A 288,358-nucleotide genomic window follows, 5' to 3' on the forward strand; every position below is an offset into this window, starting at 1 on the left:
AAATCAATTGCCTTCCTTTATACAAATTATTAATGGGCTAAGAAAACAGGGAAACAATACCTTTTATAATAGCTTCAAATAATAGTAAAATATATTGGGGTAACTCTAACCAAGCAATTAAAAGACTTGTATGTAAAAACTTTAAAACAATGAAGAAAGAAATTGAAGATACAAGAAGATGGAAGGATCTCCTATGCTCATGAATTGATAAGATTAATTTACTAAAAATGTCTATCCTACCAAAAACAATCTACAGATTCAATGGAAACTCCATCAAAATTTCAACCCAATTCTTCACAGATCTTGAAAGGACAATTTTCAGCTTCACATGGAAATCCAAAAAAAGTAAAATAAACATGATGGTTAATACAATCCTGAGTAATAAAATTGTTAGAGCTATTGCTATCCCCAATCTTAATTGAACTACATAGCTACAATAATGAAAACATCATGATATTGGCACAAAAACAGATATATTGATCAATGAAATTGAAGACCCAAGGCATAAATCCACATGTCAATGAACACCTAGATTTTACGCAGAAGGCAGAAATACACACTGGAAAAAATGGGATAGCGCTGGTCAAACTGAATGGCTGTGTGTAGAAGAATCCTAATTGGATCCATAGTTACCACATAAATCAAAGACCTCAACACACAACCAGATATGCTGAGCCTGAGAGAGAAAGTGAAGAATAGCCTTGAACTCAATGGCACAGGAGGTAACTTTCTGAATAGGACACCATTAACACAGGTCATAACAATAATTGGGACCTCATGAGAGTGAGGTCCTGCACACCAAAGGATGCTGTCATTTAAACAAAGTGGCAGTCAAAACAATGGGAAAATACTTTTACAGACTGCACATCCAAGGGTTACTATCCAATATAGATAAAGATCAAGAAATTCCCAAGAAAACAACCCAATTAAAAGTAGAATACAGATATAGACAAAATTCTTAAAAGAGGAAACTCTGATAACTGAGAAACACATGTTCAGCATCCAAAGTCATCAAATGCAAATCAAATACTTTGAGATTTCATCTTATACCCATCTGAATGGCTAAGATCAGTAAATGACAACTCATGCTGGTGAGGATGTGGAGTAAGGGGAAACTCATGCATTGCCTGGGGGAGTGCAAACTTGTAAATCCTCCGTGGAAATCAGTGTGGCAGTTCCTCGGGAAGATTCGAATCAATCTACATCAAGATCCAGGTTTGTCCTTCTTGGTCATATTCTGAAAGGATGCTTCCTCCTACCACAGAGGTACTTGATCAACCTTGTTCGTTGCTGTTCTGTTCATAATAGCCAGAGCTGCAAACAGTCTAGATGCTCCTAGACAGGAGAATGGGTAAACAAAGTGTGTTACATTTACATAATTAAATATTACTCAGTCATTAAAAAATGAGATCGTGAAACTCACAGGTAAATGGATGGGGAAATCATAGTGAAGTAACCCAGACCCAGAAAGACAAATATGGTAAGTATTTGTTTACATGTGGTTGTTAGCTATTAAGTTAATAATAAGCTACAATCTGGGAAGGGAAGATGAGGACTGCTGTGGAATAATCCTTTTGTACACTTTTAAAGATTTGTCACTCAAATTGACTTAATAAGAAGCTGACTGGCCAATAGCCAGTCAGGAAGTATACGCAGGACAGCCAGACTAAGGATGGTGGTGATGAAGGAGAGTGGAGTCAGAAGAGTCGCCAACAGGCACAGAGAGAAACAAGGTGGGCGTGTCATACTGAGATATGTGTGGGGGTGTGGGGGTGATGTTTTACTGCCCTGGCTTTTTAGTATTTTTATTTTGGGGAGACTCACCACCCAGCTCCCAAATAAATCACTCACGTGGAGCCTTTTTTTTTTTCTTTGACAGGGTTTCTCTGTGTAGCTTTGGTGCCTGTCCTAGAACTCACTCTGTAGACCAGGCTGGCCTCGAACTCACAAGATCTGCCTGCCTCTGCCTCTGGAGTGCTGAGATTAAAGACATGTGCCACCATTGCCTGGCTTTTTCCTACTTATAAATGCTTAGCCTTAACTTGGCTTATTTCTAGCCAGTTTTCCTAACTTAAATTATCCCATCTTTCTATGGCTTCTGGACTTTTCCCTTTTCTTATTTCTGTATATTTTACTTCCACTCTTACTGTGTGGCTGGCTGGGTGCTGAAGTCCTTTCCTTGCTCCATTGTTCCTTCTTTTCCTCGTTTTTTCTATTTATACTCTCTGCCTGCCAGCCGCACCTCTCCTTGTTCCTGTCTCGCTATTGACCACTCAGTTCTTTATTTGACCATTACATGTTTTAGACAGGCAAAGAATCACAGCTTTGCAGAGTTAAACAAATGCAGCATAAACAGAAGCAGCAATCCTTACATCATTAAATGAATGTTGCACAGCATAAATAAAAGTAACACACCTTAAGATAAAATTTATATATAATGTTTTAGGATTGAGATAGATACATGCATATATACATATACATTTAAATCCTAAAACATAATAAATTTTAATATTGAAATATGTTGGGAAGTTTTGAAGTTATTGTCTTTATTTTACATCCCAACCTCATTTTTCCTTTCCCTTCTCTCTCAGTCCTTCTACCTCCCCTCTTTCCCTCTTGATGTGGGATGTCCTTCTATATACAGTGTTGCTTTTTATTGATTGATGAATAAAGCTGTTTAGGACAATAGCCTAGAAGAGTAAAGTCAAGCAGGAAATCCAAACAGAGATAGAAAGAGTAGGTAGAGTTGGGGATGCCATGTAGCTGCCAAAGGAGGACACTCCAGAACCTTAGGAACCTTACCAGTAGGCCACAGCCTTGTGTCGATACACAGATTGATAGAAATGGATTAATATAAGATGTAAGAGCTAGCTATTGGCCAAACAGTGTTATAATTAATATAATTTCTGTGTCTGGACAGCCAGGAGTAAATTGGGAGCCTGGGGACCTTGGGAGTGGGTAGAAGGGGAGGAGAGAGGCAGGGAGGGGAGTAGAGAAAAATATAGAGCTCAATAAAAATTTTTAAAAATCATTTTATTTAGAAGAAGGGAGTTGATGTGGGAAGTCTTTCTGTATATGTGTTGCTTTTATGAGTTGATAAATAAAGATATTTGGGCCAATGACTTAGCAAGGAAAAGCCAAGTTAATATAGTTTCTGTGTGATTATTTGGGTCTGGGCAGCTGGGAAATGAACAAGCAGTCTCAAATTTCATGATATAATTGTTTTTCACAGCTGAGTAATGCTTCATTGTATCACATTTTCTTTATCCATCCTTACATTGATGGAAATCTAGGCTGTTTCCAATTTCTGGCCTTTATGAATAAAGTTTCTAGGAACATAGTTGAGCACTGTCCTTGTCAGATGGAGTGTCCTTTCGGTATATGCCCAGGAGTGGTATATCTGGATCTTGAGGAAGATCGATTTCCAATTTTCTGAGAAACTGCCATATTGATTTTCAAAGTGTCTTTACAAGTTTGCATTTCCACCAGCAATGGAGGAGTGTTTGCCTTGCTCCACATCCACAAATGAGCTGTCATTTGTGTTTTTGATTTTAGTCATTTTGACAGGCGTAAGATGGACTCTCAGAGTCATTTTGAATTCCATTTTCCTGATTGTTGTGAGGAGGGGTGTCATGTTTTATTCCCAGATGCTTAACTCCAAAATAATCACACAGAAACTATATTAATTAAATCACCGCTTGTCCCATTAGCACTAGCTTCTTATTGGCTAACTCTTACATATTAATTTAACCCGTTTCTATGAATCTGTGTATTGCTACATGGCAGTGGCTTACCAGCAAAGTTTTGACATGTCTGACTCTGGTAGTGGCTCCATGCAACTCTCTCTGACTCTGCCCATCTTTCTCCCAGCATTCAGTCTTGCTTTCCCTGCATACCTAAATTCTGCCTTGCTATAGGTCCAAAGCAGTTTCTTTACTCATTAATGGTAATCACAGCACACAGAGGGGATTCCCACATCACCTCCTTTTTTCTGTTTAAACTAAAAGGATGGTTTTAACTTTAACATAGTAAAATTACACATAACAAAACAGGTATCAAACAAGTATTGCAGTTACAATATTTATATCTATTTATTATCATAATTAAAGAAAACTATAATCACACCTACTGGGTGGATGGCCTAAAGGTCTAGCTGATCCACAGCCCAGAAAGTCTCCCAAACCTGCCTGCTTGACTTGCTTTTACCTAAAGTGATTTTTTTTTTTGTAGAACCCCTGTCACAGTGGAGCTTGCTGCGTGCTGTGACTTGGAAATTTCCCAAGTATATGCATGTCCCTGCCCCCCTTGCCCACTGCCACGTTCCCCAATGGTGTGGGAGGTCCTTCTATGTGTTTCTTTTTATTGGTTAATGAATAAAGAACTGCTTTGAGACTTTGACAAGGGTAGACCAGAACTAGGCAGGAAAAGCTAGACTGTATGCTGGGAGAAAGAAGGTGGAATCAGAGAGAAGCCATGAGTTACTGCTGGAGACAGACATGCTGAAATTTTGCTGGTAGGCCACGACTTCATGGTGATATAGAGATTAATAGAAATGAGTTAAATTAAGATGTAAGAGTTAGTCAATAAGAAGCTAGAGCTAATGGGCCAAGCAGTGATTCAATTAATACAGTTTCTGTGTGATTATTTTGGGTCTACGCTATCCAGGTGGCTGGAACCAACAAGCGGCTCCTCCTCCTACAACTGGTATGCCAATGTGGTGGAATAAATCCATGTAAAACCTGAGAGAGCTTGAAAAGGAATTCTAGACACAAAAATACAGGGTTTGACATAGCGTCTTGCTGTTTGCTAGTGGCATGGCACAGCTCCTTTTGGAGAAGTCTTACTGATTCAGGGGTAGCAGCCACAGGGTTTCAAAACGACAGCTTCCTGACTGTGGGATGTGCTGTTAGCATGAACTCTGGCTCTTTCAAGAGACAGAGCATTTGGATGGGGTTTGTGAGCAGACTGCTGCAGCTTGCTTAATGGTGACATGGACTGGCTGTGTGCCTGAGAATGGAGCAGTGTGCATGGCTCTCAGGGTGGCAAGCAGCTCGCCATATATATCATAGTAATGGAGCAGTTTAAGTTTTTAAGAAGTGCTTAGCATTTTAAAAAGCACTCCGGGCAGTAAAGAATTACAGATATGCAATAAAGACAAATCCAAGTGAGTCATAGTATTGGATAAATGTATGTAAGCTTGAAGAAAAAAAATGTATGTAAGAGAGAAGAAAAAGTATATAGTGAGTTGTAAAATAAAGTTAATGCTTTAAAAAAGGTAAAGTCTTTAAAGAGATGGAGTAATAGAATTAAAAAATAATAATCCATGTAAAGTTGGACTATACACAGAAAGTCTGGATTATGTATATTATTCTGTTTTCTTTGAATTTTTTGACTGTGAAGGAGCTAAGTACAGAGAGACATTTCATGTATGGGCTGCTAAGCTCAATCAGCATGCATATTATAAAGGAATCATAACTTCCAAATTTGGGTCTAAGCTAGCCTGGCAGCTGAGATGAATGAGTCACTCACACTCCCTCCAACACCTGATAACTAAGGATGTTAAACATTTAAGTATGTCTTGGCCATTTGAGAGTCTTCTGTTGAGAATTCTGTTTAGATATGAATCCCATTTTTAAATTGAATTATTTGATTTGTTGATGTCTGGTTTCTTAAGTTCTTTGTATATTTTGGAAATTAGACCTCTGTCAGATTTTTGGCTGGTAAAGATCTTTTTTCATTCTGTAGGTTGCTGTTTTGTCCTATTGATGGTGTCTTTTGCCTTATAGAAGTTTGGTATGGGAAGTCCTTCTGTATATGTGTTACTTTTATTGGTTAATGAATACAGCTGTGTTGGACCTTTGGAGTAGACAGAGTCAGGGAGACACTATGTAGCTGCTGAAGGAGACAGATGCCTAGAACCTTACCAGTAAACCATGAGCCTCATAGTAAAATATAAAATAGTAGAAATGGTTAATTTAAGATGTAAGAGCTAGCAGCTGGGTGGTGATGGCACATGCCTTTAATCCCAGCACTCAGGAGGCAGAGGGAGGTGGATCTCTGTGAGTTCAAGGCCAGCCTGGTCTACAAGTGATAGTTCCAGGACAGACTCCAAAGCAAACAGGGTTTTTTTTTTCTTGGAGAAAAGAAACCCTGTCTCGAAAAACCAAAAAAAAAAAAAAAGATGTAAGAGCTAGCTAGAAATATGCTTAAGCTATTGGCCAAACAGTATTGCAATTAATATAGTTTCTGTGTGGTTATTTTGGGACTGGGTGGCCGGGAAATGTATGAACAGTCTCTGCCAACAGAAGGTTTTCAGTTTCATGAGGTCCTATTTATTCTTATTTTTATTTTTTAATTTTTCTTTATTTGCCCTAACTCTATAGGTAGTTTTTTTGCATATATATTATGGCTTTCAATTCTGTGTTTTTATGATACTTTTGACTGTGCAAACGAGTGGCTCTTTATATCTGTTTCTTGTGCCTTTTCTTTCTATTTGTTTTTGTACTATTCTTATTTCATATTATTATATTTTATTGTTATCCATTCAAAACCTGTTTGTTTTCAAATAAGAGACAGAAAGGGTGTGGTTCTGGTTGCTGGGAGATGTGGGGAAGAACTGGAAAGAGCAGAGGGAGGGGAAACGATTATCAAGATTAATGAAAACAATCTTCTATAAAAGAAAGTAATTTTCCTTTGGCAAATCTACTTAAATGTACCCTGTTAATCAAGATCGTCTGAATAATAAGTGAAAGTGTTCACTTATTTCCTTCTATGTAAACTAGTACTGCACCTCTGTTTCCCAGCCGCCCAGACCCGAATAATCGCACAGAAACTATATTAATTCCAACACTGTCTGACCTATTATCTCAGGCATCTTATTAATTAATTCTTACATCTTAACCCATTTCTATTAGCCTATGTGTCACTACGAGGCTGTGGTCTACCAGTAAGGTTCCTGCTTCTTTCCCCTACAGCAGATACATGGCATCTCATTGACCTGTCTTCGTCTTCCAGTCTTTGGTTTGGTTTCTCCACCTAGCTAGCTGTATTCTCCCCTGCCAAAGATCAAAGCAACTTTTTATTAACCAATGGTAATAAAAACATGATCATAGTATACAGAGGGGAATCCCACATCATTGCTATTTAAAACTCATTTTTCTATAGCCTTGTGTTTTAAGCTGTCTGTCATATTTCAGTGAACTTAATTGTATCTCATATTTAAAAATACCAGAGCTTATATGCCATTTTAAATAAGAGCTGTTGAGATTTAATCTGTGGTCTAGAGTTTATAGACACCCCCTCCATATTCAGGAGAGAGGATTTTCTAAGGTTAGAACTTGCTGTTTATTAGTTGTGACTCACTTTCTTGTCCTCAGGTAGAAATAGTCGTGATTGTGATTCCAACAATTGAGAACCTGAGGTGGATCAAGAAGAGGCCACTGTGAGCCCATCTCAGAAAGAGAAACGCTTTCCTGTTTCTTATTCTTCCATGGGAATAGTAAGGCAGACCATTTTCTCAATGGCATAGGTGAGTGGAGTAAATTCTACCAAATGTGTCCATTACAGACCTATTGAGAATGGTCCTGTAGATAATAGCTGACGTTTCTTCCCTGGGTTTTAATCTGCTACCTTGCTGGTGTAGTTCTACTCATTCTCAACTAACTGGAGGCTAATACCTGTACCAGATATAAAATATGTACACGGAAGAGACAAAATAGGAAAATAACAAGTGTATTTAGGTAGAAGACTACACATTACTATACTGATCTACATACTGCCAAGCCGTAATACCACGGCAACTTAATAGGCCAGCTTGGCCTTTGAATTCACTGTAGAGTTTAAAGTTTTCCTATAACTTTTAATTCCATTTCAAATTTTCTAAATAATTTTGCTAAATCTGTCTCAGTACTAGTATGACATTCTGATTGCTAGAATAGATTTCTTCAGTCATGTTACCACCAAAACTTTCCCTCTGAGCAGTTGGTTATCCACTCCTTTACTGTACATGACAGATACACAGTTTAAGTTTCTTGGTATAGTCAAGCGTTGGAGTAACAATAAGAATTTAAGAAGAATTCTGGGCAAAATCACCACCTAAAAAATTAATATCAACAAATAAGCCTAACATGAAATGTAAAAAGAATATGATGCTGTTTCCTGGACCATGCTTAGTGCACACCACACATTCCCGTGTGGAATGTGGAAGGAATGGGGCAATGTGTACTCAACAGGTACTAGAACTGCACCACCATGTTGTATTTGTGTGGAAAAATAGCGAGCTTCATTCAGAAGGGATCATGTTTAACATGTATATAATAGCACTTAGGCATCTATAGAAATAAAATAGATACCACTTCCACTTTTATTTTTGGTTGTTAGTGAGATACTGTAACTTTTAAAATGTGTTAACATTGTCAGGTTAAAGTCTTAAAATATTTTAATTGTTCCAAACATAAAATTATTGTTCTCAGAGACCCATGACTACTAGCTTCCCAGTGTTTACTGTGTTCCTATGTCACTATCCGCACAGAAGAGACATTGGAAATAGCTTACAGATGTTGACTTTTTGAAGACACTGGCATATACTGTTTTATTTGCATATTTTTGGTTGCTCCATTGAAAAATAACTGAGTTAATGGGTACTAAGAAGATGTAGGATGAACTTGGTTGTGTTTTTGTGGATCTTTTTGTTGTTGTTTCATGATGCAGAGTCTCATGTAGCTAAGGTTGGCTTGAACCCATAATCTTCTTTACACCTCCAAGGAATTGTACTTACCCGAGTACACCACCCTGATGCCCATATTTTTAATGGACTTGAATTTGTTTCTGACTGTAGTTTTTTTCCCCTTTTTTATTGCTGTATAAATAATACCATTCAAAATTTCCACTTCCTCCCCTCCTCCCATTTTCTTCCCACTCCCCCGCTACCCCTCACCAGGCCCCCTCCTGTCCTAAGAGAGGGCAGGGTACCCTGCCTTGTGGGAAGTCCAAGGCCCTCCCCGCTTCATTCAGGCTTAAGAAGGTGTGTATCCAAATAGACTAGGATCCCCAAAAGCCAGTACATGCCTTGTGGGAAGTCCAAGGCCCTCCCCGCTTCATTCAGGCTTAAGAAGGTGTGCATCCAAATAGACTAGGATCCCCAAAAGCCAGTACATGCAGTAGAGACAAATCTCAGTGCCAGTATCATTGGCTTCTCAGTCTGCCCCAATTGTCAGTCACATTCAGAGGGTCCAGTTTGATCCCATGCTCATTCAGTCCCAGAATATGTAGACTGAGCTGACTAGATTTGTAACGAGAACCTGACTTGCTAGTACATATGACAGTGAGCTTTAGCCTGTAGTTACCACAGGTCTCCACACGATGGACCTCTTGATCTTAAATCATCTTTGTTTTCCAAATTCAATGATCCAAAAATTACTCAGGTAAGAAAAATTTTAAATTCCTTAAATTTTTAGGCCAGGTGGTGGTGGCGCATGCCTTTAATTCCAGCACTTGGGAGGAAGAGGCAGGCGGATCTCTGTGAGTTTGAGGCCAGTCTGATCTACAAAAGCTAGTTCCAGGACAGGCTCGACAGCTATAGTGAAACCCTGTCTTGAAGAAAAAAAATCCTTCAATTTTTAAAAATTACCTCAAAGTTACAGACTTCTTAAGTAAAGTTTTGTTAAGCTTTTAAGACTAATATTACTTGCATTAAATATTTTTGATTTATCACATTTTATAAAAATGTAAGCAAATGGTTTGTAGAGTTGACTCATAAGAATCTTACTCCTTAAGGCAACTAGTTAGGAAGAATTCTAAGGCAGTAGAAATGCTTTTCTTAAGCCCCTGGACTTGATAAATCTTGTTTTCAACTCAACGTGTAATATGTGTCTGTATACGCACAGCACCGTGCCTATATGAGCTGTGAATTGCTCTGTACAATATTTACCTATAATTTGGAAGCTACTTGGCATATGTTATGCACGTAGTCACTACGGAGTTAAGTTGATGTAGCTGGCAAACATACTTAATTCATATCTGTCAACCCTTCTAATTCTCTTTATGACACTCATTGAAACATGTACACAGATGTACAACTAGAGAATAGTTAGGATTAGCAAAACCAAAATGGTAGAAGTTGGGTACTTTTGATAATTCCTTCATTAATATTAAATTTTCTATTAGCTTTAGTTATCTTGCCACTTCTGAGGTTAACCAAACCTGAATCCTTCTTTTATATTCATAAATTACCTTAAAATTTTATTACCCATAAGTGTGGGACTTGGCAGCAGCAGAGCCCTAAAGGTTTCTGTGTCTACCAGGGCATCGCTACAAAGGCTCTGCTCTAAGCAGTGTGGGTCTTCTGTCCACTGTGGGTAAGCACAGTTTCGAGAAGAGCAGCAGAATCCCCTTTGTTCTGTAAGAGTTATGTGAACATTTCTGAGAGATTGAAATTTCAGGTTTTTGTTTTGTTGTTTTGTTTGTTAGAAACTTTGACCTGCTCACATTTTAAATTGAGCAAAACAATGTGTATCTTGAAATAGCAAAAATAAAAAAAAACAACCAAACAATCAAAAAAATCCCCAAAACATAATTTGATTTTAATTGGCCACAACAAGGGTATCAATGGACTCTATGATTTGCAAATATCCTACATATGTGTGAAATTCAGTTACTGGCTTCCAGTTAGAAAAGCTTAAATTCACACACAACATAGAAGAGATAACACTGGAACTTTTTTGCTATCATTTTAACTAATTAAACTAGCTGGACGGAGGTGGCACACACCTTTAATCCCAGCACTTGGGAGGCAAAGGCAGGTGGATCTCTGTGAGTTTGAGGCCAGCCTGGTCTACAGAGTGAGTTCCAGGACAGGCTCCAAAACTACAGCAACACCCTGTCTCAAAAAACCAAAACCAAACAAAAAACAAAAGCAAAAAGACAACAACAACAAAGCCAAGTAGATTTCATAGACAACGTGGCTTACAAGCCGTCTTTAAAGAGGGAGGAGAGCAGTGAGGTGTGGTCGATGTGCACATTTGTCCAGGACACTTGGCCTTGGTGCTATTTACCTAACACACTGAGGCTGAGAATCCTGGGTTCATGCTAGCATGTTAGCTTCTTTACCTCATTTAGCCATATTACAGCTGTATTAAGATCATCCTAACGAGCAAGTCATGTGCTTGGGAAAGCACAGAGCCTCGATTCGAATGTAGGTCTTGGAGCTTTGAGATCATGCTCCAAGCCAATGCTTCCTGTTGACCCGCATATTGGGCAAAGGGAAGAAAGGTTTTTCTGAAAGACTTTAAAGTAAAAACAAAAACAGAAAAAAACACAAAACACAAACCTAACAAACAAAAGCCCACAACTAGAGTAGGGGACTGTTAATTAGCTCACCTTCTCCCCCTGTACTGGAGCAGACTATTACTACAAATTTCTAGCCCAGCTAAACTTTTCTAATGTGGGTTTTGACAATGCAGACAAATAAAACCTTAAAGCTCTTCTTAAAGAAGGCACAAATTTTCATGTGGTTAGGATTTCCAGTAAGTTACTTCGAGGTTAAATATACTCAGTACTCCTTCAGAATTTTCAACTAACTTGAAAAAAAGAGTAACTAGGTTTTCAAGGCACAAACCTTTATATATTTGACAGAATCAACAGAGAACAAAGTTGGAATTTTCTTTCTTGTGTTTAGATTAGGATGGTTCAAAGGCTTTAAGAATTGACTTGTTTTTCACAGTCCCCAGGTATGCCTCATCCCAATCTCAAGAAAATGGAAGTCTGGGTTCATTTCCTGCAATAAGTAGTCATTTAATTAAAGAACAAAATTAACAGGAATCAAAATGTTGGAACTGTATTTTTTTTTGTTAGACATCATATAAAAAAGAGAAAGTATAGTACAGTAAATCACTCTATAACATGAACTTAGTTTTCAAATCATCAGGATAAAAATGTCTTTTCAACAAAATACTGAATGACACTGGGTCACATGTCCCTCGTGGTGGAGGCTGGGATGTGAGCCTGCACATGCATGTCGCCCGTCCTCCAGGGCACTGCAGAACTGTAGAACAAGGCTGAAGGCAAACACGTTTTCTTCTGGGAGAGTTACTCTGGGCCTTAAGTGACCCCAACAGTTCACACTCCTCAGACATCAGAGAAGGGAGTGTTGTCTTCTGGGTGGCTCCTCTGTAGGTGAGTGGTCAGGATTGCGCCTCTGTGGGATTCTGCTCTTCTCACAAACACAGCAGTTAGTCTTGAGGAAAGTTCCCTGATGAATGTTCTGTGTTGGTATCAAAAATTAAACACAAATTCTTCTCAGAAGAAAATCTCTATGGCCTGTGGAACCTAGAAATGATTTTAAAAATTAGATATCTCTAACAGTTAACAACCTTCCACAAACAGTTTTACCGCTCTTTGGAGTCTATCGGATGTACATGGAGGACCTGGAGGGGTTGTCGCTGAAGCTGAATGGCCTCCCAGAGCTCCCTCTGACTGCTGCCCTGTGTGAGAGCTGCCAGTGAGATTCTCAGCATACGCAGATTCTCTAGGACTCAGCCTGGGTGTCAGCAACTCGTGAAAATATCAATGCTTAATACGTCCAAGAAAATGACATGAGTCTCAAATATTGTGCTGACTTTGTGAAGTACTAAAATCTGAATTATTCCCTCACTTTCAGGTTTGGGGCTTAGTCTTTAAAGTCTTGTCATTGAAAAGCTATCAAAACTTACAGAAACAATGGTTAATGTCCACATACAAGATTGTCTATTTCTTTTAAATGAACACTAAAATATGTTTCAAAGGATTTTCTTTCCTAAACTTATGTTAAGAATAGTAACAAGTAGGCTAACCTGTTCAGTGTAAGAGGAAACTTTAAAACTTTTGTTTGTATAACTTTCTTTCCTTACAAGCCTGGCACAGTTTCATAGTTGTGGGCAAGTTTCATAGTTATTTTCTGTTCTGCAGCCATAGCCACAGTCAGCTTGCGGAGCAAATTGTCTAAATGAGTGTAGTGGCCACTTGGGATCCATCACTGCAACTGAAGGCAGTGAACAGTTGCTTTTCTTTTTCTATTTGGGGCTTGAGCATCCTTCAATCAAGAGGACAATGTGATTGTTACCGGCTGAGTTCTCATGCACCCATGAGTGCTGAGAAAGAGGCTTTGAAAGTGTGCCTAGCACCAGCAGGAAAGAAGTCTCCTTCCTGCTTCTTCTACGCAGTAGCGTGGGCATAAAGTGTGCTGTTCAGCTTGATGGGGAAGCTAGGCAGAGCTGGGCAGACCGCCCTACCCTGGCTGACTGCCATAAGCTCCGTGAAGGTAGGAGCTTCTTTTGTATAGGTCAGTGTCGCAGCCTCAGCACCCAAGTATGCTGCACATAGCCGACTGTCAAATGTGTGCTGAAGAAGTGAGTGAACTTTGTGGTTGGTGAGCAATGTTAGCATAAATATAGATAGAAGATAGGAAAATAGAGTGACTTCACAGCAATCTAGATGTGGATAACTAGAATTAAGTACCTAAGAAAAATTGAGGCTGAGACCAATTTTCTTAAACATAGAAGCTATTTACTGTCATATGTGTTATCATATGTACCCCTTCTTGCCACTAATCAGTTCTTAACAATGGTTTTCCAAGATTTTCCAAGGAGGTGCTGCGTATAAGGCTCCTTGTGGCTAGACGCCATGAAGTTCATACAACAGAAAGTTACCTTGTCAAGTGCTTGCTGGACGCGTGTACCTCCATTTCATTACTTTTATACTCATTTAATTCTTTACGAATTGCTGCCTGAAATTTAAAAAAGTATAGATTTTCAAGTTAACAAATTACTGTCTTTACATATTGTCGGCCATTGATCTATGCAGACACTGTGATCAATTATCAGAAAGGAATTAATTTGCTGTCTTGTAATGGGGCAGACAACCCTCCCCACACTAACAGATGAACCTCGCACAGATCTGGAGAACCAGAGACTAATAAGATCAGCCTTTGATCATCTTGCTGTTGGACTATCAGAAAACCCACACACCCCTGGAACTTTTTCCTTTTAAACAAGCGTGGCTGAACTGATAGAAGTTTGGTCTTCAGTGAGCAGGTGGGCAGAACCCTCCTGACCACCCCCATGCCCTGTCCTTAGGCTTTGGATTTTGAAGATGTATTTATTTCTGTGTATATAAGTACTCTCTCTGCATGTACACCTGCATGTTAGAAGATGCATCAGATGCCATTAAGATGGCTGTGAGCCACCATGTGGTTGCTGGGAATTGAACTCAGGACCTCTGGAAGAGCAGCCAGTGCTCCCAACCACTGAGCCATGTCTCCAGCCCCGTCACTGCAACCTTTGAGCATCTGTTTCTGCTTTGTGCTGTGGCAGAAGCAGAGTGGGCATCTGTTTCAGGGCCTCTAGTCTGTCCCCCCTGTTGCTTCCCTAAACACTATTCAGAGGAGCCCTTGTGGATCCAGTGAGATTAGGATCTGTTGGAGACACAGAAAACCTCTGAGGTGAGATGTTTTCCTATATTCAGAGAACACTGACTGCTAAAGACACTCCCCCCCTTGGATCATCTAAGTGTGTCCAACTCCAGGGTAAAAGCATTTCTCCAGGTTGATACAGTAACTGCATATTTCTAAGCATATTTAAGAACAAGCAAGTAATTCAGTGATTATATATTTTTATCTTCCAAACAAAGTATTCTGAAAGCTTGCTCTCTACTACTACTAGATGACAATCATTTGAGCAGAGGTAGTCACTTACACTGTGTGCTGGGGGCATTTCATTTCCTTTAGGCCATCCTTACAAAGTTTTGCAGTTCACACATCCATGGCACTTGGGAAATTCCGTTTCTCAGGGGAAATCCTTGCACGCTCTGAGATGCCCACCCATTGGCTGTGCCAGGTACCCCTTGCGTTGACAACCCCAAATGTCTTAATGACGCTGCCAAGTGTCCTTCAGAACAAAACTGTCTCCCAGATCAATCCTAAATTATCTTCATGGAATAACAGGGCAGAGGGCACAGTCTACCTAGTGTGGGTCACAGTATCTAAGATAGCCGCAGCCTGATTATAAGAGGTGCCACTGCCCTCCCCAACCACTGCAGGGGCACTGTACCTTGTCTGCTGCTGACAGTCTAGTCCAGGGTTTGTCTGCCCTCCTGTCATAGTCCTGTGCTCTTGCTACTTCCACATAGTCACTGAAACGGATCAGAATTTTTCTGTCTCTCAATTCATCAACAGTGGGTCTCTGATTCAGCTAAAATAAAAGATAATTATAGTTAGGCATCATATGTCACATTTGTTTTCTTGTAGAAAGCAGTATATAATCTACAAACAACTGTACTTGTGAGTTAGCATGAACACATTCCCTAATGCGATTTAAGAATGCATCATTTACCCTTGCCTAATCCCTCTCTTCCAGCACTTGCCTGTCCTGACAGAGCACACGGTCAAGGAGTGGTTGATAAATTGCACGTGGTCAGCAGTCTATAATGCTGACTACTACTCTCCTGAAGGGCTGGAAGGCTGTTCTGGTAGCTCCAAACTCAACCGCCTGGGTCAGCCAGATAGTGGAGGGAGCAATTTGGGAGGGAGACTTGGGCTGTGGTGTTGCTTCCTAGACAGTTATTGTAAATCAAGCTTGATGTCACACAGACCCTTAATACTGACATGTTCTGTAATCAGAGTACCAGGGCAGCTCAGGGTGACAAGTCTAAAAGCTATGTGGTTCTTAGTGTAAAAAAGATAATGTTCAGTTGCCTTCTAGCAGGGAATTAATAAGTGGTATTGGGTGATTGCCTTCCCAACTACTGCTGTTAGGGCCTCACCGCCTAGGTAGACACTGCTTTGGCCCCATGTTTTTGACAACTTGACCCCATGGTGCCCGGGAAAGCACGAAGTCATAGGATGCCTTGCACTCACCATCAAAATGCTGCACAAGCTCTCTCTAGTTCACATCTATTTATAAAATAAAATGCTTTGATCATAATTCTGTGCAGTTAGTTCTGTCCACTCTACATATGTTCAGGTCACCTTGGTAGAGGCAGTACCAGTTGTGGAACTGCCTCCATCAGATTGGCCCGTGAGTATGACTGTGTGGACATCTTCCTGATGACTGATATGGGAGGCCCGAGCCCACTGGAGGTGGTGCCACCCCTGAACAAGGGTCCCTGAGTTGTAGAAACTAATCCGAGCAAGCCAGAGAGCAGCATTTCTTCATGGTGTCTGCTTTAGCTCCTGCATCAGTTTCCCTCAGTGATGGACCATGACTAAACAAACCCTTCCCACATTGCTTTTGGCCATGGTGTTTAACACAGCAAAAGAAAGCAATCTAGAACAATACCTTTCTTGTTAATCTTTGCTTGATTTCTCTCCTTTCTTCCTGCTCTGTCTGATCATTCCTTTCTGTGAAGATTAAAACAGATAGAAGCAGGATAAGCATTTCTTGTTACACAAGCAACCACCAGGTTTCCTAGGGCCACTTTATAGATATCTGGGTTTGCAGTCATTTTCCTAAAAGCTGCTTAGGACATGCTGGCCCGAGCTGTCACACTCCTAGTTTGTTTTGTTCTTTTCTCTTTCATTTTTTTTTCTAGATAGGGTTTCTCTGTGTAGTGTTGGAGCCTGTGCTGGAATTCTTTCTGTAGACCAGGCTGGCCTCAAATTCAGAGATCTGCCTGCCTCTGACTCCCAAGTTCTGGGATTAAAGGTGAGCACCATCACTGCCTGACCATCCTTCCTCGTCTAATTTTCCTCTGCCCTATGCAGTAGAAGTCTATTGATGTTGCTTACTTCTGGGGAGCAACCGTCTGTTGATCTTCATTCCACTCAAATATATCTGTGTGTTTACGTCTAGGACCACAGGGAGCGTACAGTCCCGACAGCGCAATCGAGCATGTGCTCAGCTCTAAGCAGTCAGGTCTGTATCTGTCTTCCCATCTGACAAACGTGCACACCTTTCAGACAGCTAGCACAAAACATGAACTTCAGATTCTGGGTAACATAATATCAAATGTGAGCATACTCACAACTCAACTGCTTCTCCATTGTTGAAGCATAAATATTTGTCTATGACAGTACCTTCTAAGGAGACAAAGGCCCTCAGAATTGGCTTTGCCTCTTGAGTTGTGTTCATATTGGGAGCTAAAGATAGTACAGTATGTTGAAGTACTGTAGTACTGTAAGCCTGGCCCTTGGATACAGAGAGAAGAATGCAGTCCTATTTCTGGCATTCTTGGTTGCTAAATAAAGACTCAGGTCTCCAACCTTAACAGAACTGCTGCCTAGGAAATAGATCTCACCCACCAGCAAATCGAACAGCAGCACAGTCATGATTGGGGAAGGGAATCCTTGAAACCTACACCTAACATAATTTCACATTATCTGCATTTATTTAAATAGTACATTTCAAACACTCATGTATTGGAGCAACTGGGTATGTGGGTGTTTAATACATCTGAGTGTGATTTTCAATACTTTTTTTCTTTTAAAGCTATCTTAGACTAGAGCATTCTAGAGAGAAACACAATCATGTCATATGCTTGCTTCTCCAGCCATATGTGGTAATAGAAAATGCACTGTTGTAAGCTATAGTTACAAAGTAGTGAAACTACATGGAAGCCCTGAAAATGTATCAGACCAATCCTGAGAGGCTAGAACTATGGCATGGAAGCAGTTCTGATTTCTTACAAAGGCCCTGGGCAAACCCCAAGTATAGTCTCTTTGTGAGAAGACTGGGGAAAAGCAGGATTTCCCACTTCCCCTTCACTGTGAAAATGCCATCATTACCACCAAGGGTAGACACACAATTTGGAGAAGTCATTCCAGAACCTTGGACAGCTTTATGTGTATCTTCCATGGGTATCCAGGAATGTGTGATTATTCTAATGAGGTGACTAAGAACTTGGGCAGCCAGGAAAGGTGAGCCAGTATTCATGTGTTAAACTGCCACATTTCCCGGGCCTTAGCTGCTTCACTAGTAAAACGGGGACAACAGCACAGCTCTTAGATTTGTGGTAAGGATTAACCCAGTCATCATATTCGATTAGGCTACCAATACATGGAATTGTGAGTGTGTGTCAGATGCCTGATATATGTCTCCTCTTGAAGGAAAGAAAAGTTCAGTCACAAGTGGAAGCACAGGTAGTGTGCACAGCACAGGTAGTGTGCACAGCACAGGTAGTGTGCACAGCACAGGTAGTGTGCACAGCACAGGTAGTGTGCACAGCACAGGTAGTGTGCTCAGCTAGGTGTGCTACTCCCTTTTCCATATATGGTAGCCATATCTGTGCCTCAGAACAAAACAGAACCACACAAATCTAATAGTGGGCTCCTTAGATCCTCCCACTCACTTGACAAGGCTTCTGCGCTAAGGATAAATCCAGCTTGCCGCGAAGGCGCTGTGTTTACAATGTGTTGCCATGGCTATCATAAGGGAAATCCACTTCTGTGGGCTAAAGGTGAGTACTTTCAATTCCAGCTGCTTGCTAGCTCCACTCGCCAAACAGTCTATTTTTAAGACATCATTGTTTATTTCAGATCGTAACACAATTAGAAGCACAGGTGTGTGTGGGTGGGGGACCTGGTTACACACATAGACGAGAAGACACGGCTATGACCCGGGGCTTTCTTCCTGTGCCAGTAGCACACCTAGAGTATGGCATGTCCTAAATCTGGAACTTCCCTTGTCCAAATCTAGACCACAGCTTTCGATAATCACCAATGACAAAAGAATATCAAACATTTGATGGTTAAAATGGTTTGAGTCCTGCTGACCGGATCAAGCATGGCATCTTCCACAGTCTAGGCAACATGATATAGCGCTCACTACGTAAGTTTAAAGAATCAACTCCTAATCTTACAGGTTTTCCCCCAGCAGTCTCAAAGTGAGGGGACAGCTTTAAGGCTGAAGGCAGTACCGAGGCAAAGACGTGAGAAGAATGGGTGGAGTTGCACATGCAGATCAAGGCTCTGTCGCCTCTGGTAGTACCAGGTCAGCCTTGGTACTGTTACAGCCTCTGGTAGTACCAGGTCAGCCTTGGTACTGTGACAGCCTCTGGTAGTACCAGGTCAGCCTTGGTATGGTTACAGCCTCTGGTAGTACCAGGTCAGCCTTGGTACTGTGACAGCCTCTGGTAGTACCAGGTCAGCCTTGGTATGGTTACAGCCTCTGGTAGTACCAGGTCAGCCTTGGTATGGTTACAGCCTCTGGTAGTACCAGGTCAGCCTTGGTGTGGTTACATCTCTGAAAACGGTGTTCACAAAGAACATGCAGCAAGAGGAAGACTTGAGTCATGCCATGGAATGGACCCAAAGACAACACACACTGTAGAAAATACTTCCAAGATGAGTCTGCCAGGTCAGCACTACTCAGGGCACACCTTGGGAGGGTTTGACTACCTTCCATCACCAAAGACACGAACCTTACATACAGTGGACAGTGTTGCTAGACAGCTGTGTCCAGCACATTACAATCACATACCTAACTAGACTGGAACCCAAAGTTGTGAGCCACAGAAGTTTCCCTGCTCACGTGAGCTGTCATTTATTTCTCCTAGGAGGAACAAGTGAGGGGTGTGCCATACTCTGGTACAACTCCTGACTGGGTCTGTGATTTCTAGTGCCAATAGGACCCCCACTGCAAACTCCCTAGAAGCTCTGCTTGGTACCCAACATGCACAGGGTTAATGACTTGTTTCCCGGGATCTACAGAACCATCTGATAAACTTGAAAATAAGAACATGTTTAATTATTTTAGGATAGAGCTATTTTTATTTCATTTTAGAAGGAGCTTTCTGAACCTTTCTTTCAGAATCGCTTAGCTACTCAGATTTTAGCAAACCCAGCATGTTCAGCCTGCAGAGCTGGGCTGGGCTACGAGAGCTCAGATTCCTGCAGCAGCCTCAGCACACGCGAGGGAAACCTCTAGGGGAACACCCGCTACTCACGTTTCAGGATATTCCTTCTCTCCAGCTCCTCCACGGCTGGTCTCTGGCTCAGCCTTCTGCGGAAAAACACCAGGATTATGTTTTGCACCATGGTGGCACCTGGAAGTTCTAGCCAGGGTCTGTGCAGCGAGAGGCACCTGGCATACACTCCTGAAGTTCAAGATCACCTTCCGAAAGGGAGAAGAGCGTGGACCACTGGAGCCTCTTGCTGGCAAAATCAAGTCAGATTTCCATGTGGGAGGGAAAGCCGGTTCACAGAGCCCGTGCTGAGGATGTCCTTGCTCCGCTCCACACCATCACCTGCCCCCCGCCTGGTGTTCAGTTCACCCAGCCACATGCATGTTTAAGCAGTGCAGAGATTCATTCAGGAAAGTCTCCCTGCCCACTAGCTTATGGAGAGGCAGGCAGCACCACGGCTGGGCTTCAGGTTTCTGACTGCAGCCATGCCCCCAGATCCTGGCTTCCAGGCATCAGCTCCATCCTCCATCCTCAGCACGAGGAGATCAGCCCAGGAATCCAGCCACCTGCCTACTAGGCTGAGAGGGAGCCTCCTCTGCTCTGCCCCACCCAGGGGGAGTGTCTAGGGCCAGCTGAGGGGCCTTGCCTCCTGTCAGTGAGCACACAGCGCTAACACCAATGACAGCTGGGGATCTCCCAGCTAACTAGGAAAGGAGCCGCCCACACATGCGCCTCCCGCCTCCCTTTCTCCCTCTAGCAGCCCAGATGAGTGTGCCAGTGTGCTGTGTGGAGACAAATTACTATTTCCTTTTCAGATGGTCTCTGGCTTGGGGAGTTGGAGGACGCAGCCCAAAAAATAAAACATCAAAACCGCACAAAACATAAACAAAGGGTTTGTCAGGAGAGGGAGGAATAATTAGACAAAAGTCAATGCCAAGCTCCAATTACTTTTATCTAAAATAATGGCCTTGGGTTTGAGTCAGAAGCCTTCCTACTTCCGGATCCTCAGCCACTGTAGAGAGGCATCAGGGCCAAGGCCCCAAATGCTCAGAATTGGGAACTATAATATTTTGCTGCTGTGAAAATGCTGTCTCCAGAACTGTGTATCTATTTATAACCCCTGTCCCAGCACAAAGACCAGGGCGTGGTATGTCTGCTCCATGCCTCCCTCCACACTGGAACAGAGTTTGCTTTAGGCTCACCCAGAGTTTTGTCTGCCAGCTCTTGCAGGGTAGGGGGTGGCCTCCACCCTATTCCTAATGTTTCCTGAGATTTGAACCTGGACCCTGACAACTTCTGTCTGACAACCAGAGCCAGGAGTCTCCCCATCTGTCCTAGGTAATACCTGCCAAACCTGGCCCCTGCTCCCTGCTGCTGTGGCAGTAAACCTTCTCAAATGACCCTAGACTACCAGCTACACATCAGACACTGTTCCAAGTCCCCTGAACACACTGCTGAGTCTGGAAGATTTGGGGGAGCTTGCTGTCCAGAGGGAAAGACAGATGGACAAGAAATAAATCACCAGCCATTTTACAGTGGCCTGCACACCGAATAGATGTGAGGGATAAGGAGCTGAGCAGGGCAGGGGAATCTGGGGAAGGCGCAGTTGCACTGAGCTCCTGGTGACAAGAAAGGGCCTAACGACTAAGGGAAGAAGGAGAGGCCACACAACAACCTGCTGCAGTTAAGCCTACGAGGTCCTGGAGGACATACTATGTCAGTAGACTTGACCTTGATGGTTCTGGGGCTAGAGAACGACATAAGGTGTTCCCCTTCCTGGCATGAAGCCCTCCATTGGCAGGGGTTGTTCCGGTGGCTATAGCACCACAGGCAATATGACAGGGCAGCAGAGGGTGGGCTTTGGAAGAGGGAAGACATACCCTGATGGTCAGAGCTTGCCATTTTCTATCTCAGTATCTGCAGGCAGGGCACTTGGCTTTTCTGAGCCTTACTTCTCACATGCAAGGAGAACTAAACAGATCTTTAAAGGGTTGTATACACTCAGCCAATGAAAACGCTGTTTCCTAACAATTGCTTGGAATTAAGAAATCTCAAGAGTTTACACACCTCAAAGGCTACTGGACCCAAGGGTTTTATTACCCCTGTGAAATTAGGATTCGGGCATCAATGCACACTTTCAGAAAAGCAATCCTAACGGTGCAGCGCTGTTCTTTGATATCTGATTATTCTTGTTATCTGTGTGAAGTGGTCACCTGCGTCAGGCACTTCCTCCTAGCTCCAAATGCCATTCTTCAAGTTTGCTACCCAGCAGAAGACAAGCAGAGACCATAGAGAAATGGTGCATTGACCTGGGCCTGGAAACAGCTGAACTGCCCAGTCTCTCCCCCTCCTTACCTGTGTCCAGGACTCTATCCACTGTGGGCCACCACACGACGGCAGCTGAGCTACCATGAAGCCCCTTGGCTGGCTAGTCTGAGTATCTCACAGGACTGGGTAAGACACAAATCAAGCCAAAGGTGGGAGGTGGGACTCTTCCTTCTCACAGTGCTGTCCAAATGAGGTACTATGAAAAACCTCAGCCCTAGGTTAGGTGAATACAGCTAGTACGAGCAGCCCATCACATTGCTGTGAACACTGTCACCATTGTACAACCTCAGGTTAGCCTCTCAACAAACCAATGTTTATGAATTAGATGGAGGTTTTTTCAAAAAAAAAAAACTGACATAAACTCCCCACTCCAAGTACAAAACCCTCGAATGAGATGGTTCACAGAGATGTCTGACCACCTGAGCTTTAGCTCAGGAAACAGGGCCTGCACCTGAGTTAATGAGGTATTGCCCCTTCCTCCACCCCAACCCCAGCATCTGAAACCAGAACAATAGGAGAGCCGGACTCCGGCTAGTTCTGCTTGTGGCAGATGGGAATCAAGTCAGACATCTGGTCTCAAGTCAGGTCACAGGAGCCCTCAGATCAGGAACCAGAACCCACAGCTGGATCCAAAGCAGAGAGGACCACAGTGGATAGACAGTGGGCAGCGGATGGCAGGAACAGCCAAGCCTGACCTCAGGACAGGTGGTTAGGCTGAGGGTGTTGGGAAGTGAGGCGTACAGGCACTGACTGCTAACGCAGTGACCACTTAGGCCAGGGGGACGTGGACATTTTGTGGGCAGAACCAGAGCCTGGGAAAGGAGGTTTGGGCCCAAGGGAAACCTCATGTTCTTAGAACTCCCTGAGAGTGGACTCGGTGTGCCTTACTGCCAGTGAGCCCAGAGAGACAGCAACAGGTGTTGGTGAAGGATGAACAGAATGGCGCTGGGTGTTCTCCCATTCCCTGGACTGTAACATCCAGTCTGGACAGTGCGACCACCTTAGTGCCATCATCTGAGGGACAAGGAGCCAGGAAACAGTAAGAAAGTGCACCAGCAGAAGTGCTCTGGGAGCCAAGGAGGCCAGGAGCACAGAGAAGTGGGATGCCTGGCTCATGGTTCTCATTCGACTGCTCTGCCGTGGTTTGGTAACAATGACTTACCACCTACAGCTGAGTTCCCACAGTAAGGCTTGATGTGGTTGGCAAGGGCAGCACCACAGGGCAGAAGTACCCGCAAGGAGAGAGGCATCCTGACACAATAGCATCTAGTATGCATGGGAGGGAGTGTCTGAAGGCTGGAGGAAAGAGTGTGGGCTGGGCTTTCCTCACCCACTGCCAGATGCAGGACAGGTCCCAGGAGAGCTCATAGGACAGTGGCTTTCTGCAGCTATCAACTTGAAAATCACCTAAAGCCCTGACATGTGCTGTGAATCCAATCAGGAATGGGCAGAGGGATAAGATGGTGAACTGGACTGTGGAGATAGAGGCGGCCAACACACTGTGTGGAATGCCCAGTTGGGTACTGAAGATTTGTAAAGGGGGTGTCTGTATCTTCACATTCCTGTCTGTGGGAGGCTGACAAGTTTCACTCCACTGGGTCAGCACTTGGAGTCAGGGCACTGACTTCCGAAAACCAGACGACTCTGCCCAGCCTGGGCTGTGCTGGCTGAGCTCCTGCCTCGCCCACTTACAGGGCTGAGAGGATCAGCACAGACTGAGTGCAGGTAGACATCAGCATTATGATATCTGTCCACTGCTGTGTGCTGCCTCCCATAGGGCTGGTACCATAGAAAGGACTCCAGTATCAGACGCTCGGGGCCTCTCCCTTAGACAGACCCTTCATCAGATACTCCTATCCTCTCTTGCATCCACCTATTCACCTCTCTCTTCCATCACAGATCCACATCCCTGCTCCATCACACTCACCCTCCTCCCTCTCTCTCTCTCTCCCATTATTTCCATGCCTGTGGGGCAAAAGGCACCTGTGGCTAGCGTTCATGCTGCTTTCCTACACCCCTGCCAAGCATCCAGGTGCTGGGTACTCTCCGATGGGTACCTGTAGTCCAGCCTGCTGCTCACCTTGAGCTTTGGAACCTACAGCGCATCTGCTGAGAGCCACTGTCCCCTCTCCAGGTGCTCTTCCCCTCTCCTGTCATCCCCTAGACACAGGAGCTGAGGTGGCTCCTGACGTTGTAGAAAGAACACAGAAAGGGGGCTACAAAGTGATCTGTGCATGATGACTTGAGGCTCCAAGGACAAAAATCCAGAGGCACCCAAGAGTCAGGGAGAGAACTTTCCTCTCTTTCTTTTCATCTTGTTCATGATGACCGCAGTCCTCAGGAAGCCGTCATGAATGCACAAAGGCCACACGACGTGCAGGCTGACTTGCTGCTTTGTGCACCACTCTAAGATTCCACTCTTCTCCCAGATCAGCTGCCCAGCGTCTGGGGTGTCCAGGAGTGCTCCCTAAGACTCCCCAGGCCACACGCTGGGATAGTTGCACTGCCCAGCAGCACTAGACTGGAGATTGCCCTGACTCCAGTCAGCAAAGGTCTTCAGCAAGGATGGATCATTCCTGTGTCCAGTTCTGCAGCCTGGAAGTGAGGGGTCTCAGCCTGTTTCTACACAATGGCTGTGATCACTGAGATGTGCAGTGTGTATCCGCTCCCTCTGGGGGCCTCTGGCCCTGCCTAGGGTCTCCCATTTGTCTGGCCCCAGACTAAGCCAGAGATAAATGCTGCCACAGGCCTCTACTAATAGACTGAGCAGGGGCTCTGCTCATATTTAGTGGGATGCTGGGACGAAAACCAAAGAACTGTCCAAGATGGCCTTGATGTGGGCCAGACAGGGCTTAGCTACACTGGGGAGCGGCAGCTGATTGAATTAGAACAGGGCAGCGCTGGGAGCTGCCGGAGGAGAGGCACCGTCTGGTTGCCACTTCTGGTCCCATAGCAACGCTCTTGGGGACTGATGCCCCCATGAGCAGCACACCTAGGAGCAGCCCATAATAGTCAAGATGGAGAATCATCTGTGGTCGCCACTGGCGACAGAGAAAATGTGGGCTGCAGAGAAGGCTCACTCAGTCAAGTGCTTGCTACAGAACGAAAGGACTTGAGTTTGACCCCCAGCCCCCAGATACTGTGATCAGTAGATGCCCATAATATCAGCCCTGGGGAGGGGGCAACATGCGGGTCCCCAGCATACTTGGTGGACTTCAAGCCAAGGTGATGAATGGCATTTCTAAACATGGCATCTGAGGTTGCCTTCTGACCTGCACACACGTGAACACACACACACACACACACACACACACACACACCCTAAAGAAAATCTAAAGTAAATATGTACATAATCAAATACTATATATTCCCCTTAGGAAAAAAAAATCAAAAAATCAAAATCCTGTAGTTCCTGGCAACATGGAAGGATCTGGAGATAATTATGTTTCCTTAATAAGGCAAACACAGAAAGATAGACACCCTGGTTTTACTCAGATGTGCAAGCCACAACATCTGAGCTCCCAGAACTACCGAGCAGAGACAGGAGAGATTGCTGCCTGGGGACAAAGCCACAGCCGTCACGACAGAGCAAACACGCGTGCCCTATCCCTCCACAGTTGGCAACGGTGACAACACCATTTGTATATATCATGTATAATTCAAAATCCCTACGAGAGAAGCTCTGAGTGCTCCCCCACACACACAGACACACACACAGACACAAACACATGCACACGCGCACGCACACACACACACACACACACACACACACACATACACACACACACACGTGTTGGAGATGACAGCTGGTAGCCCAGGAATCCCAGGGTTGTCTAATGTACAACATCTCCATGTTTCAAACTCTCAGAATGTACAGCTGTTGTGTGCCAATGAAACCCCCCACAAGGTATGTCACCAATCCAAAAAACAAGAAATTAGATTTTGTGTGCAAAGAAGGCTTGATGCTTTTCTTACTATAACACATTCCATGTCATTATATGTAAACACTGTGTATGTAAGGATGATGAGAACCTTCCTCTGAAAACAGGACAAGCCTCTGAGATGACTCTGTGACACGGGGCCTTGTGTGCACCCTACCTATGGCAGCACAGGCCCAGCCAGGAGGCTTGGCTTCAGACCCCACCACAGTCAACCCAGGAGGAGCCCTGATCTTCTCTGAGCCTCGTTGCTCCTCCTCGCAGCGGGGTCTTCGGGTATCAGGAGGACCTGGGAGGCCACGCAGAGAGCACTCAGCACACACTGCCTGATACCTCTCTCGACTGCAGCCATGCTCCTACGTGTCCTTCCTCCCCCAAATGGTTCCCTGGTGTACTGTCCCCAGATTACTGTGTTCAAGCCTCAATCTACCCTGTGATTCTAATTCATAGATGGCCTGTCCCTATCTGGGCAATGGCCTCGCGTCACCTCGCTCTAAGCTCTCTGAGTATCCACAGCTCGTATAAACTTGCAGCCTCTGTTACTCCTGCCATCCTCCTCTATGAGAGGCGTCTTGATTCGAGGCAGAGACAGATGTGAATGCTTTCAAACCTGACTCTAGACCTACAACATTGGTAAGGTACCCGATCCCTCTGACATTTCGTTTTCCTTCTGAACACGCATGTCTCGGGTTCCCCATAAGGGCCGACTGAAACACAGAAGCATGAGGCAGCATGCACCAGGCCCTTAGAGGACAGCAGCCTCCAAGTCCTCCTTGGCACAAGGTCTCAGCTACCTGATGCCCCCGGTTAGGCGACTACAGCGCCACAGGAAATTTCGAGCCGCTCAACCCATAGTGGGTCTGGCTTAAGAAGGGATTCACACTGACAGCTCTACAAGCATTGTTTCAATGCCATCCTAACCTAGACCCCACTCAGAGTCTCACCAGGTCAACCAACACTGAGAGACTCCTTCCAGAAGAGGCAGGTGCCGCCTAGAGACAGGCCGCAGTTGGGGAGCAGACGGTGCTGTACCCACAGATCCTGCGGCTATTTTGGCAGGCGATCCTGCCCCATAGCTAGCCCTGAGTCACTATGAAACTGGGATTCCCCAGTGAAGGGGTGCCAGCATTACCATTTAGATCCAGAACCAGGCAAGGGGAAAGTACTTTTCACTACCGCCTGCTACCATCAAAGGTGGCAGAGCATGGGCCCTGATTACAAACTGCTGGGTGACAGGAGTACACCTAGAGACTGGGGGTCAAGGGCAGAGCAGTCTTCTCCAGAGACTTCCAGGAGAACAGGCCCACATGGCAAGAGCAAGCCGCCAGGAGAAGAATGGGACTGAGCACCCAATAGAGGCTCCAGCCAGCTTCAGACCTAGAGAGGAAAGAGGACCCACATTGGAATCATACCCCATCTGAGCAGTGGATTCTCCACTCACTGAAGGCTTACCTGGGGAGATGCCAGATGCTACCATCACCACCACCACCACACACACACACACACACACACACACACACACACACATACACACCTAGGACAATCCTGGCACAGCAGCTACCTGCCCAGCTTTCTGTACACAAGGGTGGCTGGGGACCCAAGGCCTCCATTACCACGTCCAAAGCCAACCTGTTCTCCTGCCAGCCCAATACCTATGGCTTGTACAACCCACTTCCCCATTTTAGAGTTGGTTCCCACCCAGTAACCTTCGCCTTCTAATTGTACTCACTCCCAACACCCCAGGGGTCTCCACATTTGACCATACTGACAACCATCCAGAGTCCTCTTTCCCTTCAGCCCACCATAGGCTGGCCTTCATAAAACCCCATGACGAACTCAATCCAGCTGTCTCTAGCAAGGCTGGACAGTCCACGGTGATTCCTGCATCACTTTCGGCTCCTGCTCTGTGCCCTGTGCCCTGTGCTATGGAACATGACAAGCAACAGCTTCAAATGGGCTCCTGGTGCCAGGGTGCCCTCCCCAAATGAGGGTCCCCAACCCTACTAGACCTACATCCCCTTTGCACAACATAGATCACCACCCAGCTTCACCTCTACTCAACCTTCACACTTACTTCAGAGCATATCAGGGGCTAGAGAAATAGCTCGGTAGGTAAGGCTCTCATGGAAACATGAGAGACCCGAGTTCTGATCTCTAACACCCACTTTAAAAAGTCACATAGATTAGTCAGACAAATAATACCAAAGTGGGCAAACGTTTTGACAAGTGGTGTAGGGTAAAAGGGACAACTGGAGCAGGAAACTGACCAATCACTGACCACCCTGACTCTGAACCCAGAGTCCGAGAGAGAAACACACCCTGGATTTGAGACCTGGGCCAGGGAGAGAAACATCTTTATCCCAGAACTCAGGACTAAAGGCATGTTATGTGCCCTGGCTCTAAAACTAGTGTCAAAGAAACACCCTTTGTTCCCAGAATCAGAGCCACTGAAAGAAATATGCCCTGCTCCTAAGATTAGAGTCAAAAAGTTAAGAAGGACCAGTAAAAGAAACATAGTTTGGCCATGAAGTCAGAGCCATCTTGGTCCCTGACCAGTTAAACTGACCAATCCCTGAGCAGGGAAAAGCTAACCAATCCCCCGTCTTCCTGGGTAAACTCTGCCCCTAAGAAGCCCTGTATAAGTCTCTCCACCCCTTCAGTTAAGAGCTACCAAAAACCCTCCCTGGCAGAGGCAGTCACTCTCCTGGATTCCTCCTTCCCAAATAAATCGCTTTCTCAAAAGAGTCTTGGGTGAGGATCTTTATTCACTGGCGCAGAGCAGAAGAACCCGATAGAGACATCCCATAGGGGACTGAGCTGAAAAACCTTGCTGAGATGCTCCCTAGGGGGCATCAGCAAGGAAGAGCAGAACAGAAGAATCTTTCTAGGACCCCATAAGGGGCTGAGCAAGGCCAGTGGAGGAAAAGTAACTTTTCAAGGGAGCAGGAGGAGATTGCTACATTTCTGCAGGGGCCTTCAGCAGAGTGTTAGCAGACTGGGCCGAAGAAGAAGCAGATAGCTCTGCTAGGATGCTCCTATAAGGAAACAGCAGAATTCGGCTATGGCGGCTCTCCCGGAGAAGAGCAGGATCCCTATATCCTGTGGGGAGATCATCCCCCACCGCACCCTAGCTTCAGGTAGCCCGGCTTCCCCATAGTCAGGACACCTTTTCCCCAGGGCTGAGCTGTCCTATTGTGGTTCCACCCCTCCAGAGCTGTCCCATTGTGGTTCCACCCCTCCAGAGCTGTCCTATTGCGGCTCTACCCCTCCAAAGCTGTCCTATTGTGGCTCTACCCCTCCAGAGCTGTCCTATTGCTGCTCTAAGTATATCATGACTTCCCGATAAGTCAGGATACCCTTACAACACTAGTGTAACACAGTCCCCTACAAGAAGTTCATAAAAATACAGATGGCTGCTAAGTGCATAAAATGAGCAATTTTATGCACAATATATAAGACAACAACAACAAAGAACAGGTCATAGCCTCTCATGCCTGTAATAACACCATTTGGGAGGTCTGAGGCTTGCTGGCCAGCCAGCCAAGCTGAGTCAGTGAGCTCTGAATCCAGTGTGAAACCCCGCCTCAAAGAAACAAATTGGCAAGAGTTTGAGGAAGGCACCATAGATTGATCTCTATCCTCCACACGCATGCACGAGCACACGCGCACACACGCACCAATGTAATCATCATTTCAGAATATGAGGGGAGAAAAGAGAAGTTAAGTTTCCATAAAATAGCATCTATTTCATGCAGGCGCTCAGACACGACCTCATTAGGAGACAGGGCGAGAACTGCATTGTTCCACCTACACAGTCATCAGGATGACATCAGTGGCTAATGCACCAGGCCCCACGGGATGCCATCGCATCACAGGGCAGATGCTTCTTGAAACACAGGGAAGATTCTTGGTAAGGCCCTGGACAGAACGAGGCTTTCTTCCCTTCCAGAGCTCTTGTCTTCTAGGAAGTGGTCTATGCTCCATCCCAACAGAGTGCTTCCTGTTTGTCCACGTGCCACAGGCCACATTCCTAGGAGCATCAAGTTCACTGCTCAGGAGCTGGCCCTTTATATGCAGGACACTTTCTCCTGGGGTCAGGACAGAATCACCGTAGGAGCCTTCAGTACTGACCCTCCATGACTCTATCCCAGAATCCCCAGAGGCCCCAGGGATAATCCTGCTAGTGGCTGTCATGCACCCCTGCATTCAGTGGCACCTCCGTGCATCTACAGTGAGGACAGAGAAGCTTGCACGGGTCCAGGTGGCCTATGAGCCGCACCATGACTTCTAGGAGTCTTGCCGTTTCCATTTGCCCGACACCGTGGTCACCCATGCTGTGTGGGAAAAGGATATTTCCAGGCTGCCTACAAAAGCCCAGGTAAACCCTCCCCTTGCAGCAGGAGTAAGGGCCTCTGAGGTACTAGGACAGGCAGAGGCTGGTAAGCCAAGAGTGCTTGCCTCTCTAGATGAATCCCAGGCCACCTGAGAGGCTTCAACCTGACCTTAGCTCATGGGGCCCTTCCCACTCCACTCCCAATATTGATAACACTGAAATGGCCACAAGTCCCCAGAAAAACTGAACCATGCACTAGAGAATCTTCCAGGGGGAGACTCTCAGGTCCTCAGGAGACGCCTTGAAAAAGAGGAAAAAAAGTGGGATTGGGGGCACCTGACTGGGAAGGAAGTACAGGTCATTCATCTTGGAACCTCACATGCAAGCTGCCTGTAGGAAGTTATTTCCTCTCAGAGAAGAAGAAACAATTACTCTAAATGCCAGCTGTCAGGTTCTGATTCTGAAGGGAGGATTGCACCACGTGGAGGAGAGCCAGGAGCACATGTGGCAGAAAAGGAGGGTAGAGCGACAGTGAGCGTAGGCAGGGGTAGCTGCCAAGATGGCCTCGCCCACTGAGTGTTGAGAGCAGGACAGGCATGTCACCTCATAGGTGACTTACTAACAGGTGTATACATGAGCCCCCCTTGTCCCCATGCAAGGGGTAGAACAAGGCATAGATCTGGCTCAAGCTGGTCAGCAAGGTACTGCTGAAGACAAAGGCAGAGGGCCAAGGGCAGCCCATACCCGACCAGATCCCTGCTACCCTGCTTGGCCCTCTGGTCTCAGACAAGTCGGAGTCTAGCCAGGAAGAACCAACAGTGTCCCACAGCGGCCCAGGTCAGGACCACCAAAGTACCTGTGTGCTCACCCACCCAGGACTCAGAGAATCCCTGAAGAACCCATGCTTACCCACTCTCCCTGCCTCGCTCTCCCTGACCACCTCCCACCTCCCACCTCCCGCTCTCTGCTGGCTCCTTCTCTTGGTCTGGCCTACTTGCTGGCTTGCTCTTCATCTACCGTAACAATAAACCAGGATGGGTGATAAACCGCAGAAATGAGTGTCTCGCATTTCTAGATTCTGGGTACCAGTGAACTGGGTACCAGGGGACTGGGTACCAGCACATTCATGCTACAGAGGGAGGGGTGGTCTCCCTGGGGCCTCTTTAATGAGAGTGAAGTTCCCCTTCACTCTCAGCTTGAGCAGATCCGAAATCACCCAGAAGACACACTGCTGGGCGTGTCTGTGAGGATGTTTCCAGGAAGTTTAACTGAGACGGGAAGGCATGCCCTGAATGTGGGCAGCACCATCCCACGGGTTGCGGTTCCTGACTGAGCAGAAAGCAGACTGTGAGCTAAGCAGTAGCATTCATCTCCATGCTTTCTGACTACATGTGCCATGCGACCAGCTGCCTCCCACTCCTGTCACCATGTCTCCCCATCGATGGTGACTTTCCAGCAACCGTGTCTGCACTTCCACGCCGTGAGCCCAAATATGTCTCTCCTTCCCTCACCCGCTTTTGTCAGGTGTTTACCACAGACACAAAACCAGAGCAAGAACTGACTCCTGATCCCATGAGAGGCCCTAACTACCTTCGCAAAGTCCTACCCCAAACAGCATCACACAAGGGGGTAGGCATTGACACAGGAGTCTGAGGGTACGTACACACTCGGAAACAATGCTCCCACCTCACCGTTTCTGTGCATGCCATTCCCTCTGTCCAGGAAACTGACTCCAGGCCTTTGTGAGGCTCAGAATAAGGAAGCAGGCCAACCCCAACTACTCCCACCTGGTCCCCCCACCACTGTTGAGTGGCCACTAGCAGGGGGCAACCTGTGGGCACACCCAGGGGAGGTGCAGAGCTAGCCACAGAGGGATGCAGCCCTTCCCAGGGGCAGGGGCTCTGTCCCTCACTACTAACCCTTATCCCCTTCTACAGAGCGAGCCACTCTGCAGGGAAGAGTGACCAGGATGCTAGTATTGCCTATGGTCTCTCACGTGTGGGACACAGATGGCCTGCCTCGTGGAGCCGGGCTGTTATCAAGTCCTGCAGGGGCACTGGCAGAGTGGCAGAGAGCAGCAAGCTTGGTATGACAGTGCTGCCAAGGATGGGGATAGCGTGCCCTGAGCCGATGAGAGTGGAGATGGGACCTTCCACCACCACGGCTTGGTCCCGTCACTGTTGGGGACATCCCTATCATCACTGGTAGGACTGTAACATGGGCTGTATAGGTCCATCATCCTGTGATGTTTTTGTCCCAAATGCCAGATGTGACCAGCAAGGTATTGCCCACCTATCGCTTTAGAATCTAGAAGACTGAGTATTGTGAGTTCAAGGCCATCCAAGGCTACATAGTGAGATTCTGTCTCAGAGACACCAACAAAATTTATACAAGCACCAGATCTCAGATCTCATGTTCCAAGAACATGTTTCCCAAATGTCTCAAATATCACACATATACATGCATGCACACTCACTCCCCCTTTCATACACACACACACACACACCACACAGTATATACACCTCACACACAACATACACACCACACACAGCATACACACCACACACACACACACACACACACACACACACACACACACGACGTCCGCTACAGTGAAAAACAAAAGGACATAGGAACGGGTGTTCATGTCATGCCCATCTGTCAAGGAACTAGGGAGATGGTGCAGCTGGTAACACAAGGGCCTGAGTTCAGATTACCAGAACCCAGGTATGCTGTCCATCCAGTTATCTGCTGGGAGGCAGAGACAGAAAGATCCCTGGGACTTTCTAGGCAGCCAGCCTAGCCTAATTTGTAAACCCCAAGCCAGAGAGAGAGAGAGAGAGAGAGAGAGAGAGAGAGAGAGAGAGACCCATCTCAAAGGAGGTGGATGGGCGACATTCCTAGGGGTGACACCAAGGTTGGCCTCTGACTTTACACACGTGCACACATGTGGTCACGGCCACACCCCACCCTACCTGCGCACTCACAAAAAAATCCGAGCTCCACTCATCCTTTGCGTCAATGCTAGCTTCTCCATAAATTAACTATAGCATCCTATCTGCCCTTGAACTTCTCGCTCATCTTGTCTCCCCGAGGGACAGAGTTCAACAAGTTAGAGATCTCAACCTTATCCAACCAAATACTCCAAGAGACAAGAGGCAGGATCCAGTGGACAGTCCAGCCCGGGAAGCAAACTGTGAGTTTAGCGTGGACCTCCCAGTGGATTCCTGAAGAGGGAGAGAGTCCGCCTGCAGACACAGCTCTGAAGTGGGAGGGAGTCCATCCGTGGACACAGCTCTGAAGGGGGAGGGAGTCCATCCGTGGACACAGCTCTGAAGGGGGAGGGAGTCTATCCGTGGACACAGCTATGAAGGGGGAGGGAGTCTATCTGTGGACACAGCTATGAAGGGGGAGGGAGTCCATGCATGGACACAGCTCTGAAGGTGGAGGGAGTCTATCCGTGGACACAGCTATGAAGTGGGAGGGAGTCTATCCATGGACACAGCTCTGAAGTGGGAGGGAGTCTATCCGTGGACATAGCTATGAAGGGAGAGGGAGTCCATCCATGGACACAGCTCTGAAGGGGGAGCAGTCCATCCGTGGACATAGCTATGAAGGGAGAGGGAGTCCATCCGTGGACACAGCTCTGAAGGGGGAGGGAGTCTATTCATGGATACAGCTATAAAGGGGAGGGAGTCCATCCGTGGACACAGCTCTGAAGGGGGAGCAATCCATCCGTGGACACAGCTCTGAAGGCAGAGGGAGTCCATCCGTGGACACAGCTCTGAAGGTGGAGGGAGTCCATCCGTGGACACAGCTCTGAAGGCGGAGGGAGTCCATCTGTGGACACAGCTCTGAACGGGGAGGGAGTCCATCTGTGGACCTAGCTGCAGACATGCCTGAGAGGCCAAGCTGTGCTCAGGGTCTGTGCTCTCCCAGGTCCAGCCCTCACACCCATCCCTGTCTGCACAGATCTCCCAGTGCTATCCCCACCATGCACGAGTAGCAGCTTCTGCTCCAGCCCAGAGGCACCAGCTGTGCTTAGTGCTGGAATTAGGTAACTCAATTAAGCTTTCTGTACATTGACTGCCTGACTTACTATGGTTAGAAAAGGAACATGCCATTTCTATGAAAGCCAAGTGGAACATTCCGGAGCCAGGGCCGGGAAGCTTCCAATGCTGCTGTGGGGTGGGTGTGGGGCTGAGTGTGAGGATGCGGTGTTATAAACACCCGGGAAAATCTGTGCAGACTGCTCAGTGCGTCCACGCCCTCGGGCCTCTTGTGGAAGATGCCTCAAGCCCATTCCCACGGGAGCTCCCATCTCGAACACTTCTGGATGTATGGCTGGGTAAAGCATCTGACAGGGACAGGCCTATGTCATTTCACGTCCTAAGCAACCTAGTGATAGATCTCCAAAGCTGGGAGCTGAGGAAGGGGCTCTACCCTGCAGCCATATGAGGCCGAGAGGGCCACACAAGGGCAATCAGGAAGTCTCTGTGGCTAAACTGAGTTGCAGTGGTAATGAGGGAGGGGGTTCTCAAAGAAGAAGAGGCACCAATGGTCCAGTTGTCCAGGGTGCTATGATTACAGATCAAGGTTGGACCTTTAGTGGGTCCCATGGCAGGTGAAAGACAAAGACGCCAGCCAGGAGACATTTGCCCTCTCAGGATGTGTGGGGTTTCTAGAAGATTCTCAAGCACATGGCTCTGAAATGGAAGGTGCTGCTTGCAGCTATGAGACACCACACACCTTCCCTTGTCTCTCCGAGCCTCCACTTTCTTGGCTGTGACCACTGAATGATAACATTTACACCTGAGTGAAATCAGAAAGTACATGTGGCTTCAATAAGCGCCAGCGTGAGAGTAATGCCTAGTATGACCACAGCGTCATGCATACAGGTTTAAGTTCCAAGGCCCAGGAGAGCAGGACTTTGCTAAATTCAAGACCAACAGCTACCCCGGGCCTGCCAAGCTCCAGCAAGTTAAGGGACCTCACCTGGGTTCACTCCATCCAGGACTTACAGGCAGGTGGCCTCCAAACACCTCCCGCCTGCCCTGGGGTTTGGGAATCAAGCTTTAGAGATGAAAGGCAATGGGTGGAATTCTATAGCTGTTTTGCCAGATGCACTATGTCATCCTTTAGATACGCAATTCAAACAATAGTTGGTGACTTTCTACAGGGCTCGGGGCATGGACACTGTACAAGATGCTGAACCAAGGCTCCGAGCCTCTCCTCTGCTCAGATGTGTTCAGGCTCTGAGCGCCATGCACAGGCAGGCTCTCCCTCTCTGCAGACAGTCTTCCTCACTCAGAGGGATACAGCTTTACACCTGCTCTTATGCTCTTATGCTCCAGCTAAATTCTCCCCACTGAGGCTCCTTAGTCTTTGCTTCGCTTCCTCCATCCAAGAACAGAACAGGTCAGACCCTCCCAGCTCACACTGCTCCCGCTGACCTGGGCTGGCCTTGCCTTCCCAGTCTGCACCACTGACCCCTCCTTTCAGACTACTGCCACCCTATCTCCTGCATACACATGCATACACACATACACACACAACATGCATACACACATACCATGCACACACATGTACACATTTACACATACATAATATGCATTCACACATATACACATGCACCACATACACAATACACACATGCATACACATATGTACACATAATATACATGCACACATGCATGCACACATGCGCACACATGCACATATACACATACATATTAATACACATGCATACGCTCGTGCACACACATTCATACACACACACAAGCATAAACACACATGTAAGCTAGAGGATGGCTACATGGAAATCATATAAGTCAGGGACCAGGGAGGAATGTGCCAAGGTCAAGTTCTGCATGGAGATGAAGGAGGTGGACTCCATAAGTACCAGGTTCTACTCTTGTCTCTACCCAGCTGCTGACTGACTATATGCAATCTTCCTCACATTCTTACATAAACCACACAGGAACTGGACATCACACAGGAACTGGACATCACACAAGACTGGACATCACACAGGAACTAGACGCCATAATGCACAATGTCCCTGTTACTAAGCCAGTACACTGGCCACACAGGGCTTATGAGAGGTGAAGCTCCTTAAGTCACAGGAAACATTTGCCCTCTCAGGATGTGTGGGGTTTCTAGAAGATTCTCAAGCACATGGCTCTGAAATGGAAGGTGCTGCTTGCAGCTTTGGGGCCACTGTGACCCCTGAGAGCACCTCACTCTGCCTAACCATAGTCTTTCTTCTTCCTACTGATGGGTCCCTGCTGTCAAGTCTGCTGTTTGTCCAAGAATTCTTTATTAGCCCACTAATTCATTGTTTGGAAGTCCCTTGAATGCCTCCATCCTACCTACAAATTCAAAATCCACAGGGGTGATATACTTCCAACAGGAAGTTGTGTGCACCCTTCCAAGGAGAGCCTCGTGTGCTGTGGTCCATGCTGGGGACACTGTGCCTTCCCTGCTAAAGCCTGATCAGTAACCAGGACCCTAAGGGCTCCTTGGCACAGCATCAGGTCAAGCTTGGGACCCCGGGGGCATTGGATCCCGGAGAACTGTCCCTACTCCTACTTCCACCACTGAAGGACATCTCAGCCACCCATCACTCCCTGTTTTATCCAAACAGAAGCACACGTCTCCTCACATGGCAAACCTGATCTCTCTTCTTTCTCAGGAAAATCAACATGCCTTTCCTGGGACTGAATTTTGAAAGGCAGCCAGATGCATGGTTTCCAAGAGATAGACAATTTAGTATCTTGACCACCTGGAGCGGTTCTGGTCCCTGCAGGAGTGTGAGCAGCCAGCACCCCAACCCATCATCAAAGTAATGACACTAGACCAGAATGTATGCTGGAGAGGGAGTCAGCCCGCCAGCCGAGTGAGGAAATGAGAAATCTAAGCAATGTCAGACAGGCCTGGACTGCCCCATCTCTGATTCAGCTGCCCGCATAGCTTCATTTCACTTGGAGAGAACTCCCAGCTATGTCAAATGCCGGCGCCCCCACAAGGCACCTAAGTTTTCTGTCCCCCTAGGTAACGCCCCCCAACCTTGTTGTCTTTTCCTACATTCTCATCTGGCTCAGGCCACATTATGGCTGCAGAGATCGGGGCACTCCAGGCCTGTCTGACATTGCTTAGATTTTCAGCAATGTGGCTGCCTCATGCTCTTGTAAATGACCCCAGCTAACTCACTCACTAAATTAGACTTGGGTGGAACAATTTCTTCGGCCTGTCATCTGTGCCATACCTGGGGTAAATTGGTGCTTGTCTCCTCAGGAAATGTCACATGGTAGTCTCCCACAGCCCCACTTCACATGCATCCTGACATCTGCTAATCTGCTACCTCCCTCCTCACGGCAGTACGGACACACACACACACACACACACACACACACACACACACACACCCCTCCCAGGAGCATGTCTGTTAGGACCCTTTGAGTAACCAGTCATGCTGCTTGTTATACAATGGTGTGCCAGCTGCAGGCACCTACTGAGAGTGCCAAGTCCCCAGCAGAAGACAGAGAGAACAAAATTCAGCTAGTACGCCCAGACTGAGGGCGTTACAGGGGGCTGGAACAAGGGGATGGAGAGAGACAGAGTGGAGTCATGTCAACTGGGAGGCAGTCAAAATACATCTCTCTGGGGTGAGAGGAAGGGGGGCAGTCAAAATACATCTCTCTGGGGTGAGAGGAAGGCTTGGCAGTGAAGAGCACTGGCTGCTCTTCCAGAGGACCTGGGTTCAATTCCCAGCACTCACATGGCTTCCAGGACAAATCAACGTGACAGTTCACGACTGTTTGTAACTCCAGTTCCAGGGGCTCTGACACCACCATACAGACAAATGTGCACAATCAATCAATCAATCAATCAATCAATAAAATGTCTTTTTAAAAAGATATTTTCTGGGGCAGTGACTTTAAGCTGACCAGAGCAGCATGTGTATGCCTGGAGCCCCTGTAAGCTGTCACTAAGGGAACCCTCTCAGCAGTGACCCTTGAGCAGGACAGGCACAGACTTCACTACTTGACCATAGACCTTCCTGTTCATTAAAGTCAGTCCTGGGCATCACAGCTGTCTCTGACGCCCACCGTAACTCTCCCCGCAGGTTAATCTTTACCCCTTGAGCCTTCTGCAGGCAACTGGTCCACCTAGTTTGTTAGATGCAGTGGCTCACTGCTCTCTCTGTGAGCACATCTGTTCCTGCGGCCCCCTGGCACCTACTGCGTTAAGCGGAAGTTTCTGTAGTTCACCATGACTGCCATTCAGATGCAAGGGGCATCTGAAGCGGTTGGGCAACCCAGGCCCATGCTCCTGCATCTTCCCCTTCTCTGCACTGTGAGTATTACCTTCTAGCTGGCAGCTATGGGTCCACTGAGGGTGCCAACCTCCAGACGGAGGACAACTCTGTTGGGGTGGCATTCAGTACTTGGTGGCACAGTGAGGCCTATTGCAGGATTGTCACCTGTGACTTGTACTCATTTCTCAGTGAGAGGCAAAACAGTGCTGTGGGATGCTGGGACATTATTAAGGGCATAGGTATGATATCCCACACCACGCTGCCCTGAGAGCAGAGTCCCAGACTTGCAGACACTGGTAGACCAACTAAAGTACAGGGATGTGATGTTGCCTAGCTTATTAATATAGCCTGTATCTGATTATGGATTTTAGACACAGGGCATGATCAACCGGCTGAACGTGGGTGCATACAGAGCTCCTGAAGTCGCAGCATCAGCGGCTACTTGGTGGTTAGGAGTTGGGCACTGAGGTCAGAGATCTTCCTGAGATGCTGTGGACATGACCTCTGCATCCTTTCTTCCTCTACGGAGTATGAAAGGCACTCTCCGCACTGGGCTGTGGTCAGAGCTAAGGCCACTGGCACCATGCCAGTCTGTGATAGGACTGCTGTGAACCCAGGCTCAGCTACCAAGCACCAGCAGCACTGAGATCCTGGCAGGACCCAGATCATGTCCTGCTGGCCTAGTACAGACAGTGTGCCATATCTCAAATGCCTGGGGGAGGCTGTCTCCAGCATGTTCTGTTGCTAGATCTTAATGTGCACTGAGGTGAAAGCCCCAAGCCTGACTGTCACACTGTGTCCTCTTCACAGAGCATAAGGACAGTTGTGGGGGGGCGAGCCACCTTCCAACAACGTTTTATTCCCATAGGACATTTAACTGAAGAAGGGGCAGTGGAGAGGACAAACGAGAAGCCAGTGCATCTGCCCATCTGTTCTCAGCATCTGGGATGCAGGTGAGTTCATATGTGTTAGCACAGACTGCCCTGGCTCTTCAAACCACTGGCAGACTGCCATGCAGCGGTGAGCCAGGGAGGTCGACAGCCTGGCTAGGCTGGGCACTGTTATTTATTCCCCTATGACAATTTCCATGTTCACACAGCACTGCTCCACATCACATTTAAAGATGCATTATGTAAGTGTCCTGTAAAGTGGACAGGAGGATCCCTTTGTTGTTCAGTAATGTTTGTGTGCACTGCCCTCAGGGTGCCTGCTCCACACTCTGCACATGCCTTTAGGGCCCTCTCCCCCCCCCCCCGCCATCCGTGATCTTGTGGGGCTCACCTTAGTATCAGACAATTAGTTCCCATTTGTATCTGACTCCTCCGTTTTTTCTTATTTTTTTCCTTTTTTAAAACATGACTGGTTTTTTTTTTTTGCTTGTTTGTTTGCTTGCTTTAAATATTCTTAACACTTGGCATTACCATTTTAAAACATTTTTTTATACAATCTCTAAAAAAGAAAAATTCCAAGCCTCAGCTGTGGCTCCAAACTATCATTGTTGCCTTATCTGAACTGTGAGGTTCTTGAAGCCAACCTTCTCCCCATGCTGGGAGAGAAATCATGCTGACATTTCCATCCAATCCAAAGAGGCCATGTCACTGTTGCCAAGGGACGCCTGGGGCAGGGCTATAAGAGGGAAACCTTAGCCTAGAGGAGACCGGACAACTGAGTGTCCAGAACACAGACAGAGCCCCCCCAAAAAAGTAGCTGTTGCTATTGAAAATTTCAAATCTCAAAATAGACTTTGAAACTGTACGTCAAACTATGTCCGTAGCAATAAACCAAAGCAAAAGGAACATGTATGTATCAGGAGCTTAAACACAGCACACGCTTCACGTGACACACACATTTGTCACAGGCCGCTGGGCACTTTGCTCTGAGCTTCATGGGTGGGCCAAGCAATAGAGGTTAACTCAATTAATTACAAAATGTACATTCTCCCTAAAATAGCAACAAGCCAAGTAGAAGCAGCGTGCTTTGGTGCTGAAAAGCACTCAGAGGACTCTCTCCAGGGCGTCTTAGAGAGGTCACTACATAACGTAAGACAGCAGAGACACTGGGGGGCAAGGCTGCTATGGTACAGATCCTGGGGAGACGGCTCAACGGGCAAAGCATACTCCAAACAAGCATGAACCTGGAATCCTCAGAGCCAGCATAAAGCCAGACTTGGTACACATCAGTAATTCCAGCACTTGAGTGAGACGGGAATCACAGAAAGCTCAAGGCCAGGTAGCCTGGCGTGAATGGCCATCAACAACAGGAGCCCCTAAGTCAAACAAGGTGGGGAACACCTGAGCTTGTCCTCAGACACCACGCTTGGACTGCGGCACGTGCTTCTCATGTGCATGTACACACGCAGAGACACACTGTCTCTGTCTCTCTCCTCCCTCCCCCTCCCCCGCTGCCCACTTAGGAGATGAAAGGAGGTTCTGGAGACCTGCACTTCACAGACCTCCTCTGAGAACAAGATATGAGAATTGGAAAGCATTGGAACAACTGCCCGCCGATGTTCCCTGCCATGTAATTCCGGAGACAGCACTGGGCTGGCCCTGGGAAGGGATGGGTGGCTGGAGGGTTCGGCGCACACCCCACACAAAGGGGATAACACGAAGCTGCTGAGCTCGGAGGAACCTTGCTTCTTGTCTCCTCCAGACTGATGGCACAGACCCCATTGCTGGCCCATACCCTCTCCTGAGAGTCCAGTTGCTTCCAGTGGGGGCGGAGTTGAGTTTATGCTTGCTAACACAACTGGCCAGGGCTTTACACCAAGGATAGGTTATCTTGAGTTACCTGTTGCCTGTAGCTTGGTGGTATATGTTCATGGTATATGTTCATTTTCCTCATATGAAAACTGGAGTTATGCAGAGAAGCCACCCGGACACCTGGGCAAGCCTCCAAGGGGATTGTGAGTGCACAGCTCCAAACAAGCGAGAGGGTCTGGAGCAGCAGCTTATGGCCATGACTGCCTCCAAGGCCGATGCTCACAGGATTGGATTTAAAGTGCTCATGGTGAACTGGGCTCATACACATTCAAAGTCAGGGCAGGAGAGAGACTCGAAGCAAAGACACTCTGAAGTCTGTTAACAGTGTGACCTCTGCCTATGGGGTGGATGAGCACACTTCAGACAGGACTGGCTTTTGAGCAACTAGAAGCAGCAGGTGTTTTTCTTGTTAAGTCGAGAAGATTGCATATTTCCAAAGCCCTGTGTCCACAGACACAAGAGTTCACACCACGCCCGACCTCCTCTGCAGTCTCCGCAGAACATGTGGAGCGTCACACATCCTCCTAAAACGTTGTAGAGTTCAAGGCGAACAGGCGCAGGAGAAGTGACTGACTGGTGGTGCCTGCGAGCCTGGTGCTGTTTGCCTTGAGACCCTGCGTTCTCTGTGGGCCCAGCGGTAGCAATCTGTTCTGGATGTGGCCGAACACAGTGTACAGAGCAAAGCTGGGATCATTTAACCGCTGTGCTAATGCGCTAAGTGCCAACCCCTGAGGAGGCTATTGAGCTTCATCAGCCTCTCACTCAGCCCCAGAACAAAGGCCTCCCCCAGGGAGCCTGAAGAAGAAGCTATGCAATGCATCACTCAAGAGGCGCCTGTCCAGAGTCTTGGCCCAAACAAGCCACCAACTAACTCGTCCAGGCACAAGGCTGTCATCTGCTCCATAGCGAGGCTCTAAGACCACATGGGCTGTTAGCACCTGTGACCCCGTTTATTCAGACCAGGAGGCCTGCTGGTGGCTTCTAGAGCTGGTGCCTATGATGAGCAACCCCTGAGGATGCCTGGCCTTAGCAGTAGCCATTCTCAGTCAGTATCTCCTGCCAGGAATGTGATCTTGTTTCTCTTGAGTGACCCTGAATCTTTAAAAAAAAAAAAGCTACCAGCCCCACTGTCTCCACTTTCTAAAGTGGGGGGAACCCTTGGCCACAGCTGTGATGGGACACTGCCATCTAAACCCAACTTCCTGAGGCCAAGCTCGTTTCTGAATATTTTCACAAAGTATCTCCCCATCTCTAACCTTTGGGGGGGATCTCTGCCCCCTATGGGTGCAGACATCTGTGCACCAGGCACAGTGTCTTTGGTCAGGACTCCGAGCACACTCCACATTGAAGCCAAAACCCATAGGAGACAGTGCCAAGCAATGGTTAAGCTAAAGCACCCCTTGATGCCTTACGGTCTGGAAGGCTTCACAGGGGGCTGGCTGGGCACTGTGTCTGTCCGATTAGTACGCCTCCTTCTCCTCCCACAGCACCCTGGCGGGACACCGCAACCACTCCCCAAAGCGTGATAAACAAGAAGTGAGGGCCTCTCTCCATCGCTGTGTAGCTGCAAGGATGGCCGAGACAGGAGCAGATAAACAACCCGCAGCTTGTGGTCAGTACTTGAAAGCGACAACCAGCACACGCTTGTGACTCCAGTGCTGGGGAGACCGAGGCAGGAGGGTCTGGCGATAAAGGCTGACCCAAGCTACACTATGGGACCCTGTCAGTGGTGTCTTTCTATTTAATGTTCTTGAGAGTGTGTGTGGACAGGACCAAGGGGGCACACGGGCCTTTGCATGCGATTCCCAGGACGCTTCTGCCCATGCGAAACCAGGACTTTGCCCGCTCACCCACATACATGTGAAGAGCAAGCTAGCAACCCTGCAGGAAGGGACGGGCATCATCGCAGACATTCACCCCATAGAGGGGACCCCAACTTCACAGTGGGACCCAGACCAGGCATGCTGGGTATACATGCGTGGAAGACAAGGATCCCTTCACTCAGAGAAGCCCCACAGCACACAGAAGATAAAAATTTTAAGATTTGGAAATAGAAAAAAAAAAAAACACCCACCACTAAGGAAACCCCGACACTCCTGGGAATACCACAGATGATGTGTTGCTATGGCAACCAGAAGCTGAATTATTCAGCAGTAGAATGTGGAAGGTCCTAAGATGGCACACAGGCAGAGGGCTAATTAGACTGTTTCTGCAGGGAGATACGGGGACACCAGAGGCCACCTCTAACCTCCAGGGGAGACTCACCGCCTCCTGCTCTCTGAATCTAATTCTGGGACGCTTTTCGGTCCTCAGATGTAGTGGCAAGCAATGGAGGAACTACTACACTTGATCCCAGAGTCTAAAATTAGTTCCTGGTTCTGTGAACCAAGGGGAATCCGGTCCTAGAAATTCCCAAACCGAGTAGCTCCGCACCTTCCAGGCCCACCCTTTGCAGCTAAGCTGCTTGCAGCTTCTCTGTAGCCCAACTCCCACAGCCCCTCCTGAGGTGCTGAGTGGCACTATTGACCGCAGGTGGCAGGTGATCCAAATCCTGCCCTTCACAGTCCACAGCCCCGCCCTCCACAGCCCCGCCCTCCACAGCCCCGCCCTCCAATCCCCACCCTCCACATCCCTGCCCTCCACAGCCCCGCCCTCCACAGCTCCACCCTCCACATCCCTGCCCTCCACAGCTCCACCCTCCACAGCCCCGCCCTCCACAGCTCCACCCTCCACAGCTCCACCCTCCACATCCCTGCCCTCCACAGCCCCGCCCTTTACAGCTCCACCCTCCACAGCCCCGCCCTCCACAGCTCCACCCTCCACATCCCTGCCCTCCACAGCCCCGCTCTTCACAGCTCCACCCTCCACAGCCCCGCCCTCCACAGCTCCACCCTCCACAGCTCCAACCTCCACAGCCCCGCCCTCCAAAACCCTGCCCTCTATGAATACTCTGAAGCCCCCACCTTCTGTAGTCCAAGGCCAAGCAGTTCTCCTCTGACCTGACGCACAGCACAGTCTGTCTTCACCCTGGGTGAGTGACTACCTGGTTGTTGAGCAACCATCACCTGGTGGCCTTCAGGGACTGTAGGCCATCACTTATGGGCCATAGACAAGACTTTGAGGCAAGAGGAGAGAGCTTGGCCCCAACGGTTACTGAGTGTAGGAATTGTTAGTACACCCCTCATCCTGTAGCACATAGAATGAGGTGCACATTCTGTCCCCCAAAGTGTGACACTGTATTTAGACATTAATGTCAGCACAGCTTCTCCCAACAGACTCGGAGGATCTAGCAAAGTAGGACCCGTGTTCTTAGAGGAAGATGATTGGATGGAAGCTCTGAGGGGCAGTCTGTAGCCAGCCCTGCCGCAGAAACCATGTCCTCAGCCATTTGGTTCACGCCCTCCCTCCTTCACACATCTCCCCGGACTCACGCAGACCACTGGCTCACCATGCAGTGAGTTGGTGATGTCTGAGAAAATTTCGATCACGACAGGAAGAGACCAGGGATGCTGCTGAGCCACAGGCAAACAGGCAACCCCAACAGACAGCTATCTGTCCCAGCGCAGCCTGAACGACCTGCGCGGACCCTTCACCATCTGTGCGAGGGCCGGGAGGCCTCTGCATGGGTCTGCACGTGGCACTTACTTGGAGAGCTTCATTTCTATCTGTTGTCGGATCTCCTGCCTCTCCTCATCGGTCCTCCTGGGGAAGATGTTCCGATCCTCTAGCTCCTGTTTGCTCGGCCGGTTCCTCAGCTTCACCGCCAGCAGCTCCTTTTTGCATTTCCTTGGCAAAGTTCCTGTGAGACCCACCGGGATGAGAAACATATCTCAGAGGACCGGCTTCATACCGCCTTCAGGGGTTGCAGTCAGGAGCGTGGACCGGGGGCCAGGCGGGGAAAGTGGGAGTCCACACATGCTACCTGTGCTGCTTTCCAGGGGCTCAGTGGGCAGTGTAGGGGTGCACGATACCACACAGTCACACGCTCCACAGTAGGGATTATCCAGGAACTAGACACTTGAACAGTCATGTTCCATATTGTCTTTCGACGCCATCTGCGCCGGGCCATGGATTACAGAGTAACTCTACCTGCGGTGACTGTAACTGGCTGCCGTCTCACCCAAGCACCTTCCACTGTCTAACCACATACAAGTACTTTCAGTACCAAGAGCATGACACCCAGAAGCTCCTCTGCCTCCCCACTGCCCTGCTGATGCTGCCTATAGATGACCTCTCTCTGGACGTGTGACACCACTGGATCAGAGTCTCTGCCATGACTCCAGCCGCCTGTCTTTCTTCCTTTGACTGACATTTGTTAACTTCCCGTCATCTGTCTCCTCCACTAGATTTTGGTTCAATGGCAGCCACTCTTCCCAGAGAGAAGTGCACACCAGAGGCAGTCAGTGAAGAATTCTGCCTGTGAATGAATCACCAGTTTGGTCTTGAGTCTTCCTGGCTGAATTGCATCTTACATGTGTATCCACACCATAAACATCACTGAAGAAATAAGAAAGGAAACAGCCTGAGACAGAGCCAGCCCCCACAGAAACACAAAACAAGCAAACATATAGAATATGATCCTTTAAGAGGAATTTGGGAGATAAAACACAAAGCCAGAATTCTGCTGAGGCCTGAGTTTCTAATGGAAAGTTGTTCATCATATGCCTTAGAGAGAAAGAAAACAGCGTTGCAAGTTGTTTGGGCATGGGTTGCAGTCTGAGTCTGCTTTACTGGCTTTGACAATGATGGCGTCCTGAGTCTGTGGGTTCACGGTCTTAAGAAGCCACATATAGTTTCAGTTGGTGGTTCTGCCCATAAAGGATGCAAAAGCTTCCTTCTGTGACTTCATGAACTTAAGACATCGCAAGGATCTAGGGAGGAGTTCCTCATGACCCTCGGGGCTGCTCCCGGTAAAGGAAAGAAAGCCATTCTCTGTGCCCTGCAGTGTGTTCAACCATAGGAGTCCACTGACAGTGTGGCAGCCTCATGTTTTAGGGAGGCGTGTCTTGAAGTCACTGTGACTGCCTTAGGGTCATCATGACAAACGTGATCGGAATTGTTCTGAACTAAGAGATCCCTCGCTGGTATCTCTGACCAGAAGTAGAAATTTTCCCAGTATGAGATCTTTGTGAATTAGAAAGAAGTTCTCGTCTGTGTATTCCCGGTCTTGAGGATCACCACAGGACACACAGTGGGGCCACAGAAAGAAGTTCTGGGCCACCTTCACCAAGGACTAAGCTGGAGGCCATTAGAGTTTGCTATTTATTACTCAAGCCACCACAACAACAAAAGAGAAGGACTTCTCGTGGATTTGAGTGTTCCTTCTGCCTGATGGAACTGGTCATCAGCAACACATGTCTGGAGATTAGACTGTTTACTAAAGAGCAGACAGGAAGTAAAGGCTGAGAAACAAGACAGGACTCCCTGCCCCTACAGCTCCAAGGACTCAGGACCACACCTATATCTTTCTAGCCTTTGATCCTTGATCTAAAAACCTGATTTTTGGGAGCCATCTTCCAGGTCTTAAAACAAATCAGAGAAGTAACGGGGGACAGACAGGACTCTCCCCATGTTCTATGGAACAGTTCTGTAGTCGGTTTGTAGATGGGACTCTCTCTCACACACTCCTAGCCGTTTGTTTCCTAGAGATAACCTCTAACCCAGACGGTGCCTCAAGAAGAATCTGAGGGTCTTAGGCGGGCGTGTGACAGAGGACACGGAGGGGAAGTGCCTGACTGACAGCCTTAGCTCTCCCTCGGCTTCCTAGCTCACGGGTGGAGCCGACCTCTGCAGTGTTAACCCCCTGCTACCGAACTCTCCAAATAAAGCAGTTTACAATTTCAATTCTTGCCTCTGCTTAATGGTTTTAGACATCATGGTCTCTGATATGACAGCTACATAAGTACATAAAAGAAGGCTTCGCTCCAGTGAGGAAGGAAGGGAGGAGGCTGTGACTGGACACCTGTTAAGTCATGGTACATCTTCCCATCTACGCCCCTCTATAACCACTCAGAATGGCAGAGACTTGTGTACTGAGTAGTTTTCTTTCTTTTTTTTTTTTGTTCATTTCTGTTTTTTGTTTGTTTTTGTTTTTCAAGACAGAGTTTCTCTGCAGCTTTGAAACTATCCTGGAACTAGCTCTTGTAGACCAGGCTGGCCTTGAACTCACAGAGATCCATCTGTTCTGCCTCCCAAATACTGGAATTAAAGGCATGCACCACCACCGTCCAGCAATGTACTAGGTAGTTTTCTGCACACATGACACAAGCTAGAGTCATCAGAGAGAAGGGAGCCTCAGTTGAGAAAATGCCTCCTAAAGATAGGGCTTTAGGCAAGCTTCTAGGGCACTTTCTTAATTAGTGATCAATGGGGGAGGGCCCAGAACGTTGTGGGTGGTGCCATCCCTGGGCTGGTGGTCCTGGGTTCTATAAGAAAGCAGGCTAAACAAGCCATGAGGAGCAAGTCAGTAAGCAGCACTCCTTCCCAGCCTCTGCATCACCTCCTGCCTCCATGACCCTGTCCTGTGTGAGTTCCTGTCCTGACTTCCTCAGTGATGAACATTGACATAGAAGTGTAAGTCAAGTAAACCCTTTCCTCCCAACTTGCCTTTTGGTCTTTCATTGTAGTAACAGAAACCCTACGATAACATGTTACCGAAACAGAAAACATTTGTAACATCAACAAGGAAAAAGAGAAATACATTATAATGGAGATACATGAACATGGAGTCAATTTTGTAAATATTCATAATTTCATTACAAATTGAGGGTGAAAGCAAGGCAAGAATCATTTTACTCACTCATTTTGGTTTTATTGACTGTGTGTTTGTTCTGGCATAAATACAGTTTCCTGGTGTAAAGTAGACAAGGGCCTAAGGAGAATGTGTCTGAGCAGTTTTGATAAAGATGCTGGGGAAAATTTATCCTCCATAAAACAAGGAAACCTGGCTTCATTCACAGATTTCCAGAACTGGCTTTTTTAAAACTCTTGGGATTGACCTAAATATTTCATCCCTATAGATTCATTTATTCAAGAAATGTGGGTTGAAAGTTAGGGTGTTGAGAAGGAAGAAGGGGTGCTGGTTTCTTCCTGGGTACCAGAGTGGGCCATCCAGCTGCTGACTGCACAGGGCCACTCCCCACGCGTACTGCACGCTGCGTGAGACTTTGCACACTCCCCAAGTCCTGGCCTCCGTAGCCTCCAGGAGCCACACGAGAGAGGAGCTGATGGGTTACAGTCTCTGCTTCCGCCACCCTGATGTCACAGGGACACAGAACCCTCAGCTGCCACCTGCTCTGTCCTTCCAGGCCACTGAAGCACCCTGTGCCCTCCTAACCCTGTGTCACCCCGGCCACTCCGTACACACACACACTTGTTCATACAGGTGTGCTCAGGACCCAGACCTTTCCCTGGCTATCCCCTCAATTTCTCCATGTCTTCCCCTGGCCCCTGGATGCTAAGCACTAACTGTGGAGGGCTCAGTATTTCCGTACCCAGACCTGACTTCATCCTACCATTCAAGCCTGCCACATCGGCTTCTACACCTGTGCCTGCACCTGTACCTGTGTGTATAAAAGGTATGTTCACCTTGGCACAGAAGTGAGCAGTGGCCCCCTGCCAGAGCACAGAGAAATGAGTGACAGGCCAAAAGGGAAACCCAGGGATGCCCCAGCACCCACCCTCCTCACCCGGACGCCACGGGTCCTAGGGTGCCTCTTGCTTACCTGTCTCCCGCCTAGCACCTATAGACAATGACAGGGAGGGAAAGACACAGGACAAGAGCAGGTGCAGTGGCCTCAAGTGCACTCAGATGCAGCAGGTGTGCTCGGCCGTGCCTCCTCCCCACAGAGCTTTCTGTGCTGTCTAAAGACCCTGAAGCATGTTGCCCCAGTGGAGAACTATGAGTCGAGTGAGCTCAGCAGGGATGGGGGCTCTGCTTGCTTGTTCTGCTCCGTTTGAACTTGGACAACGTCTGCAGGGTCCTGCTGCACAGAATAAGACAAATAAGCCCTGCAGGGTAGGTGCCTCCATATCCAGAATGCAAGTGAGGACACAGCAGGAGTTCAAATCCAGCCTGGGCTGCATCCTGAATTCCAGGCCAGCCTGGGCTACATATGGCACTGCCAATAAAGAATAGAAAAGAGAAAGGAGACCGTGAGAGCTTCAATATCTGCTTCTGGCAAATGTGTATGGGCTGGGTTCTTCTTTTACCCAAAAAACAAAGCATAGTAGGCACCAGATGCTGAAAAGAAGCAACCATGGAGGGAAAGCTGGAGAGGTGAGCATTGAATGAGGCACTTGCTAGGAGTTCAGCAGATGCCTTGGGATGGATTCTGGGCTGTGGCTTACAGGGACCCAGGAAGAAACTGTCAGAGTTGAGAAGATGAAGCAAAGAGCCCAAGGGGCCCACAGCTGGCGTTTGTGGGTCACACAGCTGGAAAGTCAATCATTAACCCCAGGATGCAGAATCCCTTACACCTTGGGCTGGCATCTACCTACGAATGAGGGCCATGGAAGCACTACCTGGTGCTGAAGGCACTGGAAGATGTATGGCTGTGCCCTGTGCCCACCAGTCATGCTGGAATGTGCTGTGATTGTCCAGACACTGGCAAGGGTGTACAGATGGTCCTGGTCTTCGGAACAAGCAGTGATCAGCCGGAGGGAGCTTAGTGCAGCTTCTGTCTAAGAAATTGTAAAAGCCACACCAGGATGCGTGAGGCCGTTTCCAAGTAACCAAGCTGCTTCCCAGAATAAAACTCAGCAGATATTTATAGGACTGGAAGAGCATCCGACAACCAAGAAATAGACTCACGATGTGTGTCAGCCAACCCAAACTCCCCACACCTACAGAAAAGCGGGAAGGGCTCGGCCAAGCTCCAGCGGCACAAAGGAAATGTGTGGAGCCATCCCCGACAGTGATGTCACCTCAATGGTCTTGAGAGACAGGCACGCCGCAGCCAGCGTAATGAAGGGATCCACAGTCACCCAGAAGTGACATATTGAGAAGACACTCACTGAAGACGACTCAGGCAATTCCAGCTCAACGCATGCCAAAAATACCTCTGAGGATAAAGGCAAACACTGCTTCAGGAATCAGAGAGCGACAACAGTCAATGACTAGAAGTTCCTTAGGCAGCAGGGAAAGAACTGACTTCAGGTGGAAACCTGAAATCCAAACAAGGAAAGAGGAGTAGGGGGCTGTCACCTGCCAGGTGCAGATGTAGTCTTATTTAATTTTCTTTAAAGAAAACTGGCTTTTAAAAGTTGTTTAATTATGTGCATGTGTGTGTATAGTTCTCTTTGAAGGCCAGAAGATACTGGATCCCCTGGAGCTTGAGTTAAAGGCAGGTGTGAGCTGCCCAACACAGTTGCTGGGAACTGAACTCAGGTCCTTTGAAAGGGCAGAATATGTTCCTAGCTGCTGAGCCGTTCCTCCAGCCCAAGAAAACGGAATTTATCAATCAGAGCAGTGGAGAACAGAAAGAGAAAAGGACACAACTACTGTAAGGTGACCGCCCCAAAGTGAAGAGGGCATACATAATCAGACTTCAGGGTATGGCTCAGTGGGCAGACTGCCCGCCCAGCAAACAAGAAGCCCACAGTTCAATCCCCAGCACTGTGTAAGAGCCAGGCAAAGTGGCAGCCACGTTAGAGAAGCAGAAGTGAGAGAATCCGGAGTTCAAGGTCATCCTCAGCTATAGAGTCCTTTTGAGGTCCGCCATGCTAGACAAGTACAGGCCTCAAAAACAAATAAGGCTGGGAGATGGCTCAGCATTAAAGCCTGGCTGCTCTTGCAGAGGACCCAGGTTTGAGTCCCAGCACCCTCATGGAAGCTCATAACCACCTGTAACTCCAGTCCTAGGGAATCTAACCTCCCTGGGCTCCTTCATATATGTGGTGCACATGCATACATGCAGACACACATACAAACAAAATAGTTAAAAAGAGAGCACATACCCACACAGTGAATTTAGATGTGATAGCCAAGCGTATTCCTGTAACTATTCTGAACACTCAATACAGAAAGGAACGTGAGTGAAAAGCAGGACAAAAGTCTCTGCTACCACAAAACACCCACTGCAAAAGAGGAGGGCAGGGTGACCCTAGTCTCATCCTGGTCAGAGAAGCCGAAGGAGGGCATTCGCGGGCAGGGAGCGTTTCAGAGCAAACGCCTTGGTCAACAGGAAGGGTGACTCCATTGTCATAAAGAGGCCACTCTGCACGTAGGTCACAAAGAACCTAAATATGGTGGGTGTTTCTTCAGAGCTCCTGAACCTGTAACCAAAAGCCTGAGACAACAGGCAGAGAGGACACTGCCACAGCCGGGTCTCAGAGCTCTCTCCTACACCATTTACCTAAGCAGTCAACAGAAACCTGGGCAGTAAGGCAGACTTGCACACACCTCCAACACCACAGGCTGATACAAGATCCATGTGCAGATCACCATCAGGGAGCATGCATTCCCTCCAAGGACACGGGCCCCCCGTACCAGGACACATACCCTGCTCTGGGCCATGAAACAAGTCGATAGATTTCAAAGACCTCAATTCATATAAAGCATGTCCTCAGACTAGAGTGGAACAAAATTGGAAATCAATAACAAAAAAAGATCTCTTCAAAAATAACCAGACTAAATTAAAATATATATTTAACTTCCGAGAAACCCAAAGTTCCAAGAAGAACTTACAACAGAAACCCAGAGGATGTTGAAGCAAATGGAATATACCAGAATGATGCTAAGGGGATGCTCAGAGCATTGAGTGTCCTTATTAAAACAATTAGCCTTAGAGCATACCTCAATAACCTGGAAAAAGAACAGGGCAAACCAAGGAGACGGACATAAAGTGACACGGAAGTACAGAGCGTAAACTAACTAAAAATAAATCCACTGAAATGAAATAGTCAATGGAACAACTGGCAAAACTCTAGCCACACTGGTTCAAAAGGAGAAGCAGAAGGGCAGGGAGGTGGGCATTATAGATCACATATCATCCACGTTAAACAATACAGGACATTAAACAATACAGGAGGACACCTTCAGTGGCTTTATGCTAGTAAATTGGCCATTGAGATGACATAAACTTGTGCTGGCTAGTGTTTATGTAAACTTCTATGTCCACTTCCCAGGGTCATCTGGGAAGAAGAGATCTTAATTGAGAAAATGCCTCCCTAAAGGACTGGCCTGCAGTCAAGTCTATAGGGCATTTTCTTGCTGGATGTTTGATGTGGGAGGGCCCATAGCACTGCGAGCAGTGCCAACCCTGGGCTGGTAGTCCTGGGTGCTGGCAGAAGGCAGACTGAGCAAGTCATGAGGAGCAAGCAGTAAGCAGTGTTCCATCATGCCCGGTCATGCATGCCCCCTGTTGCAGCTCCCGCCCTGAGTTCCTGTCCTGGCTGTCCTGGATGATGGGTTCTAATCTGTAAGACACAGGAAACCCCATTCTCCCCAGGTTGCTTTCGGTCATGGTGTTTTATCACAGTAATAGAAAGGTAGCTAAAAACATAATTTCTAGAATCATATAGATTACCAAAGATCAGCTGAACAATCACAATGGCTCAGGATGTATCGATTAAATAAGATTAACTTTTTAGATGTCTTATGAGCTGTGTCCTCCTGGTGTCTTTGACCACTCTGGCTCCTACAGTTCTTCCTCCCCTTCTTCCACGGGCTTTTCTGAGTTCCACGGGCCCTGATGAAGATCTCCAGTTTGGGCTCTCTCTCCACCTAACGTTTGGCTGTGGGTCTCTTCATCTGCTCCCATGAGTGGCCAATGAAGTCTCTCTGATGATCACTGGGCTAGGCACTGATCTACGACTATAGCAATTAGGAATCATTTTATTGATTTTTTTCCCCTATACTAGGTCTCTGGGGTATCCAGCCTCCAGTTCCTAGTCATCCTGGTAGTGTCAGCATGGGCTTCCCCTTGTGGAGAGGTCCTCGAATTAGGCTAGTCATTGGTTGGTCACTTTTACAAGTTCTGTCTGAGCAGGACTCATAGGTGCTCACAGAGACTGAAGCAGCATTGTGGAGCCTTCATGGGTCTGAGCTATGTCCTCTGCATATATGTTATGATTGTTAGTTTGGAGTTTTGGAGACTCCTAACAATGGGAGTGGGGGTGTCTCTGACTCTTTCACCTGCTTAAAAATGGGGCCTCTATTCATGTGTGTACACAGGCATATGTGCACCCAAACACATGTACACTTGCGCATACATGAATGCCCAACCAAATAAAACGGGGCTAAAGCTACTCAGGTTCCCAGCGTAGTCTACAGTAGCCAAGATGTGTGGTGTCAGCAACTAGAGCGGCAAGGGGTCAGAGGAGCAGCAGAGAAGGGCCAGAGGTCGAACCCCACACACAGACACGGCTTGGTTGAGAGAGACGCAAGAGCCTTCAGATGGAGAAACATCTTCTCAACAAATGTACAGGGAAAGTAAGTAATCATATTTAGATACACTTTGATTCATCATTCATACCACACATTATACCTAAAGATACGCCAAGACAAGCTTCAGGAAGGAAACAGAAGGGAACACATATGACTTTGAAGTCCGCAAGAGTCTTCTGACACACAAACCAAAAGCTCAAGCCATGAAAGAACTTGGCAGTCACTGCTCTTCCAGAGCATGGCCATGGGAGGAGCTCAGACGGGGAGGGAATGATGTGAAGAGGGTCTCTGAAGGACTGTACTGGGTGTATCACCTGCGTAGGCAGATAAGCAGCCTTGTCTTCAAAGTTAGGCAAATGTTTGCAGAAAATTTTCATATGCACAAAATAAGCATATGAAAAATTGTACAACACTTTAAATCAATATAAAAACACAAACGAAAACCACCTGAGACACTAAGGCCCTACTGCCCGCCTGAGACACGAAGGCCCTACTGCCTGCCTGAGACACGAAGGCACTAATGCCCGCCTGAGACACGAAGGCCCTACTGCCCGCCCCTACAACGGCTAAAGGCTGTGAGAGGAGCTCCAACTCCACACAGCGGCAGTGGTGATGGGAAAAACAGGCGTCAGAGAGTGTGTGCATGATTGCGTGCATGCATGTTCAAGGGCGTGAATGTGTGTATGTGAGCATGAGGGTACATATGCATGTGCATGGATGTCAGAGATCAAACAAGTGTTTTCCTCAATCCCTCTCCATATTTTGAGAGAGGGTCTTTCACTGAACCTGGAGCTCACTGAATGATCTAGTTTGGCTCACCAGACCCAGGGATTCTCCTGCCTCTGTATTCCCAGAGATTAAAGGCACATGCTGCCACGTAGACTCAGGTGTTTTTTGTTTTTACATGGATGCTAGGATCATAACTCAGGTCCTCCAGTGTGAAGGGCAAGCAAGCCCTCTACCCACCGAGCCAACTTCCCAGCCTTTGTCCGTCTCTTTCTATGACCCAGACGCTCTACTATGTAATCCCCCAAAGAAATAGAAGGGCAAGCACACAAATGCTCACACCCAGCAGCTGCCAGGGCTGGGCCTGTGCTAACTGAATGCCTCCCAGGCACCCAGCAGCAGCAGCTGCAGCTGAACAAAGACTAGAGACTAATTACACACTTAGCAGTGGGAATGGGGCTGTGGATTCCTTCTACAACCTCCATGTGTGAGGAGAAATGAGTGGAGAAGCTAGACGGAAGCACCTCTTCTTTCCTAGGCGAAGGATAATCTAGAGCCCCATCTACCCAAGGAGAAGAATCCGGGGGGGGGGGTAGATGTGACCCAGAGGACGAGACTCCCCACAGGGCAACAGTTAGTTAAGAAGGTGAAATGTCCTGAACGTGACTAAGCCGCCAGCTCCCTAGACTGGGAGGCCTGGAGCAAACCTTTCACAGATGGAACCCTGACGTGAAAATACTGACTACAGAGATGGAGAACATCACCTCTTCCAGGTCTATATAAGGAAGATTGCTTTCTGACCACACAAAGAATTCAGATACGGTATCTCCCCACCCCTCCCACCCTCCCAGGCCAACGTACTACAGCTCTTAGAGAAAATGGAAGAATATTTTTATGCCTTGAGAGAATTTTTTTCAGTTTGCTTTAGGTTAGTGCACAGCTTTGGGCTCACTGTGGCGTTTTCATACGTAATATCATATGCTATGGCATATTCATACACAATATCGTATGCTTTGTTCCCGTCTCTGACCCTCCACGCATACATATTGGTTGTATGTATATAAATGCTAGAAGATATAAGCAAACCCTTAGTCACAGAAGATTGACAGATTCCTGGGCATGAGGTACAGGTGTTGAGGAAGCCAGAGGTAAGCAACATTACAGGGGGCACAGGAAATAGGGCAAGAAGTCACACTGTCTCGTCATGACAATGTTGCAGAGATAATGTATGTTTATATGTGGCCAATTGCATCTCCCTGAAGATACATAAAAAAGTGATTGAAGATATCCTTGCAAGTTCTGGCCAACAGTGGCAAAACCATGATTTTGAAATTATTTTGTGCACCTCTATTCGAAGGTTCATCTATGGCCTTGTATCACCATGAGAAAAAAAAAACCCACTCTTCTCCCTGGGGCTACAGAGGACACAGTCTGCACCCAGCCAGACACCCCTTACCCTCTGCCCTCTGCTTGTTCGCTCTGCCGCAGAAACTTCCTTCCACTTCTGGAGTAAGTACAGGGCTGTCTAGTCATTGTACCAACTGTTCCTTTCGTTTCTAATTCTTCTTACATGGCTGGTTCCTTCTCAGAATACCTCAGCTCCTGGTTTACCTGCCAGGGCTTGGGGGGGGCACCATGCTATGAGAGATAGTCATTACTCTCAGGTCTGTCAACCAGGTGGTGCCCACCACAACACACACCCTACCCCGTGATTTGCTTCCTGGCTATCTAGCCTGTGCGCTGTCTGTGGTGTCCCTAAGCTATGGACTCTGAGGGAGAAGAGAACCCTGCCTGCTTTCATCATACATGATCTCCAGAACCCAGGATGGCGGGAAATACAGAGGATGCTCGGATGAATTGTCCAAGAGAGGGTGGGTCTAGACCTATCTAACCACCCCAGAACCCTAGTCCGCTCCCAGCTGCACCCACCACCAGCTGCTGCCATCAAGACCACACTGGCATCTGAAGTAATGTGGCTATAGCTTCTGTCTAGAGAGGAGTGGATTGGGTAAGGTTGGCGGCGGCGGGGGGAGGCTCTCCCTAATAGCTCTGTGTGATTGTGGGAATGAGGAGGAGGAATGGGGGTCTGGTCTCACTCATCTGCAGGAAAAGTCTCATATATGCACCTGCGCCTGGATATGCACTGAATGTGCCCCCTCCTCCATGTTGGGTAAGAACTGGACCCTAGGCAATCCCCTGGAGAGGCAGCTGTACCTAGGAGATGGAGTGGGGGTGGTTCCTTCTACACAGACACAGTGTGAACAGATCACCTGTTCTCACACTATGATTAGATTGCTTGCATGGTCTCCTGGTGGCCCCTAGCCTCCCTCACACTAGGCAGCACTCTTCGCCATCGGGAGTCTCAAGAGAGCAAGACAGGGTGGTCTGGGTTCACATGGAGCTGTGGCCAGGTCACTCTCAACTGTCTGGGGCTGACCCCAGGACTCTGTTCCTCCCAAGGTAGCTAATGAAGGATGGTGACGTCCGTAGACACCTGAGGTGTGCTGGGTGGTGGCCATCTGTCATGCCTGGATGTTTACTCTGGCAATGTTACCAAAACAAGCAGGAATTTAGAAAACATAATTTAATTTTATGTGTTTGTATGTGTGCCTGAGTATACGTCTGTGCACCACATGCATGCTGTGCCTTGGAGGTTAGAAGGACCATCAGATCCCCTGGAACTAGAGTTACTAAAGGTTTTGAGTTGCAGTGTGGGTACTGGGAACCGAACCTGGGTCCTCTGGAAGAGCAGTCAGTGCTCTTAATTGCAGAGCTATCTCTTCAGCCCAAACCCAGACAATTTTTAAAAAAACTCTGTGCATCTCGTCATGAACGTCTCTCATTATGGTAGAGAAGGGAATTAGAGGGAGACTGACATTGTTGATAGGTCTGTCTATGCAACAGAGGGAGACCCCTGTAAACACCCAGGGACTCCTAACGGTACCCAAGAGCCTCTATAAACTGACTGTCCAGAGGAGCGTCCACTAACATTGGTTTGAAGTTTTAAAGTTGACCCTCTGCAGTTCAGGTGGTGTTGATGTAAAGGTGCTGAGGCTCTCGGAGCACAAAGCCTTTGTGTTGGGAATAAGACTAAGACATCAGCAAAACAGACAACATGGAGTTCAGCTGGCTTCCCGCTGCCGTCCTCACACACTTAAACATACAGCATCTTGATCATGGGGGTCCCAGACTCCAGAAGTGGGAGAAGGGAAATTCCCAGCCTTTATAAATTGCCTGGTGTCAGGTATTTTGTTACTGCATCTTGGAAGAGCAAAGGTGACCCTCTAACCTCAGGCCCCTCCGTGGTGCCTGCCAGCCACGAGAATCTTAGCATGGATGTGCCAAGTTAGTGCAACTTCAGAATGGGTTGTTAATAAGTTTCACTTTAAAGACTGATGTCTGAGCTGCTGACTTGAATTCAATTTTAAGTTAGAAGGTTGTTTAATGAATTTTGGCTTAAGTTTATGACAGAATTTCAACCATTTCTGACATGGCCCTAGATGCATCTGTCATTTTTGAACTCTATATTTAAGCAAATGCCTTCTTGGCATTGATGACTATAAAATCAAACCATCGATCTACTCTGAAAGACATCGAAGAGTCTCTGTGGCCTACAGGTTCCAATACGCAGCCAAGATTTGGTGCTGTCTGCAGATGGGACACCCATCTAGCTGGTGTGCAACTCTGCTTTCCCCTTTAATGAATGGTAAAATGATGATATGCACACCAAAGAACCACTTTAATTAAAGTTGTTTTTGACTCACAGGCAGTAAGTATGCTGTTTGTATGCCTACTTTATAGTTCTACATACCCAGGGTTGCACAAAAATTTCTTAAATGCAAAGGACTCATGGGAGTAGGGAGCCTGGGCCTAGCAGCATCGCCTTGTCATATTTATGAGATGCACAGAGGAGTCTCTGTGAGCCTCTTTTTTAACAGCAAAGAGACCTCCATGAAACCCCTTCAACTATGCAGAGATGTCTGTAAATGCCTTTAACAGCATAAAGTTTTTATCATGTAAGTGTTGGTCTTATCAGTGAGATCATGGCCTGACAGGAAGCCACGTAAGATGGGGCTGGAGAGGTGGCTCGGGGTGAGCCCACTCTTGCAGAGCAGTCCGTTCAGTTCCCAGCATCCACATGGTGGCTCGCAACGACCTGTAGCCCCAGTTCCACAGGATCTGGAACCTACTTCTGGTCTCAGTGTGCACTGCACCTAAGTGGTGCACTTACATGCATGTAGACTTTGACTCATACACATAAAAAACAAATAAATCATTAAAAAGAAATAACATGAGAAGGGAGAGCTTATTCTGCCTTACAGTTTGGTGAGGTACAGTCATCACAGAAGGGAAGACGTGGCAATGGGGCTGGCAATGCAGCACGAGCCTTAGGGGGCTGCGCATCCCGTGTCCTTAGGAAACAGAAAGAGGTGGGTGCCTGCTCGGCAGCATCTTCTGCTCCCTTCTTCCCTTCTCTTGCATTCTGCACAGTCAGCCATGCTTAGGATGAATCCTGCCTCAGCAGTTAAGCCTCCTGGAAACACTCATCTGGGTGTGGCTGTGAAAATGACTTTTAGGGGACCCTAAGTGCAATCGAGTTGGTGATGAAGATGAACCTCTACCCCCATAAGCCTGTTAGCTGCAAAGAGAACTCAATAAGTACTATTAACTGCCAGAAAGCCCTCCATAGGCACCTGCACCAGGCACAGACAGCTCAATAAGTGTGTGTCGCCTGCACAGAGACCACGACAGATAGGACCTGATGGTATAGGCAGAGTGGTGCACACCGTTGACAATCTCCTTACACACCTGTCACCTGTTGGCTGCTGGCTTCACACTAGGAACTCTGGATTCTCTTATAAAGTCATTACAATGGAATGACACCCATGGGAGAAGGTTAAGAGCCCAGATAGAGACACTTTGAGGTCAACTGACTCTCTGTAAAGGTGCCAAGATCACACAATGGAAGAAATAACATCATCTCTGACAAATGGTGCCCAGGGAAAATGGACATCGGACCTGAGACATTATATATATTTTAAAACTCGGTGTGCCAGAGGGCTATCTGTACCTCCTGTTTACATGGTTTACATGGCAGCTTGCTCTCCTAAATCCAAAACAGAAGATCAACAAATGGATGGAGAAAGACAGCACGGAGTGTAGACAGAACAGAATTCTATCATGCACCACACTGATGCACCTTGGAGGGCACTGTGTTGAGCAAATCCTGCCACACAGAGAGGCAGGCACCATGTGTTTTTGGTGATGCAGTCAGAGCTTCCAAGCTCATGGAAATTTGGGCTGAACTGTGATTATCTGAGCCTGGAGTATGGTGTGGGAGAGAGTGAGAGAAGAGATGCTGACAGAAGATAAGCCTTGTGGTCATCTTGGGGAAGGAGCTCTAGTGCTGTGGTGTGCACAGGGCCACCATATAAACTCAGCACTGTGTTTCAAGCAGGAGGAAGGAGATTTTCCTGTGTACTGTAGGATGCTGAGCTTGTTTGCTCATCCTGGCTTGGTCATTCTGATGTGGTCATGCATAAGAACATGACATGGTTACCAATGCATAGTCTAAACAGGTGTCATTTGTCACTGAAAACAAAGCTAAAAGGTTTAGACCTGGGGAAATGGCTTCTGTGGGTAAGGAGCTTGCTGCATAAGCAAGAAGGACCCGAGTTCAAATCCCTGGGAACTGTGTAAACAGCACAACGCGGTCACATACATGCCTGTGTGGTGAGGGTGCAGAGACAAGATGTCACTGGGGCTTGCTGACTGCAGCCTAGCTCCGGGTTCAGTTTCTGAGACCTGTCTCAGAAAGTGATAGAGCAAGACAACACACACACACACACACACACACACACACGGCCAAACAAATACATAAGAAGACTTTGTTTTCAATTGTGGTTGAAGTTTAAGACTGACTGGTGATTAGTCGGTTTCTCCAAAGAAACACAGGCAACAGGATGTACACACCACCAACAAAAATGCACATACATGTATATATGCGTGTATACATGCAGACCCATGGGACTATCATCAAACACAGCTCACACAGTTGTGGGTGGTAGCAAGTTCAAAACTCAGTAGGGTGACTGGGAGCTCAGCTGGGATAAGGTGACATATTTCTTCCCCAGGGAACCAGAGATTAGCTTTGACGGTTGTCAGGTCATTTGTGGTCTTCACAAAACACTCACTTCCTTGAGGGCACCTCTTCTTGCCAGTCACCCAAGGGCACACCCTGCCTATACCTACAGCTCATTTTCCCAGTACTCCATGAGCTTGTGATGAAAAGTCTGGAAGGACCCTCTAGCCAGGGGGCACCTGGGTGCTAAGAAGGCTGACAACTACATGGCCAGGCCCAGGGGTAGCCAAGTTAGCTCCTCTAGGCAGGGAATACCTGGGTGCATTTGAAAGTGGCTGTCATATTTCATTGGGAACATAGAGATCACGGTATAACCCTTGCTGTCCATGTATCACCTCCAATCACCTCTCTGGAGGTCCTGCTGCATGCCCCGGGTCACCTGCAACACTAGCACCCTGCAGGATGCCTATGAGAAGGAAACCCACAAGCCTGCATTGGAACTGCACAGCCAAAGACCTGGATTCAGTGGTCCAGCCAGTTCCCTTCCCTCTACCTCAGGGAGAGAGGACAGAATAGAACCTGGCACATCAAGATGTCATTCACAGAGGCAGCAGACCACACAAGAACTCTGACCAAGTACCAGCTCCAAATGAAAACCTGAAGGTGGCACTGACTAACTGGCTGGGGCTGTCACTGGCCACCTAGTCCCACCCTGACATCTCTGTCACTTGGTGTCCAGCGAGGACAAACACAACCTCTTCTTCCCTCACCCCAAAAGCCCACTAGTTTGTTTCAGAGATTAGAATCTAAACTTCTATAGCCCAGTGTGAGAGAGAGAGAGAGAGAGAGAGAGAGAGAGAGAGAGAGAGAGAGAGACAGAGAGAGAGAGCCACCTGCTGGCCACAAAGCAAAGATTTCCCAGCCTAGAGCATGGAGCTCTGCATCCAAGAAACAGGGGAACCCGGGGTCCGTGAAGTCCCTTACTACACTGCAGAAGTTCAACTTCCGAGATCTGACTACAACTAACTATGGCACACAGTGTGGCCAGAAGATGGCATATGTCCCAGCCACTAAGAAACCAGGCCTGTCCCTAACAAGGTTTCCATTGTTTCCAAACATTAAGTCCTTGGAACATTCGAACAAGGCATCAAGAGTGTACAGGGTGGCAGATGCTAAACCTTGACACACACACACACACACACACACACACACACTGATGGGAGGCCTGAACCTTGACCTCTGCTGATGGGTGGAGGGTGGGAGATACACATCACAGGTCCACCGGCCACCTCCACTTTCCTGTTTATACCACAGAGCAGCTGAGATGGTGAGGATGGAGTCTCCAGTTAGGAGGCAATGGACAGGGTTTGACATTGTCTGTAGTTGGCAAGAAGAACGGCCTCATGGGAAGTTCCCACTGTGAATAATTGTCCCCCGCAAAGCAACATTTTTCTTTTCTGGATGGGGGAAGTGGTGCTGATGTCATCTTATCTTAAAAGGTTGTATCTTTCAAGAGTCATGCTCCCCCATGAGAATGTGATGACAGGTGTTTGTCCTTGAGTTTAGGAATCAAGGACCCTAAGTTGCACGTCCTGATAGCGACTCCTGGGCTCCCTTTTCAAGTAGCATGGAGCATGGAATTCTCCCTCCCCCTGGAGAATACAGAGACACAAACACAGACTCAGAAGCCCTATGAAAACCCTGCCTTGCCTATATCCATCTGTCTGTCCATTCACATCACTCCTGATATGGTGGTCATTGGGTGGATAGGGGGTCAGTCAGCTACTTTATTTTGACTCCCCTCCTCCCTTTTTCATCTCATTTTAAAGTCAGAATGTACGATGTTGGCCATGGGTACGCTACCTCCACGCCTTTGGCCAGGTCATGCTTAGGGGTGCTATCTCAAGTCTACTCACAGCCCACTTGTATGCATTGTCAACATTCATTGGAACAAACATCCAGCCTTCTAGATACAAGCTGACCCAGTGCCTTAAAAGTCCTTGCTGGGCTTTGTACCCCCACCTGCAGGGAATGGCTCACTTCCCACCCCCATGTCTTTAGTGCAGGCTGTCTCCTTTGCCCCTTCCTAGCCAATGGCTAGCAGAAAAGCACCAGCTTCCATGTGGCTCAGGGAGACAGAGCACTGGCTGGTATCCCTCCCCTGGCCGTTGCCTTCCTTACCAGAGATGATGGAGTCGTTGAGTGCCTCCTCATCCTGATACAGAAGCAAGTCATCCTTGAGCTCGGAGCTCAGTATCAGATTCTCCTTGTTCTCCTCGGAGTCTTTGGCGGAAGTCCGCTTGTTCTCTGAGGCCCCGTCAAAGCTCCACATCTCCTCCCTCTCCTTGCCCCGCTCCATGCTGGATGTCCTGGACAGACGCATGTCCATCCGCTTCTTTGGAGACCCTCTGCATTCCCGTCCTTGAAAACTAAATGGGAAAGATGGCTTGTGTTACACGTGCCCATTTTGCTGGAAACCCATAGGAATCAATGCAGGAGCTGGTGGACACTCCAGCAGCGGTGGCCTGGAATGATTTCTCAGCTCGGACCTGGGCATCTTGTGCAGAGAGCTTTGAAAGGAACCTGGGACTTTGAACCTATGGTACTTGGCTCTGCATTGTATCCTACCTGAAAAGTGGGCATATACAAACCCCTGCCAAAATGTGTAGTTCAGACCAAGGGTTCAGAGACCTGAGAAAGACATTGCATTCCTCCAAGATGCCACCAAACTAGCACATAGTTCATGGGGTCACTCTCCTCCAGCAAGGCCCATTTCCTTCACACCAGCCACAAGCCATCAAAATCAAGTGAGCTGTGGGCACAGGGTGGCTTGTAATTTCATCATTAGATCCCTGGGCCTTCAGAGGCCTAAGCTAAGACTAACCCCCCTCCCAAATATTTCCTCCCAGGAGGACCCCAACGCCGCCCACCGAGGGATCATGCAGGATTCTCCTGGTTGGGTTTCCATATGCACGGTGTCTGCCCTACTAAGAAATTCAAGATGGTTCCAGTGGAACAAGAAACTCAGTCTAGGCCCTATGTGACTAGGAAGCATTCCCGCAGGGCTGGTCCCCATGGATATCACAAGGGTGCAGGATTACAGCCTCACCTGTCCTGACGGTGCTTTGTGGCCAACGCCCTGTGTAGCTCCTCAATCACACGACTGGGGGGCAGTGGCCGGTGGACAGTAGTAAGGTGAGGGGACCCTGTGGGGGTGGCAAGCTGTCCTCGGAGTGCTGGCTCGTTGCTCTTCACGCTGGGGCCTTGGAAGAGCGCAGCTTGACCTGGGGTGGAGCAGAAATGTACACAAACATCACCTTCCACACAGGGACCAAGGCCCTGAGGAAGATGTAAGGGTGTATCCCTCCTACCCTGCCAGGCCACCTGACCTACATGGAGGCTCCATTCCAGACTCTATTCCCAGGAAAGAGACCAGGACACGGCTGCCCAAGGTCCTACATCTTTATTGCCATTCTATTAGGGGAGAAGTTCTGGGCAAACAGCATCTCTTCTCTCATACCCTTGAGGAGTCAGCTTCCCGGACTTACTTGTTGCTACATGAGAATCATCGATACTTTCAGAGCTCTGCACCCTTCCTGCTACCTCTGCCCTCCAGACACCACCTGTTCCCGTTCACTTCCAGCCCCCTCCCTGCACCTCAGCCCTCTGGGATCCTTCTGGATTATGAACCTTGTTGCGTATTTCTCATCTTCCCTTTGGCGTGACATAGACTCACGGTCCAGTACCAAAGCCCCCTGGGCAGCCGTGCTCAGCCCCCTGGCATCATCTCTTTCTGACCCCCATGCTACTCTCTTCAGTCTGCCCATAAAGACCCTTCTAATTCCTGAAGCCCCGTGCTGCCCCAACTCTGTTGGGGGAGGCTGCTTGTTTGTTTCCCAGCCACCAGACTCCTGAAATAATCACACAGAAATCTGTATTAATTATAATACTGTGTGGCCAATAGCTTAAGCATATTTCTGGCTAACTCTTACATCTTAAATTAACCCATTTCTATTAATCTGTGTATCTCCATGTGGCTGTGGTTTACTGGCAAGGTTCTGGTGTTTCTGTCTCCTGTGGGTAGCAATACAGCTTCTCAGCATTTTATTAAACCAATACAAGTGATAAATATTTACAGGGTACAAGACCATTGTCCCGCAGCACAGCTCTGAGCCTTTTAAAGCTTTTCTCCTCTGTCCTTTCCTCGGTGAGACCTCCTCTGTATTGTGTGTAGAACCCCAAAGACCAGTCCAGACAGACCATCCGACCTTGTCCTCCTCAGCCACAGGGGAGAGGCTGAGTCTTCTCTACAAACGTGATTAGCTGACACCCAAGGGACGAACAGTGCCTGTGTGGGCAGATGGGACAGGGCTTCGGTTCCTCCTGGGGACATTTCCTGCTTGAGATGTCTACCATGCCCTCAACACCCACAGGGATTCTGTGTTCTCAGACACCTGTTTAGTCAGCATCGCCTCCAGTTCTTACCAGAAAAGTTGTACAAACAGAGAAAAGGAAGTGTTATGGCTTATTCACTTAAATGGCAGCAAGACTCGGGCTGGGATCTCACCAAGGTCACATGTGTATCACCCCCGCACAATACAGATACAGAGACCAATCCCCAGTGGGCACAACAAGTCAGCACCCTTCAGCGTCAGGAGGAGCATGCTATCCCACTGGCGACTAACATGTGTCTGCTGTGCCTCTTACTGCTCCCACTTCTCAAAGGGAAAAATTGAGGCTCAAAGATGGCTCAGAGGTGTTGCCAGGGAGGCACCTGCCCCAATTGCACTAGGGAGAGAGGTTGTGGGACCCTGTAGTAGAGTGGGCTATCAAAACAGGATCAGGCCAGCAAGAATTTGATCTAAGTAGCCTCTGGAGGCCAGGTAGGTGAGATACAGGGAGTCACAGGCCTCTGGAGCCATAGCAAAGGGAAGAGCAATGGCAGAGGCATCGAAACCCACTTTGACCCTCGACAAGGCTTCCAAGAACCAGGGATATTCACCATGACCCAAATAGGTCCAGCATGGCTGGGAAGACGGTTCAGTTGGTAGAGTACTTGTCTTGTGAATACAGGGACCTGAATTCACTCCCTAGAATATTGCAGAGTATTTGTTTAACTATGCAAAGGTGTGCTGCATTTGTTTAATTATGTAAAGATGGGCTGCTGCTTTACCTTGCCTGCCTAAGAAAAAAGCGGAATGGCCAATAGCAAGGGAAGAGGTGTAGGTGGGATTTCTGGGCAGGAAAGGTGAGTAGAAAAGAAGTTTAGGATGGAGGGGGGAAAGAAAAAGAGACACCAGAGAGATGGCAGGGGTCAACCATCCAGACACAGAGGAAGCAGGAAAGCTGGATAGAAAGAAAGAAAGAAAGAAAGAAAGAAAGAAAGAAAGAAAGAAAGAAAGAGAGGGGGGAGGGAAGGAGGGAGGGAGGAAGGAAGGAAGGAAAGAAGGAAGGAAGGAAAAAAGCCCTGGGGCAAGCACAGATGAAGAGAAACAGGTAAATTAAGTGAGAAGAGCTAATGGGACAAGCATAAGCTAAGGCCAAGCCTTCATAATCAATAATAAGTCTCTGGATCTTTATTTGGGAGCTGGTTGGTGGCCCAAAGAAAATTCCAACTATGCCAGAACCCATGTTTTTTCTTTTGTTGTTTGGTTTTGGTTTTGTTCTTTGTTGTTGCTGCCTAAGAAAAAGAGCCAGGTGTAACAGACATTATGTGCATGAATAATTGGTAAGCCGGGGTGGGGAGGAGCTCTCTGATGCTTATTAGCCAACCAACCAGCCTAACCTAATTGGCAAGTTCAAGAAAAATAAGAGACTATCTCTTCTCTCCTCCCCGTCCCCTGGCTTTCACATTCATGCAGTCACATGAACACGCATATGACACGTGTGCAGGACCAGAAATACATCTTAGAAATCCAGAAGCAGGCCCTTACCAGCCTTCAGATGGGCTGACAGTAGCCTAACCTAGAATTCAGGGCCTCCAGGACCGGGAGAAATAAACCTATTGCCGTCAGGGTATTCTATCATAGGTCAGACAGCAGGGTCCTGGCATCAGGCTAGGATGTGCCTCACTGGCCTCCCCAGCACCAAGGCCGCAAGCACAGAGACAGGAACTGTGACTCTCTCTGCTGTCACCTAGTGCTTCTGAGAAGGAAAGGAAAAGGCTGGGAACAGAAGCAGAGCCGCCCAGATGTGGTCTCAAAGACACAGGTTCCAGACATCCCGAGCTCACGATCACACTTTCCTGTTCAGTCCAGCCAGTGATGTCAAAATACAAACGCCTGCTGCTGCCCTGAGTTCCCTCCACTGAGAAAGGGTAAAATGAGAAGGGTCACCAGACAGGCTGCGGGCAGGTCCTGAGGACCCAGAGGGTGTGTATATGGCTAGCGTGATGGTGGGGCAGTGTTCACACTCTGAGGTGGGAATCTCTCCCAAACAATGGAAACAGAAAGTCCACAGACTATCAGAACCCCTTTGTGCTCTCTGCGGGGAGGAAGGGGGGCACTGACCGTTCAGTCAAGTGAGTTTTGAAGTGCTTCAGACATCAACACTTGGGAAGGGGGGATTACCTCAAACATGGAAACCAGACCCTAAATAGTATTGTTTTGCCTCCATTTTCCCTCGGTGTGATCACACCATTTAGCAACTGAAGATTTTACTCATTTCCAGTGATGCAGTCATTCATTCATACCTCAGTCATTCATTCATACCTTAGTATGCCACCAGGGAACATTTGCATACAAGGCTGTGGCAAGAAATTGGGTGGCTTAACACAACAGGACAGATTATTCTTGAGGCCAGACATCTAAAATCAAGGTGAGGTCAGGGTGAACTCCACTGAAGACTTGAGTAGGGACTGTTAGGGTTAGTTAGGCTACCCCCACTGAGTTCCACCCCCCTCCTTATGCCATTAGTGACACCCCAGGGTGTCAAACATTCTTATGGGAAAACCAGGAGAAACCAAGATATATGTGGTGGTTTGAATGGGAATGGCCCCCGTAGGCTCATAAATTTGCATGCTTGATTTCTAATTAGTGGAACTATGAGAAGAGTTAGGAGGTGTGGTCTTGCTGGAGCAGGAGTGATCTTGCTGGAGTGGGTGTGGTCTTGTTGGAGGATCTATGTCACTGGGAGTGGCCTTTGATGTTTTAAACGCCCCCCAGCAGGTTCAGTATCTTTCTCTCTGCCTGTCTGCAGGTCGGGATGTAAGCACCCAGCTGCCTGACTGCATGCCAGTATACTTCTTGCCATGATGATCATGGACTAACCTTTGGAAACTGTAAGCAAGCACCGTCTCTCTCTCTCTCTCTCTCTCTCTCACACACACACACACACACACACCATTGAAAGCTATTTTATAAGTGTGGCCATGGTCCTGGTATCTTTCCACAGCAACAGAGCAGTAATCAAGAGAGCATGATAAGGTTGCCGGCTCGAAGCGGGGCCCAGTCATGTTTGCAGTGACCGAGCAGAATTCGAGTCCATGTCAGCAGGGTCTGTTACATTCTCTAAGTCTTTAGTGTTCTAAACCAGGCACAGAACGCTTGGCCCTCCTCCGTGAAGGCTCAGGCTAGCGAGGAATGTTTGTAGCGCCTGTCTCACAGAGTAACCGGCTTCACCAAGCTGGGTTCTGCTCTCTAGTGTCTTTTCGTGCCCACTGCTTCCAACGGGAGCACACAGAAATGAGCTCTTAAAAGAGAAGAAAAGCCACCACTCAGTGAGTAGCCTCCCCTTGGAACCCAGATAAGTAAATGTTGACTTCCTGCAGTCAGCCTCCCTGTGAGGCCAGAGCTACAGAGAGAGAGAGGACACAGGAGCAGATGACAAGGGTGCTGTCACCTGAGGAGCCAGGGCTCTGCCCAGATGCACACACAGAGACATGGAGTAGGGAGTGGGGCACTCTCAGGGAGCAGAAGAAACAATGCAGGCATGTGTGTGCATAGCAAGGAAGGTTCCATCCTGAGGGCTGACTGCATGCCCTGAATTCGGAGTCTAGAAGATTCCCCTCTGACTGGCACAGAGGAAGGGAGTCCAAGCAGTCTGCACTCAACAACCATGGCCTCATAGGAACTCTTTCTTCAGCCTGCGGAGCCCAGGCACAGGCAAAGGTGAGAGTCAGCCTGGAGCTGGAGTCAGGCAAAATGGGCTGAAGCCATGGACAGAGAGGAGGGTAGGCGGGAGAACAGAGGGGAGGAAGGGCATGCAGACCCACCTGTGACAGTTTTTGTGGCTTTACAGCTGGCCTTGGGTGGCGGGGTGGGCAGCAGTGGAGGGCTGGGGAGCTGGCTCGCAGATCTCTCCAGGGTTCTGGGGGGACTGTCCTGGGAGTCAGACCCAGCTAAGGCTTGAGAGAGCTCATCAGTGGTGGGCAGGAGGCTGCCAGCGTCGTCTTCTTCAGCACTGGATGCAGATGGCATCTTGGCTGGTTCAAAGACAAAATAGAATGTTTAGAGGAGGCTGTCATAACACGGCTGGGAGGAAACAGGCTGGGGGCAGGAGTCTCGATAGAGAGGAAGCACACTGAGATCTCTCCATGTGTGGACTTAACTGTCTGGGCATCCAGTGAACAAGGAGAGAGTATGAGAGACACCAGGTCCTAGAGCCAGAGAAGTGAGCACAAGCTGGGTGTGCATGCACTCCTTAGCCTGGCTTGGCACTAAAACTCTGTGAACTTCTGCTTACTAATAGGGACCACATCAGTGGTGACAGCTGATAGGGAAGTTCAGCCAATCACATTCTGTCCGTGGGGCGTGTTGCCCTAAGGCAAAAATTTACCTATAAATCTGGCGAGCGCGCTTCCCCTTGCTCTCTCGCTTGGCTCCAGCGTTCCAGACGGACAGTTGGGATTCTGGTGTAAGTTTTCCTTCTGTTTTATTAAAGCTGTATCTTTTGTAAGCTAGTCTGGCGGATCATTAATTACCGATCGACCTCGCCCCTTCAGACAGCCTCATACAGGATTAGTTCAAGGTTTAAAGGGAGACACTCTGTCCCAGAGTCCATGCCTCCACAGCCAAGCTCATGGTCATGGCCAGCAGACTCCAGGCACACACCTACCCTGACTGCTCTCACGGTCACGTATGAGACATTCTACCACAATGAACATCTGCGTGTGCCACAACCTGCTCTGGCTGGGTTTGCATGACTTCCTGTCCTGATTGCTTCTGGGTTCTATGAGGACAGCACTCAACATGTTTCCAGGGTCATGATTTGGGGAGGAAGAGTCTCAGATGGGCCAACCCCTCACTCAGGCCAGCTCTTCTTCCACACTCTTCTTCTTCCATGTGCCTGACCCATTTCCAGACAATTCCCACACTCTTCTTCCATGTTCCTGACCCATTTCCAGATAATTAATTGATCTCTACCTCTGTAAGCCCCAGTTTCCTCATCTTCTGCTAAGGAGAGGGAGGCATGGGGAGGCCCTAGAGGTGCCTGGGGACATGAAGCACTGGTCTGGCCTGGCCCCTGGAAGCTCTGCTAGGAGAAGTGAGGGCTATATTCTGATAGGTAGATGGGTCTCCTCTGCTTAGGGGTCCTGTCCTTGATATACCTTTGTAATGGGTGACCAGACCGAGTACCACCAGACCAGACCTGGCATGGGCTTCAGTCCTGCACAGTGGGAACACAGGCTAGATTTATTCTCTGGGATCTGGTTTCCTCCCAGGGACTTGGATTATGCATCCTGATTGGACCCCCAATTGCCACAAGAAAGTTCAACGTGGAGACAGGACAGCCTGGGCTTGGGGCTCTCATGCTGGATGAGCCAGCGGGATCAGCGTAGTTCTGTCTGCTGTGCTGAGGTTTCATCTGAGAGCTGGCTGAAAACCCTGACTTGGGCCAGTCTCACAGCCCTGCCACCTATGGACAGACCTTACCCTGTCTGTCTGTCTGTTCATCTGTCTGTCTGCCTGTCTCTCCATTTCAGTCACATGTCAGGGAGGAAGCAATCCAATCACTCCTGAGTTCACATGTCAGCCTCTGTACCTCGCTTCAGCTGTAAGTCTCTGCAGACTCACAGTCCCAGTTACTCTAGAGGCTGAGGCAGGGGGAATCACAAGTTCAAAGACCGCCTGGGTGTCAGAGTAAGTTCAAAGCCAGCACTGGTATTTGTCAAGACCCTGTCTCAAAACTAAAAGGGAAAGAGGGCTGGGGATCGAAGCTCATGGTAGAACTTTCTAGCATGTGTACAGCCCTGAATTTGATCTTCAGTATCACAAGAATGAAAGAATTAACTAACGCAAATGAACTCATTAAACACCATCACCAGAGCTGTGCCCCTGTAGTCTGACACCTTTCTCTTCTACTTGAGAAGTCTTTCCCATCCCCTCATCATGGCTGCCCTGCCAAGTCACTCACCAACCTCTAGCTCTCCTCTTGGCTTTTGGCTCTCACAGATCCCTGCTACTCTGGACAAAGTTGCTGGTTTCAGTGTTCTCTGTGGGCTCTGCTCCCTGACCCACCCCTGACTGCAGTGTCACCTCTGGCCTGGGTCCTCCTCCACAGACACCCTTTGGGTAGTCATTCCCATATATGGTCCTCTGGCTTCAACATCCTGCCCACTTCTCTTTTGATGAGTCCTCCCAGATTCTCCCACTTCCCAGAGGAGCAAACACTCTGGAGGCCCACGAATATCCTTATCCAACTTTTTTGGCTTTTTCTGTACAACAGCTGAACCCAGAACCTTGATGTGCTAAGCAAGTGAAGGTTTATAGCTGGGGCCTTTTTCTTTCTTCTGTGTGTCTGCTGCATATACACACAAGTGCATGCGTGGGGCAGGCAGAGCTGCTTCCTTCTTCCACATCCTTTATCTTGCCTGTCAGTGGAAGATGGGCAACTGTGCTGGGCGGTGGTGGTGCATGCCTTTAAACCCAGTGCCTAGGAGCCAGAGGCAGGCAGATCTCTGAGTTCAAGGTCAGCCTGGTCTACAGAGCGAGCTCCAAGACAGCCGAGCTTTGACATCATGTCTTCCTCTGTTGCTCCCCATCTCCCCCTGAATCCACTGGTTGACATTTCAGCTCGGCTTGCCAGGAAGAGTCTCCCGGATCTTGTCTCTGTCCCCCACAGCACTGGACTTACGGCCCTACCATTAACCTTCTGCATGAGTTCCAGGGATGCAGACTCAGGTCCTGATGGTGCAGCAATCACTGTACCCACTGAGTCATCTCCTCAGACATCTTTTGCATCTTATGTGGGGACAAGATGCCACTAAGTCGCTTTGACTTGCATTCACCTGCTTCAGCTTCCCTAGTGGGTGAGATGGCAGGGTCGCACCTCCAGGTTGGGCTTCACCAAAGCCCCTGGACTTCATTTACTCTCATCAACCACCCTGCTGAGAACCTCCCGGCACTGTTCTCCAGACTGAAGCCACAGCATGGGAAGAGGCAGAGCCTCAGCCTTCCCTGGGATGAGTCCCACAAGGCCCAGAAGCCAATAGCCAAGAGCCCATGCCATCCCACACCTCATCCATTCCACACTCCATCCCATCTCTTCCCTGCAGTTCATGGACAATTCCTGTCAGCTCCACCCCCATCCTTCCCAGAGATGTCACTATCCCCACAGAGAGCTGCCAGCAGCCTTCTGGGATCTGACTCGCCTAGGTTCAGCCAGGCTTCCTTCTGGCCTCCAGGCCTCAGTCTTTGCCTCTCCCCCAGCCTAAACACCATCCCCTAAATCAGAGACGGGAAGTTTCTCTGTAGACAGCCAGATGGCAACTGCTTTCAACATGGATTATATGGGCTTTGACACAATTACAGCCTCTGTTGGAATAGGAAGCTCCGGAAGGTCTGGCCAACCCAAACAGCAAAACCTCTCTTGGCTTCACATGAGGGTGGACATATGGCTGCCTTTCACTCTCAGCACTGGGCAATAGATCAGTGCCCCCATCCATGTGTTAGCCACAGCGGCCACCAACACCCAGGAAGCAGCTAATGTGATTTGGGGCCTGGAGATCAGTTGTTTTGCACTGATTAAACAGTCACATGACTAGGCAGGCACAGAGAGCTCTGGGTTGCCTGAGGAAGGCCCAGGGTCTCAGGGCCATCATTCTAAGCAGGAGGAGATGGGAGGCAGGGGCTAGACTCAAAGAGACAGACCTGCCCAGCCTTGGTAGAGCACCTGACGGCCACACAGGCACAGAAATGGGAAGGACCTGATCTGAAGCTACAGCGTGGAAACTCAACACCTAGAGCATTCCAGGAGTCAAATAAAGGTTTATCTCCTGCTTGGCTCTACTTGGGTCTGTAGAATGTTCTAGATAGGATCGAACCTGGCTTCTGATATTCAGAATTCTATGGTATTAGGGAAGCAACTGTTCTGGCTTAGATATGGCAACGATCCCACCCCAGGCTCATTGTTTGAACACTTGGTCCCCAGCTGCTGGTACTATCTGGGGAGAGAACAGGACCTTTAACGGGTGGGACTTAGCTAGAGGAAGCAGATCTTTGAAGGACAGACTTTAATGTTTATAGCCTAGCCCAACTTTCTGCCAGGACCCGCATTTTGCCAGTGTCTGCTTCCTGCCAGGGTCCGCTTCCTGCCAGTGCCTGCTTCCTGCCAGTGTCCGCTTCCTGTTGGTGCCTGCTTCCTGCCAGTACCTGCTTCCTGCCAGTGCCCGCTTCCTGTTGGTGCCTGCTTCCTGCCAGTGTCTGTTCCTGCCAGTGTCTGTTTCTGCCTCTGCCCTCTTCCTGCCAGTGTCTGCTTCCTGCCAGTGTTTGTTCCTGCCTCTGCCCACTTCCTGCCAGTGTCCACTTCCTGTCAGGGGTCATTTCCTGCCAGTGTCTATGTCTGGCTCTGCTAATGAGATCAAAGGAAGCCCTACCCTCCTGGCCCCATGGAGCTGCCTGCCACCATGCCTTACCCACCACAATGGTATACCTCCCACACCATGAGCCAAGGAATGGCTCCTCTGAAATGTCTGCTTGTTTAGTATTTAGTCACAGTGATGAGGAAAGCCACTAAGTATAAGTATGGAGACTCAATTTCTCTGAGTCTGGTTCATCATTTTTAGAACAGAGACCATTGTAAGGCATAACACTGAATATGCAGGACACACTCACCAACATTTTCCTTCCTTTTTAACTAGTGCACTCCTGGGAATGCCCAAGCCCAGACCTGAGCAGGAGCCTGAACCATCCCACGGAAGTCAAATGATACGACCTCCTGGGCACTGCAGAGAGTGAAGCCAGGAGACACGGCCTCTCCCAAATACAAGAGCTGGGGAACACGGACCTCCAAACCAAAGGAAGGCCACAGCCTGCGTCTTTGATAGTATGCACCCTGGATGCTGAAGTATTCAGCCAGATTTCATTTCTTCCCTAAACACACACACACACACACACACACACACACACACACACACACGAGGAAGAGAGGAAGAGAGAGAGAAAGATCAGGTGGAGGTGGGTCAGGTAGCAAAACTGATGGCAGCTACTGATACATCTGTGTTTTGTGTTTGTGTGTGTTGTGTGTGTATGTGTGTGTGTTGTTTGTATGTGTGTGCTCATGGTTTGTATGTGTGTGTGGTTTGTGTATATGTGTATGTGTATGGTTTGTGTGTGGCTGTGTGGTTTGTGGGAGTGTCCTTTCTAGGGTTAGGCTGCTGGCCAGCAAGTCCCAAGGGTTCTCCTGTTTCCTCCTCATCACCCTTGGGATTACAAGCAAGCAGCACTGTGTCAAGCCTTTTATATGGGTACTGGGACTCGAACTCATGTCCCCATGCATGGTCAATGCTCCCCAGACCGCGGATTCGTCTTCTCTTGTCTCTGGGGGCATCAAGGACAGCAATGGCATCTGTATTGAGCAGGAGGCCTGCAGACCCGGAGCTGCTGTGGAAGAGTGGGTACCTGTAGCAGAGTCCTGGACCTGCAGGGCAGGACGAGGCCCAAGTGTGACCCAGGCATGGCTACACAAACAAGAAAGGAGCCTTTGGAGCCAGGGCTGTGTCAGCTCTGTACTTCCCAATGACCTTTCCCTGACCTCACTCAGTTCAAGGAAGATCTGATTTTTGAGAGAAAGCATCTGACCCTGACCCTTCTAGAAGGCACCTGAGTGTCGGGGAGAGAGGTTTGCCCAGGTCGGGGAGAGCTTAGGCATGAGTGTTCACCTGATCTGTTCACCTGAGACTCTGGATTTCTTTGCTGTCAGGTGACATCTATCTGTTATGAAATCAGCTCTGCACAGGACAGGGCCCAGATGCAGCTGCTCCCTCCGGCACCGAGCAGAATGTGGGACAGTAAAGAGCTGGCAGCTTTGTATCAGCGTCTGACCTCCCTAGCTCTAAGGGAAACATGAGGACCATGGTAGCCTTGGGCTTTAGTCCCTAAATGACAGCCCAAATAGAGACCAGAAGGTAGAACACAGGCTCCAAACCCTCGACCTCCACAGGCGGGGGCAAACCCAGAACCAGAAACAGTTTGGGTGTTGTGAGTGATTGACCTCCGAGCCAAGCAAAGCAGTTGCCATTTTGGGAAGGTCAGTTGTGCCCACTTGGGAAAGGAGCCTCCATCCCAGCTGGGTGTTCTGACTGTTTATATGCCTTCATGGAGAGGTGGGAAGGCTCACAAGAATGTCACCTGAAAGCCCAGCCGCTCCCTGCCCCCTGCTGCGCTCTCATGCACGGAGGAGCAAAAGGACCAGGATCCTCAGGAGCCACAAAAAAGCTGGTGGGTGTGGTGGCTCTCCTGTTATTCCAGCCTTGTGAGGCAAGCCTGCCAGTGAGACCAGCCATACTGACCAGCTCTGGTTTGACTGAGAGACTCCGCTTCAAAGAGTAAAGTGGAAGAATGACCAGAGAAGATTCCCAATACCTAACTAAGGTTTCCACATGCACCTATACACACCACACATGCGTGCACACACACACGTACACACAAAGGGGTGGGGGGATAAAATCTCTCTTGAGACCGAGGATGAGAAGTCCAGGAAACAAGGCGTTATGGAGATGTCTTCTATGTGGTCACACCTCTCACTACGTCTTCTCGCACCCCCAAGGACTCAGGACCCTCTGACATCTCAATGGGGAAAATGAGAAGCCTACATCCCTTAGACTCACCCGAGTCAGGCATCACCCCGACTGATCACAGCCCAGAACTTGCCGTCAGCCAAGTCCCTTACTACTCTTTGCTGGGTTTCCTACTACCCTTGGGCTGGTACCTGTGTCATCCGGATGGGCATCGGAGGGCAGAAGCTCATCCTGGGTGGCCTGGTCTGTCCCACTGGCCGAGGGACTTGCGGGCTGAACACCCTCCGAGGTCGGTGTCTCCTGCTCGGCAGTGGACGGCTCACTCTGTGCAGGTTGGGGGCCTTCATTGGGACTGCAGGCTTTGCTTTCAGAATCTGTAAAGAAATTGAGCCACCAGTCAGTCATGTCCCCTTTACATCCTTCTTTCAGGCAGAGGCCTTCCTGCAAAGGACGCTGTGGATGCCCTGACGTGGAACCCCACACTCTGCTTTATGCTGTTCCTCTCTCTACGCTGTGCTTTCTGATGAGCCTGGTACCCTCACACGCAAGGGCAATTCTCCATGTGCATCCTAGAACTTTAACACCTTTGAGAGATGGATGATCCCCTCCACCAACTCCCAGCCCTTTGCCATGCACTTTTAAAATGACTTCAAAAGTCTGTCTGTCCCCACTTGCTCCCTCCTGTACCTGTACCATGGCCCTCATCCTAACAACACACTCAGGCAACTGAGCCAGGAACATCTGACATGTGACAACAGATGTTGACCGCAGGTGCCCTTGAGATGCTGGAGTGACTACAGGGGTGCTAGGGTTGTCCCATTGTGGCTCCAGACAGCTGCCATCTCTGTACCCACCACTGACTGTCAGTCACCGCGAAGCAAATGCCCGTCAATTGTGTACTACATGCCTCGAAATTAACCTTTGCCCCAGGTGGTGAACATTCTCAAGAGGCCCCAGAAATAGCGTCTCAAACTCAGCCATGGTCAAGGCCAAGGATGGAGGGAAATAGTGAGAATTTACACAGCATATTTCCCAGAATGGGGGACATGGAACCTCTCATGAAGGCTTTAGAAAAGCCAGCCTCTTCTCTTTACTGCGGCTCAACGGCTGAGGTATCTGAGGGTCTGTCCCGTGGCTTGTCACCCTCAGGATGGTTTTGTCACTGGAAAGGGCTCAGCCTTTGAGGACAAGAATTAAAACAAGGACCCTAAAGCAATTGGGCCCACAGGATCAAACATTCCCCAGGAATTCATTCTGGCGGGGTTGGGGGAGCCAGAAGTTCGGCACCAGACAGGATCACTTCCCAGGGAGGAGACTCACCCCTTTCTGGTGGCTTATCTCACAAGTAACAAGTAAGTCACCACATGAGGGTTCCTAGTTTCTGCTTCATCTTCCCTACAAGACTACAGCACAGAGGCAGGGATGGCAGTGAGGATGAGAAAGCTTCCTGTCCCCCAGCTTTGGCCAAACTGCAAGCCTGAAGCTTACCCGAAAGGTGGGACAAGCCAGCCAGTGAACACCAGAGGCCCAGCAGTGGGCGAGCTCACGGGCAATGCCGCCACACCCGGCTCTTCTACTTGGGTTCTAGAGATAAGCTGTTTGCATGGCCAAAGCGTTACCAACTGAATTACCCCACCCCCCACCTAAACAACCAGTGTCCCTTTGCCAATGTTGTTACTGGATTTCTTTTGGAATACAGGGAAGCCGAGGCAGGAATTTCTAGGCCCCCAGTGACTAGTCACAAAGTGACTTTTCTGGTCACAGAGCTCCAGGGACACTGATCAGAATGCCCAACCCGGTCGGATGGAGGGAACTCACTCTCGGTCCCCAGTTTACGGAGACAGACACAACACAGTGTGGCCGTGTGGTCTGCAGAGATTTCACAGCCCTGGGACACACCACGGTGCTCTTCTGGCTATGGCCTCCCACACTGGCTTCCCTCATAGAAGAGAATCAATTTATTTCAGGGTCAAAGACCCCTTTTATTAGACAGTCTTGCCTCCCACCTAGTGCACTGGGGTCTCCAAGACTACCCACTTCATTTCCACAGAGTGGCTGCTCACAGCTGGCCACAGGGTGACAGCTCACTGCTGGCCACAGGGTGCCTACTCACTGCTGGCCACAGGGTGCCTACTCACTGCTGGCCACAGGGTGACCGCTCACTGCTGGTCCTCAGAGTGACCATTCACTGTTGGGCCACAAGGTAACTGTTCACTGCTGGGCTCACTGCTGGCCACAGGGTGACTGCTCACTGCTGGCTACAGGGTGACCACTCACTGATGGCCACAGGGTGAGCGCTCACCACTGGTCCACAGAGTGACTGCTCACCACTGGCCACAGGGTGACCGCCCACTGCTGGCCACATGATCTACAATCTCCCACGCTTTCATCTCAAGAAAGCCCCGAGAAGCCTCGGAAACATCTTAGCAGACCTAAAGTGTGCAGCTCTGAGTCACATCTGGCTTCTAGTTCTTGCGGCCAGGGCCAACTCCATGGTAGTCAAGGACAGAGGAACAGACATCACCAAGCTCAAGACTGAAGGTTTAGCCCCCTGTGACTGGTTTGCTTGTTCTTGACACACCTCCGAGACAGTCTCTGTTGCCAGGCTCCGCAGGCACTGTGAAAATGTCATTACCCAGAGGACGATATGACATGATGCTGAGCACGGTGACCTGGGCAGCATGAGGCATCTCTGGAATCTGAACGCTGATGATAAGTCTGATTAGTTTCCACGTGGAAACAACACAGGACAGGGTGTGCATGCTCCTCTGTGTGTGTGTGTGTGTGTGTGTGTGTGTGTGTGTGTGTGTGTGTGTGTGCGCTCCTATATATATGTGCTCCTGTGTGCATACATATGTGCTCCTATGTGTGTGCTCCTGTGTGCATATCCATGTATACATGTACATATACATCCCACAGAGCACACAAGTGCTTTCACTGTGCATGTGTGCTGTATGTTCACATATGTACACTGCATGCGTGCTCTATGTTCACACATGTTCTCTACAGCAGGTGTGCTCACTGTGGCTGCTCAGTGAAACAATCTGACAGACAGGAGGGTCTGCATTCCTGTCATTATGTCAGGAATGGAGGTATCCAAAAGAAACACTCATATTTTCCATTTGGCCAACAATGGTCCCCAAGGGATTCATTCCCCCAGGGAGCTCCTGCAAGGAGAAGGTGAAGCCTGGGCCATCTGGGGGACCTTGCCTCCCTGGAAGAGAATCCACACAGTGCTGACAGCTTGTTAGACCTTGCTGGAGAGACAGCTAGGGCCTGAGGGGGCTGTGGGGCCACACGCTGACCAGGATGGCTTTGCTGTGCATCCTCCTGCCTTTGGTTTAAACCTAAATTCTTGCCAGGACGTAGGAAGTCGTTGGACCGCTCTGTTCTTCCCACTGAATAAATACATTTTTTCTCTATTGTTTTGCCTTTAATTGGCCTAATTGAGGACAGGTTGATGAATCTGGCTTCTTAGAGACTGCCAGAGCCCAGGCCATGACCCTAACAACACCCCAACAACTCTTACCAACACCAGGATGGGTGCTATGCCAGAGACAGGTGAGCATATGGTGGGTCCTGCCACTCTGAGCCCCCCACTGCCCTATGGGAGTGTGAGCAGGGCAGCTGCTCACTGCTTAGGTGGGCTCAAGCCTGACAAAGGGCCCGAGTCTGCAGTTAATGGCAACTGCATCCCATCGTCATCAGTATTAACAAACAACACAAACAGCAGAAGCCATCGCTGAACTCAGCCCAGCGGGTCCCAGGGAATCTGCACAGGCCGAACCTACAGCTCGGCAGCCTTGCTGCAAGTCTGCACAGGCCGTACCTGCAGCTCGGCAGCCTTGCTGTCCCGTTCTGGGCTGTGCACAGAGCTCCTGCCCAGAATCACACTCAGCAAGAAGTCAGAGTTCCCAAAATAGTCCTGGTGGCAGGGCCTGTTGCTAAGAAATGCTGGGTGGGGCTCGTGCCCTGGTCCTCTCTCACTGGGTCAGCTGGCCTCCTCCATCACTGCTGCTCTCTTCCCAGAGTGGCGAGGAGAATGCAGAGCTGTGCACCTGTTTTCTATTGAGCAGCTATGTGAGAGGAACCTGACACAGACATGCTCAGAAACACACGCGTGCATGCATACCACATCATGTGTATGCAGACATACAGAGACAGACAGGCTTCCACTGTCTCAACCCTCGGGAGCCTCATGACCCCCAGGTAATGAACTCAGTAATAACTAATGTGTCTCTTATAAAATAGCCAATGCTGGGAAACAAGAGCCCTTACGTTATTGAAGAAAACAAAGTCAACCAGTGAAGGGTAAAGGAAGCAGGGGAGGGAGCCGTTCAAGAAATGAGTATTGTCCACACCAGAAATGGGCAGGACCTTATTCCTACTTGAGAAGATTTGTTGGAGACATTCTCAGACATGGAAAATGGGCAGAGGAGGCAGAGTGGGAAAAGATCACCTCTCCTCCCCACGGCACAGTTGTCTGACAGCGCCACAAATAAGGTCCTTCCTGCAGCCCAGCAGACAACCAGCATGGCAGAGATGCGAGGGGCAGGGGGCCAAGGTACTCACAGGGACGGGCAGGGTCGTTCCTACCATCCCTGTTCAGAGGTCAAGTGACACTCGGCCTGATTGCTTCAGAGGCAAGCTCCAGAGTATATATACGTGTCCACTTACAGTGGCGTGTGTTAGGAGTGTGTGTGTATGTGTGTGTGTGTGTGTGTGTTCCTTTACAGTTGTGGATATGAGGTGTGTGTGTGTCCATTTACAGTTGTGGGTGTGAAGTGTGTGTGTGTATCCATTTACAATTGTGGGTGTGAGGTGTGTGTGTCCATTTACAACTGTGAGTGTGAGGTGCGTGTGTTTGTCCATTTACAATTGTGGGTGTGAGGTGTGTGTGTCCATTTACAACTGTGCGTGTGAGGCGCGCATGTGTGTGTGTGTGTGTGTGTGTCCCTTTACAGTTGTGGGTGTGACATGTAGGATTTTCCAGGAAAAAATCTTAGGTCCACTAAGGATTCCGGACATGTCTGGGGACATCTGTGACCTCCCTCCTCACTTCCTCTTCTGTAGCCTCCTGAGCTGCCTGGCAATGAAGTCTGGCCTCTCTGTGACAGGCTCCATGAAGGCAGTCGACCACAAGGGGGCAGCCTTGGCTGCAGAGTGATCCCACTTGCCTGGGAGAAAGCCTAGCTGAGCCAGAATCCACAACCCACGGGGAAAGGTGGAGGTGCTGTGGTCCATAGTCTTCATACTGACCCCCTCTGGACTCCAGAGCTCTGTGACTTGGGTGGTTACCGGGTGCCATGAAGTCCAGTCCTGGCTAAGGCTAAAAGTCATCCTGAGCTCCAGGCCTCTGCTTGGGCTCCTCTCAGGGTGGCACTTCACCTAGCAGGGGTCTGCAGCAGTCTTTGCAGACGTTTTGGGATGCGCATTTAAAAACAAGCAAAGGGGAGACAACATGGGAGTCAGTCCTAGGAAAAGAAAGTTCCTGGCCTCCAGAGGCAACCCCTGTGGGCCTTGTCTTTGCAGCCTGAGACACCTGGTTTTGCTCATGAGCTCTCTGCATTCTCCCAGATCCTCTCCCAGGACGGCCTGGACATGCCCCTGCCGCCCCAACCTCTCCCCAGATAGCCTGGACATGCCCCTGTCACCCCAACCTCTCCCCTGATGGCCTGGACATGCCCCTGTTGCCCCAACCTCTCCCAGGACAGCCTGGACATGCCCCTGTTGCCCCAACCTCTCCCCAGACAGCCTGGACATGCCCCTGTCACCCCAACCTCTCCCCTGATGGCCTGGACATGCCTCTGTCACCCCAACCTCTCCCAGGACAGCCTGGACATGCCTCTGTCACCCCAACCTCTCCCAGGACAGCCTGGACATGCCCCTGTCACCCCAACCTCTCCCCCAATGGCCTGGACATGTCCCTGTCACCCCAACCTCTCCCCCGATGGCCTGGACATGCCCCTGTTGCCCCATCCTCTCCCGGGATGGCCTGGACATGCCCCTGTCGCCCCAACCTCTCCCAGGACAGCCTGGACATGCCCCTGTTACCCCAACCTCTCCCCCAATGGCCTGGACATGTCCCTGTCACCCCAACCTCTCCCCCGATGGCCTGGACATGCCCCTGTTGCCCCATCCTCTCCCGGGATGGCCTGGACATGCCCCTGTCGCCCCAACCTCTCCCAGGACAGCCTGGACATGCCCCTGTCACCCCAACCTCTCCCCTGATGGTCTGGACATAACCCTGTCACCCCATCCTCTCCCAGAAAGCCTGGACATGCCCCTGTCGCCCCTACCTCTCCCCCGATGGCCTGGACATGCCCCTGTCGCCCCAACCTCTCCCCCGATAGCCTGGACATGCCCCTGTTGCCCCAGCCCTGATATGTGCAAGAGAGAAGAAAAAAGCATTTTGTACCTCTGCCCTCTTCTCCCTCACTGCCCTCTAGTCTTTCTGGCCTCCTGGCCCCTTTCCCTAGCCCCTGTACCGTGGGATCTGACACTCAGTGCTCCCGGGGCTGCTAGAAAGGCAGTCTCCATGCCCAGGAGAGCCACTTCCCACCTTCTCTGTAGGAAACTGGAGTCAGCTGGGGAGCCCCGACCCTAGAACACCTCATTTAAGTGCTGCCCAATAGCAGAGGGCCCCTGAAAGTGCCCAGGTGTAGCTCAGTAGGTACAAAACCAGCTCCCATGCATTCCTGTGCAACCAGATGGAAGCGGTGCTAGGTTCCTAACTCACCTTTTGTCCGCAAGCAACATCTCTCAAACCCATGCCAAGGCCTCCAAGTGCCCCACGTGTGCCTGCCTTTACCACTCTTCATTCAGTTGGGATGTGCATTTGTAGGGCCCCCTGATGCCTGTGTCCCACAGGCTCTGTATTCTGAGAGGACAGCATCTCAGTGACTGGCATGTCTGTCAACCAACACAGACCCTGGCACACAGCGGCAAATTTTGCAGCATCCGTTCACACCTGAATGCTCAGCTATCTAGGATGGAGACAGCTTCAGGCCACTCCAGTTCCTGGCCCAGTCGCTCAGCAGGATTGAAAGGGTGTTGTGTGGGAGGCAGCCTTCCACCTGTTCCATGTGTCCCTGAACTAAGAATGGATCTCACATCTTTAAATGGTTGGGAAGGAAACCAAAAGAAAGATAATAGTTCACGACTCATGAAATGATTGAAAATTCACATCTTTATGCCCATAAATGAAGTTTCCTGATGCATGGCCACACCTGCTCAGTATGTATTTTTCTGTGGTTGTTTCTGCCCCTCAGAGCAGCAGGGATGGGTGACCACAGCAGACCGCAGAGCCCCTGTGGCCAACCATCCCCCCACAACTCAGACAGGAGTTTAAGTCCCTAAGTCATTGGTTAACGGCGTTCAAAGGGTAGAAACTCAACCCAACAGTCAGGTACCTGGGAAGTGGTTGGGGTTCATGTGGCTCTGAGGACAGAGCCTCAGGTCGGGGAGAAGGAGAGACACTGAGCTAGAGACGGGGCGCTCACACACTCAGTTAGAGCATGGAACTTCTGTTCACGCACTCTGCCAGCTAGAAGACTGTGCTAGTGACCTTTCTTAGCATCATGACCCAATACCTGATGAGACATAATGTATGGAGGCCAGATCATTCGAGTGCCCATTTGCCATAGCGGGAAAAAAGACTCATTTATGTCCTGAGTTCACTTCCTAATTCCTGGGACTTGGGTCAAACTGCAGACACCAGCAGAAAGGGGGAGACAGGAGTGAACGCACACAAGCTCCACAGATGCCCAAACCCCAGAGGGGAGCTTGCTCTGCCCTGGGAGATTTTAGAACAAGGAGGGATTGTGAGCCTACCCACCATCCAAGACTTACAGACTCAGAGAGTCACAAAGCACAGAGGGCAAGGATCAGGAGCTGACGGGATCCCAACATGGCAAGTGAAAGATGGGACTGAAGTGTGCTGGTCCCTGTTACCTGTGTTGCTGACACTGGCCAACCTGAGCACAGGCATGGTCCTGTGAGCACAGACTGGATGAGACCGGCTAGACCAGTGCCCAGAGACCCAGGCTTGCACTGGGCTTCTGCTTGCAGCCCACAGCTCTGTGTGGGTGTGGCATTGGCACCCAAAGGCAAGATATGCAGAACACCCTGCCTGCCCACAGTCAGAAACGCTAACTATGTGGCCACCATAGGGATAGTCATCATTTGTTAAAATTGAGGATTTAATGTGCAAATATGAAGGAAACCTCACTCTTAAAATCCATGGCTGCCACTTAGAGACAGAGTGGAAGGTTCAAGAAGTGCCCTTCACCTGCCCTGGTGAACGGTCACTGGAAATGCCCATGGAGGAGGTGGGTGCTCTGTTACCTGATTCAAACCATGACTCCACTCTTGGAGAACTGGAGAACAGCCCTCACCTGGCCACAGGGTACCCTCTTCCTTCCTCCCAAGGATTTCCTGAGCTCTGAGCACCATCAGACTGGATAGACTCCACCATGGTCCCCATACGCCCAAGGGCCCCATCTCTTGTCCCTATGCTCCTATGACTAGACAGACTCCACCATGGTCCCCGTACCCCGAGGGCTCCACCTCTTGTCCCTATGACTCCACCCGCGGTCCACTCTGCCCCAGGAGACCCCACTGAGGTCCGCCATCTTCCTGGGAGCCCACTTACCTTGCTCCATCATCTCTAGAAGCCCCTGCTTGATGAGCTCCTCCCGGCCTTGCCTGCCAGCCATCTTCTTCTCCAGCGCTGCAGGACACACAAAGGCCTAGTTAAGTCACAGCGGAGGCAGTATAGGCCACCACACCACCGCCATGTGCATAGGAAGAAACAGAGACGGGGAGACAGTGGATGCCTGAGACTGAGGAACGGTCCACTGCCAGAGCCTGCCTGCAGCAAATCTGGGTCTCCATCCAACAAGCAACGTCCAAAACTCCAGCCGGGAAAGCGAGTCCCGGGCCACACTCGCCAGATCGTTTCTGCAATGTTCTGCAAGGTACTCTCATGATGGCCTCCTTGACCTGGCTCCAAGGCCATGCTCACCCTCTGCGGCAGCTCCTTCACTCACAGATGATGGAGCCACCCTCTCTTTGCCCGCAGTGCTCAGGGTACCCTGCTGTGGCTAGTGCCAGCTTTCACTGACTCTGATGGTCTATCTCCTCAGGAAGCATCTTCCAGGTAACTCCAGGTAACAGCACTCAGGGGATCTATCAGATGCACTGTGGTCAACCCTCTTCTGGCTGCCCCTGGGGTGTTCCTAGAAGGCACACAACACTGCCTGCCCTGATTCAGGTCAACCAAAGACACACACACACACACACACACACACACAGAGAGAGAGAACACAGGATATCGCCTTCACTGTCTCAGGTCAACCAATCACACATACATGTACACATACACAAACACAGATGCACACAGATACATGCATACATACATACACAGATACACAGAGACAGAGAGAGAGACACACACATATAGACACACAGAGAGAACACAGGATATCGCCTTCACTGTCTCAGGTCAACCAATCACACACACACATATGCACACATACACACACAGATACACACAGACACATATATACATACACAAATACACACAGGCACATGCAGTCACAGAAACACACACATATACAGACGCACATAGATACACATTCAGATACACTCACAGAGAGACACACAGAGACACATACACAGATACACACACCTAGAGATGCACAGACTTACACACACAGACACACACACATCATAGGTGAACCTCAAATAAAAAAAAACACAGTTACTTAGATCTCAGATGCTTTCTTTGAAAGCTCGGAGTGAAGCCTGCTTGTCAATGGGGCCCCAAAGTCACTGTCTATGTGGGGAGCAAAACTCTGGCAGATGGCCAATAACGCAGCTGGCCCACCTGTCAGAGTTCAGAGTACCCACAAGGGCTGACAATGCAAACATTCTAAAGTATTTACGGAGCATGACTTCAAGCCATGTTCTGAGTTAGATGCTGGGAATTCCTGGGGGAGAAACCAATCTGTCTCCATCCTTGCAGAGCATGGGATGAGAAGGCCTTCCACCCTTCACAACTGATCTCACATTGCCTGAGCACCTACTGTGTGCCCTATGCACTGGGCATTGAGCAGGACAGGCCTGGTCTCTACTTGTGACCAGCAGGCCGGCATGGCAGAGAGGACACACGTCTACAGGCTGCAGTGTGGAATCAAAAGCAGAGAAGGGAGCCCACCAGAGCCAGGCGGATGAAGGATGGATGGGGACTCAGGATGCAACAGAACAAGACCCTTTCAGGTGAGCTTCCTTGCTCTCAGGCTGGCCGTTCCCAGCTTGTCCCTGGGATGCTCCCCCTAGGCAGGTTGGGACGTAAGACATTGCTAGCACTGCCTCAGGTCTGATCGCTAACCCAGAGTCAGTTAAGGACAGCAGACCCCGCGTGCTCTGTAGAGCTAAGAGGCCTCTGCCTCAACTCATCCTAATGTCGGGACTGGACATCTTAAAACTTACAGCTTCGAAGAGAGAGGGGCTGGGAATGAGGATGTGGGTTATGGTGTTGTTACCCAATCTTCAAACGCCTAAGCTGGAAGCCCAAAGGCAGGGCTGCTACAGGTATCTCTGCGTCCTTTCAGGGTCACCAGAGAAGCCTGACAACCCCAAGTGGGAACAGTGCCGCAGAACCTTGGGGCCCAGAGCCACGACCCAATCTTCACACAGCACTCAGGGTCACAGGGGTCACCTGCTTCAGTCAGGCCCTGGCCTCTGGGCAGGACCCTGGAGATAGGACCCAGCTCTCATCTGCTTTCTGCCTGCCTGGCACACCCACCGGGAACGCTTGCGAATTCTTCAGCAGTGCGTCTTGTTTTCATTCTTGTCAAGAGTAATTTGTCAATCAACTTCTTGAGTGGTTAAAATAATTTGGTAAGTTGCATCCACAGGAGTGGATGCTGAGTCCTCTGCTGCCACCTTAGGTGCCTCCACCCCACCCCCAATGCTGTGGGTGAGTGGCTTTGTCTCCACTATCCTCCCAGCCCTGGGGCATGCGTCAGAGCTGGGCAGGAAGCTGGGGCCCCTGGGACCCCAGAGGCAATAGCTGGAGACAGGCACTTGCCTGGCAGGTCCCTGGAGCTGGGGAGCTAACTCCACACACACAGCAACCTCACTAATTGCTTACAGCTGCAGCTAATAGGCCACAGGCGCAGCGGGAGGGCCCTAAGGCCCAGGCTTCTTGGCTCCTGGGGTTGGTGGCTCAGGAAGCTGAAGCTGAGCTTCCAGGAGCCCAGGGTTGGTAGCCTGTGTGCTCCAGTTCCCAGCAGCACTCCTGCCCTGGGTCTGCAGCCTCTCTCTGAGTCCTTTTCTCTCTCAGAGGAGGGTAGGCTCACACGAGGGGGTCCTCACAGAGAGATGTGGGTGCTTGCCAGATGCTGCCAGTCCCGGCCGGGTGGCACCTGATGCTGTGGCCTCTCATTTGGCCATTCCATCGTCGACACCATGTATGTCTAACTGCACTCTTGGAACCAATCATATGGTTGATCCTTAGGTGGCAGAGGCAATCGGACAACACGGCACAACCCCACTGTCCACCGAGCTGGGTGTGAGGGTGCAGTGAGTGAGAACCTCTGGATCCCTGGGTAGGGGGTGCTGGGGTGAGCATCCCTAGAGCTGGGGTGTGAGCCTTGTCTGTTCGGACAGAAACTGGACCACAGCCTGGATTTTGACCCTCAATATCACCCAGGCAGATCCTAGGAGCAGTGAGGGCCACAATCAGGCCCCTTCTTGTCTATATGGGAGGCTCAGAGCCATAAAACAGTCATGTGTGAGCTGAGGGCTTGTGGAGTGTGGGCTGTGAGAGGGAATGGGAGCCCTTGGGGCAGCGATGGCTCAGCAGTAGAGAACTTGCTGCTCTTCCAGGGGACCTGGGTTCAGTTTTCAGCACCCATTCTGGCATCTGACAACTGTTTGTAACCCAAGTTCCTGGGGATCTGACCACTTTTCTGACCTCTGCAGGCACCAGGAACACACCTTGTACACACACACACACACACACACACACACACACACACACACACACATACACACACACACACACACTCACGTATTCAGGCAGAATACTCAAAAACCTAAAAATAAATCTTCAGGAAAAGTCTGCCAGCGGCACTGAATGAGAACCTGTGGTTGGCAAGGCCATGGCCGACCGGGTGAGTTCAGTGCCCTGCGTGACCACCCCTACCAGAGGGAGGCTGAACAGCTCTGTGTGATGTGGGGACCCCCAGCTAGTGCCTCCCCCAGTCCCCAGGTCTGTACCTGACGTCGTCTGCTTCAGTTTCTCGTTTTTCTTTTTCCTCCATTTCCATGGTTTGAAGATCCTGCCCAGTGTGGCCAGCTTGCTGTTCCTCCGCACAGGGGGAGTTCGAATCCCTGAGACCAGAGGCTCGGAGCGTGCGGGGGGAGTTTGGTCCATCTCATCTGCAAGATAAGAACAGGGAAGGTTCTCACGAGATGATTATCAGGTTCCAGAGACCCAGGTGATCACCCCACTTTACGTGACCTCATAAAGCAGACAGCTCAGGAAGTGGGCACAGAGCTGGACTTTCTCCGGCCTCCTCTGACAGAGCACACACAGGAGGAGGGGTAATTCATGAGGCTGTGATCCATGTTCCTTCCATGGCGACCCTCCTCCCATAGTCCTTACAGTTTACAGACCTTGCCTACCCTACAGCTTTACCATCATGGTCTAAAGGCTGATGGACTACATGATGAACTGCCCTCTACCCCAGGACCTTTGTTCATGCCATGCCTACCACCCACACTGCTTTCCTTCCCAGTTCTCCTCTACACTGGACCTGACATTGTCATCTACAAACATATTGGGATCCTGGGATGCATGCTATCTGGGGACCGTAGGTTAAACACACATATTGGATGTAAACAATGTACTCAGAGAAGTGTTTTTTCCCTCCAGGAAATCTTCACCCTCTCCCTGTGCAGACTGTGCCAAGCCCTTGGCTTATGCACTATATACATAGGCATCAAGGAACCACAAAGTTCCCCAAGCCCCCTTCCCTTGGTCATCAGCTGTCCAAGAGCCTGGCACAGACCAGGCACAGCAGCAGAACACAGCACAGGTCTGCCCATCAGACCATCCCAGGTAATGGCTGCAGAGCAAGCTGACCCCCGAGTGGACAAGGAGGAGCATCTGGTCTTTGGGTCCCTCCTTCCTGGTGACTTAGGACATGTGCACACCGTAGAGGGTACACAGAGACAGACAGATAATGTGGGATGCCCTTCTGTATATGTGTTCCTTTTATTGGTTGATTATTAAAGCAGTTTTGGCCAATGGCTTAACAGAGTAAAGCCAGGCAGGAGATCCAAACAGAGATCTAGAGAGAGAGTAGGCAGAGTCAGGCAGCCGCCAGTCAGCCCCCGAGGAAACAAGACATGTAGAAAGTGAAGTAATGTCACAACCACGTGGTAATACATAGACTAATAGAAATGGGTTAATTTATGCAAAAGCTACCTAGAAATACGCCTGAGCCATTGGCCAAACAGTGTTGTAATTAATACAGTTTCTGTGTGATTATTCAGGTCTGGGAGGCCGGGAAATGAAAGAGCAGTCTCCACCTACAGATGGCCCAGGAAATTCCAAGTAGTGTGGCATGTCACTCTGAGGACAGTAGCAACCTGCAGGTCACCTGTTACCTGTGGTCTCAGTCTGGGTGATGTAATCCCAGACTCCTGGTCTTTTAATCTGAGATAAAAGCTAACCCACTTATGTAAAAGTAGTGAGGGAGTGCCACTTAAAACTAAGGGACACAAGGGACTAGCAGGCCACGTGAGTCAAGGACCCAACAGTATATTTTTGTGGTTCCCTTCATGTTGTTCGAGAGAAGGAAGGACTGGTTACTGAGGAGCATAGAAAGGACTGTTCTCTATTCTGACTGACAGTTAGGTCATGTAGTCATTTCTCTACTGTACATGATACTTCTCATTGTTATCATGTGTGTGTCTAACTATGCACAGACATAAGATGATAAGTAGGGGGCATTCTCCCCCAGAGTTGACTTTCAGGACAATGTTGCATTACCGAGAATGTACCCCCAAATAAGCTCAGGTCAGATCATCCTTCTCTGGTCTCATACCTGGACATAGAGTATGATCAAGGGGAATTGTCCAAATTTGATGGCTGTCAAGGGAAGAAAAACAGCCCTCGTTCAACCAGGAGTGTATGTGCAGCCCGATACAGGCAGGGACCTGGGTGGGGTTCGGGTTACTAGGAGCACGGTTTATAGGTGTGTGCGCACAGTACAGGCAGGCGAAGGAGCTGGGCTGCCAAGTGTGTTACTAGAAGAGGGGGTGTGTGCCCAAATAAGTGGCTTCCAGGTTACCCACTTCTTCCTGTGCTTGCCTGTCTCAGAACAATTGGAGATTGACTTGCTTGCTCTCCTCTCCCTAATCAGAGTGCAGATGTGGAAGAGAATCAGGCACAGCCATGAACACAGGCGGAGACAGACCCAAGGAGAACCAAGAGGTCAAAACCACCATGCAAGTGGGACATGAAGATGCAGAGAGGCAGAGGCAGGAGGGTTGTTGCAAGTCTGAGACACCCCGGGCTACATCAGGAGTTCCAGGCCAGTCATACACACAGGGAGACCCTGTCTCAACCCCCTCTCCCAAACAGAAAACACCTTGAAAAATATGTGTGCGAAATCATTTTACTTGGGCACATAGGACGGCGTGCAGGGTCAAGCTGGTGTGTGCAAAGATGCATTTGTACCTGTAGGGAATCAAAAGCTCACTGCTGGGACTGGGCAGGGAGGGAACACCCTGCACTGGTGTTAAAGGACTATGGGAGATGACTGGGTCCAGAGCAGTGCCACCGCCATACCTGCTCACACTGGAGCCCCACCCAGCTGTCACAGCTTAGACAAGAGTCCAAGCACCACCCTTGATGACCCATCCCCAGGCAAGGAATGCTGTCACTTCCAGCAAAGCTCGGGACCTGAGTCCTATTCAGGCTCTTGGATTCAAACTTCCCATGTCTCTTGGGAGAAGTTGCAGGCCTGACTCAAAACACTGGACCTTGTCTAAAAGTCCCTTCCCCATACCCAAGGCCCTACCCCATGCTCATGACCACACTGCCACCCTGAACCTCTGACAGCCTGGGGTCCATTCGCCACCAGGGAAGGGATGGAGACTCTCAGTCTGAACAGACTCCAGAGCCGCAGCAAGGCCTGAGAGGCAGGCAGAGCAGGACTGGTGTGACCGTGCCTCAGAAGCACTAGGCTCTGGGCGGTGAGGGTGGGTCAGCCTTTGGAGTCCAATGGGTCAAGATCACAATAAAGCTTTCAATAACGACTTTCAACAGTCTGCCATCCCCACTGTCTGCTGCAGAGTGGCCCACTGTGACCCATCTGCAAAGCAGGAGCTGTAGACGTCAGGAGGGAAGGCCAGCACGAGGCAGATCCTGAGGCTCTCAGAGCACTGACTTTCCATGTCTTACTCGGGACGAGTCTAAGGCTGCTCTGTTAATGTGACCTCCCTGCAGGTACCGCAAACCAATACATAAGGGGGTCCCAAGAGGCTACTCCCCACTGCGGTGTCCCGACAAACAGTCCTGACAAACAGTGAGGAACAGGACAAATCAGGGACAAGGGCAGCTGAAAGGGGCAGGTCGGTCTTGGCTGCCTCCTGCTGCCCCTTCTCCGTGGCCACACAGTCCATGCGGGATGCAGACGGCCTCCCCCTTCCCAAGGCAGTCTATCTCATGAGCCTCCCCCTTCCCTTTCCTTCCTCCGCCCACTGGTGCCAGATGGGCATGGAACTGCCAGTCTGTTGGTCCCAGCAACATTCTTGGCACAACGGGACATAAGATGGGAATAGGCCAAGTCTCCTAAACCTCCGGCTCACGTGATGGGGATGTCAACAAATGCATTCGAGGGCACAGTTTCTTCTTGTTTCCAGTCACCCGAGAGGCACACAGTGTGGAAGGGTGAGAGAGTCGCAGAGGGACTCTGGAGGAAGGGGAGTCTGGGAGGGACGCCCAGCAAGACGGACAACTAGCAGATTCCCACAAGAGACTCCATGCAGACCCTGGAGGAGGATGACACACGTTTGGCCGAGCATCCTAGCAGCCAGGGAGAGCAGCAGCACACACAGATTATAAACTACAAGTCAGCCAAATGACTCTGTTAATTACCCAGATCACTAGGACCCTGGCCAAAGTGCCAGCAGCTCGGCCCCATATACCTACACTGGACTCCTGCCCTGTGTTCTAGGAGCCTTAGACATAGGAAGCCAGATATATCACTTCCTGCTTAATCCACACCTCAGGCACTCCCTGGTCAGGGGAAGACAAACTGCCAACATAGTCTGATGGCAGGGGCCATCGTCACTGCCTGCTGGCGACTATTATTTCCAGGTGTGTGACTTTTGTTTGCACTGCATTTGTCTAACTCTGTGAAGCTGTGTTACTGTGCCTGTCTAAAACGCCTGATGGTCCTAATAAAGAGATAATAGCCAAGAGCAAGGCAGAAGCAAGGATAGGTGGGGCTGGCAGGCAGGGAGTAGAAATAGAAGGAGAACTCTGGAAGCAAGGAGAGAGAGGAGCAAGAAATCGAGAAGAGGGGGCCATCAGGGGCCAGTCACCCAGCTACACAGCTAGCCACAGAGAAAGAAGTAAAGTAAGGTACTCAGAAATAGAAAAAGATGAAAGCCCAGAGGCAAAAAGTAGTCAGGATAGTTTAAGATAGAAATGCTGGCAAGAAACAAGCCATGCTAAGGTCAGGCGTTCATAAGTAATAGTAAGCCTCCATTTGATTTATTTGGGAGCTGGATGGTGGGCCTCTCAAAAAGATAAAAGAGTAAAATATCCCACAATAACTGCCCAGTCTTCATGATAGTACACATTTACGGCTGGTGTGCTCTGCCATGACCCTGCCGTCAGCTCTGCCCAGCCTTTAGGACAGTACACTCACGGCTCTGCCCAGCCTTCAGGACAGTACACTCATGGCTGGTGAGAACATTGAGAACATGAGGCCAGAGGCTGCCCTGGCCTCCATCCTTCTCTGATGCTTCATAGCAGTACGAAGTGTTGGCCATTCTCCTACCATGGAAATGTGCCTTGTGCACATCTTGGTAAATATTTAGGAAGGATCATGGGCGTGTCTTCAGAGGGAGGGGACAGGTGAGCACCCTACTGTCTCCTTCCCATGAGTTCTCTGTAGAGCCTCTCTGGTGTCACAGATACCACCTTCTTCTGGTAAAGAGACTCGGGGAGGTGCAAAGGCCTCATTAGTGGGTCCCATTAGCAGGTCTCTGAGTAAGGCAGGAGTGCTAACTGCCGGCTACCTCTGCCACCTCTGAGGCATTAGCAGCTAATTGCTGTCACACTGGCTTCCACATCTGCTTCCCACGTGCCCCTGTGGTAGCCTTGAGAGAGGCGTCCCTCCTGAGACTCCCAAGCGATGGGAGCATTGGGTCTCCTCCCATGACATATTCACATGCAGGCTCACATCCACTCCCATGTGCAACTCCATCCCACTTGCCCCACCTCAGGCTCAGGGTGGCCCATGCACAGTGCCCATGAAGGCAAGAGTCCAAAGCAATTCTGGGCCCCACACCTGGCTGGCTTCAATGAACCAAAGGACCGGTTTCTATGCGCACTGTATGGGAATTCCAAGCCCTTATTCACAGAGTCCTCACCCGCTGAGCTCCCAGCCCCTCAGCTATTGACCTGAAGCTCATTCTACAACACTCAAGGCTGCTGGAAGGAAGACCTGCTCAGCCAGAGACTCCAGGATACAGGGCTGAGGAGGCCGGAAAGTGGATCCTCTCAGTCCATTGCTCTTGTTTGGGTGGATCTCAGCCTCAAGTAAGGGGGGAAGCTCACTCCAAACCCTGTCCAGTCTCAAAAATCCCCACAAGCCCTTGAAACAGTGTCTCCTCCCCTCAGAGGTACCCAGGGACCATGCCTATAGGGTATTTAAAAGGCAACCTAAGGAAATGCCTTGTGGTTTTCCGGGTCCTTCTCCCTGTCTCCTCTCTGGGGGCCAGGAGACCATCAGGAGCATTTTACTCATTAAACCTGGACCTGTAATTCTTAATCCGGCTTGGTTTGATTGACTGCATCAACAGAGATACTTCATATCGGGGTACAGAAACCTTCCAACTCTGATACACTAGCAGAGTGTCAACGGGCATTTCTGCTTCTCCCCTGCAGCCCCGTCTCTTTCCTTCTCTACCAAGACACCATCCTTTCTAAATGCCATCAGAAGAGAGCCCACCTCCTTGGGGAATGATGTCAGACACCTGGGACACGGGGGGGGGGGGTCTCAGGGTGGGCAGGGACCGTCTACACCAGACCACAGAGGAAAAGGTTCATTCTCTCCTTAACGACTTCATTCATTCACTCACGAACTCACTTATCTACTGTCTGAAGAGGGCTGATTTGCACCATGACGGCTCAGACTTCCAGGCAGAGCTACGGGTGCCATTGTCCTTCTTCTTCCAAGGTGTTAGCTTCTGAGGGAATGAGAGGCGGGCTCTGGAAGCCCCTGGTAACCTCGGAATGTGATAGAGAACTCTGCATTCTGTACTGAGCCCTTCCCTCTCCCGCAGTCTAACTGAGAATACCAAGGGAACGTCAGAACGGAAAAGAGCTTGCTTCTAGATCTAAGGGTCCCAAAGTGGTGCTGGGCACTGACCCTGTGGTAGAGCTTGTTGACCTCAGGGAAAACCAGGAGGAGCCCAGACAGGGTCTGCTGCAGGGGGATCTCTTGAGAAGTGAAAGCTACCTGGGGTGGGTGAGGTGGGGCTTTAAACTCAAGGTAGAAAGGGCTCAGAATCACAAAAGCCAGGCTCTTCCGAGAGTGCAGAGTGGGGATGATGCCAACCCCAGACGTTAGGGAGCCCAGGAAGACACATGAACACAGAGGACTCAGATCCAGCAGAGGTGTCATGGCGACCTCTACCCGCACACAAACAAGCACACGCCCAACCAGTCCCTCAGCAGCAGCATCTCACTGAATAATCTCTAATTTAAAAAATTAAATTTGTTAGCATTGATGTAGGAAAAACAAACTAACTTGCTGGCAAGGGTCTGTGCACTGGGATTTGAAAGGTCACGGGCTAGAGTTGAGGGTACAGAACAGAGGGCTCAGCCGAGAGCAGTGTGTGGCTATGATGTGGACTGAGGACACCAGGGAATCACTGAGAACCCTAATGCCAGACCAGCATCGAGACCTTGGTGGATGTCAGACCACAGGCTGGCAGGGCTGAAGGTCAGGAGCCCGGGCACGGGACCATGGAATCAGGAAGCAAGGTTTGCTGCACTCTTACCACAGGACACGGCAGTGGATACAGTATGCTGCTATGTGCCATGTTCTGTCCCATGCGCCTAACGTGAACTCGAACCTTCTATCCCATCCCAACCCCAGCAGGTAGAGCACCGTGTTCATCCTTGTGTTCACACAGGGAGTAACCAACATACATGTTCTTTAGACGTATGTGCCCTTCCATGCATGGAATCGGACTAGTGAGAGAATCGACGCTGAGAAATGGTGGTTTCTTCCCATGAATCTCACGCTGGGGTAAGGGAAAGGTTGAAGCCAGCCCCAGGAACTTGTCTCCCAGGAAGAGGTTCTGCTCAGGGCTTACGCCTTGTCAGACACCCTGCAGGAGAAACTGGAGCCCAGACAATGACTGACTGGTCAGTGACGGGCAGGACCTGAGCCAAAAGTCAGTGATGGGCAGGACCTGAGCCAATGGTCAATGATGGACAGGACCTGAGCCAATGGTCAGTGATGTGGAAGACTTGAGTCAGTAATCAGTGATGGGCAGGACCTGAGCCAATGGTCAGTGATGGGCGGGACCACACCTTGACCAGGATTGCCTTACTGTGTGGGTTTCTCGCCCTCTCTTTAAATCTAAACCTCATGTCAGGACCCAGAAGACAGACTTGGGGGTCACTGAACCTCCCTCCATTCCTCTTCCCAGTGTGGCCACATTGAATAAATCTCCTGTTTTTACATGACTTTTTGTCTTTAATTGACCTATTGAAGACTGGGGGCCAAGCCTGGCTTGTTAGGGCTGCCAGGATCCAGGCTCTGACCCTAACAGCTGCAGTAACATCACCACGGCATGACTGTGGACAACGACTTCCCTGACGCTTAGCAGGGGCCGAATGCAATGGGCGACAAGAGCCAGAGCCCTCTTCTTACCCTGTCTGCTCCCCTCAGCTGATCACCAGCACCATCAGAGAGAAAATGGAGGCGGGTGGGGGGGATCTCAGGGACTAAACCACCAAGGTGACCTGGAACAGAATCTCAGAGAGCACCAGGGACCCAATGGCCCACGGCCTATGTAAGGCAGCAGGCATGAGGTTTGATAACAATCCCTATGATGTCCACCATACATGGGTATGAACCTACAAAATCAAACCTAAAAAGTTTCAAGTTTCTCATATGCAAACACACTGGCTCTGTGACCTCCGCCCTGGATAACTGCCCAGTAACATAGCAACGGCTTGCATACTCAATAAAGGCAAAATAGGGTGATGCCAGTACAACCTCCGGGGGTAGGATGAGTGCCCCCTACAGGCGGGAACTGGTCACAACAGGGGTGATGACAAGATGCTTGTTTATAAGGGACTTGGGAAAGACTCTATGAGGTCTATTTAAAAAGTAGGGGACAGTAATATTCCTACATACGTTTTTGGAGACTGCAGGCAGTTCCCTCCCTCTGGGTCAGCTTATACACACACACACACACACACACACACACACACACACACACACACACCCCTTGGATCCCATCTCAGCACGCTTTGACAGAAATGCCACTCTCTAACTTTTCAGTGTGAACAGGAGCCTTCCTATAAGAAAATACACCTCTAGCTTCCATCTTTGCACCACACCAGGACCCACAAATGGGCAGAAGCATGAATGAGGATTAAAGGGGGAGCGATTAAGGCTGGACACATCCTCCAAGGGATGTGTCTGTGGAGGATGTGTCTGTGGTCTGTCATGGCTCAGAGCCTCCCGGGACCCTGAATTCATGAACAACCTCATGCCCCGCACCAACCCATGGGGAACTTGGCTGTCACCCTCATTTCCTCTCTCACTGGCAGGGGGAGGCACAATCACCAGAAGAAAAGACAGAGGCCGGCTAAGCTTGGGCGTGTAAAGCTGCAGGGCACACCTATTAACATATTCCTGGGTGCCTCAGGAGAGGCTACTGAAAGTTCCTGGTGCTTCTAGAGTTAATAGCTCCAGGAGGCAGGAAGCCCGGGCACAAGCAGATAGTAACATCTGCACGTGAGGCGGTCAGTGGAGTCCAGCTCTCTGACTAGCTCACCCTCGGGCACTATCTGAACTAGTGCGTGACACGACACTGGTGCTGCCCTCGGGATACTTCAGGTGACCCCACAGAGGGACGCTTTGTGTAACTCAGAAACATCGTCTGCATCAGCAAGTCCACTCTGGCACACTAAAGGCTCCGAGAAGGCGATCGTAGGCGATCCTGGTGAGCCTGTTTGATCCCGCCTGCCAGCAACAGCTCTGCAAACTGCCGAACAGGGCAAGAGCTGCAAGACCAGGCTCAGTATCCTCCTCATTAATGGTAATGCCTAGTTCTTGTTTTGAAAACAAAAATCTTCCCTAATATCTGTACTACAAAATTAATAAGAATACCCCAAGATCATACTAGAAGTTGGTCCTTAATCCCTCTAAGCCACCATGTTCCCGTATCTGCCCAAGGCCCTGTACCGTACCAAGCAGTCATTAAGGCAAGAGAAATAGCCCCTGCTGTCACCTCTGACATCACCTGAGCAGCCTTTCCCGCTCAGATGAATTGTGGAGAAGGCGGAGCTCTAACCAGAATGCCACCTGCTTAGAATCAGCCCGTGCTTCTGCCAATGGTTTCCAGGCCTGCCAGACAGATGGCTAGTTCCCCAGGCAAAACTGAGTGCAGGTCTGTAACTCAGGCGGCTCTGGGGATGCTGGGAAGAGCTGGAAGCAAGAACACGAATAGGAGGTGGTGGGGTCCGGAGGAGGAAAGGGACCTTTACCACCAGCCTCGGTCTTTCTGCTGTTTAGATGCTTCTAGATTTTCTCAGAGTAAACTCTGAGATGAGAGTCAGGCAAAAAGCCACCTACATATTCACAGGGTTAAAGATGACTTCTAGAGACATTCTTATAAAAATTGTGTTTTTATAGGAAGGAGAGATGGAGGAGAAAGCATCTGGGAAGCTCTCAGTCCAAATCTAAGCAAAAGTCTGATTCAAAGTCTTCATGCCTGAACTTTCTAAAACCAAAGAGCAAGGTTAACTTCTTCCATGACGGCCCTGAAAGTGTCGGATAAGGAAGAGTCCATTTTAAAAAGCGGGTCTCTTGGGACGAGGGGGACATTCCATGGATGCTGTTCTCCCCATGGAAGAGGGACTGAGTTCGGTCCTCAGCAGTCACGTAAAAAGCCAGCTAGACCAGGCAGTGCACACTTGTAATCCCAGAGCTGGGAGAGGGAGAGGCCCATGCAGCTCTCTGCTAGTCAGCCTAACGGGTGAGCCTCAGGTCCCAGAGAGAGACTCTGTCTCAAAAACACAAGGTCAGCATCTGAGGTTCATCTCTGGCCTTCACACATTTGTAGGACATGTACCTGAGTATACGTGTACCAAGCATACAAAAACACATGTGTGCACATCTGCACACACAAAACACATGCACATATCTGCACACACAAAACACACATGCACACATCTGTATACACAAAGGCAGGTATCTTGCTTGGTTTAAGTGTTGGAAAGACCCTAAGCCAAAAGATTGTGTTTGAGAGGTGAGCTCCTGTTTCATTTTGAGGTCAGAAATGGGCAGTCGTCTTTTCTAAAGGCCAGGTGATAAATGTCAAGGGCTCTGTTGGCCATCCAGCCTAGTTGTGGGAGCAGGATAAACCAATGAACGTGACTATATTTGAATAAAATTTTATTGACAAAAACTAGAGACACCTGGACTTGGTTCATAGCAAGTCGACTGCTCTGGGTGACCCTTTGAAAATGTCATGAGGGAAAAACTCTTACTAGTCCCTCTAAGCATAGAAAGGCAGAAAATAACTGGCTGAAGGTCCCCATGTGGTCTTTTTCACCCCCCAGAGCCCAGATCTGTGTCATTATCCCACACTATACAACCTGTGATCTGGGTCTCAGCCACAGGGCTTTCAGTTCAATTTATAATTCACTCTTGGCTTACAGCATCATCCATTTTATACCCATTGTGGCTACTTTACCATGAAGACAAAAATTAAATAAAAAATAAAGGTCCTAAAACAGAGTCTAGGACATCCCAGTTGGGGCTTGGTAAGCAGGCAAGAACCAAATGGAAACAAGCCAGAATTTCTTTGGCTTACGTTCACCCATGGAAACCAGTCCTGGATCTTTCTAGAACACAGCATGTTCCTGCAGGTTTACCAGGTTTGGGCTCTTTCACAGTCTCCATAAATTTGGGGACCATAGGACATAGCACGCTGTGCATGGAGGAGACCTTCCACCCAGGAGCAAAGGACCCTGAGAATCACACAGGGCCTGTGCATGATCCGTCTTCTCAAGAACTGATTTTGCTTCCGGCCCCTACCCTGCTGGCCCTGCTTCCTTTGGTGATTGTCACGGGTGCAGCAGAGCGAGATGGGGATATCCAACAGAACCAGAGCAACCAGCTCTCTGATGGGGCTTGACCTCCTTGTGGCCTGTCTGCTAGGTGACCTTGAAGGTGGCCAGTGTTGTGAGAAACAGCCCTTCTGTGCCCAGGGAGATCCAGCCCCACTAGCTCACTAGGTGAAGACTTATCCAGCCCCACTTGCCCACTAGGTGAAGACTTCTGTGCCCAGGGAGATCCAGCCCCACTAGCTCACTAGGTGGAGACATGCCCAGCCCCGTCTCTGCTCTGCCAGGACCCAGTTCACCAACTCGGATCACCCTGGGAGCTCCAAGGGAGTTCCTCAACTTCCACAGCTCCACCTATTTGTCACCCCCTCGGTGCCTCATGGCACAGACCCCTGGCAGCTCTAATCCAGCTCCTGACGAGACCAGCCTCTGTCCCTGTGCAGTCTGGGAGGCAGGGGATGGTGACAGCAAGTGGACAAGACACCCGAACAGGGAGATTCATGGCGTCTACCTTGCCCAGGCCGGCCTGGCCCCTCCAATGCCTACTCCTACGCTCTCTGCACACATCCACAAACACAGCCCTCTAACAGACTCCAGGGTGCTTCCATGTCCTCAATCCCTAGAAATCTCCCCATCTCCCATCACCTCAGAAGCTTCCTCAAGCTCCTCCCCAGCTCCAGACTGGCTGCCCTACTAGAAGGTTCTTCCCCATACCCTCACCAAAAACCACTTCCTGCTTCTTGTTATTTGTGCCTGATGCAAACACTTCCTCGCCCATCTGAACTGTCTATCACCTCAGCACCCCACACAGCAACTCAGCCCTGACCCTGTACCCCACCCTACACCTCAGCTCTGCCTATGAGCCCTCACGTGAACACACACACACATACACACACACACACACACACACACACACACACACACCCTTCCGGAAGCACGCCATCTCACAGACTTGCTATTGTCCGTTTTTCCCCCACTGCAGTGACCCAGTTTGAAGCAGGCACCCGACACATGCTTTGAAAGGAATCGCTGGATAGATTCATGAATGGAAGGAGTTGGGAGAAAGACAGAGCAGGCTCTGTGGTTAGAAAACAAGAAGGACTTCCTGGGAAAGTAAACCCAGCGGAGAATCAGCGGGCACTAAGCAAGCTTTAGCAAGGACAATCAAAGGTAACAACATGCTACGGTGGGGTCATATCACATGTGTGAGCCCATGTACTGGGTGACTGCCATCCAGGGACCTGGCCCCTGCGCTACTGTGACATGGCTGGCGAGAGCTTCTGAACTGTCGGATTCTTTGCTGGGAGGCTGGGTGACTAATGCTATACTGAACTCTCCGCCATGGCCTACATTGACTTACTGACACACGAGGATGGAAGTATCAGTTCATACTATAATCCAGATCAACCCCCAAAACCTGAAAAGCCAATCATAAGAAATGACACACGTGGGAATCCATCTCTAGGTCAATCCACACGCATGGAAAGTGTGAGTGGCCGCCAGGGGCTGGAGGCAGGGGTGACAGGTTGTGTCTTCTGGATATCAGGAGTGACACAGGACATGGCTGGATGACCACACTCGTGTACTGAATGTCACAAGCTGTCTGGATCACTGTGTCATGAATTTGACCTCAACTGCCCCAAAGGAAAGTGGTGACCACCGACTGCACCTCTGATGCTGGGTGACTTTGGGCTAAGTCCTGTGCATACCTCACTGAGTGTCATCGGTCTTGTTCAAACCAGCACCCGAGTGTGCAAATCTCCCGGGGCAAGAACGGTACTCCTTTCAACTCCACAAGGCCCTCACACCCCTGAGCTGCAGAGGGAAGTCAAATCCATACCTGACTCACACACAGGGTTTGTGCACCAGGTAGGAAATGCAACCAGAGGTGGCGGGGCCACATGTCCTTCATTGAGGAAGTAAAAAACAGCACAGAGCTCCTGAGGTCAGCAGGCCCAGAGGGAGAAGCCAGAACAGAGGGCTGGAGACCTCAGGGTCCTAGTGTGAGAATGGCCCTTAGAGTCAGGGCAGGATTAGTGTCTACTGGGAACCACCAGGATGTGGGGAGGGGAGGGGAGTTCCTTACTTCCTATTAAGTGACAAAAGTGATTTGGGCTTCACCATGTGTTGCTGTGTGATGAGACTTCACTCAATGCCGCTGAATAGTACCTTTACAATTTATTTATTTAAGACTGTGTCCGAAGGCTAGGGAACGCACTTGCTGGACAAGCATGAGGACATGAGTTTGAATCTCTGGCACCCATATAAAAAGGCTGACCCGGGCTATGCAAGCCAAGAACCCCAGCATGGAGGGTCCCAGAAAGATGGATGCTGACGGTGACTCTACAAGCCTAGATCTCCAGCAATGGGGGGGGGGGGTTCCCAGAAAGGTGAATACTGACTGTGGCTGTGCCAGCCTAGAACCCCAGAATGGGGGATCCCAGAAAGGTAGATGCTGATCATGGCTATGTAAGCCTATAACCCCAGCACTGGGGGTCCCAGAAATATGCATCTAGAGAGCTCACAGGCAACCAAGCCATCCCAGTCGAAAGAGGGAGATAATAGTTCACAGAGGGAGAGACCCTGGCTCAAACAACAAGCTGGAGAATTGTAGCGTAAGACAGCTGGTGTCTTCTCACTTTGACCTCTACATATGTGCATGTAGACTTGCACACCCATAAACCTAAGTGCATGTAACACACTTCAAGCACATATACACAAAGAATCTGATCAAAAGGCACTCTGAAACAAAGAGCCAGAATCCAGTTAAAAACCAAACCAAAACAAACAACATTTGCAACATGTTGGACTGATCCACTCTGGTTTCCACAGCATGGAAATACGGGGTTGGAGGAGGTCAAGAATGTGCATTTCCATCGGGACTGTACAGCACAGAGATGAAAACCCCAGAAAGGCTTGAGATGCAGCAGCATCCACAAGGACTGGCTGAATACCTCTTCAGTCCCTCCAGAGAAGGAGACTGCACAGGTCTCTGAAGTCATCCAAAGCTGGGGTACCCAGACCAGAGTCAAAGAAGGCACACACTGGTCAGCGGCTCCATGCACACATCAGAGACCAGCTCAGCTGCCTCCCTCCAGCCCCTCACTCACCAGCTGCCTGAACAACACAAAGGGGCTTTGATTGCCGTTTGTAGCCCAGCAGGCAAGTTTGCATGTGTGGCTTAAATGTTTCAGCTAAACTGAGGCCCTGGGGACCACTCAGGTCTCAGCCTTAGAAACCACTTCTTCCCTTATCCATTAGGCAAATGTAATCAAGGCCAAGAACACTAGCCCTTGCCACAGGTTGAAATCAGCCTGGATAAGAGCAGAGGAGAGGGCCCTGCTCCTGAACACACCCATTCCTCTGTAGGGTGCAGACAGAAAGATGTCCTAGGTCAGCTGGGAATGAGGGTGAGGCAGAGCTGGCAGGAGTTTCACATACACCTGGGACTGGGAATTGGGGTTCAGATGCAGCTGACAGCTCCCTCAAATGATAAACAGTTACCACTTTATAGTCTAGTTCCTGAAAACACAAGCCACATGAAACTGGAATGTGACTCTCAGTTGATGAGACAACAGCCTGAAGTTCAGCAGTCACACATACAATGCAGTAAATCTATAGGGAGATAGAGCTATAAATCTACAGATAGACAGACCAGGATATAGATATAAACAGCATGGATGAACCTTGAAAACAGGATGCAAGCAATATATATGAGTCGTAAAAGACCACACTCTGAGCTAAGGTGATGGCTCAGTGGATCAAAGCACTTGCTACACAAGCGTGAGGACCCGAGTTTGTGTCTCCAGCACCCAAGTAAAAGGTTGGTTGTGGCTGTGCGTGACTTATAACCCTAGTGCTATGGAAGGGAGAGGCAGGAAGAAATCTGTGAATTACTGGCTGTCAGCCCAGCTCAAGGATGAGTGGAACCTTATCTCCAGGACTAAGGCAGAGAATGTGAGCGTGGGACACCTGACATCCTCCTCTGGCCTCTACATGGGCTCCCGTACCAGCAGACCCAATATATGCAGATGCACGCGCGTGTGTGCGCACACACTCACATACACACTACATTTTATAATCTTATTTAGATGAAGGTCAGAACAGGACAATCCAGAGACAGAGAGTGGATAAGTGCTTACGGGTTGAGGAGAGAAGTCAAGTATCATTCAGTAATAAATGAGCACAGGGTTTCCTCACTGGGTGAAGAAAAGATTTTAAAACCACTCTGTGATGAAGGCTACAGCAAGGGCTCCCATAGATGCCATGGAACCTAGCATTACATGTGAGTGAACATGAGGTGTATCAATTGTAGCTCCACAAATGGGGGAAAGCAGAAACAAAACCCCACGATGGATGGGATGTCCATGTCTTCATCTGACCATCGCTGAACCAGATGACAGCCATGTTTGTATTTCCCTCTTCTAGAGGGAACACCTCCCTGACCTGACTGTACGTGGAAACCCAGGATCTTGGCACCGCACTCCATTCCCTGAGGTCCCCACTCTCCCCATCCCCAGATACAGGTTGCATATCAAATCGAGCATAAACATTTGTCAGTGTCTTCATGTCTCCAGCAGCCAATGTCTCTGTTCCTCCAACACCTGCCTCACTTGTCTGTCCTCTGCCGACTGCAGCACCAATTGTGGCAAGAACCACCAATTTTCTAGTAATATGAGCACCCAATTCTGCTCCCCAACCACCCAGACCACCCAGAGAGAGATGGGCAAAAGTTCAGACAAAGCTCAGTCCTGTTCAGGAGAAGCCCTCTGAAGGCTCCAGGCACAGAAGGCTCCAGACGGCGAACACAAATTCCCCTGGTAGTCACACTTGACACTCACTTGACTTGAGTGCCGCCCTCCAGTCACACTGAGGACCGCACTGACACATCCCATCTGTGCCCCATTATGGCCACCTTATGACCTCCACAGTCACTCTTACCAGCAACACTCCAACACTACTGAACTGAGGACTTTTCACCTCTGAGTGTCCACTGAACAAAGGCAACCTCCCCGCAAGCCCTTGCTGTACTTTCCTCGCCGGCATTGATTTCTTCAGCCATCTGTTCCCTTCTACAATGGAACAGCATTTTCTTAAGAACAAGGAATTGGTTTGCTTCTCATAACTTTGTGCCCTAGTAAAGTGACTTGCGGCCCCTCCCCTGTTAAAGTCTCTCTGCTAAGAGGATGGGAAGCCCACAGGCCTGGCATCCTTCTCTACTGATGCTTGTCATCCCTGGCTGGGACAAAATGGTCCCTCTTGCTTCCATGGCCTCTCTTGGGTGTCTAGAACAAATACTAGGTACTCTTCCATTTGAGAACACCTCCCCCGACTCTCTGGTCTGGCTCACTCCCACCCCAGGTCACAGTTTAAACTGCTTTGGAGAAAAAACTGAGCCTTGTGAATGATCAGGGCTCCGGCACAGCCCTCCCTGCATCCCACAGACCTCCAGCAAACTGCTCTTGCAGTTCCTCCTGAGAAGGAATTTTAGCAACACTACATCATCTTCAGCATCAGCTTTGCTTTCTTCCCCACTCTGTCTCTGTCTCTCTCTGTCTCTCTTTGTCTCTCTGTCTCTGCTTCTTTCTTTCTCTCTCACAGTAAGAAATGCTGGGCCCTTAGCAGTGAAATAAGACAGGGCTCTCGTTAACATCGGCCACACTTGGAATGAAAGCATAAGAGGAAACCCCAGGGCCCACACACCTTAGCAAGTTGGTTTATTCTTTTTTTATTTATTTATTTTTATTTTTCGAGACAGGGTTTCTCTGTAGTTTTTGGTGCCTGTCCTGGAACTAGCTCTTGTAGACCAGGCTGGCCTCGAACTCACAGGGATTCGCCTGCCTCTGCCTCCCGAGTGCTGGGATTAAAGGCGTGCGCCACCACCACCCGGCTAAGTTGGTTTACTCTTCTAAACCCTTTGAAGGCACCCGCAGACCAGGCTCAGTGGAAAGAGTAGGTTCATTCTAGACACTTCTTGGGGGAGGTGAACTGAGGCCATGACTGCTCCCTGTGAGCTAAAACCCCACCATCCTCTCCAAACCCTGCAAAACTTGAAATTGTCATAAGGGAAAAGGTAAATGATAGGAGATCCCGTAGGAATAAATAAGAGAAAGTGGCCCTTCAGCCTGCCGTCCATCACGCTGACAGCCCCTCGGGGACAGCTTATTACTAATTTATTCATCTGGTATTGGTGAGGACTAAAAACTAATTTATTAAAACAAAACAAAACAAAACCCCAGGCCACTGTGCACTTAGACACATTAAACTTTAATAAGACCTCATGGGCCCTTGTCTAGAAGAGGAAGGGACTCTTGAGAGGAGCTGGAGCTGCCTGGGAAAGCAGCAATGCCATCTGGTGACAGTGTGAGGCCATGTGACTTCGGCCAGCTGGCATGATCTAGCAGGAGAGAATCACCTCCACAAAGACGTATTCTGACTTCCATGTGTGAGCTGTGCAGGTGTAAACTCATGGCCACACGTGCATCATGCATGCACACACAATAACATCAAACTTTACTTTTTAAAAGCATACACCTTATATCAGAGCTCTTTGTTACCCAAGTAACCTCCTTCTTTACAGATCTCTAGAGAAAGACGAGTTCAGGTGCCATCAACCCTGTGCCACAGGAAGGCACAGACTAGGCTGGGTCTTCTGGGTGTGACTTCCAGTTTCACCACGTAATACCAAGGAGCCATGGACCAGTCACGTGTCTTCCCTGAGCATGAGTGTCCTGCTCTAGACCATCATAGGTCATCCAGTGATAATCTACCCTCCAGAGTGGTCATGGAAAGGGGAGGCGATGAGGAAGCAGGCTCAGGCCCTAAACATGTTAGGCCCATGGGTATGGTCTAGTGAATTCTGCCCGTGGCACAGTCCTGTGGGCTGCTGTGCTCCTGTTTAGCATTGTGGGGTTCCACAGCAGGCCCCACCAATATCAAGGTCCTGTGGGGGCTCCTGCATTCTCATTTGGCTCTATAAAGAACTGGGAAGAGGGGACAGAATCAGTCCATACTGTTCCTCACAGCGGCTTAGTGTCTACTGTCACCTCAGTCAAGATGAAAAATGAAATGAGCTTTTCTTCATTATTAACATCGTCAATCTGCACCCCCACCAATAGAGGATTCACTGAGCAAACACTCTGGGTTCTTTCAATTTTTCATGAAAGCAAGAAATAATTGTCTTGATAGACTGTTTGAGATGGAAACAAAAGGCAAGAATAACATCCGGAAATCATCTCATGGTGACTATTTAATCACTGTCATCTGAGTATAACACATATCATACCTCTTCCGTGCACTTGTTCTTCTGTCAGCGCTGAGGGAACACCTGACACTGCACGTGGCACTCACCACCTGAGATCGCACGTGGCACTCACCACCTGACACCTGCACATGGCACTCACCACTTGACACTGCACGTGGCACTCACCACCTGAGACCACACGTGGCGCTCACCACCTGACACCTGCACGTGGCACTCACCACCTGAGACCGCACGTGGCACTCACCACCTGACACCTGCATTTGGCACTGACCACCTGAGACCACATGTGGTGCTCACTAGGGCAAACTGGCTGCACCATTAATCTGAATGCAGGCTTTGGTCTATCAACAGCCTTTTGGCCAAGGCTTGTGCTTGGCCTTGCACTGGGCATGAGACTTCCTTCTCATGAGACTTCTGGTGTATGTAACCAGAACATACACAGACCTTGTTCTTAGACCCAAAGTTTGATGAGCCTCGTCCGATTTGATGGAACATTACGGTGAAAACAGAAAAATTATCAAATTATAGGAGAAGCTATATACCACAGTCATAGACGGCGAGGCTGGGCATTTTCAGGATGGGATTTACAATTGCATGGATTAATGTGAGGCTATGTGCAGGTGAGTCTTAGTAGTGAGGACAGGTCTTCTGTCCTGGACTGAAGAAACATCCTGGGCAGGAATGGCCAAAGCCATCCTCTGGGAGGACATAAGGCAAGATTTGCAGATGATGGGAGGACCAGAGAGGAGGAGACCTCATTCCAAAGGCTGTAGGGAGGAGTCCCAGAGAGGAGTGACCCTGGAAGAGCAGGAGAGAGGGGGTTCACAGATCTGAGGCCCTGGAGGGACCCGAACCCTCACTTTCCTCCTGAACTGGAAACAGGCCTTTCAGGGATAAACTTGCTCAGGAAAGGCAGGAGCATGTGGTACCCCATGCCAAGGGCGCTATAGACAGATAGTTCCTGCTGAATAAATATACAAAGATGTCTTTTCTCCTAAAGAAAAAATAGAGATGTCTTTCGGCATCTACTTTTAATTTTTTTCTTAGTTTGCAACCTTCTGATGCTGGTCTGCAGAATAACCAGCTGGCATCTTGTGAATTTCCGTACTTCTGAAGGGAGAAATAATACCATTCTCACAAAAATCTGGAGAGAATAAAAACCACAGAGGACCTGCTTCCTAAGGCCAGGATAGCCCTATGAACCTGCTTTCTGAGGCCAGGATAGCCCTATGAACCTACTTCCTGAGGCCAGGATAGTCCTGTGAACCTGCTTTCTAAGGCCAGGAGAGCCCTATGAACCTGCTTCATGAGGCCAGGATAGCCCTATTAACCTGCTTCCTGAGGCCAGGATAGCCCGATGCCAAAGTAGAAAAGTCTTCCTAGGAAGGAAAGTGGCAGACTGTCTCTGGTGACTCAGTTACAGAGACGCTGCAGAGAATGTCAGTAAATCAGAGAATGGACAGAAAGTAAGACGGAATCCTGCAAAAAGTCAGGCTCATTCCAGAATTCATTCAGTCAGCATCCAAAACCATCACATTGACTGAAGAAGAAATACCACGCAGTCATTTTCAGCAAATGCAAACATAATGTTTGATGAAAACTGTACCCATTCATGATTAAAAAGTGTTCCCAATCTTAGAGACCTTCCTTAGCCTCATAAAATATGCACACAATGCTGGCTTCAGACTATGCGTTACAATGAAATATTGAAACATTCCCTCCAAGGTCAGAAACAAGACAAGAATATCTCAGTTTAGAATTACTAGAGGCTTTGCCAGTACAGTAAAAAGAAGAATTGCAATGGGGGGAGAAAAAGGAACTACCCTCCCCCTCCAGAGAAATGTTTTTGCAAAATCCAAAAGAATTTCTAAAATTAGAATAATTTTACTAAGTTAATTATACAGAAGGTCCAAAAATCAAAGAATTGGGAAATGATATTTAACAAATGAGACAATCTTACTGTCATTAAAAAAAATTCCTAGAATAATTTCAGTGAAACTTGCTCGTTAAACTCTGTACAGGCAGCATTCATAAGAGGAAAGAAAAGTAGGCAAAATGGAAGGCAAGGTCAATGCATTCCACTCAAAATTACATCAGGCACGTACGTGTCAATTAATTCAAATTCATACAGCAATGCCTAGTACCAAGAATGGCTAGGATGACCTCTATTTCAGAGACTCTGGCATAACCACCCCATGACTCTGGATGTGTGCGTTGGCACAGGCTGGACAGATCAGAGACTTTCCTCATGAATTAGCTCATTGTCTGACAAGATACCTGAAAACAAATGAACGTAAGGAAGAATGGTTTTAGCTTGGCTCACAGTTTGCAATCACAGCCCATCATGAGGGAAGTGACAGTGGCAGGGGTCGATGTCTGAGGTCGCCAGTCACGCCAGTCATGGCATCCATGGTCAAGAAGCAGTGACGAATGCTTCTTCTGGATTCACTCTCTCCTTTCTATGCAGTCCAGGGAATGGTGCCACCCACAGAGGGCATCGGTCTAATAGAGACCACACATACATACACATATGGGCTTGCCTAGAGGCCCTCTTCCTTTCAAGTGATTAGATATTAACAATTGGACGTCGAGATTGCCCATCAAAGGAACAGAATGTGGGGTCCATAAGCAGACCCTCCCAGATGCCATGGCACACCACACGAGGGGAACAATGCCACACAGTGGGAAAAGGACGGTCCCGTTTTCAAATGGCGTGGAATCGGTGAGAAAGACACAGAGAGATGGAGTTTTGATTCCTCCTCACCCACACAAAGTCAATTCTGATCCCTAATTTCAGAGCAAAACTATTAAAATACAGAGAAGAAAATAGAAGAGAAAAATCTTCAAGATAAGAAGATGAGAGATGACTCCTTAAATAATACACTAAGTAAAAACCGTGACTGGATGATCTATACTAAGTAAATTATTTCCTGGACTGGGGAGATACGTGAGCAATTAAGAGTTCGTTCTCCAGTACCCATCTGGGTGGTTCACCACAACCAGAGGATATGACGTCCTGTTCTGGCCTCCATGTACACTGAACTCGTATGAGCAAACCCACACACATACACATCATTAATAATAACAAAATAAATCCTAAAAGAACTATTAAGAAATAAAATATTAATTTCCATAGAATGACGTCATCAAACGAATCCGAAGAGAAGTCACACTGAGGAGGCCAACTAAGCACTCATGTCTAGAACACACGCTTTTCAGTTCCTAGCAGTTAGTATTTCAGGATGTTGACATGTTGCACAGGTGCCTGGGAACAACGCACACACAGCCTGCGAGTGAGGGGAAAGAAGTTTGACATCACTGACCTTAAAGGAAATGCCAACTACCCACAATGAGGTTGTTTTCAAATGCACACCACACTGGTTGGAAAATTTTTTTTTATGATTAATAGAATGGTTATTTATTCAAAGATGTAACATGATGGCCGGCTTGTTGGGGTTTCTGTCCAGCCCGGTACCCAACAGCTGGCAAAGCCCAAAGAGAAATCACACACAGGACTCCATAAGATTATAAACTGATTGGCCTATTAGGTCAGGCTACTTATTAGCTCTTACAACTTATGTTACCCCATTATTCTGATCTATGTTAGCCACATGGGTTCAGTACCTTTCTCATTGTGACAGCTTACATGTTGCCTCTTCGGTGATCTGCACAGGAATGGCAGAGGAACCCCTGCTTCCCAGAATTCTCCTGTCCTCATTGCATCACCTCTACTTCCTGTCTGGTTTTCCCGCCTATACTTCCTGCCTGGCCAATCAGCGTTTTATTAAAATATGATTGACAGAATACAGACAATTCTCCCACACCACAAAGGGGAAAAAACTTACAGATTACCATTCCAAACAACAGCCCCTCTGCACGATCAGGAAAGGAGTCTAGGAGCCAGAAGCGAACCAGAAGCCAGAGAGAGAGTGGAGGACAGCTGCTGCTTTTTTTTTTTTTTTGAAATTTTTTTTTAAAACTAACAGACAGGGGCTGGAGAGATGGCTCAGCGGTTAAGAGCATTGCCTGCTTTTCCAAAGGTCCTGAGTTCAATTCCCAGCAATCACATGGTGGCTCACAACCATCTGAAATGAGATCTGATACCCTCTTCTGGCCTGCAGGCAGACACACAGACAGAATATTGTATACATAATAAATAAATAAATATTTTAAAAAATAAAGCGTATTAAAAAAACCTAACAGACTCTGACAATACCTAAAGGAAGGGCGGCAACGCAGGGCACACAGAACTGCCGGGCCGCAGGAGGGCCGACACCAAGACAGCTGATTCAGAACTCTTTCAGAGCGTCTACGAGAGGATCCCTGTGGGCTGCAGTCCCACACCAAAGGCCATCAGGCCGAGAACAAATGAGACAAACACCTGGAACAACCGCAGTCACTAGCGGCAGGATGGATGAGTGTGCCCTCTCTGGCACAACAAGGTCATGAGGGTGGATGGAGGTCAGGAAACCGTCCTAAGAACTGTAAGGATGGACTCCAAAGACGCCAGGTGCGAAATACCACACACTGCTCTACTCCGGCCAGGCAAAGACGAGCTGCATTCATCTTTGGGGGTGCAAGTCCAGATGGTGACCCTCTTAGGGGTGCTGGCAGAGTCGAGGGTGACAAGGACACTTCCAGGCCACCAGCCACGTTCACTTTGTAGGCATCTAAGCGATTCCAAGGGCGTGTGCACTGATTGTCTCGGCACATTCAGGAGGATTTTATTTTCATACACATCAGTGAAAATTTTCTATTAAAATTTTAGGTTAAAAAACAAAACAAAACAGAACAACCAAACAAACCCTGTCTACTGTGTGGCTATCTCCTGCAGGACAATGTCTTGTGGAAAGGAAGGGACACACCCAGGGGTTCCCTCAGGTGTGAGACTTTAAATGGCAACAAGTTCCTAGGCTTGACATTTGACATTTCTCTGTGTTCTCCTTGCTTTTCGAAATGTGAATAGATGCCCAGGGTGGCTCCTGGTCAAGGCAAGCTCAGAAGAGCCCACAAGGTGAACTTTTACTCCTTCAAACCAGAAGGCAATTGAGGGCTTTGGGGATAGCCCATGATGTTGGGGGGTCTTTTGGGCCTCACGGGTCAACAACTCTAAAAGAAGCAATCCAGTTCTGGCCTGGGGCTTTTTATTTCCTTATCGGATGTCTAGTCAGGGCTTTATTGCATCATTATTGGATAATTCCATTTTAACTCTATTTACATATTGTGTGGATGTATTTTAGGAAGCTTCTATGTTAGTTGGTTTCCACAGGACATTTTTTGAAAAGTCTTTAGTGTTACTTTTCCTTCCCTCAATTAACCCTTCCTGTTCCTTTATTCCCTTTAAGCCCTTTATACAAATCCATTCATTCTCCCTCTGCATGACCCCTTAGTAATTTCCTAATCTCTGTGAGCTTTCCACATGAAACAAACATATGAAGATTCATAGAACATCCACAGAGGAGAGAAAACAGGGCTGTTTGTGGTTGGGTTATGTCACTGGGAATGACTGTCACATGACATTCTCAAAGAAGAGAAAGCACAAACATTTCACACACACACACACACACACACACACACACACACACACATCCTAGAAGGACGGAGTTTGAAAGTTTCTGCCATGAAGAAGCAGTAAGTGTCTGATGTGCTCGATGCCTTAACTAGGTTTATAGACATCTCACTTAGGGTTTCCACCACCATGATGAACACCATGACCAAAAGCAACTTGGGAAGAAGCGGGTTTATTCCAGCTCTCGGCTCTCAGGTTACAGTCACGGCTGAGGACAGCCTGGGCAGAACTGAAGTAGCAGAGGCCATGGAGTAAAGCTACTTGCCTTACTCTGCCCTCCCTGGCTTGCTCAGTTGGCTCTCCTATCCACCCCAAGCCACCAGCCCAGGGATGGCACCACCCACAGTGGGCTGTTTCCTCCTCCATCCATCATCAAGAAAATACTCCCAGCAGACTTCCATTCAGGCCAAATGATTGAAGCATTTTCTCAACTGAGCTTCCTCTTCCCAGGTAACTCTAACTTGTGTCAAGCTAATAAAAAAAAAAAACAACACCCAACTAGAACAACATTACACAATATTCAGGCATCAAAACATCCCACAGGGGTGGGGGTGTAGTTCAGCGGGTAGAGCACCTGCCCAGCATGCAGGCCAGCCTATAATCTCAACACTTGGGAGGTGGAGGCAGGTGGGATAAGGTTCAAGGTCATCCTGGTCTACACATCAAGGTCAAGACCAGCCTGGGATGCCTAAGACTCAGTCTCAAGCACACAAAACTCACATGATACCCTTAAATAGAGATAACTTTTACGTTTGATGTATCATCTAGTTTTGATTATGCTTCTGATAAACCTATTTTCAAGAATAAATATGAATTGCCTGCTAAAGAAAGTCTATGTGATATACTTGGTGTTTGGTAATCCCAAATAACACTGTGAGCTAAATTAACTTGGGTTGAAGAGACTCAAAACCCTACTAAATACATGTTTGCTTCCAGAATTTAATCAAATCATACACCTGACTGTCAATAGTCTAAAATTACAAGTCAACCAGAAAATGACACAAAAGAAATGGGACCTTCAGCACACATAAAAAAAATATTTGTATTTAGTTGATTCTCTAAATATCTAAATACAGGGCCCAGAGGCACAACGTTCATCTTGTCCTCAAGGTACTCACTGATGGGGCAAAGGTACAAGAGTCATTCCAACCCCCTGAGGGTGTGAGCAAGGGTCCTCCCAGAGGGGGCAGGGAGGGAGAGAACACTGGGAGACATAGCCCTGAGATCAGGAAGCGCCACAGGACAGGGCTGTGCCCAGGCAGAGACCTTGCTCATAGGTGCAGGCACACACTGAAGTGAGCTGCCTGGCTGAGGTCAGGAGAGGAGGCGGCACGAACTAATGGGAACCAGGAGCTCCTAGGCAGCACAGTAACACCATAATTAGGTATTCGGGGAATCACAGCAGAGACCAGCACACTGGCACTGGAGTCAATTCCAGGGCAGGCTGAGAAAATTTGGGAAAAAAAACAAAATTGACTCTGGGTCAAGGTGAGCACTGAAGCTTTAAGGCCAGAGAAACAATCAAGAACAAAAGACTGTGTGGCCCCTGCAGCTCTCCTCCTGCACGGTTCCACCACGGTGGGGGCTGGAGGTCAGCTGCCTGACCTGCATCCCGAATTCCAGCTGGCTTGATCCAAGTCTCAGAGTAACCACAGCTGCTGTGAGCTCCTGTGCTAGACGGTCACGCGTGTCTAATACGATCACACGAAACGGCACACGTGTATGAAATCTCGGGAATAAAGAGAGATGACAATAAAAAGAAAGATTACAACCTTAAGAAACAAGCAATCTAAAAGAACCAATGGTCCAAACCGCAGATGATGACCAAAACCCACATAAAACAAAATCAAGTGTTAGACTCTGCAAAATATTCACAAAGGGACAGGGGGTAAAGTCCGCAGAATACAAAGAGATGCTCAGAGTCAACAAGAAACACAAAAACTCCCTCCATTTGAAAGATGCACAAAAAGTTTTCAAAAGGAAAAGAAAAGAAGAAGAAGAAACAGCAAGCAACCAGGGAGAGAAGCTGGCTCCACGGACCCAAAGAAGTACATTGGAGGACAACTTTCGTTTTTGACAAACTAATGATTTATTTTTTTTTTTTTTAAAATTAACTCATCACATTTAAGGGACTTGGAAAGATGAGCACACAGCACATATGGGAACCTTGACTGACACCAGCTCTCCAGAAAGAGCTGGCGAAGCCTGTCCACCACTCTGGAGGATTAATCAGAAACATGGACGAATTCTTCTTTGAAGGTTTCTCTACAGGTGTGTATGTGGGCGCACACACATGCAGGCATGCATGTGTGTTCACGTGCACATAGAGACCAGAGAGCAACCTCAGGTGTCATGCATCAGGAGCCATCTGCTGTGTTTTGAGATCTCTCATTGGCCTGGAACTCATCAAGTATTAAGGAAGCTGGGCTGTCTGGCCTGCAGGTCTGCTTCTACCTTCCCATCACCTAGGTGACCACATCCAACCTCACCCCTTTCTAATGGAGGTTCTAGAACTGAACTCAAGTCTTCAGGGTTGCAAGGCAAACACTCTATCAACTGACCCATCTCCTCTGTTCCTAAACAAAGTTTTTACAAAGACAGTGTAAATTGTCCAGAATCAAAGAGATTGGGACAGATGGGACAAGATTTTAAGCATCCACCAAAAATCGGGTACCTGAAAAGTGTCACAATAGGGAAGAATTCTCAAAGCACAATGTTTAGTTTAAAACCAGGCTATGAGTGGTCTATGTCATCAGCAGAATGAAGGGTTTGTGTGCTAGTGCATGAAGGAGGACGAGTGAGAGGCCTGAAAACACGGGCAGTGACAACTCCTGGAGTTACAGTCCCGGGGACTTCCACTTTATTTATGAATATTGAATGATGAGTATCTGCCACCCACACTCAGAAAAAAAGCTCCATTCCCCGTCATTGCCACCACATGATGATGATGCCTGCTGTGTGTGCTCACATACACACCTGTAGAGAACCCTTCAAAGAAGAATTCGTCCATGTTTCTGATTGATCCTCCAGAGTGGTGGACAGGCTTCGCCAGCTCTTTCTGGAGAGCTGGTGTCAGTGGTGGGCCTCGAATGTGGATGCGTCTGATGGGTGGGAGACAAAGGATGTCTGTAGTGCAGACAGAGAGGCTGAGTTAAGGGCTAAGGAAACCATGGGAAGAGAAATGTAGAAGAAATGTGGTGTGTGGTGCAGGCAGCAACTCAGATGGGCAACGGTGCTGCCTAAAGCTTCATCGGGATGAGAAAGATGGAGGTGGGTCATGGTAAACCAGTGACACAGCGGGCTGCTAGGCTGGCAGCAAAGAAGACTCCATGCAGGGATCATCCATGGAGACTCAGAAGGGGTGCATCTACCTAAAGGCCGTGGCCAGTGCCCCCAAGGCTGTGGTGTGCATTATATTGGTTCAGCAGACCTCAAAGCTAGCTTGACTGTACTGCTGTCTCCCAAAGAACAAACCAAGACCCTGGACTTCAGGTCCAGTAGGAACACAAGGAGGTCCATCAACACCTCATGCCTCACAGCTCCATCTGGGGGCATCCGCTTAGACGCTGGATTTTGACCACACTGGAAGAATAGGGTAGAGGATAAACAAGGATATGTCTTTTTTGTCTCTTCTTGTTTGCAAGACCCAAATAAACGAGCCTCTCTTGGTTTGTTTAAAAAGAAAAAAAATCAAGAACTATAGACATGAATCAGCAAGGATTTCAAAACGTATCTTCAAAAAACCAATTTGTAAAAGCAGAGATAAAATCTTCAAGACAGAAACTCATAGGCACAAACGCAAACATTACCACAGACAACACCCGATGTGAGACAGGATTTGTCTCCTGCAGACAAGAAATGGGGCCAGCTGGGCTCTCAAACGGAGAGAAGATGCAGGACAGGACAAAGGCCTGAGACAGGCCTCTAGGAAGTCAAGAATGTCCTGAGTCATACGTCTGAGGGGTTATGGTGTCACACAATCTGGAAAACACTCAGACCCAACTTGGCAGAATGGGAGAAGTAAAGTCACCCTCGTAACAACTGTTTCAGGGCCAATGACACGGCTCAGTGGGTAAAGGGGCCAACTGCCAAGTTTGACAACCTGAGTTCAATTCCCAGGACCTACATGGTGGAGGGCGGCAGGGCAGACTCTCGCGAGCAGTCCTTTGACCACCGCGGGAATGCTGTGGCACGTGAGCCACCTTCTCCTACCACACAAAATAAACAAATACATGTTTGAAGAAAAAAAAAAAAAGAAAAGAAATCAGTGTCTCAGACAGGCAGCCATTTCCACCTCAGCCCAAAGCTGCAGGTAGCGTAGACATAGGGAGCCTCCGGGCATAGAAATCCTAAAAGCCCAGCTCTCCCATGCACACAACAGTCAACTCAGAAGCCAAACCATCCTTACCATGGAGAAGATAGGCTGTTGCTATCTTTACTTGCCACCTAGCTGGCATACACAGGACAATGCCCATGCAGACGTCGGGGCCCAGAGATGAAAGAGACTGCAGCAATTCACAGGAACAGTCCCTGGATCCTCAGCATCCCTGAGCAAAGCAAAACAAAACAAAACTCCAGGGCTCTGTGCCCTGTGCCTGAAGCTCAATTGGTAATGTACTTGCTTTGCAGGTGTGAGGACCTGAGTTCAATCCCAAAAAACCACATTTTAAAAACAAGCATAGAAATGAAAGTGTGCCCTTATGACCCCGGTACCCTGGAGGCGATGGCTGGTGGATCCCTGGGGTACACTGCTCAGTCAGCACCACCTACTTGGTGAGTCTCAGGAGAAGGGGCAGGGGGGCTTGTCTAGAAAGAGTAGACATGACCTACGTGATTATACCTGAGGTTTTGCTCTAGTCTCCACACATATGTGAACATGTGTGCTGCATGTGTGTGGAGTGGATGCTGCATGTGTGGTGCATATTCTGTGCATGTGTGTGTCTGCGTGACTCACACACTGAGAATGCTGGGCTTCCACTCTGAGGTCACTCCAGAGTACCCTGAAGACCCCGCCGTATGAATGACAACCCAGTTGTCATTTCCTCATGTTACCTTCACTGAAGCCTCTGGAAATGCCTAGCCACACCCCATGAGAGCCTCGATGAGCGTGTACCCAAGCACCATGGTCCTTAGGCCTCTGCTTCACTTCCCTACCAAAACTGTGCCTGGACCTCATTTCCATCCTGAGTAATCATCTCAGATTCTTCTCTTTACCTTTGTGACGTTATGGTATGCTGAGAAGCCTGTTTAACACCCTGAAGGGCAAGATCACAAAACAGTAAGTGAGGAAGAATGTTCTAGAACAAGCATATGTGTTCAGCACCATCCAGGGGGCACACACCAGGCACTTCACCCTCAATACCCAGGCTCGTCCAAAGGTGGTCCCTGTGCTGAGTGTCCAGTGTGCAGGAGCGTGTCTAAGGGACCACCCTGCATGTCCCCACTTCAGCTCTCCCAGCCAGGAGCCAGGCCGGTCTCACAGAAGTAAGGTGTTCTCTGAAGCATCAAGATTGCATGTCTAGGAGCACATGGAACTCAAATATTCAAATGTCTGTTGTTTGTCAAATGCAGAGCTCTCTCAGGATCCCAGCAGGCCTGCCTGCAGGAAGATATGTGTCCAGGAACACAGAGAAGCCAGGGGGCGGGGCTGGAAGAATCCAGAAGGCATGTGTGACAGTGGTGGGGCCTTGGGTCTTCCAGAGTTCAGGAAGTATCTCCCGGGAGACACTGGGAGGAAAAAGCTCTGCCTAGGACACATGAAGGAAAGATTAGAAGCAGGATCAGGGAGGCTGGGTGCAAAGATCTGGACTGGCCAAAGTAGAGCCATTCAAAATGCCAGAGGTGGCCAGTGGGTCACTATGGAAACGCCAGAGGTGGCCAGTAGGTCACTATGGAAACACCAGAGGTGGCCAGTGTGTCACTATGGCCCTATAGCTTTTGCTGTTTGCAGTACAAGGAATGGAATCTCGAAGCAAGCACACACCACACAAGTGCTCCGCCTCAGTCCTAAAGGTGCAGCCACAGATTCGATATGGCACTGCTGTGATCTAAACGCTGTTCAGCTGATTACAGGGAAACACGGCTACCGAACGGAAGTTCACCATACCAAGCTCTGCCACGTGCTAATCCGCCAACCTGAAATTTTGCTTTGGGAGCAGGGTAGGCACTGTCTGCTTGTCGGGGCACTGACTCCCAGTCAACCCCACATCCAAGGGTCTCCATTCTCAACACTGAAAAGCCCTTTGCTTTTCCTTTGTCTCAAAGCCCATGCCTGAGACTGATAACCAAGGCCTCCTTCCACAACCAGGCAGACGGACCTGCTTTAATAGCAGCTGCCCTGCCATCCCTTTTGGTGTGTAATCCAGCAGCCAACCTGCACTTGGGGAGCCAAAGAGAAGCAAAGGGGAAGCCCTGCTCAGGTCCGGGAGAGCATTTAGAATAAATGTTAAAGAAGAGACAATAATCTAACCTAAGTACTAAGAGCACGTCTAAGGCAACTTTTACAAAGTGGATGAGCTCATATCAATATTTCTCCCTAACCAGTTAGCAAAGATCACCCAGATAATTTAAAAGGGAATGAAAATCCCATTTACAATAAAGAATGCAAAATATTACACAACAGAAATAAAAGGTGCAATAACTGTTGATGCCTCCGGAGGAAAAACGATGAAATTTAAACCTAGAATTATATTGGTGAAAGAAAGCCATTCTCAAATAATAGGCAGACATTCCTGATCTTGACTGGGGCTATTTAATTTGGTAAAGAAGGCAGTTCTCCCAAATAATTTTAAAATATAGATTATGCAGTTTTAACCGTGTAAGATACAATAGTCTTCTTGCCTAATCCATATGAGAGAATGGCTCCTGAATGGAGATATTTAAACCTGCAGCTGTGTGTGTTCAGCATTATATTCGCGCACAGCTGGGGGCCAGAGGTCAACGCTGGGCGCCATTCCTCAGTGGGTGGCAGGGGTCAGACTCCTCATGCTTGTACTGCAAGTGTTTGACCAACTGAGCCATCTCCCCAGTCCCTAAATGACAGTCATTACAACACTTAACAGACAAGCAGACAAGCAGAGGGGACCCAGAGAAAGCAAGTGCAAAGCCTGGGAGGTATCTGTGAGGCAGGTAGCTTAGAACACTCACCCTCACTCAGTACTATAGAGGTTTCCATACACAGAGAGCGGTTCAGTGGGACGACCCCATAATACAGGCACAATACGCCAGTAACCCATACTAGCAAATAAAAAAAAAAAAAATGCTAGTACTAGGAATGGTTACCTCTTTTTGAGTTGCTGGTCAATGAGATCATGTAGACCCCCAAGCAAGGTAAGCGATTTGCCAATACTCTTGGCTACCCTCCAGAAGCTGAGGGTAAGACCCCATGGCCGAAGACACCACATACTTGAGTCATAGAATATGGGAATATCAATCCGGTACTGACCTGGAAGTCTTATCTCTACTGGCTAGCTTTCAGGGCTGGAGGATGCTATGCACAGTGCTGGAGGAGAAAAACAAGCATCCGTCTCCCCAAGCTGTGAATTCTGTGAGCTACAATAATGACTGGAGTGACAAGATGTGACACACTTTGTAATGGTGGCATCAGTGGTGCTGGAGTAAGTAACCACGCTCTGATTGGATCCAAACCAAAGCGCACCTGGCAAAGAACCTATGGCTAGATAGATTGTTAGGGGAGAAACTACTGTTATTCCACTGAATTAGCACAGTAATAAAAGAAACCATAAATGACGCATTATTATACTTGCAGATAACCGCATCTCTCAGCCTTCATCAGAGAAGTTTCTCCTTGCAGTCGATGCTAAGAAACACAGAAATTGCCAACTGGTCAGTGTGCAGAGAATAAGTAACTGTGGGTGCTCATCCCTGGACAGGATGGATGTACATATCACACCAATGTCCCCAAGAATCATGGACCTTTGCAAAAGATTCTAAAAGCCAGGGGTGGCGGGTAACATCAAGGGAACGGTGTTGACAAGACACAGCAGAGCGGGTGGACAGACGAGCGCACTGTGATTGGGACAGCATTGCAAGACCTGTGCAAGCTCAACCCAGACAAAATCCCAGTACAGAAGGGGTCAGGCTGGCATGAACTCCCTCCAGAACCGAGGAGCTGTTGACATTCTCCAGCTAATGGGGGAGAGAGACAGTCAGCTTTCTTTAATTATGTGACTTCTGGTAGGAAGACCACATGCTGGGACAGACCCCACGCCTAAGACTAATTGGGCAACACAAACTAGACTCAATCAGGTGAAACAAAGGAGAAAAAAACCCTCCAAGTATGGTGGGAAGAGAGAGGAGGGTGGTTAGGGGAGGAGTTGGGCAAAGGAAGGAATGTGTTCAAATTACATGGCATGAACTCTCAAAGAATAAAAAAGCATTGTTTAAAACTAAGATCATAATTTCAAAGAAGCTGCTGATAATTTATTTTTTTGCATGTGTTCATGTGTGTGTGTTAATGTGCATGAGTATGTGTGTACATGTGGAGGGGTATGCACATGTATGGCCATGTTTTAGGAAACTAGAGCTCAATGTCAGGGGTCTTTTGCAATCTCTTTCCACCTTGTATTTTGAGACAGTGTCTCCTACTAAAATGAGAACTTAGGCTGACTGGCCGGTGAACTCGCAGATCTTCCTGTCTCCACCTTCCCAGCACTGTGAGGAGAGGGACATGTGCCTCTGCATGGTTCTTTTACATGGGTCCTGGGGGACCAGCCTCAGGTATTAATAGTACAAGTACGTTACAGACTGAGCCATCTCTCAACCTCAAAGCTTACGTGGGGAATGGCTGGTATGCAATGAAAGAAACATAAAAAAAATCAAGCATAGAAAACTATCCAAGTTGTTTTTTCAATATGTGACACACACATGCAAGTTTCACTCATTTAATAACCTGATGCCAGGCCCTTGCTCAGGGGAGACACTGTCTACAGATCAATGAGCAAAACAGATAGGCCACTGCCTGCATGCAACTTCCAGTATGGTGAGACCAGACAGGCGTGCATGCACTCCTCACAGAAAGACACAGCTCTTTGTGGAGTGTTAGCGATATTTAGAGAAACTGTGGATAAAAATGATTTTCTTTCTTGCACTTATCTGAAAATATTTCCATCATACACATGGCTTATTTGCATAATTGGAAATGAGACTTTGGTTAAAAATCCCAACACTTCCTACCTAGAACCCAGCCGTCCCCCAGCAGCAGAGGCAAGGACCCTAGCAGCAGGCCTGCACAGCGCTATTCTGGGCTGGCTGTGCTGCATGGGAGCCTGTGTCCCCCAAAATAACTCCCTTTGTTAAAACCAAGAATGGGCGAGGAGAAAGAAACTGAGACAATGACACACAAACTCTATTTGAAAAATCCACATGACCTTTTAAAAGACCGGGGCTGAAAATAAACGCATGACTCAGGGCCAGGTGATCTCAGGGACTAAATGTCCTCATGAAAATACCTTCAGACTGTCCCTCGCGGCAATCAGTCACATTAGAGGGAAGGCCACCATGCCCAGAAAGACTGGAGAGGATGTGGAATGTATGTCCATCAGTTTTAAGACCTTCCTAAAGATAGCATCCGTGTGGAACCCGTCTACACCAAGGAGCACAGCACACAGCATATGTACACAGGGACGTGTAGGCTAGAGCACTGGGCAAGAAGGGGCATTTAAATGCGAACTCTTTGCATTTAAACTGCATATTCCTGCAATATGGGGGTTGAGAACAACACTGCAGTTCCATAGGAGGAAGCTATTGGGGCCAGCGGCCATCAGGTGTATGGAAACACAGCTTCCGGAGACAGGGCTCTCACCACTGGATGTGGTCTGTTCTCCTCTGGATGAATGGTGAGGGCAGTTACCAACCTGAAGAGCTTGATGGTAGCCAGACAAATATTCAGAGGCCAGGGTGGAACTTTACCACAGAGAGAAGGGTTAGCAAGGGGGATCTGGTTCCCATCTATGTGTGGTATGGAAGAATAACAGGAAGCTGGAATAGGAGGGGAGGCCACGATGGATGTGGAGACCCACAAATGACATTAGAGCTGTGGGCATCAAGGATGAAACCCAACCATCCTGGAAACATCAAAGGTCTGAACCCCAAAACTACAAGAAGCCAGGATGACTGTCCAAGGGTTGGTGGAGAAGCAAAGTGTACATCCAGACAATGGAGCTTTAGTCAGCCATGAGGAGAAAAGAGCTGTAGAGCCACCAAGGGACAGAGAAGGCCCGGAGGGCACAGCGCTGGTGAAATGACAGCAGGGAAGCCTACACTAGCGCAAGCCTTGGACTTTGCCAAACTCTGCAAACATCAAAGCAATGGCAAAGTCAATACAGCGCTTGTCATTGTCAGAAGCCTGGAGGACAGGGAGGGCAAAGCCAGGTGGAAACCTGAGATTTCTGGGGGCCAAAACTACCGCTGTGTCCACTATCGGACAAGGCACATTAGTCCAAGTTCATCCAGCAGCAACGTTTACAGGAGCCCTAATGAAGACTGTGGGCTTCAGTCAGCATGTATCAATGCTGGTTCCTAATTGTCAATGTGGGCACCCTTGTCTCGCACAACATAAGATGTCAGTGACCAGCAGCCGCTGGAAGGAGAGATGCTGTATAAGGAACCGCTTTCTATAAAAAGTAAGTTCTTTTTTTTTAAACTTGTCTGGCAAACCCTCAGAGTCCCTGGAGTCTCCAGGGTTTGGCCAATAGGTGTTCCCTAGCAGGGGGTCCTGGTGAAAGGACAGGCAGGCAGGCAGGAGTGTGGCATCTCTTTGATATGAGTCTGGTTCCCTTCTGCTAAAGGACTTCGTCTCTCTGAATCTGTTTTCTCATCTGTGAAACATAAGGGCAAATGCTGATGCTCAACCTTGCTGGGATACTGTGAGGCATGAGGGGGTCCTGCCCAGCACCCAGCCTGCTGCCAGCATACACAAGAGTGGCCAAACACATCATAACTTACTGTCCAAAATTTTATTACATCGGTTAGGTGGTGAAGTTCACCCGCATCTGGCATGATATTGCATGTTATAAGAAGAGAAAAGAAATGGGAGCACCCACAAATGGGAGCACCCACAAATGGGAGCACCCACAAAAGCACAGAGCCCAGGAAAATAAAATGTGTGATGTCACCCAGCACAACCCTCCTGATATCAGGTCGACCAATTTCAGTCTCACCCCAGCTCCTGACTGGGCATAAGGCTTGAATTTCAACCAAAAAGGACTTCTGTCTTTAAATCTTCCTCTTTTAGAGTGTCTAACACACACACACACACACACACACACACACACACACACACACACACACACAGTTCTCGCCAATCTTAAAGTGTGCAGATCCCTTTGCTGGCCCAGCAGTTGCAATCATCAGAACATATCTTGTAAATAAACCATGTATTGAAAGCAAGGACACATGGGAAACACAGGTACAAAGACTTTCACTGATGTGTTGAGACGTGTTGAGTAATGGCCTCAGCATCCACCAGCAGACACGGAGAAGAACACAGCTCCAGAGCTCCACAGCGTGTTCCAGGTGGCGTGGGAGGAAGAATGAGAGACCGGGGAGTGTAGTATGGAATGACCACAAGCAAATGTTGGAGAGTAGGAAAAGGCAGAGGGGCTGTGGGGATGGCCCAGTGAGTAAGATTGCTTCCTGGGACAGAATGAGGGGCTGAGCTTGGAGCCCCAGCACCCTGTAAACATCTGGCTTAGTCTCACCCATGAGCCTGCAAGCCCAGCACTGTGGAAAACAGACGAAGGACCTCTAGGGCTTGCTGGCCACTAGCCTAGATGAAAGTTCTGTGCGAGATAAGGCCAAAGAATGGCAGAGTAAGACACCGGGTACCATCCACTGGCCTCCAAACATGCACGGGCATGCACATCCACACACACATGAACATATGCCACACACATAAGAAAGGCCCAAGATAGTATGCAGATACACACAGGCACAAAGCATGAATGACTTGGATATATCCCCAAGGAATACAAAAAGGAAAAGTAACAGTGGTTTCAGGGAAGGAGAACTGGTCTACCAGAAAAATAAGCTTACTGTGCAAACTACGCACTATCTAACAAAGGTGACAGTAATGTAGAACCCATAAGAACAACATGGATATTTTTATGATACTTAGATGTTTTGGCACAAACATATATAAAGTATTAATATAAAGTATTATATTGCCCACTATAATACTTTCTTAACAAACACAAGGAAGGGAGGAAAAGAAATTTATTTGCTGAACCAAATTGATACCCAGCCTCTAAGATCTGAGAAGAAGAATAACATATGGAAATACTGAAGCCCATGAAATGAGAGACTTTATTTTAACATCATAGCAAGGTCTCAGGGTTCTTTTTGAGTCACAAGGACTGAATGATACACAGCTGTTGCCATCAAGAGTCAAGGATGTATGGCCACACTCAACTTTTGGGGGCATGTGGGAGCTTTGGGGAGTCATACTGATTCCAGCCAACATTTACAAGTTAAAGAAGTGTTTGGGTGTCCATGAAGACTATACCCCAACTCAGGATTTTGAGGGAAGAGACAGATGAGAGTCACTTGCCATTCTGTGAATGATTTCTGTGGACCTAGTAAGAAACTAAAACCATAGAGAGTTCCAGGGACCAGTACATGGAACACATGTACCGTGTGTCTGCTGGGAGCTTCTCCATGGATGGGATATTATTTTTAAAGTAACTCAAAACTAGACCTTTACTCTAAAAGAGAATCCTAAAAGATCTGGCTTTCTCATTCCCTGCTGAGTAAATCTCTTATGAAATCATCTCTCTAATTCCTCTGAATAATTATAAAATTAAAACCAAGGGACACACTGTACCGAAGACAAAATGGCAGCTGTGAAGGCTCTCATGTAGCATGTGCTCGTGTGCACACATACACACACAGGAAGAGGGAGAAGAGTCTGAAAGAGTATGCAGGGCCTGGGGAAAGAGAGGAGGCCACAGTGGTCCAGGATACTAGGACATGCAGACATAATAATGACTGCATTATTATGAGCACTGAGGATGAAACACAGCCTCCCTCAAAACAAGACCTGAACCCCCAAATTACAAGAGTCTAAGATGACTTTCCATGAATCAACGAAGAACCAAACTGTACATCCAGACAATGGAGCGCTAGCCACGAAGAGAAATGAGCTGTAGAGCCACTGAAAGACTGGGAACGGCCTGGGGTGCATCACCCATGGAATGACAACCTGAAAAGTCTGATTTGGTGCAGGACTTGGACCATGTGATACCCCAGAGTGAGTAGCATCTCATAAAGACAGACACTCTGGGTGAATTCAACACTCACAGGAGGAAGCCACACCTGGGCCTGACCCAAGCCTTTCTGACTCTAGGACTCTTGCTTGGTGACTCTATTTCTGGGGCCCTCTCTCCCTTCCAGCCTCCCCCACTTCCTGCTGCTCTCTCTCTCCAGCCCCCTTCTTGTCACACAGACACAACATGGAAACTCCTACTTGCTGGAGGTCTTAGGTTCACAACCCCACTGCACATCTGTCCTCTTCCATAGGAATTTAGTTCACTATTTTTCTCTTCCACAAGAGTTCACAGTAGTTTGGAGCCATAAATCCTGTTTTCTGATGGGGTTGTTTTCACTTTTGCTTTTTATGCAATGTGAATGCTTATTACCACCCCAGGCCTCTCCTTGTCCAGGTCTCAGAAACAGACTCGGGAGCAGGAACAGTCCGGCTGCAACCTTGCTGAGTGCTGTGAGGGCTTCTGCCACAGGTTGGTGTCCATTCGCATGGGGACTGTGAATGCTGAAGAGTCCTTATAACTCAAAGCTTGTGATGTTTTAGGTCAAGTCCTGGGTAGGGAATGGTCTGCTCTTACTGCCCACTTTCCTTCTAATCTCTGCTCCCAATGATTACATGTGATGAGAGTCACAGAGGGACGAGAGCAGAGGAAACCTGGGGACCTGACAGTGCTCCATGGTGAGGAAAGGGTGGGGCAGACCAGAGTAAAGCCTTCTGCTGCCATCATCCCTGTAGCAAGCAGGGGCAGGGACAAAGAAGCGGGTTGTGGCAGTTTGTTTGTGACTGACCCTCTTAAGTTCATAGGCAGTGACACTATTAGGAGGTGTGGATTTGTTGGAGGAAGTGTGTCACTGTAGAGGTGGGCTATGAGGTCTCCTACACTCAAGCTACTCCCACTGTCTGAGTCTACTTTCTGTTGTGATGTGAGATGTCCTTCTGTATATGTGTTGTTTTTATTGGTTGATGACTAAAGTTGTTTCAGCCAATGGCAGAGCAGAGTAAAGACAGGCGGAAAATTTGAACAGAGAGAGAGAAAGTAGACAGAGTTGAGGAGACACCATGTAGCCACTGAAGGAGAAAAATGCCGGAACATTACTAGTAAGCCACAGCCTGTGGTAATACATAGATTAATAGAAATGGGTTAATGCATGATGTAAGAGCTAGCTAGGAATATGTCTGAACAGTTGTAACTAATATAGTTTCTGTGTGAGTATTTGGGTCTGGGTGGCCGGGAAATGAAAGTATGGTCTCCGTTTACACTGTTGCCTGTGGATGAAGATGTAAGAACTCTCAGCTCCTCCAGCACCACATCTGTCCACATGATGATAATGAACTGAACCTCGGAACTGTAAGCCACCCAGTGCTTTCCTTTATTAGAGTTGCCGTGGTCATGACATCTCTTCACGGCAGCACAGACCCGAAGACAGGAAGATAAGCACCCTTTCCACTTCTTATTTCATGGTGTGCCTCTCTGAACTCAGTCTCTAAAAGCAACCAGCAAACTAGGCTGGGATCCCACGCCCTGCAGACACAGTATAGAAGGTTCCACTGGGCACGTATGTCTGTGTTCTGTGGCAGGCCCTGGGAAGGGCTATGGGGCTCCTTGCCAAACCTGGAGAATTGACTGTGACCCTCTGTGCCTTAGTTTTATGACTTGTGAAGTGGGAAGAATGTTCTACTTTGAACTCTGATGAGAATTCAAGAGGACAGTCAGTTTCTACCTCCTCCTCTGACTCCCGTGGTCCAGCGTCCTCAGAAGAAGCCCAGGAGTCTCTCTTATAGTCAAGCAGTCTCAAAGTTCTGAGGAAGTTGACATCAAGCTCCCCCCACATCACACAGGGGTACGATCAGCCTCAAGCGCTCCAGCGCTAGTTAGGCCCTCCACAAAGACCATTGGCTCAGCTTCTCCTCAGGCAACTGCCCCAGAGGCCCGGCAGGACAGAGCCATGGTGGGGGCTGCTCCTTAGTATTCCCCAAGTCACCCTGCACCTTCTTGGTGACACTGGCTGGCATACAAATGCCCAGCGCCTGAATGAGCTGATTTTACTGTGCCGTGAGAAGCAACTCAAGGAGGCAGATGGCAGGAAGGGGCAGCCGAGGCAGACGCCACACTCACTCAGTCCCCTGAAGGAAGCGCCAGAGTTTTGCTATACACTGGGTCAAGAGGCCTCCGTGTGTCTCTAGTATCCATAGTGACCTCCTCTCCATTGCTCTGGAGGGCCTGGTAGACACTGGCTGTGCACTGCTTGGTGCTGAGCAAGGCTGGAATGCGACTCAAAGATGATGGCTCTCCTGGCCTGTTTCCATCGTTTACTTATTTGTTAAAATTAATTTATGCGTGTATATATGCGCTGTATGTGCATGTGTGCACACGCCTGTGGAGGTCAGAGGAAAACCTTTGGGTGTCGGTCTTTGCGTTCCACCTTGTTTGAGGAACTGTCTGTCATGCTGTCCAGTCCCATGTAAGCCGGGCTGTCTCGAGTGTAATTCTCCTCTCTCCCAGCAGGATGGACACGCTTGGATGACGGGTGCATGTCCTACTGTGCACGGCTCTTCCCATGAGTTCCAGGGCCATCAGGCCTGCATGGCAAGTGCTTTGCCTGGGCAGCATCTCAGCCCCAGCCCCGGCCCCATCTGTGTCATGTGTCATGTGTCACCAGCCCCTGTAGTGCTCAGCAAGCCCTGCCTTGGTCCGCACTTGCTTTCACTTTGGGGCAGTCACAGAGCATGCTAGCACAGCTACCTACGGACAGACAACGCAGCAGTGATGGCTTGCCTCCCTGGTAGTGTAAGCTGGAGAAAGGCTTACCTTTGCCCCTCCCCTGACAAAGCAAAGCAAACCTCTATGAGGCATGTACTGTTATCCCATTTCTGACAGAAACTGGACATCTAATGGGATGTGAAAAATTCTTGACCCTCCAAATGCTCTAGCAATAAGAATATGTTCACAGAATAATCTTATTAAAATGATGATCTAGCTTTGGTGAAAGGTTCAATTGCAGGAGATTTTGTTTCTCATGCCCTGCCTCACCTTCTCTTGCAATACTGGAGACTGGAATGAGAGCCTCATGCATGGGAAGCAATGCTTTTCCACTGAGCCATAGTTCCAGCCCCAGTTACAGTTTTACCTATAGAAACTCTATCACATGTGCCCAATAGGAAAACATACTATGATGAACGGAGAGTGGAGTGACGTGTCTCTAGATGGGTTGAGGGACTCGGATGGCCTTCAGTCTGGGTGGAGGGATAGGGACAGCCCTCACTGTGGGTGGAGGGACATGAACGGCCTTCACTGTGGGTGGAGGGACACAGACGGCCTTCACTGTGGGTGGAGGGACACGGATGGCCTTCACTGTGGGTGGTGGGACATGGACGGCCTTCACTGTGGGTGGAGGGACAGGGACGGCCCTCACTCTGGCTGGTGGGACACAAATGATACTTTTGCTCTGGCGTGCTTCTGCTGTGAGTCAAGTCACAAAGAGAGAATGAGTGTGAACGCAGAGCAATACGTCAGAGACCTCTCTCCATGGCTGATGTCAATTTCCTCATCTCTGTGACCAAAAGACCTGACGAAAATAACTGAAGAGAGGGAAGATTTACTTGGCTTACAGTTTTAGAGGTTCTCAGTCCACCATGGCAGGGAGGGCCAGGCAGTGTGCATGGTAGCAGGAACCTGTTGCAAAGCAATTGATGTCACACATGCCCAGGAAGAGAAAGATAGCCAGGGTCAGGGCATGTTATCACCCGCAGGTCTGCCTCTGGGACCAACTTCCACCAGTCAGGCCCGCCACTTTAACGGCTTCGTAGTTTTCTAAGACGGTACCACCAGGCAGGAAACAAGAATTAAAGACATTCACTTACACAGGAAATTTCATATTCAGACATGATCATTCCAGCCCTGACCGTCAATGCCTCATGGCAATGCACTGAATCCAACTTCGAAAGTTAGCAGAGTCCTAACAGTCCCAACACTGTAAATCCCATCTTTTCTATAATCCAAGTCCTCAAAAAGCCAAATGCAATTTCCATATTATCTCTGTAAGAACCAGGGTAAGCAGTCCCACTCAAAACAGGAGGACCAGGGAGATGACAAGGACTGGGCCAGAGCAAAGTCCAGACCCAGAAAGGAAAACATTGAAGTCTTAACTCCATGCCCAGCTTCCAAAGCACGTGGTGTGTGGTATCATGATGTGAGTATCAATGAGATCAAGCCACCCTAGCCAGATGCCCTGTCACCTACATGTCCTGCTGCCCGCAGCCCTGCCTGCATGTCCTGCCGCCTGCAGCCTCACCTGCATGCCCTGTCACCTGCACCCCACCTTGGCATCTCTAGCATGGATCCCCAATACAAGCAAGGTTTCACTGTACACGCTTACATACAGCGTGATCCAAGGCTTTCCAGAGGGAATCTGATCCAGCCATACATTGCCTGATCTTTGGGCTTTTGAAAAACAAAACAAAAAACCTTAGTGCAAGCCTCCATTCCATAATCCTGTAATTCTGTTATGCCCGCAATACCAGCACCACGCTGATGATGCCGAGATGGGCTGACAGCTCAAGAAGGAGCAGGGCCCTCTGAAGCACAGCTGCAGTAGCTTCCAGGTGTCTTCAGGGTACTCAGCACTTATGTGGGTCCCTCTGCTTACAGGGAAGATTTCCTGTAGCTCTTCTTTTTCATACACTGGAACCTTCCGGGGATGGTATCTCCCTGTCAAGCACATTCCCTGCATCCCCCAGCTTCAAAGCACGAACCTTCTTTGGAACCGCACTGATCTCTATTCTTGACCCTCCAAATGCTCTAGCAACTATGTTGTCATCGATTTTAAATAAACCCTCTTTCTGCTCAGACTGCATGCCTTCCAGATCTTCCCAACGCTCACTATACACCTGACCAAAGGCAGCTAGTGATGACCATGCCACAGCCTGAGTTCTATGCCGCCTTGAAATTTTTCCAGCAAATAAACATAGTTCACGACCTTTTAATTCAGCTGCACTCAAGTGTTCAGGATACACGCATAGTACAGCTGAATTATTCCACAAAATGGAACCTACACGGCCAGGAGCCAAATTGGCAACAGCTCCTGCTTCCATCTGGAACTTCATGGCCGCCCTTGCTCACACCAGAAACACCTGTTGCATAGACCGTACCCCTTTCCTTCAGCCCGCATCTCTAAAGCAGTCCCTCTGTAAGCCGGCTCTCAGGATCCAGGCAACAGTCAGCGCAGTCCTTGGGTGCCATTTTCTGTTACTTTTCTCACTTCTGGGAACAAAACACCTCACAGAAACAAGTTAAATGATGAAATTTTTATTTAGGCTTGGTATCTCAGTCCACTACTGAGGGAAGGGCAAGGCAGCAATCTTGGCCATAGCAGCAAATGAAGAAGATGTCCACGGGGAAGCAGGACAGGCAATGGAGAGTGGCTGGAACCTGGTGCTTGGTATAACCTTCAAATGCCTAATCCCATCCAGCTAGACAGCCACACAGATTCTCCACAGGGTGCCACCAGCCAGGAAACATATTCAAAACACCCAGAAGGTGGGAATGGGTGGATTTCACAGTCAAACACTGTGGAAGCCCTGCCAACAGTGTGTCCTCAGTCACACCTAGCACAGCAGAGCAGTGAACTCTGAACCCAAACGGTCACCCACTGCACCATCCCAGCATCCTCCAAGGCCTGGATCACTTCCTAGGACCACAGCTGACCTCCCACACAGTCTGTAGTCTGTTGTATGATGTGGGATGTCCTTCTGTATGCTGAGAATATGTGGTGATGAAGAAAACTGTGTTGGCCCATGGCAGGGTAGAGTATAGCTGGCAGGAAATCCAGAGATACGGAGGGAAAGAAAACCGAGTCGGGAAGACGCCATATAGCCACCGAAGGAGGAAGATGCCAGGACATAATCAGTAAGCCACAGCCATGTGGAAATACATAAATTAATAAAAAATGGACTGATTTAATTATGACAGCTAATCAGTCATATGCTGGAGCCATTGGTCAAACAATTATACTTAATTCTAAGCCCCTGAGGGTTAGTTTGGGAACTGGAGGGTGGGAGAGAAACCTCCATTTACAGCTTTGTCTTCAGGTTAATGGCGTCTTAGCCATCAGTAGCTAGGATAATGAGGAGAACCACGTCGCCGTGAGCCCTAGTCTAAGACCTACTGTGTGTTACCGCCCAGCAAAGGAAGGGTCTCCTGTTGCTAAACTCGGCAGTCAAGGTCTGCAGAGCGCCAGTCGGGCTCCACAGTCACCACTCACACCGGCGGACATTTCGACCCCTCCCCCTCCTCACCATCTTTTTACCCAGCTGCACCCCAGCCTCCTTTCCTCCAGGCTCTCTGATTCTTACCTAGATATCTGCCTAATTTCCTAAGACCCTTCCTTTCTCAAAGACCATTTGCCCAATGGCTTTGTCTTGATCACTGTTCTATTGCTGGGAAGAGACACCACGACCAAGGCAACTCTTATGAAAGAAAGCATTTAATTGGGGACTTGCTTATAGTTTCAGAGGCTTAGTCCATTATCCTCACAGTGGGAAGCAGACAGGCGTGAGCTGCAGCTGAGAGCTTTCAATGTCATTTGCAGGCAGCAGACAGAATAAAAGCCTAGTGTGGGCTTCTGAAACCCAAGTCCACCTCCAGAGACACACCTCCTCCAACAAGGTCACACCTTCCAATCCTTTCTAAACAGTTCCCCTAACTGAGGAGCAAGCATTCACATACATGAGCCTATTGGAGGGGGACAGTCTCATTCAAACCACTCTAAACCAGAGGGACCATCCTGTTGGGCCCTGTCTGGTCTCTCTCTTCTGGAGGAATGGCAGTTTCCACTACAGGAATAAGAGGAGCTCTGTCTTTGTAAAGTTTACAAAGAGACACTCTTTTAGCTGAGCACCAACTCTGCATAGCTTGTAATACACGGGGGAGCACCACAGTGTGAGAAGATAACACACGGGGGAGCACCACAGTGTGAGAAGATAACACATGGGGAGCACCACAGTGTGAGAAGATAACACACGGGGGGAGCACCACAGTGTGAGAAGATAACACACGGGGGAGCACCACAGTGTGGGAAGATAACACATGGGGGAGCACCACAGTGTGAGAAGAGAACACACCGGGAGCACCACAGTGTGAGAAGATAACACACAGGGGAGCACCACAGTGTGAGAAGAGCTCTGCCATAGAGAAGGGAGAACATCTCAGGAATGAAACAAGAATCCTCCCCAAATCTCGAAGACCTTGCTTCAGGCAGGAGGCAGCTAAGCCATGTCGATGTAAGGCCATGAAAGAGGTGCTGATGGGAGCACTACCCTGCCAAACCCTTGAGCCAAGCTCAGAGAGCACACAGTCATCCAAGACGCACACTGATGACTTCACACATGATCAGAACACCCAGGCTCCGAAATGCCATGCAGGTGCAAAAGGATCGCCCTCTGAGACTCCCCTGGGCTGAGTGATGCTCTGAACAGTTAGCCCATACCGTCCCCCTTTAAACCTCATAACCTATAACATAAGCACTATCACTACATTTCACAGGGGAAGATTCAGATTTGGAGGTCTGTAAGTCGCAGAGGTCCTCTGGGTGCAGCTGGGAGTCTCCACCAGGCGCTACCCTGTCAGCTCCAGGGCCTGCATAGCCCAGGGGATGCAAAGCAGGTTGCACGTCCTTGCGCCAGCTTCCATCTCTGGGATGGTTTGCTTCCCTCATAACATGGGACCACCCGCCTCAAAAGGCTGCATGAGAATTAACTCTGTGCAGAGAACAGTGATGGGCAGGGAGCCAAAGACGTCACCTGTTGGTGTCACCGGCAGCAAGCCTTCCACCTTCCTCCTCTTCTGAGGTCATCGGAACCCACACAAACTCACACCCCAGCTACAAGGGCCCTGGTGAGGGACAGCCCAAACCGCCACTAAGCAGAGGACCGGATGCTATTTATAAATCGACGCAGAATTAGAGCAAATACAAACAAGAATGTCTCCAAACTGAGCTGTGTGATATTCTGAGCGGCTGCCCAATTCATTATAGCCCAGTGGCTCCATCACGGTGGTGCCTGCAAGGGTTTCTATCTCTCAGGCTGGGCCCAAATTGCTTTCTCGATAAGAACAATTCTCAAAGTGTGGTAGAAGTTTTCTGTAGGGCTGGAGTCGGAGGAGTCAGCCCCATAAGAGAATGGGGTTCCAAGGCTAGAGCGGTAGCTCAGTGGATTAAGAATTTGTCTCGCAAACACGAGATTCCAAGTACAAAACTCCAGGTGTGATGGTGTAAGCTTGCAATCCCAGCACTGGGGAGGTAGGGGCAGGTGAATCCCCTCAGTTCAATGGCCCGGCAGTCTAGCCTACTCAGGCCAGTGGGAGACCGTTTCAAAAAACATTGAGTGGTACAGGAAGAAGTCACCTGAGAGAGTCTCTCTCTCTCTCACACACACACACACACACGCACACACACACACACACATGCACACACACACATTCACACTCATTCACACATACACATATGTACACATAACCTTTATAAACACAGGAACACACATATGTACATATGTGCACATACACTCATACAAACACAAGAACACACACACAATGAACTTTTGACTCTAGTCACCTATACTGTGGCCTGTCTCAGAATGGGAACAGAGAGACAATGCATTTGAAAGCCTTAGTCTGGCTCTGTCCTCTGCCCAACAGGTCAGAAAGGGCTAGGGGTTACGATGAAGTCACAGGATGAGGTCACCAGACATGCATGCACAAGGTCAGGTCCCCACAGCCTGCCTACAGATCAAAGGCTAGGAGCTGGAGACTCTGAGTGAGGGAAAAGATAAAGGTGGAGGGGTTGGGATCCCTCCCTTTATTCGCTACCCCAAACACAGCATCACTTTGACAAGAAAAGGGGCCAGGCAGAAGCATCCTTCTCTCATTAAAATTCAGTGATTCCCACAGGACCAAAAATCCCATAAAGTTTTCTAAGATTTGAAAGAAACATCATAAATAAGGTAAAACTTACATGAGTAAGAAAAACTTACATAAATCAGGTAGGGAAAGGGGAAGAACTGATTTTTAGTTACAAAAACAAATAAATAGTGTGTGATGATTATAACACAAAAATTCCAATAACAGACAGACCTCAGGGAGTAACTAAGATCTGTCATCCGGCATCAAGTGGGAGTCAAGGTGACAGAATTGGGGGTGCTGGTCAGTGAGTGGACTCAGAGCACCTGCTGAGAGTCTCTAGTGAAAGCCAGTGAAGTCAAACATGGCTATATGCACCTGTTATTCCAGCACTGGGAGACCGAGGCAGGGGCGTCTCGAGTTTGAGGCCAGCCTGTCTTCAGTCATCAGGGCCTGAGGTTAGAATGTCAGGGCACGAGTCCCCAGTTTGATCTGTAGCACCAGAAAAATAAAAAGAAGTTCTGAATGCTCTCCTTACATCTCATTTCAAAATAAATTCCAGATTGAGCAAAGTTTTAAATATTAAAAAAAGACATTTTAAAATAAAACTAAAAGAAGGCATTTTAAAACACTCTTCAAGTATAGAAGTCCCTTCTAACACAAAACCCAGACGTCATAAAAGAAGAAAGGCCCAGATAAATTTACCTCCATAGAAACGACAATGTCTGTCTGCTGAGAATGTCTGCGAGCAGTCAATCTGTCAGCATCCACGAACACAAATGGTTCCCTTATCGCAGACTGAGGTCTGAATGCCTAACACACAAACCTGAAGGAATCCAACAGACTACAACAAAAAGGGGGAAGGCGACATTGGCCTGCTGACAACCTGAGGCAGCTTCCGTGGGAGAAGACAGTGGAGCTGTGGAGCTTGTGTGACTCCACACCCTCCCTCTCTGACCACGACAGTATAACCTCAGCCACGTCCCTCACCTGAGCAAAGGCCCCGCTTGCTGGAGTCTAACGCTGAGCTGGCCCTGACTTTCCCTTAGATCTTCTATAGTCACCCTTATCTGTCCAGCCCAAGTTCCAGGACGTCATCCTAGCCCCTCATGGCCATGAACCTCAACTGAACCTGTCAGCTGAGTGTCTCTGAAGGGTCTCAGCGGCATTGCGAGACCCAGAACAGCTAGGCATTCACTCTGAGTCCGAGCAGCTGATGCTCCTGGGGCACGAGGTAGGGTGTAGTACACGGGCTGGGAGTGATTCCTTTCCCAGAGAACCTGGAAATGGAGTCACAGACCATGCAGTGCTTAGGGGGAGAGAAATGACTGATGAGGAGATGAGGGAAGAAAGACACAGCCTGCCCTGACCTTGGTCTGCAAGCTTCTCTGTGATAAACAGATAAACAAGGCTCTGCCTGCAGGAGGTGACTACACCCACGGATGACCCATGCCGAAATCTGGGGCCGAGGTCTAAGGAGGCAAGAGCTGGGCTCTGCAAAACTGACACGCCGTGGGTATGGGAGCGGTATTCAGACACCATGGAACCACTGACAACGGAGAGAGTGCCTGGCAGGACAAGCACAGACCAAGGACCCTGAGAGGAAGCCATGCTGAACCAGAAGAGGTGCAGGGCGGCCATTGAAAGGCCAGGACAAGCAGGACACAGCTGGGCACAGGCCTGCTTGTCACAGCAAGGGGGCTGGAGTTACCTGGTTGGTAACTCTACTGGATAGAGCAAATCTCCAGGTCACTAGGCTAGAGGACCAGGCCATCAGCAGGCTGCAGGAGGGATTTGAAGCAATGTAGGAACATGGGCATGGAACAACATAAGGACCCAGCTCCAGCGGTACTTCAGATATAAAAGATCACGTCCAGGCTAGGGGGACAGCTCTGTGGGAAACTAAACCGATGGCTTTGAGAGCACGAAACTTGAGTCCAATTCCTAAAACCTTCATTTTAAAAAAGGCCAGGTGTGATGTCAAATTGTCAAATGCTCATCATCCCATTGCTGGGGAGGTAGAAACAAAAGATCCCCCGGGGGCTCACTGGACAACAGACCTAGCCCACCTGGTGATCCCTAGATCCGAGTGAAGAACTCTATCTCATAGATAAGACAGATAATGCCTGAGGTTGTTGACCTTTGGCTTCTTCATGCACAAGCACATGCCTGCATCTATACATACATGTGTATACACTTGAACACACACATGCACATAAAGGATGCCCCAGTTACCCATCACAGACTCAATTAGAGATTCTAATAGAGGAGGAGGGTTGAGGTGCCTCTGCAGCCGTCTGGAGGTCATTCCTCAGCATGGTAGGCAGAAGTGACAAAATAGACAGAAATGAGTTGCACCCTGTAGGATACCAGGAGGCAGGACTTGACAGGGGTGAGGGTAAGGCGTAAATGGAGGGACAGTGGCTCTCAGACAGAGGTCTCAGATGTCAGCAGGTCATTCAGTGCCCTGGCATCCTGCAAGAGGGCACCAACAGCTCAGAACCTGAGCCCTGTCGTCCCTCCAGGGTGGCCCTGTAGCCTGCAGGGAGCATGGGACCTGCTTAGGAACACACATGGCCTGTGTGCCATCTGCCCCCCCAGGACTTTGGAAACCGATGGCAACTCATTGGTACAGTGATGAGGCTGTACATGAGAGAGAAACTGGCTCTGCAGAGACGCATTTAAAAATACCCAGGAGATGCTGGGTATATATAGCAAGAATGAAGCCAAGCACCTCGGCCCACACAGGATGCAAATATGAGCTTCGGAGAGTTCTGTGTTGTATCTGAAATAGAGGTCTGAGATCTGAACACCGGCAAAGAATAGAAATTAATGCTGGGAACAAGCGTGACATCACCCAGCCTGAGCTGGGGAACAAAGTTGGTGTCTCACAATGCTCTTTGTCCCTCTGTCCTGACCACGTGAAGAGATCTCATGGTTTGAAGTTTCGCCATTATTTATCTGTTCACCATTGATTCACTGCTCATCACATTCAAAAAAAAAAAAAAAAAAAAGGATTGAAAGGTCACCTCCCATTTTTATGAGGGATGTGATGGGTGAAACCGAGCAGGGAGAAAGCACCAGGCAGGAAAGTCACATGATTCAGAGGCTTGCGTGTGTCACGGCATGGGCTGGGTTCTGAGCAAGGAGTGGAGACTTGAATTAAAGTTGGACACCGAGCCTGCCAGCAACTCCTGCAAACAGAGAATCAATCCCACTTCCTGGATACAACACCTAAGCTGGTCCAGCTCTTCTGTCTCTTTCTGTGATGTCTCATACTGCAGGGGTTGGTGATGAGGAAGCGGACCCTACCGAGGGATGAGGTGGAACACTTTACATGGCCCCAAGTAACCCCAAACTCCTACACCCCCTCCAATGCCACCTGCTGCCCTGAGCTCCAGCAAGAGTGCTCTGCAAAAGTGTCCAAACCCTCCTGGCCCCACCCCTGTGGGTTCTGCTGTGTGAACACATTCAGATGCACGAACAGCATAACTTATATTTTAAGGAACTTATCTTAGGCACCTAAATGAACATATCTATGGGAAGAACTTTACATTTGCTAGGAATATCAGAGTCAATTTCCAGAGATGTTAAGCAGCCACGAAATAAACGCCATGGACATAAGTCAATGCAATTACTCCATCCTGGCAAGGCTCTAGGCCCTTTAGAGGCTGCCTACCTATGGCTGTTCTCTGCTCCTTAGACGAGGGAGAACAGCCAGTCCTGGGTATCAATGACAGCTCCAGTAACAAGTAAAACTTCCTTCTCTATATGGACACTCAGTGTACTAAAGATACAAGGGACAATGGCCATTTGACTGGAGTGGAGGTCGGGGGGACTCTGCAGTGTGAGTCTCAACTACACTGATGCCTCCCTGTAGCACGATAGTGCCACTGTTGACGGCAGCAGTGACGGTGGTGGCAGTCATAGTGTGGGCAGAGATGATGATAATGACAGCAATGATAACCACTGATCAATGCCCACCTGGAAGGCATTGCTGATAGCAACAAAGTGAGTATTTGGTTGGTGCCCGTGCGCATTTCTGCACCCCTAAGAGGAGGGTGTTGATGGTGTTTCTTTCCACATTCATAAAAGGATCGATGTGTAACAGATTGGAAATCTTAAAATGGGTCCTGTGCCACCGAGGAAGTGAGACTCACAGCTCCAAAGTCATCGCTGACACTTTTGGAGGCTCCAGGCTACCCTCAGAAAGAGCAATGCTGCCACCAGCCTGCGTGGATTCCAGTAGTGTGAGTCTGCTCCAACCACTTGACACCACTGACAAAGACAGCTCAGACCCTAGAAATACTGGCCGGAGTCCTAGCTCTCCATCTAACTCTCCAGAATTTTCATCAGATCCACTCTATTCCGTATGCTGAGCTCTATTACAAAGAACCACATCTCCCTCACCATCACTGCCTCAAGCACTGTCACTATCTCTACCGGCACAGTTATGGTCACCACCATCGCCACCACCACCATAATCACTGTCACCAACACCCTAATTATCGCCATCACCACCACTATTACTTTCATGCCCATGTTATCACCACTATCATTCTTGCCAACAGTAAGACCAAGACCATCACCATCATCATCAATAACACCATCATTTTACCACCAGCACTGATGTCACCACCATCGTCAGTCACTATCACTGCCATCATTATTACCATTCTTGCCGTCATGACCACCGCTGTCAATACCACCACTAACAGAAGCACTATCCGAGGCAGACTGTCAAGCGCACAATCACCACCATCATTCTCACTATCACCACGATCATTAGGACCATCAACATCATCACTAACACAATGAGCACCAGTACCTCAGTCATCATCACCATCACCACATTACAACACCGCCACCATCATTAGGACCATCAACCTCATCAGCAACACAATAACCACCAGTACCGTTATCATCATCATCATCTGTTGACAATCTCACAGCAGCTCACAGTCAGATACTGCCAAGTGTTGTTCCACTTCTGCCTGGTTCCAGGACTGTAGATGTAACAGACTCATTTAATCTGTACTACATCCCTGGAAGAACGTATTATCCTTGACTCTACTTGTATGAGGGAAAACAGTGAGCTACTAAGGGCTAAAGTATGGTGGTCAGGGTTACTTGGTTAGTAAACGGTCAGTCTGAGGATACCCAGGCACCCAAGCCAGGACACACCCTGCTCTCTCTCTCTCTTCACCCTCATTCAACTCCCAGTCAATAAGGAAACATGATTTGGGGCACACAAAATATTACCTTGACACCATACAGGAGGTCTGCCATATGGCATAGAGCGTAAGCGACAGATTTGCCTTAGAAGTTGGCACCTTATACATTCAAGTAGGGACAGTGAGAGCAGGCTACTGCACCCCACACCCCACGCCTCTAAGCCTCCCTTCTTTAGCCACTCGATTGTCCCAAGCGCCTTCTGCTCTAGGCAACGTCTTGTAGGCAGAGACTGTCAGGGTGGTCACCTGTATTTCAAGAGTGCTCTGACCATGAAAAACAACACAGCAGCAAGCAAAGCTATGATGGAGAACACCAGAGTTGAGATGGCTCTTCAGGGTGACAGTGGAGGGCTGCTCTGAGGAGGTGGCATTTGGTGGGAGATGCAAAGAACAACAGTCTGGCCACACAAAAAGTGTCAGGTGTTCTTAGGGTGGGAGCAGGCGCAAGGGCCTTGAGGCTGGGGACTGCCTGTCAAGTTCAAGGAGCAGGCAAAGAGGCTGGGGCGGTGAGCCTGCAATGAAGGCAAAATCAACAATTACCTGCACCACATAACCACATACCAGGCAGGGCTCAGCACCCATGCATGCTTCCAGTGGGTATTTTGTCTCAAAGATGAGAAAAAAAATGATTGGAACATCTAACAGAGGGTCAAGGCAGATTTCAGGCTTTTTTGTTCTGCGCTCCCCAATGATCAACTGCTCTGCTCAGAGCCTCCTCAGGGTCAGGCACAGAGGAGATCATGGAGTAACTTGGGAAATCTGTGGACCCGAATACGGTAATAGACATCAGGGTCTCTTCAGTTTCTTCTGACGTGCTAAGACCATCAAGGGAGCCTACCTTACTTTAATCTGGCACCCTGTCGCCTGAGACATCCTGACATCTATCACTGCCATATTTACAAAGTTCAGAGGGTCATCTGGCCTGACACCTTTAGAGAAAGGTCATGTCTAAAGTGAAGTATGTGTGTTGTTTTGTTTACTGGTTTGGCATGTCTGTGTGTGTGTGTGTGTGTGTGTGTGTGTGTGTGTGTGTGTTGCATGAGTGTGCAGCTGTAGATATGTATGCACACACGCCCTGACTGGGAAGACCAGTGGTTATATTTCTTCTTATCGCTGTCCACTCCCATCTTCAAGACAGGATCCCTTGGTGAATCTGCAGCTCACTGGTTGGCAAGGCTGGCTGGCCCGCCAGTTGCTGGGGTCCCTCCCTTGTCCTCTCCCCAGTGCTGGGATTACAGTGTAGGTCAGCATGCTTGGCTTTTGCGTGGGTGCAGGGATCACAGACCCAGGCCCTCATGCTTGTGCAGCAAGGACTTTACCCACTGAGCGTCCTCCCAACCCCCACACATGGCTTTTCACTGTGTCCTTCACCGTCTGCCTTTCATCAGACACAGCGCTGTTGGCTTTCCACTTCCAACAAGAGATTCCATTTTTAAAAAGAATTCCTTTTTTTAAAAGGACTTTGATTAAAAGAAAGTATTCAGAAAATTGGATGCAGGCAGCGGACAAATAACTGAGACTGGTCAAGAGTATTACTGCAGGCTCAGCGCATGTACAACTGTGACCTCTACAGGGTCCCATCAGTCCTGGCCATTCTCGCAGCTTCGCAACACAGGTCTCCACATGGAAGTCTAACAGGCGTCGCAAAGTTGTCACGGTCACAACTGTCCTTCCGTCTCCCGCAACTGCTTTAACATAGCCTCCCTTCCCTCCCCATTCTTCCGAGGCTGAGGACAAAGCTGTGTCCCCTGAGACAGCAGCACACCCTCCCTCTCTGCTTACTCTTCCAGCCAGCCAGTCACCTCCATCTTCTAGACGTGTCCCTCTCTGTGACCATCCCCTCATCTGCCGGGATCACAGCTGTGGCCTCCCGCCTGGCCAGCCCCGTCTCACTGGTCCGTCCTCACCCTGGTGGTCCACGGGCTCGCTTAAATCAGTGTTACATACTCCTCTGAGTTTCAAACCTCCGGAGGCTCCCATCACACTCAGACCAAAATCAGAGTGATCTCTGCTGCCTGTCTCTCTGCGGGGACTGCGTGCAACTTCAGCGGCCTTGGGTTCCTTCTCTCAAGCAGGTTCCTACGTGGGGCCTTTGCATTGAGTGTCCCCGGCTCACAAGGCTTCTGTCTAGTTAGAAATCTACTCTGCTCACTTCCTAACCCCATCAGGTCCTTGCTCAGATGCCACCTCCTTATTGTGTCCCACCCTACCACCGTAGTTAGTGCTCAGCAGTCTTCCACCCACCACACTGACAAGTCCCTTCCCCTGTTCTATTTCCTCTTTCATCTCCCACAATGCTCACTGCTAGCAGGCGGATAATGGGTACTGTTGCTGCCTATCCCCCCAAAGCGTGCAAGGTCAGGGTGTCAGCAAACATGCTCGCTCTCCTTGCACCACCCTGTTTACACTGACAGGTACATGGTGACCCTGAGCGGCCTGGTTTCGGCCCTAACCCTAAGGCAGAATGGGGGCCATGAGCTTGGCAAACATCACCTCCTACGGCTCAGACTCTCACACTCTCTGCTGACTGAGGGGCTTGCTATCAGGTTCGGGAGGACATGGGCCACACTGACTCCATTCTCCGCTGGATGGCCACACAGCCAAGCGCATATGGACAGCACAGATTGAACCCGATTGGTTTAGAGAAACAGAAGAAGGAGAGGGGTTGGGGGGGGTTGGAGGGGAAGGAATATGATCTAAATACAATGTGCAGATTCTCAAAGAAGTAATAAAATTATTTTAAGTGGAAATAGCATAAAATGAGGGCTTTAGGCAATATATATATATTTAGGCAATATATATTATTTATATATATACTTATTTATATCATCTTCCTTGGTGATAAATGTACCAAGCTGTAAAGTCTGCATGGAAGGCTCAGATCCTAGAATGGTGGTGCTCCTGTAAAGACCCAGACCACCAGTCCAGTTATCAAAATGTCTTATGAAAGCTTTGAATATAAAAGCAGGAAAAGGCACTGTAGATGGATGTTTCCGTGTAGACCTGTTAGACTCCAGGGCTTTGACATCTTGTTGTGTCTCCGGCTTAAGTGTGCCTGTGTGGATTTGGGTGTGGAAAAAGTGACTGAGGGTGGACACATGCTGGCATCAGGCAGGAAGCAAGAATTTCCCACTGCATAGGCCTGTGGTTTTTGCCTTGGCTCCTCCTCCGTTGTGCTGGCCAGCATCATGAATCACACGCCAGTGATTGGAGCGGTCCCTCCCACAAGCCAGGCAACAGCACAGAAGACCCCGGAGAAACAACCTGAGTGTGTCTGTGGTCATCCCCAGACAAAATCGTCATGGCCCAGATTGCTGTCAGGTGGCCAGGAGGGGGCAGGTGGTAGGGAATCCCAGTGTGCAGGGACAGGGAGGAAGGAAGCAGGGAGGACCAGGAGACTATGGACACGTGAAGAAAGAAGATGGAGAGAAGCCAAAGTGAGGAAATGAAAGGAGACCCCCTGGACGCAGAGGGGGATGCGGCACGCATGAGCTTGTATTCATATACACGGATGTTCCCAGAGCAGCTCAGCGGGGACAGGCCTGTTCCATCAGTTTACACAATGCCATAGTTCTAGGCCCCGTTTTTCTTTTGTTTTTGTACTTGATGGAGATGCAGCCCAGTGCCTCACACACGCTCGTAAGAGCTCTGCCACGGAGATGATCTCCCAAGCCTCTAAGGGTTATCTTGCGTTTTGGATACTCATCAGATGTTTCGATGGGCAATGAAGTATCTCGAGGCATGTGGCGCCCACGGCTCCAGAAAACGGCGACACCACCCTGCACTGTGTGTGTCCACCCGCAACACGTCCATCTGCACCTGTGTGGACCTCAGAGCCAAGGGCCTGGCTCACACCCCTGACTGGACAGTCAAACCTTGTTCTCCCCAAACACAAGGATCACATCTGATAATTTAAGGGATTCTCCTGGTCATCACCTTGTACCCATCCCCAGTTATCATATCTGACTAACATATTCATTCTTTTCCAGTCAAGTTCACCTTCAACCTCATGAACAGGATGCAACTACCATCCCCTGCTCTTCCGTCTATTTCTGAAGAAGGATCTCTACTCCCTAAATTTCAGAGGTCATCCTAGGTGGCCTAGATCTGAGGCACAGAGCACGTCCCCAGAACTATCATCCAGGACTGCTGGAAAATCAATTCTTCTTTCCACTCCCTGGTCTTAAGACTCAAAAACCCCACAGGTGAGCTTTGCACGATGCTGGTGCTCCAAGCTCAGGACCGTGGCTCCCTGTCCCCTGGTCTAGCGGCAGGATTAAGAGTCCTCATGCTTGGTGGTCATGGGTGGGTAGATAGACAGAAATAAAAAAGATAGGCTTTACTTTGTGTCTGTCTTTATATGTGTTTACATATGTGTTCACGTGTGTGCTTTGGTGTGGAGGGCTGGAGGGCAACCTTGGGTGCCAGTCTTGAACAGCCTTTCTCTTGGACTCTCTCACTGATCTGAACTTATCACTTGGGCTCTGCTGACTGGCTAGGGAGCCCTAGAGATCCACCTGCCTGTGTTTCAACAGTGCTGGGATTACAAGGTCCATATCCAGCTTTTCGACATGTATTCTAGGGATCAAACTCAAGGTCTCATGCTTGCACAACTAAGCTATCTTCCCAGCCTTATTTTGTATCTTTTAAAAGTGATTTATATTATAAGTCCCCGCAGATGATAAATCTAATATACAATAAATAAATTGCTTAGCCGAGGACTATTTTCGTTCCACAAAACATAGATCACAGGGGGCAGGAACTGCGTGCACAGAAGAGGCTCAGCTGTGGCATGTCAAATGATGTCAAGATGCATGAAAGAAGGGAGCTAAAAATAGACTACCAGGCTCAGCACCAAAAGCTCCAGGGCTCTAGAGCATCAACCTTGGGATCCAAGAGGAACTGGCTTCAACCACCTATGTGAGGGGTTCTGACTCGGTGCTCAGGCTGGGTCCTTCCTGCTGGCAGCTCCACAGGTTCACAGTGTGTGACTTCAGGGGAGGCAGGCTGCCCCTAATAATGATATGTTATATATTTACAAGTAGAACATTCAGAACATACATGATATGAGCCATCACTCCACAAGCAAGGTGACTGCATTATGTAACAACAGACTCCAGGTTGAAGGTCTATGACAAGGACTGGGGCTGTGACTCCTTGGCAATCAAGGAATTAATAAAAACCATTTTCCACAAGAAAAATGCATATATGAATGTGTGTGTGTGTGTGTGTGTGTGTGTGTAAATGTATATTGCCTGTACACAGAACTGCAATTACTTGAGCTACTTACTTACGATGTGACTCAGAGAAGGACCACAGTGTATGTAAAGAGCCAGCGTCTTTCGGGGCGGGGGGGGGGGCTTTTATCTTGTTTAACTTCACTGGTACAAGTTGTGAAGTCGGATAGCAGTGAATTCACAGATAATTCTGGGAATGTTTACTTCTTCAAGAGTCACACCTAGGAGTCACACCTAGGAGTCACACCTAGGTGACAGCTGCACGGCAGCTTCCAAACAGCCTTCCCTGGATCCTCTCTCCGCCCAGACAATCCAGCCTTGACTATTTCTGAATGAATTTCAACCATGATGGGTTTTTTAGATACATAATTTATTATTCCTAGAGATTGTGTTTTTAAAATGAGTACACATTTCACCGTTCTGTACCTCATCCACAAAGCAGAACACAAGAACCAACCACACTGCACACACACCAAGTGTGTGAGCTGACCTTCTTTCGGGGCCCCCTAAGGAGAAAGAAGCTTTGCACTGGGGGTTGGGAGGGATGGGCTAAATCTGCCAGCGTGCAGACTTCTCCTGAAGTGCTTGGATTCCAGAATGCCCAGTTCCCACTGGGTCAAAATATCCCTGCAGCCTGGAACATGACAGGCGCCTTAGGGAACCACGAACTTAAAATCACGTACCACCCTGACTCGGTTTCTCCACTCCTTTGTGGGCTCTAACCTTACTTCCGAATGACTGAATGCTTTCACGTGCAGATTCAGACAGTAACCTGCCTATGTCCCCAAGCTGGAACACTGGGACGGAGACCCCAGGGGACAATAACTCCTGACGGAGCGATTTATTTCCAGCCATACATGACTGCCGAAACAGCCACCAGGGAGGTTGTGCTGTATGCCAAATTTTCACAAAACATGGCTTGAGAACAGGACGCAGGCAAACCCAAGGAAGCAATCTATTGTTTCCTGGAAATTATCCCACAGTTCGTGATGAAAAGGCATGCAGGTAGAGCTTGTATGTCTAGCATAGATGTAATAGGTTACAATGACATCCCATAGAAACAAAGGCCAATGGGCTCTTTCTGGGCTCTAGGACACAAGCTCAGAGCTGGCCCTGGTCTGACCCACAGAGACACGTAAATAGGACCTGCCTGTGGGAGGATCAGCACCCTCCCAGATGCCAGACTCAAATCCCACATAGCCCTTTGATTCCAGAGGAAAAAGTCGTTCAGCCCTTTGATTCCAGAGAAAAAGTCATTCCCCTGCAAGCCTGCAGCAATGATTTGCTCAGCCTTTGCCTGTCAAAGGTCTCCCCTAAATAGATGCCCACCCTTGGCGGGGAGGGGGATTCAACTTGCCTCATGGCCAAGGTCAAGGGGTGGCTCTGGATGGAAGTCTCCATTTTCCCCAGCAACTCGGCTTCCCTGCAGTTCCTGGATGTTCCCGAGTGCCCTGGGAGGCAGAGGCTGGCAAGGAGCCCCAGGCTTGTTCACTGCTCATTCAGACTCCGAGAAAACCCTGTAGCCCAGCACCTCGCAACGCTGCAATTGCCAGGAAGCTTCCGTCTGCCTTTGGGGGCTGAAGCCCGTTATTATCTGTAAACATTCTTAAATACAGCCGTGCATGAGTGGAGCAGAGCAAGGCTGGGGTGAGGAGGGCAGCCCAGGGCCAGAAAACAGCTCAGGGGACCAAGGGCCTGGCCCCTCCCAGCCTTCGCTCTGCTCCAAACCTTCAGGAATATACAACCTCATTCTTGCAGCAACCGCTCTCAGACTTGGGAGAGTAACAGAGACAGAGTTTCATGGGGCATCTGTGACTTCCCCACACTCCAGCCCGCAGTCCCGATGCCCTTGCCACGTCTGGACTTCAGCCTGTGGGTCCACGGTCCACAAAGGGATTCTGACACCCAACCTATGGACAAAGACGCTGATCTCAGCCATGGCACAGAGTGAGCAGCAGACCAATGTCCAAGGTTCACCTGACATCCCACACCCACCCCCAGGCCCAGAGCTGCTGGCTCAGGCTCAGGAACAGAAGGTCAGTCTCAGGGGGGCCTAGGGGAAGACTATCCATCCTCAGTCATGGCAAAGGCTTCTGTGGGGTGGGGCTTTATATCACAGGGCTTCAGCAGTGCACCTAACCTCGACCCAGTGGATGCTCTCGGGAGCTCCTGTTCCACTTCAGTTATGGTGGCCAAAGTGCTTGGCAAACTGCCTACGTACCCTGAAGGCAGAAAACCCCTGGGGTGAGAATCCCCACTTGGAAGAAAGGTTGCCTTGGGTGGGAATGGTACCACATTTTCTTTACCACAGATAACCAGCCCGGGCCAGAAGCAAGCTAGCCAAACCCTGTCACTGGTTCCTGTAACATCAGTGCAGCCCGGGTCCTTCCCTGAGTGCAAGAGGAAGAGATGACCCAGGCTTCCTATCATAGCAGGAGCGGGTTCCTCCTCACTTCCCAGAGTCACCCTGATAACAGGAGGCCCCCCTCCTCAGGCCTGAAGTGAGGTAAACAAAGGGTTTAACAGAAAGCAAAGGCTCAGGGACATGAACTGGGGGAGGCAGAGAAGAAGGGGGCAGCAGAGATAGAGTAACCCCAAGAGTGAGCCCAGACACAGAGCCAGTCACCCCCACAAAAATTCCTGGGGGGAACTGCACGTCTCTTGCCTGTTTGCCAAGAGCCACTTCCATTTAAGGATTCTGGATAATCTAATTCTACAGCCACTGTTGATCCTGAAAGACTACTCCTGTCCTTTAGAGTCCTTGCTCTGTTAATGACACCTTTGAGCCCCATCCTGCCTCGGAAGAAGCCAGCCTAGGGCACCGTGCTGGCCCAAGGATACAGAAGGCAAAGATTTGGAGTGAATCACTGGTAGATCCAGGGTCATGGTGGGGCAGCTGGAGTCCAGGGGTCTTCTAGTCCTGCTGAGCTGGCCTCATTCTGGGCTGATCTGTGGGCAGGCAGATATTTCGATATCTGTGAGGAAGCAGGCTACTCAAAGGCCACCAGCTGGGGTGAGACAGATGATCCATACCCCACCACCCAGACATTTAGTACTGCCTGGGGTATTTCAGGTACTGGGCCTCAAGTGGGGGTTCCAGGCTGGTCACAGGAAGCCACTGGAAGATCATTTGAGGGTAATGCTGACCTTCTGTGTAACAATAGCAAGCCATTATTTAAGAAGACACAAGGGTGAGGAGCCACAGCGCATGCAGGATAGCTCAAGTGGAAAGTGGGTGATAGAGAGGGACCTCCAGATTCCCAGGCTCCTGGACCACCAGCCAACTTTCGACGCATGCTTCCTGTCTATCACTCTGGCTCCTGATCTGCTTGGTGTGTGGGGCTCAACCAACTATGTATCTCTTCCTTTCCCATCTCTGTTTCTGTCTCTCAGTCTGTGTATTTCTTCGTCTGTTTGTCCTCATCTCTCGCTGTTTCTGAGTCTGTTTTTAGCTTTCTTACTGTCTTACTGTCTCTGTATCTCCAGTGTAGCTGCCACAATCAGTCCTGCGCCCCACTACCTCGCCCCTGCACCCCACTCTCCTCCTCATTCTGAGCTCTACCACCACACCCCACTTCTCTCCCCATTCTATACCCCTTCACTGATCCCCTGGGACACGACACCTAACCCTATATTCCTGTGCAGCAGATCAGGGGCCTAGCAGTTTGGCTGGGAATGGGTAGACTTAGGACACATGTGGGCATAGGCTAAGACGAGATGCCATGACCCAGGTCTCAGGCTGATGACAGGGCATTGGGTACATTTGTGTCAAACTCTGGCTGTTTCTGTGAGGCTGAGGAAAGAGTCATGGAAAACGGTTTAGAGTACTGAACCATCCAAAGCCCAGGTAAGAAGGAGCCAGCTTTGTCTACTGGAAAGTCAAGGGTATACAGCAGATACTGACCCATGGCCCCTCTTCCTCTGGATCCAGTCTCTGAGTCCAGGTTCTTTATGGATTTTCATGATCACTTAAACTGCCTTTGGGGTTCCGGGCCCCGGCAGCTTCTACACGCCTGATGAGAAGCATGCTATATCCGAGACCTCGGCTTGCCTGCCCACATTAACTGCAACCTTAGTGTCCCTGTGACCACTGATGCCCATGGCTGTCTCTACTGCCTTTTCACAATTCCTAGTGCCCCTGGGGAGCTAAAATTCTCCCCTCGGTATTACAGACCCCCCCCATACTCAATGCCAACGGAATCCAGTCACCGCCACTGGGCTACCTCCTCATGAGAACATGACATTCCTGTGCCCCTCCTTCACACCGACCCCTAATCTGGTTTTCTACTCAGATATGGAAGCCACATTCACTTCCCTTCCTCCCAATCCCTCCTTCAGGTCCCCCACAGGGCATTTCCAGCCAGGTTCAACCTGGAGTCCATGGGCAGCATTCTAATGCACGCTTGACTGTGACCACAATGTCCTAGCCCCATCATCTACTTCCTCTTGTTTCTCTGCCCAAGCACAAAGCTTATGGTCCCAGCATTGTGCACCAAAACAAACTCATCTCACTTGCCTGGAGAGAGGCATAAATATTGCCCTTGTCTTTACACAGCCCAGCTGGTTCTCCACCCTTCCCCAGGTCTTATGGGGTACACTGAAATCAAGCACCTTGGTGTGAAGGGGGAGCATCCTAGGCCAGCATGGCCCTTTAGAGTGGCAATTCTTTATATTTTAAGAAGCACTGTTCAAATTTATGTCTCAGAATATACCCAAAGAAAAACATAATCCATCGCAAATACCACGAATGCTAGGGACACGGAGGAGTCCCTGCGATGTTGGTAATCACAGCAAATGTTTCAAAGCTCTGAAAAAGGCCCCCTCGCCAGGGGCACAGCTAAGTAAATTTTCTAAAGTGGGTGTTTCCCTGGGAGACTGCTTGTGCCTTGCCTGCAATTTGGGAAATGAAACTTCAATTTAGACTACTTGAAATAGATGCTTTCGCTTGATTACAAAATAAGACAAAAACCAGCAAGCCAGGTGCAAAGTAAGCACACTGTACTAGTGAGGAGAGGAGCAGATTGTTCGCGAGAGATGGGGGAGGGGCCTGGAGAGCCCTGTACTCTAACCTCATGGAAACTGAAGGACATTTTCTCCTGGGATGAATAGCATGGGGCTTCCACAGGGGCTTAGCAGGAGCTGACTAGTGACGGGGGTACCTGCTGGCTCTGAAGAAGAGGCATGGTGCTCATGGTGAATGGTGAAGGTTAGCGCTGGCCAGGGTCTGCACAATGGCTGTCCTGACCCCACCATATTGATCAGCAAGCAGCCTGTAGTCTTAGCCCTGGTGGGAAGCACTGAACTGGATAAACCAAAGCATCTGTGTGATCTCTGAGATGAGGAACCCACACCCCAGGGTCTCAGTAGAGGCGGTTCTATCACACAAGCATTGACGTGTGCGTTTGGTCCAGCAGTTGAGGGTCCTTCTCCTGGGCTCTGACCTTCAAAGCCACTGGCAGCTGCAGTGGAGACTCTAGAGCCATCCTAGTATGGTCTGAACACTAAATTCCTTCGCAGGCTCCTGGAATGTGGGCTTAGCTGCTATCCAATGGACTCTGTGAAGTGATGAACTCTGGGGGGCCTCTGCTCTACTGGGTGTACCAACCTACTGACAAATTCAAAATGTGATTGGACTGTTGGGGGGTAGAGCTTGGAAGGTGGAGGCTGATTGGAGGACATCTGTCACTGAGGCCACACCTCTCCCTCCTCTTAGAACTCTCTCCTTCCTTTCCACTATGGTATGACATAATGCCCCATAACCACAGCATAACTAAAAACCACTACGAAACAGCACCTCCCCTTAAGTTGCTCATGAGGTATTTATCAGCATGTCTTAAGCAGTTCCCCTTCCCTCCCTATAGTCGGCAGAAGACTGTCCCCTGAAGATTCATGTCCACACTGAAGTTCAGAGAGGGACCACACTTAGAAATGGGGTCTTTGTATGCTATGAATATGTTTTAATACCACTGACTAATAAAGAAGCTGCCAGGTTAGAAGAGATATATAGAGAGTAGGCAGAGTCAAAGAGAAGCCACGTAGCTGCCCAAGAAGCAAGAGGTAACAAACTATGAGTCTTGTGGTAAAATACAAAACAATAGAAATGGGTTAATTTAAGATATAAGAGCTAGCTAGAAATACACCTAAGTTGTTGGCAAAATAGTGTTGTATTTAATACAGTTTCTGTGTGATTATTTGGGTCTGGGAAGCTGGGAAACAAACAAGCAGTTTCTGCTTCCGCTGGTACCCAAACCCAGAGACTCTGCCCTCACAGAAGGGAGGGGCACAGAGGATACATGAGGAAGACTATGGGATACACAGGGAGCACCTGGAGGGCTGCAGACACAGGTGCAGAACAGCAGACGCCACTAGAGAGGCCGAAGGACCCTCCTTAAGAATCTTCAACTTCTGTGTGGCCCTGTTCACGTCTTGACTACAGAATTCTCACCTCCAGAGCTACAGGAGAGCAAACATCTCTCACATCAAGCAGCTAAATTGGAGGCCATTCATCATGGATGCCTAGAAAAGTAATGAACACAAATGTACTTCTCTCTCTCTCTCTCTCTCTCTCTCTCTCTCTCTCTGCCAAATATACTACAATGTGTGTGTATGTGTGTGTATGACACACACACACACTAGTGCCAAATCACAGGAATTTGGCCTCTTGTAGACTCCAGCCTACTTCAGGTCTCTCTACCTATCCCATCCCCAGCCTTGGTTGCCTTCCTACTCTTTCTGCCTGGGTGACTGTAGAGATCCCCCCATCTAGCCTCTAAGCCCCCACCCCAATTCCTCTCCAGAAGAGGAATGCCTCAGGAATACAGACCAAATCCTGCTGGCCACGGCTACCACACTCACCCGCTTCCTTGTTAGGACACAATCTCTGTCTCTCCACAGTTACAGATCCCTCTGCTGGGCCCCAACCTGAGCCATCCCTTAGCAAGGGCGGCACACACTGCTGCTAAGTAAGAAGCACTCTTCCTCTTCTGCCAACCCTTGTCTGAAGAACGTCGTTCCCTGCGGAGTCTCAGGGTGAAGGTTACAGTATACACGGAAAACCATTAGGCACCCCTACTCTAAACCAGGCCTAGCCTAGTTGCACCCTATTATATCCTGATGGAATGGTTGGCTCAGGTCTGCCCTTCCCCCCATACTGCAGCACTCTGAGGGTGGGATGCATTTTATCAGTCACCGCCACAATCCGCTGCCCTGTGTGATACCTGGTGCTCGGTAGATACTGGGAAGAAAAATGATTGGATGAGTGAAAACAGGAATGAAGGACAAGTGGAAAGACGGAGGGAGGAGGGACGGAGGGAGGCAGGGAAAAAGGGAGGGAAAGAGGAAAGAAGGGAGGGAGGGAGAGAGGAAGGGAGGGAGAGAGGGACGGAGGGAGGGAGGGAGGGAGAAAGGGAAAGTGCAAGTGGGCACACAGAGTACCAGAGTGATGTCTCTAAATTGTCCCCTCAGCAACTCTGAGAGTCCTTTCCATGGAAATCAAGAGAAACTATGTTGTCACTGGTCACATGGGGACAGGAGAGGCCTCCATCTACCTGCTGGAGCCATCCATGCATGCAGAGCAAATTTCCATCTGAGTCAACTTCCTGGACCCACCCCTCCCACTGAGAGGCACGTCTGTCACTACATGGCCAACCTGACATCCACAGTTACAGAAGCCACAGGCTTGTGGGAGGTAACATTCAACCTCTTGTGTAGCCCTACAGAAGCCCAATAGGGCCAACTTTCACACCTGTCTCAGAGGACGTGGCCAAATACCTTCGCCATTTTCCCTTCTCTCTGGGTCTGAAGACTTAGGGAATGCAGCCTAGCATGGAGAGATTCTGTCACAAAACCGTGCAACGACCCACTTGCCACCAGCTCATCAGATCTGGGAAAACACAGGAGAGGTGTGAGGGCCAGCAGAGCCTTCTCCGGTGACCTCCTAATTTAACGTCTTCCTACTTGTCAGGGGCTGAGGCAGTAACTACTGCAGAGCCGTCCTGTGTTACCTGCTTGATAACCTTAGCCTTGTTATGTGAGACAAGTCACCTCTGACTCTCCAGGAGAAAGCTGTCCTTACTGTGAACACTCAGGGTTTAAACGCATCCACTTTCTTTTCTGTTGTGGTAAAATCCTCTGACAACAAAACAACTTAGGAGATGAAAGTTGATTTGGGCTTAGTTTTTTCAGGAAAGTCTGTAATGTCGGAGAAGGCATGGCAGCAGGCAGCCAGAGCAGGAAGCTAACTGGTCACATTTCATCTACATACAGGAAGCAAAATGAGAGACCAAGAAGTGGAACGAGGTTCTAAACCTTCAAAGCTCACTCCAGTGACACAATTCCCCAGCAAGGCCATAGCTCCTAGAGCATCTATAACCTCTCCAAGCAGCACTGCCTCCTGGGAACCAAGAGTTCAAACGCATGATCCCCTGGGGGCCATTTCTCATTCAAACCACCAAAACATATGACCAGCATCTGCATGGAACCCAGTGCGGAGTGTGGAGTGGAGAGGATATTATCCAACTGACTGCTCCCGTCCCTGCCTGTGGCAGGACAAGGGCTGTCGTTGGCTTGGTTTGGAGGAAGGAGACTTCTAACATTTTGGTGAAATACTGATGGCGGGAACAAGTTAGAGTATGGGGAAGCTCCAGTCCAATGTACAACTGGCCAGTCTTCAAAGAGAAACACAAGAAAACAGAGGATCCTAGGGCGAGATGGGCGCCTCCCCAGGTAGGAAGATCCTAGAGCAAGATGGGCACCTCCCCAGGCAGGACGCAGGTGTCCTCTAAAAATAGGGGGCCAAGGATGAAACCCCAAAGAAATGCCAGTAACTCCAAGCTCAGATTCTGAAGTCTAGGACATGGAATAGACCTGAGGAACCCTGAGAGGAATCACTCCTACTTTCTGCAGATAAAGCAGTTGTCCTTCAAAGTCCAAGGGGCTTAGAGAGGAGCTCCTCTTGATGGGACACAAGAACTAGAGCACCTCCCTGAGACCCCCACATCAGCTAGCCAGGATGCAACCTGCATCAGACTGTGCAAGGTTGATAAAGGGCTTACACTGAGCTCAGAGTGATCTCTGAGGACCTGAGGGATGACAAGAGAAAGACCGACTCTTCCCTTGGGGTGCTTCAAAAGGCAGAGAGCAGAATCAACGAGAGCTGCACTGCAGGCCCAGCTCAGCTTTGACAACATTGACAGAGCGCTCCAGCTCTGCAGGCTGGAAAGCAAGGGCATAGACACTGTCGTCTGATACAACATGTTGGGTAAGCAGGACGAAACAGGGTCCCTGGAGGAGCAAGAAAATCTGATCTATAGTCAAAAGAGGAAGAAACCATGCATGCGTGTATGTGTGTGCGCACGCACACACACACAGACACACACACACACCACACAACTGCCTTGCTACTGAAACAACTAGGCAGGGACTTTAAAATGATGACAATTTAAAAAATGGTGTGTGAGAGGTTGACAATATATAAATAATCAAGAAAAAAATGGCACGGGAAGGATAAGACACACCCAGATGAAAATGGTACCATGAAAAATGCAATATCATGAATGAAAATCTGGTGAGATTGCCTGAGTGGTAGACCAGACAGAGGAGGGAAAATAAACAGCAAAGGTGGGACAGGTGTAAGACACCGATAGCTCCATAGCAGCAAGAAGCCCCGCTGTGGGCCAGCTGGCTTAATGAAGAATCAAAGGCAGAGGCAGCTATGAGAGCCTTCCTGGCCAAACCTCAAGGACTAGCCTCAAAGTCGGCCTGCAAGGGGGCTTAGACTGAAGAGAATGCACTACAGAGGGCTGTATGCTCCAGGACTCTGTCAACAAGTACAGCACTCCTCAGGCGATTGGTGGAGGCTGGCAGCTCGATATGATGTCAGTAAAGACAGACAGCTTCCCAGAGAGGTTGGGGGAGGAGACAGAATGGGGCCCTCAAGAGAGATCTTATAATCCACCTTTGGATAACCCACCATTGTCTTGGGTGACTATGCACACCTCAGTGACTACATCTCCAACTGTGGGTGTTGGGAGGAGGAATGAATCCTAAACAGCCAAGAAATAAATGGTGACAAGGCTGCAGCAAGAGAAACCTGTGTCTGCAGCTGCTATAATATATTATCTAAAGCGCCGTTTTCAGGACGTAGGAAAGATGGGAAATTGTCACCAACACAAGACTGAAAAATGCCTATGAAAGAGCTAACTCCATTCTCGGACTCAGCAAGATCTTCACAGCAGCCATTATGTCCAATCCAATTGGGCATTTTGACAAGACAGGGATTGTCTGCAAGAATCCAGAGTAAAGTCTAGGAAAGAGCAGCGTGGTGCACGGGACTGAGCTGAAGAGAACGCTTCACTGACAGAGTTAGTTGGTTTTTGTTGTGATGACCAGAGAGAAAGAGGCCCAAAGGGAAGGGATGAAGAAAAGTCAAGGTGTGTGCCGTGCAGTGAACCCACAAACGTAGAGTGAGAGTCCTGGGATGAGGGGAGTGAAAAAGAATAGGGAAAAATCTAAAGGAAATATTATCTGAAAATCCCTCCACAAAAAAAAAGTTTTAAATAACTTAAACCACATGCCTAAGAAACTGAACATCCTCCAAATAGGAGACTCACACCCAGACACTTTGAGATCAAAATAGTAAGAGACAAAACAAGGAGAAAATCTGGAGAATAGCAAAAGGGAAGGTAGACCAACAAGAGAAGGGGTGGCTTCTCTTCTGAGGAAACAGGCAATGGAACACCACTTTACATGCTGAAAGGGGGAGAGACTGTCCGCTGTGAACCGTAAAGCCAGAAAGAACCTTCCAAGAGTCTGTGAGTCTGATACGGTGGCACACACCTTTGATCTTGGGAGTTAGAGGTATTTGGGGCCAGCCTGGTCTACATGGCAAGCAGTAGGCCAGGCTGGTCTACATAATGAGATCCTGCCAATAATAATAATAATAATAATAATAATAATAATAATAATAATAATAATATGAATTTGTAGGCATTTTCAGTGGAATACAACAAAGGTATTCTTAAGAGTTTCATAGCAAGAAAAGCTAGGAACATTTGTTCTGGCTAGTTTTATGTCAACTTAACATAAGCTAGAGTTGTTTTGGCAAAAGAAGCCTCAACTGAAAAAAAAATGTCCCCACCAGATTGGCCTGTGGACAAGCCTTTATTTAGTGCATTTAACTGATGTTTGATTTGGGAGGGTCCAGCTCATTGTAGTCCATGCCACCCCCGGGTAGGGAGTCCTGCTGTGTCAGGGAGTTAGCTGTGTAAGTCGTGTGAAGTAAGCCAGTAAGCAGCAGTCCACTAAGACTCTGCTTCTGTTTTTGCCTGGAGGTTTTGCCCTATCTTCCCTCAATGAGGGAACGTGCCCTGAGAGTTGTAAGATGAAACAAACCATTTTGTAGGCAGAGGCTGCCTGTTCATTCCTGGCCATCCAGACCCGAAATAACCACACAGAAATGGTATTAACTAAACACTGATTGGCCAATCACTTAGGCTCATGGCTAACTAGCCCATATATCTTAAAGTAACCCATTTCTATTTATCTGTGTATTGTCACATGGCTGTGGCCTACTGGTAAGGTTCCATCTGGCATTGGCATCTGTCTCCTGTAGCAGTTACATGGCTTCTCCCTGACCCTGCCTTCTTTCCTCCTCTACTGCTTGGAATTCCTGCCTTGCTCTATTCTGCTGAGCCACTGGCCGAAACAGCTTTATTCATTAATCAATAAAAGCAACACATAGACAGAAGGACCTCCCATACCACCCTTTCCTCCCCATGTTGCTTCTGGTCATGGTGTTTACCACAGCAGTAGAAACCTAGCTAAGACAGCACATTTTAGCCTAAAAGCAAGTTCCAGGATCTCCCTCAAGGAAAGTCTGCACCTATGAAAGTCATCCGAGGGAGTGTTTCCCCTAATCTCCTGACTGGCTTAACCAGACGGCACAAATGCCCCCACCCGCATGCAACTGCATCTGTGCTGTAGAACTCCAAATGCTCAGTAACAACAGTGCAGAGGGCGTGGAAAAGCCATGCAGAGAAAGGGAGTGGTGTCAGGGGTCAAGAATCCGAAAGAACAAACGAAGAGACTGGAAAGAGCAGCTAAGAAGGCAGATGGAAAAAAAAAACCTCCTAGAACATGCCTTCCCTCCCTCCTTTCCCCAGCTTCCTGAGATGGACTCTTGCCAAGCGATGGCTGTGCCGCTGTACCGCCACACTCAGAGCATCTCAGGTGTGGCCCATCTAACAGCACGGAAGGGGGAAGGACCAGTTCTCTACAGAAGTGGGGTCCATACCAGCTTAGACTTAAGTCGGTGTGATTTCTGCACATTATTCTGATAACTCGAGTACATAGGGTTATCCCCAGAACAAGAACTAAGAAAATAGCAGTCATTAAACACACGAAAAGTCACACTAAAAGAATGCCAATGTGTCAGGCATGCTGGTGCACACCTTTAATCCCAGCACTTGGGAAGCAGAGGCAGGTGGATCTCTACAGACAGGAGACCAGCCTGGTTTACAGAGTGCTTTTCAGGCCAGCCAGGGCTACATAGTGAGACCCTGCCTCAAAACAAACAACCCAATGCAAAAGCATCCAAGGAAGAATAGAGAACAAGGAAGCATGTGCTGTGGAAACAGAGGGCGAGTGGTACATCTGGTTTACTAGCAAGTGTAATGACAACTAAAAGTCAATGACTTAGAACATCCAGGAAATGCAGGAGACCACTAAAGGGTCAGATCCAGCTGCACTCTGTCTACAAGATACAGGATAAACAGCACTGTGGGAGAAAGGTAACGGACGATAAGAGATACATTGGGCAGACAGACACCATTCAAAGCTAGAGTGGCAATACCAGACACTTATTTTAAAACAAAGTCATTATAGAGACAAGAATGGGTTTGTGATGATAAAGGTTCAATACATCAACAATGAATAGTAAAAGCGCGCGCGCACACACACACACACACACACACACACACACATCACATCATATCACATCACATATCCAGTACCAGCTTCAGGGCTAGAAAAATTGCTCAGCAGTTAAGGGCACTTGCTGCTTTTGCACAGGACCCAGGTTTGAGTCCCAGCACCTACATAGTGGCTCACAACCATCTGTAACTCCAGTCACAGCAGAGCTAACTTCTGACTGCTGTGTACATCAGAATGCACACAGTACTCAGACATAGATGTGAGCAAAGTATTCACACACATAAGATGAAAATAAATTTAGAAAAAATTAGAACCCCTAAGTAGAGAAAGTAAAACCTGGTGGCCAGATGCTCAGTGCGTAGACACTGCCTCCAAGGCCCCAGATGCTCACTGCATAGACACTGCCTCCAAGCCAATGCCCTGAGTTTGATTTCTGGAACCCTGATGGTAGAAGGACAGAAATGACTCTTGCAAGTTGTCCTCTTACCTCCACCCATATGCTGTGGCAAATTACCCCCACCCTAGCACATGGTAAAAAAAAAAAAAGTAAATAAAAAAAATCCTTAAGCTAAAAAAAAAAAAAAAAGATACCAAATTGATAGAATGAAAAGGAAGCGGAGACTTCAGCAGCCCACTTCTGGATATGAATAGAAAAGCAGGCAGAAGAGCACAAAGAAAACAGAAGGAAATGAGGAAGTGACTGAGCAACAGACGATTATCCCATAGGACGGACACAATAGGGCACTTTACCCGGCATCAGCACAAACACATTCTTTTCAAATGCACACGGAACATGGACCGCAGTCAGAGGAACAGACAAGCTAGGATCTAGATCTAAGCTCAAGAAACTTAAAGAGATTGAAATGATACATATGTCACAATAATAACTAGAGGGAAAAGGCCGCGTGTTTGAGGAGCAGTGGGAAGAGAGTGTGGAAGGGCTGGGAGGAAGAAGAGGAAGAAAAAATGAAACAGTTATAGTTTAATAAAATTTTAAAAGAAAAAAAGACCATATATTTAAAAAAATTGAAATCATATTTAAACCCTGGCTTCTGACCAAAAAGGAACAAAACAACACATCAATGACAGCTGGTGTGTTGTTCACACCTTTATTCCCAGCACTCAGGAGGCAGAGGTGGAGGATCTCTGTGAGTGTGAGGCCAGCCTGGTCTACAGAGCGAGTTCCAGCATAGCCAGTGTCACATATAGAAGCCCAACCCTCTCTCAGACGGAGGAGGAGGAGAAGGAAAGAAATCAATAATATAATAAAATAATGACATTTGCATAATTCAGTATCTAAATCCTTGTGCTGGGGGCTCTTCCCTTTCCCATGTCAGAATGCTGGAGGATCCAATCTTGTGTAAAATCACGCTTCTGTGAGTTCAAGAGTGCATCAGACATGTAATTCGTGGCATCTCCTCACTAGCGCTTCTTACTCTCTGAACTTGGAGGATATTTAACTTACCGAGGTAGGGGACTCAAAGAACTTCAGTCAGGGAGCACAAGGGGCTAAAACTACCCAGTTACAGAAGCAGCGGGAAGCAAGACAGAACTGTGAACTGCGTGTCAGAAATCGGTGACACACAGCTTGACAAATTCCTGGGGAGCTATGGATTAGGGTAACAGCTCCCTACTCCCATGAAGACATTAAAAACCATTAAAATGCATACTTCAAATGCATTCATTTTATGGTTATATGATTACATCTCTATAAACCTAGATATGAAAATAATTTTTAGAAAGTCGAAGTGAGGTGTCATTTCACACACACCTGAACGTCAAAATGAAAACCGTCTTCAGCACCCACTTCTAGAAAGGACATGGAGCAGAGGGAACACAGCCTGTGAGAAGCTGTACACGAGATCTTTAGGATACTAACCATAGGCATATGGTTACCTTACATCCTGACAAGTTCACTTTTGCAGGTTACCCAAGAAGTAAAAACATCTATCTACAAAATGATGTTACACAAGAATTCTCATAATCCAAACTTTAAAAAAAAAAAAAAAAAAAAAAACATTGGCTACAAACTGGAAACAAATGTCTCTCATAATCACACAGTAACTTTCTGTTCATCAAGATAAAAGAACACACACTCAGGTATGGATGAGTTCTAAAGCATGGTATTTGGTGAAAGTGCACACACACACACACACACACACACACACCACACGTGCGCGCGTGTGCGCGCCTACGCTGCATGGCTCAGAGCACAATCTATGGTTATCGTTCTTTGTAAAGTAGTTGTCTGGGCTGGGGGAGACTGACTTAAGTAGGACTCCTGGACATTCTAGGTGTCCTAGGATGTCATAGCTCATCTGAGAGGCGCCCAGATTGACAACACCTTCTTCTAGCCCCCGTCTCCCAAACGGCAGCAGTGAAAGGTAGCATACCAAGTTTATATTCGAATTTTCCTGCAAGAATCTCTATGGAGTGACATGTGTTGCCAGTTGCCTTTTAGGAGGTAGCAACAGGCTGATCTACTTTTGGACGATGGAAACCAAGATCAGGTGTAGGTGGTTATACCTGCCTGTCCTACCCGTTGTAAAGAGTTTGTTACAGAGTGACATCAACATTCCTTGATCAGGATTCCCTGGACCTGAGATTTCTTCAGGGTCAGAGAGAGTTGTCCTTTCTGTGCATCCATGAATTTAAAAGTGTCTATAAAGAAGTCATCCACTATATGTGAATTACATGTGTGTAGATAGATAGATAGATAGATAGATAGATAGATAGTATATGTGAATTATATATACAGTATAGATAGTGGGTGGATGAGTAGGTGATAGTGATGATACATTGATTTCTGTATGTGTGTGTGTTTGTTGAAATTATTCAAAAAAAATGAGTCCATTCAGAATGCATTCCCTAAAATGGTGGTTTTCATGTGAAAACTAAAGGAGATCACAGATTTCTCTTTATATAGATATCTGGGTAAATAGATGTAGGTATCTAGATGATCAATTAAGTGAACGGATGGATTTATAGACTAGCAGATAAAAAATAGATTACAAATGCGTGATAGATGATAGATAGATCAGTAGAAAGACAGACAGGATGGCAGACAGACAGAAGGGAAGCGAATACCCACCCTGACCCGTAACACCTCACTTTCTCTAGACACAAAACACACCATTGCTTGCTCATGCTGCTGTTTGACCAAGCGTCCACTATTTATGAATGTGCAGGTCATTTCTAACCTCTTGTGATAATGGAAAATGGCACCGTGAGCAGCCTAACACATGTACTGTTGTAGCTCACCAAGACACTCTGGGATAAGAGTCCTACATTTAGCATTGGTAGCTCAAAGGTGACTTTGCTAAATACAGTCAAACTTCCTTTCAAAACGTTTTCTTTTCTGGTCAGTTTATAATGACAAAAGGATATAGTCTTTTAATTTTAATATTCCCTTTTAAAATTTCATATTAACTAATAGACACTGGGAGGCCAATAACACAGGAGATGGCTCAAAATTCAATATGAGCTGCACAGTGTGGTGCTAAGAAACGCTGTCCAAATGGGCTCATTTCTTTGGAACGATTTCAATGCACACACATAGAAAATAAGCATATATACTGCTACAGAATTATCAAAGATAAACACTTTGTCATTGGAGCTTATGATGAGTTCTCTTTGTAGTCAAAGAAATGAAACAATAAAATGAGCAAGCGCCTATTTGGAAAGAAAGAAAGAAGAAGGGGGGGAGGAGGAAGAAGGAGGAGACGGAGGGAGGGAGGGCATGAGTACATTAGAATGGGGGTTGATATTTTAGCAGCGAGCCTCTGTCTCCTCAACTCCAACCCCGCCCACCCCCACCCCAAACCCACACCAGCCCCCACCTGCCCCCAGCCCCCACCCAAGCAAGACCCAGGAGCTCTCTAGCCTGGGCAAGGTGTCCCTTGTTATTTTATGCTTTGTTGTGCAGATAAAGCTGCAGTGAGCATCCTGGGTGCCTCCTGCTGCTCCTGGAGGTGACTTTCTCCAGGGCAAAGGCCCAAGGGACATTCTGAGGTCAGAGCACCCCCAGGTCCAGGAGATGTGTGTCCCCTTCCCACCACAGAAGCAGGGCCCTCTCAACCCAATGCCCATGGCGTACTCATGGATGCCGTGTTTTAATTCGCTCTTCTGACACACAGACTTAGCATCCGGTTGGTTGGTTTGCATCGAGTGTGGTACTATATTAAAGCAGGGATTCTGACTTTGAGGAGAAAAAAAAATCTACATGCTTGGCTTTAAAAAAACTCAGTACCTACTCCCACAGGAATGAACAGCACACCCCACAAAAGACAGGGGCCAGCTTTTCATATTTTTCCTCTAAAAGCCTTGGCCATTTGAACCTGCATCCTTTGTGTAAACCTTAGCACAACAATCCATGGACTGCCTTAATTTCAGAGAAAAACACAGGCAAAATCACACAGAATTTCCTTCGGAATTCCCTCTGATTTTTTAATTGGTGGCTCTGCCACCACAGAGAGCCTCCTTTTCTCATTTTCCTTTTTTCCTTGTGTGCTGCAGCGAAAGCACAGATTTCTAAGAACCTCATCATAGAGAAAACCAACTAGAAACCGTGCTGGATTCCTGTGGGCCTGGGAAGAGCATTTGGTGCAAACCCTCGAGTTCTGTGCTTTACGATTTGATGTGTTTGCTCCTTCGCCAACGGGAAATCCTTCCCAGATCCTGTTACGTCTCTTTCTATACCTGTAAGAAGAAAATATGCACACACCGAGAAATTATTCCTCCCGTTCTGACAGACAACTTTGCCAAATTTACCTTTTGACCTTCAGAGGAGAAAATTAAGAAAGAAGAGAGATACAAGAACATAGTGAGGGCTGGTGTTGGTTTTATTTTTTCTATGTGTTTCAGTGTGATGCGTGCATGCACATGTGTGTGGTGTATGTGTCCGTGTGTACTCGCGTGTGTGCAGTGTACAGATAGGAGACAACCTGTAATGTCATTCTTCAGGGAAGCCCCACATTTTTCATTTGACACAGAATCTCTCACTGGTTATAGGCTGGCTGGCCACTGAGCCCAGACCACTAGGAATACATACACAAACCACCATGCCTGGCTTTAACACGGCTAACAGGGATCTAACTCAGGTCTTCACAGGAGACAAACACTTTAGCCACCTTCCTGGGACTAGGGTTTAGTTTCTTTTTTTTAAGATTCTTATATAAATTATATAGGTGTGTGGGAATGTACACATGCTAAGTGTAAGAGCCTGTAGGGGCCATCAGAGGGTGGCTGGTAGATATCCTGAACACAGAGTTACAGGCAGTTGTGAGCAGCCCAGCATGAGTGTTCAGAACAAAGCTCTGGTCTGCTGCAAGACCAGCAAGCATCCTTAAACAACTGAACCTTGCCTCCCATCCCAGGGCTTGGCTTCTTATTTGGAGAGACACAGGTCTACACGAACTGTGTTCTGGGCACTCGAAACTGTGACGGAAGCCATACTCCAGGGTCAGCACTAACACCTGTAGCCAACGGAAAAGACACTGCCAAATAATACTGAGTCAAAAACTAGACGGGGAAAACCATAATCCATTAGTCCCACGCTGAGCTGGAACAGGCGTTTCTAACTGACTGTAACTCTAAGGGGATGATGCTTCAGACTTGGGGGTAGAGAAGGTCTTTAAGGCGAGCAGAGATAAGCAGAGGCTAGTGACACTCTAAATACCTAATCAGAGCCACAAGCCCCAGTGTGGCTCAGCTCCAAAGGACAAGATGAGGAGAAATGGCATTAAGGGAAAAGCAGGGGGCCCCACTTGTAACCAGTGACCAGCCAGCCTTCTTAATGACCAGTGAGAGACTTTATTAAGTATACTTCATTAGGAAACACAAGACTCTCCAAATGTATGCTTCAAAATCCCTTTCAAGAAAGACACATTTCTTCTGGGGATAGAACCCGGGGTAGACCCTCATCCTAGGATGCACGATTTCAACACACAGTGGCCAGGAAGCGGCATCTCTGTATCCCTGTATCTGTAGCTGTACTCCCGAGAGCATCATATATAGAACAGGGTTTTTCTGCCCTACCCACCACCCTTAGTACCTCGCTTGGAACAATTCATAGATGGCTTATTTTGCTGTTTGTTTTTCAATACGCTTGCCATAAAAATCTTACTCTCATTTTATATATATATATATGAAGCCATAGAGGGAAAATTCAGACATTAACTCAAATAAGCAATTACACAGCACATAAACTCTAGGGGCGTCACCTTTCCCTAAACCCATCAGCCAACATGGCTGAGCTGGGAGCAGAGGAATCTGCAATTTCATTGTCCACACTGCCAGCTACATTGCTGAAGCAGGCGCTTCCCTCAGGGAAACACAAAGCTCTGACGCATGTTTGGGGAGGGGACAATTGCCAAGGCACCACCCCTCCCATGAGTGAGACTGGCATTAGCCCATCAGCCACAATGCTGAGGCAGTGTCTCTAAGGGCAAGCTTGTTTCTCCCTCAATCTCCCCCACTTTCAAGGACATCCACGCAATTCCATTCCTTATTTCACTAATCCAAACATGACCTCTCTAATTAGCCCCAAAAGAAAGGGACAGAGGTAAGTGTCAGCAAGCTGGGGAAGGACAAACCCACCCTTGTTGAGCCAAGTATGCCACAAGCCTGTTCCTAGGAAGTAAATTCACTAGGAGGTTGGTCCCACAGGTCTTTGAGTCTTCCTTCTCCCAGCCTCCCATGGTCATTGAATAATCATGTTAAGCCCTCTTCTTGCATGCTGGGAAGCTACCAGAGGTCCTAAAGGACCAGCCTGAAATTTCTCCACAGACTTTTTCTTCTTTCCCACAACCACCAAGTCCTTCTAAGGCCATAGCACTGATTTCTAGGCTCCCCTCAGGCAATGAGGCCTGTGGCTTGCAGGGAGTGACAAGCTTCAGGCCAGCAAGGTATCTTTTCTTGGGTTAGGCATTTTTCTTAACTGGTAGGAAAAACTCTTCTCTCCCCTGGAGTTGTCTGGCGAGAGTCTGGTGTTCATGAGGACAGGGTGGCTTATAAGCAGGGTGATACAGAGATCCAGGCTAGAACATAGAGGGGAGGCAACGCCAAGACGAATTAGACCCTTCTGTCCCAGAGTTTGAGCTTCTAATGGGAAAACCAGACCGGCAGGTTTCTCGATGGCATCTGAAGCTATGTGCAGCTCAAGGGATCTTGGCCGTGAGATGAGACCTTTCTTCAGGGAAGGCAGCCAGCCTCCCTCTTACACAGCTAACCCCTGGGCTCCAACAACATCTACATGAAGCAGAAACACACACAATGCTTCCACACTGAGGTAGAGCCAGGGAAGCAAAGTTCTTTGATTTGAGTTGAGAGTCCTGAGCCAGGAGCAAGCAAATGTTCCTCGGGGGTCACAAGGGCATCAGTGGCATCACTGGGGCCCGGATCTGAGACCTCACTTTTCTCCAGGAACGAGACTAGAGAGTTGGGCCTGTGGGAGCAGGGCTATAATCTTAGCACTATTTCTTTCTTCCAGGAAATATGGAGCCCAACGAAGGCCTGTAGAAGGGCAACACCGAGGGGAAAAATAAGAGATGAAAAGAGGTGAACGTATAAGGGAAAACCTGGGCATCACGTCACTGAAGTGTTCTTCAACAGCAGAACCCATGTGTTCTAGAATGTTCTACCCAGGACCGTTCTCTACTCAACCAACTGATGCCTATTCAGCCATCAGAATCCAGCTGGAGACCCATTCTGCGAGAGTCCAGCCTAGACCAGAGGTCAATCGCTGCCATCACTCAAATGAAGTGCCGTGTCCCACTAGCCGAACTCACAGGGTGATAAGAAGGACCAGGAGCCAGCTCACCGGCTGCTGTATGAGGAAGGGGATGAGTCTCAGTCAATCTCATGCCGGGGAACTGTGGGTGGGGAAAGGAATGAACTCAAAGATTGGCAGCAGTTACCACTGCAAATCAACCAACCTACTGCTGTCTTAGAAGCCACCACAGGCTATCTTTAAAAATAAAAGATATTCAGGGGCCGGAGAGACGGCTCGGCAGTGGAGAGCACCTGCTGCACTTGCAGAGGACCCACATGGTGGCCACAACTGTCTAACTCACTAACGACACTCGGTGGAGAGCTGATGCTCACTCCAGGCCTCCGTGAAGACTGCACGCATGTGGAGCAATGACAGACACACAAGCAGACGCCCATACACATAAAACACACAAAAAAAGAAAATATACTTTTTTGTAATGCGCTGTAATAGCTAGGGCAAACCTGATTTAAAAAAAAACAAAAAACTCCTATTCAATATCTGCACTCTGTACCTGAGATACAAAGGGGTAGACAGAGGCTCTAGTCAGAGGGGGTGTAGGTTCAACTGTGTGTGCGTGTTGTGTGTGTGTGTGTGTGTGTGTGCGCGCGCGCACATGTGTGAATGAGTGTGTGTGTGTATGTGTGCATGTAAAAACACATGAATGAGTATGTGTATGTGCATGTGAACGTGTGCGTGTGTATTTGTGAATGAGTACATATATATAGCTATAGATGCATATACATGTGTATATATATAAAATGCATATTAATATGTATCAGGCATTGTGCTAGTTTCTGGGAAAGGCTGCTTCTACCAAAATACGATGATATGAAACTCAATGGTTCCTGTCCCATTACAGGAACTACTGGGTTGACAAGATGGCTCAGTGAGTAATGGTGCAGATTCAATCCCATAATCCATACGGTGAGACAATCAAATCTGCAGGCTGTCCTCTGACCAATCTGCCCATGTGTGCCACGGCATGCACACACCCACATGCCTACACACATAATCAAGTGTAAAAACAACTAAAAATCACTACTCCTCTGCCGTGCATTCTGGTTGTAGAGACAGGTACGTATGTGTACATAGGCTTGCATATGAAATAGACACACCGTTACGTTTATGTATAGCATAAACAACACCTGCCTGTGTACCAACAAATCACATCTACAGTGGTGAAAGTGACTGAAAAAGGAAGGACGGACAGCGGCTCGGGAGGGATGAGCTCTGGTGGCTATGGAGGGCCACCCGGAGTTGGGGCAGGAGGGAGGGCGAGATCATCCACAGAGTGAGGAGGCACCATGAAGTCACTTGCCCAGGGCCGGCAAGCTGGCTCTGCAGTAAAGGCTCTTACTACACAAACCTGGTGAGCTGACTTCAATCCCTGACCCCACGACAGGAGGAGATAACTGACTCAGGAGCCCATGACCTCCACATGTTGTCCCTCACGTTCGCTGTGGGTGTGACTGAGCATGCACACAGGTGTGACCTGAGGAAGTGTAATGTGGTCAGAACGATCAGTTCTCCACGACTCAGGAGAAAGGGCAGGAGAAGAAAGAAAGACAATGTCTGCTTCTCCTCTCCTCGGTAGGGACATCCATCGCTGCATGGAGGGCTCCTTCTCACCTGGGTCTCAACTCCAGCTGATCTTCCACAGCCGCCCACAGTGACGTAAGATCTGTCTCCAGCCACTGATTGCAAGCCCCAGTCTTGATGGCCCTCATGTGTGCACAGTTCCTGTCTATGGAGACTGAGCTCCCGTGCTGAGTGCCAGACCCTGGAGTCCCCACTGGGAACCAAAGAGCCCCTCCCCATTTAAAGCTTAGACACTCTGTATGGTTAGAGGTGACAGGGACAGCAAAGGGGAGAGAGGGTTAAGACCATGCTGATGTCACCATTAATTCCCCTCCTGTCACAGGGACAGAGCTAAATCAAGACTATTTTCACTTCAGCATGCAATACATATGTCCTAGTTAGAGTTCCTATTGCTGCCATGAAACCTCATGACCAAAAGCAAGTCGGAGAGGAAAGGGTTTACTTGACTTATGCTTCCACATCACCGTTCATCATCCAAGGAAGTCAGGACAGGAACTCAAGCCGGGCAGGGACCTGGAGGCAGGGGCTGACGCAGAGGCCATGGAGCGGCATTGTTCTCTCTCTCTCTTTCTCTCTCTCTCTCTCTCTCTCTCTCTCTCTCTCTTCCTTTCTTCCTTCCTTTTTTGTTTTTTTCTTAAAACAGGGTTTCTTTGTGTAGTTACAGAGCCAGTCCTGGAACTCACTCTGAAGACCAGGCTGGCCTCTGCCTCCCAAATGCTGGAATTAAAGTCATGTGCCACCACTGCCCAGCTCAGTCTGCTTTCTTCGAGAACCCAGGACCTGGACCAGCCCAAGGATGTCACCATCCACCACAGGCTGGACCCCACATCGATCACTAATTAAGAGCATGCCCTACAGGCTTGCCTACAGCCTGATCTTATTTCCCCAACAGGGGCTTCCTCCTCTCTGATGACTCCAGCGTGTGTCAGGTTGACGTGAGACTAGCCAGGACAACAGATTTCGTCAGATACTCAGACTTCACTGTCTCCTCCTTTCTTGCTGGTGCCAAGTCTATGGGGCCTGTAATCACTTAGGAGTTGTCTGCCCTGTGCCCATTAGGGTCCCATGCCCCTAGCTCTGTCATGCACAGCAGGCTTCTGCTGGAATCTCTGACTTCACGAAGGAGCCTTCTGTACCCCCTAGACTAGCTCCCTGCTGCTGCATAACTTTTAACATTTGTTCTCTACATATTGTAAGCTGGAACTGGGGGTATCGCCCAAAGCTACTTTGCTCAACGTGCATGAGGCCTTGGGTTTGACCCCCAGCAGTAGAAAAAAAATTAATTATAGGGACTGAGGAGATGGTTCAGTCAGTAATGTTCTTGGCATGCAAGTGTGAGGACCCAAGATTCCCAGAAAACACATAAAAGCTCAATGAGACATCAAGTGATTTTAATCCCAGCACAGGGGAAGTGGAGACAGGAGGAGCCCTGAAGCTTGCTGGCCAGACAGTCTAGCTGAGTCAGGGAGCCAAGGGAGCCAACCTGATGCTGACTTCTGACCTACACACACACACACACACACACGTACATGCACATGCACATACACATGCTCACTCATGCCAGTGGATGGAGGAACTTCTGTGCAAATTTCCTGGACTACTGGTGCTGGAGAGGGAGCCCCAAACCCTCTGACCCACCTCAATCTTAGACAACAGCCAGGAACTGTGTACAAGGGCTCAGGAAACAAAACTCAATTTGGCTGGCCCCATGCTGAGTGTCAATTGTCACAGAACGTGTAACTGTGGCCATGGAGGGTGGAGGAAGGCAGCACCCCATGCCCAGCCCGAAAGCTGGTGTCAAATATTTTTAGACAAAGTCAGGGAATTGTGTCAGATGCTTCTCAGCGCTTCCCCTGAACACCCCACACTGAGAGCCCTCCTCGCTGCCCCAGCAGACATGCCTCAAAGTTCCCAGGCACTGCCAGCAGAAATTAATCCTCCCGCTGGGATTTTATTTAGATGCGTTTTAACACACAATGCTTGCTTTCCAATTTTAGAGCTAATCACCCCGTGAAGATGGAAGCAAATGCTGTCCTCTGACAGCAAGGGCACAGTTCTGTACAGAATCACTCCCCAAACTGGCATGGCCTAGAGAGAGACAAAGTGAGCATTATCATCTCAAACCAAGATGCTAAAATATAATAAAAATGGAGTTCCCAGTCCCCCTCCCCCGCCCATGTTGCGGAGCCAGGGCACATTTAAGACAGGGGTGCAAACGTGGTTTCTACAGAAAAGAGAGAGGACAAATGAGGACAGGAGCCAACCCTTACCCCGCTCCCGTCCCCAGCGGATGCTCCCATCACTGCTATGTGACACACTTTCTCACCTGACCCTCATCCCCAGCTCTCCAGAGAAGGGCTAAACTTTTTAAGGCTATTTGAGTTCTTTTTCTATGCAAAGCCCCCAGTGCCATCAGCAGAGAAACCTCCTTCCAACCTTTCCTTTCCTGACTCAGGATCCTGCTTCTAAGAATTCAGCCTCAGACTGATGCTCACGCTAACTGGGTGCAGCCAGGGTCTTGTGACCTGCAAGAGACCCCCTTCCTTGAGGCGCTGTCTGGTAGTTCCTGGTTGCCAGGAGAGAGGGACATTTTCTTCAGTGGTGTAGCCAAAGAGCCTGTGCCCTGGAAACAACGCCCACTCCAGCCACTACATTCCAGTTAGTAAACCTAATGAAACTCCCCGGTTCAACAACAAAAAACAAAGGCAAAAGCAGAAGACAGACTAGCTGGGAAGAGGAAGATGAGAGGAGTGGGAGGGTGGAAGGGAAGGTGAACAAGACCAGAATACATTACATGTGTGTGGAGATGCCACAGTAAAAACCCTCGTATATTTAACCAATATGTGTGAAGAGTGAAAACCCTCGTATATATAACCAATATGTGTGAATAGTGAAAACCCTCATATATATAACCAATATGTGTAAATAGTGAAAACCCTCGTATATATAACCAATATGTGTGAATAGTGAAAACCCTCGTATATATAACAATATGTGTGAATAGTGAAACCCTCGTATATATAACAATATGTGCTAATATAACAAAAGAGTTTTAGTTGCAAGGCACCCCCACAGGTGTTCGTGGAACGTATGTCTCGTGAAGGAACAGCAATGTGTTGCAAGAATACAAACACAAAGCCTGCTTTCAATGCAAAGGGGGCAGACAGGTAAGTGGTGGCCAATGAACATCATTTTGCTTGGCTTTTTGCATCCTGAGCAATGTGGGGAAATGTTTAATGCATTAAGTTAGTGAAGGATGTTGATTTAGAGAGCATAGCACAGTAAAAGAAAAAAACATGAGGGGGAGGAGCCTGCCAGTAAATAGGAAAGGTAGCAAAACATAGATTACTATAAATGGATTCATTTAAATTATAAGAGCTAGTTGTGGGAAAGCTTAAGCTAAAGCCAAGTTCTCATAATTAATAATAAGTCTCTGTGTCATCATTTGGGCTGGCTGTCCAAAGACAGTCTGAAAGCTTGCTACACTGTAGTTTATGAGTTTTCAACAATGAATACATTTTTCTTTCTAATCAGAGCTTAAAATCTAAAAGACATTGAAACACACGAACACCTTCGAGAAAATGTCCATATATTCCAGTATTCCCCAAAGATCCAAGAGGCCAGGAGAGCAGCCTGAATAGCATGGCCACGGCCGAGCCCTGTGCTCCCTGTCGCTCTGATTCCGATCCATGCCAGGGCAATAACAGGACACAACATCAGGATCTGTTGCAGTTTTGGCAGTTAAAGATGTCTGCTCCCTCATCGATTGAGGAAACTCACCCGCCATCTGCTCAAGGCTCCCTCGTGATACAGACCTCCCTCCACGAGAGAAACCAGGGCTACATGAGACTTAGCTGACTTTAAAGCCAGCAGGAGAGCAAGTAGTAGCAAGGACCTCAGCGTAGCTGCTGCATGGTTTACCAGCAAGTACAAAGCCATTGGCGATGCCAGGTCAGGTTCAGCCTCTGCCTTGAGACCCAGGACCTCTGAAGAGTACAGCCATTGACTGTGTGTGCACACAGGAACACGCACATGCTCACATGACAGCAAAATCCACGTCAGCTGGGTTTTAGGGTGCCGAGACATTTATCCAAATGCCATTTGGGGTGCCCTTCAACAACATCAGAATTGGAATCATAGACCCAGTAAAGTAGGTGTCCCTCCTCGTCAGGATGCCTTATCCAGCCCAACAAAGAGATGGCAGCTTTCAAACAAGAGCAAATTTGTGTTTTCAGGTTTCCGGGTCTCAGTCTTCCGTCTTAAAATTCAACTCCACCCTCATCAACCCAGTGCTCGGTTTGTGACATCACTGAGTTTTCTTGGCCTACAAAATCACATGAACCAGTCACTCTAGTAAATCTAGGTAGGTAGACCGGAACATAATAGATGGATGGGCAGAGAGACGGGTAAACAGACACTAGACAGATGGCAGGTAATAGACAGATGATAGAGATGAATGATAGAAACTCTTCATGTCCTTCCCTGCTGCCATCATTAAACACCATGACAGAAGTAACTTAAGGTATGAAGGATAAAGATTTAACTCAGTTCTCAGTTCCAGGTCACAGCCCATCATTGTGGGGAAATCAAAATGGCGAGAAGAAGCTAGTTTCATCACATCTGCAATCAAAAGCAGACAGCAATGAAGTCATGCATGATAGTGCTTGGCTAGCTCTCTCCACTCATGTAGTTAGGGTCACCTGCCCGGGGAATGGTGCCACCCACAGAGGGCGGGTCTTTCCACTAATCAAGACAGTAAAACCACAGTGCAACCAGTTCAGTACCCTCCCTCGAGGGAGACCCCCTCCCAAGGTGATTTAAGACTATAACGAATTGACAATTCAAAACCGAGCCGTCACAGATAGATGATAGGTAGATATAGTGGTCATGTCTATAGATAGACAGACAGGATGCAACAGATGGATTTCTCCATTTCCTGTTTATTACATTTTTCTGGAGACTAATTTAAACACATATCTGCATATTCTGTCTCTCTCTATATAAACACACATATTTATATGACTATATATTTTACATATATAACTATGTATATAATATTATATTATATAACTATATCCTCTCCCCCCCCCCCGTCTCTCTCACACACACACACACTCACATACTCACAAAGAAAGAGAGAGAGACCTACAAACTTGGTCAGGACCTTTTACCCTGTTGGTCCACTTTGGTGATGTTTTAGAATCGACCTTTAGATCTCCAAAGACAATTGAAGATGGTTTTACAACAATACGTGTATTCACTGACATCCTCCTCATAGCTCATCGCACGCCTCTAACCTCTCCAGTCTGTGCCACCTTCTTCAGAGAGACAGGCAGCATGACACACAGTGATCCCTTCAGAGACGTGCCATGTGCTCCCAGGGCTGCCTTTCCTCCCTGTCCCCGGCTGGACATGGTCACCTTGGCACACTTTGTATTTGCTGCTCGGTCCTCTACTTCACTTGTCATTTCTGTTCTCGTCTCTGCCATCGACAGCACTGAGTCAAACACTCTGTCGGCTGTCAGGTTCTGAAGAATGCAAACTGAAAACTGACTTTATTAAAGAGTCAGGCAGCTTCCGACAGAAGCAGACCCTCAAAGGCTCTGGAAACCCAGCCCTGGCACCCGATCAGGCCACAGCTAGTTGGGCCACCGAGCACTCTGTCCAAGCTAAGAGGTCACTCTGGAAGTCTCTGAAGTCTTTCTACACACATATATATGATACTTACATAGTTATTTAGATGTGCATATTTACATGTAAAGACACCTAGCAAGTATGCAAATATGTGTTTGAATTAGTCTAGATTTGCCAGAACAACATAACCGACAGGAAATGGAGAAATCTATCTGCCGCTTCCAGCATGTTCCTCCACCCCTCCTCTAAGCCCAGCCCATATCCAGTCAGGCTCCTTATGGGGTCTTTTCTCCCCTGCTCACCCAGCCCTCTGTGCACACGCCCTGAGCTTCTCAACATCATACGAGGACAGTCATAGCGTCTATGGCTGTCATGCACGGAGTCTACAGCGGGTGCTAAGCACTCCCACACATCTAGTGCTTGGTACGTACTACAGATTGCTGAGGCTCAGAATCTCTCCTGAGATTGCTCACCTGATGAATGACCTCCTGCAAACTGCACTACCTGCCGGACCCAAGGACCAGGATGCTTGTAGCTCTCTATACCTCTGAACTCCTCCAGCGCCAGAGCCACAACCAAGAAGGGAACATTATGGCAGGGTTTACAAGCTCAATGTTTTTTCCCATTCTCACAGAGATTATGGGAAAAGGAGAAAAAAACGTAAAAACAAACTGGATTCTAATGTAGTCCATCTTTTCCAAGAGTCTCAGAAACACAAGCGTGCAATGGAACCGGAGATGGGGAATGAGTGCCTGCTTTGAGTGTCAGGGCCCTGCCATGCAGACACTTCATCTCCATCCTCAGGAGGACGCAAGACTGGAGTCATGAAGAAGAATGAGGCCAGACAGAGGCAGTGACTTGTTCAAAGCCACACAGCCAGCTTGTTCTGAAGTTAAGACACGAAGCTAAACCTAAAGCTAGCCTTGTGGACACTCTCCATAGGCCACCCAGAAGAGACCCAGAGTGGACAGGCAGTGTTCACGCTGAAGGAGTCAATAGCCAGACACCAGCAGGCACAGACGTATGTCTTAGAACTCCTGTGAGAACACACCAGTGTGGAGCATCTAGAACTCCTGTGAGAACACACCAGTGTGGAGCATCCGAACCAAAGCAAAGATGGATGGACTTGTGGAGCTTTTCTGCCGAGGGCTCCTGCGTCCCAGAACTGATGCCAACAAAAGTGGAGATTCTGTGCGTCATGCCCTCACTGCAAACAGCATGCTGATTCCCTCTCAAGCACCTGTCCTTCATCATCTTCCTCCCGGCAGCGTGGAGGTTTGTACAATTGCAGGTTTGTACAATTCTACACACTCATTATCTCTGTATCATCTACCTCCACCATCCATCTATCTATCCATAAATAGGACCACTTCCCCATCAATATATCTACCTACGCATCTGCTGTCTGTCTGTCTACTTACTAGCTATATACCAACCTACAGATCTATCCATAGAATAACTTATTCATATAGACATCTACCTAACCATGTACCACCCACCTATAACCAATCACCCACCTATCCATCCACAAAATCACCTAGAGGCCCACCAATCTATATATCCACAGGGCTGCCAAGCTATATACCCACCTATTTAGCTGTAAGAAATCTATCTATATATTTACCTATCTACCCATAGGACCACCTATTTATTTATCTGCATAGCTATCATAGGACCACCTATCTATGTCTCTACCTAGTCATCCACCACCTACCTATCTCATCAGAACATCTTCCTATCCATCAATCACCCACCTACTCATCGACATTCCCGCCTACCCACCAACCACACACACGTCCGTCCACCACCCACTTCTCCATCTGCACTATCCATAATTATTACAGGACCTCATTGTAAACGAGATGCTGGGCTGCAGAAAAGCTGGGTACTGTCCCTGTCCTCACAAGGCTTTGGTTGCGTCTATACACCCAATATTCCACTGCTGGGCATCTACATAATTCAATGGTAGTTTGGAGAGCATTGCAGAAGCACCTTCAGTGTGCTAAAGGCTCAAGGCAGAGATGCCCACCTGTCTGATGGCATGAAGGAAGATGTCAAGAAACCCAGGCAGAAAAGCTATTGTACCGAGGCTAAAGCTGGGGACCTGGAAAGGACCACATGGATTCACGCCTGGGCTCTGCACCTTGCTATTCTGGGACATGTAGCTTCAGGCCCTTCCCAGGGTCTCTGTTCTTTATGCTCAAAACAGATCATAATGCTGGGATCTGGGAGCAGAGATTTCATGGAGGAAAGGAATGGGAGGGCTCCATGCCTGGAGGATGCTGGAAGTCCTAGGAATATTCTAGCGCCAGTCTCCTGGGTGCTGACTTTCACATGGGGGCTGGCATCAAACCCAGGGCCTCAAGCTTTTGCAGAAAAAAATCCTTTACCACTGAGCCATGACCCCACTGATGTCATTGCCTCTTACTGATTAATTGTGATTCCTGGGAGAGAAGTGGCCTTAATGGATATGAGTTTGCATGGAGAATTTAATCCACAGTATTTTTATCAGCCATGAATTTGGAACTATCTATGTCCTGACTCCACCAACCGTGTAACCCCAGGGAAGAAGGAGGCCCAGATAGGCTGGATTGAAGGTCACTGAAGGACACACTCACAAGATGACAACTTTAGCAAAGACCAGACTGGGCCGCAAGGCACCATGGCCCTGACTGAGCAAGGGAGGCACTGCAGTAAAATGTCACGTCCCAGCCACACAGGCCCTGAGTCCTGCTCTGACATAGGGCAAGAGTGGCAAGTTGGGGACAGGAAAGCAGTGTCCCCAGGGAGCTTGGAGTCTGAGCTGCTCTGTGTGTATGTGCGTGTGTGCGTGCATGTGTGTGTGTGAGTGGGCACATGTGCACACATAGATGTGGCAGCCAAGACACAACCAGAAAAGGTTCCTCAGGTACTGTCCATGTTTTATTGGCACGGGGTCCACAGACTTGAGACTCTCCAAGGCTAGCTGGCTGCTGGCTAATAACCTCCAGGCATCCTCCTGTCTCTGTCTCCCCAGAGTGGGAATTAGAATGCACAGCACCACACTTGGCTTTTATTTTCAAACCCAGGCCCTCAGGTTTTTACAGAAAGAATTTAACTGACTGAGCCGTCTTCCCAGCCCTGGCGTGGATTTTGAAGTTTATGTTACCTCTGCCTGGATCATTCTATAATGCTACTGGCCACGTCGGACCAAGTGTACTTGTGAAATAATGGTTTTGGCTGCCTTCATCCCCAGGGAAGGAGAGCTTTCCTTCCTACAATGTCACAGAGCGTGGAAACATTGTCGCCTACGAACAAGACAAATGGCAGCTAGCGCTCCGGCAGCTACCGTGTCCCCCACATATGCATCATCTCTGCTTGCTGTGCACACCATGCTGATAATTGCCGCTGATAGTCCAGACAACAGCCACCATTCAGCAAGATCGACCGGGCACACGGAGTCACGCCAGGTCCCGTACTCACTTCTCCATCTATCTTTAAAACCTTCCTGCAAGGTAAATACCTCGTTTACCTCGGCACATAAGAGCTATGGTTCTGGGGGTCACAGACCATTGTCCCCCCGCCCCCCACCCCGCATGCAGCAGTTGGAGCAGTCCTCTCCACTGTGCCTGCCACTATCCCTGACCAGAGGATAAACTTCTGGGGCAAATGTGCTTTGGGGCTTGAATGGGAGATGTCGCCACAGGTTCATGTGTGTGAATACCTCGCTCCCAGCTGCTGGAGCTGTTTGGGGACCTCAGAGGGTCTTTGGGACATTGGGCCCAGCTATAAGGTCTTTAGAAGTGGGTTTTGAGGGTTGTGACCCCCACTCTGCTTCCTACCCACTACATCATTTCCTACTGCAATGGACCAAGGTGCTCTAAAGGACATGCCTTCCCCCACCATAAAGGACTGTATACCCTGAGCCATGAGTCAAGACAAACCTCTGCTCCTAGAAGTTGCTTCTCATTGATCTTTAGTCACGGTGTGAGAGACGTAACCGATGCACACGTGTCCTGTTCAGATCGAATCTAAGCCCTGCATCTCCCAAGGACTTGGGATGCTCAGCTTCCTCCTAGGCACAGGCTAAAACATCTGGGGCTTGTGGGGAACTGAATCTTATAGATCATATAAGAAGCTTGCTTACAGAGAGGCTGCTGGGCTGGACAAATGGCTCAGTCAGTCAGTGTTTGCTGTGCAACCGTGAGGACCAGCAGCACCCACACAGAGAGCCAGGTGCGGTGACTTGCCTGCTGGGGAGATGGAGAATGGAGAAGAGAAGATGTTTTCCGGTGGCCACGTTAGCCAAATCGGTGAGTGTGTAGGGACAGGGAGAGACCCTGCCTCAACATACGGTGGTGAGAGACTGAACAAGATTACTGACATTGACCTCTGGCTTCCACATGCACACGCATGTGCACACAGGCTGTATACATAGACACACACAGAGAAGTGGGGGGCTAGGCACAATGGCAACTGTGGGAAGAACCACAGGAATATAAATTTCACGGGAATATAAATTGGCCCAGGTTCCTTTAGGAGCACCTCAGAACTGACCCCCGAAAAGTCGAGCATCTCGAAAATGCAGCAGCCCCGAGAACCCTTCAGCCACTCTAGAAGCTCTCTGCCGCAGGGAGAAGAGCATGGTCACAGCCCCGTGGATCCCGTGACTCCCCTCTTCTGTGGTGCACGCACAGGTGAAATGCCACCATCGCGCAGGTCAGAATGCTCCTGTGGCTTGATCCCGCCCACTTGGGACGGGTCACTGGACCTTTTCTTCAGACTTTTTCAGGTTTCACAGATATTTCACACACAGAAGTACAAGTTGAATTTTTATGGGAATGTATGTTTAGGGACAGGAGTCCTGAGTGTAGTGGGTAAAAACGGTGGGCTGTGATGTTCCCTGTAAAGGGTCCAAAAACAGACACATTAGTTGTGGACACAACATATAATTCCCTCTGCGAATGAAAGGAAACGTGGTTCTGGCCCATGTGCAACTCAGTTGGTGGAGTGCCTGCCTAGCACACAGTATAAAGATAGATGCTGGGCTGTGCACCTGTAATCTCAGTACTTGGGAAGTGGAGGCAGGAGGGTCAGAGATTCAAGATCATCCTTGACTAGGTCAGGAGTTCAAGGCCAGCCTCTACTACACCATACCTCATGTTGAAATTTGTGTGTGTGATAAAAAAAAAAAAGAGCGATAATGGAAAGAAAGAAAAATCATCCTTCCTCCTATTTTTCAGCCGGGCACAGCACCACCCTCCACCTGGAACACCAAGAATCCTAGAACAGTGAAGACACTCAGCTACCTTTCAGAACCCCAAGCACTGCGCTGTCTGGCGTGATGACCACAAGCCACGGGTGGCTGTCTGGCTACAACTCACGTAGCCGAATAACGCTCCACTCAGCTGGTCCATGTGGCTCACTTTAAAGGTTCTGTAGCCCGGAGATGACTTAGGATATTTCTGTCAACACCGAACGTTCTATCGGACAGCACTCTCCCGTAATGAGGCTTCCCTGGAGAGACTGGGGGTGAGCAAACAGAGAGGGCATCTCCAGTGTGTGGGCAAGGCGGGTGTCCTGAGTGTAGCGGGTAAGGACAGTGGGCTCTGATGTTCCCTGTAAAGGGTCAGAGAGCAGACACATTAGCCACCTCGGTGAAAATGCTCAGCTCTGCCACTGAAACCCGGAAGCAGCAGGTGCAGCATGGGGTGGCAAAGTAGCCCTGAGGCCAGCACTTGCCACTTGCTTGAGTACTGAGTCCATCAATGTCATTAGCCAGCCCTGCTGACCTTGAGACAACGTCACTACCAGCCTGGACTGGGAACCATATTTAAAAGTCTCCCCTTCTGGTTGTAAAAGAATTTTATCTCCACTATCACCCAACTAGATGAACACTGTTATTAGCTCTGTTTTATTGTACTGGGCGTCATGACTGATGCCTCTAATTCCAGCACTGGGTGGAGGGGGTTTGAGACGGAAGGGCTGTCATGGCTTGAGGCCAGCCTGGGCTACACAGTGAGTTTTGGGACAGCCCAGGCTGCATATTGAGAACCTATCTAAAAAGAAGAAGGAGGAGGAAGAGGAGGAGGAGGAGAAGGAGGAGGAGGAGGAGGAGGAGGAGGAGGGAGGGAGGGAGGGAGGGAGAAAAAATGCCAGGGAAGGTATGGTGGGAGGAGGAAAGAAATGGGGGGATGGGGAGGAAAGGTGGCAGAAAGGAAGAAAGGCAAAAGCAATCCAAGGGTTGAAGAGACAGCAAATGACAAACAGTGGCTGTTCTTCCAAAGAACTTGAGTTTGTTCACAGAACCTGCATTGGTTAGCTCACAACTGCCTGTAACTCCAGCTTCCAATGATATAACACCCTCTTCTGGGCTCTATAAGTACCACACACACACACCACACTTACGTACTTACACACACACCACCTACATACATACTTACACACACATCCTACACACACTACTACCATCAGCCCCCCACACCACACTTATATACACTCTATTCACACTTACATACATACTTACACACACATCTGACACACACTACTACCATCAGCCCCCCACACCACACTTATATACACTCTATCCACACTTACATACATACTTACACACACATCCGACACACACTACTACCATCAGCCCCCCACACCACACTTATATACACTCTATTCACACTTACATACATACTTACACACACATCCTACACACACTACTACCATCAGCCCCTACACACCACACTTATATACACTCTATCCACACTTACATACGCACTATACTTACACACACATACTTATACTCTCATGCTTATACACCCCCATACATACCCTCGGAACACATACACACTTACATACACACACACACACACAAAATAAATATTATTCTAAAATTACAATTACCAAAAACCAAACCAGAACAACAACAATAAACCCAAGTGAAGGAGGGCGGGATTTGCACTGAGGACAACTGCAGCCGTCAGCACAGCACACATTCCCTCCAGGATGAAAAGAAGCATGTGGTTCTGCCCAGACGGCATTCACAGATGACCTGTGTTGTATTCTCACACGGATTCACACACTCAGGGTCCACCTTGTATACTTCACAGGTCATATAAAGAAACCACAAGAGCTCTGGGCTGAACAGCTATGGAACACAAAGAACAGCTGTCCACAAACCCAGCAAATGCATCAAGATTCGACATTTTTCAGTAAGAGCATACACCTGAGTGGTTACCGTGAAGAAAACCCACTGTAAAAATTCAAAATGATAACAGCATTGGGAAGGTATCAGTGACTCTGTGGCATCTTCGCTTCTGTAAAAACCTCCGTCTATGTGTTCTGAATAATTGATCACGCTATCCATTAACCTCCACACAATGACCACCCCAGAAGCCACAGTCTAAAGCCACAGGAAGTAGCAAATTGTGGGCATGGGTCCTTCATTACTAAAATTAAATGCATCATTAACAGTTCCCAAGAATATCCTCTTCACTAACTCAGAGAATTCTCCGTGACACACGAACCCAGGTATCATGAAAGCTTGAAAACAAGCCGTTTTTCAGAGCCTTCCCTTGTGACCAGAGCTGTGACTTCAGTGCCCACTATATCATCCAGAGTCAGACAGTTCCTTCCTCCTGCTGCATGGCAGCACCCACAGGTACCCGCCCCCCACATCAACTTCCACAGTCCTCTATGGATGCATTATGGAAAGCCTTGGGGAAGATTCAGCTGGGGGGCACCCCAAAAACTGGTGGGAAAGGTGGGGTACATGGGGTCTCCCTGCAACTAAGTATGCGCTTGTAGCAGAGTGGCGAGGCATGGGGACGCAGGAGGCATTTGGATTCTGTCCCAAAGACTGCCATCAACTCTGCGACCTGGTAACAGCAACTTCATTCCTCTAAGTACCTACAGGAGTAGGAAATGAGCAGGACCCCAAGTCAAAGACAGTGAGTACAAAGGCAAGCCCAGGGCCCATCCTCTTGGTACATCGCTCAATTTGGAGCCCCAAATAACACATCAGGGATCTGATCCCAGGTGTCCTCTAGCTTGGCTTTCCTTTGGACTATGTCTTATTATTCTCCCAGGCAGGAAATGGTGCCCCCCACGATGGGCAGATCTTCCCACCTTAGTTAATGCAAACAAGAGATCAGTCTTCCAAGTGATCTTAGAGTCTATCAGGTTGACAGGGAACGCTGGTCATCACGGGTCGCACCCATTCTCGGGCCTGCCTTATCTACCCTGGGAGACCTAGAACTCCTTCCCAGATCAACATCTTCCCTAAAGAAAGCAATCAACTTCCAAAGGTTTTCTCAAACATTCTGGAAGAAACTTTCAAAGTCATGTGCCCGCCACTCGAGAGCCAATCATACAGCAGAGGGGAACAGTGGAGGATGACAGCCAATGCCTCACCGTGGAGGCAGGGCAGGGTGTGCTCTCTCACACAGACACCAAGGGATGGGATGGGCAGGACCTCCTCCAGCTCTGGACTCCTGCCCTACACATCTTGCCACGGGGGGAAGGTGAGAAGATGTTGCAAGGATGGTGGCTTCTATATGATTACAATGACTTTGCGGCAAAAGATCAGGAATTGTGGGCAATGCCAGAAAGAGAAGACTCATGGGTGGTTGAGCATGGTGGCAAATGTCTGTGGTCACAGCACTTGAGAGACTGAGTCAGGAAGACTGCCCGTCTGGGTTTGCCATGACTACGTAGCAAGACCCTAAACACATGATTTATGTTAAATCATAACACATATATACATACAACGCCTAGGAGCCAGCTGCTGCTCTTCCTCAGCCCAGCTTCCCCCAGTCTCACCACCATAGCCTTCAGGCTCCACATTTGAAGAGCTGTGGTGAATCTTCCAGAACACATTCATCCTATGGCAGGTCTCGGAGCCTATGACAAGCCAAGGAAAGTGACCTGATCCTCTTTCCCACTTTGTGTGTCTTTGTATCCATGTTGCTTTTGCCAAGGAGACCAAGGCTAAGAACAGGGCTGCTTTCTCCCACAGCTCCGGCCAGGCCCCTGCACGTGGCTGCTCAGAGCCCTGCTCCCAGGCAAAAGCTCCATTCACATGCCGGTTCTCGGAAGCTCTCTTTCTGTGAAATGCCTAATTTTCAGTTCCCTCATTGCTTGCTATTCCACAGTGTCCCTGGCCTGCTCAACGGCAAGCCTTGTCCACGAGAAGCACAAAGCTGCCTTTGCCTAAGAGCCAAGAACAAAGACGAGGGGAGCCACAGCTGAGGGGACCTCTCTCCTCACCACGCTGACTGGCCCAATTCTTCCCCTGTGCACCGGGGGTCACCCTGCCAGGGAGTGTGCACAGCTCGGAACTACCAAGGGCCTTGTGCCTGGCAAGTGGAGAGGGTAAATAAATCTTGGGGAGAGGGGAAGGGAAGGAAACAATCCCCAGAGAATAGTGCTCTGAAGTGGTTCCTCGGGTTTCAAACTTCTAAGTGAAACCCTCAAGAGGTAAGGACTTCCCTGTCACTTGGAACAAGATGCTAACTGGGTAGGCTTGCAAAAAATGGGATGGGTTGGTCAGTGGATAACAGACACATAGGTGATACATGGTCTCTGTCAACAGTTGCTTATGGCCATGGTCTCTGTCAACAGTCACCAGGGGCCATGCTAAGCAATAGGGGGTCATAAATATTTCTTTCCCCACACAGGCCCCTCCCACTTCAAAGTCACTGTCCATGGCCCATGGCAGGCTCCAATCTCAAACCCATGAAGAGTTTTGTCCCTTCTGAAGGGCTCATCTGATGAGATCAGTCCCACCGAGGGTAATTACACTTTCTCAGTGTGAAATGCTTCCATGTCACATAGCCTAGACGCAGTGACATCATCCTTGTTACTACTGGCCCCTCCCAAAAACCCAGGGAGGGGGACAGGGCAAGACATAGGTTACTAAGGGTCTTTCCCTCTGTCCTGGATAGAGGAGCAGAGTCAATACTCAGTGTGTCCAGAAGCTGCCATTCTGGCCCCACATTCCAGGAGAGTTTTATCCAACATCTATGCCCAAGCTCCCGAAGTTCACTGTGGTCCAGACAATCACCTCCCAGGTCAGGACACCCAGCCTGTCTAGTCACTAGTCTCTTCTACTCCTGTCCTAAGGGAAAGACTGTGGCAGCTCATGTGGAATTCATGCCCCACAGTTACCCCCATGTTCAAGCTGGGCAAAGCCCTTGGCTTCACCCTGGTGTGCCCAAATATCACGCAGATGCACCAAGAGATACATTGTCCCCTGTTATTCCTAACAAGTCAGACTCACAATTCTCTCATAGAGATGTCAGAAATTCTGTGAGTTGGACATTTTGTCCAGTGAGCTCAGGTCCAAGCCATACCCTCCTCTCTCTACAGCTACCCCAACCTCTGACTAGAGAAAGGTCTTGGAAATATGTCGGTCAGACTCACTATGTCAGCTGTGCATATGCAATGTGACATGTACCTCTGTAACAGAAGGTTTCTCTCCTGCCCGCCAGTTCCCGAATAATCACTCAGAGACTTAATATTAATTACAAACTCTTTAGCCTATTACTCATGCTTAATATTAACTAGCTCTTACAACTTAAATTAACCCAATTCTATAAGCTTATATCTTACCATGAGACCTGTGGCTTATTACCTCACATCTTGCTTCCCCAGCAGCTGTTGGCATCTCCCAGACTCCACCTTCTTCCCTTTTGCTTTGCTTGAATTTCCTGCCTGGCTCTATGCTGCCTGACTATAGGCCAAATAAGCATCTGTATTAATCAATGGTAATAAAACAGCAAACAGCATGAGGAGGCATTCCACATCACACCTCTGATTTTCTATGCTCTTTCTTAGCGGGGACCATCTCTTCTCCCAAGAAGACCCTTCACAGCCAGGTTCTGGCTTCTTTTCCCCCACCACACTGTGCACCTCTCCACTGTGCCTGAGAGTTGCTCAGACACCCTAAGTCTCTCCTCTCATGGGGCTTTTGCAAGTAATTGTCCCTTGGTCTAGCACATTTCTCTTCCCCTAACCTCTTGCAATGGTTCTCCAACCCGCCTTTTGGTTGAATGATCTACGCGGCCCTGGAACCTTCCCCAGCTTGCAGAGCATGCTGGCCTCTGTGCCTCCTTATGTGGCATCAGGACAGGCTTCTTCCAGCTTGGTGGTACATTTGCTGCCTGTGCCAAGCCTGCCAGAGCCCACCCCCACTAGACCACCCACTGCATGAAGGTGGGGCTGTGGGTTTGCTCACTGCACATGCCCCGTGCCTGAAGCATGCTGACTCCTGTAATTGGCTCACAGTGTGCTGCGAGGGAGAAAGACAGGGACCACACATGCAGTGAGCCGAGTGTCACCGCTGCTATCTGTATCTGCCTTTTCCTTCCTCGAGACTCTGGATGGTGAAAAAAGCTACTGATCCTGTCTCCAAGAAGCACTGGGACCTGAAATGTCACCTGTGACATGCTAGCAGGGCCCAAGGATGCTGAAGGAAACGGCCCTGTCAAAGGCCACCGAGATGAGCCCACCAAGAGAGCAGCAGAGAGGGAAAGACAAACGGTCAGACGACAGTGCACATCCTTCCCAGGAGAACAGCTGCTCGGTGCACATACTCCTGGAATAAACTGGGATCTGCTCATTTTTAAAAGCCACACAGAGCCTAATTATCCACAAATGTGCAGGCCTGTTTTAGCAATACGGGTGAGTGCTAAGCCGTGCTCAGAGCCCCTCCACCAGTTTCGCCAGCTCCCGGAATTTCCAGCAGAATAGCTCCAATTACCCTCAGGTCACCATGAGGCTGGTGGTTTAACCTTTCAAATTTTCTTTTTCTTCTCTTGTTTTGCTTTTCTTTGTCACTGTGGACAGAGCTAAGAAGGGGTGACTGGGACAAATGCCACTGGCTGCACCTTTGGTTCAGGCGCAGTGTTGAACAAGGACAAAGTGTTTGCAGTGCTGAGGGTAGGACCTGGGGCAGCATAAACCTTAGATAAAGGAAGCCAGAATATGCAGGGAAGACTTAAGAAGGCATTAGAAACAACCAAATCAGATCCACACCACTTGGACTAATTATCTAAGGGGCCAGATACATCACATTAGCTGCCAAGGTTGACAAAAGGGACACGGGCTCCTCCCATTCACCAGAGAGCCTGCCAGACCAGGCCACTGAAGCATAGGGCAGCATGCTTAGATGGCCCTGTGATGTGTCAGCAAACTTTCCCAAATGCTCCCCTTCACACCAAGGAGAAAAAACAGACTTTTCCCCAAACATCAACTTGGGCCAGTGAGAGGACTCCAAGAAAGTGGGCCAGTGCAGAGTGCAAAAGACCCTGCATGCATGCACTCCTTCTGGAGGCGGCGCTGACCTCAGAACCCATGGGGCTTGCGATTAACAGAGCCAGTCTCAACCTGGAGCCCCAGCTGCCCTGTGACTCATCCTCTGACCTTGGTGTGCTGGTTCTCCTGAGAAAGTGAAAGCCAGGACCTTGAAGAAGGGGTCCCCTGTGCACCCACTTTGCTGCAGGATATGCAAGTGGAGTTGAGAATTCCTTGAGGGAGGCTAGATTCTCCTTGGCAGCCGTGAGTGATCCCGGTGACTCATGGAGACTGGAGCATCTGGAAGTTTAGGGTGTGCAGAGGACCACAGCTTTCCTGGGTCACACACCAAGGTGCATAGGAGACTCTCCAGGCCTGCGGTGGAAGCTCTTCCCTGGAGACAGAACAGGCTGAAAATGACTCATGAGGCCTGGGTTATTCCTGGGTTCCAGGCACTGTCCTCAGTAAACAATCTGGCCTTCTCTAAGTAACCTCTACTCTAAGTGACACTCATTGTGCAAGTGTGGAAGCCAAGACTCAGAGACTGCCCACAATGGGTTGATAGGAAAACAGACATCTGACCCCAGAGGCTATGTTCCTGCCTGTGGCCTTCAGGCCGTGGCCAGTTGACTTCTAACATCAAGGTGCTCCCCATCAGAGATAACAGGAGACCCCCCCCAGGATGGACCTGACTATGGGAGCCCACAGAACATCTTTCTGAGTGCCTGCAGGGAAGCCTGATGGGGGCCTGCGGCCCTGGTCGGTCTTACCAGCATTTCCCTGGGACCATCAAAGTACCCTGGTATAAAGTACCATCAAAGGCATGTACTGGACAGTTTGCCCTTGGGCTAAGCTGGCCCATGTGTCAACTCCAAAAGAATCTGCTGAAGCAAATGCTACAGTTGACCCTGAAAGGTCCTGCGTGTTTATTTCCATCCGTCCTGAGACAGACACTGCTGGAATGAACCACAGGCCTGACATACATGATACATGCATGGAGAACAGCCACATCTGAGCCCTCATAGATCACCCAACCTATCAGCTAACGGACACCGCAGGACCGGAAGTTACTGAAGGCCATTGGGGTCCTAGAGTACTCCTGCAGGTCTGTGTAAGGGCCAAGCCAAGACCAAAGAGGGTAGACAAGAGTGTACGGCTGCATCACATACATAGCCTGTCGTTTGCCTATGAACACGCCAACCAGACAGAGAAATGCTAGGCTGTGTGGCCTTCTTCATAGCACCCACCCCACTCACTACACACACTACAGTGCGGAAACATCAGCTGACAGAGAAGTGACCATCAAAGGACCACGGAGCAGTGTGATAACTGACAACCATGTCTGCTTTGTGCTGGTGCCTGGATCACCTGCATTTTCCAGGAAATGCCTTAGGGAATCTTTCTATATTTCAATTATCTGCCACAATGGCAGTAGTAATGTTTTAGGCCCATCTTTTATTTCCATTAAAATATATTTGATTTAAAAATTATCCAGTGCTCCTTGCGTTTCCATAGGGATTGATCTAGGACCACAATCCAGCGATACTTAAGTCCTTAACATCAATTGGTGTTGGTCTGCCTAGAACCCATCTGTCTTCCTGGATATGTTAAGTCCTCTCTAGAGGACATATGATGCCAAATATAACCGGAATATAAGATGTTAATTGTTGCTATACCACGTTGCTGATAGAACAGTGTCAATTTTCAAAGTTTGTGAAGGGGTTTGGAAGATGGCTCAGCAGATGAGGACACATGTCTGACCCCGAGTTGGATCTCCGTGTTCCCCAAGAAAGAAGAAGAGAGTCAACACCAAGCTTTCCTCTGATCGTCCACATAAACAAGCCGTCTGAGCACAGCCATACACCTGAAGTCCCAGTGCAGGGGAAGAGGGTGGACCCCTACAGCTCACCAGACAAATAGTCCATAAGCACAGGGTTCCGCGAGCTGGGGACATAGCTATCTGTGAGTGCTTACAGACATGTACAAAATCTGGGTTTCTCTAAAGAGAACTCCTATCCCTGTCTACACAGAGTGTGTAAGAGAACAGTAAAGGCTGTGGGAGGTGCAGGCACATCCCTCAGAAGAGGAGCAGAGACAGTCCCGGGGATGTGAGCACATGCCAGGACCTTTGCACAGAAGTCTCAAGAGAAGGTCAGCAGCTAGCAGCTCACGTAATCTGAAAAACACATTAATCCCAGAATCAGCTTCATCTATGCCAAGGTTCCCCTCCAAATAGAAGTAAGTGTCTGTCTTAGGGATGGGTGGAAATTATGACCTCTCCCCTGACTTTAATTAAATCCTCAGGGTGATTCTTATGTGCATGTGGATACAAATGTCCAAGAAAGGACACAAAGGAAAAGGAATGATGATGATGATGATGATGATGATGATGATAATAATAATAATAATAATAATAATAAGTAACAGCAATGCAGTTCATTAGTAAAATGTTTAGACAACTTTGAAAAGAGTTTTATTCAAAACAGTTGCACAATAAAGCAACACTTTATCAAGTGGTGCAGACACAGCTCCTACCCTCTCCTCATTTCTTGGGAAAGTCATTATATATTATACATCTGCCAACCAACCACTGTTAAAAGCTAATTGATGCGACCATCAGGTAGGGTGGGTTGCCAAGCAACATATGCAAATGATGTGTGTTAACAAAGAAGAACTTGAGTCACAGCCATCAGAGGTGGGACCTTCAACATCTCTGCATGAGGCCGACTGATTCTCGGTCATCAGTTGTCTTGACTTTTGTTCACTTTGGTCATGAGTCTTAGGGTTTCTTGCAGTCAGATTTTTCTTTGGGCCGTTGGCTCACAAATAATGACACAGAAAATTCTTATTAATTGTGAAAGCTTGGCCCTAACTTAGGATTAACTCATAACTTAAGTTAATCCATATTTTTATTAATCTCCATTCTACCATGTGGCCTTAACCTCTTTCCCACTCTGTTTATCCACTTATTCCGTGTCTCCATGGTGTCTTTCCCAAGCCTAGACTCATCTCCTACTTCCTCTCTCTGCCTGGAAGTCCCACCTATACTCCCTGCCTAGCAATGGACCATTCAGCTCTTTATTAAACTAATCACAGCAACATATCTTCACACAGTATACATATATCTCACAACATTTCCTCCTTTTTGTCTAAGTTTTCAATTTCTATTGCTGTAACAAAATGCCAGGACCTGAAAGGCAAGTTGGGGAGGAAAGGGATTTATTCAGTGTATACTTCTACATCACAGACCATCACTAAAGAAGTCAGGAAAAGAACTCAAGCAGGACAAGGACCTGGAGGCAGGAGCCGATACAGAGGGCATGGAGGGTGCTGCCTACTGGCTTGCTCCCCATGGGTAGCTCAGCCTGCTTTTTTATAAAACTGGGACCACTAGCCCAGTGTGGCCCCACACACAATGGGCTAGGCCCTCCCTCATCAGTGGGCAGCAGGGATCATGGGGCTGGAATCATAGCTGAGTAGTTGAATCCCCTTACTCAGTACCACCCTCACTTCTTTTGTACTGCCCCCCCTTTTTTTGCAGTACTGGAAAACAAACCTAGGACCTCATGGCCACACTACCACTGAACCACACCCTCAGCCCTGTACTTGCTCCTGCTAGGGGCATCACTGTACTATTCTACTATCAAACTCAAAACAAAACAAAACAAAACAAAAACTACACTTCCCAATATCCCTTGCAGCCAGGAGTGGTCATTCGATGCCCTTCTGGCCAAGCAGGTGTACAGGGATGATGTCACTGGAAGGCCTCCAAGAAATCCAAGTCACACCCAACATCTGGCACCCTCTGCCTTCCACTGATCCCTTCATCTGCCTAGAAAGCTCGCTGGACTCTGCAGTAGGAGCTCTGTAAGACTGCTGCAGAGCCATTCTCCTGCCTCAGGGCAGCCCCTGATCTCATCAATTTAAGCTACCATGTCAAAACAAGTCAATCTTAAAAATAGCATCTTCCATAGAAATCTGGACTACCAAGAAAGTTTCTGAAGCAGACTGACTACTGGGTCACTACTCTGCAGAAGTGATCACCTCTACAACAGGCTACTTCCCGGGCTCTGAAACCCTGTAGACACTACAGCTGGGTCAAGAAATAAAATGGGTTGGAGGGTATGGGATGGAAAAACTTTTCAAAGTCAAGAATAATGGATCTCACATACTTAGTTAAAAGGAAGCTGCCTTCGTTCTCGTGGTATTTCCATCTATTCTGTACCAGGGCAGAAGCAGCCCAGGACATCCCAGCCTGCACACCCATCTGCTCCAGTGCTGAAGGTTTCAGTTTGCGCTGTGACACCCTCCCTGCATCTCCAGAGCAGTCTCTTTCCCTAGAAGTCATGGCACACTTGCAAAAAATATAAACAAGCTCGTCACAAAAAAACTAACCTGTGAAGACACATCTAAACCTCACTTGCCAAGAACCCATAGCTGTTAAGACAGAGGATAAAGTGCGGACTCAAGGAAGGTCCTGGCCGGGATACAGAAGAAAGCTACTGCAGTGTCCACGGCGAGCAGCGGTTTAGAGCAGTGACCCAGCAAGGGCAGATAGGCAATGGCAATTGGATCCAATGGCTGGGAGTCAGTTGTCCACACGTCACGCGGCTTTGACATATGGAGGACCAGAATCCTCCTCCATCCTCCTGTCATCATTGATTTGGTCCTTGACCCTGAGGGACATTGATCCTAAAGCCCTGACAGAACCAGGTACCAGGCGACTGGAATGGACCACACACTGTCCACCCCAGGTTCCATACCAACCTCCTACTGGTTCTCAGTCTCCCTAAACTTGTTAATGAGAGATGGAATTGTTCCAGGAGCCTATGGGATGCGGGGCAGCCTAACAACTATGTCCCCAAATGTCCTTACTGGGGACTAGCAGATTTCACCAATCCTATGACCCTTACACCTTTTCTTCAGTAGTCAGGGTCGAGCCTGGGATCTTATTCATACTTGACAAGTATTCTACCACTGAGCTGTTTCTCCAGCCCTCCTTCAATTTTTATTTATTTTGGAAAGGGGGTAGTTTTGAGACAGGGTTTTTCTGTAGCTTTGGAGACTGTTCTGAAACTTGCCCTATAGACCAAGCTAGACTACAACTCACACAGATCCGCCTGCCTCTGCCTCCCAAATGCTGGAATTAAAGGCATCCACCACCACAGCTGGGCTTGATTTTTAATTTTAAGACAAGTTCTAGGCTGACTTTGAACTTGGTAGCCCACCTACCAACTTCATTTTGAAAGAAACTAACCTTAAAAAAGAAAAGGGGCTTGCCCAAGGTAACACACGTACACAGCAAGGCAGCATGTGGAAGAGCCCATCTACCCCCAGTGGATTGCTTTGGATTTCATTGTTCTCTTTGCTGAAGAGATCCAGAATGGCCTAGCATGTTACCTGTCAAACGTTGGAAAGCTAGTTAAACTGAAATAAATTAATCCCATGTAAATAATGTAAATTTTTTTGTGCTTGGGAATTGCCCCTTAAGGATGACATAATCAGACCAAGGGAAGCCGAGAATCTCTCCAGTAAGACAGCTGAAGACCACCGAAACATACTGGTATATCTGGCGGTCAACCCTGAGGACCCTAAAGAGAAAATACATACGCCCTTCCTTCAGGTAGCCTCCAGACCAGAATATCACTGCTCAGGAAAGCTGTGTGCAGACTAGAATATTCTTATCTGCAGCCTCCAACGTGTAGAGCACAGGACCTACCACAGGGCCACCAAGCACTTGGAAAGTGACTGAAGCAAGTGTGGAGGCGCCATTGTCATTTTAACCTAGTTTCATTTGCAAGTAAGATGCCACCTGTCGCTGGTGGCTATGGTGACAGTCAGATCACAAGATGTCCATCAAATGGATAGCAATCAAATGGGGTGGTGCAGAGGAACTCGGGAGCTGTGAGATGGAGAAGCAAACGGACAGAAAGGGAGAATGCTCTCCCACATTGGCATGGAATAAACTAGCATTAACCAACCCTGGCCTGCAGCCTCAGGACTCCTCATGGTCACTCGCTTCTGTGTGAGAGACAGGGGACCGGGATTTGAGAAGTGTCCAAACACGTGCCGTGTGGACGCACAGCGTACTTCCATAATCAACAGAAAACACTGTGAGTTTTTAAACTCTGTTTTTTTGTACAGCATGTAGTTTTTATTTTTAATAACCCTAAAGAAAATGACAAGGTAATTACTGCGTAGTTCTACTGCTAATTAAAACATGTAGACACTCTGCAAGGGGCCAGAGGGAGATCCCCAGAACTCAAGACTCCAGAGGAAGAGAACACTCGAGGAATGCACATAGAAAGAGCCAGGATCAAGGCAGGCTGTGCTGCTCTATGGCCCTCACCACCCCAGACAGAGGACCCACTGAGGGTCAGAGATAAAGGAGCACCCAGAACCAATCAGCATGTCAGAAGGCTTGCCCTTCTGACCCTCTGTGGAGAGAGAGAGAGAGAGAGGCAGACAGAGAGAGAGAAGTCAAGGTTGAGGCTGTCTCGGGGGTAGGAAGGGAGGCTCAGATCAGAGCAGGAAGATATGGAACAAGTGAGGGGTTCCATGAAGCCAGGGGCAGCTCCAGAAGGCCAGGGACAGCTGGACACGGACTTTGGGAGAAGAAAGTATCAAGACCTGCTGTCACAGCTGTGGCTTCTATTGAGCTATGGAGGAACGGGCTAAGGAGGACGGAGGCACACTAGCCCAGAGTCTGGGGGCAAGTCTATACACTAGGGTGCAGCTCTGGATAAGAGAGGCCTCTAAAGTATCCCCTCTTCTCTGAGCCACAGGCAAAGGTGATCTGTCCCTGAAGAAAGACATGTGACTGCAATATCCTCCTACCTCATTCCCACCTGGCCCATCCCCAACCATATCAGGTACTAAAGGATAAAGGCCAGGGTAACTTAGTACCCTATAATGCACAGGTGACCCTGCCACACAGAGAGGACCCTGACCACCAACGACAAGGCACTGAGCTGAGAAGACGGGGCAGAGGCCCTGTCTACTTATACAATGGCCCCTGCAAAGCAAAGCCTATATGGAAGTCCATCTGAGGCCACACGGAAACACTTTGAAAAGCACCATGGGTGGCTGCTGGCTGGCCTGTGGTCCTGGCATCTGGAGCCCAGGGAGATGAGCTGGGAGAGGAAGAAGGAGAGGTGGAGAACAGTACAAAGAGACCCAAACACACCAGGAGGAGGAAAGACCGCAGATGAGAGAAGACCAGAGAAGGGAATGCCGAGACAGGAGGAGGCAGGAGGGGAGGAGCACAAGGAGGGAAAGCCAGATCCCTGGGGACCCAGAGCCTTGGGAGGAGGGACGCTCATGGGAGCACTCCCTGGCTGTTGCAGATTTCACTCTGGAAGAAAACCTAACTCCACTTTGGGTGCAGAGCACAACTTACAAAGAGAACCCTGTAGGGAGCAGATGCAGCTCCACGATTGGAACTAAGACAGCGACACACAAACAGGACTGGCTTAGGGGAAACAACGTTAGCCCTGCAGCCCAGTCTGTGCCATAGATGGTGATGCTGAGAACTCGATACACAGGGAAGACACGCACTAATGTGCTCAGCGCAATCAAGGAACCAAGAGTTATCACAAGACCCCATTTGTCATCCTTCGTGCTAAGAAAGATGCATTCATGGCCTGGGGTGTTGGCAAGGTTTTAGGCCTTGAGTACCGCACAGCTTGTGCAAGAAGCCCCACAAGGAGTGTGAATCAGTATATTGACCAAGAGGTGCAATGTCGTCAGGATAACAAATGTGGCCCGCACATCCCAGGAGCTGGCATCTATCCATCAGACGAGCCAGTGTATGCTCTCATCACTATGTTGCTCATGGTGGGTAAACACTGGACACAGCACAGCTCCTTACAGTTAAACCAGAAAACGCCTTCCTTAGGATATCACTGCACGGCCGCTCGGAGGGGAGGCTGCTGTGAAATGCTGTCCTCTGGGGACAACGGCTGTCATCTCTAGCACATCTGCTGGGACAGTCTGCAAAAGACCCCTGAGATCAGGCTTGGTGACTGTACAGGCTCTCTCATAGGAGGAGGTGTAGGAGAGCTACTAAACCCCCCACCTGAGACCCCAGGCCCTCCTTCCTTTACTTCCCTGCTAATCATACGCAATTCTGTTCTAGACTCATGTGACATGGGGGTCTTGGGCAGTGATAGGGCATACAAGCACATGGAAGGCTGGGCAAGGAGCTCCACCCAGGCTAGAGTGGACAGTTGTCATCCAGGCTGGGGTGAGACTCCCTGGTAGCTGTTTTCTAGTCATCCACATTCCTGTAAGTAGCCACTCACCCATGTTCTGTAAGGGAGCCCAATAACCTCATTGGCTGTATCACATTAGATTTTGATAGAATTGCATGCAGATTTGCTATTGGTCCTCTGAAAGTGGAGAAAGACTTGACATGCATTTATGTCTCCCCAGGGCATGAGTCCTCTCAACAGAGATAGACACAGCCGTGTGACAAGCTCCCCACAGCCAAGGTCATTAGAGCCATACGCCGAAGACTCCCCAACATGGCACACCCCAGTGGCTGTTCTCCATTCATAAGGGCCTGTAACAGAGAGGGAAGATCGGAGCAGGGTTCCACAGGACAGCATTCATGGAGGGAAGAGGCACCAGGACACCCTTGGGCCTACCTTTCAAAGAATGTATTTTTTTAAGTTTTGACTAAGAGAACATTGTTGAATTTAAAAATGCCTGGGGTGGGGGTGAGATAAAAGCAATCTAGCACTGTTCTATGAAACAGAGAATTCAGACGGTCAGAGGCAACTCCTCTATATACTTGAATCTGGTCATTGTGCAGGGAGTGTCAGGGCTCAGCATCAGGAGTCCCCAGGGAGAGCGGCTGGGACACAGAGGAAGAGACCCCCAATGGAAGGCCAGATCAAAAGCTATGGCAAGAACTCCCTAGAACAGCAAAGTCTCTGGAAACTCCGAGTCACGTGTAGTGTGGGAGATCACACCGGGGTGAAGGGGTGCCAGGCCTATCCAGACACTTAAGAATTCTAAAAGGCAGGCCTCAGACAATCAGGCAGTACATCACAGTTTAGCAAGTCATGCCAACAGGAGTACGTGAGTACCTTCCACACTCTCCACCCTTCCTGTTTCAGGTCTGTGGGTCTCTTCCAAACTGAAGATTCTGACTCTTCTTGGCCAGAACTCCTCTGTTGAACACAATCCACGGACGCTCAGTGGCACACCATTCATGGGATTCATACACATTTTAGGTTCCCACTTCCCGTGACTGCTCACATGGTTCCACTCTGACCATTCTAACCAGACAACAACTCCAGCCACGTCTTTCTGTGACTTAAGTTCACCACGGGCATCAGAACCCTCCTCCTCCCCTCTCCCTCCTGCATGGGCAGCAGCCACCCACCAAACCTTCCACTGCCACCCACAGACACATCAGCTAACGGACAGCCAAAAAGCTAAGTCCTCCATAACTGCCATTTCAAGTTTGCCTCTTTTCACTGCCAGGGAGACAAAAGGAGCCAGGAGGATTATCTGGTAAGGGACCACTCATCTCCATAGCAGGAAGTGTCTGTATCTCAGAGAGGTGGGAAAGCCAGCCCTCTTTGGTGTTTTCTCTCAGGTGACTAAGGGAAGGTTTCATGGGTGACTTAAGGGTCGTCTTGCTGCCCTAGAAACTCCATGGGAACTAACTTGCCCTCCTAGTAGTGGCAGAGTCAGAGTCCCTCTCCTCGCACACTGATGTGACCTGGTGTGACTACTGACATTGTGTCAAAGTCCTAACAAAGACATCTTAGAAGACTTAGGTGGGTTATGGTTTTAAACTTTCCATATAAGGTCCAAGTATCCACAGAGCTACTTTCAAAGGTGGATTTTTCTGGGTAGTTCATACAGGTCTTGTGGAATCCTTCCCCACAAAGTCAGCCTTCCTTGGCCCCTGGGATTATCTCAACTTTAATGCCATCACTTAACAATCATTTAACAGCATTAAGTCCCCATTCAGGGGTTCTTGCATTAGAGAGAAGTCTACAAAGGAAGGCAAGACGTTATCAAATGGCATCTGTGAGGGGCTGTGCTTCGTGAAGACACAGACTTGAGCCCCCCAGCCCCTTCGCTTGACACCGTGCACCAGCTTTGATTTTTGATTTTTTTTTTTTTTTTAAGATCCATTTCAGAAGCTCTGACTTCTCCCTGAGAAGTGAAAATTGCCTTCTGGTGGAGAAAGGTTTTAATGATCACTTTGCTTCCTGCGTCTCCATGGTGACAGGGAGCACACAGCCCACCCCCTCCTGCTTCATTAGGCCTTTCCTGGTCCCAGGAAAGTCATCAATCAAGCCGCATAGACGCCTCTGTGACCTGTTTATCACCTAAACAATCCACGCTGCCTTGGGTGTGGAGGAGTGGACAAGCCCACAGAGTAGAAAGAAACCCAGCACTGCCGGGTGCACACACCCTTCATTTCCCCACAGCAGCTCTGTCCAGCACACCTGTCCCGGGAGGCGGGCGTGCCCAGGTGTGCCAGGCCTGGCTGAAGTCCTAGTGTCCAGTGACAAGCCCTGGGCGCGGTGGCCGCAGCAGTGCAGCGCTACCCTGACCCTTGGGGTGCAGAACACAGAAACACAGGGCCTGAATGGAGGGCAGAGTAAGCACCAACCCTGGGCGGAGGTGGCCCGTGGACCTTCCCTTGGGCAGTCAACTGCACCCCAGGGCAACAAACCCCTGTTGGGGATGCGATGCCCAGCAGCCGGCGAACAGGGCATACTGCAGAGCACCCAGCTCTACCCGGCAAAGCGGTTCCTCTCTGGACAAAGGGCTCCGAAGCGCCCCAGCCCCCCCCCCCTCCCGTGGCGGGGACAGGAGCCACGGACCCTGGTGGCGCTTGAATCGGCCGTTCTCTGTGAAGGCGGGGGGAGCTCTGGCGCGTAGGGAAGCGGTCCCCATGCCACCTGCCTCGTGTCTCCCCCACCCCGCCTGGCCGCCCCCGCCCGGCCCGTTACCTGGGTTCTCCCCGGCGTCCGTGGAGGTGGCTGAAGAGTCGCTGAGGAAGCTGGGGTCACTCTGCGAGCGGCCCCGCGACACAAGGCAGCCGCTGCCGTCCTCGGATGCGGCCATGGGCAAGGCGGCGCGGGGGCAAGTTGGAGGGAGGCACAGAATCAGAGCATCCTAGGCAGCCAAGGTCACCGGCAAGGGGGCTGGAGGGGGCGTCTTTTTTTTAAAGGAAAAGCAAAAGGGACCAGGAAAGGGAAGGAACGGAGGAGGATGCCTGGGCTGGCTTCAGGGTGGGGAGACAAAAGCCGTGCAGGCTGCAGCCAGGCGCATCCCGGCGTGCGCGGCCTCGCTTTGTTATTTATTCGTATTTATTCCCATTCTTCAGTTTATATTCCAGGGGAAAAAAGTTGAACCAGGAAATAAAAACTTTTTCTTATCGGTGTTTATAGCGTGCTTGGGCCTGGGGGAGATGTCCAGGAATGTCTGGGGGTGCTCCCTCCCCCCACCCCACCCCCCACCCCCCCGGAAAAAAAAGGGGAAAAAGGAGAATCTTTGCTCTTGCAATTGCTTTAATCTGAAAGCTGTTCTTGGAGCATCTGTTGGAAAACATTAGGATTCTCCCATCATGCCACGCGAGGATCATGACGTCACAGAGCTGGGAGTGAAAATGAGTGGTGATGGGGAGGGGTCTCAAATACCTGGACTGCACAAGGCCAGGGGGATGTAGGGGCTGGATCTTGGGTTATGATCCGCCCACCCCATACCTGGTGCCCTAGGACAGAAAGCATCCCAACGCCCTCCTTCTCCCCATCCCCGCCCCCGCCCCCAGGAGAGGAGGAGCCCTGAGGCGAGGGCGGTGCCTCTCTTGAAGGCACTCTCCAGGCCGATCCGGGCAACTCTAGGTAGCTGGTTCACTGACCCTTTTCTAGGGGATAGTCTCCCCGCTCTCACCTATCCCCTATGGAAAGGCGAGTGTGGCCAGGGCCGATGGGGCACTGCTCTTCCACTCTGCCCGTTCCTGGGGTCCTCAGCCCATGAAGAGGGTATAGGCGCCTTCCAGGGAGTTTCCCTTAGCACCTTTAAGGAAACCGAGGGGACCAGGGGCAAGAGGGAACACCACAGAGATTCCCTCGCCCCTTGCTGAAAGTGCTAATGAACCATTCTCACTTTTCTAAGAGGTGCTCGGAGAAGAGCAGCAACTCCCCTCCTCGGGAGTAGGAGAGGCTAGGAGAGGAAAGTCCAGCAAGGGGTTGGAGTGGAGCAGGCACCATGCTGTCACCTAGCTGCCCAGGGGACAGCCAAAGAGAAAAGGTTTAGACTTCACGCCTGGGACAGGTGATGGCTCAAGTTCATAAAAAAAAAAAAGATTAAAAATTCAGAGCAGCTTATGACCCCCACCCCTCCTGGTCACTGGGCACACACCAGGCAGGAGAGCCTTGAGCCTTCAGAGTAGCTCATTCGCAGACCTCAGACTCTGACCAGTCAAGCACTGGGAGGATGCGGCCTCCTGGGTGCTGTGAAGTCCCCCATCCAAGAAATTCCCAGCCTCAGAAGCCATGTGTGAAAGTCTCACTTCCCTCCTCTGTAAGCTCCCTGGACAACATGGCAAAAATAGAAAGTCCCTACCCCGTCCACTCCATGACCTAGCTGTGGACCATGCTTCACGGTGGTCCAGTGCACAAGCAACCCAGATACCCATCACATGACAAACGTCACAAGGTGGCTCCTACCCATAATCCCCACACTCCAGAGGCCCAGAGGCCCAGAGTCTGGGCCCACCCTAGGCTATAAAGCAAAACCCTGCTTCTAAACAAAACAGTGAAATGCTAAGAGCCACTATGTGACGGGTCTTGAGAAACATGCGTGTGAGAGAAGCCAGCTGTGAAAATCTTCCAATGGGGTCTCCTCTGCCTCCATTGTGAAGATGCATTCTTAGCATTAGAGTAAAGCTTGGGGTTACCTAGGACAGGGTAGGGGCAGCACAGGAGGGTACAGCCAAATGGGTGCAGGGTTTCAGGTAATGCTAGATGCTCGGGATGCCCTAAAGTTTGCCTGTGGGGACATGCTGTGAGGTCAAAGTTTCAATTACGGTGCCTAAGAGATTCATGAAACAAAAAAGCCCCCTGCAGCAGAACAGGTAGTTCCTGAAATCCTGGAGGCTGTTGTACCCTGGATGTGTTTGGTCCCAGGTGGGTGGGAGGTATGTGGCAGGAAATGCGTCAGAATGTGCGCTTGCCCCTGACTGGCCTCGATGGGTAACACGGTGGCCTTGTGGGTCTCCCTTTTTAAGATTCTGCAAAATGTGACTTGCCACCAGATTATGGGAACCCAAGAATGGTCCTCGCCAGTATTTAATTAAAGTTTGCTTCAAATTTGGCTCAAAATTTGTGGAACTGATTTTCCTCTTGTGAGTCTCAGGTTTAACGTTTACTGACTCTGTACACCCACTAAAAATCCACAGGACTCTATATGCTACATGGGCAAGCTTTATAATATGCCAATTATTTTTAGTAATCTTTTTTCTTTGGAGATATGCCTGGACGTATCAGGCTGAGCTTGGATCTGAAGCAAGTCTGGGTATCCCCCTCTCACCTGTGGAAGTTCTTACCTGGCAGTCTACCTGGCCCCACTCAGAATCAAATGGATGCCCATTAAGGGAGGACCAGCGGGATCCTGGGTTAGAAAATAACAAAGCTGTCTTCCCAACTCGAGGAAGCCCTGGGGACTAATGCTGCTGCCCTGGGGGGCTGGAAAGACAGACAGGTTCAGCATGGTCATCTGATACCTTCGGGAATCAGATGCTGAGCAAGGACGGACACACACACACACACACACACACACACGGAAAAGGAAAAGCTTGCATGAGCTCCCTCCCACACTGTCCAAGCCCCTGCATTCTTACAGAGTGCAGATTTGTAGGTGCGCCCACCCATCCATCAAAGACTTCCTGAGCATCCATCTTGTGCCCAAACTCGTGATTTCCCAGAAAAGCAGAGTAAGCAAACAAGCCCTGGCCTTGGTTTGCTCACACACTCCCTGGGTAACTCACAAGCAGACTGTGAGATCAGGAGGCCTCCCTGGAGGAGAGGTGGGCCTAGTGACCTCAGGGAGCAGAGGCCTGAGAAAGCTAACCAAACAAGTCCTGGAAAGGTATCCCCAGGCATAGTGAAGATCCAGGGCAAAGGTTTTGCAAGGGGATAGCACAGAGCTCTCCCGTCCCTGTAGAGAGACGGGGCCACCTAGTGTTCTGTGTCCTCTTTGCAGGGTCCAGCTCCATCATCCTGTGTCTCCCTTAGAGTTTGCATTTTGTTCTAAGAATGGGCAAAGCCACTGGTGGCAGAGCTGTGTCTCCGAGAGACCCTTTGGCTGCGGCTGGGGAGGCAATGGTTGGGTGGAAAAGGAGCATGGAGGTAGATTAGGAAGCTGTCAAATTGCAGACAGGAGGTAGCCAAGGCTGGGGCAGACTGGAAGAATCAGGGCAGTGGGCAGGCTAGCTACAGATAAATGGTATAAGAGGAACAGAGAAGCCAGATTCGGTGCTCTGATGATGAACTATACTGATGGGGGACCCATCGGGTCTAAACATGACAGTGGGTGGGCAGGAGGAGCAGAGAAGGGTAAAGCAGGGTGGCACAGGGGTGCCTGCTCCCTCGGGCTGGGCAGTAGGAAGGGCACAAACCACAGAAAGATAGACCTGCCCTGCTGTGCCATTCACAGGGCTGGTGACAGATCTCGGGGCCTGTGTGCCCACATCTGCAGAGTGAACAGTCGTATGCCCTTCTCTGCTGACCCTCAGAGCCTCTCCAGGTCCGGTGGTGCGTGCTGGCCCAGTGCTGGTAATGGCTCACACAACTCACGTAAGAATGCTCTAAGCTGACAGCTTCAGGCCTGTTCTCACTGGTGGCCCGTACAGTCAGGCTGTGAGCTATAGGAAGTGGACAGCTGAAGTGTCCAAGCCATGGATAAGTGACATCCTGGGTGAATGTGTGCTGTTGACATGCGTAGAGCCATGGCAAAGCCTTCGCCCTGGGTTGAGGCTCGGGAGCACGCACGCCTTCCTCCGATCCAAGTGTAGATGTTGACAGTGTAAGCAGATGTTCCCCATAGCTTTCTCCTCCCCAACCCTCCACATTTGCAGCCTGAAGGCTGCTCCCTTACAGGGCCTGCTCCTCCCAAGGTTAGCTAAACCTCCTTCCAGCTGCATAGCACAAATCCTGCCTCCTTCTCACAGGCCAGCCACCTGTGTGGTGACCACACAGAAGAACTAAGTATCTTGGCATCCTAAAAAGATGATGGTCCAGTCACCCCCTCAGGTGGGGAAGTCATGACAGCTACACAGGGACTCTCTGTGAAGTTCATTTGCCTACCAGTGCCTGGCATCAGTTCAGCATCCAGGGAATAACGCTGTTAGCCAGACAAGAGAAGGAAGACATACGCGGGTGTCAGGTCACATGCGCGCATGCACACACACACACACACACACACACACACACACACACACACACACACACACACAGGACACCAACATCTCAAACCATGTCTTTGGCTGAATTTTAGGGATCAGCTAAGGAGGTGCAAAGGACAAAATGCCCAGAACTTAGGAACTTCAGCCATGAGTCAACCACCTCTTTAGATGTCAGTTGGGCAAGCAAGCAGCCAGCTCTGCCCTCTGCTGGCCGCTAAGAGAAGCTGCACCAGTCAAGGCTTTGAAGACTGCCCATAAGACAGACTACCAAAGGCAGTGTTCAAAACAAGACTCTCAGGCTAAGGAAATGGCTCAGGGGGCTCAATCTCAGAGACAAGGAGTTCCAGTCCCCAGTTCCCTACATGTTGGCCTATCTATAATCCAAGCACACAGGAAGAAGAGATGGGATTCCCTGAGCAAGCTGGCTAGATAGTCAAGTCAGTGAGCTCTGGGTTCAATGAGAGACCCTGCCTCAAGACAGAAGGTGGAAATGAGCCATTCCACCACAAAAAACACCAGATGCCAACTGCAGGCCTCCAACACACAGGCTCGCCCTCATAATACGTGCACCCACACACATGACAACCGACAAACAATATATGCCCATACATCTCCTCAAGCCGAGAGACGGTGAGTGGTTTTGTGGTTTAGAACACCAGCGGCTCCTAGACAGGACAGGATTTGATTCTCAGCACCCACATGGCAGCTCACAACTATCTGTAACTCCAGTTCCAGTGGGTAAGATGCCCTCTTCTGACTTCATGGGCTACACATGTGTGATACTTTTCTTTTTTGAACTTATTCATTTTTATTCTATTTGCATTGGTGTTTTGCTGCATGTATGTCTAAGTGAGGATGTCAGAGCTTGGAGACAGTTGTGAGCTGCCATGTAGGTGCTAGGACTTGAACTCAGGTCCTCTGGAAGAGCAGTTAGTGCTCTTAACCACCGAGCCATCTCTCCAGCCCCAGTGTATTTCCATGAATACAGGTAAGCCACTCATAGAGAGAACATAAAATAAATAAACATGTTTTTAAAATCCCCCAGGCCATTAGAGCAAGCACACATCTATAATCCCAGCACTCAAGAAGTTGAGGTAGAAGGATTGTGAGTTCCTAGTGAGCCTGCATCTGCACCTGCACTACATAGTGAGTTTATGCCAGACTGGGCTACAGAGGGAGATCCTGTCTCAAAAAAGAAAGAACAAAAGGAAAGAAAGAAGGAAGAAGGAAGAAAGGAAGGAAGGAAGGGAGGAAGGAAGGAAGGAAGGAAGGCAGAAGGAAGAAGGAGGGGGGAAAGGAAGGCAGAAAGAGGGTGAGAGAAGGAAAGTCAGGGGGATGGGTGGAAGAAAAAGCCCAGCCAAGCCCTCCCTTCCCTGATCATCAAGTCCCCCCTGAATGGTGCTGGCAGCCTGAGCGTAAGACACGCCACAGGCTTCACACGGCTTCCTGGAGATGGCCCCTTTAGGATCCTGCTTACTATCAGACTTTCTAATAGATCCTGTGAGGCAGAGTTAAAGATCTGAGCACAAGACAGGGCTCTGACATCCTTCATCTGTGTGACCATCAGCTCTGACCCTGGTATGAGGATGAGGAAGGGATGTCTCACCTCACTAGCTGTGTGCCCTTGACGTGACTCATCGATACCCTCATGTGCATCCAGTGTGGTCCACACCTGCCTTTTGATGCGTGCTTTACTGTCCCTGGCCTGTATTGGTCCCTGGGACAGAGGCATCATTGACAACAGTAATAAAAAACAGAGGATCCCTAGGTCAGCAGGATCAGGGAGGAGAGCCCAGCAACACAGACGGAAAGTACCCCATTCACCAGTCCTGTATTTGTGTTATGGACCACAAGATCATTCTCTTCGCTGTCCGCACAAAGCGATGAACCTGCTGGTGGCCTTGTTACCAATCACAGCTACTTCCTGCAGAGAGAGATCCCAACGAAAGGGCAGGACTAAGCCCGGGGGATGAAAGGAGAGAGTCCCATGAAGAACCACTCTGTGTATCACCTGCAGCCCTGGCTCTCTCCCTTTCCCCGCCCCTAACGCCTGCAGGGTCTGAAGCAGCAGCCCCATGAGCTCAGTGACACAGAGGGAGATGAAAAGTTTGTAACTGGGGAGGGAACCGTGAACTGTGTTCCTGGATATCTTGTAAATGGAGTGAGCGCCCCGATGCCAACGCCTGGAAACAGGTGGTCTCACCAGCTTGTCATTTTCTGTTACAGAAGCTAATAGTCACTAAGGTTTTCAGTTCCTAGCACCTCGGTGCTCACAAATTCCACAAGACTCTGATGCCCCCTTTGTGCAAAGGGGGAAATGAGGGACCCAGCAACAGGTGCTTGCTGTGGGCCATGATTGGAGCCCAAGTCCTGGCTTTAGCACTGAACTCCTTAACTCGTCCTCGCTGGCACAGAAGGTTCCAGGATGCTTCGATTCCCTGAAAGTCACAGGCGTGATGGAGGGAGAGAAGAGAAAGGAGGCTGAGTGGCAGCATTTACACAAGGGTGTGTCACCTTCCAAGGGCTGTGTGCACTGGCAACGATCCTGCAGTTGAATTAGTTATGGTTTTACTGAAGGTGCCACGCCTCACAGGGGTCACAGGCTCTCTTGCCTCCCACTGCCAGCCCATCCCTGACAGCGGCACACTTCACCAAGTTCTCTGTCATATCCCTGGCTCATGGCACAGACATTCACTCAACAGATTATCAAACACCAACTCTACACCAGGCCCAATCCTGCTGGCTGCTGGTCACAGGATGGTTTGGGCCCAGTCAGCATGAAAGAGTAGAATGTACCCAATGTCACCACCGCACCCAACATCATTATTGTGCCCAATGTCATCACTGTACCCAGTGTCACTACTGCACCCAGTGTCACTACTGCACCCAATGTCACCACCACACCCAATGTCACCACCACACCCAGTGTCACTACTGCACCCAGTGTCACCACCACACCCAATGTCACCACCACACCCAATGCCATCATTGAAGACACAGGGAGCCAGTAGAGTGCTGGCTCCTGACCAGGCTGGGGAGGGGTCAAGAAATGTTTTAATTACTTGCTTCACTGCTTGACAAAATACACAACAAAGGGAACTTAAGGAAGGAGGGGTACGTGTGGCTCGCAGTTCCAGGGTCCCCAGTCCATCATGGCGGAAAGGTGAGCTGCAGTCAGGAAGCAGAGACAAATGCACGTGGTCAGTCCCTGCTTTCTTTTTTTAATTCAGTTCAGGACCCCACCCACCTCAACCCAATGTAGAAGGTCTTCACAGGCACACACAGAAAGAAGTCTGTCTCCCCAGTGATTCTAGAGTCTCACGAAGTTGACCATCAAGATTAACTCTCACAGGGAGGGAGTCATCTGAGAAGAGGGGACCGCAATGGAGAAAATGCCTCTCCGCCAGACTAGCCTATGGGACATTTCCTTGATGGATAACTGATGAAGAAGGGCCTGGCCCTCCGGGTTACTAACACCCTGGACAGTCAGTCCTGGGTGTGTAAGGAAGCAAACTGAGTAAACTATGGGGATCAAGCCAGCGAGTGAGCAGCATTCCTGAGTGGCTTCCTCTTCAGTTTCTACTTCAGGTTCCTTACTTCATTGACTGTAAGCTATAAGATGAAATAAACAGCCCTTTGCTCCCCAAAGCTGCTTTCAGTCATGGGTGTTTATCATAGCAATGGCAAGCAAATTAAGGCAGGGAGTTCCTAGGAGAAAGAGGTATTCATAGCATTCAGATGACCAGTGTCCACATGCCAGGCACTGAGATCTGGCAGTGAGAAAAAAGAGGTAATAATGACCACCTGCCACCACACACAGAGACAGACAGACAAGGACAGAGAGAGAGGCTGGGGCGGGGGGACAAGTAGGAGCCGTCTGAGCAGAACACACACTGGGTATAAAGTCTGGAATCATCACAGAAGAGCTCTTGAATTATTTTTTCTCTGTTTTGTTTTTTTTTTTCCCAGAGAATATGAACTGTCATAGGGAGATTGCTAGTTAGTTCCCGGCCACTTAGCCCCAAAATAATCACACAGAAACTGTATTAATTAAATCACTGCTTGGCCTATTAGCTCTAACTTCTCATTGTCTAACTCTTACATATTAATTTAACCCATTTCTGTTAATTTATGTATCACCATGTGGTTGTGGTTTACCAGCTAAAGTTCCAGTGTCTGTCTCCGGTGGGGCTACATGGCTTCTCCCTCACTCTGCCTCCTTTCTCCCAGCATTCAGTTTAGTGTTCCTCCCCTACCTAAGTTCTACCCTATCAACAAACCAAGGCAGTTTCTTTATTAACCAATGGTATTCACAGCATAGAGAGGGGAAATCTCACATCAGTGAACAGGCACTAAACTGGACAAGTTGTGCTAGGTTCTGGTGATGGCACTGGGCAATGTGAACAGCTGGAAAAGGCTTAAGACAGGTCGGCGGGTAGGCTATGGTACTACAATGAAGGGCAGTAGGCAGATAGCAGGACCCCAGAGTTCAAAGGCCCCTAGGAGCCTCACATGGGAGTCACCCAAGGGGATATCCAGAGAGGGCAGCATGGGATATCCCTTTTCCCCCTAAATCCTTCTCAAGCTTCAGAGTTGCCAAGGGGACAGCCAGAACAGGGGCGGAGTAGGCAGAAAAACATTAAGGGGATGGGGCGGAGATGGAAGCAGGATAGCTGGCTCTCCCTCTGCAGACCCCTGAGGCAGACAAAAGAGCCACCATCCAAAATGTTCTCTGCTGGTGTGTGGGCTCTGTCCTTCAGGGGCTGTTTGTTTTAGGGTTGGAATCTCTGGCCATGAGACTGGCAGCCCTGATCTATCTACGAACACAGTGTGAACAGGAGAATTCTCTAGACCCCTCCCCACACGATTCCCAATTCCTGGATTTCTGATCAACATTGAACCAGTCACCCTTGTGATGGATGGAATCGGGGTCATGATCACATGACTGTAAGTAGCCCAATCTAAAGGATTCCACAGGCTCGATGCCCTTACAGGAGCCCTCAAAAGACCAAATGGAAGAGAGGGCTGAGGCCAGGGGAGGGAAGAGAGATTTGAAGGGTAAGGAGGATGTGGCTGGCTGCCACTACAGGCTTGAAGGGAAAGTGACCTCAGAGTGTGTGGCCTTTGAAACTAGCCAGTCAGAAGACAAAAAAGAAAGAAAGAAAAAAACACGACTTCTCTCTTGCCAGGATTAGCTGACTCGTGACAGCCGCTAGGAGAGGCAGGTGGTGTCTCGCCATGAACCTCCAAGGGAGGGGCACAGGCCAGCCCCGCACCTTGTGTTCCTCACCTCAATCTCAGCGTGAAGCCTAGAGGGATCCAGCAGAGACACCTGTGTTGGAAGGGGAGGCCGCTTGTTTATTCCCAGATGCCCGGCTAGCTTAGACCCAAAATAATCACACAGAAACCATATTATTCAAATCACTGCTAGGCCCATTAACTCTAGCTTCTTATTGGCTAATTCTTACATATTAATTTAACCCATCTCCATTAATCTGTGTATCACCACATGGCAGTGATTTAGCGGCAAAGTTTTAGCATTTCTGACTCTGGCAGTGGCTCCATAGCTTCTCTCTGACTCCGCCCTTCTTTCTCCTAGCATTTAGCTTAGTTTTCCCTGACTAACTAAGTTCTGCCCTGCTATAGGGCCAAAGCAGTTTCTTTCTTTATTAATTGTAATCACAGCACACAGAGGGGACTCCCATATCACACCTAGACTTCAGGCCACTGGGTGTGGGGTGAAAATGAAAAGCATCCCAGGCTACCAGGTCTATGGTCACTGGTTCTGTCTATGATAGAAAACTGTAGCCTCTCTCCATTCTGGTAACATCTCCCACAAGGAGAGAAATAAGGTGTGTGTGGGGGGGATGCCATATAGAGTCACACAGGGACCCCAAAGGTACTTCCTGAACTTTTTAAAAAAGATTTACTTTTATTGTATTTAACTAAGTGTACTGTGTGGATCCAGGTGTCTGTGCAAGCCAGGGGTGCTGGATCACCCTGGAGTTGGAGTTAGAGAGTTGTGAGCTGTCTAACATGACAGTTCAGCTAGAAACTGAACTCTGGTCCTCTGTGAGAGGAAGGTGTGCCATTAATCACTGGGCCTTGATGTGAGATTACCCTCTGTATTCTATGAATATGTTTTTATTGCCGTTGGTTAATAAAGAAGCTGATCTGGCTTATGGCAGGGCAGAATAGAGCTAGGCGGGAGATCCAAGCAAAGCCACAGGGAAAAAGAAGGTGGAGTCAGGAAAACTCACAGTAGCTGGGGAAACAAGATGTGAGGTAACAAGTCATGAGCCTAATGGTAAAATAGAGACTAATAGAAATGGGTTAATTAGGTTGTAAGAGTTAGTTAATAATAAGCTTGAGCTAATAGGCCAAACAGTTTGTAAATAATATTAAACCTCAGAGTGGTTATTCAGGAACTGGTAGGCGAGAGAAAAACCTCCAGTTACAGGACCTTGTCTCCCTTTCCTGGTCCCCTCCCCCAGCAGAGAGGATCCTGGGAGAAGATGGGATTGTGTCTCATATCAACCTATGAGTCAAAGGAAATGACCCGCAGGTAAATATGGACAAGGAGAACTACCAGGGCCTCCCAGATGCAGGACACGTATCCCTCCTGAGAGGGCTGTGTCTCTCTCAAGGACAGGACCTCCAACCTTAGGCTTCTTATTCTCTTGTGGCCCTCAAAGGAGCAGGAAAATCTTTTAGGGCCCCTTGAATCAGGCACTAAAGCACACTGACCTGCTGATGTTCAATAGCAGGTCATGGGGGAAATGGTAGGAAATACAGAGTAAGAATAAGGGTGGATGGAGGCATGACAGTGCAGGAGATGCCTGAGGACCCGAGCTTTACCCCTGGGACCCAGTGACAGAAGCAGAGACTCACACCCACACCCACATACTTTCACGCTCACACATGTACTCTCTCACACACATTCACACATACACCCACTCAAATGCACACATGCACTCACACACTCACACGCACACACATGTACTCATACACACATACACACTAACACACACCCATACACTTTCACACACTCACACATATACTCAACACACACACTCAGACTCACACACATTCACATGCACACATGCACACATGCACTCTCTCTCTCTCTCTCTCTCTCTCCCTCACACACACATACACACTCACACTCACACAGTAGGGAAGTAGTCAGAGGATTGGTTTATAGTAGACAGGATAACAAAGTGACTAGACTCTAGAGCCACCCAAGGCAAATTGCCCAGAGAAAGTCACTCAGTCCCTTTAAATCTGTTTCCTGTGCAGATCAAGGGAGACCCACCCACTGTCACCAACAGGACTGCAGACAGAGCTGGCCCTCACTTGGCACAGGCTGCTGTGGTTATCGCGGTCCCTACTGGACAGCTTCTTCAGGCCCTGCACTGTGGCGACTCCCATGCTGACCATGTGCCTGTTCACCTGTGCCCACAACATTCCAACCTGGAAATCACTTTGGTCTAAAAATAAAGAGTCCTCTTTTTGCCTTCCTTTCTCTTTTTTTTTCTATGATCCTAAAGTTTAAAATCTGGAGCTAATTTATCATGATTTCTTGCGGAATACAGGGAAAAGACAGCAAAGCTATTAAATAAAAATAGAACTGGGAATACACAGCAAGCCTGGACCTCAGCACGCTCATTATCTGAGTTAGAAAGAATTAGTGTGGCGAACAGACTCGGTCATGCGAGAGGGAGAAAACGCAGTTAGCAGAGCCGTCTTGCAATCTTGGAAGCAGAGAAACACAGCCCTTAACTTATATCAGAAACCTCATCTGGCCTACAAGACCTATACTTAGTTCTCCCCTCCGGGCAAGCAGCTATGAGCTTCCTGTCCAAACACGTACATGCACTAGCCAGACAGCAGACTGCCCGCTCCATCTGCCGGGATCTTCTCTGATGATGGGAGGCGGAACCCGATACAGACTCACAGCAGCTTGGAGGAAGGTCCAGCAAGTGTCTGTTGCAGAGGCAAGCCTCAATGCGGGAGAACGAGTCAGGTGTGGTGCACACCTGTAATTTCAGCACTCTGGAGGCAGATGCAGGAGGATCACCCCAAGTCAGAGGTCACCCTGGTCTACATAGTGAGACCTTGACTCAAAACACAATTAATTGGAAACATAGTTTAAATCCAAGCAGACTGGACACATCTGTCTCTGCATATACACATGGTGTATATGATTCAAGCCCTTTGATACTCTGTACTTCCAGGAGAGCCCGGGACCTCCTCAAACAGAAGAGCCACCTCCCAACACAGACTCCTGAGAAGGAGTGGAACCCAGTTTCTGCAACTGGAAAGGCACAGAGGTGGCAACTATCAATGCTCTTCTGGAATCTTCTATGATGAGCTCTCTACTAGGAGACCCCCAAGGCTCCATGTTAGCACGGACACAGCCTGTAAAGACAAGAGGGTGAGTGAGGAAACAACTGTCTCTGCTACATTGTTCCCTTGCTGTCACCTGTGCCCTGATATTCCTGCTCAAGCTGTTGCGCCCACAGGCAACTGCTACAGGTCAGGCCGAGGTCACAGGCCGTGCTGTTGAAAGTGAGTCATTGCTGGAATGAGGTTGCTCAGTGGAGAGAATGACAGTAGACGGGGTGGACAGCATAAGGCAGGGGGGGGGGTAAGTGGGTGGGGAGGGGGCGCCCCACAACCACTCCAGGCACTGTGGTCAAACACTGGAAGGACTCAGACTCAAGGTTGCTTCTAGCTGTGTCCCAAGGCAACAGCAGGATGCGAGGCCCAGTGGACCAAAAGAGAATGCTGGGGGTGGCGCTTGGGAGACCACTCTTCCAGCATGTGGGTCTCTTGGTGGAACTACCCTGGACATGTGAGATCCTTCTGGTGGCACACATGCTGTAACCATATGAACGCATCCCGGGTTTTGTGTCAGACGTGGCACAAAGCCAGACTCCAGGAGGGAAGCAGATGTCACACAGAAACCCCGTCACCAAGCCTGGAGCAGGCACGGGAAGGCGTCTTCCCATCAGAGAATCTTGACAGTCAGGCTCTCCAGCCTCACTGAAGGACAAGCTGGTCGGTGGCCTAAGAAGCAGGTTCACGGCTGCTGGATGAACTCCTCACAGCTGTACAAGGTGTGGAGGCTGCAAGGAGCTGCAGAGGGGCTGGTTGAGCAGCGGCTGCATTGAGATGGCACAGCAGGCAGTACTTCCCAGAACAACGTACCCTTGCATGCTGGGCTTTCCAGCTCACAGGGAACTGTATAGTCTCCCAGGGCTGAGACTACAGCAGAAGTGATGGGCTATGATGTCCAAGGTCCCGTCATCAGAAACGATGACAGAATCTGGACCTGTTTCTCTTGGGGAGCTGGCTTTTAGAACCCAAGCTATCTCACAGAAGGCTTGTTGCAGGATCCAACGGTAGCTCCTCAAACCCTGCATTGCCCTTGCATGTATGATGAAGTCCTGAACCTCAGGAACTTAGAATGTGACATTATGTGGAGATAGGGTCTTTAAAAAGGTGACTATGAAACCAGATACACTCGGGTAATCCCAGCACTCAGGGGGCAGGGGCAGGCAGATCTCTGTGAGTTCCTGACCAACCTGATCTACATAGTGAGTTCCAGGTCACCCTGGGCTACAGAGTGACATCTTTTCTCAAAACCATACAAGGGTGAGCACAGAACTGGCAGGGTGTCTCTGTTTATAATGTAATTGCTACAGCAACAATAAGGGTCTGATGCCCAGAACTCACTGGACATGCAGAACTCACTGCACATACAGAACTCTCTGCACATACAGAACTCACTGGACATACAGAACTCACTGCACATACAGAACTCACTGCACATACAGAACTCACTGCACACACAGAACTCACTGCACATACAGAACTCTCTGCACATACAGAACTCACTGGACATACAGAACTCACTGCACATACAGGACTCTCTGCACATACAGAACTCACTGGACATACAGAACTCACTGCACATACAGGACTCTCTGCACATACAGAACTCACTGCACATACAGAACTCACTGCACATTCAGAACTCACTGCACATACAGAACTCACTGCACATACAAAACTCACTGCACATACAGGACTCTCTGCACATACAGAACTCACTGCATATACAGAACTCACTGCACATTCAGAACTCACTGGACATACAGAACTCACTGCACATACAGGACTCTCTGCACATACAGAACTCACTGCACATACAGAACTCACTGCACATACAGAACTCACTGCACATACAGAACTCACTGCACATACAGAACTCACTGCACATACAAAACTCACTGCACATACAGAACTCGCTGGACATGCAGAACTCACTGGACATGCAGAACTCACTGCAACACTGCACATACAGAACTCACTGCACATACAGAACTCACTGGACATGCAGAACTCACTGCACATACAGGACTCTCTGCACATACAGGACTCACTGGACATACAAACCACTCTTAAGGTCAGACTCTATGCCCATGAGGTGAACAACATAAAATGAACTCAGTGGGGGTTTCTTGTTTCACAGTGACATAGGCCTCTCTGAGAAGGTGATGTAAAGTTGAGATCTGAAAGACAGAAGGGCAAGGGCCAGGTTGGTCACTCACTGAGATTTGGGTATCAGCAAAGGGAATATACCACCAGCAGATGGCATCAGCTAGTCCTGCTACAACAACAAGCACCCCAACACCATCAGAGCTCAGGGAGAGAAGTCCCTTCCCCCTTGTGCTGTGGTTGTATCACCTACAGTCCACACCCAGGCTGAAGCACAGGCCTTCTCTGTAGCACTCATGGCCCCCAGCTCCTCTGCCCTGCCCTGTACAATGTACATTGTAATTAAGTGCTGAGGTACAGCCTCGAGGCTCAGGAGTAGCTACACCCCCAACTCAGAAGGCACCACTGAGAGAAAAAAATGCAAGTTTCTAATGTATGGGGTTGGGGGAACTGGAAATGAGGAGAAATAACAGATTTCAGTACACATCAAATCTGAGCTGTTCTGAGTCACACCAGCTAGAATGAGATCTGCAACTATTCAATGTTAGGACTCCCTCGGGGGTGTTTGACTGACCCCCACTTGAACACACAGAGGGTCCAGGGAGAGGACAGTACAGACAAAGCCAGAACCAGACCTCAAGAGACAAGACAGCTCAGGAGTCCTGTGCTAAGGCACGGGCCTAAGAGGGCACAGGTCTAGACACACCCCGACCCCCAGAGCAACAGGTTGGTTCCTGGACAGACCACACCCCTGTGTTACCATGGTGTCCAGGCTGTCTTGGAGACAGGCTTTCTGCAATGTCCTCCTGCTGCCTTCCTGCAGCTCCTAGACTGCCTGACCAGTCTGCTGGGCCAGCTCTGGGGAGGCAGGGACCAACCTCAGGTGAATTAGGAGTAAATGGTCGGTACCCAGGGTCCAGGGAGTCACGACCCCTCTCTGGATTTACAAGAAAATGTGACTAGCAGATGCACAGATGCAGTCCCGGGTGGATTAACACTACGGACTGAGAGCTGGAGGCTGAGACTGAAACCTTGAATGGGAGGTTGAACCAGGGCTGGCAGACACAGACCATCATACGTGTGCACACACCAAACATATAGATGCACGTGCTCCCTTGCATGCCCACTCACACATGTGTCACCTGTTCAGCTCCTTTGCATGTCTCTCCACACTATTCCCAAGTCAGTATCCATCCAGGCAAGAAGTCTGATGCAAGTTGTGTGTGCCACTGTTTTGTTGTTCTTGTTGTATGTGTGTGTGTGTACACATGTGCGTGCATGTGTGCAAGTGTGTGTCAGCCAGACATCAACATCAGTTTTCCTCCTCAACTGTTCTCTGCACAATATTTTTGGAGAGCAAGATCTCTCATTGAACTTGGAGTTCACTGGGATGGTTGGCCAGGAAACCCAGGGGTCCTACTGCCTCCACCTTTCCCACGCTGGGATTATAGACACACACTACTGTTCTGGGCTGGAAGGTCCTCATCATCGAATAGCAACCATGTCACTGATGGAGCTTAAAATATTTCTCTGTGCATCCTGGGCCTTTGTTCCAAAAACAGCGGGTATTGGGTGATGACACTCTCACAGAGGTCGGCTGAGCTCAGAGGAAGGTCTCCGGATTCTCTGCACACGGGCACAGGCCAGGGTCTCTCCTGGGCCAGCCTTGGAGAGCAGCCAGGACTGTGAGAAGCATCCGGGCCCTGGGAGGCCTCTTGATGGTCGGTAGCAGTGGCTCACGAAGGTATGACCATTACAGAGAATCATCTGGATAAAGCCACATCTGCCATTCACTCTGAAATTCAGTTCTGGTAACAGCTCCTTGGTCTCTCCATACCGTGAATGCTGTCACAAGGCCATGGTCAGCTCCCTAGCCACGTGAACGCCTCTCAGAATCTCCGTTGAACACCTGTGCAGCATCTTGTCATGTTCACACCGGGAAGTCACAGTGGACAGTAATGAGGAGGACAGACTAAAGAGTACATAATAGCAAGTAGGTGAATATACCTTTGCAGGGACCACAGGGAGCATGCGTGAAAACTAACACTTCTGAAGTAAGGACATTATAAGCAGAGGTAAAAGACAAGCCAGGGGTCTTGAAACAGTCCCATGCAGGCAGGATTCGAATCCAGACCTTACTAGTGGAACCAATTAGGGAAAGATGAACACAGTGGAAAGCAATGCCCAGGTGACACACGGAAAGCTCCCTCAGGCAATCCAGGAATGCAAATGACAGCAACAAAGTCCACCTTTCTTCTGGCGGATTGGCAAAATTTCCAAATGGGAGCCTCTCATGAACTGGGTGGAAGATTACTAGGATCCTGCGGCAGGGTAGGGCCCCATGGGAACTGTCGGGCAGCGGGGTGCAGAACATCGTATCAGGCCATTACGCTCTTATCCTGAGCAGGGGTACTGCACTTAGGACACACCTCACGTCGCCAGAGAAGTCTGCCCAGAGGCACAGTGGCTGCCCAAGCTGCAGGTTCCCTGCCTACATCAGACCACGACCTCTGGCTGTCTCATCGTTAAGATGACAGAACCTGGAATATCCTAAAGCAATTAGACAGAACCTGCTAACTTAGATAAAAGTCCAAGGCACACTGCCGCATGAAAGAGCTGCTTCATAACAGTGTGGCACGGTATGGCGATCCTTTTTGCTGCTTCCAGGCAGCGGTGGAGCATGTTTACCACTGACAGCTTCAAGTTCGGGGTGAGGAAACAAGAGTGGCCCTAACTGCGGCTGCTTCTGGGAGACAGTGAGGGGTCGGGGGAGGCTTGAGGTTTATTTGTGCTTTTGTTTATTACCTGGAGGCTGTCAGCCCATCGCTCATTCTACAACAACTGGTAACACATACGCACGTCACTGTTTTGGCACAAAGTCCTAGGACCTGTAGAGGAGGACACAGTACCCATTCATCCAACAGCTACTTGCCGGGTACCAACTGTAGCCAGGCCCGTTCTCTGGAGGTAGACTATCTCTTACCCCTTGAAACAAAAAAGGGGCAACTGGGCTGGGCAGATGACCCCAGGCAAGTGTGAACACCTGAGTCTGAATCTCTAGAATCCAAAGCCAGACAGCATTGCATTCATGCCTATTCTATTCAATCCTGCCATCCCAGAGCTCCTGTGGGAAGGCAAGAGGACAGAGGCAGGAGAAGCACCAGGGCCTCACAGGCCAGCTTGAATGTAGCAGAAAAAGCAAGAAAAACCCTGTCTCAAACAAGGTGGGAGGCAGGAATGACACCTGAAGTTACCCTCTGACCTCCACACTACACCATATCATGCATGTGTTTGAATGAATGCATGTGCACACACAGAGAGCTATAAGAACTTATCAACTCAGTTACAGGCCAAGTTGACAAGCAGGCAGTGGTCCCTAAGAGAGGAGCAGGTACGTGTGCGCACACAGTGCTGTGGGACAATGGTCTGTACCCTGTCAATTGTATTCTAATAAAACGTTGATTGGCCAGTAGCCAGGCAGGAAGTAGAGGTGGGTGATAAGAACAGGAGAATTCTGGGAAGAGGAAAGATTCAGCCTGTAGTCATCATCCAGACACAGAGGAAGCAAGATGTGATTGCCTCACCGAAAAAGGTACCAAGTCACGTGGCTAATACAGACAAGAATTATGGGCTAACATAAGTTATAAGAGTTAATAAGAAGCCCAAGCTAATAGGCCAAGCAGTTTATAATTAATGTAGACCTTTGTGTGTTTATTCGGGACTGAACGGCTGCAGTACTGGACGGGACAGAAACCTCAGTCAACAAATGGCACCAACATGGACAACTGCATCCATATAAAACCTGAGTGAGTCTAAGAAGGAATTCTAGACACAAAAAGAACAGAGTTAAGCACAGCCTCTTGGTAGCATTTTCTCAGGTGGGTTCTGTTTGCTAAAGGCAAGAACGCCTCATTTAAGAGAAGTTTCCTGACTCAGCTTTAGCTGCAAAAACCTTACAGCTCTTTTAAGAGGCCCACACCACTGAACACTTAAATGATGTTGATGAATAGCCAATAGCATGGTTTTTGGTGGTAGCAGGGACCTTGAAACTCCATAGAGCTGTGGCAACAAATATGGCTACTGCCAGGACCTCTGCCATGAGGCTAGGCTCTCAGAAAGCTAAAGAAAGGGTTTGATCCAGCCGTGAAAGCCACGGCTTTAATCCCAGCCCTATTGCTTAGCAAATTAAAGACACGTATGGTCAGAAAAGGAGAGATATACAGTAAAGATAGATTCAGATGAAGAAAACCTCTAAATGGTTTACAGTGTGTTTTAGAAGATATGTAGGCTTGGGAGAGAAAAGAAAAAGAATAAAGACCTTAACGTAAAAAAGAAAAAGTAGTCAGGTGTGGTGACACACACCTTTAATCCCAGTACTTGGGAGGCAGAGGCAGGTGGATCTCTATGAGTTCAAGATGTGGTGGCACACATCTTCAATCCCAATAGTTGGGAGGTAGAGGCAGGCAGATCTCTGTGAGTTCAGGGACAACCTGGTCTATAGAGTGAGTGTCAGGACAGCCAAAGATACACAGAGAAACCTAGTTTCAAAAAACCAAAAATTAAAAAGAAAAAAAAAGAAATAGAGTTTAAAATAAAGCCACTTAAAGATGAAAAATATACAGAGAATCTGGATACTGTATGCTATTGTGTTCTCTTTGAATTATTTGAATGCTGAGAAAGGAACAACAGCTGCTAAAAGACAGTTGATTATAAATGCTGCTGGATTAATACAATGTATATATTTTGAAAATGCCTTGACTTTAAAATATAAGTCAAAAGATATGTTACTTTGGAGAAGAGGTTTTGTTTTTGTTTCCACAGGAAATGAGAGGCTGTGGATTCATTCTGGGCAAAGAAAAATAAGGTTTGATGAAGGAAGATCTCCTGGGAAATGCCCGATAGGAGTGAATGGCCCAGATGTCTGAGTTCTACATTCAGAATAGCCTCAAGCCTCAGAGAATTTTCCAGCCAGGACTGACCATAATTAAAAATTTTCTTTAGGTCCCCATAAGATTATCAGCACCCCCAATTAGCAGGAAGTAGCCTGGAAAATGATGCCCACATTCCCCAAAAAATGGATTATGGATGTTTGCTTTTGTTTAGAATGTTGGTTACATGTTGTTATGGATAATTGTCAGAAGTAAAGCTAGACAAAGGAGATTCGATTCAGAATTCTTGCTTTTTTTAACAAAAAAGGGGGGGAATACTGTGGGACAATGGTCTGTACCCTGTCAATTGTATTCTAATAAAATGCTGATTGGCCAGTAGCCAGGCAAGAAGTATAGGCAGGGTGATGAGAACAGGAGAATTCTGGGAAGAGGAAAGATTCAGTCTGCAATCATTATCCAGACACAGGAAGCAAGATGTGACTGCCTCACCGAAAAAGGTACCAAGCCACGTGGCTAACACAGACAAGAATTATGGGCTAATATAAGTTATAAGAGTTAATAAGAAGCCTGAGCTAACAGGCCAAGCAGTTTATAATTAATGTAGACCTTTGTGTGTTTATTTGGGACAAAATGGATGTGGGACCTGGTGGGACAGAAATCTCAGCCAACACACACAGGCTTCGGGTAGGAAGATGTAGAAAGCCTGAAAGTCCCTGGCTTAGAAGGTATCTGTGTGTTCCAAAAAATGCCCTGAGGAGTGAGTCAGGAGAGACAGGGAGACCTTGGGTCACACTCCAGGACTTCACCGTGCCTGGATATCAGGCGCTCTGTGTTCTGCCTCCAGGCACATACTTGCCACGGCAGGTTCTGTGGGCCAGGTGAGCACGGGTGTATGGCTCTGCCCTGCTAAGGAGCAACTGGAGAGTGGGCAGACCTCGAGCAGCCTGCAGCCTGCCTCCAACCATCTCGTCATCTCCTGGTCCCCTATAGATGATGTCTCAGCCCTGGCTACGAAGAGGACATAGTGCCATCCCCGGCCTGGAGGAGGCCTGTGAATTGAGCTTCAGAGGTCCAGCTCTCCCTGCTTCCTGGCAATGGCAGCTGGCCCATGAGCACAGGCACTAGATACCGGCAGAAGTCTGTAGCCCGGGCTTGGATTTCCAGCTTCCTGACCAGACAGACCAGCGACCCTTTGCTTCTGAAGTCTCGTCCACTGCACTCACTCCGCCAGAAAAGCCTGCTGTGTTCAGCTGGTTGCTGTTAAAATTTCAAAAGAACTGGGCAGCCCAGACCCTCTGTGGATCCTGGGAGCTACTGACTTTGGGAAGCCCTGCCCAGCCCTGAATTGAGCAGAGACAGCAAAACAAAGCATTAGGTTTCAATGCTTTTCGTGGCCCCTCCGGCCACCACTTTTAATGAGCCTTGGCTGGGATACGTCCTGATACCATCAATCATGCCTTTCCTTCAAAAAAAAAAAATTAAAGTCATTTGGTACAGAAATAGTCCAGGACGAGCCAGCACTTCCCAGTCAGACATAGAAGGTTGCAGAACTAGTGGCCAACGTGCTCCTAAAATGCAGGGGACTTTAAGCCACCACTAAGCAGGCAGAAGTCAGAAATCAGCACACGAAGCATGGGAGACAGCCTCCAAGGCTCCTCTCTGCATCCAGAAGAGAGAGGTCAGGAGACATTCTCCAGGCTGCCCATCAAAGTGACCGAAGAACTACAGCCTACAGCCTGGTCCCTGGAGCGTCTTCCAAAGCTAAACTGGGCATCTGGACTCCAGCGCCCTCAACCACAGAATAGCGATGCAGTATGGAAACCCAGAAACCGGCGCCCTCTCTGCCTCAGTCCCTCCCCACAAGTGACCTCTTTTAAGGGCCAGCCCCATCTGCTGAGTCTCAGCTTGGAGCCTCCAGACCCAGCTCTGGCCCCATCTCCAGGATTTCTTGGCAGGTCCTCTGCACAGCAACCTCTTCACATTGGGGTTACTTTGGCCCTTGCTGTCCTCACCATCCTTCCTCCCCACTGCCAAGCCTTCCACCAATCCATGAAAGGCACCACCAATCACTGGCGCTCAGGCACAGAGGTACAGAGCATCCTGGACATGGGACAGCCAGGTCAATGGCTCCCATCAGCTCCTACCATGAATGTGTTTCAGAATGTTCCACCTTCCAGAATCCTGAAGATACCCCAAGAGGCTGCTGCCATATTCCAGCCGGGGTGAGCACTCTCTCCTCAGCCTCATGCCTGCCAGCAGCCTGGGAGTGCACATAAAAGCACATAAAAGACGCAAGTGGCTTAGCCAGAACCTGAAGCCACTGCCCAATGGTCCCAAAGTCAACTCCATCCACTCCCCTTGCTCAGAGCTCGGAAGTCTCCAGGATGCTCCCCAGCAGGCTGGGTACCACACACAGCAGATCCGTTAGGGATGCTTCCTTCCACCCTCTGCAGGGGTCTGACATCTGGATCCATGTCTACAGCACACTCAGGGTCACTCATGTCTGCTGACCCACTGACTCCATTTTCCCCCTCTCTTTGCCAAAAGTGGGTCAACAATGGCCTAGCCCTGCCAGGGCCAAAACCTGGGCGGAGGACTCAGAACTATTTTTAAAATGTGATGGCTGGAAAGCGCACGTGAAACAGGTGAGGTGTTGTATAAGTAGGCGGGCAGCTCACACACCAGCTACAAACACACTGCCCTGTAGAAGGGCTTCACAAGTCATGCCCTCAAACCCAGCCCTGTGCCACTCTGTGTAGCTGATACCCAAGTGCATCAGAACAGGGGCAGGAGCCTCCAGACTCAGGAACACCTCTCTGTGCAGGCAGGCAGGAAGGACAGAGGAGGTTTCTGGCGGCTAGAGGGCGTCACCCCGGAGAGGCCATCCCAGAAGGAAGCTCACTCCCTGCTGGGGGCCGGGTACCTCACTAAACATGGGCTGATGCTCAGAGTTTAGAGGACTAGAATCTGCAGTGGAATGTCTCCATCCCCTCTGCTGGAAGCCCAGTCCTCTGCTCACTGACTTAAGACAGGCGCCCAAATGCTGGGCCCTGAGTAGAGGGCGTCCAATGACCCCAGCATCCCCACAGTACGGCTTCTCAGCATTGCTTTGCTACTCTTGTCTCTAGTTTCCCAACTCCGGGGCTAGAACAACTATCTAAACTAGCTAATTATCTTTCAGATGACGCTGGGCTGAAAGAGATGCAGGGACTGAGCAGCACAGCAGGCTTGGGCTTCCCCGTTGTAGACGCTGAAACGCTCACAGCAGGTGAGGGCAGAAGTGCCCTCCCTGGTCTAAACCAGTTTCCTAACTAATCTGGTCCCAGATCACCTGAGGCGCTGCTTGCTTGAAAAATTCAGGTTCTAGGTGCCCGAAGCAGCTGGCCTGGGGTGTGGCCCCCGGGAATGGTGGGCAAAGTCGACTGGGAAGCCTTGGTCTCACTCTCCTCTCTGAGACACCACAAACGGCCCACCACCGCGATCCTGAGCCAAGGCCACGGAGGACACGCATAATCCTGGTCTGGTCACCAGGGAACCTGCTCATCTCCCGTGCCTCTTCCCTGGACCAGATGGGACTCTGGTTATTTCGGTTTCCTTCAGGACTCCTACCCCCAACCCTGCTCCAGGCCAGTTCTTTTCAATGGCAGCTGAACTCGCCCCAGGGTTCCAGGACCAGGTGTGTGCCCTGCAGGGGGCGAGGGGCGGGGAGCCAGCCTGGGAGAAATGTCGCACTCACGGATCTCTTACTGGGTAACTAGTGCTGTACCTCTGCGAGCACAGCAGCGAGATGAATCGCCCCCATTTCACAGAGGTGGAAACCGAGGCATGGTGAGGTCACGTGTCTGCCAGGTGCGCTGGGGCACTTATGCCATCAGAGGGGAGATTCCAGATCCGAGATGAGATCACAGGAACCCAACGCCAACTCTGCTGCCCACAGTACCCATTGCCCTTGTTTAGGGACAGATCTCTGAGACTCTGCTGCAGGAGGAAGCAGGACGCGCCCGCGTTGTGGCCAGGACGCAGCGGGCATCCTGACTGTGCGCAGCAGTCAAGGGCAGCATAGGGGGACTCCGAGGAGGTCGCCCAGCTCCACGTGCGCCCGGGACCCCAGATCCCCTTCGCACTTACCTTGCGCCAAGCCTTGGGCGGCGGCGGCGTCCTGGGGCCCTAAGGCGCGCAGCAGCGAGCGCAGAGGCGCGGGCCAGCGGGCGTGCCCCCTGCCTTGACCACGCATCTCCCTGAAGGCAGGGGCTTGCGGCTCCGGGCTGCGTCCGCCCCTCCGAGCACAGTGTTAGAGCCCGGGCCCCGGGAGGCGCTGGTGGGGCGGGGCGGGATTGGAGCGGGGGCGGCGCCGCCTTGTGAGGCTCGGCCCCTTCTCCGGGCGGAGGCACAGAGGGGGCTCAGCTGTGACCTTGACCTCCTGGACACTGCCCAGAGTGCTGGTGGGAACCTTGACGCAGAGAGTCCGGGACAACCTGGGAATCGCTAACAACCAGTGGGTCGGGAGGTGAACACCGGGTTAATTACGTTAGGGCAGCTGTGTGTCCTGGATAAGTAGCTTGACCCCTCTGAGCCTGGGATATCTCAGACTGGCCACCTGCAGTATGACTGCTGCAAGATGCGGTAGCCATCACAGCTCTTCTAGCAGAGCCCATATTCGCCTTTGTTATGAAATAGAGCTGTTTTCTTTTCTCCCGAGCACTGGACGGGGAAAGCTCCTGCCACCAAGGGCCAACTCTAAAATAGACTCCCTGCGTCACACAACTCCAAGTTCTCCCTTTGACCATAGCCCCTGGGGTGGAACCTCAGAGTTCCTAGCTGTCTCTGCTGAGCTCAGGGTTCAAAACCTAATCTTTAGGGGTATCCCGGGCAGATCCTCCAGAAAGACCCAGGAAGCCCTCATTCTGAGCCACTCAGTCTCCCCAGAGCCCAAATCAATCAACACAACACTGCCCCGTCTCTGAGAGCTTTTACATGCAGCTCTGTGACTCTGCTTATCTATCCCCAGCAAGGCAGAGACGTGTAGGCTCAAATGCGCCTTTAGGGAGGCGCTGAGCCACGTAACTGGTGGCCCAGGTGGCCCACCCACCCGCATTTTCTAAGGAAGCCGGGGCCCAATCCTCAGGGTCCTGTCATTTTCATCCTCAGAACTTTTAACTATGTAACTATTCTCAGTGGGCACGAGATGGCGCTGTAGGAAACAGCCTTCAAGTCGGAGCAGGGCTGCAGGACTCACCAAGGTGCTGTGGAAATGCAACTTGGCAGGTGCTTTGTTATGGCCCCTGCTCCGCGACCTCTTCCTGTTTCTTTCTGTCTCCTCTCCCTTCAGCTCTGTTAGAGAGACACCGAGGCTCAGGGTAGTGAAGCCACTTTCTTCAGGAGGCCAGCAGGGGGAGAAGCAGCGGGGTGGGGCGGGCAGTCAGGATTCCAAACCTGGTTGGTGTCTAAGTGTTTACAATCAGTCCTTGCTCTTTACCCAGCACAATGCTATGCTCTGATGAACTCCCGCTTACACATTGCCCCTTTCTTCCCGTCTTTCCTTTAGCTTGGATGTTTGGGTTTCCCTTTCCCAAATCTCCCAGCCCCTGTGCACAGCACAGTCATTTGCCTGCACATCAGTCCTATCTGCTCCTGGGCTGGGTTTTAAAGAAAAACCCTAGCAGAGAGAAAATAGCCAAATTGGCAAAATCGGAAATGAAAAGGGGACATAACAGACACTGAAGAAATCCAGAGTATCATTAGGTCATATTTTGAAAACCTGTACTCCACCAAATTGGAAAACCTAAAAGAAATGGACAATTTTCTCAATAGATACCATATACCAAAATTAAATCAAGATCAGATAAAAAATGTAAATAGACCTATAACCCCCAAGGAAGTAGAAGCGGCCATTTAAAGTCTCCCAACCCCCAAAAACCCAAGGCCAGATGGTTTTAGTGCAGAATTCTGCCTGATTTTCAAAAAAGAACTAATACCAATACTTCTCAAATTAGTCTACAAAATAGAAACAGAAGGAACATTGCCAAATTAATTACCCTAATACCCAAACAACACAAAGACCCAACAAAGAAAGAGAATTACAAACCAATCTCCCTCATGAACATAGAAGTAAAAATACTCAATAAAATGCTGGCAAAACAAATCTAAGAGCACATCAAAAAGATCATCCACCATGCCTCGTGGTGGTGCATGCCTTTAATCCCAGCACTCAGGAGACAGAGGCAGGCAGATCTCAGTGAGTTTGAGGCCAGCCTGGTCTACAAAGTGAGTTCCAGGACAGGCAGGACTGTTACACAGAGAAACCCTGTCTCAAAACAAAACAAAACAGAACAAAACAAAAACAAACAAACAAAAAAGATCATCCAACATGATCAAGTAGGCTTCATCCCAGAGATGCAGGGGTGGTTCAACATATGAAAATCTGTCAATGTAACCCACCATATAAACACACTGAAAGAAAAAAAAACAGCATTAGATGCTGAAAAAGTCTTTGACAAAATCCAACACTCATTCATGATAAAAGTCCTGGAGAGATTAGGGAAAAAATGGACATAACTAAATATAATAAAGGCAATACACAGCAAACCAATAGCCAATATCAAATTAAATAGAGAGAAACATAAAGCGATTCCTCTAAAATCAGGAACAAGACAGGACTGTCCACTCTCTCCATATCTACTCAATACAATACTTTAAGTCTTAGCTAGATCCATAAGGAAGGAAGAAGTTCTAAAGCTTGGCTAGGACAGCTGAGAAGCATAGAGAACAGATGACAGCAGAGTGAGAAACCAAGCCACACAGAGCAACAGCACAGCACCCCAGTTGTGGGAGAGAAGCCGGACGCCTCATCCAGAAGGTACACCAGTGGCCATGGCGAAAACAGACTTGCAGTCCTATCCGCAGAGCAAGCCAGTGTTCTCCCAAGCCCACAACCCACCCGAGGGTGTTGGTGAGACAATCTCGCAGCATGACAGATCAGCAATGGAGACCCTCTTGACACTCACAATGTTTCTCGGGGCTGTGACTGGGTGTCACCTTGAGAGGAAACCTATTGCTTAAGACCAAGCCAGTCTAAGACCAAAGAACAAGAGACAACCACAGGTCACAGGACCTGGAATCAGCCCACTGCTGCCTTGGGGCAGAAGCCAGACATAGGAGGAAGTCAAGAAGGCTGGATGCAGACATGGTAAGCCATGCTGGTATCAAGGGGCTCAGCTCTGGCAGTGAAGGGTACAAGGGACAGCAGATGCTGCCCCACGCTCAGAGTTGAAGAGCTGAGTCCATCACTTGAGGACAGCATGCAAACACAAGAGGTTTCTAGAACCCCACATAGATGTGATCTGAAAAGAACCTCTCCGTGGTGCATTATAGTCAAAACACTGCAGCTTAAAACAACGCTCAGAGCCTGCCCTTAAGGAAAATCATGTCAGATAGTTCAGCACAAAGCACTAATCCAGGACAATGCAGTGGCATACCCGCCAGTCAAGATGACTATACTCAGCAAAGTTGTCTTATTAACTGACTGAGAAACAGCGGCATTTGAAGACAAACACTAAGGGCTGGAGACATGGCTCCATGGTTCAGAGCATTGGTTGCTCTTTCAGAGGATCCAGGTTCGGGTCCCAACATCCAGATATCAACTCATAACCAAATATAACTCCAGTCCCAGGAGGTACGACACCCTTTTACTGGCCTTCACAGGCACGGAAGCTACACGATACACAAACATACAAACAGACAGACGGACAGACAGATAACACATCAACACATAAAGCAAAATAAAAGTTTAAAAATCCGAAGACAGCCAGTTCCTCAGCCCATCCCTCGCACTGCAACAGAACACCAGCTGCAGCCTCCCTTCTGCCCTCTCCACGCCTCCTGTGGATCACACAGACCATCTCTTCACATGGTCTCCGCCCCACAACTGTTGCTGTGTCCCAGTTCCCAGTGTAGGCAGTCAATCCCTGCTCAGCCACCGGCCACACCTGCTAGAAGCCCAGGCAGGCTGCCTGCAAACCTTCTTCACTCTCTCTGTTTCCTCAGCAGACCTAATACTCCAAGATCATCCCAGCTATTGCCTCCTCCCTCAACCGTGTAGGACTTCCTTCTGTTTGTGTGTTGCTTTCACTGGTTAATGAATAAAGAAACTGCCTCAGCCTAGTTGATAGGGCAGAATTTAGGTAGGTGGAGAAAACAGAACTGAATGCTGGGAGAAAAAAGGGCAGAGTGAGAGGCGCCATGGATCCTCCACCTGAGACGGATGCCGGTTAGAATCTCTGGTAAGCCACTGCCACGTGGCAATGCACTGATTGATGAAGATGAGTTGAACTGATATGTAGGAGTTGGCCAATAAGAAGTTGGGGCTAATGGCTAAGCAGTGTTCTTATTAGTACAGTTCTGTGCGGTTATTTCAGGTGTAAACTAGCTGGGCTGCTGGGACAAACAAGGGACCCTCTCCTTACAACACAACCCCGTCCATGTCTCCTGTGTATCCTACAGACACACCCTCCTGACTTCCCAGAAATTAATACCTAGACCTATAATAACCTCAATCCCAGATGCCTAGATGCCGGCATCAGAATAAAATCAATAATAACCAGGACAATATGTCTCTACTAGAACCCAGCTATTCTATCACAGCAGACCCCGGATATTCCAACAAAGCTGAAACACAAGAAAAAAAGACACTAAAACAAACTATTTGAAGATGTGTTCCACCGTTAGCCCTGGAGGCTACCACGATCACACGTTAGATGTGGGTGCACACCCTGCACCACAGACAACACATGCCTCTCCCTGTGGGCAGGCAACTGAGTAGTGACATCTGTCCAGTGCAGGACCTGGGGAGTGACATTGGCTACTGGTGCTAACCTGACCCTGTCCTACAAAGAGCCGTATAATAAGGTCTTGAAGCTTCAAATGCTGCATAATCTCTGGCCTTGGGATGCAAACATGGCCCCAGCTAACATGGAAATCAGTGGCTATGGTCTGCTTCAGAAAAACTATTTAAGGCAGGTTGCCAGATTTGCCCAACACTCTGTTAATTTTCAGACTCCTCACAGAGAGAGCACCCTGCTGGGTTTATGATTGCCCCATGGTGCCCTGAGACAAAGGTCTAAGGTCAGGTCCATCTGACCAATGCTCACAGAGACCTGCTGCGTCCACCCTGGGAGGTAGGACAGAAAGAAGACAGTATCATGGAGGAAGGCAGATGTGGGTATATTTGCTTGGGAACTGGGACCAGTGAGTGTCCTTTGCAACAAGAATTCTGCCTTATTAGCAGAGCATGCGACTCCTGGTGTTGGTTCGGTTTCCTTTAGTGGCTGAAGAGGGTTACAGCAGAGTCCTCCATTTCCCTGCTATAGAGGCAGGTGCTCCCCCTAGAAGTGTAGCCTTCTCCCATGAGAGGGGAAAGCTGGAAACACGGACTCCAGGGCACAGGGGGATGAGGACAGATATTCCCCTGTCCACTGTTTCATCTTTGAAATAAGAAGCTGCACTGTGTAGGACTGGTAAGATGGCGCAGTCAACAAGCACCTGCCAGTCAAGCGTAAGGACCAGACCCACAGCGCACACGGAAAAAGCAGACCATGGTGGCAACTCTTGCAATCCTAATGCTGGTGGATGTGGGTGGGGGAGGATCCGTGGAGCTCAGTGTCCAGCTAATCTTGCCAAATCAGTAAGCTCCAGATGGAGAGGGCAAGGGAGAAAGACATCCAGTGATGACCTGTGGCTTCCACACAGACACACTTGTAAATACATGAACATGTATGCACACACAGAGGAACTGGGAGTTTGGACTCAGTTCTCTATGTTAATCTAAAGTAATGCAGGTTAAACTACATGCTTTAAACCAGTGACTTCCCCTTGCTGAATGGGGATGTGATGGCCAAGTAGACCAGGGATGTCCTCGTTAGGGTTTCTATTGCTGTGATGAAACACCAGAACCAAAGAGCAAGTCGGGGAGGAGAGGGTTTGTTAGGCTTACACTTCAGCATTGTCTCCCCGGCCTGCCCACCCCCTCACCCCCCCGTCATCACTGGAGGAAGCCAGGACAGGATTGGATCCTGGAAACAGAGCTGCTTACTCTCTTGCTTACTCCACCCACCTTCTTATAGAACCCAGGACCAGCAGCCCAGGGGTGGCACCACACTGCTCACTAGATGAGAAAAAGCCTACAAGCTGGATCTCATTAAGGTATTCCCTCAACTGAGGCTCCTTCCTCTGATGACTCTAACTTTTGTCAAGTTGACACACAAAACCAGCCAGTACAAGGGTGACTTGGCTGTGGTTTGAGAAGGACAGAGACAGCCACCATGTCAGGTTCCCAGGCAGCCTCAGCCCTCCCCAGCTCCATGCTGTTCTACTGCTGGAGCCTCTGAGGTCTGTGGATCACCTGGAAACAACTCAGAAGGGAACAACATCAGCCCCTGTGTGCTGATGGGCCAGGTGCGGTGACTGACAGATTGATGGGGGATGAGGGACTTGCATATGCCACGGTGCACGTGGGGGGCAGGAGACAACTTTGTGATGTAGATTCTTTCTTCCATGCTTTTGTGGGTTCTGGATATGAAGCTCGGGTACCTGCCCCACGGGACACTTTGCCCATCTCTAGGCACAACTATTCACTGGCTGGTTCCTGTCTCCGAAGCATTCTGGCTTGCTGAGGGTCTGAGGCCTGTATGTGGGTCCAGCACTGCACTGGACACAGGATCCCTGGCAGGCACTGACCTTGGACAGGCCCTGCAGATACAATGCTGATGCTGCCTGAACTAACAAGAATCCATTGGGAAAACCACCTAACTGGACACACACCCTGGGACCCCACAGACCTTGCTGTGAGAGACTCTGTCTCCCTAATCTATTTTTGTCTTTCTTTGCTGGTCATTGTCTGTATTTCTCAGTATTGCTTTCTTCTCTGTCTCTATCTCTCTGTCTTTCTCTCCCCCTCCCACTACCCAACACCTCTGTGTGTATTGTGTGTATGCATCTTTCTGCACAAAGCTTCACATCTCTCTGCATCTTTGATCGTGTGTGTGTGTGTGTGTGTGTGTGTGTGTGTGTGTACATGCATGTGGTGTGTTAATGTGGAGACCAGAGGACAACCACATGGTGTCAGGAAGTATTACCTTTTCTGTTGAGGCCAAGTCTCTTGCACACTTGGAGCTCCCATCCCTGCCTCCCAGGCACTGGGGTTATAAGCAGACACTACCACACCTGACTTCTTCTGGGGATTAAACTCATGCTTGGCAGGCAAACACTTTGCTGACTGAGTCATTGTGAAGAAGAAATCAAAATTTCCATGGTCATCTGGATCTATTACCTCTCCTAACACTGTTATTCCTTCCTTAGCCTGTTGGTTTATGGGCATTAGAAACTCAAAGTGACCAGGAGGAAGTTGAGTTCCCAGTTCAAGGAAATGTTTGCTGTGGCTCCTAGCAGGGGCACTCTTCTCTCTGGAATCCAAACATTCAGTCCAGCAAAACTTAGGGTTGAGGATCAAGAAGCAAAAATTTTCCTAGTAGGCCATGACGGGTGATAGTGAGTGGAACTATTTCCTTTTCCACCCCTTGACTCCTGAACCCAGGGACCCTGGCTCTGGCAGAAACAGTACCATATAATGGACACGAATTCAAAGGATATACTGCCTCCTGGAGAACCCTGCCCAGCCCTCTATGCTGCTGTCACCTAAGTGGCCTGGCAACTGTGTCTTTTAAAAGGCCATTCCATCTTTCTATCAGGCCAATTGCTTCAGGATGGTGGGCAACATGGTAAGACCAGTGGGTTCCACGATTGTGGGTCCACTGTCCAACTTCTCCTGCTGTGAAGTGAGTTTCCTGATCTAGAGCAACACTGTGTGGAATACCATGTTATTGGATAAGTCATTATGTAAGCCCATGAATTGTGATTTTGGCAGAAGTATTACATGTAGGAAAAGTAAATCCATACAAAGATTAAGTACATATTCCAGTAAGGACTAAGCACCATGGAGGAAGCAGTTCAATGTAGTCAACCTGACACCTGGTTGCTGACTGGTCACCCTGGGGAATGGTGCCATATCTGGGGCTCAGTGTTGGTCTTTGCTATTGGCAGATCTGGCACTCAGCAGCTGCTGGAACCAAGTCACCCATGGTGAGTTGAAGTCTGTTGTGAGATATCTGATCACACTGTGAATCCCAAGATTGTATTAATTAAATAAAATCAATCTTAAACCAAGAGCTGGATCCAGGAATCAGTGGACAGGAAGTAGCCATAGAGTGATGTGGGATGGTCTTTTGTATATGTGTTACTCTATTGGTTAATGAATAAAACTGTTTTGACCAATGACTTAGCAGAGTAAATTCAGGAAGAAAATCTGAACAGATATACATATATATATATGTGTGTGTGTGTACAGAGAGAGCAGGCAGAGTCAGAAAGATGCTATGTAGCTGCCAAAGAGAAAGACACCAGAACTACAGCCTCATGGCGATATGACAATTAATAGAAATGGGTTAATTTAAGATGTAAGAGCTATCTAGGAATATGCCTAAGCCATTGGACAAACAGTGTTGTAATTAATATAGTTTCTGTGTGATTATTTGGGTCTGAGCAGCTGGGAAATGAATGTGAAGTCTCTGTTTACAATAGAGAGTCAGATGGAGTCTGAAAAATGGATAGAGAAATGCACAGGAAGCAGTAGGGAGGGACTTTGAGGTTGGTGGTAGGGTTTGTTTGTTTGTTTGTTTGTTTGTTTGTTTGTTTTGGGATGGTGAAGAGGAGTTGTCTTTCTGAGACACAGGCTAAGGACAAAGGGCTTCTGGTTGCTCCTCTGCCTTCCTGAGATAGCAGCTTTTTACCCCAACATCTGACTTCCAAGTCTTTATTAGTAAAATCATAAGATTGAGATTTAGTATTTAAAACATTTTGCAGCTGGGCAGTGAAGGTGCATGAATTTAATCCCAGCACCCAGGAGGCAGAAGCAAGTGGATCTCCATGAGTTTGAGGCAAGACTTGTCTACAGAGCAAGTTCCAGGACAGGCTCCAAAGCTATACAGAGAAACCCTACCTCAAAAACCCAACCAAAACCAAAACAACAACAACAAAACCACCACCCCCATCAACAACGACAACAACAAAAAAGAACATTTTGCGCTCCAATGCATGGCACAACTGCATGAAGAGAGAGGTCATGCCAGCAGGCACCACTGCAGCAAGGTCATGTCAGTGGGCACCACTGCAGTGAGGTCATGCCAGTGGGCACCACTGCAGCGACGTCATGCCAGTGGGCACCACTGCAGCGAGGTCATGCCAGCGGGCACCACTGCAGCGAGGTCAGGCCAGCGGGCACCACTGCAGCGAGGTCAGGCCAGCGGGCACCACTGCAGTGAGGTCAGGCCAGCGAGCACCACTGCAGCGAGGTCATGCCAGCGGGCACCACTGCAGCGAGGCCATGCCAGCGGGCACCACTGCAGCGAGGTCAGGCCAGCGAGCACCACTGCAGCGAGGTCATGCCAGCGGGCATCACTGCTTGCTGCAGACCAACCAGAAAAATCAGCAGATTTGGTGAGATACCTGGGAAATCCTTATGGGGAGAGTTAAATAATTTTAAAAAGAATCACATTTTTTTCCCCACATTAAGGATGGAAAACAAAATGCAGGGTGTTAGGACCAGACCCTCTAGCACAAGGTAATGATAAAATTGATCAACTATTAGTAGGAAATGTGCTAGAAGCCTCAGAATTTCATAAGAAACACCATGTTAATAACAAAGGTTTGAAGACAGATTTCCCATCACTTGGCAATAAGCCAAGGAAATTATAAGGCAATGTCTTACTTGGTTTTTATTATTGATTTTATTGGGTTATACATTTTGCTCTGCTCCCCTCCTTTCTTCCCCCCTTCCCTCCCCTTCAATCCTCTCCCATGGTTCCCATGCTCCCAATTTACTCAGGAGATCTTGTCTTTTTCTACTTTCTATTTTCCATGTAGATTAGATCCATGTAAGTCTCTCTTAGGGTCCTCGTTGTTATCTAGGTTCTCTGGGATTGTGAATTGAGGGTTGTTTTTTGTTTTTGTTTTTGATTTATGTCTAAAAACCACTTTTGAATGAATATATATGATATTTGTCTTTCTGGGTCTGGGTTACCTCACTCAATATGATGTTTTCTAGGTCCATCCATTTGCCTACAAATATCAAGATGTCATTATTTTTTCTACTGTGTAGTACTCTGTTGTGTAAATGTATCACAATTTTCTTATCCATTCTTCAGTCAAGGGGCATTTAGGTTGTTTCCAGGTTCTGGCTATGACAAACAATGCCGCTATGAACATAGTTGAACACATGTCCTTGTGGTACAATTAAGCATCCTTTGGGTATATACCCAAAAGTGGTATTGCAGGGTTTTGAGGAAGGTTGTTTTCTACTTTTCTGAGAAATCACCATAATGATATCCAATGCAACTGTACCAGCTTGCGCTCCCACCAGCAATGCAGGAGTGTTCCCTTTACCCCACATCCTTTCCAACATAAGCTGTCATCAATGTTTTTGATCTTGGCCATTCTTACAGGTATAAGATGGAATCTCAGAGTTGTTTTGCATTTGCATTTCTCTGATGACTAAGGATGTTGAACATTTCCTTAAGTGTCTTTCAGCCATTTTAGATCCCTCTGTTGGGAGTTCTCTATTTAGGTCTGTACTCCGTTTTTTATTGAATTATTTGTTCTTTTGATGACCAATTTCTTGAGTTCTTTGTGTATTTTGGAGATCAGTCCTCTGTCTGATGTGGGGTTAGTGAAGATCTTTTCCCATTCTGTAGGCTGTCGTTTTGTCTTGTTGACTGTATCCTTTACTTTACAGAAGCTTCTTAGTTTCAGGAGGTCCCATTTATTGTTTCTCTCAGTGTCTGTGCTACTCAGGTCATTCTTAGGAAGCTGCCTCCTGTGCCAATGCATTCAAGTGTACTTCCCACTCTCTTCTGTGAGTGTGTATTGATATCCAGGTCTTCAATTTTGTTCCATTGGTCCTCTTGTCTGTTTTTATGCCAATACCAGGCTGTTTTCAGTACTGTAACTCTAGAGTAGAGTTTGAAGTCAGGGATTTGATACCTCCAGAAGTTCCTTTATTGTACATGATTGTTTTGGCTATCCTAGGTTTTTTGTTTTTCCATATGAAGTTGAATACTGTTCTTTCAAGGTCCATGAAAAATTTTACTGGGATTTTGATGGGCATTGCACTGAATCTGTAGATAGCTTTTGGTAAGATTGCCATTTTTACTATGTTAATTCTACCTACTCAAGAGCATGGGAGATCTTTCCATTTTCTGGTGTCTTCTTCAATTTCTTTCTTCAAAGATTTAAAGTTCTTGTCATGTAGGCCTTCCACTTGTTTGGTTAGAGTTAGTCCATGACATATTATGATATTTGTGGCTATTGTGAAGGGGAATATTTCTCTGATTTCTTTCTCAGCCCATTTATCATCTGTGTACAGGAGGGCTACTGATTTTTTTTTGTTTTAGCTAATCGTGTATCCTGTTACATTACTGAAAGTGTTTATGAGTTGTCGAAGTTCCTTGGTAGAATTTTTAGGATAACTTATGTAAACTATCATATCATCAGAAAATAGTGAGAGTCTGCTGCATACAAGAAAAACACCTCAACCTCAAAGACAGACATTGCCCCAGAGTGAAGAGCTGGGGAAAAAATTTCCTTTCAAATGGGCCTAAGAAACAAGCTGGTGTAGCTATCCACTCTGTCCTTCTGGCTCTATGCATTCAACCCATCTCTTGCTTTGTTTTAACTGAGATCAGGTTCCACTTCCTAGGAATTGAACATCTGCCTCCTGAAGAGCCAATTTTGAAGTCAAGATTCTAGGGTAATAGTAGTCACATCTTTACTGGTGTCTAATAATCCTTCAATTATAATGTTATTTATTGGTAGTCTCAACTTTGGTCTTTGATCATTTATAGAAGTCTGACAAAATATGTTTTTTCTATTTTCTATTGGAATTTTTTATTCATCCTCCATGGTTGTTCTATCATTCAGAGGAGTATTGTTTTTTTTTTTTGTTTTTCTGTTTTGTTTTGTTTTGCTGTTTTTTTTCAACAGGCACTAGATTTTCTAATTTTCCTGAATTCTTTTGTTTAAACTTTCAGAACATACCTGGCTGTTGATTGTGCCAAGGAAGGAATGACTTTTCATAAAATAAATGTGTGACAAGATTCCTTCTTGTCTTAATGAGAAGGGGAGCAGTAACATGGGGAACCCAGTTCAAAGGAGAATTCAGAATATTGTGTCAGTTAAGACAATGAACCTGATGGAAGAACTGTGCATGGTTTAGAGGCTACTGCCCATCACCGAGGAAGCCATGGCTGACTTCACGACAAGAGCTAGAAGAAGGTGGCTGAGACTCCTCCCACAATGATAGACATTAGCAAGCAGAGTGTGGACAGGAAGTGGGTTCAGGCTTATGATACTGCAAGTCCCACCCCCAATGATTCACTTCCACCAGGTAGATTCCACAACCTCCCAAGATAACACCAGCAGTTGGGGGCCAAGCAGTCAACCACGTGAGCCTATGGAAGACAGTCCACATCCCAACACAAACATCCATTCAAGAATACTGAGCTCAATCGCTTAATAAAGGGAGAAAAGTCACTTTGGGAAAGGGATATATTGTGTTCTTGCAAAATTCACATTCATGCAGGAGTCTGTGGTGTGTGTGCACACACACGCGTGTGCACATGTACATTATCTTGTTGGTGTACATGTATACAGGTGCATATAGGAGCCAGAGTGACCTCAACTATCTTCTTTAGGAGTAATTTTCCTTGTTACTGCGACAGACTTTCTCACCAGCCTAGAACTTTCCTCGTAGGCAAGGTTGGCTGGCCCCTGAACCCCAGTGATCTTGTCCCTACCTCTCCAGTGCTGAGATTGCACACAGACACCTCATCCAGCTTTTTATGGGGGTCCTAGGGTTCAAACTCAGCTCCTCATGTCTGCAAGGTGAGGTCTTTGCCATCTCAACTACTCCAGATTGGTTCACTTGCATGCCTATGAGCAGACCAGCATTCCACCCACAGGTACTGTTCCGCATTACCTGTGGAACTATGCAGCCTCCCTCGGACAGAATGGTCCAGAGACTCACCCCAGCCTTTGGCATTCCTGGGCTCTCTCACTCTCTGCCCTAGTTGAAGAAAGCAGTGGTTGCCTCACTCGAGATGACACGTGTTGTGTTTTAGAGGCCAGTTCTTTCTCCAGATGGAGCGAAGTTAGGGATGCCTGCTGCTGCCCTTCCATCTCTCTTTCTGTCTTGGCCACTCAAGTCTCCATCTGCTGCCTCCTTCCTTTTCCTTCTTTTCTCTTCCTTGTTCACTCTTCTTTTTGCTTGAAATAAAGTATACAAGACATATGATCTAGCATCTTCAAAACATTCAAGTATCCAATATAGTAGTGCTAAGTGCATGGCATTGTGTAAACAGCACAGCCCATCCCCAGAGTGTCTTTAATCTTCGGCACAGAGCCTCTGTGTCCACTGAAACATGAATCTGTTTTAACTTTCCCACCCAGCTCCCCACTCCCACCCCTTTTCCTGTTTCTGTGAATTCGATGGCTCCAGGGGTCATGAAGTGTTTATTGATCTTTTGCGGCTGGCTCATTTCACTTTGCATGATGACCTCGTGGTGACCTAATAGGCTTACGTATTTGAATACTTAGTCACTAGTTGGTGGACTATTTGGAAAGGATAAGAGGTGGAGCCTTTTTGGAAGAGGTTTGTCACTGGGTGCAGGCAAACCTCAAAACATTTCAAAAGCCCAAGTCATTCTGAGAATTTTTTTTCTTTCTATCTCATCCCTGTGAATCAAGATGTATGCCCTTGGCTATTGGTTCAGCACCAAGCCTGCCTGCCTGCTGCCATGTTCCCCACCATGATAGTTGTGAACCCAAACCCTCTGAAACTGGAAGCCCCCAATGAACTCTTTATTCTGAAAGTCTCCTTGGCCGTGGTGCCTTAGCAGAGTAATAGAGAAGTAACCAAGACAGATCTCAGAGTTCTTCCCTGGTGTGGCAGGTATCATGTCCGATATTCTGTGCTCTCTGAGGAGCACAGGGCTTAATCCTTCATCTCTCCATGAATGCTTTGGCCGCTACTACTTCCAGCTCTTGAACCTATGCCTGTGAGGAGCCCAGCTGTGGGATACCTACAAGACACTTGTTTTTTTAAAAAAATTCTTTTGCAAGCAGAACTGCAGGCTTCCATGCTAATTCTGTTGTTAGTGGTTTTGAGAGAGCCACCATACTACTTTTATAGAAAAATATGGGATCCTCTTACACTCCCCCCAACCATGCACAAGGGCTCCAATTTCTTCACATTCTGTTGAGAGGATCAAGGAGCCAGACCAGAGCCATGCCAGGGACCAGGCCTTAGTTTTGGTTTACTGGAACTGACTGGAGCTGAGCAAGAAGTCCTTGGGAAAGTCACAACCAAGGGTCAACCAGTCAGACAGCGCCCCACAGTCTTGTGTATGCAACAGAGACCTAAAGACAGCGTCTCCCACCATTGAAAAGCCCCTAAACACTAAGCCTTCAACAAATCCTACAGCAACCCATAAACTTTGTGTTTAAACCCACCAATCAGCCCCCAGACGCTCCTCCCCTTCCTGGAATTCCCCTAATCTTGCCTAAAAGGAGCCTGCACGCTTCTCCCATCATCGCCATGTGCTACGCTATGTTGGAATTTTAATAAAGCGCTCTTGCTGATCGCGTGCGTGACTGGCGGTCTTTATGGGACTTCCTGCGGACCCTGACAACTACAACACTTCTTTTCTTTCGTCTAGCAGAGCCACCATAAGGATGAGGCTGTGGCGGATGGTTTTGTCAACTTGGCACAATCAAGAATCAGCTGGACAGAGAGTCTCAATGAGGCATAGTCGGGTTATAATTATGTTAATTAAGGCGAGGAGCTCCACCCACTCTAAGTGGTTCCATTCCCTAGGCAGGAAACCCTGGTTGTGTAAGAGTGGAGAAAGTGAGCCGAGCACTGGCGGGCATGCGCGCATTTCTCTTTGCTCTCGACTGTGGATAGGGTGTGACCTCCTGTGTCACGCTCCTGACACCGTGACATCCGTGAAATAATGGACTGTAGCCTGGGACGGTGCGCTAGAATCACCCTTTCTTCCCTAGTTGCTTCGCTTGGGATATTTTATCATCCCAATGGAATGGGACTTAGAGACAAGCTTAAACTTCCGGTTTCTCATTTGAGAATATTTACCAGATGTAGAGTTTTCACGGCATGAAGCGGGTGAGCCACAAGACGCTGCGAGCATGCGTCAGTGGAGCGCACGCTGCTTTCCATGCAGGACACGATCCTTCTGGGCACTCTCAATTCACGTAGGAACCCTGCGGTAACTGCGCTGTCACGGCCTTGACGTGCTCCAGCCTCTGCTGATCTCCCCCTGACACACCTGCCACCCAGAACTGCTGCTGGTGACACCTTGTCCCCACAGTGCCTGGTGGTTCACAGGTGCTAGGAACAGCCAAGTCTTTCCCTTAGGATCCAGGATGGTTCCAAGAGCTGGAGATGCCTTGGGTCTGCATTTGATGCTTGAGGCAGGGTTGTCAGAGTCCCAGCTGTCGTCCTGGAAATGTTTCTGGAAGCCTTACACAGAGCCTTCTTATACCCTCCCAGATCACTGCCTGTGTGAAACTGGGCGTGGCCCTGCTTCCCACTATGCGACCTTCCCTCTACCATGGAGGTTACCTCTGAGAACAGTATAGGCAGGTCCTCTGTCACTAGGGCCTAGGCTGTTGATAGCTATGAATGTCTGCAAAGGTGGAGGTGACGGTGAGTCAGGTCACCCAGGAGCTCCCTCCTCCACAGCATTAACACAGGCCTTAGGAGGGCGCCTGGTTCAAATAAATCTCAGCTGTGCCTCTTAGGGCCAGACCTTCCTGCCTCTGGACCATGGATTTCCCTGGAGATGCAGCACACAGAAATGATACAGTTGACAGATAAACGCTCGCTGGTCTGAGCAGTGTCCCTGCCGACATCCCAAGACTCTGCCTGGGTGGGGGGGAGGGGGGCTCCCTGTCCCAGAAGCACTGACAATATCTACAGGCTCAAAAGATGCTGTCAGGAGTAGGGGGCATCTCCCTCCTACACAGGCCTGGACCCTAGCTCCCAAACAGCATCTCCTTGTTGGTCTAGCTCTTGATGGACAGCCTCCCTCAGTCTCCACCTCCGTGTGGCCAGCCAAAAGATGGCAGGATTCTCCTCTACGAAGTAGCTTTAGCCCCTAGCAGTACTAATGTGCTGGTGCTCCTCCAAAGGGAAACCCAACTCAGAAGGAAGTCATGGGGCTCACAGGCCTCCCCCTGGGGTTTATAGGCAAGAATCCTCCGCTGAGGGAGAGGAGACTGGTGAAGCTGCCTGCAAGTTGTAGAGAGCTCCAGGGATTCAGCTTTACCAAGGCGTCACCCACGCTGGAGTGGGCTTCTCAGTGACGCAGCTGCCTCGGTCACCCATGCTCCTGAGACCTCAGTCAAGATCCCTCTCAGCTTGATTGTGCTTGAAATTACTCTGGAGACACAGCTCTGGGCGTACATTTGGGGATTTCCACAGAAGTGTCAGCAGAGATGGAGAAGTCACCTGAGCTTGTGGCCAGGATATAGCTTTAAAAAGGTGGGGGACAGAAATGAGCCGAGCGCCCTCACTGATTGCCCTCTGCTCCCTAGATGCAATGTGACATTCCCACTGTGGCTGCCACTCCATCCAGCCTGCCTCCCACTTCCTGTCTGAGTCTACCCCTCCCCATCTTCCTCTTATTCTCTACTTCCCTCCTATCCCTCCCTTTCTTCCTCTCTCTCCCCACCTTCCTTCTGCTCCCACCTGACCTCATCCCTCCCCATCTGCCTCCCCTCCCCATCTTTTTTCTCCTCCCCACCTTCCTTCTGCTCCCACCTGACCCCACTCCTTCCCAACTGCCTCCCCTCCCATCTTCTTTCTCCTCCCTCCCTGCCTTTTCCACCCTCATAGACTGAACTCAGACAGTGAGTAGAGAAACCCTTCCTTTTTCATATTTCTGAAATAGGTTTGTTGGGTATTCCGCAACAACAATGAAAAACGGTCACTGATGCATCTCTTGGGCGGGGTCATCTCCTCCGTCTCCATCCTTCCCCATCTGGGATGAATAGCCGTCTCTTCACACCTCCCCAGGAAGCATACACAACAAATGTCACCCCCACTAGTCGCTGGCTACAATCCTCTGGCGTGAGGACTTGACCTAATGACAATTCCTGGCTGGTGGACACAGGAGAGGCTCCCAGGATGTGCAGTGAGCCCCAAGGCCGGTTCTCACGTGGAGCCAGGAACCACTTCCAGGGAATGCCTTACGGTTCTGCTAAGTAGACAAACTTCGGGGATATATCTGTCCAAGTTGAAAAGCGACACGGACATCAGAGTGTCGGAAGGGGGACAGGGACCAAAAATGACGGTGTTTGTAGGAGGAAGGACAAGGCAGGGGCTTATCCAGAGGTGAATGTTTGCCATTTCCCTGAGGGAAACTGTGGTTCAGAAAGTCGTTGGGCTCCCTCTTGTGGCCGCTTCTGGTATTGCTGCGGAGTCTCACGGTTTTCTGCGTGTACTAAGCGAGCAGGCGGTGCCCAAGATTTCTTTGTCTAAACTTCATTTCAGTGTAACATATTAACAAAAATATCCGCCCATGATGTATCCTATAAAATACCACTGGGTTCTACTGTCTGGATGCTTCTGGCTTCTGAGCTTATGTTGGTACCTTCCCACAAAGTAGACCAGGCTTGATCAGGTGAGGTCACCAGAAAAAACAGGGGATCGTGGCAGGAACGAATCTCAGACACACAATCCTCAGCATGAGTATGTCCCGCGCAGCATTTAAGACATATTTATAATAGAAAAAAACCACTTTCTGTTTATTTGAACTTCAAATTTAACTCTTTGAGCCCACCCACTCTAGCTCTGAGCCAAGGTCACACCACCATCTTGTGATCTTGCCTTCTCCCCCAGAAATGCCGTCACGGTTCTGTCTCCCTCACAACATCCAGACAAAGATGGGGTAGGAGAGACCACACATCAAATGAGATGCCAGTGATTGCTCAGGGCAACTGAAGCCACTCTCTAGCTTAGGGGTCAAAGAGGGAAGGTCATGACCCTGCTAGGGGAAGGGAAGAACTGAAGGGAGTTCTGTGAATTTGAGTCCTAATCAGCCGCAAGGATTAGTGGTGTGTTACCGCTTTACTCCTGCTGCGAGGGCTGGCACGGACCTTGGTGTCAGTGGCCATGGAGAGCACAACCCAGAGTAGTCAGCACCCAGAGGCGTCGCCGGCACCCCAGGGACTTGGGTAAGCACAGGAGCTAGCTTACTTACTTGATTTGCTTCTGTAGGTAAAATCGTGAGGTGGTTTTATGAGGGGCCTTGTTTAGACTTAGGGATAAGACAGGAAGCTCGAGGTCACAAACATTCTGGCCCCAAGTAAACACAGTCTATGTGTTGTTCTGAACACCCTTGCCTCGGATGTCTGGAGTAAAACACATTCTCTCTCCAGGTGATGTTGGCTTGGTTGAGTGTATTGAAGATTCTTGGCTCTCAGATAGCAGCAGAAGCCAGGGAGAAAACCAGACAGTCTTTCCCCTTTTCTCATTCCCTTTTAGGTTTCTGTCTCTTTTTCCTACCTCACTGCGACCCCAGGCTGCCTCTTGCAGAAGTGTTTGCACAGCTGAGCATCAAGAAGGGACTATCACATCCATTCTTGGTCCTGTGAGACTGCAAAGCTACCTGTGGATTAGGAGTTGTTGTGGTTTAAATGAGAAGTCTCCTCATGACCTTGGGCATCTGAACTCTCGGTCCCTAACTGTGCTAATGTTCATGCTTCTAGCTTGTTTTTCTGCTTCACTCCTTTGGTTCTAGATGTGAGCGCTCAGCTTCCTGCTTCTGCCATCCTTCCTCCCTTCCACAACTGACCCCACGCCTCTGGAACCAAAGGTCACAATAAGATGCCCTGTTACAGAATATTAGTTTAAGATGTGTTACATTTGTTTAATGATGCAAAGATGTGTTGCATTCTCTTATGTTGCATTTGTTTAACTCTGTAAAACTGTGTGTGCTACTTTGCCTGCCTGAAACCCTTGAGAAGTCTGGGAGGAGACCAAGGAGAAAAGGGGTCGAATAGGATGCCAGGCACCAGCCACTCCATCACACAGGCAGCCGTGGAGTAAGAAGGAAAGATATACACACACGAAAGGTAGAAAGTCCAGAGGCAATACCTGGTTAAAGAGAAACAGGGTAATTCAAGTTAGAAAAGCTGGCTAAGAACAAGTTAAGCTAAGGCAGGCATTCTTAAGTAAAAATGAGTCTTTATTCTTAAGTAAGAATGTGTATTTATTTGGAAGCTGGGTGATAAGTCCCCAAAGAGTCAACATAACATAACAAACAACTCTACTCCCCCTTCTGTGAGCTGCTTCTGGCCACAGGGTCTTATCTCAGCGATAGAAAAGTAACAAATACAGAGTTATTATTCTAAGATAATAGTTAAGATTCTAAGTCTCAAGAATGGACACCGAGGAGATTAATCAAAAGCAGGCTTAGCAGAAAACCTTGAACAAGGCCAAAGTGGGCTGTGGTCTCGGCACAATCCACAGCCGGGAGAGTGTACACTGCACGGAGGTTTCTACACTCTGCTCTGTCTTTATTGGGGTCTTCTCCCTAGGGGTTGGGAAGGGGCTGGCTTTAAACTCCTGAACCACAGAGCCCTTTCACATGCAGGGCAGGGGTTTTTAACCCTACATGATCATCCTAGGGCTATCAGGGCACCAGTTAGCCAAATAGAACTGTGAATGGGGTGATAATGGGTCCAGGGGGTGCTCTCTGCAGGGCAGTTCTGTTTTCAAGGAACGCTGAGCCCATACACTATTAGCCATTCCACTCCTTGCTGGGACAAAATACAGGGCACACCGATAGAAGGGAGGAAGGATTTATTCTGGCTTACAGTTCAGCGGGTGGTGAAGGTGTGGCAATGGACTGCAGAGGTGGGGAAGGGTGGAAAGGAAGGTAGAAGGAGCCTGAGGCAGCTGCCACTGCATCCACAGTCAGGAAGCAGACAGTGAAGGTGGGACTCAGTCCTTTCTCATGCATTACAGGAACCCAGCATAGGGAAGGGCACCTTCATGAGGTGTGGGGGGGACAGGATGGGATGGACAGTTTCCACTTTCCCGGGCCTGCCTGGAGGCTCATCTCCTGTGCGAATCTAGATCTTATCAACTTGACGATTTCAACCATCAAGCTGGATAGTGTTCCAAGTCCCAGGTTGTCCCATTAGTGTCACTGGGACCAGGATCAGGTCTGAGTTGTCAAGCTGTTGTTCTTGGTGACGTAATTCCTGGGCCCCAGTGCAGCAGTGTTAGCGGTGGAACTTCTGAGAAATGACCATCTGATGTGGGATTCCCCGCTGTATGCTGTGAGTATGTGTGATTACCATTGATTAGTAAGGAAGCTGCTCTGGCCTATGGCAGGGCAGAATAGAGCTAGGCAGGAAAACTAAACTGAATGCTGGGAGAAAGAAGGCAGAGTCAGGCAGACACCATGGAGCTGCCAAAGGAGAAAGATTCCGGAAACTTACTGGTAGGCCACAGCCTCGTGGTGATACATAGATGAATAGAAATGGGTTAATTTAAGTTGTAAGAGCTAGCTAGGAATATATATTGGTCAAACCATGTTGTAATTAATACAGTTTTGTGTGATTATTTGGGCCTGGGTAGCCAGGAAACAAACACTTGGTCTCCAATCACAACCATCCCCGAGGGCTGTGTCTCTGGCACTGAGTAATCCACTGGTGGGTTATAAGCTGGTGGCACTACTGGAAGTGGTGGCGAAGTAAGCAGGTCACTGAGGACGTGCCTTCCAAGGCCCTCTCTGGCTGGGCTCCCCCAACCCCTGGCTGCTTTCAGGTCTCCCCTTTGCCCCACCAAGCCTTCTACCAAGACGTTCTGCCCAGGAAGAGCAATCTAGACAATGGTGGTTAGAAACCTTCAAAACTGGCTTACTTCCCTTCAAGTTGCTCTCCCCGTGACAAGGCTGGTCCAGCTGGGATATTTTTGTGTGTCCCAGGCTTCTCCGCTGCTTCCTTCTCGAGCCAGGCTTTAGGGACAGAAACCAGTGCACCACCCCTGGGTATTAGAACCTCAGCTCTGTGCTGATGCCGGCTCAGCCATGTCTTCTGTGGGCACAGCCTCTTAGGCACAGGCCCTCTCTTCCATCGTCATGGTCTGCCCTAATGTCTCACCTGTCCCTGACACACAAGGCCTGGATAGGAGTCTGAGAGGGCCCACAGTTAGAGCTTGTTTAATATATAAATGCAGTGTGCATACACTGCATACAGCCAACCACAACACACTCTGCCCTTCACTGCAACCACACAGCACCCCGACATCCTGCCGAGCTCACAGTGAAATCTCACCTTCTCTGCCCTTCACTGCAACCACACAGCACCCCGACATCCTGCCGAGCTCACAGTGAAATCTCACCTTCTCTGCCCTTCACTGCAACCACACAGCACCCCGACATCCTGCCGAGCTCACAGTGAAATTTCACCTTCTCTGCCCTTCACTGCAACCACACAGCAACCCGCCATCCTGCCAAGCTCACAGTGAAATCTCACCTTCTCTGCCCTTCACTGCAACCACACAGCACCCCGCCATCCTGCCGAGCTCACAGTGAAATCTCACCTTCTCGCAGCAGCCCCAGTTTGCTCTCTTGGGTCTTAGCTCGCTAAAGTTCAGATGAAGAACCTGGAATTTCCTCAGACCCCTCCCCCAGCTTGTGGATTCCATGTCTTTCTCTTCAGTGAAACAGACAGAGCCACACAAGCGAAGGCAGCAATAAGGACACACCATTTTGCATAATGATAACAGAGACAGTGATGAACCCGACTATACCTTGACCAGTATTGCTTATAATGCATAATCTGCTCTGGTTCTTCCTCTCTTTATGCCCAAAGCTTATATTAAGACCCTGAAGGTGGCTTTGGTGTCCCTGGACCCATGATTAATTCCTTTTTTCAAGATGAGCATATTTGAATAAATTTCCCTTATCTGACTTTCATTTAAAAATAAATTCATCATGACCAAAGTGGCTCTATTCCAGTGATGCAGGGATGGCCCAAGATACATAAACTAATATACTAATTCATCATGTGCATAAACTAGAAGACAGAAACCACATGATCATCTCAGAGGCCAAGAACGCCTTTGGTGAAATCCAGTGTCCTTTCAGGGTAAAGATCACAGGGATAGCATGAGATGGAGAGAGCACACCCCAGCATAACAGAAGCTGTATACGACAACCTGTGTCCAACACTTTACTGACTGGAGAAAGGACCAGAAACACGCAGCATGTCCACTCCCTCCGCTTCCTCATTTAGTGTGTGGGGTCTTAGAAAGCAAGAAGGCAAGATGAGATGAGAAGGGCAGCAGGAAGAGAAGCAAAGAAAGAATTTATAGATAAGATTCGTTACCTAACTGATCATAAAGTCTCAGAGCTGACAAACACTTCAGCAGAGTGGCAGATACACAGTGGACACACAAAGACGAGAAGCTTTCCTATGCACCGATGGCAAACACACCAAGAAAGGGATCAGGGAAACAACTCCATTCATAATAGCCATACACAGAAATAAATCAATAAAACAGCTGTCAATCGGCCTAACTGAGGGAACCAAAGACTTCTACACTGAAGAAATGAACTGAGGAAAATACTGGAAGACAGGATGACTTCTGTGCACACAGATTAGAAGAACCAGGCTTATAAAAATGGCCTCCTACCAAAACCTACCACAGACCCAAATAAAGCCTCCTATCAATATATAAACACAGATCCCCTGCAATCGCCATCAAAATCCCAGGGCCATTCTTCACAGATAAAGAAAATTCAATCAAAAATGAATCTGGAAGCACAAAGGACCAATATAACCAAAGCAACACCAAAGAGAAAGAATACCGCAGGAGGCATCACCTTGTCCTAATTTTAAATTATACTGCGGAGTGGTACTAATAAAAATAACCACGGTACTGCCACAAAACCAGACACAGATTGAGGGAATAAAGTAGAGGACCCAGACATAGCTCCACAAAGCCAGCTGATCTTTGACAAAGAAGAAAGACACACACGCACACATGCACACACCACACACACACACACACACACACACACACACACACACACACACACACACACACCAAAACCTAGATATTAATATTCAGAAAAATGAAACTAGATCCTTACTTCTCATCCTGTACAAAACTTAATTTCAGTAAGTAAGTAATGGATCAAGGACCACAACATAACCCCGATACCCAGACTGCTGATAGAAACAACAAGACTGTGCTTCAACTTAGAGTTTCCAAACAGGATCCTGGTGGGACGGGAAATGAGAACAGCGATTGACAAAGGGGATCTCATGGCACTAAAAAGCTTCAGTATAACAAACTCTCGAGTGGGAATCATCTTACAGAGTGGGAGAGAAATCTCTGTCAGCTGTTGATCTCAAAGAAGATCAGTGTCTAGAATATACAGAAAACTAAAATGAGCAGTCTAAGCATTAAGAAAATGAAACCCAATTTAAAATGGGCTGGACACGGGAGGGGAGCTGGAGAGACGGGTTAATGCCCATTCTGGCAGAGGACTTGGGTTCAATCCCAGCACCCACACAGTGGCTCACAGTTGTCTATAACTCTAGGCCCAGAGGATCCCTTGCCCTCTGCTGGCCTCTGAGGGAACCAGACATGGATGTGGTACACATTCATATAGGTAAAACATTTATACACATAAAACAATAAACAAATTTTTAAAATAGAGGAAAAGAAAGGCTTAGCCAGGCATGGGCAGGAGAGAATGGTGGGGTGGGGGGAATCAAAGGGTAGGTGAGAGGCCTAACCTAAATAAAGGATGTGTGAGCAAGCCGTGTGATAAGCTATCTCACAGTCCCATGATAACTTCAGGGATAGGAGAACAAAGAGAACAAAGTGAACAAAGAGAAGTGGGGATACTGAAGTTAAAGGTATAACTGAGGGTGGAGGTATGGGGGGGAGGAGGAGGGAGGAAGTCAGCTAACCAAAACTAAAGACGCATGAAAAGGCCTTGTGGAAATCCACTAGTTAGTAAGTCAATTTCAAAATAAAAGTTTTTAAAAGGAGTTTACTGTACATGAGGGAGTTGTAACATGAGGGCCGGCTTGTTGGGTATCTGTTCCCGCCCGGTACCCCACAACCAGCAAGTCCCAGAGAAAATCAATCACACAGAGATCTCTGTAAGATTATAAACTGATTGGCCCATTAGCTCAGGTTTCTTGTTAACTCTTATAGCTTATATTAACCCATTATTCTGATCTATGTTAGCCATATGGCTTGGTACCTTTTTCAGCTGTCAGCTCACATGTTGTGTCTTCAGTGATCTGGGCAGGAATGGCAGAGGAAGCTTCCTGCTTCCCAGAATTCTCCTGTTCTCATTGCATCACCTCTACTTCCTGTCTGGTATTCTCACCTATACTTTCTGCTTGGCCAATCAGTGTTTTATTAAAATACATGATTGACAGAATACAAATAATTCTCCCACACCAGGGGGCAGGGAATTCTGCTCTTAGAAGACATGAATGAAAATCACAGCAACAGGTATTAGGACATCTCGCTCACAGAGTCAGACATGGGGCATCTCCATCACAGAGTCAAACACAGGGTATCTCCCTACAAAATCATTTGTCGCAGAGGCTGCAGAAATTTCCAGAACAACAGGAACTATTGCCTTTGCTCTTGGTTCCCTGTCATAAGCACATGGTAAAACCCCATTGTCAAAGACTACACAGTTTGACTCCAGGGTGTAGAGAAATCAACCTTAACCTGAACAGGACCCCAGAAGGCTAATTCTATATTGCCAGAGGTGACATGATGTTGCTGGAGGAGAAAAGACACTGGTCATCTTACCAAGCACTGACCTTAGATGCTACAGAACCCACAAAGAATGCCCACTGGTGCTGTAGTTATATGACTGTTATGGGGTAAACAACCACTTTTTTTCTCGACTTTGAAGCCTTCCCACAGGATACTTTCCACTTCTGATACTGTAAATCTGATCCAGTCCATGGCTGGGATCACACAGGGTGGAACCTACCCACTATTGCTAATTTCTAGTGGGTCAGGCTGTCAAACTGCCTTCTAAATGCTTAGGTTTATACCCACAGACCTCGGCTTCTCCTAACCTTGGTCAAAGAGGATCTTTTTTTTGCTGTGAGCTGCCCATGGGCAGCCTGTTATCTCCGTCTGGCTTTGCCATTGTCACCCAAAGGTCCCAGTTCATGTTCAGGCTCATTCTTGATCATCTATTGGATACTGATTTAGACAAATTGATAAGGACATGTGCCCACCATTGCAGCTCCACACAGCCATGCCACTGCCCTGAAATCCCCTGAGCACTCTCTACTCATCCCTCCCTTTGCCCAACACCCTGGCACTCAATGGCCTATCTCCATAGGTTTGAATCTTCCAGGATATCCTGCCCTGTAATCCTGCAGGGTTAGCTCCCGTCACTCAGTGATAGCATGGTTTGTCCTTCCTCCCCACCCCCTCCCCAGCTGGCTGTGTCACTGCCTACTTATCCATTGGCCCACTGAAGGTATCTTGGTTACTTCCAAGTTTGGGCAATGGTCAATACCTCTTTGCGCACTGTTTTATGTGACAGGAAGACTTCAACTCCCTGAGTAGAGGCCAGGAACACACTTGGGGGCTGTGCAGTGGGCTTGGTCTTGTAAGAAGTCACAGTCCACCTTCCAAAGTAGTCCTGTCACTGTGCATCCCCTCCAGCCCTGAATGAGAGCCTCTGATGTCTGAGTTCTCGGCAGCATTTGAGGTTTTTCCATCTTGGATTTTGTCATTCTAACTGATGGGCAGGTGTTGCCCCCCCATATGCTTGGACCCCTGCAGGTGTCGTTCCTCAAGCTCTGTGAGCTCTGCTGTGCTAAAACTGACCGCAAACAACTGGAAGGTGAGACCTTGTACTTTATAGTCTCTGGGGAGGAAAGCGGGGCAGGAACCTGGAGGCAGAACCCAAAGCAAAGGCCACAGAGGAGCGTGACTTACTGGCCTGTTCCTCGTGATTTCCTCACACTGCTTCCTTCTACTGAGGACCACCTGCCCGGGGAGGCATCACCCAAAGCAGGTCGACGGAGGTTCCCTTTTCCTAGGAAACTCCAGTTTGTGTTGAGAGTTGACAAAGACCACCTCCCTGCCACCACCATTGCCCACTCTCTGGAACAGGACTTCTTGCTGGCCTGGCACTCACAGTGTGTCTAGGATGACTTTCCAACAAGCTCCAAGGATCCACCTATTCCCACTTCCCCAGTGCTGAGAGTGCAGCTGGACACCCTGTACACCCTGCCTTGGTTTTGTTAAGTGGGCGCCAGGGAGCAGATTCAAGTGCTCACGCTTGCTCAGGAAGAGGTTCCCCAGCCGGAAGGAATGTAGCAGGAATGTAATGCTCTCCATTTAATCCTCACACAACACTAGTGCACGTCAGAGATCTTTCTATGCACTTCTTCACCATCTCTACATTGTGTACCCGTGTGTGTGTGTGTATGTGTGCGCGCGCGCACGCGCGCCTGCACACATTATCTGTTAAGGTCCTTGGGGTTTTTTTATTCAGGTTGTATATTTTCTTATTGCTAAGTACCAAATTTCTCAATGTGTGTGTATGTGTATGTGTATGTATGTGCATCTCCATGTGAATGAAGTATCTGTTAAAGTTGTGTGCATGTGTGTGCATGTATGAGACTACATTGTGTGCCTGTGTGTGTGCGCGCCTGTGAATTCGGTATGTAGATTTTTGCTTTTATTCTGGTCTTATTTGTTGAATGACTGTTGTTTCTGTCTCTTATTAAGGCTTTTGTTCCCTTGTCTAACATCAGTGTGCCTAGTTTTGTGTGGTCTTCTTCCCGGGTGTTGTACTGTTCCTTTGATCTATTTGTGTCCAGCTCACCTAAACCACCCTGTTTGGCTGTTGTAAGTTTATCGCTAGCCTTGAAGTGGGCCACCACCAGCCCCGAGCTTCACTGTTCTCTATGATATTGGGTATTCTGTATTTTTTTCCTTCTCCTTTCAACCTTTAGAACCAGTTGTTTGCAACCACAAATAACTCCCAGGGATTTGTCATGCACATAGACAAATCTGCCATTTGACAGTATCAATACTTTCCACCCACTCTAGGGGCAAAGCTTTCCCTATCCTCAGTTCCCATTTGTTTGTTAGTTACATTTTCCCTCCAATAGATCTTAAATATGTATTCCTTAGGTACACATGCCAACGTTTGACTCTGAGAGGCGGAGGTGCCATGGCACTGTGGTCTTCACGTCAATTCTACCTTTTCATTTATGGGATAAAAAGGTGACAGGCTTGGAGGTGGAGAGAAAGGCTCGAAGAAGAAGAGCACTGGCTGCCTTTCCAGAGGATGTAGGTTCAGTTCTCAGCTCCCATGGCAGCTCACAACCATCTGGAGCTCCAGATCCAGTGAACTGGTGCCCTCCTCTGGCCTCCATGGCCACCAGGCACACAGGTGGCATATAGACATCCATGCAGGGCAAACACCCACACACAAACAGACTGTTTTTGGAGTGATTGTCTTATGGATTGTCCTGCAATGTTGTCCCCGAGTAACTGGCAGTCAGGATCTCTTGTTGGTCTCCCAAATGCCCTTTGAGGAGAAGGGAGCTGGCCTTGCCTCTTCCTCCCAAACAAGCAACTGTTCTCATACATGCTGGCAAGAACCTCACAGCACAAAGTTAAAGGTGCCACAAAGCTCATCCCTTTCTCCTCCCCATCTTCCTGGGGAGATTAGAACTCACCACTCATTGTGCTCCAGATTGGCATGCCCCTGTGGTGGGGTTTGTCTCTGTTTTCTACTAACTTAAGGCCCTTCCCATTTATTTATAATGTGCTGCAAGGTTGTCTTTTAGTCCTGGACCTTCCCGTTTATCACAGTCCTCTGTGGTTGTTTTCCTGTAATCAACTTGGGCTTGAGTTTGTCAAAGGCGTTTTTGCTAAGGTTCCTCCTTGGTTGCTGATGTAATAGGTCCTACACATTCAACGTGGAGCCCATCTTGTGCCTGATACCTTTCTTTCTTCTTCCCAAACACATTCACCTCTACTAACATTGCGTTAGGTTTTCCCGCATCCACACATTGTGGTGTGCTGACCTACGAGTCTGCTCTTCTCACACTGTAAACAAGGCTGGCCATCCTTTCATACAATTTGCAGCCATGTGCCGTTCTTGTCCATGAATTCCCTGTGTATGTTTTCGTGTTGTGGTTGTTCAAAAGAAATATGGCCTTTATAAGGAGTGCCACTATTAGGAGGTGTGGCCTTGTTGGAGGAAGTGTGCTCAGTGGGGGCGGGCTTGGAGGTCTCAGGCTGCACTCACTGTGACACAGTTGCTTCTGCTGCCTGCAAATCAGCTCCTTCTGCAGCACCAGGTCTGCCCGCGCACCACCAGGTCTGCCCGCGCACCACCACGTCTGCCCGCGCACCACCACGTCTGCCCGCGCACCACCACGTCTGCCCGCGCACCACCACGTCTGCCCGCGCACCACCATGTCCCACCATGATAAAAATGGACTGAACCTCTGGAACTGTAAACCAGTCCCAATTCAATGTTTTCCTTTGTAAGAGTTGCTGTGGTCATGGTGTCTCTTCATAGCAACAGAGAACCTAAGACACATGCGAATTTTAGAATTTTGCTTTTGGGGTTGAAGTCTTCTCAGAGGTTAAGTGGTCTCTTTATATGGCAAGATATTTGGGAACTGGGGAGATGGCTCAGTAGGTAAAGCACTTGCAGCCCTGCAGATCTGAGCTCAGACCCTGAGAACTTACTTAAAAGCTGAGAGCGGCAGTGTACAGTGTATGCCGGAATCCCAGCTCTGGAGAGTCACAGACAAGAGGACACTCGGTGCTTCCCAGCAAGCCGGTCTAGACAGGTTCAGTGAGGGAACTGCCCGGAAACAGAAGGTGGCATGTGACTGAAGAAAGGTGCCCAACATTGACTTCTACATGTGTGTGGATGTAAGTACAGGTCCATGTGTGTACATGCGTACACGCGGAAATTCAAGGCCGTTCGTGGCAACACAGTGATTTTGAGACCAGCCTGGGCTACACAAGACCGCTACGTGTGTGTGTGTGTGTGTGTGTGTGTGTGTGTGTGTGTGTGTGTGTGTGATCCTCCAGGTCCATCTTCCTTGACTGCAGGCATATTTTGTTCAGAGTTGCAATGGAGCAGCCTTACTCCCTTGCTAATTGCTGGAGATTTAAGTTGACTCTAATTGGAGCAATTACGAATTATGGTAAACAAAACTCATGTGCATTTCTGGGCTCGTGTGTGTGCATACTTATTCTCTGCAAACACCTGGGAGCAGACTTGTTGGGATGGAGGCCTGTTTGATGGCAGGAGGCAAGTCTGGAGCACCTGTGCCACCTCCCAGAACCCGAGGAGGATCAGATAACACACAGACCTCACAACAATCTACCCATGTACATATTTCTAATTTATGCTTTGAATTACACATTGGAAGTCATACATCCTATGTAAACCGAACAATGTTTCCAACCAGTGACTTTCTTTTTTTTTTTTTTTTTTTAAATTTGAGACAGGGCCCCTCTATGCGTCTCTGGCTGACCTGAAACTCCCTGAGTAGACCAGATGGCCTCAGACCCACAAAGATCTGCCTGCCGTCGTCTTGCTGGTGCTGAGATTAAAGATATTTTCCACCATGCCAGACTGGCTGTGACTTTTCTTAAAGATCACATAGGCTTCTCAAGCCCAGATGTCTGTTTCATCTGCGGTTTTAGGAGACCATTGGGTTGTAACTTGAGGTGGCCACAAGGTGGAGCCCCAACTACATCTTTCAGGTTTAATGGGAGAAAGTTCATTCTCTAGGAAACAAATTCTTAAGTCCCCAGGACCTGCTGAGAACACCAGGTTAATACATAAACTGATGACAGATGGCTCCAAGGTGTGGCTGAGAGGAAGGTTTTTATTATAGATGTGAGAGAAAGAAGAACCAGAGGCATCTGGAAGAGTCCAGAGCAGAGAGAGAAAGTAGCAGACTGAACATGGCCAGCAGACTGGACTTGGCCACGGAGCGTGGAGAGAGGAAGACAGAGTGCAGAAAGAGAGGGGACCAAGGAAATGCAAACCGGATTGCAAGGCAATGAGAACCTGCAGGGAGGGAAACTCCTGATCTGGAGAAATTTAGGGCAAGGGCCAGGTGAGCTAGTCAGGAGGCCAGCTGGGACTCGGAAATGTGTAACTAGTGCTTGAGGTACGGAGCAAATCTGGAGGCAAGCGCACTTAGGTATGCTAATGGGAGCCATAGGTAGCCTTTGTCCCTTCTGCCAGTGGTAAGGAAATGGGTCCCCTGATGGAGGGGAGCAGGCTCCGCAGGTTCCAGAGGAATGCTGGCTTGGTCTCACTGCCAGAATTTGAACAAGACTGCAGTGCGGGGTCTCCTCATCTAGGAGACTGTGTTGTTGCTGCTGCTTACACATTTCATCCGTAAGAAAAGGATGGATGATCCACACACGCACGTGCACACACACACACACACAGACACACACACACCACATCCTAAACAGTCCTCCTGTCTGTCATAGAATATGATTTTAATGTGTAGTTCTTGTGTCCCTTATCATCATGGTGTGACATGGTGAAGGTAGGCAGACATGGTGCTGGAGAAGTCGCTGAGAGTCCTATCTTGACTCACAGGCAATAGGAAGTGATCTGGGACACTGGACATGAGCCCTCTGAGCCCACCACCACAGTGACACACTTCCTTCATAGGCCACACCCACTCCAACAAGGCCACACCACCTAGTAGTGCCACTCCCTGTGGGGGCTATTTTCTTTCAGACCACCAGATTGCCGCTCCCTGGCCCCCAAAGGCTTGTAGCCATATCATAATGCAAAAAATGCTTTCAGTCCAACTTCAAAATGTTGTGGGAGTAACTTCCACTGCCTCAACCAATAGTCGCTGAAATACGAGCCCACAGTGCAGCGGGGAGCGACTTCCGCTCCGTCAGCCAATAGCTGCTGAAATACCAGCCCACTGGGGTGTGGTATATTTCTCTTTTAAAAAGAGACACAGGGGCTGGAGAGATGGCTCAGAGGTTAAGAGCACTGACTGCTCTTCCAGAGGACCCGGGTTCGATTCCCAGCACCCACATGGCAGCTCACAGCTGTCTGAAGATCCAGTTGCAGGGGATCTGACACCTTCACACCATTGCACATAAAATAAAGTTAAATAAACCATAAAAAAATATTTAAAAAAATTAAAAAAAAAAAAAAAAGAGACACAGATCCTGGATCAGGCCCTCTTGGTTCCGGCTCTTGGTCCCTGCTCCCGGCTCCTGCTCCAGCGACTAGGCTCCCTTCCTGACGGTTTATGGTGTATGTAAGTTTTACCCCCCAAAATAAATAACCCCTTAAAACATAACTGGTGTGGGATTGATTCGCCGATATCAAAAGCCCCCATAGTTGTGTATAACAGTCTCAAACTTATTGAAAAGTCTAACATCCAAAGTCTCTTCTGAGAGTCACGTAATCTCTTAACTATAATCCCCTGTAAAATCAAAATCAAAAAGCAGACCACATACCTCTAACACATAACGGCACAAGATATACATTACCATTCCAAAATGTAGGGAAGGGGGCATAGTGAGGAAACACTGGACCAAAGCAGGCTGAAAACCGGCGGGCAGACTCCAAACTCTGCACCTCCATGTCTGACGTCAAAGCTCTCTTCAGACTTTCAACTCCTTTCAGCTTTGTTGCACACTTCTTTCTCCTGGGCTGGTCCCACTCCCTTAGCGCTCTCCTCGGCAGGTGTACTACAGCTTTGGTATCTCCAGCATCATGGGGTCTCCAAGGTAACCCAGGCATTATCTTCGAAGCTTCATGTTCAGTGGCCTCTCTAGGCCTCCATTTAGGGACCTCCCTGACACATGCCTGGCCTCAGTGGCTTTCCTTAGTCACCGAGGCAAATTCCATAGCTCCTTTCTTCTGTCCTTAGCTCCAGAACCGTGTGGCTGAAACTGCCAAGTTCTACTGCTCGCTTGGGCTGGAACATGGTCTCCTCGTTCAATTACATCTTCACCAGATTTCTGTTTTCCCTGATTTCCTTTACTGCCTAAGCTTGGCTATTCTGGAATCTATTTTGTAGGCGAGGCTGGTCTCAAACTCAGAGATGCACCAGCCTAAGCCTCCTGAGTGCTGGAATTAAAGACACAAACCTCCACACCTGACTCCAAGCTTTTCTTTAACTCCTTGTCACAGGTTAGAAACCTAGCTGGGTGGGATGTTGCCCTGAGGTCACCACACACTTTATTTCACATCTTAATCTGTTTATCTCCTTGAACACAGGACTTAGCTCCATTCCACTTCCTGGTGCTATATTTTTCCTTGCTCAGCCTGTTCCTTTTCTTTTTATATCTTCACCAGAGCTAACACTAGTAACCACACAACAGAATCTACCCTAGAATGTTTTGAGGTTTCCTCTGCCAAGGCAATTAATGCAAAACTCTTCACCTTACTTCAGGCACACTTTTTTTTTTTTAAAAAAAAAAAAAAGATTTATTTATTATGTATACAACATTCCTTCCTCTGCAGGCCAGAAGAGGGCACCAGATCTCTTTACAGATGTTTGTGAGCCACCATGTGGTTGTTGGGAATTGAACTCAGAACCTCTGGAAGAGCAGCCAGTGCTTGTAACCTCTGAGCCATCTCTCCAGCCTCCCCTCAGGCACACTTTTCAGACAAGGGCAAAAATCAGCCACTTTCTCCACCAAACTATTACAAGGATGATCCCTAGGCCACATATTAAAATGTAAAAGCTTTTCTATTCAACACTTTAAATGCCATATTCTCAGATCTCTCAAGAGTTTGGGGACCATTATCTACTAAGTGTATCTAAACTGGCAAACTCTGTGTCTTTCTTGTCATTGTCATAACTTTGAAAACATACATAGGAGCTGAACAAAGCTTACTCCTGCCCTTAACTATATGAGCACTTAGTGTGACTACAGGTCTAGTCTGAGCACGTTGAAAAATCTGATCATTTATGAAGTGACTAACCATTAACTTCATGTCTTAATTATCCTCTCCATTGTACGGTAGGTTAGTAGCTTTTGTAAGACTAGGACTTTACTTTCCATCCATGCTTTTTTACTGAAGCTCTTTTAGTATCAAAATAAAACTTTTAATCATATTCAGTCCATAGAGAGACAGACAATTTCACTGATCCTTCTAGAGTGTACCATTATGAGCTAGACAAATATTACTGTTAACCTGAGTAGACATTAGGAATTTATAAATCCCGATTAAAGACAAAGATGCTGGACAAATATTGCTGTGAGCCCGAGGATGCCTTAGGCATTTGTGAATCTTGATTATCAAATATCAAACATATGTTGTTACTTATCTAAATTTTTAGCAGCTGGTGTTGAACAGTTAGCCAAGACAAAAGCAGTTAGACACACAACTTAAATCAGCTTTTGTTTTCTGAATAGACCAATATAACCCTAAAATTCTATTGTCATATATGCTCTATTCTAAGCCAGAGTAAAATCACACACACACAGTGTTTTATAGCAAATACAGCCATAAATTTTTATCACCATGCAAAAATCCATATCAATCCAAAGTATTTGAGACTTATTGTAGCTTCCCCATTCCACAAGGAGATATAATGATGAACAAAAAGTTTATTAGGACGAAGAAGTTCAATAGTTGTTGCTTTATGCCATGGGGTCATCTTACAATGGTGAAGTCACATGGCGTATACTTTTTAACCATAGTAAAGATGGCTTCCAGTAATATGGCTGCTCACCTCTTCAAGGTCATCAGCCAAGATGGAGGAGAGCCACTTGGCTGCTATTTTTAGAACATCTGTTTTCCATTATATTTACTTTCATTGGAAGTTGCATCCACATTACACACACATAGAACCTAAGCAAGAGTTGAATCACATAGATACCCATGTGTGGGAACACACACAGATGTGATCCACATCTGTTCCACTTGATCTAGAGGTCAGAGAGTTTGGGGGTGTGCATCAAACTCTTTCTATATGACTCAGTTAAGGTTTCTGTTACTGTGAAGAGACACCATGACCATGGCAGCTCTTACACAGAAAGCATTTAATTGGGGTGACTCACTTAGAGTTTCAGAGGTTCAGTCCATTATCATCATGACAGAGAACATGTCAGCATGCAGGCAGACAGGGTGCTGGGGTTGCAGAGAACATGTCAAGCAGGCAGCAGGAAGTTGACTGATCCACTAGGTGGATCCTGAGCATAAGAAACCTCAAAGCCCACCCCCACAGAGGCACACGTCCTCCAATAAAGCCAAACCTACTCCAAAAAAGCCACACCTCCTAATAGTGCCAGTCCTATGAGATAATGGGGGGCAATTACATTCCAACTACCACACCACAGGTGAGGTAAAGGAGGAGGTCCAAGACCTGAAGGTCAAGGCATTCCAATGACTCAGAGAGACAGAACAAGGAAGACACAGCTGTGCAGTGGATCACCGCCACACTGGGCAGGGGTCGGGGTTAATAGCCAGAGAAGACACAGTGCTTGGTACCAAATGAAGCCAGAAAGCAGAAACTATGATCAAAAATGAAGCCTTGCCCACAGGAAATGGTCAGAGGTGGGTATCTCCACCTCCAAGAGTACCAGAGACTCAGGAAAGCATTTTAGCTGACTGAGATGGATCACTCACCATCTGTCACTGATGGATGGAGGGTCAAGCATTGGTGGGCCAGAAGGTGGTTCTGTTTCTGGAGGATCAGGCAGAAAGGGTCCTGGCAGACCCTTAGTGGGTGGGGGAGTGTGCAGGCACTGGCAGAGCCTATATGGAGTCATCAACATTGATGTTAAGATTTATTGGCAGAGTGCATTGGTGGATTGGAGCCAAGGAATGCCACAAAGAGATCACACATGCAACAGATCTCATGGAAGGGTTGTATTGGGGGCAGAAAAGCAATCTCAGTGTGGGAACATAAGAGAGAGACAGGCAGATGGAGAGAGAAAATAAGAGAAACTGTGATGGGGGCGGGAGTAAAAGGGTGTTCATGCCACATAAGGAAAAGACGGGACTCATAGTTACAGTGAAATGGGCTGCACCTAGCAACAGTGGGCTATGACTTAACTGCCTGAGCTGAGTCCCTGCAGGACAGGCTGGGGGACAGCTTGTCGGTCACCTCACTAAAGGCGAGAGCTTCCTCAATGTTCAGAATCTTTGTCTTGTGCAGAGCAGGAAACCCAGCTGAGGGCTCATTACACTCGGCTCCCCAACATCGTGGGTCAGAGCGTGGTGGAGTCAGAAACAAGCAATAGAACAAAGGCCTGGCGTGAAAAGGGCCCTGTGTGAGTCTAGGTCACTACTCACCTGGTCCTCGCACAGACTCAGGTGGGAAACACAGGCTGCAAATGTGTGGCTGAGTAAATGACCCCGAATCAGGGTTTTGCACGAAGCTTGGGTCCAACCTTGATTGAACGTCCACATTGATCACTAGAGTAACTAGGCTCTGACTTTATTTTGAAAGCTAGCATCCCGATGACATGAGGCGATTGAGCAGCAAAGAGTACCTGACCCCTGGATCTAAAATTTTGAAAGGTTAAGCCACAGTTTTCTTGGGCACAGGGCACCCGGGGCCCTCTTATGGACACACCTAGGGTATTCTAACCATACAGGGTTGCAGAATATTGGCTGCAGTTTTGGCAGCAGCCATTAGAGGGAGCCATTGTCCGCTCGGAAGCGGCAAGCTAAGCGTGCAGAGCTACAAACTAGTCAGTCGGCTCTGTAAGACTCAAAATCTGGGCTGGAAAACGGACTTCCCTGTTCCACCCCCGCATAGTCCCCCGCATGTTTGGGGCTTAGCACTTCGCTACTGATTATTATCTGGACAAGAGGCTAGTAACCTGGAAAGATCCTGACTAGGGACAGACCTCCTGCAACACTCCCGCCGGTCTCCTCCCGGTCTGATTGGAATCCAGACCAGACGCTGCTTGGGCAGACAGAGTGCAGCAGCCCTTCCGATGTGTGACTCTACAAACGTCCTCCAGGTGGCAGGGTTCTCACTTAAGGAAGTGAGTTTATATTAAAGAGAGTATTGGTGGCTACTCCTCCACCCACTTTCCTGCCTCCTACTGGGAAATCAGAGACTCTGAGATGCAGGCTCATCTCAGAGACTCTGAGATGCAGGCTCAGGCTTTGAAATCCATGCTCCTAAAGTGGGCCTGGATTCCTTTACACACACACACACACACACACACACACACACACACACACACACACCCTCCTATCTGTCTCTGGAGCTGGGGCCTGAAGTCTATATGTCTCAATGTCTGCATGGGGCATTTATAACTTTTACCATAAACTCATTACCCACAGTGCCTCAGTGTAGTGATATGTTGTTTGTATTTTAACATATTTGTTAAAGCTTGCCAGAAGATCAGAGTCCAGAGCTAAGACACTAGAGGCCAGGGAGTAATGGCAGGTACCTTTAATCCCCGGACTCAGGAGACAGAGGCTGGTGGAGCTCTGTGTGTTCAAGACCACCCCGAGCTATGCAAGATTAAATCAGTCTAGAAGAGAAACAGAGCCAGGTGGCGGAGGCACACACCTTTAATCCCAGCACTAGGGAGTTGAAAACAGGAGTGATATGGCTGGGTGGAGAGAGGAATATAAGGTGGGAGGAGACAGGAGCTCAGAGCAGTCTGAGGATGCAGTCTGGGAAGACTTCTAAGGGCAGGATCATCCATCCCTTCCGTCTGAGCATGGGGAGAGGTAAAGGTCTCTCTAATGGCCGTGCTGCTTCTGATCCTTCAGCTTTCACCCCAATATCTGACTCCAGGTTTTTATTATTAAGACAACTAGAATTTGTGCTACACCTCGGTGTCCCCTTGAGCTGCCACATTTAAAATCTTTTACTAGTATACCCCAGGCCTACCCAGGTCACCTCCTGCACCCTCAGGTCACTGTTAAGCAAAAAGTTTGCCACATTAAGATGGATGCCGGTCACTCTAAGAGACAAGATCCACAGTCTACCAAAGTCAGGCCAAACTCCCTCTAGCCTTTCTCTGAAACCAAGAGTTAAAAAAACCTTGCTTTGCTGTGGCTTCACGGCCCTATCGTGTGAGGTTTTACTCTTTTTGGAGTTCCCAAATAAATCACACACGGAGGCTTATTCTTAGTTAGGAATGCCCAGCCTTAGCTTTTTGTTTGTTTGTTTGTTTTTTGTTTATTGTTTTTTTTAAGACAGGGTTTCTCTGTAGCTTTGGAGCGTGTCCTGTAACTAGTTCTTGTAGACCAGGCTGGCCTCAAACTCACAGAGATCCACCTGGCTCTGCTTCCCGAGTGCTGGGATTAAAGGAGTGTGGCACCACTGCCCGGCTAGCTAGCTTTTCTCGACTTATATTTCCCATCCACCTTTCCCCTCTGGGCTTTTATCTTTCTTCTGTGTATCTTACTCCTTCTTACTGTGGCTGGCTGGGTGGCCGGGTGGCCGGGTAGCCGGGGAGGTGGGGGCCGGGGGGCCGGGTAACTGGGTGGCCGGGTGACTGGGTGGCCAGGTGACTGGGTAGCCAGGTGACTGGGTGGCCGGGTGGCTGATCCCTAGCTTCACTCCTCTTCTTCTTCTCTTGTTTCTCCTCTTTGTTCTCCCTGCCTGCCAGCCCCACCTATCCTTGTTCCTGCCTTGCTATTGGCCAATCAGCTCTTTATTAGGACCATCAGGTGTTCTAGGCAGGCAAAGAATCATAGCTTCCCAGAGGTAAACAAATACAGTACAAACAAAAGTCACACACCTGAAAATAATAGTCCCCCTACACTGTCCCTTACCCTAAGAGCTGCAAAATAGAATTATGGCCCCACTCGGTACCTGACTCCATGTGGAAAGTCACCCAGACTAAACGATTGTCCTAAAAGAGAAATCATCATCATGGTTCAATATGAAACAACCTCCAAGCTCAGCAAAGCATCACCAGGTCTTTCTTCCCGGGTAGGAGGCACTGAAGACCCAGCCTGCCTCCATTATATACTTAAAAACCATTTTACAGTAGAGACAAACGAGTTTCAATCCTGTTTATAATTAAACTTCTGTTTCTCAAGGATTGAGCTAAGGCCCACCTGCAACCTTAACTACAAATGACTCTGTACTGCCTGTTACAAGAAAAGCAACCATGTCCTTGTCTCAAATAGTAGCCATCTTGCAACCCCACCCTTGTTTCAAAAGGGTTGTTAAGGCTACTTTGTTACAACTGTCTGTTAGTATATTCACCTTGCAATCCTATCTTTGTTTCAGGGGGCCCTAATGACTAACTTGCTATGCTTAGATTCTGCTCCTGTAACCCCACCAGTTTTGCCACCAAATTCCCCCTTTGGAAACCACTCTTCCTGAGCTATAAAAACGCTGTCTACCTCACATCTAATGCTTGCTAGGGTTTATGCGGCAGAGGTACCTTGATGAATCCAAGCCAAGGAATGCTGCAGCAGAGATCTCACCGTGCAGCATGTTCAGCGAGTGAGAGTGTTCTGTGATGGGGGGACCTTTTAAAGGGTGTGAGTATTGCATTTGGCAGCTGCTGATGTAGCTGCTGGATCTGAATCACTGGAGGTAGGCTGGGGCTAACAGTCCTCCTGTTTATTATAAAAGGTGGGAAATAGGAAGAGGTGCTGGTGAGGCAGGAATGGGGGCACTGTGCTCTTTAGAGTGCTTCCTGCTGCCTGGGTGCATGGCCATCTTTGGGGACTGGAGATAACTGGTTTTCCTTCTCTCTTCCTCTCTTTTCCATGCTTTCAGGTTTGTGCCTTCGCGTGGGTCCAGATACGGTCAGCCAGCAACTCTCTCACATTGGCTAAAGGTCTTCTACTCTCTTCCCGAATACCGACAGCCGCACTGCTCGTGGACAAAGATCTTTTATTTTATTTTTTTTTTCTCTCTTGTAAAAAATCCAGTAACACAGTGACCAGTTAAATATCACTAGGGTCACCAGGAATGTTGGCAGTCTCTTGAATTTGCGGGCAGGCTGTGCTTGCTAGGGTGTTTTAACTTCCCAGGGGGCAAAACTGCCTCAGGAAAGCTGGGCATCCCTGGCAGCACTTCCTCTCTTTTCTGTAATGGGAAATTCAACATCATCCCAGAGAGATCTCCAAATCCATCCCCTTACAGTCTGACTTAAATCAATGCTCCAAAAAGAAGGCCTAGGGTGTGAAATGGGGGGCTTCAGTTCGCACCCTGGGTCCTGTCGGCAGATGTCTCCGATCCTGATGTCTGGACCCATGTCGCCTACCTGGCTTGTCAAAGCTAGTCCAGGAAGACTATCTCCTGCCTCTGTTCTTTCTCCTTATATATAGTAGCCACCATTAGACAATGCTTAGGAACCACAAAACCTCAGGTGACCATTAGATTAAAAAAAAAAAGCACAGGAGAACAAGGGGCAGACACAAATGAGGAGGAAGATCTGATTGCCCTGTTGTTGATTTAGCTGCCCTTGAGAAAGCAATCAATTGAAAATTAGGAGAAGGCTGCTCCTAACCTATGATGCCCTGTCCTCTACCCCTCTCTCTCCCAACCCACGATGCCCTGTCCTCTACCCCTCTCTCTCCTAACCCATGATGCCCTGTCCTCTACCCCTCTCTCTCCTAACCCATGATGCCCTGTCCTCTATCCCTCTCTCTCCTAACCCTTGATGCCCTGTCCTCTACCCCTCTCTCTCCTAACCCATGATGCCCTGTCCTCTACCCCTCTCTCTCCTAACCCATGATGCCCTGTCCTCTACTCCTCTCTCCCCTAACCCGCGATGCCCTGCCCCTCTACCCCTCTCTCCCCTATGTGCCCTCTTTGACTCCAAAAGACTGAGAACCAGAGCCCTCAGTGATCACAGAGAACAAAGACCAGAGGATCAAGGCAAAGGCCCTCTCCAATACCCAGGTAACCCCCACCCCACGTTGGTGCCACCATCTGTGGCACCTCCGCCTATGGCACCCCGAACAGATCTACAATCTCAGAAATACTGGGAACAACTGTTCCCAGGTCCCTCGGCCACAAAGGCCCAGGGATCCAGAGCCTCCACCCATAGAGACCTTCCCTTTAATCTATGTGTAACAAGACAGTTTCTGTTAACTTGATACCCCATTTAAGAGTTATGCCAAGCCATCTGTGAGAACGGAATTTATGCCCCCTGGACCAAGTCTATATTACAGTTTCAACAGCACCTTTTTTACTCCCCAGACTGGAGAGAGCTATGTTCATCCACTCTTTCAAGTTCTCTATTTGTACAGCAGGAAGCCTGCTTAGAGATGAATGCCAAATACGGGCTAGAAAAAGTGAATTACATAATCAAATAGGGCTATGACACGGACAAGCCCGACAATTAGGCAACATCCCCCACCCCGTTCAGTTAATAAACTTGAATTATGAGCAATTGTTCAGCCAGGGTAACTTTTCGATAGGCTCCACTCCTGCCAGCTGCTTTGAGTGCCTATGTGAACTCCAAGTCTGGGACCATTTGATTCCCCGGTCTGCAGGACCTGGTGAGGCCTCTTCACTGACCTTTTAAAATGGAAACCAAGCAAAACTCTCCCAGATTTCATTCTGAGAATACAAGCCATTCTAGACAGAAGAAAACAGACCCCACAGCCAAAGTAATGCTCCTAAACAATCTTGATCATGGTGCATAGACAGGCTTGTCACAGCCTAAAAAAAATGAATATTATCAAACATGGATCATGGCTACTCCTGACACGGGGATTGCCTCACATCAGGTCTCCTCTCTGGCCCAAGCCTTTGCAGTCACAAGATGATCTCATCCAGAATGTTGTAAATGTGGAGAGACAGGACAGTGGAAAGGGGGAGTGTCCAAAACACAACTCAGCTGCCTCTAACCATCCCCCCACCCCCACGAACCATCTGACCCCTTTGTAAAAAGACTTTCACGAGGAGAGGAACTGCAAACCCAAAGCTGACGAAGAAGGCGACCCCACTACTACCTTTAAGCTCCACAGGGAGCAGCCCTCAGTCCCACTATGAAGAGGGAAAAGCCCGCAAGTCCACCGGGTAGCTAATATACTTGAAAAATCTCACCCAAAACTTCCAATTAAAATCTACAATAAAATTTCAAATGCTTGATAGACACAGGGGCAGACAAAACTATTCTAAGACAAGCTGAGGTCTCCCCACATTGTCCCCTCTTACCCAGACCCCAACTAAAGGGGGTAGGAGGTCTCTCCTGAGCACTCATAACCCGAGACATATGTATGGAAGGACCCAGATGGAACCCATAACACACTAGAACCCAGTGGACTACAGGGTCACTAACTTACTAGGAAGAGATGGCTTCGAAGACTTAAGTGTGCTCCTCGCTTGTGGGGAAGAATGAGAATGCCTCAAAATAAAAGATTGCCAAACTATCGAGATGGAAAGAACCCCCATCCTAAGGATGGCTATCGGATATCTCACTCCCTGCCTAGAGTGGATCACAGAAGATCCTGCCTAGGAAGAACGGTGATCTTTAAACAGGGAGGAATGAACTATTCTACAGCAACTAATTAAACTTCAGCTAGACACAGGACACATCCGTCCCTCTAGCAGCCCCTTGAACACCCCGGTTTTTGTAATTAAAAAGAAGACTGAGACCTGGCGGCTCCTCCAGCATCGAGATCACTTCCCAAGAGCATGAGAAATTGGGGCTCACCTCAGCGCATCCTCCTCTTTGCCTCTGCCATGCCAGTGAATATTCTAATATTAGTTTATTTAGACATCAAAGATGGCTTCCTCTCAATACCACTCCACGAACAAAATTGCAAGCATTTCACCTGTCCCGTCCCCAAAATCAACAATTCGGGACCAGATTGACACAAGGGAAGGAGACTTGTCAATTAGTCAGGAAGCTGTAGCACATGCACCAAACCCTTTATCAAATCAGGTCTCTGTGTATCTCATCCCGTGGATGACCTATGCATGTGGCAGGACAAGAGACAGGATTGAAACTAGCCTCAGAGAATCCTAACAACAAGCCCTAAAGCCCTGGACGAGGCCTTACCATAGCAGAGGATAAGCTCCAGCCTGTCCCCTCCCCCAACTCATTCCTGGAGACAGAAATCACCTGAACCTCAGTCAGGCAGTCCGCTGCCCGTTATTGACTTCCCCAATCCACTAACTTTAAATAGCCGTCAAAGCTTCCTCGGCAATATTAACTGGCTGAGACCTTGGCTCCCCATACCGACCTGCCTATCGCAGCCACTATTTGATCTGCTTAAGGGTGACAAAGCCTTCCCTCCCCTCTCTCCCTAACACCAGCAATTAAAGATGCCCTTTGTTCTATTAACAGTTATATTAAAAATGCTTTCCTGGCCTGCTATTGTTCTATTAACAATTATGTTAAAATGTCTCCCTGGCCCATTATGATCCGCTGCAGTCAATGCAAGTCCTTAGAGTTAATGCTTTGCCCAGGGTAGTCAGAGCCCTGTAGCGTTCTCGGGGGATCTTGGAATGGCTCCATGTTGCAGTCTGGGGAGATCTTCAACTATCAGACGAGGTCAACTCTATCCAGCATGACAAGGGCAGGAAGAGAATGAACCTTACAGATTATAGGAAAGGAACCCTTCCTCCTCACAGGCATCCAAAGGCTTCGAAGAAACCACACTTCTTTTGCTAACAGTCTCATCGGCTCTCCAGGACAAACAGATAACTACTAACTACCCCAAGGATAAATTTCCGGTAGCCATACTGATCCTTTGGTGGTTCCTTCCCTGCTTACTCTCTGGATCCCCTATCCTGTGGGTCCCCACAGCTTTCACAGGTGGAGGGGTTGACAAGAGACCACATCTGTCATATCTCCAGGAGGCAATGGCCCTGAGTTCAGTCTTTTCTCCCTTCCAAAATAACTCTCCCAGTACAAGGAACTACTGTGTGCCATTTTCTTGTTCTAATATACTTCAAGGAACCATTTAACCAATATTCAGACAGCAACTATGTGGTAAATCTGCTGCCTTGGCTAGTCCACTCTTAGGTCAAGCTTGATGGTAACCCTCTCTCCCGTTACTAATAAAAATTTCAAATCTACTCTGAACAAGAACATGTCTCGTTTTTATCAGCCATATTCAAGCTCACTCATCCCTCCCTGTCTCCTCTCTGATGATAATGCTTTGGGTGAAAGAAATTTCCACAGCTGGGACCTTCCTATGTCACCCCTCACTGCTAAAGAACTCCACCATTGACCCATATAAACTCAAGAGAACTACAACTTAAATTCCCCAATACCCCCATAAAACACTGTAAACTTATTCTCAAAACTTGCTCCTCTTGTGCCTTCCTAATCCACACTCCCACTGTGCAGCTGTTGCATGGAGGCTACTTGTTCTTCCTGGCTGCTCAGGTAGGTTAGACCCAAAATAATCACACAGAAACTGTATCAATTAAATCACTGCTTGGCCCATTAGCTCTAGCTTCTTTTTGGCTAACTCTTACGTTAATTTAACCCATTTCTATTAATCTATAAATCACCATGAGGCCATGGTCTACCAGCAAAGTTTCAGCACATCTATCTCTGGCAGTGGCTCCATAGCATCTCGTTGACACTGCCCTTCTTCCTCCCAGCATTAAGCCTAGCTTTCCCTGCCTACCTAAGTTTTGCCATGCTATAGGTCCAAAGCAGTTTCTTTATTCATTAATGGTAATCACAGCACACAGAGGGGACTCCCACATCACCTCCCCTTTTCTGTTTAAGTAAATGGAAGGCTTTAACTTTAACATAGTAAAATTACATATAACAAAACAGGTATCAAGTAAGAATTACAGTTACAAAATTTATATCTGATTTATATTTTATTATAACTAAAGAAAACTATAACTATAAATTCTTCAACTCCATCAAAGACACCAGAAGGATTTAGTATTATCCAAGTAAACAATAAGTTCATTGAATGCAACTTCCAGAACTCTAGAATTGACAGAGACTTCTCGCTGCCTAGACAGTCACTCAAAGTTCTTCTGTACTGTTGGGGGCATCCATTTTCAGCCTACAGGGCCATAGTATCCAGCAGACTTTTCCATGAAGCAGAAAATTTCAAAGACAATTCTGCCTATATTGACAGTTTACCTGTCATTTTCTTCTGTATCCTGCAGAGTGTCTGGCAGACTCCTTCATGAAGCAGGAACCCCGAAGGATGATCTCACCTTCAGGCAAGTTCAGCAGTCATTTTTCTGTTGGTCCTGCATGTCCAGTTTATGAAGCCAGGCAAGAGCAGTTTCTTGCCCAAATGGCTAACTAACTCCCATAAGGAGCCTCTTCGATGCCCATCTTCCTCTTGAGGTAGATTGGTGCTGCCAGGAGCAGATGTGTCTCATTGTCATGAAAAGTCCTAAATTCTTAAACATTTTAAATGTCATATTCTGAAGGTCTCTGAAAGATTTGAAGAATCTCTATCCATTTGAAATACATCTCTGTACATCTAGAAAGTTTAGCTAATATGACTACAAACTTAACTATTATAAATGATTATCTAGTAACCTAAATTGCTTAAATGAACTACATAATCACAACACCTTAATCTAGAGCAAAAATATACATATACATATAACAAAATTGACCTTAAACTTGTGTCAACAAACCAAGATCCATACCAGTACAAAATTATTCATATCTACATCATATCCCCCTTTAAATGTAAACAAACATTTATAGACAATGTTTGGGAATATGGGAGTAGTTTTGTCCATATTGCTTCCTGCTATTTGGGGGCACTGTCAATCAGGTCTTTCATAGTATATACTGTGTGTTAGGTTCATCTCAGTCAGCGATTTGGAGAAGAAATTTTTTGAGGGTGTTTATGGCAATCTTTCAGGAGGCCTTGGTCCATAAAACCATATTTGCCTGGAGGCAATCCACAAGTTCTCATTTTCTGTGAAAACAAAAGAAGAATCTCTTTTCCCAAGCAACTTGTTCTTAGACTCAAATTCTGAAGTCAAGATACCTTTATAATATACATGCTGGTCTAGCTTAGCAGCCCAAACAATGAAATGTCTCTCTGTACTTAGCTCCTTCACAGTAAAAATCAAAAATTCAAAGAAAGCAGAATAATATACAGAATCCAGACTCTGTGAATTTTTCATTTTTTGTGTGGCTTATTTTTCTTTACTCCTTTTAATCTATGACTATTTGTACTCTGTCTCTTTAAAGACTTTACCTTTTTTTTAAGCATTAACTTTATTTTATGACTATACTCTTTTTCTTCTTTCTTCCAAGTCTATGTACATTTATCTAACACTGTGACCCATTTATAATTCTTTTATGTCTAAATCTGTCCTATTGTGAATTTGTAATTCTTTACTGTCCAGGAGCACTTCTTAAAATGCTAAGTGCTTCTTAAAACCTTAAGTTGTGCCATTAGTAGGGGTAATATGGTACCACATGTTTGCCTGCCCAGTCTAAAACTTAAGCTGCACTATTATTATGATAATTATGGTAGTTCCTGCCTGCTCTCTGCACAGTTAATTCCAGGCACACAGTGAGTCCACGTTGCAATCAAATAAGCCATAGCACTTTACTCACAAACCCCATCCAAATGCTCTGTCTCCCATGAGAGACAGAGGTTCACTAGCAGCATAACACAGAAAGCTGTCATTTTAAACCACCAGTTTTTTTTTTAATGCTGTGGCTGTTGAGTCAGGAAAATCTCTTCTAAAGGAGCTGCGGCATGTTTCCATCAAACAACAAAAAGCTATGTTAAACTATCTATCTATCTATGTCTAGAATTTCTTTTTAAGCCCTCTCAGGTTTTATGTGGAACTAGTTGCCATCCCTCCCACACTGCCAGACTGGGGCAATACTTGCCACCCTGTATAAATCGTTTGTGTATCACCGCTGCCCAGGCCCAAATCTGCCGCTGCTGCTTGCCATTTCTGCTTTGATAGCCAGGGCTCAGAGTACTTCTTCACTGAGCTTTCTGGTCACTAAATTCAGTTTAGCAGGATCCAAAAGTCTTCGGGGTGTGAGTAATGTTGAAATGTTGTTTTATATTGTTCTCTTGTAATGAAACACTGGGCTCTGGAGTGGAAAGTTTCTTCTTTATGTCAGAAGAGCCACCTGCCCGAGGCAGGGAAGAAAAGAACGAGGCAGAGCAGCTAAGAAAACTAGGTCATTGGTTTAACTTTCTAAAACTTCTGCTAAGATATAAATCTTATCTCTGTAAGACTATTGTTGCCAGAGGCCACTCGTTTGTTCCAGCACTCAGACCTGCAAAGTTTCAGTGGGCTCCCATGGAAGTGTCTGTGTCCTTTGGCGGCTAAATAGCTTCTCTGTGGCTCTGCCTACTCTCTCCTCCTCTATCTGCTTCAAGAGGATGATGGACATCTAAGAGGCTCCTCATGGAGTTTGTTAGTCATTTGCATAAGAAACTGCTCTTTCCTGAATTGTTTGACTGGACTTGCAGGACCCACAGAAAAATGACTGCTGAAGTTGCCTAAAAATGAGACATTCCTTTGGGGTTTCTGCTTCATGAAAGAGACTGCCAGACATTCTGCAGGACACAGAAGAAAGTGACTGACAAACTATCAATATAGGTAGAACTGTTTTTGAAATTTCCTGCTTCATAGTCTGCCAGATACTATGGGTCTATAGGCTAAAGATGGATAACCCAACATTACAGAAGAAATTTGGGTGACTGTCTAGGCAGCGAGATGTCTCTAGCGATTCTAGAGTTTTGGAAGTTACTTATAATGCACTTCCTGTTTACTTAGGTAATATTATATCCTTCCAGGGTCTTTGATGGAGTTGAAGAATAGATATAGTTACAGTTTTCCTTAGTTATGATAAAAGATAAAGTAGATATAAATATTGTAACTGTAATTTTTGCTTGATACTTGTTTTGTTATATGTGATTTTACTCTATTAAAGTTAAAGTCTTCCATTTATTTAAATAGAAAAGGGGAAATGGTATAGGAAATCGTTTCATTTATGTGCTACTTTTATTGGTTAATGAATAAAGCTGCTTTTGGCCAATGACTTAACAGAGTAAAGCTAGGTGGGAAATCAGAACAGATATCTGGAGAGAGTAGGTGGAGTCAAAGAGAAGTCATGGAGCCCTGCCAGAGAAGCCATGCCAGATGATGGACAAAACTTTACCTGGTAAGCCACAACCTTGTGACAATACATAGATTAATTGTGATGGGTTAGCTTAGGATGTAAGAGCTAGCTAAAAGTATGCTTAAGCTATTGGCCAAACAGCACTGCAAATAATATGGTTTCTGCGTATTTATTGCAGAACTGGGTGGGACAGAAACCTCCCCCAAAAGATTATTATATGGATTTTATGTGCTTCAGGTTTGATTTACTAACAGGCTTCATATTAAAGGATATACAGATTCCATCTGTAACTTTTATTATTTAATAAAGTAATTTGTCTTATTGAAGGATATTTTTAGTAATCAACCACTTATGTCTATATAACAATAAATAATTGGATAAAAAGTTTAATATTTATGTAAGTAACAAAGGCCTAAAAATAATTTAAATTATAAACATCCAAGGATATAAAAAGTCTAAATAACTCATAAGGATCTAATAAAATGACTTAACGTGTATAAATACAAATGTATCTAATAAAATGACTATAAGGCGGTTTGTTATACTAAGATTTCACAGGTTCAGAGCTTTAACACTGGCCGATGGAGTTCTGATAAGCCAGGGAAGCACTGGCTGCTACAATCAGTCCCAGGTTCAAGATTTTAAATTTCCTCTGGTTTTCTTTTGAATGTAGACTTAAAAATGCTTCTCATCACATTAAAACATCTCTGTTCAATCTATATATCCATCTCCCTGAATAGAAAATAAAACTTTCATACTTTTGAACCCAAGGCCATAGCTTTTGCTATGACACAAAGGAGTGAGTCCACTCCAGCTGTGCTGTGGACACCCATGAGCGGCTTTCCACAACATAGATTCCAAAACAAATCACAACAAAAATGGGGATGGAAGCTTCAGGGAGCCAAAAAAGTCATCAGTTGTGGATCCATCTCCACAGGTCAAATGGACCCCAGACAAGTGCTCCTGTCAGTCAACAGTCCAAGCTCCCATGTCTACTGCCTATTCCTGACGGGGAGCTCCAAATAGGAATGTTTCCTTTAAGTTCTTTAGCTTTAACCCCTATCTTTAGTCTGTATTTGTCTCGCCAGGGTTCCCCTCAGCTGGCAGATACCATCTAGAGATCAGCTGTGGGATGCCAACAGCTCCAAAGTTGATACAAATCACACCAGCCCCACATAGTCCTATAAAATGTGAAAACCCTGGACTTGCTGAACCAGTCTAGCCAATGTGATTGCTTCCTATTTCTTCAGCTGGGTCAGCAAACCAGATGTTTCTGATGAATACCTCATAACCTTCTCTTGGTATTTGGTTAATGTGGTAGTTTGAATTGGTAGTGCTCCATTGACTCATGTATTTGGATGCTTGGCCCATAAGGAGTGGAACTATTTGACATGTAGCTTTGTTAGAGAAAAACATGTCACTGTGGAGGTGGGATTTGCGGTCTCATATACACTCAATCCATACCCGATATTGCAGACTCCTTCTACTGCCTATAGATCAAGATGTAGGACTCTCAACCCCTTCTTAAGCACCATGTCTGCCTGCACACCACCATGCTTCTTACCATGATGATAATGAACTAAACGTCTCAAATTGTAAGTCAGTCCTAATGAAATGTTTTCCTTTATAAAAGTTGCTATGGTCATGGTGTTTTTTCATAGCAATAGAAGTTCTAACTAACACAGCTAATTCCAGCCTTCCTGGGCCCTGACAATGGCATTCTAATTTCAACAGGAAGTAGTCACTAGGAGAATACATCTCCCTTTTTCCTCAACTAAGGACTTGAATCCAAGGAAACTCCATGGCAAAGGAGACAAAATGGCTACCTACAGTATCTATTGGCATACCAAGATTATATGACCTTAAAATATTTGTTCTGTCTATGCTAACTAAATAGGTATAGTTTATGAATGAGTAATGCATCTTTTGATGCATTTCAAATTTTGTTTTCCCTTAATAAGAAATACTAAGATCCTATCAAGGATTTAACAGGGATACATAAAACAAGGGGTTTGGGGATAAAGAACTAACGTGCCTCCATCTTAGGCTTAAAAGCAGTGTTAGAGTAAAGACAAACTAGATTCATCTCCATTTATAACTAAACCTCTGTCTCTCAGGATTAAGATTTGCACCACCTATAACCTTAACTACAAATGGCTCTATACTGCCTGTTCCAGGAATGACAACTATGTCCGTGTTTCAAAAAGTTGGTAGCCATCTTGCAGCCCTACCTTTGTTTCAAAAGGGTTGTTATGCTACAACTACCTGTTGTTATAACCACCTTGCAATCCTGCCTTAATTTCAGGGGGTCCTTATGACTTACTTGTTATACTTAGATTCTGCTCCTGTAACCCTGCCTGCCTATTTTTTTTTCTGAGACAGGGTTTTTCTGTGTAATAATCCTATCTGTCTTGGAACTAGCTCTTGTAGACCATGCTGGTCTCTAACTCACAGAGATCCACCTGTCTCTGCCTCCCAAGTGCTGGGATTAAAAGCATGTGCCAGCAGTAACCTGGCCTATTTTACCTACCAAACCTCCCACTTGGAAATGCCTATCTCTGAGCTACAAAAACTTTGTCTTCCTCACATTCAACGCTGACCTCTCAAACCCTGCCTTAGTGGGAGGTGACCTGTGTACACGAATAAAAGGTATCTTTCTTTAATTCATTGCTTGCTTTAGTTAATTTGGCCACGATTTGGGTCCATGGTCTTTCTGCTCCCGTCTTTGTGATTAACACCTGGTCCCTTCTCCCCTGTCTTAGAGCTCAGAGGACTGAAACACTGCAGGCAGTCTGGAGTACGATTGAATCCACTGTGGAAAGGGAGGCTTTCTCAAGTCCCAGGACATTTATTAGAGAAGGCTTTGCTTCCTGAACTAAGCTATGTATAGAGAACATAAAGATCACAGCTCTCTGGAACCCTAGCTAGGGGAAAAAGAGGGCAGGTGTTTCTCACAATTGAGGGTTTTTTTAGCCCACTCTGTAGTGTCAATGAAGCACACCAGCCATTTTTGCCGTTTCTCTAGACTGGAGTCCCTTTCTGAAGAATCAAAACTTAAAAACTGTGTTGTTTTCACTGGTCTCTAGAACTTGCTATTGCAGGCGTCCTGTATCTCATGGTTCTGGTGTTCTCTGTGCTTGAAAAGGCTGTTAGGTCTCTACTGAGGGGGAGACCCTCCTGCACATTCTTTGTGTGATCAGGTCTGTGGGAGACTTTCTCTTTTCCTAGTACTTCAGAAAGAGCCTTGATTCCTGTGTTTGCCTTTGTTGGGTGGATGTTTTGCTCCTTGGTTTCTGTTTCTTCTCTGGTCTTCTGACTCAGGATGCCAAGGGTTCTGGTGACTGACAAGTCTTCACGTCCAGCACGGTGTTTCTGCTGGGTTTTTCAGGGCTTTGATCATTAGATCTGACCTGGCCTCAGATAAAGTCAGTCTTTCTCCAAAGGTAGAGAACAGAATTTGGAGTTCAGAGGCTGGGGTGCAGTCTGGGGTTGTTGGGTAGGCTCCTCATGAACACCGATACAAAATACTCAATAAAATACTGGCAAACTGAATGAAAGAACACATTAAAGAGATTATCTACCATGACCAAGTAGTTTTCATCCCAAAGATGCAGAAATGGCTTAACATATGACAAAATCCAACACCCCTTCATGATAAAAATCTTAGCGAGATCATGGATCCAAGAAACATAAGAAAACATAATAAATGCAAGCCAACAGGCAACATCAAATTACACAGAGAGAAACTCAAAGAAATTCCACTAAAATCAGGAACAAGACAAGACCGTTCACTTTCCCCATATCTATTCAATACAGTACTTGAAGTTCTAGCTAGGACAGTAAGACAACTAATGGAGATCAAGGGGATAAAAACTGGAAAAGAAGTCAAAGTATTGCTATTTGCAGATGATATGAGAGTTTACATAAGCGACCATAAAACTTCTACCAGGGGATCTGTATGCCTAGTAAACACCTTAGTGAAGAGGCTGGATACAAGATTAACTTAAAAAAAAAAAGTAGCCTGGCTGGATACAAGATTAACTTTAAAAAAAAAGTAGCCTGTTTATAAATAAATGAGAATGGGCTGAGAAAGAAATCAGGGAAAAATAGCTTTCATAATAACTACAAATAATATAAATTATGTTAGGATAACTCTAACCAAGCAAGTGAAAGAACTAAGTGACAAGAATTTCAAGTCTTTGAAGAAAGAAATTGAAAAGATGAAGAAAGATCAAAAGATGGAAAAATCTCCCATGCTCATGGATCAACACAGTAAAAATGGCTTTTTTGTTTATTTGATTTTTTTTTTGAGACAGGGTTTTTCTGTAGTTTTCAGATCCTGTCCTGGAACTAGTTCTTGTAGACCAGGCTGGCCTCGAACTCACAGAGATCATCCTGTGTCTGCCTCCTGAGTGCTGGGATTAAAAGCATGCACAACCACCACATAACTTACCAAATGCAAAAAAACTACAGATTCAATGCAATCCCCATCAATATTCTAACAAAATTCTTCATAGACCTTAAAAGAACAATACTCAACTTCATATGGAAAAACAAAAATCAAGGGTATCTAAAACAATCTTGTAAACTAAAAGAACTTTAGGAGCTATCTCCATTCTAATTTTAAGTTCTACTACAGTGCTATAATAATAAAAAAAACAGCATGGTGTGGGCATGAAAGCAGACAGGGGGATCAATGTCATTGAACTGAAGATCCAGTGATAAATCCACATACTCACAGACACCTGATTTTTGACAAAGAAGCCAAAATCATACTGTGGAAAAAAGAAAGCATCATGAAGCCGGGTGGTGGTGGTGTGTGCCTTTAATCCCAGCACTCAGGAAGGAGAAGCAGGTGATGTGGGATTTCCCTCTGTATGCTGTGAATATTATTGGTTAATAAAGAAACTGTTTTGGACCTGTGATGGGGTAGAGCAGAACTAGATGGGAAAAACTAAACTGAATGCTGGGAGAAGAAAGGCAGAGTGGAGAGAAACCATGAAGCCCCACCAGAGACAGATGCCAGAACTTTATCCAGTAAGCCACTGCCACATGGCAAACACAGATTACTCGAAATGGGTTAAATTAAGATGTAAGTTAGTCAAAAGAATTTAGAGCTAATGGGCCAAGCAGTGATTTAATTAATACAGTTTCTGTGTGCTTATTTCGGGTCTGAGCTCCTGAACAGCTGGGAAACGGACAAGCAGCCTCCTTACAACAAACAGACAGATCTCTGTGAGTTCAAAACCACCCTGAGCTACAAGAGCTGGTTTCAGGACAGGCTCCAAAGTTACAGAGAAACCCTGTCTTGAAAAACCAAAAAAAAAAAAAGAAAAAGAAAAAAAAAGAAAGAAAGAACAAATGAACGCCTCTTCAAGAAATGGTGCTGGCATAACTGAATGTATGTATGTCCAAATGTAGAACAATGCAAATAGATCCATATCTATCACCCCTCATAAAACTCAAGTTCAAGAAGATCAAAGATCTCAATAAAAACAGTTACAATTAACCTGACAGAAGAGAAAGAGGGGAATAGTCTTGAATGCCTTGACACAGCACACAACTTTCTGAAAAGAACACCAATAGCACAGACACTGAGATCAATACTTAATAAACGGGACCTCATGAAACAGAAAAACTCCTGCAAGGTAAAGGATATTGTCAAAAAGACAAAATGACACCCTACAGAATGGAAAAATATCTTCATCAACCCCACATCTAACAGAGGGTTCAAGACAAAATATATAAAGAACTCAAGAAGCTAGACACTAAAAAAATCCAATTTTAAAATGGGGTACAAATCTAAACAGAGAATTATCAGCAGAAGAATTTCAAATGGCTGAGAAACACTTAAAAAAAAATGTTCAACATCCTTAGCCATCAGGGCAATGCCAATCAAAACGACTTCGAGATTCCATGTCACACCTGTCAGAATGGCTGAGAACCAAGCACAGCAATGACAGCATATTCTGGAGAGGATCTGGGGTGGGAGAAACACTCCTCCACTGCTGGTGAGCCTGTAAATTGTACAGCCACTTTGGAAATCAACATGGCAGTTTCATAAAAAGTTGGGATTCAATTTACCTCAAAACTCAGCTGTAACACTTCTGGGCATATACCAAAGGGATGAACACTCCATCATACAACAAGGACACTTGCTCAAAATAGCTTAATTTATAATAGTTAGAATCTGGAAACAACTTAGATGTTCCTCAACCAAAGAATGGATAAAGAAAATGTGGTCCATTTACACGATGGAGTGATGTGGAATGTCCTTCTGTATATGTGTTGCTTTTATTGGCTGATGAATAAAGCTGTTTCAGCCAATGCTTTAGCCGAGTAAAGCCAGGCTGGAAATCAGAACAGAGATACATGGAGAGAGTAGGTGGAGTCATGGAGACGCTGTGTACCTACCAAAGGAGACAGATGCTGGGAACTTACCAGTAGGCCACAGCCTCATGGTGATACATAGATTAATAGAAATGAGTTAATTTAAGATGTAAGAGGTAGCTAGAAATACACCCAAGCCATTGGCCAAACAGTGTTGTAATTAATATAGTTTCCGTGTGCTTATTCCAGGCAGGGCAGCTGGGAAAAGATCGAGAAGCCTCTGTTTACAATGAAGTATTACTCATCTGTTATCAATGACATCAGAAAATTTGAAAGCAAATGGGTGGAACTAGAAAAAATCATCCCGAGTGAGTTAACCCAGACCCAGAAAGACCAACGTGGTATGGACTCACTCATTAGTGGATATTAGCTGTAAAGTAAAGAATAGCCATGCTACGATCCACAGACCCAGAGAGGCTAGGTAACAAGAAGGGCTCAAAGGGGTAATGCATGGGTCTCCCCGGGAAGGAAAGATAGAACAGAAGTTGTGGGTGAACTGGGGGTGGGTGGGGATGGGAACATGTGGGACCAGGTACAAGGAAATCCCAGGAATCTGCAAGGACGACCCCAGGTAAGACTCCTAGCAATGGTGGATGTAACCTAAAGCGGCCAGAGATACACAGATTAATAAAAATGGGTTAAATTAATATGTAAGCTTTAGCCAATAAGAATCTAGAGCTAACAGGCCAAGTAGTGATTTAATTAATACAGTTTCTGTGTGGTTATTTTGGGTCTGAGCTGCCAGGCAGCCTGGAAACAAACAAGTGGGCCTCCTTATAGCAGGGAACTGTTTTCCTTTATCACCTGATGAGACAACAGCCAATGCCCTTCAAGAATTGGCTACACATGCCAATGAATTAACAAAAATTCAGAAATGATGATCTAATGATATGCTAGCTGGAAGGATGGGAGAAATGGGAAGGGTTGATGTCTTCAGTCCTAAGTTTCCTGGTAATTGTGAAAATATTAATTGCAGTAGGCTGCTATATTATTCTCTGTAAAAAGATAGCTAGAAAACTCATTGAAAAAAACTACTGTGGTTTGAATGAAAAATGTCTCCCCTTATCACCCAGAGTGTTTAATACTTGGTCCCTAGTGGGTGGTCATGGGGCCTGTTGGGGAGGTCATGGAACCCCTAGGAGGTGGAGCCTTGCTGGAGGAAGTGAGGTCACCTGGGCTGGGTGTGTAGCCTTGCTCCACTTTCCGTTATCTCTCTGCTTTCTGAATGTGGCTGGAGAGATCTGTCAGGTTTCTGCCACAGCTCCTGCTGCCACGCCTCCGCCACCATCTGGGCTCTCCCTCAGGAGCAGGAAGACCAGATAAATGCTTTCTTTCACAAGTCCCGTTGGCTTTTATCACATCTGTGAGTACAGAAGTTGGTACCAGGAGTGGGGTATTGCTCTGAAGAACCCGGCTATGTTGTTTTTGAAGGACTGTGGAAGACATGGTAACTTTGGACCAGGAGAGTGATTGAATTCTGTAAACAGAATTTAACATCCTAGTAGGAGCTCGGAAGCTAGCCGTGCTGAGAGCAATGTGGGCTGTGGAGGCCCCACTCAAGAATGTCAAAGAGGAACAATATTTGCAACTGGGTTAGAGACAATTCAGAAGGGACACTAACACACTTGAACATGTGGCTCTGGCAGGCCTTGCTCTTCTCTCCTAGTCCTTCTGCCTTACTAAGACCCATTAGATTATATTTCTAATGCTAGCCATCAAAGTCTATCCCCTTATTTGGTCCCTTCCTCCTCCTGACGCTATGAAAGTCCAGCCATCAAAAGCCCTTTTTGGCTCGCCTAATTTACATGCCCAATTAAAATTAAAGCCCTATCCTAACATGACGCTTCCCCATTTACCTTCAAAAACCATTTCCTTATGTGCCACATCCGTCTCCCCTCTATCCAGAGGCAGTCCTTTGTCCTTCCTGGACAAATACGTTCTCCACCTTCTCCCTGGCCCCCTTTATCCTTTTCCACAGCATCCTAGCCCGTTCCAACACAGACCTCCCCTTTCCCTCCGTTTAAAAATTACACCTGCAAAGGCATTTGCTGCTGTTTTCTGCCTGAATCAGAAATCAGCCACTTACACTTTTCTTCCCCCACTTAATAAAGAATCTCTCTGTGAAAACGGGTGTTTGGGTGCAGATTGTGTCTAATCTGGAGTTGGCGGTCTCCTTCACTGGAGCCATGGCTAGGACACTTTCTTCTCAGTGCTCCTGGATGTCCACTCCCAAGACCTTTCTGCTTTCATACAGACAGATCCTGACACCTGACCCGGACTGTCCTTCCCCAGGGGTTCAGGGACAGTCCTCACCTTTTAGGTCAGGCACTCACTACGGACCTGTCCTGCCTTCTTTTCCTCCGGCCTGCTTCGGTATGTAGATAAGTTCTCTTTTACAGTACTTTCCTCTCTGATAGCCAGTATAACACTGCCTCACTCCTCACTCCTCAGTTCCAGAAGTTAGCAGCTCTCATCTTCCAAAATTCAACTCTCTTCCCCACAAGTCTCTTCTCCTGGTTTCTCTCTCATCCTTACTTCATGATGTGGGATTCCCCTCTGAATGCTAGGAATATGTTTTATTACCACTGGTTATTAAAGAAGCTGTTTCATACAATGACTTTGTAAAGTAAAGCTGGGTGGGAAATCAGAACAGAGATATAGAGAGAAAATAGGTAGAGAATCAAAGAGGTGCCATGTAGCTGCCGATGGAGAAAGATGCCAGACACCAGTCAGGACCTTACCAGTAGGCCACGGCCTTGTGGTGATTCACAGATTAACAGAAATGGGTTAATTTAAGATGTAAGAGTTAGCTAGAAATATGCATAAGCTATTAGCCAAACTGTGTTGTAATTAATATAGTTTCTGTATGATTATTTACATCTGGGAAGCCAGGAAATGAACAAGCAGTCTCCACCTGCAATTTAGACTGCTTTGCCTATCCTGCACCTTGTCTCTGCCCTCAACAAAATCTGAACTGTTTTCCTTTTGGGGAATGGTCAGTTTCCTCTGCTCATGGGTTCCTGCATACTCACTCTTAGTGTACCCTCTATACCAAGCAGCCTCTGGGAATACCCATGAGCCTCCCCATTAATAAACAAATTCTAAAAAAAAAAAAATTGTTCTCCTTTCAGCCCCAGCCCTCTGCGTTTCAGACTTATACATACCCTTTCCATGGTTACACTCTGAGAAACAAAGTCACACCCATGGGGGCTTTTTAAAATCACTATACTACATTTATTTGTGTTTTTTGATTAATTTTTAAAAATTGTTTTTATTGAGCTATACAGTTTTCTCCATACCCCCTTCCTTCCCTTTCCTCTTCTACCATCTCCTGTAACCTTCATGTTCCCAATTTACTCAGGAGACCATGTCTTTTTCTCTGTCCTACTTAGATCTATGTATATATCTCTTATGGTCTTTTTGCTGTCTAAGTTCTCTGAGGTTGAGGAATGTAGGCTTGTTTTTCTTTGCTTCAAGTCTTAAAGCCACTTATGGGTGAGTACATACTATAATTGTCTTTCTGGGTCTGGATTATCTAACTCAGGATGGCTTTTTCTACTGCCTGCAAATTTCAAGATGTAATTGTATTTTTACTGCTGAGTAGTACTCCATTGTTTAAATGTACCACATTTTCTTTATCCATTCTTCAGTTGAGGAGCATCTAGGTTGTTTCCAGGCTCTGGATATTGCAAATAGTGTTGCAATGAACATAGTTGAACACATGTCCTTGTGGTATGATTGAACATCCTTTGGGTATATACCAAAAAGTGGTATTGCTGGGAATTGAGGTAGGTTGTTTTCTAATTTTCAGAGAAATCGCCATACTGATATCCAATGCAGATGTACCAGTTTTCACTCCCACCTGCAGTGGAGGAGTGTTCCCTTTACCCCACATCCTCTTCAGCGCAAGCTGTCATCAGGGTTTTTGATCTTGGCCATTCTTACAGGTGTAAGATGGAATCTCAGAGTTGCTTTGATTTGCATTGCTCTGATGGCTAAGGATTTTGAGCATTTCCTTAAATGTCTTTCAGGCATTTTAGATTCCTCTATTAAGAGTTCTCTGTTTAGGTCTGTACCTCATTTTTTATTGAAGTATTTTTTCTTTTGATGTCACATTTCTTGAATTTTTTGTGTATTTTGGAGATCAGTCCTCTGTCTGATGTGAGGTTGGTGAAGATCTTTTTCCAATCTGTAGGCTGTTGATTGTGTCCTTTGCTTTACAGAAGCTTCTCAGTTTCAGGAGGTCCCATTTCTTAATCATTTCTCTCCATGTCAGTGCTACTGGGGTTATATTTATGACGTGATATCCTGTGCCAATGTACTCAAGTGTACTTCCCACTTTCTCTTCTATGAGGTTGAGTGTGGTTAGTTTTTTTGTTGAGGTCTTTGATCCATTTGAACTTGTGTTGTGCATGGCAATAGATATAGATGTATTCACATTTTTCTACATGCTGATATCCAGTTATGCTGGCACCATTTCTTGAATATGCTTTCTTTTTTCCATTGCATAATTTTTTAGCTTCTTTGTCAAAAATCAGGTATTTGTTGGTATGTGGACTGATATCAGAGTCTTTGATTGGATTCCATTGGTTCCCCTGTCTGTTTTTATGACAATACCAGGCTGTTTTCATTACTGTAACTCTGTAGTAGAACTTGAAGTCAGGGATTGCGATGCCTCCAGAAGTTCTTCTATTGTACAGAATTGTTTTGGCTATCCTTTTTATTTGTTTTGCTTTTCTATATGAAATTGAGTATTGATCTTTTGAGGTCTGTGAAGAATTTTACTGGGATTTTGATAGGCATTGCATTGGATCTGTAGATTACCATTTTTACTATGCTAATTCTACCAAGAACATGGGAGATCTTTCCGTTTTCTCATGTCTTCTTCAATTTCTTTCTTCAAAGATTAAAGTTCTTGTCATACATGTCTTTCACTTGTTTGGTTAGAGTTATTTTATGTTATTTGTGGCTATTGTGAAGGGTGATACTTCTCTGATTTCTTTCTCAGCCAATTTATCATCTGTATAAAGGAGGGTTACTGATTTTATTTAAGTTAATATTGGGTCCTACCACATTACTGAAGATGTTGATGAGTTGTAGGAGTTCCCTGGTTGAGCTTTTGAGATCACGTATGTGTACTGTCATATACATATCATAGCAAAGAGTGAAAGTTTGGCTTCTTCTTTTCCAATTTGTATCACTTTGATCTCCTTTTGTTGTCTTATTGCTCTAGCTAGGATTTTAAGTACTATATTGAATGGATATGGAGAGAGTGGACATCTTTGTCTTGCTCCTGATTTCAGTGGGATCACTTTGAATTTCTCTCCATTTAGGTTGATGCTAGCTGTTGGCTTGCTATATATTGCCTTTATTATATTTAGGTATGTTCTTTGTATCCCTGCCTTCTCCAAGACTTTTATCATGAAGGGGTGTTAAATTTTGTCAAAGGCTTTCTGATCATGTGAGTTTTTTTCTTTCAATTTGTTTATGTGGTGCATTACATTCACAGATTTTTTTCATATGTTGAATTATCCCTGAATCTCTGAGATGAAGCCTGCTTGGCTATGGTAGATAATTTTTCTGATCTGTTCTTTGATTCAATTTGCCAATATTTTATTGAGTATTTTTGCATCAATGTCCTTGAGTGAAACTGCTCTATAATTCTCTTTATTTGCCGTATCTTTGTGTGGTTTGGGTATTAGGGTAACTGTAGCCTTGTTAAAAGAGTTTGGCAATGTTCCTACTGTTTTATTTTGTGGAACAATTTGAGGAGTATTAGTATTATTTCTTCTTTGAAAATCTTGTAGAATTCAGCTCTGAAACCATTTGGTCCTGATTTGGTCCTGGACTTTTTTTTTTGGGAGGGGGGGCTTGGAGACTTTTGAAGTTTCTATTTCCTTGGCAGTTATAGGTCAATTTAATTTGCTTATCTGGTTTTTATTTACTTTGGGAAGAGATATTTATCCAGAAAATTGTTCATTTCCTTTAAATTTTCCAATTTTGTGGAGTACAGGTTTTCAAAGTATGACCTAATGATTCTTTAGATTTCCTCTGTGTCTATGATTATACCCCTGTTTTCATTTCTGATTTTGTTAATTTGTACATTCTCTGATGTGGGAGTCCCCTCTGTGTGCTGTAATTGTTACTAATGAGTAAAGAAACTGCCTTGGCCTATTGATAGGGCAGAACCAAGGTAGGCAGGGAAGACAAAACTGAATGCTGGGAGAAAGAAGGGCGGAGTCAGAAGAAGCCATGGATCCTCCGCCTGAGATGGATGCTGGTTAGAATCTTACTGGTAAGCCACTGCCACATGATGATACACAGATTAATAGAAATGGGTTAAATTAATATAAGAGTTAGCCAATAAGAAACCAGAGCTAATGGGCCAAGCAGGGATTTAATTAATACAGTTTCTGTGTGATTATTTCGGCGCTAAGCTAGCCTGGCGGCCGGGATGAACAAGCAGCCTGGCTCTCCATGCAACACATTCTCTCTTTGCCTTTTGGTTAGTTTGGATAAAGGTTTTTCTATTTTGTTGATTTTCTTGAAGAACCAACTCTGTCTCATTAAGTCTTTGTATTTTTTCTTTGTTTCTGTTCTTTTTGTTCTCTTCAGCTCTCAATTTGATTATTTCCTATCATTTAGTCCTCCTGGGTGAGTTTGTTTCCTTTAATCCTAGAACTTTCAGGTGTTCTGCTAATTCACTGTTGTGGGATTTTTTTTCAGTTTCTTTATGTAGGCATTTAGTTCTATGAACTTTCCTTTTAACACTGCTTTCATTGTGTCCCATGAGTTTGGATATGTTGTGTGGTCATTTTTATTAAACTTTTGGAAGTCTTTAATTTCTTTCTTTTTTTATTCCTTGACCCATTGATGATTAAGCTGAGAAGAAGGTATATTCTTTTATGTTTGGCTATACATATATATATATGTATATATACATATATATATATGTGTGTGTGTGTGTGTGTGTGTGTGTGTGTGTGTATCTGTTAAGTCCATTTGAGTCATAACACTTATTAGTTCCCTTATTTCTCTGTTAAGTTTTTGTCTGGCAGACCTGTCCAGTGGTAAGAATGGAGTGTTGAAGTCTCCTACCATAAAGAGTGGGACTTCATGTGTGATTTAAGCTTTAGTAATGCTTCTTTTACATATGAGGGTGCCCTTGTATTTGGGGCACAGATGTTCAGAATTGAGATTTCCTCCTGATGAATTTTTCCTGTGACCAATATGAAATATCCTTCTTTTTATTTTGATTGATTTTAATTTGAAGTCTATTTTGTTAGATATTAGAACCGCTACACTAACTTGTTTCTTAGATCCATTCGATTGGAAAATTTTTCCCAACCCTTTTCTCTGAGGTGATGTCTGTCTTAGAGGTTGAGGTGCTTCTTTTGGATGCAGCAGAAGAATGGATTCTGTTTTTATACCCAATCTGTTACCCTGTGTCTTTTTATAGGTGAGTTGAGTCTGTTTACTTTAAGGGATATTAATGACCAGTGATTGCTAGTTCCTGCTATTTTAATTTTTATTGTTGGTGATGTTATTGTGTGTGCTTTTCCCTTTGGTATTTGATATTGTGAGGTCATCTATTGTCTGTTTTTGTGTCTGCAGCTGACTTCCTTGAATTAGAGATTTCCTTCTAGAGTACATTGTGTAGGTCTATTTTGTGGCTAGGTATTGTTTAAATCTGGTTCTGTCATGTAGTATCTTGCTTTCTCTATCTACGGTGATTGAAAGTTTTGCTGCATATATAGTCTTGGCTGGCATCCATGGTCTCTTAATGTCTGCATGACACTTGACCAGGACCTTCTGTCTTTCATTGTTTCCATTGAGAAATCAGGTGTAATACTGATAGATTTGCCTTTATATATTACTTGGCCTTTTTCCTTCGCAGTTCTTAATATTCTTTCTTTATTCTGTGTGTTTAGTGTTTTGATTATCATGTTTTAAGGGTATTTTTTTTTGGTCCAGTATATTTGGTGTTATGTAACCTTCTTGTACTTTTTTTTATAGACATGTCCTTCTTTATGTTGGGAAAATTTTCTTCTCTGATTTTGTTGATTTTTTTTTTGCATTTTTGAGTTGGACTTTTTCTATCCCTATTATTCTTAGTTTGGTTTTTTTTTTATGGTATCCCATATTTCCTGGGTATTTTGTATTAATCTTTTGTTGAATTTAACATTTTATTTGACCGATGAATCTATTTTCTCTATTGTACCTTCAATTCCCGAGATTTTTTCTTCTATCTATCTCTTATATTCTGCTGTATATGCTTGTATTTGTGGTTCCTGATCATTTCCCCATATTTTTCATTTCCAGAATTTCCTCAGTTTGTGTTTTCTTTATTGTCTCTTTTTTGGTTTTCAAGTTTTGAATTGTTTCTTTCACCTGTTTGATTGCTTTTTCTTGGTTTTATTGAAGGGTTTTTTTTTTATTTCTTCCAATTTTTTGTTTGTCTTTTTCTCCATTTTTTGAGGGACTTTTTCATTTCTTCTTTATTTGCTTCAATCATTTCTCTGAAATTATTTTAAAGGTGTTTTCTTCTGCTTCTGTTGGAGTGTTCAAGTATTGCTGATGTGAAGTCACTAGTTTTGGGTGGTGCCATGTTGCTCTTTGTGTTATTGAGTGTGTTCTTACCTTGTCTACCCATCTTTTCCTCCAATTGGTATATTTAGGACTGTCTCCAATGATCATCCCTCCAGGTACCAGTGAGTCCAAGACTCAGATGATTGTTCCTTGAGGTAAAGCCAGGCCCATGGTTGTTTGGTGCTCCCAAAGGTCCTTGGGACTTTTCTGCCTGCTCCCAGAGGTCACTTGTTGGTGTTTTAATAAATAAGGCTTGTTTAAAGATCACAATGCAAAGCTAGCCACACTAGTCAGCCATATAACTCCTGGGGTCTTAGGATACTTTTAAGGCATGACCTTTACCCCTATCGCCTACCTTTCTAAAACTCTAGACAACACTATCCATGGTTGGCTTCTTTGTCTACTTTTCTTGCTGCAGCTCTCTGCTCATCTCTGAATCTAACAAATTAACTTTGGGATCCCCTAACATTCAGTTCTGTCTTCCCTGCCTACCTTGGTTCTGCCCTATCAACAAGGCCAAGGCAATTTCTTTATTCATTAATGGTAATCACAGCACACAGAGGGGACCCCCACATCAATGCAATGTGCAGTTTGGAGAGAAGTCAGAAGTCACTGCAGAGCTTAATATCACAGTCAAGGCTTGTGCTGAGCAGCTATGGGTATTAAGGTCCTGCTCCTCTAAGGAGAACCCTCCTGCTCTGGAACAATGGGAGGGGGAACCTCAGGGCAAGATCACACCAGATTACTTTCAAGGTATGGAGGAGATGTAGGGGGTGATTGTTCTCAGAAAATAATTGGTTCAACACCAGATTGCTTCTAACATGGCTGAAGAGGAGAAAAGCCTAGTCTAGACCACCAGCTGAACTGGGCAGTGTCACCAGATGAACTGGGCAGTGTCACCAACAAGGCCCTGGTTCTGAAGGCGTGGAAGACGCAAGGTGGCATGTTTGGATCCTTTATTCACAGTTTCAGGGAGCTGCTGGGGTCATGCCCCATGTGTAGTGGGAGTCTCTCCAAGAAGAAGGCCCCAAGAGATCAGAAGGCCTTGAGCAGCCCTTGCAGCAAACTTCAGAAGTTAAGCCAGTTCCCTGCAGAGATGGAGATGCTATTTCCCAGCTTTCTCCTGCTGCTGCCCTGCTTTCCCTGCCCTTAGGCTATTGTGATGGCTAATCTTGGTTGCCAACCTGTCTACATCTGGAATTAATTAAAGCCTAAAATATGGAGGTCCTTTGAGCTGAGAAAATCCACCTCTAATCTGAGTCAGACCTGCTGCAATCTACATAAGGAGATGGAAGAAGGGAGTGCTTGCCCTCTGCTTCCTCTCACCTCACCAGGAAGTCCATCCCTTCGCTGGCATTGGAACCTACTTATTCTGGATTCCAGCATGTACCAGAGACCAGCTGAGACATCCAGCCTCACAGACCGAACAACTACTGAATTCTTGGACTTGCCATTCACAGTTAGCCATTATTAGACTATCTAGACTGCAGCCAAAGGTCATCCTAAACAGTCCCTGTGTGTGTGTGTGTGTGTGTATGTGTGTGTGTGTGTGTAGAGAAATAGAGGTGGGGGTTATATGTTGTGTGTGTAGAGAGAGGGCATTCATTTGTTTTGTTACTCTAGAGAACCCCGACTAATACAGATTTCTGGCTCCGCTGAAACTGTTAAGCCACAATAAACTTCTTTCTGTCATGGTATTTTTTTTTTTCCACAGCAACAAAAAAGTAGCTAATTTAAGAGGAGTTTTTTACTTAAAATAATCTGATCAAGAAAATTTGTCACAAGAGTGCCCAGTTTCTTGAGTTTTAGTGTGTTCCAGGTCTAGTAGAAATGATAGCGAAGATCAGCCATCACAAACCTACCCTTTTAAGCGATCCTTTTTCTGGGGAGATGCAATCACACATCTACTCACTCCAGATGCAGAAGCCATGATAGACTAAAGTGTGGGTTCCACCAAAGCCCAATGTATTAAACCAGTGAGTTTCATTGGGGCTATTTATGGGAGCAGAAAAGACTCGCCCCAGCATGGGACACAGCTTGCAAAAGCTGGGAACCTGAAGCTCACTGCACAGGTGGCAGGGTATGTGAACCTGCATCACACTGCACAGGTTGCAGGGTATGGGAACCTGGAGCTCACTGCACAGGTTGCAGGGTATGGGAACCTGGAGCTCACTGCACAGGTTGCAGGGTATGGGAACCTGGAGCTCACTGCACAGGTTGCAGGGTATGGGAACCTGGAGCTCACTGCACAGGTGGCAGGGTATGGGAACCTGCATCACACTGCACAGGTTGCAGGGTATGGGAACCTGGGGCTCACTGCACAGGTTGCAGGGTATGGGAACCTGCATCACACTGCACAGGTGGCAGGGTATGGGAACCTGGGGCTCACTGCACCATGTGAGCAGGAGCAGAGTGGACAGGAGTAGTTGGTGTCTAAAGAGAAGCAGACACTCACTCCAACCCTGCCCCTAGATGATTGTCCCAGCACACACCACGCTCGCTCCACACTCCTGGCCCCCTATGGCACCTGCTCTATACCCACAGGAGCCGCTGGCTCACCAGGTGCATCTCTTCCGTGATATCCAGCACACAGGCAGCTTGAGTGTGTCTGGCCTCCATGCCTGTCCCCCAGCTGTTCCATGTAGCTCACTGAGCTCAGCAAAATGCCAGTTCTGAGCACACACATCCTGGGCACAGAAGCCAGGCCCTCTGGGCATCGATACATTATCCCTTCTAGAATGTCCATGCAACAGGTCCCAATGGCCTGTCCCTTCCACAGACCAACAGTCAGGTGTTGTGCCACCACCAAATGCACCTGCATGCCAGACCTGGTCTAAAAAGGGATCTGGTTGGCCACGCTTCGGCAGGAGTATAGATCCCTGGGAACCCCGTCGTATGCATCAGCAAAGACAACACAGCCACTGTGGTGGCTGCAGACACTCAAACCTCGGCTGCTGACACTCATGGCAGACTTGAACCCTTGGACCAGAGCCAAGATGAACCATCTCCTATGGGCTCAGGTTTTCATACTTGGTTACTAGCTGCCAATGCTTTGGGGCAGATGGTGTGTATGTGTGTGTGTGTGTGTGTGTGTGTACATGTGTGTGTACATGTGTGTGCACATGTGTATGTGTGCATACATGTGTGTGTGCATGTGTGTATGTGTGTGTATACATGTGTGCATGTGTGTGTATATAACCTTTGGGAAGTGGAGCCTAACTATAGATGTACATCATCATGGGGTGGGCCTTCAAAGTTTTATGCCTGCTTCTGAGCCCCACAGTATTTTCTTCTTCCTGGTCCCCTATGAAGTGAGCAATGCCCACCACACACTCCCTCTGCCTTCCCCTGCTGTGAGCTCAAAACCACCTTCGGTCATTTAGGTTGTCGGGAATCGTGGTCCCAGTAACACAGAGGCAACTGGCCCAGCCCTGACAGCCAGGAGCACACTGAGTCCTGGAACTTGTAAGATTTAGTGGGAAAAAAAAATGAGTCCTATGTCTTGTTTTGTTTCTTTTTTTTCATCTACAACATTTGTACTAACAGGCATGCACTGTTAAAAATATTGTGACATTTCTTTCCTAAATTCTCAGCGTGTAGTTCAGTCTTTCACACACACTGACACATTCGTGGAGATGGGGACCAAGCTGGGTGGCAGCCGGAGGAAACCTGCGCAGATGACAGGAGGAGGATTTGGATCATTTCCTAACTATATTTGTAGAGAGATGGGGCTTTTCCAACTGAACTTCTAATGCTGCTATTTTCATGTTATCTGGAACAGACTCTAAATTCATCTAGAAATATAACACTGCCACCATGATTTTCCCAATTTAGAAATGTATGTATATATGTATTTATGTAAGAAAGAGAGAAAAGGGCTCACAAATCTAACGCAGCGTGCAAACTTGAGGTGAAGACGGCAGATCCCGGCACACTGAGAACTGGTTCCCTTGGCATGGAAAACCGTGGACACCCATTCCTAGTGCCCATGTCAATACCCACCCTCGCTCTATCTGGCATTCTTACTGTTCTTTTTTCGAGGCAGGCTTTCTCTGTTGCCCTGGCTGTCCTGGAACTCGCTCTGTAGACCAGGCTGGCCTCGAGCTCAGAGATCCACCTGCCTCTGCCTCCCGAGTGTTGGGATTAAAGGTGTGCATTGCCATCGCCTGGTTCTGGCGTTCTTACTCCGTCTCTCACTGCCATGGAACCTGTACGTTCAGGCCCCACCTGCACAGATCCACAGAGTGGCTTCTTTATCGACGTGTGTGGAAAGCTGACAGCTCCACGAGGAACTGAGAAGAAATGTCACAATATTTCTGCCACCGTGTTTCTGTTGGTGTGGATGTACTAGGTGGAAAAGTTCATTCTTTACTCATGAAGTACTTTAGATAACCTACAGACTACAGGATTCAGGGTGTGTGTCCAGTCTGAGTGAAGTACAATGCATTCATAAATAACTCTGGGCGTTGTATTGAAACTGAGCATCTGCACCCTTCAGGAGGCTCAGAAGAAAAGGGAGAGAAATGGCCTTAGATTTTGGTATACAACAGCCACATACTTGGAATTTTCCTCTGTAGGTACACAAGTTCCCCACTTTTCCCGAGACGTCATGCAGGGCTGTTCTGCTTCCTGGTTCCACTGCATCAGCTTGAGGGTGTGGCATAGAACTGCCCTCTCCTGTTATGTTAATTTCACCTACGGCCCAAGGGTGTAGCTCAGAGAGAACTCTTCTGTCATGGTAATTCCACCTGCAAGCAAGGTTCTCGCCCGCAGGCAAGGTTCCTGGGTCAGCTTTTCTCTGATCCTGAGCACGCCCACCTGGCTTTCTCTCTTCTCTATTTAGCTGCTCTCAGACCTTGGGTGCGGCCCCTTGACTTTTCTCTTCCCTTGTTTCTGATGGGGGGCTGGTGTCTTTTTGCCCCACAGTATATATATCTGACTTATGCTTAATAAAGTTGCCATTTACTCTTGTGAATGAGCCAGGTCTCTTTTGTCTGTGTGTTCCTTTTCAGCCCTGAGGACAACTGTCCCTTCTTGTGGGCCCGAATTCAGGAAGTGCGCAGCCTGGGTCGGGCGTGGGAATCCACTGGGAAAAGCAGGCCCCAACAGATGGCGTCCCTGGGTGGGCACGAACCACCAACCTTTAAGAAATGCCCTTTATGTGTTGAACTTTTAACTGTTCCCCATTTGGGAGTTAACCCGCGTGGGCTGGCTCCCAACCATTTATGGCAGATGGATGTTACTCACGTTCCTTCCTTTGGACGTTTACAGTATGTTCACGTAACTGTGGACACGTATTCACACCTTATCTTTGCCTCAGCTCATACAGGAGAAAAATTACGGGATGTTAAAAGCCACTGCCTGCAGGCCTTTGCGTACATGGGGGTCCCTAAATCTCTCAAAACGGACAACGGGCCAGCCTATACCAGTGCTGGTTTTGCTAAATTCTGCCAGGAGTTTCATATTTTTCACAAAACCGGTATACCCCATAACCCCCAAGGGCAGGCAGTCGTAGAGAGAACCCACCACACTCTTAAGGCCTATCTACACAAAACAAAAAGGGGGAATTACAGTTCTACCCCCAGAGAGCATCTATCGTTCATTTTATACATTTTGAACTTTCTGACCGTGGATGCTGACTCCCGTTCGGCCGCAGAGAATCATTGGCAGCCTAGCTACCCTGGGAAGCCTTTAGTGAAGTGGAAAAATCTGGCTAATGGAACTTGGTGTGGTCCAGACCGAGTTTTAATTTGGGGCAGAGGGGTGGTTTGCATATTTCCACAGGATGCAGAGCTCCCGATCTGGGTTCCTGAACGCCTGGTGCGAACCGTGGATTCCTCTGTTCAGAAACCTGAGGACGAGGCGAGGTCAAGAGATCCCACGGACACGGCGGCAGAGGCGACGGCAGAGTTGGCAGATTCCTGAGAGATGATCCAACGCCTAATTTTACCCCTTTCCCAGCTTTCTGTCTCTCTGCCTTATCTGTCCCTCTCAGCCAAGGCTGCTCTACCCCCTGAGGGGAAGCGACTACTTCCCCTACCCTAGATTGCTACCTTGAGTACTCGCAGCGGGAACCCTGCCGGTCAGACAGAAATACCATGGACATTCAAATTAATTTAAATTCTCGATTGGATGCTTTTTATTCTTTACAAACTGGGTGTGGATTTTGACCTCTGCTGGTCACTGGTTAGGATTTTGCTGCTTTTCTCGGACCCCGGAATACAAAATTGCTAATTGGCTTTAATTTAGTATGGTTAGTCATTCCAGGGGTCCCATTTGCCGGTGCCGTAGCCTTGCTCAAAAGGGCTCTGTTCAGAGCGAAACGTTTCAGACACTGTGCAAGCACA

General features: G+C 48.0%; 1 protein-coding gene and 1 long non-coding RNA gene across 6 annotated transcripts; one reads left to right on the plus strand and one right to left on the minus strand.

Annotated features, from left to right (window-relative positions):
- Positions 1-11,598: 11,598 nt before the first annotated feature.
- Phactr3 (phosphatase and actin regulator 3) lies at positions 11,599-223,950 on the minus strand. 5 transcript variants are annotated; one of them, XM_087910920.1, is made up of 13 exons: positions 223,831-223,950; positions 87,991-88,152; positions 84,356-84,433; positions 75,894-76,076; positions 68,959-69,168; positions 63,856-64,030; positions 62,928-63,175; positions 45,196-45,349; positions 19,912-19,967; positions 16,308-16,369; positions 15,081-15,221; positions 13,683-13,759; positions 11,599-12,324 (listed from the first exon to the last, which is right to left on the minus strand). In XM_087910920.1, the coding sequence occupies exons 2-13, from the start codon at positions 88,145-88,147 to the stop codon at positions 12,309-12,311; spliced, it is 1,557 nt and encodes a 518-aa protein (XP_087767046.1). In that variant the 5' UTR covers positions 88,148-88,152; positions 223,831-223,950; the 3' UTR covers positions 11,599-12,308. The 5 variants fall into 5 exon arrangements, with proteins under 5 accessions (XP_087767046.1, XP_087767045.1, XP_087767044.1 ...); XM_087910919.1 differs by lacking the exon at positions 223,831-223,950 and adding an exon at positions 219,974-220,094; XM_087910918.1 differs by lacking the exon at positions 223,831-223,950 and adding an exon at positions 195,994-196,488.
- Positions 146,416-166,006, plus strand: LOC146892710 (uncharacterized). Its single transcript, XR_015004221.2, has 2 exons — positions 146,416-146,846; positions 165,230-166,006. It is a non-coding gene; the product is annotated as an uncharacterized LOC146892710 (long non-coding RNA).
- Positions 223,951-288,358: the final 64,408 nt, after the last annotated feature.

Source organism: Myodes glareolus, chromosome 10 (genome assembly GCF_982192425.1).
Source record: "Myodes glareolus chromosome 10, mMyoGla1.1, whole genome shotgun sequence".
Lineage (NCBI taxonomy): Eukaryota > Metazoa > Chordata > Mammalia > Rodentia > Cricetidae > Myodes > Myodes glareolus.

What these genes read in the sequence shown, in the direction of transcription:
- Phactr3 (XM_087910918.1), bottom strand. Translation starts at nt 196,108, where the DNA reads ATGGCCGCATCCGAGGACGGCAGCGGCTGCCTTGTGTCGCGGGGCCGC. An exon ending in TGCCCATCCGGATGACACAG is followed by an intron (nt 69,169 to 75,893) that starts GTACCAGCCCAA and finishes TCTTTGAACCAG; the next exon opens with CCAAGATGCCATCTGCATCC. An exon ending in GAGAAGGAATATCCTGAAAC is followed by an intron (nt 16,370 to 19,911) that starts GTGAGTAGCGGG and finishes TAATCTTCACAG; the next exon opens with AAAGGAATGATCAGACAGAG.